Source organism: Columba livia, chromosome 1, assembly GCF_036013475.1.
Source record: "Columba livia isolate bColLiv1 breed racing homer chromosome 1, bColLiv1.pat.W.v2, whole genome shotgun sequence".
Taxonomy (NCBI): Eukaryota; Metazoa; Chordata; class Aves; order Columbiformes; family Columbidae; genus Columba; species Columba livia.
In genome coordinates this window covers 64076277-64361877 of record NC_088602.1, presented here as the reverse complement: position 1 = coordinate 64361877, position 285601 = coordinate 64076277, and the positions used below count along the sequence as shown (strand labels likewise).

The window sequence follows — 285601 nt, the reverse complement described above, 5'->3', positions numbered from 1 at the left end:
CCTTGTAAGAAGGGATTTAGCATCCTGTGTATCAGAATTGCACAACACTGTGCTGTTATGAGAATGGCTATTCAGGCATGGAGCAATTTAAGTAAGAAACGTGCTTGTTCAGAAAGCATCAGACATGTCTGAAGCAAACTGTATATCTGTCTGGGTTTGCTCCCACCACATAAAAACAAGCTGAGTATGAGGTAAAGACTTGAGGCAAATTGTGCTTGTCTGTTCTTTAGGTACTACGTAACTTCAGGTCATCAAAATCTATAGGTCACTCTACACACAGAAAGTGTGAAGTGGATGAGAGGGCAAGAAAATAACAAAAAATTAGGTTATTTTCTTGACCCCATCCCTTCTCCAGTCTGTTCTTTTGTCTTACACCTAGATTAATCCAGAGACTTCTTGTACTATTCCCATTCTGGTCTCTGGTTGTCCAGTAACATTACCAATAAGTGGATACATTTCCCTCAATTATATATAATAAACCCTGATGATACAGATTTAACGTGTGCTTGCACACACACATACACTGGAGAGGGTTTGTTTTACTGGCAGGAAGGCATTCTCAGCAAAATTTCTTACATAAGCAAAATTTGGAAAGTATTTTGCATTTAGTATCCCCCGTCTGCTTGTATCATTTCTAATGTTTTGGCTTTAGTGAACAGGGCTGTAACAATAATCCCTGGGCTCTGCACTGTCTTTTTCTCAATTCCTACGTTACAGAAAGCTTTTTCGGTCAAAATTAGATGAAAAGTTCTGTCAATTTACATGGTTTTCCCAGTACAATTTAGTTTTCCGCTGTTTTCAAAGATCCCATTTTATTCTAATTAAGAGGATTTCTTTGCTTTCTCTACAATATTGGGTATTTATGTTCAAATGTTCTACCATAGCAATAAATAAAATAAACATTACTGCTATAGCATGTTCCAGATGAACTTCAACCATTTGTTCAGCAGTTGTCTTGCCTATATTCTCTAATAATGTGCATCTTATTGCTACTCTTTAATCATCATAAAAGCTTAATGAGTGGGGTAAGCCAGTAAAATTAAAGACATCTCTGATGAAAATAAATGTATTAGAATTCCAAGCTTTAATAACTTAAATCTGCCCAAGAGTAAAGAGGTGAATTCTAAGCTTGCATTTTAAGTGAAGCCTTAACAGAAATGGAAACAATTTTTAGTGAGCCTGGTAAAAACAGCATCCCAACCATATTTTATTAAATAGTTAACCAGAATATTTGAGATTACAGTTCTTCTTTAATTTTCTCCATTTAATTGACAGAAAAGAGTTCCTAGGCAGGTTAGGAGCCATTGAAAAGCACTCTAAGCAAACAAGGAATGACGTTCCTAATACATTGCAGGGAAAAGTGTGTACATTTTCATATATAAAGTACTGCAATCATATAGTTATATTTTCTTTTTGTCTTTTTGGTATGTAAAGCAAGCTCACAATTTCCCTCCGTTTGCTGCAATCACTCCAGGTCAACCATAACACAGTCGAACTGGAAGCCACTTTGCCCCCCCGCATATGGATGCACAGTCCTATAAACACGTAGATGTGACTGTTACCTTTCTTGTCAGGTCTGGTTTTATTTTTTTTCCAATTCCTTAGTAACATTCAGGAGCTTGGTTTTAAAACAAAAAACCTGAGCACTGTCCTGCAGAGACCTAATGCAGCAATTCATTATCAGGATAGCATTTAAAACCATTTTCCTTGTTTCTGTACATACAGAACATGAAAAAAAAGCAACACTACACCAGCGAACACTGTGGCTGACTTCTAACATGAGCTCACTGTGTTGCATATCTTGACCTAAAAGTAAATGTGACTGTTTAGTATTGATGGACAAACTGTTAAAACCATAAGCTATTCTGCTCTTTATGTTCAGATTCAGGAAAATAGTTTCCCACTCTAAAAAACAACCAAAACAAAACCAAACCACACCCACACAAGACAAAACCAATTTCTGCATAACTCAAAGCTTGAAAAGGAGTTGTGGAAAGCACAATAATGATCTACTGAACCTTTGTTACTGATGACAAGGTACATGACTGAAAGATGCACAACTGCGTCTCAAAGTCAGCTAGGCTTTGATAGGATTGGCACTTGACGCAATCCCTGCCCTGATCTGCATAACTAGTTGAGGGGAAAAAGGGAGAGGGAATTTCAGTTACTTCTGAGACTATCATAAAGAGCTCTTCAGCTCCAAATCTCAGTACATTATCTCATATTTGAGATTTGTTGCATCTCTTTTACTCTTAAGATAGTTTATCAAGAAGAGGTGTATTTAAGATCCTGTTTCAGATTTAATAATTTGCAATGGTATCCAAGTGAGCCAAGCATTTCAGAAATGCTCAAAAGTCACTTCCATACATAAAGTTCCTCACCTGACAGGATAATCCTTACATCAAAATTGCTTACCCACACTACGATAGAAGAATCTCTTCTGTCCTATCTTCCCTCTTGTTTTCTCATATAGAATTTGCCCTTATTGGTAGAGAAATGGCAATTCTTGTTTCATTAGTCATGTGAGATGTTCAAACACGGGAAACAAGTAGCGTGAATTAAGTCTATATATAATGTGCATGACATGTGCTAGTGTTAAAAATGAACCCCCAACACAGGATAAACTTAGGTGGACCCCAGAAATTCAGTCAACACTGAAGCACGTACCAAGTAACCGTATACATGGAGCAGGAACACCATATCATTCCCACCTCCTTTGCCATGTATTGGAAAGGATATGGCCTGCAGAACAACTCTCATACTACACAGAGAGCTGAAAACATTTTGTTTAAAAATGTTTTCTAAATGGAGCCAGAGAGTCATCTTTGGTTAAGGCCACTAAAATATGCACTCTCTGATTCCTGCTTCTACAAATTCAAAAGGTTTTTATAGAATTACATTAGTATAGAAAATTCTGCATTTACAGATCATTATACAAACTCCGTCAATATTTAGGCTTGGTTTTCCAAGGAGAAAGATCTTTGCAGGAATCATGACAGTTTAATTGTTTTCCTACCTGACACCCAAACTCCTTAATTTATCCTTTCTGAGTACATGCAGTATTTTTCTAATTAGATTGTCATCCCCCATCCCATATTTTTATTTCTGACATAGTAGGGCATCTGTATCAATTCAGATTTGTTTTCCAGAAGGTTTGTTGAGCCATTCAAGTGGACAATCAAATACCTTTTTTGTTCTGTTTTTCATTATTGATTTTTTAGCCTGTGTTTTAACAACAACTTGTAGCATGACTATAATTAATGTATCGGTGTCAGTGAATATCAAGCATCTCAACTGGCTTACTAAGATGACATGCAGTATCCTTTGTACTGTTACTTTGGATACATTATTTGTCAACTTTAAAAAGATATTTTTTTTTTCCACTTAAAGTACACAAAATACTTGCTCCTTCACAAATGCTTCCCATACAGAAGAAGCTTTCTGGTTTTGCAGTACAAATCCGACACACTCAAACATACTCTCCCTCAGGTTTGTGTACACATATATATCCTGTGAAGTCACATAGACAAACTCCTTGTACATTTGATACATGATTTGGGCACAATATGCCCAATTCAATCAGATCAGTCTGTGTGGGCCATATTTTAATGAAAGGAGAACTGCTTCTAGATACTGTAAGATTTTATGCAACTTTTGTGGTTTGGTTGTGGTTGTTTTTAATTGAAATTGTTCTACAAATGTTATGTCTGCTTGTTAGAAAGTAAAAAGGAGAAAGTAGTTTTGTTCCTTTCCTTATGAGATGGCACTCCTGTTTGGAATATGAATAGCTGTTTAGAGGTATGGCATTTTTAACCTATATAATAGAAATCAACAAATTGTAAAGCTATGCTCTTGCTAACTTCTTTCTTGACCTTCTTCCTGCAGGAAGTCAGCTTTCTCTATTGGACCTGTAATAATTCAGCAAATAGCCCTAGAAAAAAAAGGCACACGCACAGGCACTTTTGGGGATAATTTTTGTCAGAACTCCTTAGAGGACATAACAAACTGCACTTCCAGGATGAGCTTCAAAGCCACATTATCAGCAATTGTCACATTCTGTTCTCCAGCAGAATAGTTTTTCAGAGGGCTGAAATGTGAGATAGAAACAAGTAGAAGATTCAGAGAAAAATGAACTAAACCCAAAAGGGATTTCAAAACCTATGAACCTTAAGGCATTTCTCTACTTTCTCAACTTCATCCCAAACTGTTTATCTCTCACAGAAAAATACAAGTATTTTATAATAAAAACCATGTTGAGAATTTGCTATTGAAAAGAAACTTGGGAGCAAATGTCACAAGCAGCTATTATCAGTATCCCAAAACCCATCCTAAATTCTTTTTGAATGCATGAAGTAGCCCCAAATTAAAACTAGAATAACGATTCTTTAACTGGCTGTATTAGAAGTTGCCAGCAGAAGTTCAGCTCATTGACATGCACATTTTTTCTCTTGTTACTCATCTATTCTGTAACGCATGAATCATCTGTCCATTTGAGGTTTGTTTTAAAACATTTTAAAACCAAACAATTAACTACAGGGGTACATGGATATGCAATAACAGTAAGTGTGATGGCTTTTGTGATACTGATGCAATAAACTACCACATGTATCACAATGTTTTATTAATTTAAAATATTACCGTTAACATAAGGAAGATGAATGCAGTTATTCCTAGAATGAGGATTTCTTTATTCCCTTTGCTTTCTGCATGCAACTTGCGATAATACGGTCCTATGAGATAAGTCTTTATAACAAGACATATAAGAAAAACAGCAGCCAGAGAAAAGAGAATTTGGCCAATCAGTATCAGTATTCTCAGTATTTCCTTGAAAATGCTGCAAGAGAAGAACAAACAAAACATTTCTTTCAAGTGCTCTCATGCCTCCCAGCCAGTTCCCGTTAAGTGAAAAGGTCTAATTCCGTGGATGTTCAAAACTAAGTAGCTACAGTAAGATGTTTAGATACATTAGTAAACAAGCTGAATACTAAATCTGCTAAGTGCCCAGCAATTTTTTTTACAGCCGAGAATTTACTTCCACGTTGATTCAAAAATATTTTTGTTGATTGATCTTCATAGTATTATTGAGTCTGATGGCTTACCATCGCATAGTCTGAGAAAAATGTGTCTTGAGGGAACACAGTAACTGAAAAAAACTTATTTTTTACAGTAAAAAACTTTTCACTACAAGTGTTAAGTACTGCACATGACTAAGGTAGCTAGAGCAGAAAGAACATCCTCATACAACATGACAAGAAGAAATAGTAAAGGGAACTCGCAGAACAGAGTGTGTATTTTTCCACACAATTGATATTAACTGTAGTGCCCTCATATTCATATTTGTAATCTACATACTAATCAGAAGGGGGTGAAAGATACATAAAATATATATATGTATTTTACCTGGAATATGTGCTCGCTCCTGCTTGAATAAGTGTAGGCATGACAGCTATAAATAAACCAAGCTGCACATCCTGCATCACCAACATGCCAAGTAGTACGCTACTGTAGTCAATATCCCCTGTACACCAACAAAGCAGTCGTGGAAACATTCATCAGAATATATGAATGATTGCAATGCTCAGAAATCTAGAAATGTCTTCATCAAATGGAGGCTAGGTATAGTTTTTAATGGGGTGAGGTCATTCAAAGCATTCTGTTTTGTTTTTTCCCCCACCAGTAAATTAAAATACATATAAATAAAATAGAAATAGAAATAAAATGTGCATATGAAGCTTCTGTCACACAACAAAAATACAGACTTTGCTTAGCAGTTAAGCACTAGATATGCATTTACTGGAACGCCTTTACTAAAAGCACACATTCTTTAGAGTAGCAGACACATGTAAGAGCACACATGTGTAAAATATACACTTTTAATTTAGGCATTAGAACATGAATATTCTAGGAGGTGGAGAGAACTTCAATGTAGTATGTAATAAGAGAGGTTTAAATGGAAGAAAGCAGGATGGCAAAACTTTTGAAAGGAAACCTTTAGAAGTCTTTGAGAAGCTAGCAATATGGGACTTGAAGGTACTTATCTGAAGAGCTATTGGCTATGAAAGACTACCTGAACTGGTCTTGGTTTGCTGAGGAAGGATGTGAATTATTTAAGTTACCCTTTCTGCCCTGATGACAGACTGGCAATAATAGTCTAACCTGGCAACCTCTTAAAAAGCAGAAGAATTCCAGACCCTCCGTAAAGTCAGTTCTTAACATGGAAAGTACTTATTAGGCTATACTTTCTCCGAAGAGGACTGGCTATGGAAATAACAGGTACACTTCATAACGAGAATATACACAACACTGGTCAGTGTTAAAGGACAATGGACAATTGCTTGAAAACCAGAGCTAAGAGTGTGTTTTGTTTTAACTAGTTTCTCTCCTAATATTACAAAGTCAACTACTTTCAAATTTTATTGTAGATACTACAGTAGTCCATATTTAAAATCACACTTACCTTCTTTATCTCCTCGAACACTACCTGCAAGAAATCTTGACACCAATGGTGTGCTTGATAAAGACAAACAAGTGGAAATGAAGACACTTTGTGTTGGTCTGATTTGGAGCAAGTGTCCCCATAGTAAACCAAAGGCAATCATCAGAACTGTCATGTAGCAGGGTCCTTGCACAGATATTTTCCATACCTCAGGAAAAAAACAAGTTCTTGTGATAAAGTCTGGTAACACTTTTCTCACTAATAAGTTACAATGATTTTCAGCACAAATAAGCAGTTGAAGATGCATTATTTGGTTCTGCAGTGCTGAGCCACAGAAGTAACAGGGTGTCATCCTATACATCCTAAAACTCTGATGTTATTATGCCCAGTAGATAATATTCTAAGTCAGAAGGCTCAATACCAGGAATTAGGTAAATTTCCCAGAGCTTACAGACAAGTTAAGGGCCAAAGTTCTAGTATGGGTTAAAATACATTAAAAACATCAAATGGAAAATAAGTTATTTGATGTGATTCCAGGGAGTGGGAAAAAAACAACCCACAACAAAACAGGATTGGTACAAGACCATCATTAGTGCGAGCAGCCCGCTCCACACTAGTGCACAAACAATTCTACAGTAAGAATTTACATGCTACCATTTAGGAACCCTTGAATTACTGATTTTTATATATGACTTTAGATAGACTAGAAATAACAGATTAAGCTGAATGCTCAAAAATTTTAACACATTCCAATTAAAGCTCCTACAGTCTCCTGAACTCAAAACTATCAGTTTAGAAACAAATCACACAATGCAACCCTTTACATACATACAGTATTTATGTATTTTGCAGCAGTATTTTCCACTACTAAAATTCCAGCTGGTTTGTGATATAACTTTTTTTTTTTAATTAGGACCAAAAGAAACGTGTACATTTTTTCTGAATTCTAATGGCCATATAATGTAATATTCATATTTGTTTTTTCATAAAAGTACAAAGTTACACCAGTATATTATCACGGAAAACAAAAAATCTGAAAAGTAATTGATACCTTGAATGTTGGCAATTAAATCATGTTATGTACTCGTATTATATAAAAATACCTTTCTCAATCTTTCAGGAGAAAATTCCAGACCAACTAGGAAGAGAGTGAAGAATACACCAAACTCTCCTAACGTTTCCACCTGTACAATAGACTTGAGGGGGGAAAAAGAAAAAAAAAAAAAAAAATTCAACACAGCAGTCTACTTATAATACAAATTACAAGTCCACTTACAAAACAAATTGTTTCTCCTTGTGTCACTTGCTGGTCATATGGCTCCAGAAGTTCCCTCAGCATCTTTAGGGTTCAAATATTTTTCCCCATCACCTGGCTGCTACTAAATAACTTGGTTGGATAGTGTTAGTCACCCAAAATGCACACGTGCATTGATCTAGGTAAGCCTGCTTGGTTGTTGAAAATAAATAGGTTAAGTAAGTTACTTCTGGCTAGTTATTTTGTCTATTGGTATAAACATTCTGCTAGACTGCAGTTGCTGTTCAGCTCTCCATCCTGTAGACTCAATGCATCCATCTCCCAGACCAGTACAACTACCAGCCTTTCCACTTCAGTGAGAAGGGTGCAACACCAAGAAAAGTGGTTTTCTTCCTTGTCCCAACAGAAAACACTAACATTTCTTTCCTATATATTTACAGTCCAGAAGAGGACAGGGTCCATCAGTCACAGAGAAGTGGAGATGGAAACTATCTTCCCTGCTAGATTAGAATCTGCCTGCCTCCTCAATTCCTCCAACATTCAACTTTTTTTATGAAATACAGAAGAGACAGAAGTATTAAGTACACACCAGAGACCCATCAACATAAGTATGACCCAGATGAATAATGTTCAGTCACAACTCCACAAGAAACAGGCAGCTCATTAAGAAATGGTCTAAAGACCTCTCTTAGGTCTGTTCTGACCACATCATCTTCCTCAGTTTAAGTCTCTGAAAATTCATTGTTGAATCTCTTTCAATGCCAAGCTTACAAACTTATTTCTCAGTCTAAGTTGTCAAGCTTCCCAGACCTTCTCAACTCAGAAGTTATGTATGACACAAAGGTTATTAATTCATCTCAACTTTAGAATATGACATTTTGGAAGTGTAGTATTTGTAGCCTTCTCTTCCAATAAGAGATTAACAAAAATCCTACAATTTCTACTCATCCCTACTTACTTGTTAGCCCAACAGTCATTTTCAACAAAACTCCACATAAGAGCAGTGGTTGCAAAGACAGTTAAGTTCCAAGCAGCAATGTGGATATCAATGTAATAGACACATATAACTTAACCAGACATTACCATGCAACCTTAACATGTGCCTGTTTTGCCTGCTGGCTAAACCATCTGTTAACGCACACCAAACCACTCATCAAAACGGTATCTGGTTTGCGATATCTGGCCAACCACAGGCCACAGTTTTGCCCTGAGCTTGTAATCTGCGTACACGTGATGGAGCTAAAAAGGTTCAAGAGACTTCAGGAATGTGGGCAGGAGACTGAAAAAGAACTAGGGTGACTAAGATGGATAAAAGAGCTACAGAGATGAAAAATAACTCTCCAGGAAGCCAAGCTATGCCACTCAGGGGATTACTCTTTTTAAACATTTCCTCCACTGCCAACATAGACTTTTTGTAAGTTTCTGAATATTTGGTGTCACTTAAATAATTTTGCTCTCAAATGTGAGGCTTTATGATTAAAGACAAAAAGAAAAACAAATGAACACACCCCACAACACACAACCTTCATGTTTCGCTTTCAACAATTCCTTATATCGTGATTATAGATGAGAAAAAAAATTGAAAACAAAGTTGATTCAAATACATACAATTTTAAAGGGCTCAGTTTGCAAGATGCAGGTTTGGGGATTATTTTTAAAAATACACATTCTTAAAAAACTACTTCTGAAGTTTTCAACAAATGAAATCAGCCAAGAAACAACTTGCACGCTTACCTTGATACTGTTTAGCCCTGATGGTCCTAAGAGTACTCCACAGATGATATACCCAAACATGGTTGGCAATCCTATTGTTGTGCACAGCCAGCCACATGGCAAGGACAACATCCCTATTGTCACAATATCCTAAATATATAAGATTTACAAATGTATTAATATAAAGGACACACAAATTTGTGATGAAATTGAAGACTACTATCTTTTGAAACATAAAGAGCACTGTAAAATTAAAAGTAGAATACTGCCTGTGAAAAGAAAACACAATTTCGGTAAACTAAACTGAACACTTCTTTGTAGGGGTAAGCACTGCAGTTTTGCAGATGAAGCAGATGAGGTAAATAATTGGTATCTTTGGGGACTTTTGATCCGTTTATTAAATATTTTCAGTACATTATAGGAAGTAGACAGTTTCCTGGGCAATTGTGGGGGAAATGACACTTTGCATTATCACAAAATGTTGAAACAGATCCATTCTGGTTTTGTGTCTTTTGGGGTTCTGTTTGTTTGTTTGTTTTTAAATCTCAATGCAGTTATTCTTCCTGAAGAACAAATACAATTAAAAAACATGTCTATGTATTTTCCAGTGTGGGAATAGCAAGACATGCGGTTCCAGCCACCTGGATGATAAAGGATGACCAATACTAACATGACCATCCAGACAGTTAAAGAAGAAATACTAACATAAATAAAATCACAGCAATTAGTCAAAATATAAAGGGCCTTGTACAGGTTGTACTGAAGTATGTTTATCAAAATTGTAAGGAGTGATACCATTCTCACAAGCCTGGGCTATCTCGGGCCAGAAAACTGCCCCCAGGTACATGTGACTTGTGATCTTATTGGGCCTGGTCCGTGAATGAGTGGGAACATGACTGAAACAGATACAACATGAGTGTGGTGTGTTTGGAATAATAATGAATGAAAAAACATCCTATCTAACTTCTTAGTCCAGGCCCTACCTGTAAACCTATAAATTGTGAATGGTTAACAAAGAGGGCCTCAGCCTGGCTCAGCTCTCTGCTCTGCACTCCCTCCTGAACATGACCTCTGCCCATGTGTGTGTCTTTGCATCCCAGGGTGTATCGCTCCTCATCGACGCATTCCAGCATCCCTTTTTTCATCACAAGACATAAACATGGCAAATTCTCTCTAGTGACAACATGCAAGTGGTTTCTCAGGAACAGCAGTAGCTTGTTTTAACACTGCGCAGTCCAAGAGAAGGAGTGCTGCCTCAAAGGTGGAACAAGTTATATACAATAAAACCAGAGAGGACCCATGCAGCATCACCATCAGTCTTGTGCAGACTATACTAGGAGTAGGGAACACACTGTCCTGATCACCAGTAGATGGGGGAATTGTGAATGCTGGCGTAACTTTAGAGGGACAGATGCTGAAATTACATTCAATCCAATCAAGCAGTACTGGCATACAGACTAGTGGGACTAAATATTATCAAAACGAATCACAAGAATGTCTCTAAAATTATTACCTTTATGAAATGATGATCAGCACGAGGAATGGTTGAATCTCTGGGCTTGGTAAGGATATACTGATTGTTCTGGGAATCAATAAGCATACTAAGACCTAAGTCATCCTCTACTTCTCTTTTTGAAGCATTTCTTTTGGAGTTGGCTTCATCTTCTTCCACCCTTAAAACAGCTTCAAAGTTAACACCTCTCACCTGTTTACAAAAAAAAAAAAGGGGGGGGGGGGGGGGGCAAATAACACAAAAACAAAAAAAGGGGTCAATGAAGCATACAATAAAAAGGGCAAGACTATTACTTGTGCTTAAAGTTGCTGCAGAATTTGTTGACACTGACAAATACACTGCAATTTCTTCTTAGAGAAGTCTTTCAGTCTGTCTATCAAACTTGATGTCCATAACTGAAAAGGCTGTAATTTGCTTTATATTTTAAAAATGAGGCATTTTTCAGACCTCTTCAGCCAAGTTGTCCAACCAAAAAATAGAGACAGGGTTTCAAAGATGTAGAATTCCAATTCAGTATTTTCAATTCCATCTAAATTTTTTTTTTTTTTTTTTTTTTTTTTTGGTAATAAGCTTTATCACATTTAAAGCACAAAAGGTCAGGCTGAACTATAACATTTTATTCCATTAAACAAAAACAATTAGAGATTGCAAAGTGGTATTTGGTTCACAAAAATCTGAAATAATGACTGCATTCCAAGTTAAGAAAATGTCCCTGTCCTGTAAATTCAAAGGAGAGAGAGTAAGTACTGTTTCTACCTAGCTCTGTCATCAGTGCTTGTAATTACAATGTGGAAGACACTAGGATGATTTCATTAATCACTGTATTGTAAATAATACAGATTTTACCAATATTCAGAAACAGTTAAGGTTGTTAATTCTTTTAGACTCCAGTAAAGAGAGCAGGCTATTGCTATTCCAATGACTGACAACAAAATATTCAACTTTTCTGAATTGCTGTATTTTGCCCCAAAACCTCCCAATTTAATGAAGAAATGCGTTCACACAAACCATCTATAACAGACTCCTATTTTTCTTTGCTGATTTCGCAGCGCATTTCCCTAAATTTTTCAGATAAATATTGCATTTTCAATATTTAACCTGCAATTTTTATCCTTTTCTTCCACTCCTTACATTTGTGTATGTGTATAATTAAATAAAACCTCTTATTGTAGGAATGATGCCTTCCCCTGTTTTTGTACATTATGTACATTATGATAGGCCTCTAAAGAACTGGAAGTGACTAAGAATCAGAGGGTGAAAAAAAGGGAACTTGAAGCAAATTATGAAGTTTTCAGATTTATTTAAAAGCATAAAATAGCTACTTCAAATGCATTTTTAGCTGTTGCAGTGAGAGGCTGATTACCATTTTATTTTTATGTATTATCAAAGTTGTCTTTTCACCCTTTCTTGCTCGAAACTTTTTTTTTTTTAAATAGGTGTTTTGCCTTTACTTCCCCTAGCTCTCCACTTACCAGGCTACTTTGCATTCCAGAATGAAGTGTCCATTCCTAAGTCTAAGAGACCAAAACACATTTTCATGTTTTCAAAGAAATCAGGAGCTGCTGCATGCCACATACATGCAAACTATTCTCACAGTATTGGAGCAAAGAAGAAAGGCTTCCCTACAGTCAGCAAATATGAAAAACTGCTTCTAATCAGAATACACAGTAAGTGCCCAGTCCTACTGGTTTTCTGTCATCTTTGCTCCTGACCTCTCCCACAACCTCACTGCTACTCCAGGGATACCAAAACAGAGCTTACAGCTTACTGTTAAATGTTGGTTCTGCATTTAAAACATACTTTACACATTGGAATTATTCCACTGTTCCATGCAGTGTCCCTATCTTGCAGATGACTATTATTCTAACTAAAAAAAAAAAAAAAAAATTGCTAATAATAAGCAAACATCAGTATCTTCTTGGGAATTTAATGTTATGACATCAGCAATAGTGTTCACTAAGTAAAATTATCTTATGAAATATCAGCAATGAAGCATATACTTTGAATTTCTGGAACTTCAAGTTCATATAGAGTTTGTTATATATTCCTTTGCACTTGGTAGCTTGTGTGGCTGGAATCTAACCAAACTTCAAAACTAAAAAATGTATCAGAGGTCATATAAAAGCAATGCAATAGGATAAGTACCTTTCTCATCTAGTGGAGTTTACAGTCTAGGTCAGAAATAATACTAGGAAAAAAGGGAAGATGTCTATAAGATTAAGACAATTATGAAAAACAATCGGGTTTTTCATGTGTAAATATATATATAAATCATACATTGTGTGGACATTATGGTGCATTTTTACTTTTACAAAAGAAGATGGAACTGACAAGAGACAGACTATGATAGAAGAGCAAGAGTAGATGGCACAAGCTGAGATGAACTTTTAAATATTAATAACTTGGAGGACATAACAAGAGAAAATAGTTTTTTTCAGGATTTTATTTCTTGAAACAGAAATTCCTGAAAGCAGGTTGTACATAATAGAATGATGTGTAAATACTCTTGTCTTCCATCTAGTGGGTTAGCTTAGATTCTTTTATTTATTTATTTATTTTTACCCACTACACTTCTCAATTCAATTATGTTCTAATAGAAGCATTTGTATCTTTATCAGATTACTGATGATTCTATTAGAGCTTCTTTGTTCTAGCATCCCAGTATTTCACCTTAGGAGAAAACATGCTAGATGTTTCTTGCCAAGACAAAGAAGCAAACAGTCCTCCAGACTGCATTTCATTATTCCTTTTCTTTCATGAAGAGAGAAACAAGCAGAAAACCAAAGAGAGACACTGAGGAAGAAGGATGTGTGGGCATTTTGTCAAGGAACGGGAGTTGCAGAAGAAACCTAACGCCTGGTCTCTTTCAAACGTGCCGTTATACCCCAGCAAGACAGAAGAGGGCACTCCAGCTAGCTCACCCCTTCCAGCTGTTGGTTCTGCTAGGAAGGATTCCCACTAGGTACAACTGCTGCGACCTAGTAGATTACAAAATAAAAAGCTACTTTCAGTTTCTCTCAGTTGAGCATAATTACCAAAAAATGGCCTGGTTCTCTACTATAGAACAACTGCTTTTTCTTATCAGCAAAATTCAAGAACTATGCTTGCATCAGAAATCAACTTGCAAATCAACAAAAAACCTTTCAAGGGTAAAAGTCAAATAAAATTGCACCCTGTGTTTATGTAAACAGGACCAATTTAGAGAGTCAGTCTCCCAGGACAGCACAATGGAACGCTAGAATAAACTGATGGACTCCCAGCTCCAAATACACAGGGACTTACCTGAGGGACACTACCCATCATGCACCATGGAAGGGAAGCAATGAACAATGCAAATAGGCCAACGTATGAAAAGCAGAGAAAGTCAAAAGTGGAGGAAAGCAACACCACAGACACATTTCAAGCCCTTACCTTGAACAACTATATTTTCCCAGACTGTGAAAACTAACTGTGGGAATTCTTGTTCTCCCGTAACTTTCTCAACAAAATGAAGGGAAAAAAAAAAAAAAAAAGGCAGAAACTACGCTGCACATAGCAACTCAATAGCCTGCAAAGTCTAAATAATAAATATCACAGTCATCCCTCCCTGCCGCCAACAACTGAGATGTCATAATTCTCATGGGCTGTGTCAGTGAGATGAACCACACTTGTCACTGTCAAAGTGGTACCTGCAGGAAGGACCTTCAAATCAAAACTACAGAAATCACTAGTAAAAAGGAGTAATTATTCCTGTTTGCTCACTCCTAACAAGCAATCATTCAGTCACTACTTTCTTGTTTTTAAAGGAAAGTAAAACAAAATGTAGAGCCAAAAGTATTCGGTTTTGTTCGGTTTGTTGTTGCTTTTTTTTTTTAAATAGTCACTAAAATCCTATACAACTATTTAACACAGGAGAAATGCCTATGGTTCAAGTATCAACTACAAAAATAAATGCACACCAATGAAAAGATTGAGTCTAAAGCATCACTTACAGATTTGTTGTCATCAAAGGCATGCTCTTCTATTTCTTCTTCCAATCTATCAGCTGCCTTCCTGACATCTTCTAGAATTTCATCAAGGATTGACAGGCTTTTGTTTTGATGCTGCATATTCTTAAGGGCTTCAACCTGATGTTTTTCTGCTGCCAAGAGTTCAACATATTCCATTTCTTCCTGTTGAATTTTACAAGACATCAATTTTAAAAGTGCTGGCCTGGCTTAGAGCAGGAAAACATTTGACATAAATGTACACTTCTTTTGACACAAAATATCCTAAGTGGAATTGCAAAAGCAATGTAGACTTTATAATGGTATTTGAAGATTGCTTTCTCTTGTACCAATTTTTATTGGCAGAAGCAAGCAAGAAAAGCAACAAACAAAATATGCACCAATTGCCTTTTCAAATGCATTAAACAGTAGAGCTGCCCCAAGGTTACAATCCAGAAAATACAAAAAAGGAATGACTTTGAGGAACTCTAAGAAACATTTCAGAGCCAAGTTTAGAACTCAGTGCTTTAGAAGGGAAACATAATAAACTTGAAAGCATAGCTTTACTAGCTACAATAAACAAACTGGAAGGAAAACACAATGAATCTTACTTTTATAAGCTATTTTATAAACATGGGAAGAGGTCTGTTTATGGTTTTCAAAAATTACAATAACTGTGGAAACAGCTACAAAAAAATAAAAACAGTTGAGAGAAAGTACAGATGAGCAGTCAAGTACTCTAGCTGAGGTTCCTGCTCATGTTTCCCAAGAAGTATTTTCCCTATTAGAAGTACAATACTTGACTTTGTCCATCTTTACAGTTTGAATCTCTTATAAACTTCCACTAATGACTTCTTAAAACCATTTCTAGGCTTCGGAATTAAGAAACAATGCTGATGTGGTTTGATATGTTGTAAAAATATTTTAGAAGCTTCCCTGATAAAGTTATGATGTTTCAGGTTCAAAAAGAGAAAGAAAAGAAGTTTTATTTACTGATCCAGTCTGGACATAATATTACCCCTTCTACATGGTAACCAAGATAATAACCAAACATAATACTTTGTGTATTGATAGAGTATAATTTGAGGACTTTATGAAAAAAAAAAAAAGATATGATACTTCACTTTACATAACTACATTATTTTAAAATGCACTGGTTGAGAGAGAGAGAACAACTATGAATGAAGAAACACAGACAATGCCAGGTTTCTTCCTTTCAATTAGATTCAGGATGCTGAGAATATTCAGATGAGAAACTCTACATCTGTTCTTTAAGAGAGGCAATGTTATTACCAAAGGAAAAAAAAGACCAGGCAAAAAATACAAGCAGTCTCTAGGTCAAACTGAATTCCCTGAAAACACAAGTTTGTCTCCATGTTAGATGTCCTGCCATACCCAGCTAGAAATCAGAATGTAGGTCTCTCTAGGCATCTAAAACGGCCCTAAACTCCTATGCTTAAATAACTGGAGTGTCCCCTCCTCCACACATCTGTGGATGGATGTTTTTCCTTTGAAACCTGCAAGAAGATGCATATAATTGAATCAATTCCTTGATGCCAAGACAAAAGTATGTTCAGTACAGCCCTGTAACTGTGGCTTAACCCTTTTAAAATCCTGACAATCAGATGAATACTTCTGGTCGTGATGAAACAAAAGAATTGCTGGCTCTTGTCTGATGTTGTTTAGAGTAACAGTAGTTACACCAGCATGATGAAAATTACCCAGTTCCCAAAATAACTGGAGTTCGGAAAAATGTAACTATTAATGTGCTTGGCCCAATGTCAACTGCTTTAGTTCTTATGCAACACATAAGCAAAAGACATAGTCACTCTCATACAGCCTCAAGCAAAAACATTTCCTATTTGTTGTTCTCCGCTAGTAGACATTGCTTGAAAGATGTAAAAAAAAAAAAAAAAAAAAAACACAAAACAGCCCCCATATGAGCTGCAGATTCTTTATAGCAACATCTTAGAACATGAGATGGAATTGAAAAGGGTTAGATTCTTTCCTCTCAAAAACAGAACAGGTTTTGCATGGAGGGAGCTAATCAGTCCTTTCTGCCAGCTGAGACAAACTGGCTGACCAGTTTGAGGTAAACTGCAGTAAAATAAATAAGGCTCTAATTTTCAATAAGTTCTATCTCTGAATAGTAAGGCAGAAGAGCTTTGAAAAAAATCTCAGCTTAACTGTAAGTTTCTTTAATTAATGAAGACAAAGGCTTTTGTAGTCTATTAAAATAGCATCTCTGTTCTCACTCGCAGACAAGTGTCACAGCAGTAGGATGGGACAATCACAGAGAATGGTGTCCATGAAAAGGACAAGCCATCTCGAACAGCCTGCTACATGTTAAGCAGAAGTGCATCATAGTACAAATGCTGTTCCACAGCTCACACTGGGATTAGAGACATCTGATCACAAGGTACATATGAATCAATCTTTAAAGCAAGGTAATACAGTCGAGGATTGTGCACTAAACAGGAGACTGGAATACCTAGAAAAACATGAGCAAAATGAAGTAAGATTAAGTAAGACTTTGGGGCAATGCTGGTTAACACCACAGTGTTGCTGTTGCTCTCTACTTTTTAATCATGGATAAAAAAGCACATTCAGTGAAGGATGCATCTTTGCACTATTTGCGAGGTATTCTTACCATTTTTGGCTGAGTAGTAAGCACCCAAAAAATTAGCTGATAAGAAGTACATAGGGTGTTGTTGCATTTTCCTGAACCTATACACATGTTCATGGAACAAGGGAAGGCAGAAGCTATCTTCAGTGCTTCTTCCTTCCTCCACCCCACCATGAATGGTTCCGCTACACCTTTTCCCAGCAGCAGAACCAGCAAGAAATGCATCAGACACATACATATCCCAATATTAAAGACTTCCAAATACTTCAGTGCAACAGAAATAAAAGGAAGGGAAGAGTCCAGCACCCTCTACAGTAATTTGCATCTTCCATTCAATCACTGTTGAAAAATTGAAAGGATGTCTTATGAGTAACATCAAAAAAGTACTTGTTACAGTAAAATGAAACTGCAACAAAACTGGCCTAATGTTTGTCTGCTGAAGTAAGAACAAGTAAAAAAAAGAAGTATCATCTCATGTAATTTTCATCTTTTTGGCATGCATTTCCCCACTATGCGTTGTCTCAATTTATATAACCATTGTAAGGTTAGAACAACAAATATTCTGTTTAAATAATTATGTGCATGACAGAAGAAGGAAGGGTGCAAAAGATTGCTTGTTCAAGTAAATACCTTGATATGATAACACAAAAAAAACCCACCTCTGCAGAACTTAAGTTTCGATGGAACACACATCTAAAATACATCACTATACACACAGGCCTCCTTTTATGAGAAAAACAAAGCAGCACACTTCTCAGCTTCAAGGATTAGATTGCTTCAGTATTTTAAAGTAACATTGCCAAGAATTAGGTAAACTAAAAAGAAGATTCTGGACAGCTTCACTGCTGCTATTTTAAGAGATCTGAGAAGAAAATAGTAATTTTCATGACTATTGCTACCATTTCTATGCAGCAGAGGCTAGAACTACCATTAAGCACCAATGTCAAAGTCACATTGAGCACTTCATTGGAAAACACCTAGATCCAAGCTACTCCCTATCCAAATTTTTTGTAATCCAGTCTTTGTTTTCATCAGAGACCACTCCAGCCTCCCAAGTCTGCATCCTAACTTCTATTGCCACAATTCACCACACATCTTTCCTACAGATAACCTCTTGCCATTTTCACCTGTTGAGATCTGCACACCTCTCACACAAATGCCCTTTAGAGATTCTCCCAGCTCAGATGCTGTATACCAATTACATTTTTTCCTTTCTCTTACTGCCTTATGCAAAGGCAGCCTCCTCTTTTATAAGACTGAAAATAAATAAAAATTCCTAGTATATTCCTTCAGTAATTGAGGGGTAGAGCAAAAAATAGAGGAATTTAAATACCAAATCAATTACATGACATTTTCTCTCAATGGGAGACTTTCAGCACACAGTCTGAGCACTACCAAGTCCAGTAGACACTGGCAAATTGTGCATACCCTAACAGCCCTGCAGTGGCATGGGAACTCAAACTTTCCACGAAGCACTCGTGCTCAACCATTACTCATCTATGCTTTTCTTGGTAAAGTTATCTCAGCCAGCTCTTTTTTGGAAGCATTATTTTACAAATCACCACTCCTTAGGCTAGAAGTGCTGTACTGAGATTAAAAATCTAGTAATCTCATATTTTGCATGTCCATTTTACCCACATCTATACAAATACAGAAATTAAACGCAATAAGTCATTCTGTTTAAATTGTATAGTTTGGTTGAGCAATGCTCATTTAAAATGGAAAAAAACAACAGTTAGTATTTTGCCAATTTATGGCATTATTTCCACTCTGATAATCCCACTGGCTTGTCTAGTGTAACTGTGCTTTGTGTGCTGACTCACTTCTTGTATTCCTTCCCCTTTAAATTATTTGCCATAGGTCTTATGATTATGCTTTGCAATAAGAATTATTAACTACTAGTAAGTTTAAAGCTCTACAGCAGAATTACTTATAATTTTACTAATGAGAACAAATACTTCATTCAAATCCATTTTAAACAGTAAACATTGCAAGTTTTATGGAGATCCACTTTTTTATTAAAACAGACTGAAATCATGCCATAATAAATTTAAAACCAAGTAGAATATTAATACTTTGGAACTAACCTTAATTGCAGCTTCTCTCAAGGCTTCCAGTCTCTGTCTACTGCTTTCTTTCATATTTACAACATCTTTGTAATCACCCTGTAGAGCTCTCTGGAGGCCGTGGATGGCTTGAAAGACTGAATTTTCACTTTCATTTAGCTCCTTTTGGAAAATTTCAAAGGTATGCACCTGGAAAAGTTTCTCTTCATCTGACAGTCCTGCATCCTTCTCAACTGCTCTTATAGCACTTTTTAGTTTGTTGAGAACAACATTCTTTTGGCGAAGAAGACCAGACAGTTTTCTGCAGCTCTCCAACACCCACTGCTTTCTCTGAGTGATAACAGCTCCTTTCCCACGGTGCAGCTTTATTGCATGCTTTACTACATCTTCATGTTCTGCAGGATTTGCTAAGTGGCCACAAGGCAGTGAAACCAACGTCCATAGGGAAATAAATCCAGTCGCCTTCATTCTTCACTTTTTATTGCTGTTGGGAGAAACTGATAATCCACAACTACTTAAAGCTTTCTGCTACATGGTTTCTGCATCTCCAGTACATATACCATGCTGCAAAAGAGTACCAATCAGTTATCAAACATGATAATGTTGGGCCATTAGATCAAACAAATGTAGAAAACAAACCTAAGACTGCATCCTACACTATGATCTTAAACAGAATGTATATAGTCTCCCTCAGTAAACAGCTGCCAAACCAAGGAACAGCCCAAGGTTATTGTCAGATTTTTTTTTTCCCCTTGATTATTTTCTAAAGATCGTATTGTTTTAAAAACACTGAATGGAAAGTTTAGTCATATCACATGGTAGTCATCTGCACCTCTTAGATGAGAGAAAAGCCATCCATGGGCTGTACTTCAACCTAGCACCAGAACTCCTCCTTCTTATCTATGAGTAAGTCTTTTGTATTTTTCCAAACCTATCCTAAAAAAAAAAATGCATCATAGTAATTTGTTACTTATATAGCCCCAGAAGCATTAACACACTCAACTATACAAAACATAAGAAAAAAAGTGTAACTGAAACAGATTACATTATAAATCGTTCCTGTGAAATAAAAATTTCTACAGTAAAGAAATAACAGCAAAACTTCCTAGATTTCTGAGCACTACTAGTTTGGATCAAAGACATTCACCTTACAGGCTACATGGCCTTGAGGCGTTTTACTTCAAAGCTAGTTATTGACCCTCACGATTTTAAAAGTGTCATAAGAACACTAAAAGTAAAATAAATTCTTTCATAACTTCATTTCCCAGAAGCTATATGAAGACCTATATTTAAACTGCTATATTTGCTTTTAACAACCACCAGGATATAACCTCAAAAATAAGAACCAATTTCCCTCCCCCAGATCCTACAGGAAAATACTGACATTACTGTAAAATAACCAAGTTATATTTTCTTTAAAACAAATACACACAAAACCATGCACACCACAAATCTAAATGTATGTACAAAACATACATTCATCACCGAAGCATGACATTCTAAAAATGCACAACACATACCATGTGTTAGTAGATCAATAGAGCAGGTATTTGCCTAAAACTTTAACTGCAATCTTGATCTCTGGGCCAAGAGTCTTAATCAAGAACCACCATATGGACATATCCATCTGGAAGCAGTCTGCCTAAGAAGGAATCTTCTTTCCCTATAATGCAGTAGCAGCTGTAATCCCAAGTATCCAAGCTAGCTATCATCAACATATTGAAAGGGAAGATGGCAAGCACAGCCACATGCTACCTGGGTTTTCAAAATTCCCTCCCATCTCCGTTTCAGAGAGAACTGAGAAAACCTGTCTGTGGGTTGGTTTATTTCTTTTCAATGCATGAAATACAAGCCTAAGTATTTAGGTATCAATAGGTGACTATGGGCTAGGGTTTAACAACATAAAAAGCTAAAACATTCAAAATGAAACACTGAAAGTGTAACTGAAGAAGCAGAAGTATGTCTACATCACTCTAATGTCAATAATGCAGTTGAAATATTTTACAACTTTGAAAGGATTACTGTTTTTAAGAAAAACAGGAAAAAGTAACAATCCTCACCACCTGACAAAATTCTGCAGTGATATTTAAAGAAATATTTCTTCATGTATACAGAGTAATACTCTTCCTGTTTAACATGTTTGGGGGAGAGATTTTGCTGAATGTATTACAACCTATTCCTGCAAGAAAGAAGGGGAAGAAAACGCCTCGGGAATATTCAAGCTTCCATTTGCAGAGAGGTGAGTAAAACACTCTACTGCACATCTTACACAGCATTATCAAACCACATTAACTAAATTCTGAGCAGAGATTTATACTAGTAAGCTAGTATTGTTGCACTGTGTGAGCCTACCACCGTGGTTCAGGCACAGTACACTTTTGTTTCAGTAACAGTGGTTTTTTGCTTGGCCAACAAACACTATTTGGAAAAGCGTCACCTGGGGTAGCGCTCAAAAGCTCTTAAGGGAATAATGACCTCACATATAAAAATAAATGTCTTTCAGAGTGCAAGTAAAAAAAAAAAACAAAAACCAACAAAACAAAAACCAAAACACGCTCCTCTCCACGCACCAGTAATTATCAAATCAGAGGGAACTCCTGTGCTTTGGAGTCCTTTTTAAGCACCGTTTATTTTCTGATGGATTGCAGCTCATCTTCCCGATTTTTCCCTTCCTGAACATGATACGGCAGTACCGGATTTCATCCGGCTAGTATTAGACCCTGCCGTCAATACGAGCCCTGATCCTCTCTTCCAAAACGCTTTGTGGGTCCTCCCACACCTGCCGGTTCGCCACCACCCCCCGATTTTCTCAACCCGAGCTCCGTCCCGGGCCCCGCAGGGCAGCCGAGGCAGGGGCGCCTCTGCCCCGCCACGCACCCACCTGAGAGTGATGGCAGGCGGAGAGCGGCTCCCTGCGCCGCCGCCTCTCCTCACGGGCCGGCTTCCGGGCGGCGCCTGCCGGTACCTCTCCCTGGGGAAGGCCGGGAGTGGGAAAGAAGAGGGAGAACGGAGGAAGATTAGGAGCGACCAGCCCCTTCCCGCCCCCTCATGGCGGCGGAGGGATAGAGGCGGCCGCCCCGCAGCGGTAACTCAACTTTGCGGCCCCGCGGCCGTAGGTCCAAACCCGTCGCCACCGCACGGTCCCCACTCCCCCGCCAGCAACTGCCCCGCGCCCGCCTCAGAGCGGCGCCCGGCCCGGCCGCCCAGGGGAAGGAGACGGAGACGGCGGCCGGCTCCGGGCGCCGCTTCCTCCCTCCGCCCCGCTCACCTGACGAAGGGAGAGAGGCCGGCAGCAGCCAGGGAAGCGCGGCAAGGCCGGGACGGCGACGCGTCGAGCGCCGAGATAAAGGGGCGGCGGCCGCTGACGGGAGGCGCCACGGAGCCCCGTCCTTGGTAACGGCCTCTCCCGCCTCGCTCACCCTGCGCCGGTCACCGCGCGCCCGTGCGGCACCTTTAAGCGCAGGGTCGGACGGGAGCTGTAGTCCGAGCGCCTCCTCGCGGCGTGGGATGGGAAACGTTACAGTGGACTCTTCCCTCCGCCCATTTCCCGCCCACACCTTCTCCGGCCCTCTCCGGCGCGGCGCACGCCGGGAGGCGTAGTCCCCGCTGTGGCGCTCCCGGGCCCTCTGGACACCGCCTCTCCCCGCGGGCGGCGGTGCCGGGAGGGCGGCGGTGCAGGGAGGGCCGCGGGCTCCGCCGGCGCGAACTTCAACCCCGCGCTCCGCCTTTGCGCCTTGTCCCTGGAGCGCGGCCGGCGATAGGCGGCCAAGGCGGGCCGGTGCGCGCCTGCGCGGGAGGCGGCGCCGGGCAGTGAAGTTGGTCAAAGCGCCGGTGATAACATGGTAGGTTGTTGGAGCGGGGGCGGGGAGGCAGAGAAACTGGGGAGCGGGGGGAACCCCAAACAACACTCAACAACCCTCAACTAACTGGGCTAGTGAGCCGAGCACTCCCCACACATACCCCCCCGTGTTTTCCCGCCGCTCGGCTCCCGCTCCCCTGCCCGGGGGGACGGCGCCAGGCGGGGGGGCTGGGGGTGAGGAGGGACGAGCGGCCGGGCGCGCACGGAGCGGGGAACGCACACCGTGCGGAGTTGCCCTCCCGCCGGGGCCGGGAGCGGGGAAGGTCACCGGGGGCGGGAGCTGGGGGTGGGGGGGGAGGAGGACGGGGGCCGGGCGGGGCGGGCGGCGCCGCGGGTATTTCGAGCGCCGGCAGCCGGCGCGGCGCGTACCTTTCCCTTTTTTGGGCTTTGGGCCGGCGGGGCAGGTTGTCGGGAGGCCCGCGTCCTTCGCTCCCGCCGCCCCGCCTTCCGCCACGGGAGGGTCCATCCCGCCAGCTTCCCCCCCATCTCCGCCCCGGGACGCGGCAGGTGCAGCGGCGGCAGCGGGAAAGGTGCGGTGCAAATTCCCTTCCCGGGGAGGGTGCGCAGAGGAGCGACGAGGCGGCGGGGCCGGCGGCGGGACGGGCGGCGCTGGCAGCGGCCGCGCTGTCCCGAGAAGGGGCTCACACGGGGCCGCCGCAGCCCGCGCGTTTTGCAGCTTCGGCGCTTACTTAGGGTTTGCGATGGGATGTCGTTAAGATTTTAGAGAGGACTCCTAAAACGTGACTCAGTCGTGTCTTGATGCGAAGTACAGCTCCTTGTCTGGGTTCCTTTAGCGAGAAGTCTCGCTAGAAACACGGCTGCCAGACCTTCCCCCCTGCTCGGTGACGAGTGTATCGGTACCACTGTCTGCTGTGCAAGACATTGAAACTACACTCCATGGCGGAGTAGTAGATTGCATAGTCGAATGCGTTTCTTATCTCTGATTTCTTCAACTAACTCGGTGTTTCATATTGAACCTAGAAAAAAAATATCCTGAAATGCCTGGCATAAGTAGACATATAAGAAGACACGGTTTTTACTTTGGAGGTGTTGTCAGAGGCCTCTGTTGTGAAGCAGTTGTCACTAAGTTTGTTGCTGAAAATAAGTTTATGTAGCTGAAGGAGATTTTAGTACAGAGACACTCTCATAGACCTTAATGAAAATTGTGGGGGGAGGTACACAGAGCTCGCAGTCAAAGGATTATTGTGTATTTTCTTGTCAAAATAAGTTAGAGTTATTTTTGCAGCTCTTTTCCAACTTTACATGTTTCTTCTTGCATAAAAATAAACTTGGCATGTTTCTTCTTATATAAAATTGAAAAATCTTGTAGGAAAGACCAAGGTCCTTATCTTGTTTACATGACATATTTCTTGTCTCAGGACCATCTGCAGTCAAGATGTCACCATCCATATGCGTGCAAGAGATAACAAGTAAACTGAAAGATGGTCCTATGTTTACTGCTCACTGAATCACGATTCAGTTTTTCCCCCTGATATTTTAAGAGACCAGTAAATTTGCTGTTATACCTGATGATTTAAGCAGTAGTGAGGAACTTAAGACAAATTTCTCAGTTTAATTGTTGGCGCAGAGCATGTGTTAGAGTGTGATTTAACAAAATTGGAAAGTTGTCAGAATATAATAAAAAACAGAGTTTGATTTAAGCTGTCTCCTTCCAGTTTCACATAAAGAATAATGTTGACCTATGTTAATAGCAAATTTGATCCCTATCAAATCCCTGTTCCAGCATCCTGGGGTTTCCACAAGTTTAGGGATGTTGTGTAGATATGGTTGCTGCAATTAACTGCCATTAAGAGGGACATCTTATTGGTTCTTCTATGCCACTGTAATAGGCAGTTTTGCTGCTTAACATGTTAATAGTATAAACATCTTTTTCAGAGTTAAAGTTTTAAATCACATTTACAGCAACTTTATAGTCTCATTGTAACATTCAGCAAATCTCTGACGTCTGCTTTATCTGTTTTCTTTTTGTCTTATGTCTTCTGCTGGCGATGGTTTCTAACAAAAATGTGAGAAAAGTTTCTGCCTTTTCCAGCAGATTTCACTTTAAATGATTAAACTATGTTCTTTGTTGCTTGGAAAATATTACAAAAACTGCTAAACAGTTATTCTGTGTGTATGAAGGACTTATACAGAATCTGAGAATAAGTTGTGCCTTTGTAATTCTTGTTTGTGTAACCACTAGGCATATTTTTCAGAAGATAACCATATTGTTACATGATAAAACTTGTGTTTACTGCTGTTACAGAACAGAAAAACTTAAGCATATGTGAGCAATAAAGCAGAAATACAAATTTATTACTGCTAGAATATGTGCTGCTAAAAACGTATATATAGATGCTGTCATTTCAATTTTCAGAAGAAAATGCTGTCTTTTTAACTGCAGAAGAACAAGGCTTTGTCTTCCTGTAACTCTGAAGTGAAGGTTGTCATCAACAAGAAAACTAAAACCTTTTAAAGATAGGTGTTAGTAGTAGAATGCTGAAACAAACTTCTGGATTAGCTTCATTGCCTTTCCTGCTTCTTTTGCATCCCAAAGCATAAACTTAAATCGTCTCAGAAGGACAAGGTCCGCCAGTTTATGGCATTTACCCAGGCTGGTGAAAGGACTGCTATATACTGCTTGATGCAGAATGAGTGGAAACTAGAAGTGGCAACAGACAACTACTTCCAGAATCCAGACTTGTACTACAAAGAATCCATGAAAAATTCAGTAGACAGGAAGAAATTAGAACAACTGTATAATCGATACAAAGGTAAGGCTTGGGTTTTTGTTGTGTGTGTTTTGTTTTTGTTTTCCTAATTATTTTGTTTGGGTGGTATTTCTGCTTTTCCCTCTGCTGTTCCTAAGGACTTCCAAGGCAAGATCGCCAGCTTTCGATTCTCACTCTTTACAATAGTGAGATAAGAATGAAAAAGGTCTTAGGTGGTCTTAATGTTCAGAACACAATTTCTGTATGTATTTCTGTAGAGTTTAAAGGAAATTTGCAGTAGGAAATTAAACCTATCACAGGGAAATAGTATCAGCTACATATGATGGAAAGGAGAACAAAGCTTATTACACATTTTATTTGATTTATTGGCAGTGGCTGCTATTAAATATATGTAGAAGGCACTTTGTTTGGCAAAATAATACATATGATTCTTATGCTAATATTTGGAGGAGTTAATTTTGTGCAAACATAGTTGTGTTTCTATACGTTACAATAAAAATGTTTCAGATAACGTTACAGCTGGGAGTCAGACAAAACAGTCAAATAAGAAAACTTAAAAAACTAGTCCATCCTTATTTTATTCTTTGTGATGGTGTATTCCAGCAAAAGTGGTGTGCTTGTTCAGAGAGGCTTGGAGGGAAAACTGCAGGGGAGTGGATTGAAGGCGGAGTTCTTTCTTTTCCATTGTTTTTTATTTTACACCACTGTTCAAAAAAGAACGAAAAATAAAAGGAAAATATAGTCATGTAAATATAGGAATGTACACAATTCAGGTAACTGCTTTCTGAAATGTGGCTGTCTGACATGAATGTGTACATTGTTCTTTACTTGTCAGAGCAGAGTGGGCTGCAACCATTACCAGCCCCAGCTGAGATCCATACGTCTTGTGTTTTAAAAAATGAACTCTTAACAATTATTCAACTATGATTTTATGTACTTTTTTAATTGCAGTATATGGCGTGCTTTGTACACACTTTATGCTCTTCTTAGGATACTGTTTCCACCTTTTTTTTTAATCTTTAGATTATGTGTTCTAACTATAAACATTTTTCAGCAGCACTAGCATTTCCTACGTGGAAAAAAAAATCTTAACCAGAGAATCACTTTTTTGATATTTTTTTTTTACTATATGTATAAGATATATACGTATCTATATGTTTTCTTGCTCCTCATATGTCAGCCTTAGAGATTGCTGAGTCAAAAAATATATACAAAATCATAAATGCTACTAAGAATATCTAAAATGAAAAAAATAGCAAAGGTTATTTATCGCTCCTCGTTTTCTAGCAGAGGCAAACTGCACCACTTGGCTTTTGTGAAAGACAGTCCAGTCAGCTGTATGTCCATGTTTCGGTTAGCAGCACACATTCACACTTCTAGCGCTTTAACACTTGAATAAAGTTGTAAACTTGAACAAAACCTTTGCAAGATTGGAGAGAAAACAATAGAAGTCTTGGTTAAGCACCTTTCCTTTTTGCATCTGTAGCTTAGACCTGAATCGTTTGCCTCTCAACAAGGAATTCCTTTGTCCTACAGGGCCTATAGAATGTTACATACATATTTGAAATCCGAGATGAGCGCTCTTTCATTTTATGTGCTTTGTGTAACTTTTCTTATTTGTTTATCAAGCAACTCTATCAAAACAACGGTTTCATTTTTGTTCCAAGTTACCTGGATGATGTGAAAGGTGATGATAAGGATGAAACAGTCTTTTTTGAAATCTGTCAGAATTTTTCGACACTCTTTGCCTTTAGTTCTTCGATTACTCCCCAAATATACAAGAAATGCATTTTACATGTCTTAGAATTAGATCTGGCATATAGTATAATAGACATGTTTACTTGTTATTCCTGTGCAAAGCTCACTGAATTATACCATGAGTGTAATTCCTTAATGGATATAAAACTTTGCTAAATTAACTTCCTCTCTGCATTTCTTTCACTACATTGTCTGGAAAAGAGACCTTGGCTTAACCACCCCTCCTTCTCATTTAGAAAAAAGAAAAAAAAGTTTTCTTTAGACTTGATTTTTTTTTTTTAAATGAACTCATCGGATAAGGACTTAAAAAATAGCATGATTGAAAATCGTACCAGCTTAAGGAGTTAATCTTAAATTTACTTCAAGGATACTTTTCTCCATAGCCCAAACTTACAATACTGACATATTTTTCTATCAAAAGCTGAGAAAGACAGTTTTGTAGTGTGTAAATTGTCAAGCTTTGAAAACTAAAGGTATTATTTTGTTGTTTTGTGGTTTGTTTTGGTTTTTTGCCCTCCAATTTTTAAGTTTGCATGCAGGTGGTTTAGTTTGTGGGGTTTTTTTCTTTTTTTTTCTTTTTTTTCCTTTTTTTTTTTTTTTTTTGAGAGAGAGCGAGAGAGAATTTTGTTACAGTTACAAAATTGTTACACCGACGTGTAGGTAGTTACCAAGTGAAGTTCTGACATCCAAAAAGGTAGTAAACTTAGTATTGCTGAAACATAGTGTTTCCTAGGTTGTGTTGTTCAGGTTAAGACCTGTTCTGCTAAGGCGTTTTTTGAGCAATGTTTTGGTGGTTTCCCTGACTTACAACTAAAAACCAAAGATGTCGGAATTAGTTGTGGTCTTTAAACAATTATGGTAAATTATTGTATATCCCTATCAGGAAAAAGTCTGTGGGCTCACTTGGTAGGTGTTGTTTTATTTGGGTTATTTTGTTTTGGTTTCCTTTTAAGTCTTAATACATGTTAACCAACAAATATATTGTACATTTTGATGTGTTTATCAGCATTACTGGTTTTAAATATAGTTAGGCATCTCCACAGTTAATTCAGATCTTTCATAGAGTATTGGAGAGCAGACAAAACTGTTTCATTGATGTTAGCTGATGAATTTAGGAAAAAGTTGTAAACCAGTTTCTAGGTAAGTTTTCAGAAAACTTAATCTATTTACAGATACTTTTCAAGGTACTTCTAAAATTAACTAGATTTCAAGTGAAGACATTTGTGAAGCTTATGAAAGCTGTGCACATGATTATTTGTAAATATTTTTTGTAAGTAATTACAATTCTCCTCTCTGTATTTTGAACTGCAGACCCACAAGATGAAAATAAAATTGGCATTGATGGGATTCAACAGTTCTGTGATGATTTAAGCCTGGACCCAGCCAGTATCAGTGTTCTGGTTGTAGCGTGGAAGTTCAGGGCAGCCACTCAATGTGAATTCAGTAAAAAGGAATTTGTTGATGGTATGACGGAGTTGGGGTAAGTATCCATTTCTGTGTAGTTTGAAATATAAGGCTTGAACTTAGTTTACATTTAAAACATTTTAAATTGAATTAAGTGTGAAGCTTCAAAAATGCCTGTAATGTCCCGTCTTCCTTAAGCTGGTGCTTTACTACAAAGTCTTTAACAATGACCACAGTAAGGGTGAAGCAAAATAATTCCTATCTGTACAGCAAGGAAAACAGACTGATCTATTAATGTAATTCATACAAACAGATACATGGCTGTGTAAATGTTTTGAGTTGGACTATGTTAAAAGCTCAAAGTCACCAGAGATGTATGAAGGAAAAAAAATGTTCAGTCACTGTTGAAGCAGAAAAGAACCTTCAATTCTTTACCTTATCACCACCAAATGCAACATTTTTCTTTTTTCCAGTTTTACAAACCATAATTTTCTCTTACTGCCTTGTATACTGGATACTACATTTGTACAGAATATCTATAGGAAATTGAAATAAAAATGGTGGTGTTGGTAGTAGAAAAGGTTGTTTAGTTTCTCTGTGATGTAACCATTATATATATATATATATATATATATTATTTTTCCTGGATTATGGAGCTGTTCTGGGTAGTGGACTTTGAAGTTAAACTCCATTGCCTCTGTTTAGCAATAAATTCAAGCATTTATCACCATATCTTTCCCTTGGAAGAGATGCAGTAATATAAACAGGTGTCAAAATGATTTTTATTTTTTTGAACAGATTGCATTAGATAGGTGGAGAATTACAGTTTATTACTTGTGCGTATTTTTTGTAGCTAAATAATTTCATTTGACTTTCGAATGGCACCTTATCAATACCTTTCTACAGTAGACCAACTTCTTGCAAATGGAATAGTTCTTTCTTGAGCAAGGACTCCTAGCAGTCAGTTGTTACTGACCTCATCGGTTATTGACTTCTTTCTAAGCTTTCGTTTTACGTAAGGGTATTGACATGAAATAACAATTGGTATCATCTGAAGTGCACTGCTTCATTTTGTCCCTTTGGGTAGAGATTGTAAGAATAATTATGATTTTCTAGCCATGGACAGCAATGAAGTGCTCATGCTGTTATATTAAAAGCTGCCAACATTATTTGATATAACTGATTTAAAAGGTTTTGTTAAACCAACTGTGGCTTCTGGCTTAGATTTTGTTTTGCAACTATTGTCACATGGTTCCTGTGTCCTCAGGGCTGTCTCTGATACAGTTCCACAGAGATCTGTGATTTTTACCGTTTTCTGTTCAACACACACTATTGTGTTCTTGGGAGCATCATCTGATCATCCCTGCTTGCCACTGCTATAGCGCTTCTGGAGAATTTGGAGTGATTTTGTTACATACTGGAGGTGCAGTGTCTGTGGTTTTTAGCATTGCCCCTGTTGTTAACTGGATCAAGTTTCCATGAAACTGAAGTTCTTGGAGAAAGACTATTGGCAGAATTCTTTATCTTTTTGCCACCAGGTAGAGGCCAGAAAGGTACTTATTTTTGTCTGTACCATGTCATACGGCTAAAACGGAATCTGCATTTTATGCATTTTGCTGTGGTTATCCATCCTTTAATACAATTATTCTTGAATCTTTGGAATAAATGCAAACATTTAGCTACTGAGAACTTTCAAATGCAAGATGTTTGTTATGATAGCTGCTTCTTTGAAACCTATTTCCTTCACTTTGAGTTTCTGGGTACAATTCAAAATACTGGCAATATCCTATAAACCTTGAATATTCGCTTGATTCCATGGCATGAGGGAGACCCTTTTTGTTGAAAAATTGCACCTTGTCAGCTCAAGTTCTTTCACTGAACAATGCTCCAGTCTTGTGTTATTAAGGGATATGTTTTTGCTAGAATCTTGGTAACTTGATTGTATCTTAGTTTGCCTGTGCCAGGCTCTTAAACAGTTTATCACCCATTGAGTTATTGTCAGAGGTTCCTTTTTTTTCCCTAAGTTTTATCCACAAGTGTTCTGTGGTGGGGAGAGGATGACTGCAAATAATAGTTCATTTTGTTCAAAATTCCTCCAATGTTAAGTTTAAATTTAAGTGTAGTGTGCAGCTCTTCTTATATGTAGAGCAGGGAATAAGTAATGACTATCTAGATGGAAGCAAAAACCCACACCCTTGTGTTACCACAGCTATAAAAGCAGAAAGGATAGCAGATTGCAGTGGGGTTTATATGTTCTTTAAGAACAGAATAACATCTGTTGTTTGAGTTCATAAACTCATCAAGAGACTGAGAAAAGAAGTTAGACCACTGAATCCTGTTTGAGTCGTGTACTTAATGGATGGCTGTGTATAATGTTCCACTTACAGTTGTTTAGTAAAGACATATAGGTGTTTATTTTTAAGAATGCTATCCAGAAAGAGACTCTGTTTTGAACTTCTATTTTACTCTAAAACTACACAAATAATGTAACATCTTTTGAACAGGTGTGACACCACAGAAAAACTAAAAGCGCTGTTGCCAAGACTGGAACAAGAGCTAAAGGATCCAGCCAAGTTCAAAGATTTTTATCAGTTTACTTTTAACTTTGCTAAAAACCCTGGACAAAAAGGTCTAGGTAAGTAGAAAAAAATTGAGAAAATATCTACAGACAGTGAATTCCAAATACTTTCGATACTCATTGATAATTGCATAGCAAATTCATTATTGATTTATTTCACTGACTTTGCCTCTTTCCTATCTTCTTTCAATTCATCTCTTCTTTAATGTCTGCTTGGTACAGCTAAATTAATGGAGTTTTCTGCTAGTATTGATATTCTCTATCCTCTTGTCAAAGGAAGTTCCTGCAGTTCTTAGAGACCTGTCAGATTAAACAAAAAAAAAAGGCTGAGCTAGTGAGCTCCTTGTGATTTCCATTTTGTTCAGAAAAACTGAAACAAGATGCCCATTTTGGCTTAAAAAGAGGGAGAAGACTGTGGGCAAAAGTTATTATTCCTTGAAGAATTCATAGTTCTAGCTTACAGTTTTATGTAAAGTTTAGAAAAAAAGTATTATGGACTTGGGTCAAAGCTAGTGAATAGAAATAGGTATACAGTTTATAAAGTGTTAAATTATTATTCTTTACAAATTTAGAGATTTGTCCCGATCCATGCCTTGTATTGCTGGAGTAAAACAAATATGTTATTTAAATTACAATGTTTTATTCTCTTCACAAACTAAAGATATTTTTTATTTGAATAGATGAAAAAAAAATGTAAGATGAAATCAAACATCCTTTTAAATTTACATTCACTTTCAAAACACACTGTGTAGGAAGGAATTGAACTGGGAATTGAACAGCACCATGCCATCTTCACTGTTCTCTTTGTGCTGTTGGTAAGAGGAAGCAGGGGGTTTTTAGCATAGCCACTTTAACTCTGGAGCTACGTTACTTGGGAAGCACATTAGTAAGTACTTTTTCTCAAAAATTACTGGAAGAGTAGTGAGATGGAGGAGCAGAATATTGATTTAGACCTTTTCAACCAGAGGCATCTATTCCACGTTCTTTCTTGGGAATTACTTTGAGTAATATCTCTTGTCTTTCCCAGTGTCGGTCTTTCTCAAAAAAACTGTGGGCAACTTTAGCCAGCTTCCATTTTTCTTTATTTTTTGCAACGATTTCATTTTTCATTACATATGTCCCTTTTTCATGGTTCACATGGCACCTTTCCAGGCATGAAAATGTAATAGTCTTATAGTGGTTCTCTGAGGCTGGTTGGAATTCAAGTCCCTTAGTAGTTGTTCTTTTCCGTGCCTCTCTTCATTAAAAAGCCTAATACGTTCAGATTGCAGAAAAGGTAAGTCAGTTACAGCTGAGGTTGGAATTTATGGGATACCTAAAGAAATATTACAAATCACTTCCTGCTTAAATTGGAACAGTTCCAACATGAAACTCATGTACTTGGGAAATATGTCTCAAAAGATTTTCACCTAAGCCTGTACAAGGAAAGGAGGAGGGAAGGCAGCCCAGCCCAGATTATGGAACTGAATGTACTCTTTACTTGACCTGAGGAGGAAAAAGGAAACTTAACTTGTTTTCCATTACTTCTGTTTATTTGGTACGGAGGCCTTTTCATTTGTAAGTCTGTCTTCTCTGTCCTGTAGGAATAGTACTTTCTGGTAATAAGACACCCAAGTGTCTTCTTGCACTAAGAGCTGAAGTATCAGTGGGAGAAAGTAAGAAGTACAAAAATTAAAGTTAAGCTTAAAATAAACTGTAGAAAGAGTTGGTTAGAACTGTTGCTGATTTTGGTTTTCAGGAATTTTAATAAATCTGGTAATACTGTGCCTTAGTTTCAAATAGTGCTTAGTTCTTACATGGCAGTATTTCGATGACATTTTTCATCAGACTTTTTCTGCTTTTGCAAAGATAATTCTAGATACTAAATAAATATAAGCAGATGCCACTCCTCTTATTTCAGTGGGGATAGGCCATATTTCTGTCTGGTGTGAACTTGGATCACTGTAGGTTGAGTAGAAAGAGAGTGCTGAGCAAGCATATTGACTAATGACATTTTTGAGTGTTTTAGGTCAGTGATAGCTTATCCAAATAAAAATTAATACTACATAGCTTTGGAGCTGGAATCTTTTCTGGGAATGCTCTTCTATTCAGTAGAGCAGAGAGGTGGAGGAAAAAAAGTTTACAGGTTAACATTTACAATGCACTGATTTCTGCTGTGATTATTCTAAGTAACCTTTGTTCTCTTTCAGCAAAAAGGTGTTCAGCAGGGAAAAAAAAATATGTTACAGGAGTGTCTGCATGAGCCGAAAATTCTAGTTGCTTCAGCTACATTTAATGTAGGCTTAGGTGCTTTTTTATTTTGCATCTTCTTCTCTGTATACACTATGTGTTGTCTACTAGAATGACAAATTGTCCGTCTTTTCTCCCCCTCTCTCCACAACTAATGTAAAGCTCTTTCCTATTTGTGTCCCAATGTCAAGTGTGCCCTATTGTCAAGGAGGTGTGGGAATTTATCTCATCTATGTACAAAGTCTCTTTCTTTCTTCCTAAGTTTGGAGCCTCGGCTCAGGATACTTTTATGAATTCAGTCCAGGTAGTTAAACAGTCTGTAGTTAGATTTGTTACCAAATGAGCTGCAATAAATCTCTGCCTAGATCATCTTAAGGTATTGACCTCTCCTTCTTCCCCACATAAACGTTAGATAAAATCATGGAATAGTTTGGGTTGGAAGGGAACTTCAAAGGTCATCTAGTCCAATCCCCTGCAATGAGCAGGGACATCTGCAACTAGATCAGGTTGCTCAGAGCCCCATCCAGCCTGGCCTGGAATGTCTCCAGGGATGGGGCATCTACCACCTCTCTGGGCAACCTGGGCGTGTTTTACCACCTTCACTGTAAAAAATTCCCTCCTCACACATAAACTGAATCTCCCCTCCTTTAGTTTAAAAACACTACCCCTTGTCCTATCGCAACAGGCCCTGTCCTCATCTTTCTTACAGGCCCCTTTTAAGTACTGAAAGGCCACAATAAGGTCTCCCAGGAGCCTTCTCCAGGTTGAACAACCCCAACTCTCTCAGCCTGTCCTCACAGCAGAGCTGTTCCAGCCCTCTGGTCATTTTTGTGGCCTCCTCTGGCCCCTCTCCAACAGGTCCATGTCTTTCCTGTACTGGGGGCTCCAGAGCTGGACACAGGACTCCAGGTGGGGTCTCACCAGAGCAGAGCAGAGGGGCAGAGTCACCTCCCTTGACCTGCTGGCCACTCTTCTTTTTGATACAGCCTTCTGGGCTGCTAGTGCACGTTGCCGGCTAATGTCCAATCTTTCATCCACGAGTACCCCCGAGTCCTTTTCTTCAGGGCTGCTCTCAATCCCTTCATCCCTCAGCATGGATTGATACCAGAGATTGTCCCAACCCAGGTGCAGGACCTTGCACTTGGCTTTGTTGAACCTCATGAGGTTCACATGGGCCCACTTCTTGAGCTTGTCCAGGCCCCCCTGGATGGCGTCCCGTCCCTCAGGAGTGTCAGCTGCACCACTCAGCTTGGTGTCATCCACAAACCTGAAGGTGCACTGGATCCCACTGTGTATGTCATTGATGAAGATAGTATAGTACTGGTCCCAACACAGACCCCTGAGGTACACTACTTGTCACCGATGTCCACCCAGACATTGAACCATTGACCACTAACTTCTGGTAGTGACATGCAGTGCTACCTAAGTATAGGATGCTGGTAAACTATTGCTCTAACTGCTTGCTGTAAAATGTTTCTGGTGACGTGCTCCTGTGATAGTGCTTGCCTACTCATTCCCATCCATTCACATTTGAATTATGACTTGAAGGCTAAGAGGCAAGTTTATGTCAAGTAGGGATAAAAGTGAATGGTTTTAATTAATGAAGTAGAAATAATCGAAGGAATTCTTCCCTAACTTACAGAATACTTTAGTGTGATTTTTTTTTTTTTTTTTTTTTCTGAGATGTGGAGTATCCAATACTTCTTATTACACTTGGAGCTAAAATCACCAGCTCTGGTAGTTGTGGCACTCACTGTTTAGGGGAGTGATCTGTAGGCTAAAAGAATATTGCTTAATTCTCAGGTCTCACTTTGAATATGCCTATTGGAAAACTAAACAAACTTGACATAGTGCGAGTGACAAATGGGAAATTTTTATTCTTAGCAGGTTGTTAATAAAAACTTTTTCTAAAAGAAGACTTATAATTAAAATGGTCCTTCTGTTGGATCCTTCAGGCTAAGTGCTAACACATTTTTTTTTTAACAGAAATAACTCTTAAGAATAGAGCTCACCAGAAAATTGTATGTGATAGGCAAAGAAGACTGATTTATACAGTTATTTTTCATGTTTATTACCTTAACATATTTAAACTGGAAGGAATTAAAGAAATACCTCTAAAATGTCCAAACAGCAATGCTTTGGTTATGAGTCATGTTCATTGCTTTGTCAGTATTTTAATATATTACAGATTAGTGTGCTGGGTTTTTTTAAATCTGTTTCTGCTGTTTTGAGGAGTGATAAGCAGCAGTTATTACTTTATTTTTTGTGCCATCTCCCCTGAAGAATATCAGGAAATACAGTGATTCATGGGTTCATTTTTAATATACCAGGTGGTCTTTAAATTTAAAAGACAGAGAAACACTTAGATAATGTATTCCCTTGTGGCAGACAGGATCAGTGTCTACCAAAACCATTCCTCGCAGATGTTTTTCTAACCAAATGTTCAGTGGTATGCTAGCAACATGTACTCACTTGCCTTTTCAGCTTCAGTAGTTATAAGCAAGATTTGAGATGTGATTGGCAGTGGTCCTCTGGCTGAAAAAGTTTGGGAGCCACTGCCTTCACATAATATAATCATAAATTTCCGATCACAGGTCTCTCACATCTATGCCATCTATTTCAGTGCTCGCTCAAACCTGTTGTAAGATATTTTTTTCTTTTTCTAGCATATAACTTAAATCTCTATTCCTAGCTTCTTCAGTTCAATATGTACCCCTCCATTTCCTTAGAATTAGTAACAACTTTTTACATATTGGGCAGCTATGTATGTGTCTTCCCTTGGTCTTTAGACTGAGCAAAACCAACTATCCTTATAAATTTTATCTTCCAGATCTCTGGTATTGGAGTTGTATCTTCCTACTCTCTTGTCCTTTGCAATCTAATTGATCTTTCTACTGTCTCGTAGTACCCAAACAGGCTAGATATCTTCCATGTGCCTTAGATATTTTGCTCCTTGTTTTCCATCCCATTATTAAGTTTCTGTAATTTATAGCACTGATACTGTCTGCAGTTTGTGATCTGTGGTTTTATTTGGTTTCTGCAGAACTGGAATGCACCCAGTTAATTATGATCTTGTATTTCTGCAGTCATTTATTCCCACTGGCTGTATGACTTTGCACTTCCCTTTAATTAAATATTTCTTATTTACTTCCAAGTGGATTTCCAATTTGTCCGAATAATTTTTAGTCCTGCTCGCTACCATGCTACACATTTTTCAGTATTTGTATAAGTTACAGATTTTGTAAAAGTTTTCTTTAACATCTGAGTTACTTAAGCATTGGACAGTATTAAATACAGGACTGACCCCCATGGACAAGTTATTTCCAGTTTGGTAAGGAATCACTGAGGTTCTTCTAGAAACGTCTTCGACCTCGCTGAAGTCTCAAAGATGCAAGGTGGCAGTTTGAGGTTGTTTCAGCATCGTGACATGAATTTTACCATGTCTTGCTTTACTTTGGGCACTAGTGCTTTCAGACTGAATTTGTAAAAGTTGTTTCTGAGATTAACTGTCGGTTTTCGTTGAACCTTTTCGCCTGGAGTGTGTCTTAGAAAAAAAAATCTCAGTGTATCCAAACATTTCTGTTTTGGGAAACACCGACAGGACACATAGTATCTTTTATTACACCAGTTGCCATTTGTAAGGGAGTGGGAAGGTATAGAAGGTCTTCTCAGAAGGGTTTTGGTAATACCCAACACAGTTGTCTTCATGATGCAGTGGATTTTGCCCCAAGAAAGCAGTCTGGGGGAAGGTTTGTGAGTGTGCAGTTTTGTGTTTTATTTACTTTTAGAATAGCCTGTCTTCCATTGCTTTTTATTTTCTTCTTATTCTACAGTTGTCCTCAAAACCAATGCAAGAAGTTATGCCTTTATGTAATTAGGTGAGAAGAAGCCTCTCCAATAAATTAAGTTACATCTATTCTGTCATTCCCCAAAATAGGCACATGGTTCAGTACACCGATACTCATTCCTAGAAATAGAACTGCCTTTTATAGGAGTCTCTTTTCCAGAGTTTGTGTGGTCATACTAGGCAATCTTTATTTCTCTTTATATCTGCAGGACTTCTGTCTCTATAGTCTCATCCAACCCAAATGTTTCCATTTACTATTTTAGCTTAATATTGTAAAATATAATAGTATGTTTCAGTCTGGACACAGGCAGTTTAAAGATGGAGAAGTAGTACCAGTCCCTCTAGGTGGTAGCTCGTGTAAGTGGTGAGATGCAGGAGGCAAAAGCATATTGCATAAGATCTACCAGGATTTTCTTTGAACAGGAAATTATGTTCTGTTTAATGTTACTTGGGACCTAACTGTCAAGTGTCTTTCAAATACATCTGAATAGATTTGATTATTATCTAAGGAAATGGTGGATGCTTGTAACTGTTAAGACTAATGTTCTCTAAGCGGTGGACAGAATACAGGAAAAAAAGATAGCAAGATTTCAACACAGCAGTGCCATCTCAATGGCTGCGTATTGGACCTGGCAGGCATAATATTTAGATATATTTAATTTTATCTAAGTGTTTTGTATATATTTTGAGAGAATGTAAAAGGTGCAATTTATTAAGGTCTGGTTTGTCAGGAGACTGTTACAAAGAATTATTATGGATAATTCTGATTCTGTGTGTTTAATCTGCTCTCTCTCATGTTCTCGCTACTGTATTTGGTACAGTAAATCTTTTAAGTTTTGCATGGTGCAGATTTGGAGAGATTTATCTCACCTACTCCCAATTTTGTAATTTTTTCTACTGTAGTCTTGAGTAAAATTTTGCATCCTAGCTCTTGATCAATAAGTGCACTAAAGAATAGGATTATAGATCTTTTGTCATGTTGTATACAGAGCAGTTCAGATTTCTAAGGACACTGTTCAAGCTCAAAACAAGGCCTTAGCCCCATCTTTTTTTATTTTTTGACCCTGAACCTGATGCTTACTGTGAGTCTCTTAATGGGTCTCCCTTTGAGCCCCAAAAAGACATGTTCAGGAGATTCCTCATGCTCAGAAGTTTCCTACAGTTTGTTTCAGCACCGTGGAGGAACTTAATGCATTTTTTTCATGGTCTTCGACTTTCAACATGGAAACAAAAAGCAGATTTGGTCCTTCATCATTCCTTTGTGGTCCCTTCGCCTGCTTGCTGGCTCAAAAGGTTCTGCTTCCTTCTCTCTGCCAGTTTCCTGGGATCAAGCAAGAGATGATACATGAGGAGGGCATTCAGACTTGAATCAAATATTACCTCAAGACCAGAAGAATGACTATCTTTACATCCGGTATGTGGACTTCAAGGAGGTTGCATCTTCTATGAGCAGATGAGTATAATGTGCCCTTTTTAATTGAAGCAAACGTCACCTTTGGCTGTCATCATAGCAGTATCTCAAGATTCTTTGAAGAGACACTTAGACATTAGGGAAGGATATTTCCCCCTCCTTTCCCCAACTAGTTATCAAGATTTCCTCCGCTTTAAATGAAGAATTAGGTTGATCCATTTGTAGGGTGTTTGTAGGAGTGAGTGAATGGAAGAAGTTGAGGGAGTTGAACAAATGGATTTCATGTTTACTTTGGAAGAGGTCTGTGAATGCTGTGGTTTAGGTGTTTCAGTGGCCTTGGTCTGTGTGTATGGTCCTTGCTTTATTTCTGTTCACGTTTTTCTTTCTGAAAACGCCAACAATTTTAGAGAAGCTTAGTGTTGAACAGGATGCTGTGATCAAAAAAGGCCAATAGTAGCAGCAGAAGCACGGCCTAACTGCCGGTTATAGTAAAGCCTCGTTGATTCTTTTACTCTTCCTTGGCTCTTCTTTGGGAAATGTATATCCTGTCAACTTTATTACCTGTTGTAGTTTGTCCGAGTTGTACATGGAGAGCTTTGCAAAGACAAAAGGATTTTGAAACGGACTACAGTCAGGTTCATTAGGCTCCACTCAAACCAGCGTTTAGATAGTGATCTTATTCTAAGCCTCGCTCACATTCAGAAGCAGTTCATCTGCTTTTGTGCTGCTAATGCTCAAGATAATGAACATGAAAGGTTCTGCATGGAATCAGCCTGCTTTGGCATGGCCGATGCTGATATAGGTCAGAGCCTGCCCGACTCCTGTGGAGCTCTTCCAAAATCCACACGCTGTGCTTCTCCTTCTCCTCCCTGTCCACCACGGGGACTGAGCTCCGACACTGTGTGTTGTACATCCCCTGACGTGGAGCGCCAGGAAGCTCTTTGCTTACAGCTTTGCAGAGATTAATGGATCCAACTCAGCTGGATCCTGAGTTTAGCCACTTACAGTATTTGTTTCGTACCCCTTTATCTGTTTTTCCCCTTCTCTCTTTCTTAGGAGCTCCTAATTGCATATAAGGGCTATTTTGCTCTGAAATTTAGCCAATTTGGTGAAGTGTTTTTAGGTCAAATACTGTTGGTATTTTCGTTATTTCGCTGTGTGAGTTTTGTTTGTAGAAGAAAACATTCTGATTAGGAAATAAACTAATTCTTGTGTCCATGTTCTTAGTAATTTGGAGGCCAAAGAAGACTCTTAAAATCATTCAGAGATGAGGAAACAAGGAATCAAGTAACTCACTGAATCTTGCAAGTATTCATTTGATATTTGTTGGTCAGGTAGTGTGATAGTCAAATTTTTGAGATAGATTGACACCAGTTTCCACTGTTCCCACATCTGCATCAGTTTTGGCATGGTATCCAGAATTTTATTGAAATGAAATAGTTTTGTCCAATGTAGTTTTTGTTTTAGCTTTATGAAAGTATGACATTTGTCTGTGATCACAGTGAGAAAACAAGAGGAGAGAGATCAAAGAATTCAACCAAATTACTTTAGAGCAAATTATATGACTCTAAAGAAAACATCTGAAGTTCAGTCTCTTACAGAGGCTACATATATTTTTACAAGGCGATTGAATTATAAATGCTGTGTCTTGCACCTGTCCAGATTAATTTTTTATGCGGTGTTTGGAACAGGATAGTTGTTTGGCTACTCTTTTGTTTTCAAAGCTATAGAGTAAGTTGTGGTTAAAGCACTGGGGAGAGAAAGCCTCAAACAAAGGGGCTCTTGGCTCTTCTTGGCTCTGAAATTCCATTTCCAACCCCCCCCCTTTTTTTTTTTTCTTTAATTCTTATTAGCTAATAAAAGTAATTTTTCTTCCTACAAGCTTTGGTACTTTCTTCACTAATTTGTTTGCTTGTGTGTGTAGATGGACTGAGTAAGGCTGATGCATTCCGTTATTTAAAAAAAAGTGCTGCCCATGTAGTTTGAGAGGGTACTCTAAATAAAACTCATTGGTGAGCACTGATGCTTGTAACAAGCTGCCCAGAGTCTCTCACAGGGATGACATATAAAGTAGCAGAGCTTGACAATATTGAGAAGAATATTAAACATCAGTAAAGGAAGAAAAAGGCAATACCGGGACAATCAGTTAATCTCAAAAGATGAAATTAAAATAAATTATTGGCTTCCAAGCCCTAAAACATGAAAGACTCTACCATCATAATTTCCAGAACCTAGTTAATGTGCTAACTAGGGATTATGAGGGCAACAGCAGCTAATATTAAAGTATTCTTATAAATAACATAAAGATCTTAAAACGTCATTAGGAGGCCAATGTAACGCCTTTAGCTTTTTTTTTTTCCCCTTTAAGTTATATCAGTAATTTAGGTGAATTAGTTTTCATTTTCTGACAGCTTCCAATGTGACTTCAGGAACAGCCCTGTTTGTAGGACACTCTGAGAGCTGGAAAACTATTTGGCAGAGGATGACGAGGGAGTGCTGCAGTCCCAGATTGCTGTTTCGACACAGCAGGTCTAAATGAACTTCATTTCATGCTCCTCATAAATCCTGCTCTCCAGCCAATTCTTTGCTATCTGTTGATTTATCTTTCTGTTTTCTCACTTCCTTGATTACTTGTGTGCAATGACTTCATTGTCCTTGTCCAAAATCATAGCAAAAGGATGAGGACCTTAATTTGATTTATATTTTTTTTTTATTCATGCAAGAATCTAATAGTGATTTTGTTGGTGGTTGTTGTTAACCAGATAAGCATTTGATCAAATCTTGAAAGTAGACACAGGCTGTCTAGCTGATAATGTGTTTCTTCTGCATTAATTGTGCTGATTTGTTATTACTTCAAGCTTTCTGTTCAATCAAGATAGAAGAGGCTGAGGTTTTTTTGAAAAAAACAACTTTATATTGAGGCTTTAATGTCTCAGAATAGATCATACTGCATACAAAATGCTTTACTTCTGATTGAATTATTTAAGCAACCAGCTTTGCACAGAAGAGGAATGAACTTTTAAAACATACTAAAACATGTTTACTATAATAAAAGTTATTTTATAGCAAAATAATGTTTAAAATAATTAAAATATTTTACTAACCTTTTTCTCCTTTTTGATCTTGTTTTACTTAGGTATTGTATATGTTTTTTAAAAAAATTTAGTAATTTTAGTTTTAATAATTTTGTAATGGTAATTGATATCACTTTTAGGTGACTGAGTTCTTAGGGTTTTACTACAGAAAGCTTTGTAGATGCTGTATGTAGCCGCAACTAGACCAGATATCCTGAAAGTTGAATATCTAGATATTGAAGCTTTGTTTCAGTATATGCAAAAACTTTGGACTATAAAGCCATTATACACAAGAGGCTGCATGATGTACAAAGCTTGCTAGATATTGATACTGAAAATATTTTGGGGTAAAGGGAAATCTCCAAGTGTTGTATAATGTACAGTATATGGTGTGATATTTTTACTATGTTCTTTAAACATTAACCATTTAGTAATTTTATATTTTGCATATGAACATGGATGTTTGCAATGAAGTGTCTTCTAAACTGGTCCTTGCTTAGGCATTATTTTCCAGAGATTCATGCATCTGTCTTTTCCTTTCCATTTATAAAACTTGCATTATTAGTGTGAAATGTGGGAAGTCTATTTTTTAGTACAAAACCGGTGTGTTTTTATAATTGCAGTTTGGTTTTATTTTATGTGTAATGATGCCTTCGTATCTGTGCAGCATTGAGATAGGTATTCCTAAGACTGCCTAAGAAATCCAGACCTTGCAAAAACATCTTCCCGTGGGAATGCAGAATCCCCATGGTATAAGGCCTCTTTTTATGTGTATCTTTTAGTGCTGCACTAGTTGTAGCAGGTACACAAAGCTCCACAGCATCACTGTTTATTGATGTTGCTATCAGCATCCTAATGTGGAACTGGAACTCTGTGTAACTAGATCTTTAAAGCAGAAGAATCTTCTTTTCTGTTCTTCAGTGCAAAGTTCTTCAACCTAGGTGGGGAATCATCTTCAAATGAAAGTGTAGCCATCCCTTGAGAATGTAGCACACGTAAAGGCCTAGTTTTCTCAAATACTTTAAGACTGTATAAACTGGCACCACTACCAAAAGCGACAGTCCCATCTTGTCCTTTTGCTGAAATGTCTCTTGTGGTAGTTCGTGGGTTTGTGTGATCACAGTGAACCACATGAGGAAGATTTGTTTTTTGTATTTTTTTTTTCCTTTGAGCTAATTTTAACCAAGGGCAGGACTTCACTCCATGTGCTTGTTGGGGAAAGCATGGACCAGTTTCAGCCACTACAGAGCAGCATTCTCAGCAGGATGTGCTTTTGTTGTACATTATAGCAAATAGTTCCTGTGTCTTTGTGCAGGAGAATAAATTTCCCTACTCATGTAATGTATCCATTAAGTATCAACTTAATTAAGATAATATTTCACATGCAGTTTGTTAAAAACAAGCTTGCAATAAATAAGTTCACCTTAACATAATACTGAATTGGACACATACCCAAATAAACCAGGGAACTGTGGCCTCTTCTTTCCCTTTTAACTTTTTTGTGGCACCTTTATCCATCTTTGTTTCCTTGCCTGCACCTTCTTCCTTTTTTCCAAGGAACACTTCCTCAGTAATACAAAAACTCTTCTGCTATTGAAGTGTTTTTATTCTTCAAAGTGCATTTTACTTAATATTGTCACGGGATACATTTGCAAGAGTGACTTGGAAATGTTGAATCTTCATAGTGAAGCCTTAGTGAATGGGTATCAAAGCCAACAGTGAAGTTTAGAAACCCAACCCTTAAGATTATTCAAGTTTCTCCCTTCCCATTTCTTTTGCTTTTCATCTGGGTTAACAGGTATAATTAACCTGCGTATCTAAACAGCAAGTAAATGCTATTAACTATTCTCTTCTGCTTATTTTCAGTGGAAGTGAGTATGGTGGCAAAGATAGGAAGGGCTGAAAGTTTATTAGAGCATAAAGCAAGTTCTGTATTGAAAAGCACTCTAAGCATAGTAGAACAAACACCAGCAGCCCTGTCTCTGTCTAGCTAGGTATAGGCATATTGCATTTCTATACATCTTAATGCACTTTGAGCCCCAGCCCTCTATGATACGGACTCTAGGGAACTGGCTCTGTTAAAATCTGGAACATCTCTTTCAGATTTGAAACACGATTTCAGTTGACAGAATGTCATTTGGCTTGTAGCGTGTTTATGTACAATTTAAAATACCGTGCTGTTTTCTTGTAGGTAAAGGTCAAGCTTCCATCTTACCTGCTGTGATAATGCGTCCTATTAAGTTGCATATTTTGTTTATAATCACTGTACACTGAAAGCACAAACTGAGATAGTTTTGTGGTTTAAGAAAGGCTGTGCTTTATTTTGTGGCTGCCCAGCAGTATGCTTGCATTTACTGCTGGTACCTGTGGCACTAAGCACAGAAGCCATTAGGTGTTGTGAGTTTCTGAGACTGAAAACAGGCCTTCAAGAAAACATCCTTTTCTACCCCGATGCTGCATCTGGTATTGCTCCTGCTGTTCCTCCGGGATGTGTGGCAATGCTGCATCCTCCTCTTGGCACACACCAGCTGAATTCTGCTCTCAGATCAATGGTCACGGTGCAGAATATGGGCTGCTCTCTGTGACTTGTATTTTCAGTATTGGGTGTAGGTGTTTGTCTGTTCAATGACTCCAGAAGAAAAGGATTATTGCTGTAAGGGGTGCTGTAGAATTATCATCGTGGCCCGGACTTTTTTTTTTATTGTCTCATGTCCTCAAATTCCCTTCAAGTGTATCTAAAATGCAATCAATTAACAGGAATTGACACCTGCAGACTTAAGTGTTTGGATTTATATCAGTATTTGTTGTGTTTGTGTGTATATATATCTAATTTTTTTAATTTGCAGACAGTTATAACTATCTTGTCCTGTTGCTGTATACTGGAAGTAGCTTTAATCCAGCACTGTTGGATGGTGACAAAAATATCTTAGTCTTTATGACTGATGTTCAATATGTAATTCATGCCATTGCTGCTTGTGTTCTGCCTTTTGGGTTCAGCAAGAGTAGAAAACAGTTCCTTATATCTTTTGTAGTGATTTTTAAAAAATGCTTTTGATTTGTATCATAATATACTGGAGGTAGCATTAATTGTTTAACCATGAGAGTTTTATTGTATATAATATGCTGTAATATTTATAAGTTGCTTTGTCTCTTGCAGATCTAGAAATGGCAATCGCATATTGGAATTTAGTCTTGTCAGGAAGGTTTAAATTTCTAGATCTTTGGAACAAATTTTTGTTGGTAAGTACATACTGTATCCTTCCTGAACTATCTTAGGCCACAGTAGCCTGGCATGTAGGCTGTGTGCTTACAATAAAGAAAAAAAACAGGATGTCTGAATTGTTCCTTTGAACTTTTTTCTTTCTGAAAACTAATATAAACAGTCTTAAATCAAGCTAAAATAAACCTTCGCTATGTAATTTTCTAATTGAGAAGAATGCAGAAAGATGTAGCAAAGCAATAGAACTTTCTGCTTGCCTGGTTCTATATCCTCCTACTTATGAAACAAAGCTTCTGCATGAAATTAAGCTATGATTGTAGATTGAACCTATGTTGTCTTTATTCTCAAGACAGCTGTAATCATTGTCAACCATGTGTTTTACCATGGTCTGCGTGTTGCAGTCTTTCTTAAATATCAATTCTGTTATGACTGACTTAACTTGAGAGACTTCTTTTTAAGCAAAAGTTCATCTGCCTAATTATTTTGACTCGTTTATTAGATAGTAGTTGTGAACTGATCTTGACAGTTTTCTATTAGCAGTGCAATTCTGTGGGCAGTGGAGTAAATATGCATAAATTAAACTTCAGAAATCACAAAATATTCTTATTAAAGGTCGATTGATTTATCCATGTTTCTACGTTTACATTTCATGTACTTGCAAAAAACCACCTCATATAATGTTACCCACCGTAGAACTTAACTTGTGGGGTTTGTTTTGTTTTTTTTCCAATTTATCTTTTTATCTGTAGTTCAGGAGAATTAAGAAGTCTTTCTGCGTTTTGCCTCATAATCACCAGTGGTTAATAAAGTATGTACTTTATGCGATATTTTCTGAAGATTTTCTAATTTTTTGGACTATATATTTTATTCACTCAGTGGACCCGTTTCATCAAGGGAACGTGTGAAAACATTTGACATTTTAACTGATTTAATATGCTTAACGTATCCATATTCAAAATCATAGATAGAACTGAAGTCCTAATGTTTTTGCCCTGTTAGCTGCGTGAACAAGTTTGTTACAACAGACAGTCCTGCTCATCTCTACTTCAAGCAATAGTCTAGACGATCTGGTATAAAGCATCTTACTTTGCTACAAATATTCAACCTGAATGATTACTTTAGAAGAAATATTTAGGGTTTTTTTTTTTTTTAAATCAACCTAAGAAAACAAGCAAGTTAGGACTCTTTAGGATTTTTGTTTGTTTCTTTGCATGTTTTGTTTGTTCTAAGGAACCTTTTCCAAGTTTGATTGAGATTCCAAGCTTTTCCAGTCTTGATTGAGAGGACATATTTGCTGTTGTGTTGGACATCAACATCATTTTGATCAAGTTCCAGATAGTTTAAATGCAGTTTTTTCTTCTCTATACTTCAGAGTGCTACTCCTTAAAAAAAACCTCCCACCAAACAAAAAGGGCTACCCCACAACACAAAACCAAAAACCAGAACTAGGTGTTGAAATGTGATTCTCTATTAATCACCCCTGCTATCTTCAGGTAATGCAGCAGTATCAAGAGATGAAGGGAGGGTCTGACCTGACCCTACAGCTCACAACTGCTTAGTAGTTGTGTTTCATCCCCCACTCTCTTCTTGGGAGCGCTGACTTTAAAAGCTGAGAGAACACTGACTGGGACTGCAGTTTTTTGGAGAGCTGCTCAAACTGGCCAGGATGGCAACTAGTATTTGTGAATAGGGTGGTGTGGAAAGAGCATGCATGAAATCAGACAAGTAGCTGGTAGTGGAGAGTAGGACAGATGGGGAAAAAGGGGGCTGGCCAGAAGTGGGGCAAATGCAGTTAGTGCATTGTGGTGAAGGACAGAATGGCTGACAAGAGGCTGAGAGAGAATCATAGAATCATTTTGGTTGGAAGACACCCTCAAGATCATTGAGTCCAACCATAATGTAACTCTGGCACTAAACCATGTCCCTGAGAACCTCATCTGTGCGTTTTCTAAACCCCTCCAGGGATGGTGACTCCGCTGCTTCCCTGGGCAGCCTGTTCCAATGCCTGACAACCCTTTCTGGGAATATTTTTTCTAATATCCAATCTGAACCTCCCCTGGCACAATTTGAGGCCATTTCCTCTCATCCTGTTGCTTGTTACTTGGGAAAAGAGACTAAGCCCCTTCATGCTACAACCTCCTTTCAGGTGGTTGCAGAGAGCGATAAGGTCTCCCCTCAGCCTCCTTTTCTCCAGGCTGAACAGCCCCAGTTCCCTCAGCTGCTCCTCATCAGACTTGTGCTCCAGACCCCTCACCAGCTTCGTTGTCCTATGATGGTGGATCCAGAAGTCCGTGAGTAAGGCAGAAGAGTGTAGGTGCAACTGTAACCAAAAAGTTGAAAGAGAAACTGGGTAAGCATAAGTAAAAAGGGATAAGGAATAAAGGGCTCAAGTTGACATGGCAGAATGCTCATCCATGGCTGCACAGTTTCTGAGCCTGGAGTGGATGCCATTAAGAAAAATAAAGTGCATTTGGTTTATTACTTTCTGTAGCAAGTTAGGGAACACATACCCTAAAAGCAGAATGGAAGAAATAGAACAACTGTCAAAGATTTCTTACAGATTTTTTGCCTTCTTTAATTGCAATTTATTTTGTAGTTTTCTTTGGAAGCTCAGAGCTTCATTTAAAAAAAAAAGAGAGAGAGAAGAATAAATACTTGTAAAATGTGTATTTCCGTATAAGTCAATATAAAATACTACTGTGCTGTTTGAAAATAGTTTGGATTGAACAGTACCATTTTTCCCCTTTTACAGGAACATCATAAAAGATCAATTCCAAAAGATACTTGGAATCTTTTGTTAGACTTTGGAAATATGATTGCAGATGATATGTCCAACTATGATGAAGAAGGTAAGCAGTACTTGAATATCTTCCAAAATTGGTACAGCATAATTAAAATATTGCTATAAACAAACAAGACATGCTGCTACCTTCTATCTTAATTTGTTTACCCTTAGAGGTTTAGCTGCAAATACACTGCTGTACTTGTTGCCAAAATAGTAATGATAAGAAAGCTAACCAGTCTGCTGTAATGTCTAAATAGAAGATACTGCCACACCATGATAGTGTGTGCTATTTGAACCTGTTATGCTACAAGAGTCTCAGTGAAACTCTTTTTTTTAATTTTGTATTTACAAAATTGCTTCTAACTGCAAGGAAATACAGAATTTTTCTACTTGCAAGAGTGTCTACATGAACTTTTTTTTATTTTTACTGACCTGAAAGCAATTTACACTCTGTTACTAATCCTGCAAATCCTATTTTGGAATGGCTGTGTACAGAAATATTTCCAAAGTTATGAATGGCTCTGATAGGAATGCCATGGTTTTGCTATCAGCTAATGCTTATAAAGTTCACAGTGTGGATTATGCTTTAAATACCTTTTGTTTGCACTAAAAACTTGCTGCAGGAAGAGATTCAAATGATACGTTAATTTCTGAATTGCTTGACTTCTCTTTAGGAGCGTGGCCTGTTCTTATAGATGATTTTGTGGAATATGCACGACCAGTCATCACAGGAGGAAAACGTAAAACTTCCTAACGCCAGACTTGTCAGTATGGACTAAACATGCTCTCTGAACTGCATTAGGTAATGAAGATGTGTTGACTGATACCTGTGCACGTTGTTGCTGGTCTCAGTGGTCGTGATGACGTTCTGCAGACAAAACTGAAATTCTTCCTTTCTGCCTCAAGAAAATGATCGCTGACACATGGACACTGGAAGAACAAACTCAGAAGATAGTCCAGGCTGTTTGTAGGCTACTGGCTTCAATTATTGTACTGGTTGTATCATATAGGATGTAGATTTTGCATGATTTTATACTTTGGAGAAGTTTAACTAGAGGCCATTTGATTACAATTTTGACAGCACAGCATGCAATTCAGTTCATGATCCGAGGTGAACACCAGCAGTTACATAAATAAAACTGTATTATATTGTACTTATATTAAAAAGCAGTATTTGTGGTATATAAATTAAATCCCTAAATAAAACTTATGCAGTATGTTGTATTTTTGTAAAAGTTAGTTGTGTGGATCTGTCCTAGTCTAGAATTGTAAGAGAACAAAAAAACATTTATGCTTCCTTTTACTTGGTGCCAAAATTTTAAATTTATAAAGTCCTAAATGTATAGATTGATTACATCCAGCCCATTGTTTTCTTCCAGTGAGGTCACCTTCCTTGTAATTCTTCTGGAAGTGCTTGGACATGTAGCAGTAGCATAGCTGAAGAAGGGCTGCTGTTCTATGCGATGTTGCAACTGCAGCTCTTTTTATTGACCATTTAAAGAAGCAGACATTAAACAACCAAAGATGCTTTTGCAGTTCATGTTTGATCGCAATTCAGTTAGTCTTCAGTTATGTCTTTTATTTATTTTAAATAATGAACTGGTGGAATGTAACTCGTGGTTTTATTTGTAGCTTGAAACATATTGTAAATTCTAGCCAAATGCGACATAGTTATAAATGCAATTCCTAGCAAGTTTCACAGAAAAGAAATGTGAATAAGCCCAGAGACTTAACCAGTTGGCTTCCACTTGGGAAAAATAGTTAGGGGTAAGAAGACTACATTAATGATGATAAGCATTTGTGCCTCTGGATGTATTGCGCGTTCAGTAACATTTACTTAAGGGAAAAAAAAGAGTAAATTAATACACTGTCATTGATCTTGAGGCTAATGGACTAGCTTTCACCAAATCTGAGTTTTTTCAGTCATTTGTTTCTCTCCTTTCTCCAGATATCAATTGTGAAGTGTACAGAGGTCAGGCTCCTCTTTCTCAACAGTGTCTTCCAATGCATAAGCACAGAAAGGCTTTACCAGGAACTATTCAACATCCTCACACAGGGCTCTCTTAAATGCTACCTCATCAAAATGGGTTTGTCATAGCTACTATGAAAGTTTGTTAAAAATTTGCTGAAGAGCATGTACAACTATGATTAATATAGGTAATCAGACCCGAATAGATGCAAGAATTTTGGATAAAATAGTGCATTAAGCTATATAATTTATATCTGTTTGGATCACATCAGATCATTTAAGTATTGCATGACAGCATAGTATCTTATTTCATAGTCATGAGGGTATAAAGGCTTACCATTTGCTCTTAAACTCTAATATTTAGAGTTTTGTATAAGCAGTCAGCTTTCACGTATGTCAGTGCGGCCTACAAGGACAAGCATACGTGCTGCGTACAGAAGGGTTACCTTCATTCTGGGGATTCCAGTCCTGCATGATGTTTAAAAAGCAGGAGCAGATGAGCAAATTTCCTCTTCATAAGAATATAGGAGCCAAGTTACAAATGCCCCGTGAGTGGTTTATAAATAGTGGTTTTACCCCCAGCAGCATTTGTGGACATTGCCCCTTGCCCAGCAGCCACTAGGTGTCAGTGCCCTGGCCGCCTGCTGCCCCTCTGCAGCCTTCAGGAGTAATATTAAGCCAAATTATTCCTTCTGACTGCATCTTTTTAGAAGGGCATTTGTGTATGTAAGTCTAGGTATTCTACAGAAGACAGCAGAGGTTTAAAAATGGTATCATGCTCTTTTAAATTCATCTGATTTACCTATTCTTCCTTGCCAAAACAAGCTTTTTCTCTATTTGTCCTGTGGGCTTTGGACAATGTGTAACATATCATAACATCAAGTGCATTTATCCAGCCAAAAGTGGTGGAATGTTTGTTATTCACACAATCGCCACTTAAAATATATAGCTATAATATAACTGACCAGAAGTAGCTTAATCTATTGGTGTGTGTTGTAACTCAATAGTTTTCATAGTGCTAGAGCTTGTGAAACATTTGCTCACACTGAGAACTCCCTCAAATCAACCTCATGAACCTTTCACCCTTTGAAATAAATAGAGCATAAAAAATGCGTGTGGGTTGAGGTGTTTTGCCTTGTTAATCTGAGGAAGAAGGAAGGTGCTTAGCACAGTATTCAGTTTCCTTATATGCATGCTTATCCACTTCTTACACTATTTTTAACAAAGGAAGACTGGGCAAAATACTCTCAAGGTAGGAGTTGCTCCTTAGCAGCGACCTTCCTAAGCATAGTACGCTTTTTCTTTTCTCCTTCCTACTCCTCTACCCATTTGAAGCCACCTATACACGTTTTACCTCCCCACAAGTAATAGCATACTAAATTGTTCACACTTGAACAATCATAAAAATAAAAGGAAATGAACTCCTTTCAAGTGATGACTTCCTTATGTGTTTTAATAACTTGCTACTGTCAATAGTTCCACTTTACAGGGTGCTCTGATTTGCTTTTTAGTTGAGCTGGTACAGTGGAAACACGTAGGCTGATCAATTTATAATCAGAAATGGTACAGATGTCTTGAAGTTGTTCCGTGCATACAGTATTGATTCCTAGATATGCTGTATGTATTTTTGAACTTGGTGCCAAGTTGTTTGGTTTTACGTCCTGGAGTGTTTGAAACTGAGCCACAGGATATGTACTTGCCAGTTCTAAATTTAAATGTAATTTATCATGTATGTCATGCCAAGGAGAGCAAACCTGCACGCATCTGCTCATTCAGTGCACCTGGGAGATTTGCTGCTAAGCTGTACACGTGTAAATTTTGTGGCGATGGAAAAAGGAATAAATGGACGGTCAACATAAAGGATTGAAGTCAGTTATGTGAGATGTCTGTATGATTTTTGTCAGCGTTTTGCTTTGGAAGCCTTGCAAAGGCTGGGTGCTTTGGTTGGGGTTTTGTGTTTGTTCGTTGGGTTTTTGTGTGTGTGTTTTTGGTTCTTTTGGGGTTTTTTGTTTGTGTTTTTTTGTTTGATTTGATTTTTTGTTTTTTTCTTGTTGTCCTTGTTAGGGTTTTTTGTTTTGGTCATTTGTTTTGCTAGTGACCAAACTCCCTGCAATTTGTGCCGTTAGTCTTTCCTGGTAATGAGAGGTGTAATTGCAGGGCAAGTCCTGCTCGGTGCGAGGCCCTGAGCTCTGCAGGAGAGGCAGCACGCTCAGAAGTCTGCAGAGACCTTCAGAGGGATGTATTCAACTGTCCTCAATTCTCTTCTGAAAGTTTAAATCACAGAAGTTTTCTTCTCTACTCTCCCAGCTGGCATCACTCTCCAGTGGTTTCACCAGCCACTACTGGCTGCTTTAGTATCACACGAGTCCCTCTTCCTAAAACAGCAGAACTGCTGATGCTGATACTTGGACCATGAGAAGGTCTTTTCCTTCGAAGTGTTGGCACCAGTACCTTCCCTCAGCTGGTGTCAGCCAGCATCCTGCACACCAAAAGGCACAGCACTTCTGAAAGGGAAAAAGTGTAATGTTCTACAATTGTGAGAACTTTTTAAAGAAAATATTCAACAAAACGTGCTTTCTGAGCTTTGCATTATGTACAGTGTGCGGGGTAGAATTAGGGGAGAATGACACACCTCTAAAATTGGCTTTTTTGTTACAAACTGCTGCCAGGTATGCAACTGCAGCTCTACAACCGCAGGCAGAACATTCTGTGTTTCAGACACACGAGTACAAGGTTTTCCTCTCGATGTGAAAGGCCTGGGGAACCTTAAGGGCATTCAAATTTTGGTTAAGTATAATTATTGGGATACTTCCTTGTGTTGATGCATATACTTGACAAATTCCCATGTGTGTTCTCTTGTGCCTCTTTTACAAGCAGTGCAATACTCTCTTTGTGGTTAGGCAAGCCCTGTAGGCTTCATGTCATAACACAGGCTTTCTGTCAAGAGGGTAAGAAGAAAGAAGTCCACACTGTTGTGTTAGAGGAATATTTTTTCTTCAAGGCAGTGGTGTAAAGCGGTTTGAAAAGGATTCGCAGAATCACAGAATCACAGAATCGACTGGGTTGGAAGAGACCTCAGAGATCATCGAGTCCAACCCTTCATTGCTACTATCACAGAATTGAACAAAACCAGTGTATTTTTTCCTGGATCTCAATTAATGTGTTTTATGACAAGTATCACTCCTCAAGGAACGATCCTGTTGCCGAAGTGAAACCCTTCACTTCAGTGTTTGCAAAGATGCAGCTCTGACCGAAGGCTGACACCCATCTGCTATCAACCCTAATTTTCCAGGGTATGGCTCTTCATCCTTTGGATGGGTGAACTTGGAATAAAGAGCATTTCTCTGCCGAGTGTCTTTGAATGGCAGAAGCATCGCTCATTCATGGCTGAAGTAATCAGGGTGTAGTCTTCTTGGTCCCCACTCCGCAAAAAACACGTGGACAGGCTGGAGCGGGTCCAGGGAAGAGCCACAGATGACCAAAGACTGGGAGGCTGTCATATGAGAAAAGGCTGAGAGAACTGGGCTTGTTCAGCCCTGAGAAAAGAAGGTTTAGGGGAGACCTTATCACCATGTCCCAGTATGTAAAGGATGACTACAAAGAAGATGGAGATTCTCCTTTTACAAGGAGTTACATGGAGAAGACGTGGGGTAATGGATATAAGTTCCTCCTGGGGAGATTCCAGTTGGACACGAGAGAATTTTTTCACTAAGAGAACAACCAGCTGTTGGAATAATCTCCCCAGGGAAGTGATGGATTTCCCTACATTGGACACTTTGAAGATGCAGCTGGACAACCTTGTCAAGACTGTACTTTTGCCAAGAAAGGTTGGAGCACAACGATCCTTGTGGTTCTTACAACCTGGAATTCTGTGATTCTTCTGTCAATGTAAAATGCTGAAGGGCTTGTGGTGACAGAGCAATCTCAGCCAATGCTCCATTTGCTGGTTCATTTATACATAAAAGACAAGAATGCCTGTACAGCCCAAGAACTTCTGCACCGTGGAGATCACTGATTCACATTCCCCCAGGTGGAGGCAGCAGGTGGAGCCACATTTACTGAAGGCGTGCTTTCATATTCTCACATAGGGCTTCAAATGTGGTTGAGCTGAAAAAAACACCGTGTTGACAAGACAAATAAGTCTTTTCTCTGTCCTGCCTTCCCCTTCCTTTCTTTCTGCATTCTCCCCATATGAAAGCGGTCATATGTGCATCGATGAGAGGACACCAAAGCTTCATTTTTATCTCATTTAACATTTACCAAACATTCTTTTGCAAGCTCTGCTTTTTTTTTCCTATCATGAATGTGTATGGCAAGTGAATACTTATCCATCTTAATGGAGTTACTGTATTTCCATGTGTGATATGTGTGTGATATTTTACAAATAATTGTCTCTTTTGGGAGCATACAGGTAGATATTAGTGTGCCTAACCTACCTCTGCCCAGAAAGCTCCTAGTAGCCAAAAGTACCACATGAAAAGGAGATAATGTGCAATTAACAGATCAAATAAAAGCTAAATTCTTTGTTGCATGTTCTGTTCTGCAGAGTTGAATAAAAGAACTACTCTGAAATTTTCTCTGGGTTTTCATTATAGCCAAAGATTTATTTCCTAATTTGGGCTATGCTCTGAGCAGCCAAGTGTGCACGCAATAGGGTAAAGTCCACAGGAGGCAAAAGGGCAGTGCAACTGCCAGCCACATTCAGAAGGAGATAAATGGAAAACTAAGAATAGCTTTGTCTGATTTCAGGAAGGAACCTTCCATCCGATGAGGCCCTTACCAGCTCTCCATGGTGCCTCAGCAGGTGGTTTCTCCCATCCTTGCTTTGCAAGTTCAAATTTCCATGTGCTTCCAAATCATAATGCTCTGTGGAAACAGACAAGGTGTGGGTGCTGCAGAAAAGTGCATGGACCTGTAGTGGAGACATCAGCAGCATTGCTTCTGCCTGGTGTGTTTTCTGCAAACTGCACCGGCCTTCGTTTTCCATTTTGAGTGGTCGCTTTGGGACACGCAGAACCTGAGGTGGCTCTGACAGGGCAGGGGTGACTGCAAGATTACTCCTACATTGCTGAAATGCCCCAGCTGTGGGAAGTGATGCCTATTCCCACAGCCACGCAGGGCAGAGGGGCTGGTGTCTTCACTGCTGCTGGTGAGCCATCTCTAGAACTGGCTGGCCATGGCCCCACTGTGGAATACTTGGTCTTGCATTTCCTCTGGTCCCTACATAATTCTAGGATATAATTGCCCTTTTTATTTTGTTTTATTTGGTTTAGAATTGTTCCTTCCTAGCAAAGAAGACACACTCTCAATGTCCTCTTCTTAACACTCAACACTTCTGTTACCCAAGTCCTAATCTTTAAAGCAACAGTGTACTAACTGAGGATACTCTCCCCATTTTGGCACCTTATTTCTTATAATGTATAAAAGAGATGTGTGTTCTCAAACTGCATTAAGCTTTCTTGTGAAGTTCTGCAATATTTCTACACATCTCAGTAACTCAGTCCATGATTAACTGCTTATCTGCTCATTGCTCTGGGTGACATGAGGACACTGCCGGCTTTTTCCATCCAAATAGGAATCAGTATTGCTTTCTGGAAAAAAAAAAAATCAAAGAAAAACAAAGATCTTTCCCCAGGTATCTCTTATCAAAATTACCGTCAAGCTAATCAAAGTTTTCTGTTTACCTACCTAGGTTCATATGCACATTTGTATTTCTATCTGTAAATAGTAGTAATTTAGGACAGCATGACTTGGAAACACAATCTGAGTCAGTCTCAGCAGATTTCTTGAAGGAAGATGTTGAGCCTACACAGAGAAAAGCTTCTGGGCAAAATAACATTTAAAAGCTGTGAGACTACAGAGCCCCTTCTTGCACTGCACGGCAGAAGCACAGAAAAAAAATGCATTATGAGAAAGAAGCACATAATTACGCAAGTATCAAGTTTGAAAGGATGGTATTAATAAAGCTCAGTTCTTACTGAGATTGCTTCGTATGTGAATTTTCTTAGACTCACAGGATGCCATTTAAATGCATCTTTCAAAATAGTTTCCTTCCAGAGTCCAAAGGGAAGCTGCACCTGACCTCAGCCCTAGGAAAATGTCGGTCTTTGCCAGGGAGTAAGAGATGTGTGATTGATTTTGCTCAGTGTTTATTCAGGGCTGCAGTGAATTAACAAAATGTTGTAATACATGAAACAGAGTAAGAAATTTCTTGATGAAATATTGCCATAGGGTATAATTAGAAATGGAAGAGGTTGTCTGCATTTGACTAGATATCTTACTGCCTAACCCATCATTCTAGTGTTTACAGAGTTTGGAAGGTCCTTTTATCACAGACTTTCTTCCTGAGTGGTCTCTGAAAGGGAGGCTGAATCCAGCGTACCAGAAAAAGACAGGAAAATATATTAATTACAGGTGATTAAATAAATAAACACCCCTGTGGAGGCATCTGTTTTTCTGGGTGTAGAGTTACTTACGCTGGGTAGGGCTAAGGATTTCCTGGCTTGGTTTACGCTGGGTTGCAGAAATCAGGCTTTTGCACTTCGCTTTGTGGGTCCGCTTGTGCGGCTTCGTTGAACAAAGCCCCTGCAAAATCCTTGGGTTATGAAATATTTCCTCTCCGACGGGTCCCGGACAAGAGATGGCATCTGCAGAGCCAGAAAAGGAAACCCTTGCCTTATAGAGAGCGCTCTCGGTGTGACACAATGGCTGATATAAAGTGTCGGGTGAGCTGAGCCCAAGGCAAAGGAACAAAGGAAGATCAAGATTTGGTGGCTGTCTTGGACAAAAGGAAAGCAGAAAGCGTCTCAGGGATGGATAAATTTAAGGCTGCTCTTGTGCTGGCTGGGGTAGGGGATGCTCTCGGTTACCGTAATTTCTCCCGAGAAAACAATGCTTTAGGTGCAAAAATCCAGCAGGAGCTGAAGGAAATTGGAGGGCTTGAGAACCTGGTGCTCTCCCCCGACAAGTGGCCAGTAAGTGACAACACGCTCATGCACATGGCTACAGCAGAGGCTGTCATCACAGGTAGGTACCACGGGACTAGCGAACGCAGTCTGGGAAGGAACAAAACTGCTGAGCTGCTGCCTTTCTTAAAATAAGCTTGAGTGCTGGGGAAGTCACGAGAAAGTGTGTCAGAAAAGCTACTTATGTGAATTATAATGTGCACTAGGTCTCCTCCATGAGCATAACCTTGCCAGCATCACACGAACTGAGGAGTTTCGATTTCTTGAGTATGGAGGGGGTCTCTCTATATTTTCCATAGATTTATACAGGTGGTTAAAGCTTGAAGACTAAAATACTGCATGTCCAGCATAACAAAAATAATTGCTAAGTAGATGTATGCTGGAATACATCGGGGAATAACAAATCCACTAGAAATTCTTCTGTAAAAGATAAGAGCTCTTTTACGCACATTTCTAACACATTTGTGTTTAGAAGTTCAGGCTGGAGCAGAGTCACCGTAATACCTCTCTCAGGCTAAAATCACTTATGCTTGCCTCCTCTTCGCTGCCCCTTGGGCAAAGGGTTATACCTACACAGCCAGGAAAGGAACAATTTGCTTTACAAGGAAAACTCTGTGTCTTTAGTCCAAAAAATATTCTAACCTACTATGTAATCAGGTCTATCAGAATAGTGGAAGTTATCAATATATGTACTTTAAAATCACAATAGTTTGAGAAAGAACATTCCTTATTTCTTGAGGTAGGAATAGTCTTTTGTAAGATCTGACAATATTTGTAGTAACACCCTACCCATCGAACTAGAGCTTTTTGAGACTGTCAAGTTTGTCATCAAATGTACACCAGAAGACAGTGACTATTCAGCAATAATTTGCCTCTTTAGAATAAATAGTGGGTTTTTTCCTTAACCTCTGCAAAAATATTCCTGGTTTTTCTTAAAACGCATAACATTGGATAACTAACAGCATCAGAAGCTCACAATGTAGCTAAGTATCCTTCACGTCAATGAAATTTCACTTGTGCTTCTGTTTTACCACTTTATCTGCCTGCCTCCAATCTGCTCTAAATTTAGTATGTAGAGATCAGCTGAAGAGTGTGTTAGACACTTCATGCTTGGCTATTAGCTAACCAATGGTTTAAGGGGTAGCTAATACACTAAAGATAAGGGCAAGATGTCAGCCTATCAAGAAAAGAGATGACTAACATATTTCTGAATATAGGCTATGATTAAATAGGTATCATATGTTACTTGCTTATTGAACTCTCTAAAACTATAACTTCTGGGTAATCAAACCAGATAGACTAACAGAAAAATAATAAATCTTATTTCTTAAATATAGCAGGAGTAGTGTGGCTCTAAAGAAAAAAAAATCTGAGCTCTAATTCCCATCAGCTGTGTTTATCCTACACTCTCATCTCTTTGGCCTGATCAGATAAGTTGCTTTTATAGGATGGTGAGAAAGCAACAAGCTGGTGTGTGGAATTTTAGCAAGAAATCTTCATTTCATAGTAATGCTGGTGAATGGGGAAAGCAAGTCCTTCTGTCTGCTTCCCATAAGGGAGACAGAACTGCTCCTGCCCACAGCAGTTTCTCCTCCTGGCAGAGAGGATGCAAAGAAGCCACTGGGCTTGCTCGTGGCCCAGCCTGCATGTCAAATCACCCAAAGCAGCAGGGTGAAGCTAAAGAACCTGAACGTGGGTCCATGAGGCTGAAGGCAGCTGCCAACAGCCCGGGGGACCTACATTGCTCATGCAACGGAGAGCCCTCGCTACCATAGGGCTGAGATTTTAAAGAATATATTGGGTGTCTGGAACATTATCAGCCCCCATCCAAAAAAAAAAAACCAACAAATTAAAAAGAGGATGAATAAGCAATACAAATATTCCTGTCCTTCACTGCCCCACTCCCAGTGTGTCCCGTTTACCTCGCTGGCAGCCCACACGCTGCAGGCAGCATCCCCATGGTGCGTACCTGCAGGTACCTGTGGGATGCTTGCAGGCTGGATTGGACATGTCCAGGACTTAGGCTTGCCATGAGGTCACATCACTGGCCAGCCTGAGGCTGTGACAGTAGCTAAGCATGAGGTGGAGGCCTGTGTTAAGGATCAAGGCAGTTCTCACCTGGGAAGATGATTTTGGCCAGTGCTTTGCTGGCTGCATGGAGTACATCCCAGCAAGGCCATGGCCAGAAGCAGCAGGGGCTGTGGGCACTGCTGCAGACTGAGCTGACACTCCCAGACTGAAAGGCTGATTTGACAGAGGAGACATGTAAAGTTTGCTTCCAGCAGGAATCTGTCCCATAAGGAAGGAATGAAAACAGCATCACCAAAAGCAGTGGAACTGTCCCTGCAACAAGTAAAGCCTTTCCTCTCTGTCTTTAATAAAAAAACAAACTAACAATGAGGGTTGAGGAATCTGTCCTATTGACGTGATGGCTGAGATGGCAGCCCAGCTCCAGGTGTGTGAACTGTGCTGGGCTCAGGCGGGCCGTAGATGCTGGACCACAGGGCTGTGGGGACGTGGCTTCTACAGAAGATGCCAGGCAGTAAATCCTGTTCCTGGCTCCCATCCAGATAAACTGACACCTGATTCCTAAATCTGGAAAGACTTGGCAGCTTGAAAGTATCTTGTTCCTTTAGGCTTGTATCTGGGATGGTCAGTGTAACTGATAGTGTGAAAGGAGGGGAATCTTGGTTTTAACCTGCACCTTCTTTCTTTGCCTGTCTGTATCACCTTTTGAGTGGCTCTGGCTTACCAGGCTCCAAGCTTCCTCTTAAATTAAAACTCTTCTGTGGATTTCCAGAAATCATCATATTTGACAAAATGAACATATTTTTACAACTTCCCCTGCAGTGTCATTCAGTCTGTGTATCTAACCAAATATTAAACTGAGTCTCTCTAAGTACATAGAAAATATATAAATGTACAAATCCCAATGGCCTCCTCAGTTCCCACTGATTACACAACTGTAATAGAAGCCAGAGGAAGCTTTTCCTCAGCAAGAGCCAAAGGCAAGGCTCTTCAAACACACAACATGCCACAACAGCCAAGAGGAGCAGGTATACTGAAAGATCTATATATGTTTGACAGGGGAAGGTTCCTCCTCAGGCAAGACTGTAGGTCTTGGTAAAAATGATCAATAAATAGATGTTGTCAGTGAACTTATTCCAGAACAAAACTTATCTGATGGAAATTCTACAGAGTCTAGGGCTTTACTATACTCAGTGATCTTTATAATAATTTTTATAAAAGCTCAGTGTTCTAGTTGCGCTACTGACATAAGATATTGGGATCCCTGCATGAAAGACCTACAAATTGTAGACAAAATAAATATAAAATTCAGATTAAAAGGTCACTAATTTTTTTTTTTGGCTTTAATCATCTACATGTCCTTTTAATGATTCAGTGATAATTTGAAAAAAAAAAAAAAAGACAGGCTTTCAGTTTTAATTTTGATTCATGTCTGCAAATGACAGCAAAGACATAGGCTGAGCCAGGCGCAGCTGGCTTCGAGCACACTCCTGGTGCCCCGGCAGCAGCACACTCACCTTCCAGTTCAACACCTCTACAAATACTTCACATCATAGACCCTAAATAACCCCCCGAGCAGTTAGTGTTGTAGAACAGAATGCCTTCATCTTTTTGACTAAAGGAATTAAAAGTGGAAAGGAAAGAGGGAAAATATGAGAAGAGAGCGAAGAGACTGTTCTCCCTGCAGCGTGCTCTCATGGTGCATAAAAACATGTTGACACAGTGGCACCAGAAACACGACTTGGTGTATTGGAAGTGGAAATAGGAACATTTCTTAAATGAATAGTGAGTTCATTTGCTTGTTTCCAGTGCTCTCTTGCTCTTCTGCCTTCACACAACATCATTCTCCTCCCTCCCCTGAGCAGATTACTGGTGTTTAGAAGACCTATACCGGGAGCTGGTAAAACGCTACGTGGATGCTATCGACAAGCTCTCGGGGAGGCGGCCAGACCCTGCTACCATTGAAGGCTGCAGGGAATTAAAACCAGACAACTACCTTCTCGCTTGGCACACACCATTCAATGAAAAGGGTACGGTACCACTTTCTATGTATAGATCCTGGATTGAATAATGCATGCTTTCAGCATTTGTGGCTATATGGAAATTGCTTCCTTTTCCCTGCTGACATCAAAGGCTACTACCCCTGAAACATTTCCCTGTCTGCATGAGGATGGCAAGAGATCTGCCAGGAATTCCTTCTGTAGGGCACTATGTCCTCTCGTAAAAGAACCCTTCCCTCTTTAACATCTATTTAAAGAGACTTTGTCCTTGGCTCTGTGCCTCTGGGTCCAGATCTTTGTCCTTGAATTTAATGGTTATTTTAAGAAATATTTTCTGCTGTTTCTCATTTAGATGTTTGTAGTCTTGGGTCTTTTCAGCAATGGCAGATCTGAAACAAAAAGCTGAGCCTGTGAAATGTTCTGTGCACTGCTGTGTTCACTGGAGGGAAAGCAGAGATTTTTCCCCAGGTGAATGCCCTGCTAACAACTATGAGTGTTTTTCCAATAATCCCTAAAATTCATAGCCCTGTATCCCTCCCCATGACTGTCTCTTTCTCTTTATGATAATTTCATTTCACAGTGAACTGAATTTCTACTTCAAGTTAAATAGCATGTGTGCAGCTATGTGCACACACGTACACTTAAACCCATACCCATACAGTGCACTTAATCTGGAAAGCCTGTAGAGACACCACATCACCAGGGAGGCAGACCTAGGCATCCACAAGAGGACGGCAGCTCACACAGACATTGGGCTGTGTTGGTGTGATGCTCTACCACTGCAGTACATATCGGCACCGCTCAACAGCATTGCATATTGATGCAATGTCGTGGCAAAGAGCTGGTGGCACAAAGCCATGGCTATTTCTGGGTCTCTGCAGGCAGATTTCTCTGACACAAAAAGCATCCTTCACTCGGCCCCTTACTCCTCACAACAGCTGCTGGGAGAGAAAAGGATCCTCTCCCTGTTTATTCTGCTCACCTCGCCAAGCAGATCTGAGAAAGTGCCCATCTGCAAGTTGTCATACGTTTTCTGACTGACGGTGGGTAAAATTTGGTCAAAGTAATTGTAGGAGTTGCTGCTGGCCCTGAGCAGCTCTCAACACCTCTTACAGTGGAGCATGGCTGTTCCCTGCCCCAGTGTTGTTGGAGTTACATCTATCCTTTTGGTCTTCCTCTTCTTCAGCTTTCCATAACAAACTATTTGCTTTTGGGATACTCTGGGCCAGAAGGATCTAAAATGAATTTCTGCCCTGAGACCTGGAAGCTAAAGCCCACCTTCCCTATCTCGTCTGACAAATATGATTCTGAACATCTCAATAAGCCTGTTTTTCACCCTGAGAGCAAAAGAACCAGTGACCCAAGATGGAGATGTTCAGCCATCTGTGGGACAGATCTAGCACTGTTGTGGACACAATTAACTTTTTAACTTAATTTTCACAAATTTCTTCTCAAGGCAAAAATATTCTGCAGTCATTGTACGCTTAGCAGTTGGTTGATATTTTGGATGGGCTGGAAAAAAAATGATGTTTTCCTGAGCTTGTTCTATCTTATCTCTCTTCCAGTAAGAATTCGTGTACTGGCCTTCATGGGCAAGTTAAAGATTAGGTAATTTTGCATTGCTTGTATGATACTCCTCTGCTCAAATTCTTATGGATGCAGTAAGAACACTGAGTTCTTAAGTCAAAGTGCCCTGTGTGTCTCTTTGTTGCTTTGTTTCATACTCATTGCCACACTCATTGCAGAGGTACCCGCATTATGTTAGTCTGGTGAGACTCCTGTGGCTGCCAGAAGACCTGCCCAAGGGTGTCTAACACCTTCCATTTTAAGAGCTCATTTCCAATTTATTACATTGATAAGATCGAGGATGAAGTTTTCACCATTGAGTGTTTGCTTCTGCTTGTCTGCCAGCATTTGTTTAAAGTTTTGATGCAGATGAGTCCATTGTTTCTGAGATGCGGCAAGAGTGTTTTGTTCCCTTGACAAAAACTCAAACTGTTCAGGAGAGTTGCTAGTGTTTGAGAGCCAGAACAAAAATCTGAGTAAGGTGGTACCCCTTGGACCAGAGGTGTGCCTTTGGAGCCACTGAGAAAGTTCAGTCAGATGGCAGCTTGGCTCTATCTACATCTCATGTATTTCAGGCTGAGGATGCAGCATCCAAGCAGATCTTTATTTGCAGCTACTGGAGCAGCTGCTGGGCTTCCTAGTAGCACTGGAGAACAATGTCTTTCTGCTGGTGGCATCGGTAGTGAAGGGTGAGGAAAAAGTATGAGTTAAATGCAGAAAGCTGGGCAACAGAAATGAAGAGAAAGATAAGCTGCAGAAGGATGGGAGATAGAGGCCAGGCTCTAAGTTCTCATGTGGAACAGTTCGTAGTCACAAAAGACACATCCTCTTCAGGGCTTAGCAGCTTTTAAGCTGATCTTCATTATTCTACAGATATAGAATGACAAAAAGCACACCAAGGTATTACATACTAAAAGAGAATAATGCAGTGCATGGATAAAAAAATATGTAATAAGAAAGTATCAACACAGCTTTTGTGAAGAGAAGTCACCTCAGCAATCTATTAGAAAGCTCACTAAGTAGCCAAGACTTGGGACGAAAAAGGACACACTGTGAAGATGGTCTGTTAGGATTTCCAAAAGACACACAAGGTCTCTCACCAAAGGCACTAAGTGATGAGGCACTCAGTTGCTACAGGATGATGGAAAAGTTTTCCTGAGAATAGATAACAGGTTAAAAGACAGAAAATGAAGAGCAGGAGATTGCAGTCTGTCTTCTCCATAGAGAAGTAGGTACCTGACCTCTGTTGGTCAACATGTCAACAAACTATCCGGAAATGCAAGTGCATAGTGGGTCAGCAAAGATCGTATGGTGCAGAGTTATGGAAGGTGCTCACAATGATGAATAAGTGTGTGACACTGTAGCAGAACCAAAAGCAATGCAGATAAATGAAAAGTCATATGCAGGGGAGGAAAAAACCTAACTTCGTATACATAGTTGCCATTGCTGATTCTGTTACCATTCAGGCAAGTGATTAAGGAGCTATACTATTTCTACAAGGGCATCACATCAGTGCTCAGTAAAAGCCAGAAAGTATACAAACTATTGGAAATTACTAGAAAAGGAACAGAGAACAGAACACAAAAGCTGTTTGCGTCACTATAAATCCATAGTTGCTGTTTCTTGATTACTGTATATAACCTCGTCCCTTCCTCCCTCAAAAAGGGTGTAAGAGAACTAGGAAGGATATGAGGAAGGATGGTTGAATTAGTAAAAAAACTGCTTCCATAGGCTGTGCTGTCTGAGATAGTACAACAGAGAACTGTAAAGTCATAGATAACTTGGAGAACATGAACAGGGACAGAGAAAACTCACTGTCTCCTCCAGCATAGGAACTAGGGACTCCAAATGAAACCATCAGGTCACAGGTACAAAGCGAGCAAAAGGAAGGACTTCTTCACACAACACCTAATTAAGCTGCACAACTATTATATTTTCCAATATCAGTTCACAGAGGCTATGGTTCATGTGAATTCAAATAATAGCTGGGCAAATTCACTGAAGGGAAATCCTTCAAGGATTATTAAGCAGAAAGATGAATAGTCAGCTGCCTCCTGGATCAGGGAGATGAATTGTCAGCAGCTTAGTTAGTACAAAGGGGTAGCATCATTGTCCCTTTCTTTTACTCTTTCTTAAGTATCCTCTCCATTGGCCACTGTCAGACGTGGTAAGTCTGACACCTTCAGTCTGATCATGGAGGACAGTCCTTATGTTCTTACACGTCTCACCCTTGCTTGGACTGGTCTTGCTGTCCCTTCATTGACTCAAATGGTAGATACTAAGACACGGGAGCTAACAGCTTCGAACTACCTGAAGCCCTGTCTAAGCTTAATGTTACTGCGTGTGATGGACTTTTTGTTACTGAGTTTGCTTGTCTAATTCTGCAGAAGATTTTAATATAACTTCCTAGACTGGAGGAACACAATTTGCAAAGGCAAGCACTTTCAGACCAGCAATTGGATCACTGTATTGCATCCTCCGCTGTGGATATATTAAGATATAATTAACGGCTCTGTGTAGCGCAACACCCTTCTCTCTTGGGTAACCAGCATGGATTGTGTCCTTTGGAAGAACCAGGACTGCAGAGTGAAGAAGACTCTCATCTGCTGCTCTATGGCAGCAGATGGTTTAATGACAAGTCTGGTCTTGCATGCAGGAGAAGATACGTTCTCCCAGTTAAGCTGACTGGTGCTCTGGAAGACTGACTCTTTCTTGTGGTTTCTATGTGATTTGTGGGATAGGGAGACAGTTTTATCTGCCCCTGACTCCTTAATAACTAGACACTACGTCTGCAGCATAAATGAGATACAGGAGCATATGCAACATTTGCAGGACAAATGTCTTGCCTTTTTATCAGGAGCAGCAGGCAAAGGTGTCCTGGAGAGGGTCTCTTTCACTGGTATCAAGAAGGCTAGCAAGGAGGAAGCAAGCTCTGAGCTTGCAAGGAATAAAATGGTATTTTGCAAAGCCTTTCATGTCACATTTATCAGATGTTTGGCCCTTTTTAGATTGCCCTTGCTGGTTAAAACCACTGAAAGAGTTATTACATGCAAAATTTGCACATTGGACTTTGAGGAGGAAGGGAAGAAATATCTTCAGCTAATCTAATTAGACTACTTAACCAGGGTGCTCACTCAGGATAGCTGCTCCCCAGGAGGATGAAGAGTTCCTCTCTCAGGTGAAAAATCCAGATTGGCCTGTATTACACCTGGATATGCCAATGGGTGGCTGGGGAAGTACTTTTGAAGCAAATCTTCTTGTCACTCCACACACACACACTTTGTTCACACACATGATCTCAGTACACCTGAGCTGGAGCCACCTGGGATGACACTAAATGGCAACCAGTGCTCCAGGAGAGCCCCTGGTGCCTCCAGCCACAGGGGCACAGTTCAGGGGAGCTGCAGAGAGCTCCTCTGAAGGCAAGTAACTAAAAGACCTTGGCATCTGCTGCTCCAATTTACTCTGGCTCATGAATTGTTCCTACTACGCCATCGTACAGGCTAATGGAGATATAGCCTTTCTCCATCCTCTATCTGAGAAAGACAAGGGGACTGTGCTCCTAATGCAGGTTCCACAGATGCTAAAATTAGTGGCATAAATATGTCCCTTATCTTCCAGGGACAAAGTAGGGAAATGCTGATTGCTCTCAGCTAAACCCAAGGTCACTGGGAAGTGTGATTGAGCAAAGACAGTGTTGAAAAATGCCAAGTACTTTGAAAAATCAAACCCTACCCATGTAAGGATGGGTGCCTGCAACGAGTTAATACCTTTTCGGGCATTGGCTCACCAGCTGCAAGGAGGAGATAATCACCTCACTGGTGCCTTGTGAAGATAAGCTCATTAAAACTTCTGTGTGATCCTGATATTACTGTGATAAGTACTGCAGAAGAACTCATTAGTAAATTTAACTCTCTATTCAACAACGTATTTAAAAGTTGAACACCTGGAATCATGCACACAATGGTGAGAATTAAAAGAAATACTGAATTAGCTATTCAAGAAATAAACTCCATGCTGCACTAGGCAGAAATTTCCAAGACCAAGCTCAGTAAGTGCAGGCTGTATCATAATGACTGTGCACACAAGAACTGATTTCATGTTGCACAGAAAACCTCAGTTCTTACATTGCTTAACTTTGGCGGATTTGGCTCTGTATTCTTTAGTTTCTTTTTGCACACATTATTTTTGTATGTAGCAGAAACAGTTTTGCAATTGACCTGCAGGGATCTCTAGAATGAAAAATGCATTAAAATCATAAGATCAACTGTGATATTAATACAAGGTGTTTTAATTGTGTACTTTCATCATAAAGGCTACTAAAATAAGGGCATAGTAGAAGTATATCTGTTTCTCAAACTTCTGTTTCTAGTGCTGGCACCTGGAGCGGGGAAAACAACAGTGTTAGCCAAGAATGAGTAAAGATGGCATGAGAGCTTGAATCAAACAAGTGCTGTGAACAAGAGAGCACACTGCTTTCCGAACCCACTATGCTCTTCGTAGCACTTGAGAATATTGGGACATCCCTGCAAAACCAGAATGACTGTATAGAACCAAAATTCCTTGCAAGAAACTTTCAAAACTTGTAACTCACTTTGCGTGCTCATTTCCCATTCTCTGAGGAGCTCCTACACATGAGTTGAATTAATAAAATGTGCTTGTTTCGCATTTTATCAACATATTTGTGTATCGTTCGTCTCCTTTTAAATGCTTGGCATTATCTTTTTACTTCAGGTTCTGGATTTGGAGCAGCCACGAAAGCCATGTGTTTAGGGATGCGATACTGGAAGCCAGAAAGGCTGGAGTCGCTGATTGAAGTGAGCATTGAGTGCGGACGAATGACTCACAACCATCCCACAGGTAACGTTCACTGATATCACTGATATATCCACTGATGTATCGGCACCCTGAAGTGCCGAAGGCTGCTTTTCACTTCTCTGGGGACTAACATGGCTCCTGGGGATTCACTTGGTTAAATTGCTTCTGCTTTGCAGATTTCAAGGCCCTGGTTTGAATTTTGCTTGGATAGTGTATACACATATAAATTACTTACATGAGGTTGCAAACAGCAACTGCAGGCGTACGAGTTTTCCCTCCTAAAATCCCAATAACTAAACACAACCTGCCTTGTCCAAAGCGTGTTCATGTCATTTGTCCTGATCAAATTTTAGGATCCACATCTAGATGACTCACTGTTATCACGCAAATTTATGGTTCAGGGGATAATAACATTTTTCTCTCGACAGTTTCTGTCATACCCAATCACTGTAGGTAAAGGTAACAAGCCAAAAAATCTAACTCCACATATTTTAGGACACAATCTGAAACATTCTCTAAACAAAACATAAATAAGTAGATTTAATGTTTTGAATATTCAGGTCTGTCATTCTGATAGTTTTCTGCTATGTAAGTATGTGTTCATTCTGTCTGCTTTAAACAGCAATAAATAAAACAATAATGAATGGTGACGTGTTCAACATGCACAGTGCTCTGAAGCAGACAGAAAAGCGATTAGGATTGCATAAAATTAGAGGAAAAGAATTCAAAGCAAAACAGAAAATACCATTAAGCAAATACATAAAGTCCCTGGTGCACTGGCAGCGATAAGACTGCTTGCAGTTCTGGGTCTCCCACCTCAGAAAGGACTTACAAGAGCTGGAAAATGGCAGCAAGGAGCATCCAAAACATGAAATGCCTTCCATACAAGGAGACATCACATCCAGAAGGAGTTTTCAGCTGGGAAAAGAGAGAAGTGGCATCGCAGGGAGGTGGGGAGAAGAGGGGTGGAAAGGCCACCATAGACGTCACTACCAGCCTGAAAAGTGCCAGGGAAACGTCACTTGTGATTCTCGTAAATCAAAGACGGGGAAAACACAACTGACATGTCAGTCAGGACTGAAACAAACAGACAAAGGAAATACTTTCCCTTGTTGTGCATAGTTAAGCCACAGACTTCGCTGCTACAGGCAGCTGCAAAGTCTGCAGATATGCCTGGGTTCAAAAGGGATCAGGCAAGCGGACAAGAAGGCCTGTCACTGTTAAAAGCAATCAAGCTGAGTGATTAAAATTGCCCCTAAGCTAGTCCAGAAGCTCTGGGGAGCGGAGAAGCCAAACCAATTAGGCTCACTCTGTACTGGCATTATTTGCAGAGCCAGAAACCCCAGCTGTGGCTTGCTTTCTGCCCCGGTGAGGGGCAGGGGGCTACGTGAGGGCTACTGGGAGCGGGGGGAGGATGGCAATAGCAACAGGGGGAGGGAGCTACCTGGAGAGCAGGCAGGAAGAGACTGCCAGCCCCCCTAACAACTTTTGGGCACATTTCAGCTTCTAACACCCTCTTCAACACCTGCTTCCCCTTGCTGGCTCTTGGTTTCACCCTGCTAAACATTCATGCTGAATGTGACACTCAAGGATCTTTATGGCAGCCAGGTTACATGCTGTCTGAGTGAGACCATTTGAGCTGAGCCTACCTGGCGTTATATTCTTTCTAAAAGCATCTATTGTATCTTGGGTTAGAGGTGCCTTTGGTCTGACTCAGTATTGTAGGTCTTATGGCAGAGAGAATGAGTAATTGTCTCATTTGGACTTGTAACCTGCTAAAGTAAATTGGTTTAATCTTCAGCAACATGCACAAAGTTCATGCATACCTCTATGCATGAGTAAACGCTTTTGAACCCATGCACCAAGAAAAGCACACGCATCAATACTTTGTTCACCTGGAGCCTATTTAAATGACTGAGTTGTTTTCTTAACCTTCTTTTGCATGTTGCACTGGGTTGGTCTTGTTGCCTTTGACAGAATGCCAAGAGCACAAGTCAATATGAGAAAGGAGTCCTTCAGTTCCTGATGTCATGGAAGCGTCAAGTACCTGTTAACAGAAAGTTCATCTTAAGGATATTCATATCCAAAGTGGAAGACCTAAATAGCCAGGCAGACAGCACATCTTACTTGGACAGTTGCTTCTTTCCTGCAAGGGGACATGGGTTTGTTTCCTTAGAGGGGAAAAAAAATTGTCCAAGAGAGGCATGGACTTGTCCCCTTAGAGTAAAATGATCCATTAATATTGTTAGATGTAACAAGCACAGCCCTTGGGCTGGATGACTCTGTAAGCAAGGTGATACAGCTTGTAATTGAATCACTTTGTATGAGTAAATTATTTCATGTGACTTCAGTTGGGAGACCTTCAGTATCACATTAGTGGATTTTGCTTATTTTTGACCCCTACCTCAATTTCTGTCATGTTACATCACTGAGAACAGAAACTTCCTTCTATGTAAAAATAAATCATAAACCAACGGGCACTGTGCATTAGCCAAAAACCTCAACGTGCCATGAGTCAGCCCGCATACAGGCAGAGATAGGTTATGTGCATTCATTAATCTACCTGACAACCATGAGGCATTCCACTAATGATTTTACGAGGGACATGACAAGGATAGTACAAGCACAGCCCGCACATTGGTAATCGTTGCTATCTGTGAATTCCAGGCTTTCTGGGGTCCCTGTGCACAGCTCTCTTTGTGGCGTACGCAATACAAGGGAAACCCCTTGCGCAATGGGGAAGAGAGATGATGAAGGTTGTGCCGATGGCTGAAGAATACTGCAAGAAGACCATTCGCCACATGGCAGGTAACGTGTCTGAATCAAGAGTTATTTTCTTAAAAATCTCTTCAGCTAGGAAGACACTGAAGAAATGTCACTCCCCAGTCTCTCTATTTTGCTGCTTCCCTCCCCTCTCCCATCTCCACAGGTTGTCGTCCTTCTTTCTTTGCTCAGACTGTCAGCTCTTCGCAGCTGGTGTCCTGTTCTTCTACCATCTGTTAGTTGCCTGGTATATTGGTGGCAAAAATACAAAGATATAGCAATGATAATACTCTACCGCACAGTTTTATTTTTAGGAAGGCTTCAAAGATTGCTGGGTGGGGGGCAGAGGAAGGAAATGGGTTATTAGGCAAACTGACTGCTGAGATTTCATCTCTCTTCCATCAATTAGCACAGTCCAGTATTTTCCATAAGAAAACTCACTGACATCACTCATTTTGCCAGGAAAAGTTCACCTGCAGATGCCTCCTGGCCAAGAGTTAGCTTTTGACCACAAATTCAGATTTGACTTGTTGCTTTTCTGAACAAATATTTAAGATACAGTCTGTTGCCTCCTTGTTTCAAGACAACTGAGCGTAACACAACTACTGAACTTGACATTGCTACTTTACTAATGCATGTGATCTTCAGAGCAAAGGTATCTTGCCAGGGAGTGATGCATTTGTAATGATGAGGTCTGCCATGGACAGATGAGTATCCTTACATTAAAACATCAAGGAAAGATGCTTTTCTGTTAATCTCAAGAGACAGCTGTTGAGAAAGATTGAATTAAATGAAAATCTTTATTCAAGAGTACACAGAAATGGAGATTTACCCAGGAAGTAAACCTACCACTTTAAAACCTGAAAGGAGCACTGGGGAGCCTTTCTGAAAGACCCCACATCTTCATCTCCGTCTCATTGCACGCCAGGATTTTTTTAGCCGAGACCTATGAGGAGCAGGTGCAGGATTAGCATGAGCGAGCTCCTCTTGGAGTGGCTTTGCAGCAGGTCCCTGTCACTCCACCCCAGCAAGACCCCTCGACGTGGAGGTATGCGGCGTGTTGGACTCCTGAGGCACGCTCTCCAGCTACTGCCCGTATTGTTGATTTTCATCCTATTTTGGTAGTGGGAAAAGTCTCTTGCATTAAAGTTAAGCTCCTTGGCTGGTGAGATGCACTGCAAAGAAATCCTGCCAAACAGAGTCCTCCAGTTTTAGAAAACTCTTTTTTAGCTGCATTATCCCCCGTGGATAATGAACACAGTGTTCAGTCACAGAGGGCTTGACACAGCACCCCTCTCTGATATTCTGGAAATTACTTGCCAGTTAGTCTTGTGGACCTGAATGTGACCATCATCTCAGGCTGAGCTTAAGGGACGGGGCAAAGCCTCGCTAGGGCTGGTGGCGTGGGATTTCTGAACACGCTACGGGTTGTCCATGCAACCAAAATCTCCTGCAACTGTAACTTGATCCCTTTGTTTTTGAGCCTGTGCATTGGAATAGTCACGCTTCCTTTCTTGTTGAGGTGCTACATAGAAAACATTCATTTTTGAGGCATTCTTGTTCTATAGTCGGGGGGATATAGGAAAAAAAAAACAAAGAAAGAAACCTGTTAGGTCACCTGCAGTTTCAAAAGTAGTCTTGGAAACAGCTGAAGAAGTGGGTGTTGGTAATTTACTTAAACTAACAATAATTTCTTTGTGTGACTTTATTTCCTCAAGATGTTCTCCTTGGCCTGATGGCTGTTAGTGCACTTTCACTCTGTTTTTCTAAACACCACCCCCTTTTCAGGGTTCTAACCGATGCCTTCCTTGTAATCAGTCAAAACTGGGGTGTGGACTCAGGAATAGGGCAGCTGCATATTCCCAGGTGTAGAGGGCCACATGATGGAAAGCTCATCCCTGTCTGGGGGTGGGGAACCAGCAACCCTGTGGAAGTATCAGATCCTAGAGGGCAGCTTGGAATTTTTTTTGCATGGATTTGAACTGCTTTAATGATCTTAATTGCCAAAGGCGGTCACCTGTATGGCACTTTGGGCAAAGAAGCAAAGTCAGATCACGTTCTTCAGAGAAACAGTTTGGTTGTGTTCTTGCTCCTCAGCCACTTGCAGCACACAACTGAGTGACCAAGGAGGATGGAAACAGGGAAAAAAGTGGCAATGCTTAGTTTTATTTAAAAACTATATGCTGGTAGTCTCATATTGAATTGCTAGTTCACCATGGCATACTGTCCCATCTCACCAATTTCTGACTCCTTACCCCATCAGCTTCCCAGGGATTTTGCTCAGGCCTCAGTTCTGCAGATGGATGCACATGTGTGTTTAACAGGCCAATAATGACTTATGTGCCTTTTTAAGCCTTTATAAAATGGTTGAACCAGAGCATTGGCTTAGAAATAAACTGAATTTAAAAAGACTATGGACATGTGCAAAGTTAAACATGATTAGGGATGCTCTTCCTAAAGTGACAGAAGAAGGAGAAAGACTCATGGCTATTGAAAAGGTTTATTTGCACAGGCACAGATAACAGATGTGTGTGTTATTCATCCCTTTTACTACACTTCGTATATATTATGAGCAAATGGAAATCTTGGTCTTTTGTATCTGCCTTTTCCTGAAAAACCACCCAGAAATGCTGTGAGAACAGAAACACTGTAGAAATTATGTGAATAAAAACTGGTAACTGAGGTAGGAGGCAATTTGTATCCAGGACATGCAAACATTTTTAGATATTCTTGAATCAGAATGAAGGAATATAAAAATTGGTATATAATTGATCTTTTTTTTCTTTTTGTTGACTCATATATCTTATCTTTTCCTTGGAGTGTTCCTCAGTAAGTTCTCTAAAAAACTCATTTTGATGTATTTTAATGTAATTTTAATACATCATAAAATAGCACAAGATTCTGAAAATATTTTCTTCTTTTTCACATCTTCTTTTTCCATTTAGACATCCCATTTCATGTTAAAATGCATAGTTAGTACATATGCCTGTTTAATGTATGTTACTGTAAAATACTTGATTTTTCAGGCCAGTCAATGCTGTAGTTTTCTTTTGAATTTCTTAAGTAGAACTGAAAATGTTGCAGAGATTAAATGCTACATCATTCATTTCTTTTCCATTCAGAATATCAGGAGCACTGGTTTTACTTCGAAGCCAAGTGGCAGTTTTATTTGGAAGAGAGAGAAATCAACGAGGAAAATCAGAATAAACCTGTCTTTCCAGACAACTACGATGCAGAGGAGAGAGAAAAGGTAACTGCAGCTTCAGAAAATGCTCAGAAAGGCTCTGATCCGAGAGGTATATTTTCAGAGTGACACACCAGTATTTTTTAACTGTTTCCAGTTCCAGAGCAGTCAAAAAGTCTTTTGTTTTCTTAAAAAAAAAAAAAAATGTCAAGAAAGAAAAAACAACTGCCATCCTTGGCTTGGTATATGTTAGAGTAAAAATGCATTTGCCACCAGCCCTGGGGTTGCTGCAATGGGAGGAAATGGTGCAGAGAGGTGGATCTCATGTTCAGATGTGTTGATGCCCAGAGCAGGTACAAAGTATAAGCCACGGCTATTTGCGGGTGGAAAAGGAAAATGTCTCTCCAGGGGCTCTCATTGAAGCCTAATGAAGCTGTGGCCCGACTCCCATAGAAATCCCCCTGTGTACTAGGGGGTGGACTTGGTTATGGTCCTTTGAATGGATGACAGCCATCCTAAGCAATTCTCTGCCAATGCAGGCTGTGGTCAGGCTAGTTTTAAGTGTCTCAAGAGATGTTGTTTCACCACGTCCCACGGGATACTATTTTATAGCATACATGATCTTTCCTTTGCCTCATGACTTCTGGTTGTATCTTCTTAACTCCAGAGAAATAACGTGTCTTCTTCCCTGGTGTTTATGGCTTTCTGAGATGTGCTGGCACCTCTCAACGCTCTCCACTTAGCAGCTAAGCAATAAGTATGTGGTTCTTGTCACCTTTTGCCATAAATCAGTCCCTTTTTTCCAGACTATTAAAGCACACTTCTATTCTGAGAAGTCACTTGGTATATTTTTAGGTGCTCATCTATGCAGTGAAAGGTGCCAATGGAAGATAGATTGACTGTGGATAATATGAAATGGCTCACTCTCAGCATAAAGATCTCCTTCCAGTTTTATTTTATTAATTCAGTGCCATGAATCTGTTGCTGGTTTTTTGTTATTTCCAGTTCTACTGGAGTCTTAGCAGAGGTTTATGAGAGATCAAAGTCAACAGTATTTCCCCATGATCATTTCAAGAGATAACTGCATGAATTCCTAATGCTAAAAGAAAATTTACCTTCATTGCCCAGACCAACTAGTTTGACCTATTGTGCTATTTATTTTGATGCACAAGAAAGGAAAATGTTGTTTGACGCTCAAGCTCCACCACCAGCCAGAGACCACAGCCTGAACAGAAGATGAGAGACTTAATTTGCTTATAAGCCAAGCATGGTTATAACCATGGAAAGAATAAATGAGGAGAAGGTAGCCATCCTGGCTACCTTTATCCCAGGGCTGTTTTCCTTTGCACTCTCTCCAAACTAACTGGCCACTTGTGTCTGGAGGGACAGCCATTTGACTTTCTACAGGCAATGAATAAAGCAAAAATGTCTGGCACCACTCTTGCCAACAGGTCACTGGATGCATGTTCCTACTTACCAGGTGCACCTTTCTGCAGGCATGTACCAGCTGCAGGAGACATGAAAGTGAAGCCCTCAAATGTGGCTTGGATTGATCTGAGTATGTTGCAAAGGCAATTTCCTTGTCTAAAAGAAATTACTTCTCAAAATGCTAAGAAGCAAATACTGCTTTCTATATAAACAGGTATAGAGCTTAAACTTAAATGTGAGTTAAAAGACAGAAGAAGGGCCAATGTAGGATAAATCATCATATGCATGTGGAATATTTTAGATAGACAGTGAATAGGCAGATATTGGTCCACATTCAGGATCAGCCTTGCTTCTGCAAACAAATCACTCCCCCTGCTCGCTTTCCCGTGCTGGACACGGTGTGTGTCAAAATGAGAGAGGAACCAAACCAAAGTCATCCAGGCCAATTTGACTCTAAGGATCTCATCCCTTTAAGATGGAGTTGCTTAAACCAGCACTGTGAAAGGACCCAGAAAGGGGAAAAAAATGGACAGAAAGGGAGTGCTAACCAGCAGCAGGTCAGTTCCTGGAGGGTGAGGAAGTCAAAGGCAGCTGTAACTACTGACTGCAGTGGTTTACAGCAAGGAGAAGACGTGTGAATTACCTCCAGGGCTTGGCAGCAGCTCAGTGCCTTCAGCAGAAGGGAGTGCATGTTGTCACTCCTGTCCATGCTCCCTGTCCTCACCACCCTTGCACCCCAGGGCAGCTGGGCTGGTGCCACATCACGGGGCTGCACCAAGGCAGAGGAGTCGAAAGGAGGCTGTGCTTTTGAAAACTTCGAGAGGTGCTGCCTTGGTGCAGTTAAGTCCTCCCAGGCTCGGTCCCAAGGACAGCAATCCCTAGTGTAAAGTGGTTTCATCAAGGCGAGATGACATCAGATGTGTGCAGAGCACCAGCGATCTTAAGGGCTAAACGAAGCGACACTTGAGCCGTCTGCCTGCGTACCCAGAATAGCACCTCCGCGCTTAGTCCTCTTGCCTTTCGTAGTACTACACATGTGTCAGTACTGCTCCACAGCATCCAAAATGCAGCAATAAGGCTGGAAAGCTTGCATGTGTCCAAGGAGAGCAGAAAGACACAAATACACTCTCTAGATTGGAAAAAAATAATAAATAAATAAAGCAGCAGAGTGAAGCTATAGTCCAATTCTGCCTTGTTTGATGTATATGCAGATAAACTAAAACCAAGTAAGGCAATGGCTGACGTGAAAGTGAATAGGCAGAAATGCAAACCCTTTATATATGTTGCAGAAGCCAAGAGCCAGCCACGCAGCAGCAATTCAATGTAACTTAAACTGCAGGAAATAAAGCTGCCTGTTTTCTTTAAAATAAGGTATTTTTTTACTACAAATTTATCAGTGTTCAGTTCGTTTGGGGATTTTGGGTGGCAAAACGTGAGTTCTGGAGGTACCTCCTCTAGAAAAAAAATCCAGTTTTCCTTTGCAAATGTAGCCATGGGCTTTGGAGTTTTTTCTTCTTTCTTCTCCTGGGGAAGAAATGTTTCTTACATTTGCAAATTATTTTCCTTCTTGTTCAATAAATGCTTGTGGAAGAGGAGAGAAAGAGTTTGGCAAGCAAAAGTCAGAGAGGGGGGCTTGAATTAACATTGTCTGAAATTGAGCCCCTACAGAAATTACTGAATCAGAACTTCTTCACCCCACATGTAACACTTGGCTAATTGAAACATTTGCAAATGTATGACAAAGAGGGTTGAGAATATTTCCCAGAGGCAGGAAGAGGACTGAAAAAGTAAGTCCTTACCAAGATAGATATTTTAAATAGTAAAGAATTTATGGAGTGTCAACTTGGAATCTATCTTGATCTACTTTTTTGGCATTCTTGGCTTGCTTAAATTAAGCCATGTTCTTGGCCTGCCAAGTATGTGGTGCGTTAAGCTGAGGTGAGGGCTTATCCCTGCACCTCAAGCATCACCTAGGGTGGGGTAGCTCATCCTGTGCCGCAGGCAGCAGTGCAGGCAATGATGCAGGCAATGGTGCGGGCAATGATGCAAGCAGTGCTGCAGCCCTTTACGTGCGAGGTGAACCATTCCCAGCTAGCAGGGGGTAAGCCACCCTGGCGCAGCCATGGTCCCCATGTCCCCAATTCCAGTGCCCTACCCTGATGTCACCATCTCTCCTGCAGACATACAGGAGGTGGAGCTCGGAAGGCCGGGGGGGAAGACGAGGTCATGACGCCCCCATGATCGCCTATGACGCCTTGCTGGGCTGCGGCGGGGACTGGACAGAGCTTTGCAACCGCTCCATGTTCCATGGAGGTGAGGGATCCCTGTGCCTCCCACCCCCAAGAGAGCCCTCCCACCTGGTAGCTCCCTTGGATGGCCAATCTGCCATGCTGCCCCTTATGTCTGCACCCCTGGTTTTACCCCTGAACTCCCTTCTTGTGACAGCAGCCAGCACACAAGCCGTTCATGCTGCTTTTCACAGTATCACATTATCACAGTATGTTTGGGATTGGAAGGGACCTCAAAAGATCATCTAGTCCAATCCCCCTGCTGGAGCAGGAACGCCTAGTTGAGGTCACACAGGAACATGTCCAGGCGGGTTTTGAATGTCTCCAGAGAAGGAGACTCCACAACCTCCCTGAGCAGCCTGTTCCAGTGTCTGTCACCCTCACTGAGAAGAAGTTTTTTCTCAAATTTAAGTGGATTTTCAAATGTTGCTCTGTGTAAGTCTCACAGCTTTGAGAGGTGCATGAAAAGAAAATTCAGTATGACTTAGTAAAGGGCTGGGATCTTCCTCAGTCAAAATGCCAGTGCCTTTGGCAGTGCAACCTTCCAGCTGCACATAGTGAAATCGAGCCTGGTGACAAGCCTTTGCTGCAGACTTTGGTAGTCACAAACCCACGATCACTGCACAGAGCACCGATGCTACTCACTGTGGCTAGGTGGTTTAAAGCATGTGCCACACCATGCTGTGCTGTGAGGAAGGTACACACTCCAATCCAGGACATTTGCCATTTGCAGTCCCTGCTACAACCACCTTTCCATCCTTTTTTTCCTAGCAATGGCTAGCTGCTTGCAACAGCTGTTGTGTTGGAGTGGATTTTCCCCAAACCAAATAAGTTTCTAGCCCAGGAGCGCATGCTGCAGAGGTGTCACTTCATCCTTGCCTTGGCATCACCCTCCTCCCTAGTCATCCTCACCTGGCACCTCCAGAGGCAGGGCATGGGGTGGTGCAAGACTTGGGACTGACCAAACATTCCCCCACCACACTCCATCGGCAGTGTAATATTTCCTCCTCTGTGCAGAGCAGGCTTTGGTTTGTGTATGTGCAAGTGACTCTAAGAGACCATTGCAATTGTGCTTAAACTTGCAGGAGAAAGCGCGGCTACTGGGTCTATTGCTGGCTGCCTGTACGGCTTGGTTTACGGCCTAAGCAAGGTCCCCAAAGGCCTGTACCAGGACCTGGAACAACGGGAGAGGCTCGAGTACCTGGGCGAGAATCTATACCGACTATCCATGGAGGAAAAGTAAAGAGGCTTCTGCCATTTTCTCTTTCTATAAAGACTATATCAAACCCTGTAGATAACTGACTGACGTCCATAGCAAAGGAATTAGCTGAATTATTCAAGAGTGATTAGATGTTTACGGTCTTTGTGGGTTTTTTTACAGATGTAGAGATTTCTGAGTATAGAGTGCTACTTAAACCAGTCAGATAATTTCAAGTGGAAAAAAAAAATAAAACCTCTTTTGATTGATTTCAGTCTAACTTGCTATAATACCACTTTCTAAACAGCTATGACCAATAATTACAAATATGAAGTTAATTTTCAGAACTAATGCTTTCCTGCAAAACTAATGGTAGTACCCACTTATTGGGATATTCTCTGTATATTTGACAATCCTTTCACCACTGCTGTTCCTCCTTGTTCTCAAATCTAATGTGTCTGTGACACTTGTAAACCTAATGTCTCACAGATTAGCTTTTAATGAACCACTGATCCCTGCATCAGCACTGTGGTGCAAGGTATTGTTACATTAGAAGCTTCCAAAAAAGGAAAAGCCAACACTAAAAATACCCCCAAGGAACAGCAAAGCATCAGTGCATCTAAAATTTCTTTTATCATTCTTCATAACAAAAGTTGCTGGGTTTTGTTTGTGGTTTTGTTGTTTTTTGTTAATAGAACTGGCTGAAATATTTGTAAATGAATTAATCTTACACTATTTTCTAACCATCATTATTTATTTTTAGATTGGGCAGATTATATGTTGCTGTATCAGTATCAGAATTTTTGGCTGAGGTATTCAAGCAGTTGTAATAGGTCAACAGTCAGGCTGTGATACATTTCACAAGTCTGAGCACCACAAAAACCCCAGGAAGAAAACGGTAACAACTGCTTTACCTTTTTCTTTGTCCATCTTTCCTTTTACCTTGTTTTCCTTTACATTTTTTCCCTTTTTAACCTTTTTCTCCTTGTCTTGCCTTTCTTTGCCTTGCCCCACCTATTCAACTTCTTCAACTTCTTTTTTTCCCCTTTTTCTTAATTTTCTTTTTTTTTTCTTTTTTCTTTTTATTTTCTTTTTTAAATTTTTTTTTGTTTTATTTTTCAAGAAAACCAACAAACTGTGATTCAGTTAAAAGCTGCATACAGCAGACAAAGTAAACAGCATACCTTGGTGAAGGAGATTCTGATGCACCTGCAGCAGCACAGGCACAAATCTGGAATCCTCAATGAAATGACACAGAAGAAGTGAGCGCAAAATTTGTCCCCGGTGTTTAACCTTGTATTTCACCTCAGAACTTCAGAAACTGAGATCTATGTAGCACTTTCTATTTTCCACTGTGAGTGATTTCCTACGTGGTGTTGGTTTCTCCTATCTTTCTCCAGCTGCTGAACTGCATTTTAAAAAGATATTACAGCTAAAAATACATAAGTACTTTCCTACCCCTTTTTCCATGTAAGCAATTGCTGGAATCGTCAGTGGGACACTATGTGGCAGAAAGAGGAGCAGGTGATCCCCGTCGTTATGAATAGTAGCCTGCATGACAGAATCCATATGAAAAGATTTTCCAAACTATGAGCTACTTCAAACACTGTTTGAGCATGTTGTCTCTGCAGCTTCGCAAGGTGCTTTCTCATTTGCTTTGGAGATACATTAAACTAAAAGGAGCATTTGTGTCAGTAGCTTTTGATTTAAGAGAACACCTAGACTTTCTAAAAACATTCCTTCTAGTTTAGGATGCCTCTAGCATACCTGTAATAAATTCAGCAATAGAGAAGAGAGAAGAACATATCCTGCATAAGGTAGGATTTTCTCCAGTACTTTGGCTTTTCCTCTTCCCTTAGGAAAAAAAAAACCTGCATACACAAAAAATGAAGAGTGTTCATAACTGTTCCCACTTCACCTTCTGTCAAGGTGGGGGAGTGTCAAGGGAGGTGATTCTGCCCCTCTGCTCTGCTCTGGTGAGGCCCCACTTGGAGTCCTGTGTCCAGCTCTGGAGCCCTCAGTGCAGGAAAGACATGGACCTGTTGGAGAGGGGCCAGAGGAGGCCACAAAAATGACCAGAGGGCTGGAACAGCTCTGCTGTGAGGACAGGCTGAGAGAGTTGGGGTTGTTCAGAAGAGAAGGCACTGGAGAGACATTATTGCAGCAGTTCAGTACTTCAAAGAGGCCAATAAGAAAGATGGGGACAGACTTTTTAGCAGGGCCTGTTATGACAGGACAAGGGGTAATGGTTTTAAACTAAGGGAGGGTAGATTCAGGTTAGACATGAGGAAGAAATTTTTTACAGTGAGGGTGGTGAAACACTGTCCCATATTTCCCAGAGAGGTGGTAGATGCCCCATCCCTGGAGACATTCCAGGCCAGGCTGGATGGGGCTCTGAGCAACCTGATCTAGTTGCAGATGTCCCTGCTCATTGCAGCAGGGTTGGACTAGGTGACCTTTGAATGTTCCTTCCAACCCAAACTTTTCGGTGATTCTGTGATTCAGAGAGAAATAAGATAATCTAACTTAAAAGGCAGTTCCCAAAGACTGGACTTGTAAAGCACCATTTCTGCAGTTTTTTAGGCGAATGGTGTGTTGGTCATCATTTCAGTGACAACAGTAAAAAGGCCTGTGCATTGGTCTGAGCAGGCAGAGATACTTCCAGTTGCCTTCCTTAGCTACAGGCACCTCTTCGAAATGAACACCGTGCAGAGCCGGGCAGCGACATGGATGCCTGAGGACGAGGAGGCCTACAGGAAGTAGCATCTTGTGTCTTCCAGCTCATGGCCATATCCCCAGAGCCAACTGACAGGGAGTCAGAACAACACATCAGCCTCTGGCAGCTTCTGCAAGTTAGACAGTGTTTTTCACTTCTTTTCCAGTCTTTTGATGAAGTCTCTGTTGTGCTGCCTCCTCCTGCCCCTGGACTGTCCTGAGCACTGCCCACACAACAGCTAGTCCTTCAGGTTGCCAAGCTATGCAAAACGATGGTTGGATATTTAACATGTAATTCAGGGTCAAGAGACAGGAACTTCTCTTCTCCACACCAGGGACGGTAAACCAGAAATTCCTTCAGTCATATGATTTTAGCAAATGCCATGTGATGCCACCACCTCCTGCTACTCAGCAGCCTCCAGAGCCCTAACAAAATGGAAAGGCATGTTGGTGCAGGAGGGTGCAGGCAGGGCTGGGGGAGAACATGGTCTCTTCTCCCTCTGCCACAGCACATCAGTTCTCCTCCACTCCGTGACACACTGATATCTGCTGCTGAGGTTTCCCTGGGACAGGCTAGCCAGCAGGATAGGGTTGCACCATCACCCGTTAGCATATCAGGCTGTTGCCACTCGGATTCTGCCATGATAAGTGTCACCAAAGAACCTATAAATAAAAAACGAAACTGCCTGTCTTATGCATCTTAATTATTCATGGGCCAAGAAGAGAGGAAATGTCTGAAGGTGGCCTTGCCTCCTCTGGAGGTCCAAGCAGTCTGTCCTACAGACACTGAAAACCATGCATTAGCACTCCCAGAAAACAGAAGCACACCAAGGTAGCAGCACACACATTAAAAATGGTGAAAACCAGCGTCTCCAGGGGAGGAGAAGGTGAGGAGGCTGAAGTCCATACTGGGCCATTTCACAGCACCAGGGATGAGCCCAGACATCTGCCTTGTCATCTGGCGTAACTCACACCACTGAGAAGTGACTTCTGGTGTGGAGTTTCCCTGTACCTGGGGGTACCTTCCCAGTTCCTCTCAGCCACAGATGGGACTAGAGTTGACTATCTACAGTTGATATAGAGGTGACTACATTTCATTGAGAGGTCACGAAAAAAAACTCAACCAAAACAGAACAAATACTCAACCCATGCAACATGTCTTTGCACTTAAGGCAACGCAGTATTCCCACAAATGCTACCTTTCAGACAGCAGCCTGAAAGAACACTCTGGCATACATTTTGCCAACAGCATAAAAGGAAAACTCTAAACAGAGCTCACTAGCAATATATTTTAATGAAGCTGTTCAAATTGTATAGCTCATAAGTGATTAATTACTGTGAATATTCCTTGCAGAGAGGGTCTGATCTCCTTCCCTTCACAATCAATAGTAGTTTGGCTATGTTGACTTCACTGAAAGCAGGACTGGTCCATATTTTACTATGGCCATTTATTGTATCCAAAGTAGTCTGGAAGGGAGAGGTAAGCAAAGTATCTGGTCCCACTGCTGTTTTGAGAGATCGGAGATGACCCTAAATCACACTGGTTGATGGCCCCACGTGTGTTTCTGAATATACCAGCCACTTCTTAGGGAGGAGAGGAGTGGTCTTCTGCCATGGCAAGGCTTCAATCAAAATAACAGTAGACCAGCTGCAGGAGGGAGAATGAAGCAGGATATTTTTAGCCTCAATTACACCCCGAGTTCTGTTCTTTTTTTTATTCTGAAAATTTCCAGTCATTAAAAACTAGGATCTTGGTGTAAGACAGGAGTCTTGCTTCCTTGGCTGTGATCAAATCAAGTAAGGGAAAGGGTAGATGTTACCACATTGTGCACATGGGAGCCTGCACCTGTGCTATGCTGAAATGTGGTTGTTCCAAATCAAAACCTACAAAGTATTGTTTGTCACATTAGACATGTGCCAGTTGTCATGCTTTTTTCTTTTATTGGCCTTTATAAATATCTACAAAGTCATTATAAATAGACCTTCTTCCATTCAAGATGGCAACTTCATCCCACTTGCGAGGGATGTAATTTTCAATATGTGTACTTGAAATGCAGCCAAGTGGAATCCAAATGTCATGACCCGACTGGACAAGGACTGGCCCCCCCACTTTGCAAAGAGCCTCCACAATATTGGAGTGGGGGGCTGGGTCCAATTTCTTTCAGAGTCCATGGGGTACCAGCCTCTGGGGCATAGCTGGGCCTTTCGAGGCTTATACTCCCTGAAAGGTGAGCCTCTTTCCAGCCTTTCTCCATCTTCTATATGTGGGCTTAATTTAAAGAATTTCTTTTGCCACTTCTGCTCATAAAAATTAATCCCTTCCCAGTATGCAGGCTGCATTCTGTGCATGAAGCTATTTCACTGCACAGTGAAGTAGCTTTCCAGCTTTTTGTGGTGTCAGAAAGCTGACACCTCTTAGTTTTTTTCCCTCCTAGCCCCATCTATTGTTATTGACTTCACACTCCAGCTTTTGTGCTGAGTTCAGTATTTTATTTAGTAACTGATCCACACCAATTAAAGCATTGTCTAAATCCTCAGCTGTCCAAGGGTCTGATTCTTCAAACTCAAGCCTAGATCCAACATACCAGCCTTTTTGCTCCAGATTATAAAGTGGGTTGTATTCAAGGGGCATTGCCAGGGTTGTTATGGTGTTGCTATGCTTCACAGAGGAGATATAAGACCATAGTCCTGATGCAGGATTTGATTTGCTGTCAAAAAGCAAGTTGTGCAAATCCTGTGGGTTTGGGTTTGTTTTGTTTTGTTTTAATTCTGGAGAGGTACCTGCTGACTTCTAACCTGTACCAACAGCAAAGACTCTCAGTGGCATATTTGTGCTCCTCAGCCTTGATATTTTGTTTTAATGGTTTGAGTCTGGTTTTGTAATACAGAGACAGAACCATGTTTACCCGCTAACTGCATTTTCATCATATTTTTCTTTGCCTACACTTTACCTAGCAGGAGAGGAAAACACCTTCGATGTTGCCCTCATATTAGAACACAGTAATACCAAATGAGTAAGGAGTGGCATAGAGGAGACGTGACCAGCCCAACTAGCATTGCTTGCTCCCCTAAGTGCTTCCACTGGCCACAAACCACAGAAGAGCGAGCTGAGAGTGCCATGTGGGATGATGTGAGGCCCTGCACGCTCCTACTGCACCATGTCTCATGAAGCTTGTAAAGCACTTTGCACGCTTTTTAACAAGCCACTAACTGCAAATCTCTTAAGAAGTTCTAAATGAATGGATTTTTTTTTCCATTTTATGTGCAGCAGCATGCCATTAAGGCAAAATAAGGAAGTAGCAGCAATGTTGATGACTTGAAAAGAACATTCGTGTTTTCTCTTGCGCAGCACCAAAAGCACACGCTTTTCTGGAGATGATAAGATGCTGGTAGACCCTTTGGTGCTGAAGAAGAAGCTCAATAGGATGGCAACGGAGCAAGGGGCCTTTGCTGTTCTCAGCAGCCTGCTGCAGTACGTCACTGAGCTCGCAGCTGGCGATCCGCAGCTCAGGAGCAAGAGGACAAAATGGGCAGAAGGTAAAGAAAATAAGGTGAGTTCTAATCAGCCTTGTCCAGATCCAAACAGGGGCCAGCATCCAACCAGATTTCAGCTCTTGCGGTCCAGATTTCTAAACAGCAATCGGGAGCCATACACCAAAAAAAGAAGAGAAGTCGGCAAACTGGTCATTAAAGAGAAGCTGTGGCTGAGCAGGGCTGGTAACAAGCTGGACAGAAGCAGGGACAGGAAAGGGGATGGAAAAGCAGCAGAGGAGGATGCAGACATAGCGCTCGGTGAAAGGGCCAAGTGGAGCAACACGAGTGGGAAAAACACAGTGAAGAACATTCTGAAGAAATTTTTAGCTGCTGAAGAAAAGGAAGCCAAGGAGAAGCCTCCCAGCTGGACAAAGAAAGGGCCAAACAGTGGTTTGCCAAAAATAGTCAACAGGAGTTCGGTCATGTCCAAACTGAAGGAGCAGTTTGAACAAAGTGCTCTCTGCTCAGCCGCAGAGGTGAAAGCATCGCTCTTGCGCAAAGGTGAGAAAAAGACTAAAAACTTCCCAAGCAGAAAAACTATTCGCAAGCCAGAGGTCAGAGTGTTACGCACAGCAGCAATGACAGCCACAGGTATAAACACTCCAGAGTCCCAATATTTAGTGTGTTCCACAGTCCCTGTACCCAGACTCAGTGTTGCTACCAAAATTAACCATCCTTGGAGCTGGGCGAAAAATGATGCTGCGAAGCAGCCTTTTGGTCACGACACACCACTGAAGGAAAAGTGGGGGGCTGACAGAGAACACGGGGAAAATGAAACATCAGGAAATGCAGCACAGGACAGAGAGGACAAAGAAGAGTTACTGGTGGCACCCGAGGCCACGTCCGATGCAAAGGATCATGCTGAGGCTAAAACAGATTCCACAAAACAAGAACCCAACTTCAAGACTAGTCTAGATAGCTCTTCTACTACCTGTAAAAACAAAGCTCTTGCAGACTGTGTTCCTGCCTTGTCTGAACCTAGTCTAGACTGCAACAGGAATAACATGCCGACTGGGCCTGATATCTCTTCACTATTGGGGATTCCCAATGCTGTGCAACATGTTAAGGAAGACAGTCCACCTTCTAACTCATCTTACTCTAACACAGCTGGAGGATCCTGTGAAAAAGGTCCTCAGGACACTAGAACAAGTGAGATTCCTAAAATAACTATGTATGTATACAGTTCAGAGGAAGCTGACACAGAGCTCATGCAGCCAGAAAAGGATCATTTATTTGCAGGTCAAAAGTGTTTCCCAGAGCCGAAAGCACTAGAAGACATTCTGCCATATCACTCTTCAGGAGTTCAAGTATCTTGTGAAATTGAGTCTCCCATGGAGGATAGACAGACAACTCTCCTAACACCAGCTTCTGGCACAAGGCCACCCATAGTCCAAAAAGAGGCACCGGGTTTAAGAGGCAGATGTTCTGAGGAAGACAAAGAAGGAGCGAAATATCACAGTGAAGACACAATATCCTCTATGTCTAGCAAAACTGATAGTGATGTCGTAGATAAAAAGGAAGAGGATAATAAAGTTCCCACCAGCCAAATGCAAAATGAATCAAAAACCAAGCAGCCACAGCCACCTCAAATGCCCAGCCCACAAAATAACTTCGGTGATTCCAGTGCTGACTTTTCAAATCCAGATGTAAATCCTACTAAACCCACACTGTCCTCAAATGAGAGACAGGAGCAGAAACCTGGTGCTGCAGAAGAAGAGTACATCTCTTCTCATTTGGAAAAGACACAAAGCCCTTTGCCAGGTGACCTTGTGAAGCACAGCTTCTACATCGCAGAAGAAGATTTTGGGAAGGTCAAATTATCTTCATCAAACGAAATGATGAATCATGAAAATAATCAAGCCCTGGGCAGGAGTACCTTGACTGACTTGGAGACACATCACAATCAATCCAAATCTTTCACTGAGCGTGAAGAGGCCACTGCAGATGAGATACCATGGCCTGATTCTGAGGCATGGCAGCTGCCCTCATCAACCTCTATACCAACACCAATGAGTGGGATTGCAGGACAGAGAATTCATCACACTCTTCGAAATCCCCCAGCTCTTCCATCTCCCGATCTGGTGAGACAAGCAGCTGGTGGTCTGGGAGATAAGCATGACAGCCATGGCTGGGAGAAGCAACCACCACCCCCTTCAGATGAGCTGACAAACCATGGGAATGATACGATGGTAGAGAAGAAAATTGCATATGATTTTAAGAACCAAATGGTGTCCCCAAATCATGATACAGAAAATGAAAACTCTACAGCTGAAGAGACAAATACACATCGGAGATTTGAGAACTGTCTTTCACTTTCAACCAAGAAGCAAGGAAAACTTGAAAATAAAACCATGCTAGCAAGAAAGCCCCTCTTACCCTTGGAGAAGAAACAATCAGCAGCTTCAGATTATACCATGAAGCAAGGAAGTGATATGCTGGCAGAGAACCCATTTCCTTCATCAATTGAACCGGTCTCAGACCAAAACAAGCATGCAAAAGGTACAAATAAGGTCTCCAAACCTACAAAGGATACACTCCTGTCATCAGATGATGACATGAAGCATGAGAGTAATAGGAGGGAGACAGAGGAGAGAGAAGAGAGTAATGTCTTGCATAAATCTGAGAAGGAACAAGTATCCATACCAAGTGATACAGTGGATCATGATAATAACTCTTCAAACAAGAAGAATGCTCATAAGCCTCAAACATCCCAGTTACCTTCCTTGGAGCATGATAACAACGTTCAAGGAGTGGAAAATACAGGGCAGAATCTGAAGCATCTAACACCTTCAAGAGATTTTGTGAAACATGAACATGATATGACAGTAGATGAAAACATCTGCTGCAATAATGGGAAACATCTCCTGTCCTCATCAGATGAACCAATGAAATGTGCAAATGACAGTGCAGGGGAAAAAAACATCAAGTCAGACTTCAAGAATTATTCAAAGCCACCAAGTAATACATCAAAGCAGGACAATAAGACCAACAAAGAGGAGAATATCCCTCACAATTTCAAAAATGAACCAGTGAAGCACAAAAAGAATTGTGAAGAAGAGTGGAATAATTTGTGTGATCCCAAAAGTCAAACACCATTACCAAATCCATTGACGAAGCAAGACAAGAAATCAAATTCTCTAGAGACACAGAAACACAAGTCACCAGATGACTTTGTAGAGCCTGAAACTAAGTCAGCCGACAAAAAGACTAAACATACCTCTGAGAAGCTGCAGGTGCCTTCTTCAAACAAAGTGCTGAAGCCTCAAGGAAGAAGACCTTCAGGAGAGAGGAAGCAAAAGACACCAGCAGCTGAGGACAACAGGTCACCTGAAACAAAGGCTGTAGAGTATGATAATGAGCACCATTGTTCTGGGAAGTACCAGCTACCTCCTTCAAAAAAATCAGCAAAACATGAGGAAAACACTCCAGGAGGAGAAAAGCAGCAAGTAAGATGTGAAGATATTATGATGCCAGATATGAATGCTGCAAAAGAGAAGAACAGATTACCAGGTTTCAGGAAGTATCGATCAGTATCATCAGAAACATTGGTTAAGCCTCAAGGAAAAGATACTCCAGAACAAAAGCAACAAAAATCAGCTTCTGCAGGTTTTAAGAAGACTGGTATTAGTGCTGTAAAAGAAAAAGGTGGACATCCAGACTCTGAGAAGTCACCCTCTTCAAAGGAAGTGGTGGTGAAGTCCCAAGAAAAAAATGCTTCAGGGGATAGAAAGCAAAAGATACCAGGAGCAGAGGACATCAGGTCACCTGAAGCAAAGGCTGTAACAGAGGTCAATAAACACCAGCATCCTGGGAAATATCATTTACCTCCTTCAAGTAAATCAGCAAAGTCTGACAAAAATACTCCAGGAGGAGAAAAACAACAAACTGTATCTGAAAGTTTTACAAAGCCTGATGCAAGTGCTATAAAAGATAAAAGCAAAGATCCAGGTTCTGGGATGTGTCAGTCCCCACCTTCCAACTTGCTGGGAAAGCCTCAAGAAAAGAACACCACAGACAAAAAAAGGCAATCATCACCACCGCCACCTGATGAAAAAACGACATATGAAACTGGTAGTCCAAAGAAGAAGAGTGGACCTGAGAGAAGAAAGAAAAACCAGCCATGCTCTTCAGCTCAATCAGAGAAACATGGCAATGGTGGCTCAGGAAAGGAAGGCCCCATGGGTGACTTCAAGAGCTATCAAGCTCCATTACCAAGTGGTGGCATAAATTGTAAAAGCAATACTGTCCTCAAAGACAACAATTTGTCTAATATAGAGAACTCCCCAAAATCATCCTCATTTCACACTGCATCAAAAGATGAGGAAAATCCTGATGGAAACAGGAAAAAACAGCCTGGATTTAAGAAGTACCAGGTGCTCTCATCAAAGAGCTTGGTGAGGCATGGGAAAGACGTTGCTGGAAGGGACGGGAGCTGGCAGGCAGCTGACAAAACAAGTGACACAAAAGCAGAACTGGAGGACTGCTCTAAAGCAGCAGCATTCTCAAAATACACAGTAGAAAGCTACAGTGAAAGCCCCCTAGATTCATCCTTCAAGCCATTGATCATTAGAGTAACTGACACATTTAAACATCACAGCTAAAATTTATGGCTACAGCTTAGCCAAGAACTTACAACTGATCATGTTACCGATTCTCTTGATCTTTCTTCTTTCCTTTACTCTCCAGGGCATTATATTATCATTTTTTAATCACAAGGACATTGGTGTGCATTTATCTGAGCTGGGCTTTTTTCTTTTCTTAAACATTAGCCTGAAGAAATGAATTAAATTAATCACTGCAAGTGAATTAGCTAATCACTGAATTAATCATCGGTTCATAAATTAAATATGAGAAAGTCTTTGAGATCAGTGTGAATTCAGCCCTGCTTCAGACTCTCCTTCCTAATAATGGGTTTTGTTTGTAACAAAGACAACTGTTCAGGGTGAACTCTATTTGTATTTACTTATTCTAATGAAACTCCACTAGTACTTCTTCCAGGAATGGTGGTAAGCAGTGTCAGCTTTAATTATGTCAAAAAACACTTGTTCTAAGCTCTGCCTTTTCACAGACTAACAGGAACTGTTGATCTATTGCTGTACTGAGTGATGCTGTTAGCAGAAGTAGTGATGGAAAGAGGGGAATGCTTCATTTATCTGCAGAAAAATCCTCAAAGGACGTTGATTTACTGTGAATGCGAATGTTCAGCTTCATTAATATTAATACTGGAAAAATAGTGATTTAACCTCCTTTGAAGCTATTTGCACTTTGGCCATACACTGTATGCATTATTATTGTAAAGACACACCATTTCAAGGGATTCTTAATTACTGCAGATGAACACGCAACAAGTGTTAGAGCTCAGAAAAGCTTGACGCTGAAGGGCCCTGAGGACCTCTCCTGAGGACAATGTAAGCTGGAGAGACTCAACACCTTGCCAGGGCTATTCAGCTCTTCATGGGACATCTGTCCCACTTCAAATCCTGGAGTGCATGGACGTGAGGCAGGCACCACAGCTCACGTTAAAAGTCTTACTAAGTGTTTATTTTACAATGCAATGTGAATCAGAGCACTAAGAAGCACCCAGTGTCTCTGAATCCTGCTAATGGGATATGATTTTTTTTTTGTGTTTACAGTAATAGGAACTTCTGTGCAAAGTCTGCATATGACAAACATTGTCTTGGAGAAGTGAGGGCAGTGTTGCTGCCTTGGGTGTCATAGCAAAGCTGTGACAGATGGAGAAATCTTACAGCACCATTCTCCCATACACCGGTTTAGCTTAGCATTGTAACCACACGTTCAGGCTAACACTGACTCTGGAGGAACCCTAAAGGCACATCCTAAGGACACTTCAGAAAATTGCAAAGCTATCCAGAAAGAAAAAGGGTTTACTCAAGCGAGTTCTGCTCCCCGGTGGTGGTGACTTCCCTTTGCTTTTTAAGACGCTCTCCATGACCGCTCTCTGTGCAGTCAGGGGCTGCCTGTTCCTCCAGCCCAGGTTGGCAGAGCGCCCCAAACCTCTGCCAGAGAGGGAACGAGGACAAGAGCAGGCTGGCAGTGAGCTGAGATCAAACCCCTTTGCCAGTACAATGTGCATGAGTCACATATACAACAACTGGGCTGGCCTGGCCGGGGACGCTTGCTGCGAGGAAGAAGGGACGTGAACATCGTGTCCCCTGGCTGCTGAAGAGGTTTACACCTTGATTTTTTTCCTTCACCATATACCAAGAATTGGGTTTTCTGGCATCCAGAGTCTCACAAAATGAAAATCACATATATATATATATATCACATAGGTCTTCAAAACAGAGGCTAAATGGAAATTATTAGTGGTACAAGACTGCCCTTCTGCACAGAGGTGTGTTTCACCCACTGAACTTTTATGAGCTGGCAGCCATAAAGGCCACTTTGTACTAAACCTAAACCATAATTTACGTTTTATTGTCCATGATTTCATTTCCCATTTGAGAGAAGTTTTTACAACATAAAGCATTTGCACCAGACTTGAATAGTAAATTCTCTATTAGCTGGCTTCTCTCGCTAGCACAGGAGAACTTTGCTTTTTCTTTTCCTAATACTTAAGAAGAAATTAAAAGGGTTGTTTTGTTGGGGGGGTAGGTGTTTGGTTTTGGTTGGTTGTTTTTTGTTTGTTTTTGTTTGGTTGGTTTTATTCTTTTTGTTTGATTGGGTTTGGGTTTTTTGTGGGTTTTGTTTTGGTTTTTTTTTGGTAGGAGAGGGAGGGTTTTTTTTTTCCTTTATTCGCACCTGGAAAGATCACTACCCTGTCACGAGTTAAAGGACTTCTCCTGTCTGCCAGATATTGAGCAGATAGCATCCAGGAGAGAGGTAGTCAGTGCATACGAGGAGGCCCTCAGCTCTTCTAATTTAGACCTGCAATGTTTATTTTTCTCAACAGAAATACAGCACTAGGAGATTAAGCACCCTATGTTCAGGACAAATCAGGCAGAGTCACCTTGTGGGGGTTAACTTTTAGTTTGCTTCATGCCTTAACCTCTTGCTGGTAGGACAATAAATCATCCATCCAAGTCAATTGACTGTTCCTCCCCGAAGTGCACTTAAAACATGACAAGAGATTTGCATTAAATGCATCCTTATGGGTAATGCCTCACTTAAGCAAATCACCAAGTTTTGATTCAGGAGTTGACACAATTTATCCTGTAGGAAAGAAGAGAGCGAGGCCATACTAATTCCAGTGATGACAGCTAGTAAAGCAGCAGAGGAATGGTGTGTCTTGCACTCAACAGCCCAAAACAAGCCACTCCAGACCATGCTGGCAGGAAATCTACCACTGGTGATAGGCAAAGAAATATCAGAAATGGGTATTTCAGAAAGAACAGGAGTTCAAGGAGGGATACATTGATCGACGTCTGCTGTGCTAGAAGGTGTGCAAATGGCAAGTCTCAAACTCTGGTGCCACCCTTGCCCAAAGGAGATACACAACAGAAACGAAGTTTCATTCCCAGTGCCCAGGAATCCTTCCTGGCCTCCTTTTCCCCTGGGAGGAGAGGCCCTGTGCTTCTGCTCTCCTTTCAGCACATCTCCCACCTTGCCACAGGAGAGTCAGTGAAGGAAGCCCTCCTGGGCTGCTATTTCACTTTATCTGACCAGGTAACTGATACTTTTGATGTTTCTGACAGCATACCTCTTGACTTCTGTAGTTTTGCACGATGGGTGTAATTCTGTGTAGTTCTGGTCCTTCATCATACTACAACCCTGTGCTTTGCTAAAATGCATCTCTCAAGGAAAGCGTCTCTCAAGGTCACTGAAGGCATTAGGTCCTTGTCCCTCACTAAATGTAGCATGATTTTTTTTTTTCCACTTTTAGTAATGCTTCCTTAAAGCCCTGGCTTAGCTATAGGTACAGACAGACAATCAAAACCAGGCCAGGCACAGGGAAAATAAAGAAAAAACAAAGCCCAGATAGGAAAGATTTTTAAAAGTTACCCCTCTGTGGTGACATAGTTTGAAATTTCAGATTCTCACGGAATTAGCCTCTCATAGAGAGAGATTTTTTTTAAGGGGACTGGGTAAAATGAATGTCAATGTCATTTCCCCAGGCATAGTTCATTGCTTTGGATTCTCCAAAGTGTATCTTTCCAGGAGTTTTTGAGAGCCTGAATAAAGGAGGTGTTTAAGGGCAGCCCTGACTCCAAGCTGGACCTGGGCACCTGAAGGATCTCAGCTGAAGAATGAGGTCTGAGGGGGGTTTGGTGGTAAGTGGTGGTGCAGAGGTTGGGGCAAGCAGAGAAGCCAGGCAGACTCCCAGTAGCAGCCATCAGCAAAGTCTTTCAGATTTTTTATGTCCTCTTTAATTAGTCCGTTCTGAAATCTTCCCCAGTTCTTCACATCAGCAGGACACCTCTCAGACAGTTTTAGTAATACGGGGTTCACAAAAGCCAAGCGTGGACCCAAAAAACAACTGCAAATGGATGTGGTAGTACAGTCCCCTTCCCACAGTTGAAACACGGCTGTCATCTCCAGCAGCCCCATTCATCCTCTTGCACTTCTGACCGAAGGGCAAACCTCTGCCTCAGGTCCCCAAACTTGGCACTAGGTCAACTGCACTGTGGACATGCCTCATTCTTCCTCCATCTCCTACAGCAATGCAGCCCTCAACTGAGATGCCTGAAGCTGAGTGCCACAAATCCAGGCCTCAGAGTCCCAGCTTTGTAAAGAAACCATCTCTTTCTCCAAAAGCTTCATGAAGGGAACGTGATGCCTGTATTTTGGGGGCTTCAGGTGCTTGCCTCAGAGGGACCAGGGGAAGGGCTGAGGGCTCCCTCTCCCACCCCAGCTCAGAAAGGGGTGCTGAGCCATGCTGGATGAGCTTTCTCTCCAACGAATTCCTGCTTGCTGACTTCTTATTTTTATTTCCACGAGGCACAACTGGTCCACATCAAAATTAGGAAATGCATCACTACTGTTTTCTAGACCTCCAAAATGGGAAAAAACAGTTGTCCCATAGTGTTGCCTGATTTCAGCTTGTTCAAATGCAACAAAAAAATTGATGAATGCACACTTCTGTCTCTGAATGGTGAAATAACTTAGTAATTTATCAGCATTTTCTAAACTTGTTTCTTGGACGGCCTTTAACAAATTGCACATGATGAAAAAGACAGAGACCAAGACTTCAAGTGGTATACTTTGTCTCAGGTTTTCTCCATTGTACTTTTCTCAGATGTCATTGGGGCTGGTAATAGAAGAAAGCACTGACGAGAGTAGAAAAGGCCTCATGTTAAAATGCAACTTTCCCCCCTCATGTTCACCTTTTTTTATTTCCACCTGCAGCCAGAAGATCCCAGCACATGGAGCTTATTCAGCACTTAGGTAAAGCATCTCTGCCAGCTCCGGGATGCCTCAGATGGAATCTCTGGGCAGCTGATAGTAAAAACGCTCCACCTAATGGCTGAATTTGTAAAGCAGGTTGCAAGCAAGCAGTGATGAAGGCAGAATAGAAGTGGGAATAGTGGTGGGAATAGTAGGGAAATTCAGGGAGCCTTTTCTTCTTTTATTCTTGTGCTGGTAAGGACTGGACGTCATCCAAAAGGAGCTTGTCTGTGCGACCTGAGTAACCTTATGAGTGAGGATTCTGATGGATTTTGGGGTGGAGGGTTGCTCTGGAACACTGAAGGAAATCTCGGCTACCTGTTACCTGAGAAAAAAGCTCAGGGATATTATCAGCTATCAGCAGAAATAATTCAATCTACTCTACTTCACTCACCTTGCTATTTGGTTTCCAAAATGCATGACGTCCTCCAAGCTTTATTTCTATTTTCATTTCCATGAGCATTTCTTTTTATAGAACGAAACATTTTTCACTCCTTGATGAGAACTTTCAACACAGGAAAAAACAACAAACCAAAACAAACTTGCTGGGTATCCACTTTCCTGCCAATGAAAAGACTTTGTGTACTGAAAAGCTGAAGCAACAGCAGGTCAGTATTTTACCTCTTATGACCTGAAGAACCTAAAACAGTTTTGGGAATTGCTAGACACCTCCCATTAAGACACTTGGTTTGTCCTTAATGTGCCTTCAGTTGCTTGTATTCCACTGAGTTGCAGGTGCAAGAACAACTTCATAAAATGGTGGGATTTTCACTTGGCAAGCAAGCGCTACAGCAGACTTTTAATGATGCGTGTCATGCAACAGCAGAAATGTACTGCCAGAGGGAAAATCACCTGAGATAACAAAGCCATAAAAATCTTTAATGCTCTGAACTGGTTCTCTCCCAAAAGCCATCAAATAGCTGTTAGGGTCTGTATTTTTAAAAATGGCTAGTGACTGAATATCCAATGTGGGACACTTTATCAAAGGGTATGATTTTTAGGGGAAGTGCTCAGGACTTGCTCACTGAAAATCATACGTCTTTCAAAAAATACCTCATGTTAGGCAACCCAAGCCCCTTCTTAAAAAAAAAATACAGGAGGGTTTCACAGGCACTCACCTCTGCATCTACAAGAAAAGGCTATGAACAAAAGAATTGGCATGCCAGGACTGGCCAGCTCATTGCAGCCCTGTGGGTGAATGCAGCCAGTGAGGATTGCTTTTACCAGAAGGAATTGCAACCACTTTCTGCAGACAGCACACTTTTTTGGCTTGCACCATGGCAGATGCCAAGCCAGTCACTCTGGCCCTTGCCAGAGGTGAGAGAGTTTTTATATGGTTGAGATGCAGCCTAAAAAGAAAGCTAGTCCTTCCCATTGTTGTGCTCCTCAAGGCTTCTGGAAGGAATCAAAGAAAGAAAGGTCTTGAACACTACAGAGCCAGTCCATCCTTACCAAGAAAAAAAATGTGTTTAGTTGAGTTACACCATCAGAGGGAAAAGGTTGTGTCACTTGTGACTGGTACCGATATGATAGACTATCCAAAGGCAGCTCTGGATTGCCAGCTCTGTTTACTGAGATCTTTCATTCTTCTGAAGAATGGCAACAATGTGGGCAGTGGTGATCCAAGCATCCCAACAGGTCCCACCAAATGTATCTGCAGGCTCCAGGAGACTTAACACAGAAGAACAGAAATCCCCAAAAGACATGTTCTTTATTAACTCGTTTAAATTACACCCATCATGTAACAAGAAAGCCTGTACCATTATCATAACATACAGATTTCTTAATAAAACTGTTTTCCTTCTTAAACGGGTGACTTATTTGTACAACTGGATCTTACTTGAGTGTTGAAGAGATGAAAATAATAAAAGCATACAAAATAATGATCTTGTAATCATTTTGTCATTATCAAGGAAGGAGTATGAGAAACAAAGACAAACAGCTCCTGTAAGTATCTCATCAGTATGCAAACTGTTTTCTTTATGCCCAAGGGAGCTGACACATGCTGAGTTTCATGGGGCAGCTGGGAATAGGTAGAAAATGCAGAGCGTTAATTATGCAAACGTCTTGGCTTTGAAAAGAGCATGACAAGCGGCATTTTGTTCAGCTCACTCCTTGCTGCCCTGTCCCCTCTGGCTCCTCAGACCCTGGCAAAGAGCAGGCTGTGTGCCAGGGAGGTGACTCCAGCCACTGAAATAGGAGCAGTGACAGGCTATGGAGTAGGTTTGTGAGACCAGCCTCCTCCTCCTACACTGCCCATAGGGTGGGGGCAGCCAACCAAAGCTGCATGACCTGGTGTGACTTCTTCCTATCTTGTTTTTGCTTGTCGATGGGAGTGATTAAATACACACACGAAATGAACCTGGCCCCGCATCAGGGCTGGATCAGGTTTGGCTATCTGTGATCCAAGGCTGGCAGGAGAAGCCAGTAATGTGGTGACTACATTAGTGCATTAAAGCTGCAGAAAGGCCTCAGGAACCTCCTCCTTCATATATAACCTTTAAACAAAACAGCATTTACTGTTGAGATTACTGCATGCTGTCCCCTCCAGAACACAAAACTGGGGCAAAACTGAACCCTTGAGTATGGAAATACAGTTATACACAGAGTGGTCCAGGGTGACCTGCAAGAACTCCAGCCCTACCTGCTGCTCGGCTGGAGCAGTCAGGCAAACCTGGGGCTGGCCTGTAAGGAGCAAACCCCAGGGAGAACCCCCTGCCCTTGCCTGAGATGGGCCTTTCTTCTCCTCCCACAGGCACCAGAGAAGGGAAGAGAGGAATCTTGCTGAGGGCCACCCTGCCCCATCTGAAGATGTTTTCGGGGAGCCAAGCTCAGTTCGGCTCCTCCACATCACAAACTGTCTGTACAATTTTCAGTACTTAATCCGTTCACATGTCCCACCTGCAAAAGAGAGAACATGCTTGGCAGGCATCAGGGTGCTGGGGTACCAGCTGTGACCAGGGTCCAGCCAGGACCTAGCCTGGACCTGCCACCTGGACAAAAGATGCATGGGGAATCCGGGACACAGGCTGTCTACCCACACTTGGCATTGTCCTGTGCATCTGACTCCTCTTCCAAAACCATCACCACTGATTCCCACCTCCCCTTTGGGTTTTTCAGTGTTAACTCTCCAGGGGACATATGTAGGTAAGATGGCCACTGAGCAGAAGTGTAGTGGAAAGTGGGCAGAGCTGTGGTGGGAGACAACCCACATGAGCATGCGGGTTGTCAGAGCAATTCCATATACAGGCAGTGCTTTTTCAGCTGTACATTTAGTCGAGTTGCAACTCCCTTATTGCTGCTCAAACCAATGCTAGCAGTTGTGTGGGGAGTTCTGATGTTCCTCTGCTGTTTCTCTTCACTGGCTCATAAAACTCATGTTTGAAAAAGGCACAAAGGGTGCCTGTAAAGTACATGGAAGTGCAATTCCTGGCGGAAGTGAGTATGATGCTGAATGTCACTGAGAATTAGAAGAAAAAGACTTGTAGAAGTGCCACATGGAAGCAAGTAACTAAGCACAAGTTGTTCCAAAGAAAATATAATGAAAATACAGGTAAGTCTTGATTGCTCCACTCCCCGTCAAGTATTTCTGACATTAAAAGAATCAGCTTCTTTCTATGCCTTGCTTCTCCATCTGTGTAATGGGAACTAATTGTTTTTCCCTTCACCTCGGCATCTGTCTTTTTATATGTGATAAGTTCTTTGAGCCATGGAAGTCTGCAAAAAGTGTATGTATGTGGATGTATCATCTGACTGCACCAAGAGCTCTCCTGAAGTTTCAAGGCAATGCCAAAACTCAGACCGAAGATTACATTTATTATTTTCTATTAACATCAGTCTCTCATTTTCAGAATTCACCTGGAAGCCACAGAACTGTGGCACAGGTGCTGCCTCTGGGTGCTCCCTTTCAAACAAGCTAACACTAAGGCTTAGTTTTCTATTAAAAAAAATTGTTTCACTGACTTTTTAAAATATCTGCTCTCCGATGTACACCACTAGTACCCAATTCTAGGCAAACAGAAATGCAAAATCAGGTCTTAGAAACCCAGGTCTATATGAAAAAAAACAGCTCTTTGCAAATCTTAGGGGTTAAACTACGAGATAATTGTCTACTTTCCAGGGGCTGAAGAACAGTTCAGCTTCACTTCTGAAGGCTGTGAGATCATAACAGCCTCCATGAAGATCAACAAAATTCCTCTTTGAGTGCTCTGTGACTGATGAAGGATTGCAAAAACATATTAAGCCAACTAGCAGTGACAGCACTTCAAAGCTTTGACAGGTTGTCTGAGCAGCCCCTTGCCTGGTGACTGCCCTCCTTGTAACCCTCCCCAGCAGAACACTCCTCCAGGTGGGGCAAGACCACCACCAAATCTCTGAGAAGAGCTAGAAGAGGCCATGGCAGACCAGACTGAGTCTTGTCCACAGTTCCTAGGGTTGGTGAGGCCAAATAGGCAGTGAATTATGGGCAGGAGGCACAGCAGTAACAAGGCTCTGCTGTTTCTCATTAGTGTGCTGCATGATGGTATGTGGCTTACAGGGCTGGCAAAGGCAGAACTGCAGATTCTCTGGTTCTTCTGTGGTGCTTACAAATCCTTCTGTTGCTGGGGGAGCTGTACTGTGTGTGTTTTCCTTTTGGCAGCTTTGAGATAGCTTTTATTCAAAATGGGGTGAAGCTGAGGTTGCCTCAGTTTCCTCCTTTTTGAATGTTTTTTCTAAGGGCTGGATGGAAACCATATTATAAAAATGAAACATTTTCTTTTGGTATTGACTTTTTACTGTTAATTGGATGCAACTGTGATTTGTGATCACTACAACAAGACAGCCGCAGAACTAAGGTAACTTTTCTCCTTAAAAATTATTCCAAGTAGAAAAAATCTATTCTAACAATGTTCCTCTGGCCTGAGAAAGCTCAGACTTCCTGAAACACTGTGTTTTAATATCTTCCCAAAATAAAACATATTATCATAGAAAAAATATGCTTAAGAATCAGTATGTTCCAATCAAAACCATGTTTCAGAGGGAAACGGGTGCTGATTTCTCATGGTGGGGGGAGGGTTTTAGGGCCTGGGGAGCCCTGCAGCTGCTCCCTCTGTGAAGCTGGGACCAGGTGTGAGGAGACCAGTAGCAAGGGCAGGAGGAGACTGTCGCAGAAGAACGCCAAGTGTATTTCTTTTTACATTTTTCAAACAATCCACTGGGTTAAGATTAAGTTCCAGAGGCAGACACTCTAAGCTTCTTTGGGTTGATTCCCAAAGAGCAATTGCGTTTTGGTAATCGGTGCATAAAGGAGGAAATCCTAAAACCACCTGAGCTTGCGGGCTCTTTTGTTCCCCGGTCCTTGTGAGTGATCTTCCTGCCTGCAGATGGCGAGTTTGCCATTTGGAGATGGGGAAAAGCTCTGCCTCCTTAAAGGAATATGAAAAACAAATATTGTGTGAAGATGATAGCTAAGGGTTAACTCTTAGCGTCATAGAATATCCTGAGTTGAAAGGTACTCACAAGGATCATCGAGTCCAACTCCTGTCCCTGCACAGGACAACCCCACAGTTCACACCATGTGTCTGAGGGTGCTGTCCAGTCTCTTCTTGAACACTGTCAGGCTTGGGGCCGTGACACCTCCCTGGGGAGCCTGTTCCAGTGCTCCACCACCCTCTGGGGGAAGAACCTTTTCCTAATGTCCAACCTGAACCTCCCTGGCACATCTTTCTCCCATTCCCTCAGGTTCTGTCACTGGCCACCAGAGAGAAGAGATCAGCACCTGTCCTTCCTCCTCCCCTTATGAGGAAGCTGTAGCCGCCATGAGGTGTTCCCTCAGTCTTCTCTTCTCCAGGCTGAACAAACCGAATGACTTTAGCCACTTCTCACACGGCTTCCTCTCCAAATCCTTCACCAACTTTGTAGCCCTCTTCTGGACACTCTACAGTAGCTTTATATCCTTTTTATCCTGTGTTGCCCAGAACTGCCCATAGTGCTCCACTGAAGCAACACATACTTTTAGGAAAATATGTTTTCCATATCTGTTTTTCAAAATCCGTGTCTGTGTTTTAAACTCATCTGGACTTCTTCACCAATTCACAAAGTAGAAATATGAATACTTCACAGAAGTAAAACTGTTAAGTTGAAAAGAGTACTTTTAAGAGACATTTAAGAGACACAAGAACACATGTTTTTCCCTGACTGCCCACATGGAAACTCCGCTAAGCTCATCCTGTGACACATGCATTTCCTATTGCTGGCTTCCCTCTCTTCCTTTCCACTTTCCTGCCTTTCCTCTTACATTTCAGTCCTGTCCAAGTGCTACAAAATGAGGTTGGAATGTGAACCACGTATTTCCAAGAAACATAGAGTACTTGCTCTCTGGGTCAAATTTTCCATTTATTTTTCTATAAAGATTTCTGAGCCCTCCCGAGAGCCACATGAGTAGGAATGTCTTTCCAACATGCAGCTGCTCATTAGTTCCTGGGAAAACCCCTGAAACAAACAGAATTTTCAGTAAAGTGGTAATATTTCCGTTCTGAAGCTTCACAGCTATTTTGTTAAAGAAAGCACTCACAGCCATTCAAAAGAAAAAAAATAAAATCAATGCACTATTTTGATCAGCTACACAAATATACACACATACTGCATTCCGGCTATAAATCTCGTATTTAGTGACAATTTAGAACCCAAATAACTAAACCATTGGGAAGGGGGTGGATTTTTCCACCCCTCCTGTTCTCCAGTGTAGTACCTACTCCCCCCTGGACAGGCCAGGACTTTCCCTCTGCTAACACCCCAGCTGCAGGAGGAGCCCTGAGGGGAGGAAGGCAGCATCTTCCACATCTTGGAGTCCTGAACAGCACGAGGGACAGGGAGCTGCTGCCAGTATCGCTACACAGCAGGTAGCAGCACCCCCTCTGACATCTCCAGCCTCGTGGGTGGATGCTATCTCAATGATCAGACCATAAACACACAGCAAACAAGCCAGGCCTGTAATAATTGCACCAGGGCTGATCTCTGCCATCACATTGGTCCCTACAAGCTGCAAGACCGGATGATCTGCATGCTGTAATGCAGCAGTGATTCGAGACCTCATGTGAATAACAGCCTGCCCTTGTTCTGCCACCACCACCGCTGTCCCCCACTTGCCCACAGAGTGCGTTTTTGCAAGGACCTGGACACACATGTGAGTGTATTCACCAGTGACATTTCCTCTGCACACCCAACCCCCAGCGCTGCAGTGCTGCTGCCGTGACTGGAGCTGTTTTGGTGCTGCTGCGGGGATGGCCCCTGGGCTGGCAAGCAGCTGTGGAGCGCAAAAGATGGTGGAGGTTTCCTACAGTACCATGAAAGAACAAATGCATGGCGAAGGCTGAGTGGTAATAAAGAGGAAAAATTCTTGATTTATGCTCAGAAGAGCATGTTGCTGGCAAAGAGCGGCACTTAGTACCTCATTCCTCCAGCAGCCCAGAGACTCTACTTAATTTCTAGGTCTTAGTAGCTTAACTTTGACCCCACAGCAGTTTGTGGGGAGCAAAGGCAGCACCTCCCTTGCATGTTTCACCAGCCTGGGGCATTCCCTTTGCACGCACAGCATTTTTGGCTAACTAAACCACCTTGCCATGCTGCAAGACTCTGTATGTCATTACCTCTGCCTTTCCCAATGCAGACAGAGCTTCCAGGCTCAGCTGAGAGTGGAGTTGTTACAGGATTTTAGGAGTACTGGAGCACTGGGGTCTTAAAGCCCTGTTACCGCTTGGCACAGAGTATACATTTATATCTTACAGGTTGGAAATTCAACTGCTGCCTCAGATTACTGCCAACAAAAATAATCCCAAGGTTTGCTGTCACTTAGACAATGTGGTGGTGCAGGCCTGAGAGGAAGACTGCATCCCTGGCAAACCCTCTCCGGCAAGAGCACCAGCTCCCCACACCCCACACAAGTCATTTTGAAGGCCCCCCCCAGCAAGATCTCGACCAAGTCCTGGCACTTTAGAGCAAAGGGGTTTGATGCTGCGTTTGCAGTGGACTCAGTGCACTGAGCACAAACCAACAACGTTTTGCAGGGTCTAGTTCTTTTTTTTCTATTTTCCAGACTTGAAAAGGTCTAGGTGTTTTGCTGAGATAACAACCAAATCCTCTCCTATTTGCTTCAAGGCCCTTTTGACATTCCCTGATAATGTCTGTACAGTGATTTCTTTGGCTGTTTTTCTGCTTTGGGTATACATTAGAGCGGTCTCTCTGACCCCCCCACCACTTGCCATTCAACTTACATTCCCCAGCCACCACAGCTAGTTGGAAGCTTTTTTAATGAGGCTGCTTTGTCATTTATGAATATCATCATACAGAACTGCAGGTAGATCTGTGAGCAAACAGCTTACTAATAATAAATGGTGATAAGAAAGCCATCCGTGACAAAGGCAGAAGGAATATTGCCCTATGACAGCGTCCTTATTCTGGACCAGCTTGGGACACCTCTCTGACAGCCAAATGTGGGTTTATATGGCAAACGTGTTTGTGTGTCCTCTGCTAGGGATTATAGGAGTCTTGCTCTAATGAGGGAGACAAGTTTCTCAGTAGGGATTTTCTTGCTTCCCGAAATGTTAAAAGCATCACAGAACAGCAATGAAAAGAAGGCAAGAGGCAAACGTGGTAACCATCTGTTACACAAAAAACCCACACAGTTTTGTAGCTGTTTACTTCATTAAATAGTGAGAACAAAGTTCTGTCATATTATGGAGGTAGAAGGTAACCAATCAGAATTCATGTAACTAAACCGTTTTTGTTTCACACTTTAGAGCACAAACTTGCCACCCAGGACTGCCACTGAATATTCATAGAATCATTTGGGTTGGAAGAGACCCTTAAGATAACTGAGTCCAACCATAACCTAAATGTAGCACTAAACCACTTCCCTAAAAGCCTCATCTACACATCCTTTAAACACTGCCAGGGATGGTGACTCCACCACTTCCCTGGGCAGCCTGTTCCACTGCTTCACAACCCTTTCCATGAAGAAATGTTTCCTAATGTTGAGTTCCAGTAGGGAATACTCATGGGGAAGCAGTGCTCTTTTATCTTTCTGACACACCTTCTTTCCCTCTTCTATCAGATTTAAACATTTAAATAGTTGTAATTTCTCACCCATTCAGGACAGTTGGATCTCATACTCAGTTGAACTGGCCCTGCCTAATGGACCCTGAGCCACCCTTCCCCTTGTGCTCCACACACACTCACTCTTGGGTGGGCTCCACAGCACTCATTTATCTCAGGCTAATTTTGCTTGTGGATACCTCTCAGGCCATACTTAGTCTTTTGTTTTATTTTTAAAAAATGGCAACCCAAAGGGGAAGAGAGGTAAAGAAGAAGCATAATTCAATTTTATGGAAACCGAAAGAATGAATTACTTAATGCCTACTTGGCATAAACATGCTTTAGCTAAATCCTGAGAGTCGCACACGATGTTGCTGGCTCTAGGAACATGGTTGTCTCTGCTGGCAATCATTAGTGTTGTTGATATGTACAACAGGTCCTCTAAAAATAGCTGTGTTCAAATTAGAGCTGCAAAAACCCTGACGCAATGATTCTCTGTAGTGTCTTGCCTCATCTCTTCTCGCATTCATCAAAGATGGATTTTGCCTCACCTTCTTCAAAACTATTTTTGCCCATCTTTAATAGTACAGACCATCAACTCAACTACTGCATTGAGGTACCTATGTTCAGGTAGGAGAATCCAAATGCCTTTGGTCAGCATAGGTTTTTAGTTTAATTAAAGGTAAATGCTAAAACAGAGCTGGGAAGATATGCATCTCCATGTCCTTATTATCAACATTTTAGCAATCACAGCTTTGGTCTTTGCAATCATCACATGTTAATTTCTCAAATATTATTTGATGTTACTCCACTAGTTTTCAAAAGTGTTTAGCAAAAAACATTAAATGCAGTCCGGACCCAAACATCTGAAGACAGCTCTGTGGGTCAGGGAAGTGCAAGCTGCAAAAGTCAGTTACACACAAGAGGATGTATTTACAAAAGATACTGAAGGGTGATCAAGCAGAAAAATAGACCATTGAAAAGCTAAAACCAGCCATTCATTCTTATGTAAGTGTTACCTAATCATTATTTCTTCCCAGAAAACAGTCCATCAGAGATGTCTCTTGATTCATCACAAGTGTCCCCTTTGTGAGGACCCTCAACAGCAACGGTGAGGTTTTTAAGTGCTGTTTATTATCACCACATAAGCTTGACTGCAAGGATCAGTGTTAGCTTTCTCCCCTGGGAATATGAATGGTATTGCCAGGGACACACTATCATTGCTGTGGGAAATACAACAACTTGCTAATCTGGTATTTGTTTCATCCTAGAAACTACACTGTGAACACTAACCACTTCTTGTAGTAACCACACATCTGTACTCTAAAATGCAGCTACTGTAACTGAAATAGCTACCAGTGTTTTTCTACACAGGCTATAATCTAATAATAGAATCATTTATGTTGGAAAAGACCCTTGAGATCATCAAGTCCAAGCATTAACCTAACACTGGCTAGTCCACCATTAAACAATATCCCTGAGAACCTCATCTATGCGTCTTTCAAACACCTCCAGGGATGGTGACTCAACTGCTTCCCTCAGCAGCCTGTTCCAATGCCTGACAACCCTTTCCACGAAGAAATTTTTCCTAATATCCAATCTAAACCACCCTGGTGCAATTTGAGGCCATTTCCACTCATCCTATCACTTGCTACTTGTGAGAAGAGACCAAGACTCTCCATGCTACAACCTCCTTTCAGGTGGTTGCAGAGAGCGATAAGGTCTCCCCTCAGCCTCCATTTCTCCAGGCCAAACAGCCTCAGATCCCTCAGCCACTCCTGAGTCATGATGTTAAATACTGATGGTGCACTTTGAAAGTCTGAGTCCTCCCTAGAAGAGGACTTCCAAGAGTCCTCTTTGTGGAAACACGTTTTTAGTTTCTTCTTTTCTGAAGCACTGGGTGGGTCCGAGGCAGTTCTCTGGCAGTTGTCCCATCTTCCTGGTATTTAACCGTTTGATTCTCAGCTTACATATAGGTGCTTGACTTGCAACTTTGCTGTGAGCTCTATTTGATCCTGGGATGTGGAGGAGAAACACTCCACAGTGTTCTGCACAATATCCAATGCACCAGCATTTTCTTTACAGGATGGAAGGCTGAACTTGCTTTCACTCTAATTACAGCTCCTTCATGGTTGCTTTACCTGATTACTCAAATGTGAAGTAAAATTGTGGCTGTACCTTCCCTCCTAAGATCTGGCCTGTTTTAACATTTTTTTTTTTTTGGTAACACAAGCAAAGAAATGCCATGTGAAAGAACAGCCACGTGTAATATATTTTGTGACAGCCAGCTGGTTCCTTCAGGCAGGGACTGGATATTTCTGACTAGAAAAAGTGCTAAAGCTTCCCAGTGGCACTCCTTCTATCTCAGCAACCCCACATTGAGCCTTGGGGTGCTCCAAGCCTCGGGTGGGCTTCAAAGCTGGGCACTGGAGCTGGAGAGAGAATTCACCTTTTTTTTTTCCTCAGATGAAGTCCTGAGTGAGAGTTTTTCATACTTGAGGAGAATTATCTCCTCTCATTGAATAATTCACATGCTCTCTGGTCCCACACTGCCACAGGGACTGGCACAGGCTGAGACAAAGAACCGAAAAGGATTAAGAGGGGCCTGATGAACTTTCAGCTCCTTCCCTCTCACCCCAGCGGCTTCTGTGCAATTGAATCTGAACTTCCTTTGCTGAACACTCTTTCATTTACACAAACGAACCTGTTGCACTCATATGAAGAACTATTAAATCCTCAAAAGTCTGTAGTTCTCAGCAAATTTTATACAAGGCATTTACACTGCCATGGAAATGCAAAAAAACTGTGTCTGACAGATATATCCAGAAGAGCATAGCTAAGAGAATTACAGCTGGAATCGGTTATAGACTTGTTCTTTGGAATGCTAAATGGGTTCAGCACATGTAGATACCATGGGCTAAATTGTAACTGAGTGGGATAAAGTATCTGGGCCTCTACAAGGCATATCCGCAGCAGGCAAAACTGTAATGGTCTAAAGTCAATTCTAATAACAGGAATATATTAAAATAAATAAATAATATACATTTTGACAGCGTATCAGCTACTGATAACATTAGTGTTTGCGGAACATTTATCTGTGAATTAACACAAAATGAGAACTGGATTTTTCCTCCAGTATTAGTGATGTGATATAATTTGTAACCTGACAAAGTAAGCCAGAGAGAAGGCACAATTTGATCCTAGATGTTGCAAACAAAGTTTCTTACCTTATAAAGGAATTTAAAAATAACGTGATACTTCAGCCAATACCTTGATTACCTGTAAATATTGACGCATACCTGTACAGGTGGTTGTTGCTGTAACCCTGAGGTTCAAAGAAGCTTCAGGTGCTCTTGCAGTCAAACCCAAGTCTGGGTTTTCACAAACCTTATTTTTCTTTTGGCATGTGAGTTTGAAAATGTGTGAGGAATAAACATGCAAAAAGCTACAGTGAAGAACAACCTCCCTGGGAGCATGTTATCTCTGTGGAGTTCAACACTCCAAAACTGGGAACTTAAAGAAAGGGAGTCTGTTGATCTCAGCTAAACTTAGTGCCCGTGTACCTATGCATTATGAAATAGTATTTAATTACAGAAACCTAAGATCATCTGTGCTCCTGGAAAACTCCTGCCACATAAGGAATGTATGTCTTCTCCTGAACTGGCAGCTATAATTTCTTCTTAAAGCAAACTGTTTCATTACTTTAAGTATTTTTTTCCTTAATGTGTGATTTTTAGAGAAACTCTTAACTACATGGAGACAATTAAGTGAAATAGATAATGTTATTCACAGATAACATTATGTATTTACATGCAATGATTGTATTTAAGTCCCTGTAATGATAACTCTGCCTGTTTCTTATGGAATAAGACACGGCTTGAGATGATTGAAATGAGAGTCCTTGCAAGTAGTCCTAACACAGAGGCAACTGAAGGCCAAGAGAAGGTTTACCTTTACATTTCCCAACTAGGACCGAATGTGAAATCATAGTAGACAGCCAGAGAACATCCAGGTTAAACACCACCCTGAATCAGTAGATCTTGGAGCTGCTGGATTTGCTACGTGATACCTTCACAGATAAGGACAAGAAAGAAAAAGGGAATGAGAGAAGTAAGAAGGAGTTAATAATCTCCAATCTTGTCTGTCATCTCTTCCTGCAAAATTTCAAAGTTCAGTTATAAGCCTTGCACTCTTGCAGCCAGGAAAGTAAACATCATCAGCATGAATTTGAAAGTGCTTTCAGCATAGCCCTCCTGATCACTCAGGTACATAAAGAAAAACAAAACAAACAAAACAAAGCCATTTAGAAAATACTCCATTGTGTCAGTTGAAATAATAAACATGTTTTACAAAGTTGCAGCCTGATCTAAGCTAGATTCATCGAGTAATTACCCACGATGACCCTTTCATTCAGTTTACTCATTTCCATACCATTGGATTACTGGTCTGTGATAGCTACCGATCTTTTCCTAAGGACATCACTGTCTTAGGAACGCTTCCTGTTAATAATGTTCAAGTGTTTTTTCCATATGACTTCTGACATCTAATTTTGCTGTGTTTTTCACACTGAGGGCACTACCCTATCATTTCTCTTTCCCTGCTGTTTCCAGCATTGTCACTTAATAGCCTTGAGCCTTCTTTTCTGATGCAGCTGGGGGATGGCAGCTGAGTGCAAAATCCTTTCTGCACAGATTTCCATGGGTTATGCTGATTCTCCAGGCGGGTGCAGTGGTAAGCAGTGAGCTTTAGAGCTCCTTTTTATAGTTGCTCATATCAGTATGCTTCAACTCCTGAGGCCACAGTCATACTGAGTGTAATCAAAATACTGGCACTTCCCAGACTACACAAGGGTTTGTAATTTGTCCTACCAGCCAGTAACCTTCACAGACGTGAAGCCTTCAGGGAATGGAGGAAATAAATTTTTTTAAACATGTTTCTGTCCTTGCTGTGTAGTCTGTTCTAAAGTTCAGTGACTGCTGTTGGAACCATTCACATAACAGGTTTAATCAGGCCCACAGACTACGATTATGTAAGCATGACACAATTTTCTGGAACAAAAATGTGGAGCAAATTCAGCATTTCATTACCCATCAGGAGTCTCAGTCCATACGTAGGCTGAAGGTTGGATGAACGCAGTAAGTAGCTGGTTGTCACAGGAATCAAAGGCACCTGGATGGGATGGTGTCACTCCCTCACCTCATTAGATGGATGAGTTGTCTAGTCCTAGAGCACATTGTGTCTAGGTTACAATACACAATTGCAGTGATTTTTATATATACATGTGTGTTTCCATCATACTGGATATTTCTATACTGCCAAATCCACTTATATACATAATTTTCTTCCGGAATGGAGTAGCAGATTTTTTTCTGGTCATAGAAAAGCAGCTCAGGCTACAGAGATGCAGAGAAGAGCTCCAACAAAACAGGGTTACACTTGTGTGGAGTGTTTACTAACTACAGACACAAAGATGAGTGGCTATATGACAAACTTCACAAGGTAGGGAAACCACCTATACTGTGGGAATTTCATCACTTACTTGGGATGCTACAACAACCAGTCACCTGCAAGATCTTTTTATCTCTTCTCCAATGCTGCTGCATGCACATCTTTTAAACAGGGACCATTAACCATTTTGTGAGCAGTTAGGGTTTTTTTAAAACTTACTGTCTGGCTCCAGAAAAGCAAAGCCGCTAGCTTTGTTAGGAATGGTGTTTCTCACAGGTATTTCTTAAGAGTAGTAGGCACACTATATCCACACACACCTGTATCCACACACAACTTATCCCCTTCTTGGTTCTATTGCTCTTTACTTCCCCCTAACAATTTCTTTTCTTTGATCTCCCTGAAGTCAGTGAAAAGAACCTCAGACAAGAAAGCTGACACTTCTGTGATACACAAAATAATAAAGATATTTCTCCTGTTCTCAGATGGATAAAGAATCCCTATGGCCCCCACAGGCAGCTGAGGAAATATTGTCTGACACAAATATTATCATAGGCTTGTTGTTTTTTGGTTTTGTGTTTGTTTTTGTTTTCTTTTTTTCTGGCCTAAAAGTACCAACAGGCCTGGGGTGGTGTGTAAGGAGCCAGATCATGTTTCTATGCTGTTGATACACCAAACACACGTGGTATAGCACATACTCAGAACTCTGGGAAGCATAAAGGGATCCCAGACTAATTCCTGATAAGGCTGAAAATTTTGCTGGTATTGTTATTTAACAACTACTCTGCAAACACAAGTAGGGAAGCTTTCCTTAGTAAAATACAGGGTATAAGACACGCAGAGCTTTAAATGCCTCAGCCTGTGAAACACTTGTCTGCTGTCTTCATCTGCCTTTGCAGGGAACACATCTAAATGCCTACCCTTAAAGGGAAGTCACTATTTTAAGGACTTACTCTGGCAACAGCAAGATGGGAATTTCTACTAAACACATTCACCATAATGCAAAAACTTGCATGAGGTTGAGATGAAAAAAAAAAAAAATAAAAGGTTATATAAAGTACATTTCCTTTGTGTCAGGTGGTAGGTAGGAAGGCTGTGAGCTTCACCTGTCTAAACGTCACCTAAATCTGTCTGTTTGCACTCTTCCACTGCCACCAACTCCTTTGGAAGTAAAGGATCAAAAGCAAATAGTATTCTTTTCTGCTGATCACAACACCAAGCACATGCACTTTCCAGATTCGACGGTATATGCATTGGTTTCTTTGAACGCCTTTAAAAGCAGCACAATGTGATCTGCCCAGAAGAGAGCAGCATTGACACCCTGTGAAGGACAGCCAAGGTATTATCTATTGCCAGACGCTAGGCTGGTTCTTATCATCAGCCACAATGTGTGGGTGCAACTATTGTTACAAATCAGCACTGAAATGTAGGAATTATTTCTATTAATCAATTATGTAGCTTCCTTAACAGGAGTTACATCAAGTTTCTTAATAGGAGCCTTTGTGTGAAACAGGCATATATTTGTGTGAACCACAAAGTTATAATGCTTGTATTAGAGCAAGAGAAACTGTAGATGGCATTTAAGGTTTACTGACAGTAAAAATGCGTGGCTGCACACACAAGACTACCCTTGATGCACTGCAGATGTACCCTTAATTAATCACAGAAACAACCTGCTGTTTGCAGGACACTTTTGACAGATCCATTTTAAAAGGAACATGCACCTTGTCAGAAGTATAACCCTGTCACCAAACAAGCCCACAACTTCCAGATTTGTGGGAGAAGGGAGTATTCTGCCTAACCAAGGCTTCCTTCTTCTCTTCCATGGGACAGCACCACCTCCTATTCACATCTCTGCCAAGGATTTTCTGTGTGACTTTGGCCAAGTCACTGGGTTTTCAGAGCTGTTTGCAGAGCTGTTTGCAGAGCGTGCCTCTGCCCACGCTCCGCCAAGGCAACGCTGGCGGGATGTCAAAGCACAGGCTTGGCACGGGCGCCGGCCGGCTCTCCCTGGGCTTGGTTTGTAATCTGGTTCCAGTCCTGCCAGTAGCCGAGCATGTTCGTGACACCGCACAGTAATGCGAGCGGGACCACCCTGCTGCAAGAGAAGCCCTACACCTGCTGAAGCACAGAATTTTCCCACAAAAAAAAAAAAACCAAACCCCCAAAACATTGTTTTGCTGAAGAATCAAGAACTTTTACTACGCAGTGATGGCCCTCAAACCAAGTACAAATCTCTGCGTTTTTTCCCTGCCGTTGGAGCTGAACTACTTCCACATTTGTGTGGGTGATTGCCTCTGATTCCACAGAGAGGAGGTAGCTTTCTCGAGGACTGTGCTGGGAGGGAACAACTGTTGATCTCCCTTGTGAAATCCCATCTGTTGTCTGCAGCAGCTCTAACTTGCTGGCTGAACGAGATAATGTTTCTCCAGCAGTAGCTGTAATTTTCCAAGTGCTTTGCTGGGTGAAAAGTCAGAACTTGATTCAAAAAGGACAAGCAGGGATATAATTTTCATGTCTCTCTTCTGTCACGTGGTGTGTTACAAATTAGGCTGCTGGCAGTCAGGTAGGGCAGAGTCTGTGTGGGTTTCGGCATTCGTTGGACACCTCTGAAGATGAAGAGCCGGTGCTAATGTTAGAGACAGGTTCTGTAAATGGGGAAGCCTTTCTGGGTATAAATTTTGGGTATTATTACTCCACATTTTTGACAACTTGTCATCTAGTATTCAAATTGTACTTAAATGATTGTTAGTTTATGGTGGAAATGGAGTCAGCAGAAGCTAAAGTTAGTAATATTTAAGTGTAACAAAGCATTTACTTTAATGAATTGTCTGGGGAAATTAAATGGAAGGATCTCAGGATGTGGGGGAGAAAAAAGCCCCAAACAACCAAGTGAACTTAAATGCTGATGTAATGCAACCACTTCTCGTTGTTTATGGGGAAATTCCTTTGGTTTGAAGGGCCATACCTGGAGTCACTTTCACTCTATGTTAGTGAGACATTTCCTTCCCTCTAAAAAATTTGTTGTTTTGTTTTGTTTTTTTTCCAAGATGTGACAGAAATGTGAAACACACAAATCCAAAGCAGTATCAGAACAGATCAGCACCCGCTTGCAGCCAGGTGCTCGGGCCCTCCCGAGTCCCGCCCGGCGGAGCGGAGCCGGTGCCGCGCAGGTCAGGCGGAGCCGAGGGGTGGCGGGTCGCCGCCCCAGCGCCTCCCGGCTCCGCGGGGCGCGGAGCTGTCCTGCCCGGCCCCTGGCATGGGAGGCGGGACCCGGCGGCCGCCCCCGCCCCTGGGAGGGCGGCAGGAGAGTTGAACTTGGGAGCCGCTCCGCATGGATCCGCGGCGCTGCTCAGCCTGAGAACGGAGCGCAGCCCGCGGCCGAGGCGCCGCGTTCCCCGCCGCGGGGAGGCCGAGGGCGGCTCGGCCGATGGAGAGACAAGAGGACGGGCGGGACTGGGCGTACAGGTAGGGCTGCTGGCGGCGGCGCTTCGCCGGCGCCGGGCCGGCTCGGAGACGGGTGTCTGGCAGCGGCTCCTGGAGGGTCCCCCTTGCCGGGACTGGCCGCCTGCCCGCTCACACCTGGGCTCTCGCGGGGCGGGGGGAGGGCGTCACGTTTAGAAATGCCGCTTTTGCAACTTCCCTGTGACTCTGCAGCACCCTGAGGAGGGGAGCGAGGCGGGAGCAGGAGCCGTAGCTTGCGGGCAGTTCGTGTTTGTTTGTTTTTGGTGGGTCCCTTAAAATAGCCTTTCCCCTGGCTGGTACCGCGCCGGGAAGCGCGACGGGCTGAGGCGGAGAGGAGCTGTGGTGAAGGGTGAACTTGGAGCCGGTTAATCCAGGGAGAGCGAGTTGTTCCTCCCGGAGCGCTGGGGGCGGTGGGCTCGCGACAGCAGGTAGCGACCGGGGGGCGGCAGGAGTCCGGCGGGAAAGGGCCGAGAGGGCTCCGGGGAGTGGAGCGGCCTCCTCCTTCTGATGGGAGAGCCCCGGGACACACCGGCAAACGATGCGGCAGCGAACGTCAGAGACACCGAGGAGTAATAGTCACCGTCAATGCCCGGAGGCAGGTTGGGGAAGGTAGCTTCCTTAAAAGAGTACTTCCTGGCTCTTTTATTTTCCCTTTTCTGCCTCAGGAATGGAGCTGAGCATGAAATTATAATAATCTGCACTTACTGCCTGGGCAGTCACAGTCATAAATAGGAGACGTGTTTTGGTGGAGGTCCTAGGATTTTTTTGAGCGTTCTCATGTTCTGTGTCTTCAGAGAAAGCTGTGTCTGGGGTTTTGGTGTTTTTTACGCCTGTGTTTTTTATGTCAAATTTGAGTACATGAACACCAAGGTGACTCTACTGACTGCCGATTAGATAATACCAGTTTGAGGTCTGGATATTGAAATGTTCTTCTTGTGATTCATGGTTTACTACCCGTGACAACCCCGTGAGCCGGAGTTTACCCAAGGCTGTTCCGGTGCCGCTCCATGGGCAAATTCCTTCTCCATGAATGAAATGGGCAGTGGTTCTGGGAGTGAAGCCTCAATGTCTGTCTTGCAAACTGTTCTGCATGGACAGACCCCTCTGGCTGTTTAACTTCCACGAAGCCTATGAGTGTTCTGTACTCAGGTGATAATCAGCAGGTATAAAGCATCCTGGGGAGTTGCCATAAATCTCAGTTTAGCAAGGTCACTTTATATATCAAGCTAGAACAGAATTAGACTTGCAGTTCTGAAACTCCATCAGTGCCTTGCTACCTGAGATAATGTGATGCAACACTGAAAAATTGTTAAAAATAATAAAATAAGCATGTTTGATACTACCTATGAAGAAGGTGGATTGACACAAGGATTTGTGGTTTTTTTCCAAGCCAAATTTTCCAACTTTCGTGAAGCTAATTTCAGAAATTACCCCTTTTAAAAATAATCTTTGTAAGTTGTTACACTTGTACTTTTTGTTGTCGTTTTTCTGTGAGAACTGTGTGGAAAGTGAGTTCAGGCCATATTTGAGCTGTTATGCTGTACCTTCGTACTTTTCAACTGTACTGTGGAGAAAAATACCTCCCAGACTTCTTTGTGGTCATGATTTGGGTCAATTTTGCACGCTCTGAAAGCTCCTTACTTCTAAACATACGAAAAACTGACTGAAAAGTGCATCTTTAAATTCATTTACTTAAACAGCTTTGATATGCTAAATGGACTGTAACAGTTTGTATAAAGTAGGTTTTTGTTGGGAGGAGGGAGTTTTGAGATGCTTTTAGAAATAGCAACTGGAAGTTATTTAAAGCATGCTTGCATATTTTTTTTTTCAGCTGTAGGTATGCAGAAACATTCGACCAAGAATTCTTCTTTATTTTGTAGGGTTGATCCATATGGGTTTGAAAGGCCAGATGACTTTGATTATGCATCCTATGAAGCATTCTTTTCCAGATATCTAGTGGTGCTCACTAGAAGAGCAATAAAATGGTCCAAGCTCCTAAAGGGGAATAACAGTGTACAGAAGAGTTTAAAAGGTGAGCTGTATATGTATTTATAGGTGAAAGTGCATTACGTTGTAACCAGTATAAATTGTATTAAATTGTTTTGCTTTTTTGAATATTAAATACTATTTTTGTCTTCAAATGAAAAACAGTAGTATAAACAGTAATAATACATACACAAATATGCTGTTGTTAGGGGGACAGTTGATTTGATTAAAAGCTTTCAAAGGAGTAATTCTTCTTTGGCATATGGTACAATATATTATGGCACCTGCAACCCAGAGACTATGGCCACTAGCATTTCAAGATGCTGTTTGTTATATTGTACTCTGTGCACTCTTTAAAAAGGCATGAGGTTAGGTAGAAGGCACTGTCTTGAACCCCCAGGATCAGAATGTTGGGGCTCTCAGTTGCTGACTCTTTATCAGTTTTTTAGGTTGCTGAGATTTTTCTAGCTCTCCTTACCCTCCTTTTCTAAAATGACATTCACCTCACAGCTAAAAAGGTGTGTGCTAAGCACTGATGCTAAATACATTATGAAGTGAGGAAAGTAAAATTAAAGCAAGAGCCAATGCAATATTGGATAAAATGCTGATGGAGCTGTTAATGGCTGCTTCAAAAGCAAAAAGACCCCTAGTAATGTTTTATACTGCAAGAGAGATGGGGGAAATGAATGGAGAGAGTCAGAAGTTGGCAGGGAATCCTGTGATACTAAAGGGTGGGGGTTTTTCCTCCCTGTCTTTCTCTGCGTTATTTTTTCATACAATCATTTAAATTTTCCTCTTTACTCCTAATGATGATATTCAGCTTGCTTCCTCTTGGGAGTCTTTTGGAGTTGGACACAGTTCTCTGTAATATGTTAAAGAAAAAGTGAGTAAAACTAAGCAAAAGTTCATCATGTGCTGACTGTAACATAGCTGAATATTTTGGGCTGTGCTTCAGTTGCAGACTTCGACTGCTAATTCTGGTGGTTTTGTTGTTTTGCAGTGTTTGTTCATTTGTTTTGGTTTGTTTTTTTTTCCCTTGGCACTAAGAGTGGGATGGTAATTGGTGAGATGTTTTAAAGTGTAGCAGTGTATTTAGTGTACGAATGCCTCAGTTTAAGGCTTAAGAATCCCAGAAAACGCAGGTTTAAGCTTTAGCTGCAAATCATATGCTGCTAACTAGAAAATAGCTACTTCTACTCTCTTCCTTTTCTTCCAAACGTAAAGAAGCTTTTGTTTAGGGTGTCAAGTTTGAATATAACAGTAACCGTGTGGTATTTTGAATTAGGGAGGATTTTGAGGTTCCGCAGATCTTGGTCTTCTAATTGTCGTGGAAAAATAATCTCGGGCTTTAATTCATCTCCTTCTTCTATCAAAATGTGTGAACTATGATACCAGCAACTTTTAGCAATTCCTGTGAGTTTGTTACATATTACATTTCTCTTCACTTGTGTAGCCTGTTACAGTGTTGTAGACATGGAATGCTACTGTGATACAGTCGAATTCTTCTGGTCTTATTTCAGAGCCCAAACTTTGACCAAATCTCTCAATTTCTCTACCAGGCTTCAGTACCTACTGCCCCACGAGCAGTGTAATTGTGATAGCCATTAATGTGGTTTTAATCATCTCTAACAGACTATTGTTTGTGACAAATGGGAAACCATAAATCCACTGAGTGGTCACAGGCAGTGGCTCTTCACCACAGTGAGCTCTTGTGGGCTGATGCATCATCTTTGATGTTACTACATTTTGCTAAAGATACTTGAATTTGTAGACTACGCATTCTTGCATATATATGCAATATGTTATTCTAAGGAGAGTGACTGGGATAAATAATGTTAAGGAAATGTAGTCTGCATGTAAATTCAACATTGTTACAGTATGTCTCCCTCATTATCCTGAACTGATAACCTCAGAAGAGGAGTGCAACAGGTTAACCTGTAAAATTACTGATTTTTAAATACTTATTTTCTTATATCAGTATTGAGATTGAAGTCTGTGGTATATGCACTTAGAATTACATAAGCAGTTGTTTAGGTGTGTGCTTTATCTTGCAAGATGACCCTGCAGTGATTTCCTTGCAGGCAGTCGGAGAACAGAAGGGCTGCCTGGTGATACACTGAATTTCCCTCCTCCAGCACCTGACTTCATTGCTCTGAAGCTTTGCTCAGGAGCTGCTGGTTCTGATTATCTCCCCCTCTGCTGCAAGTTGACCATAAGATAGAAATGAGAAGAATATTTGATTTGTCGCTTCCCTCCCCCAAACGCAATAGCTGTATCTGCAAACCCATAGCCTTATTTTGAGTTCTACTGGGGCCTTTTTAAAATGCGTCCTGCTGTGAGTAGACGTGAGAGGGGTATTGTATGTGTGGTATCTCAGTAGCTCCACACCCATGTGTGTTTACACATGGAGAAGCTCATAATTCCTGTCCGGGTGTACAGGAAGAAGTGATGACTTGTGTTAATCTTCCACTTTGGAAGTGTAGCATGTTCACATGCTGCTGTGTTTGCCTCACATCCAGGGTGGTATGTATGTATGTAATTCTGTTCTACTGTAAAGAAAAATAATTAGACTACATTTGAACAACAGTAATTAAGCAGTGTATCCTGTTGTTCTGGATTATAGCCTTCTGGCAGGGCGGGTCATGGGAATTTTGGCTGACAGTTCCTTTTGCTCCCTCTCCAGTCTCTTTCTTTTGGTATTTTCTGGTATGTTGTTTCCCCCCTTTAACTTTATCTTCATTGTCTCCTCTGCGCATGTGAATTTTCTGTCAGTGTTCAGTCACTTGCCTCTTCTCTTTGTGAGGCTATGGAGATCATCTTAATCATTGCTTTTCTCCATCCAGCTACTATCTTTATGGGACCAAAAGGCAGCTCTTTGCTCTGGCTTGTTTGCAGGTGGGCAACAAGCTGTCTGACATAATTACCTGAAGTAGTTTAATTCTGACCAAAAGGTGCCCCTGTAAAATAATTTCACTTTAAGTGGATTAGTCAAAGCTGACCAGCAGATCTTTGAGGCTGATAAAATACAGTGAAAGATAAAAGCGATGGTACCAAACAGTGGGTGTAACAGGAGCACTCCTGTTCCAGCCCAAGGGTTGGAGGTAGGAAGTAATGTCATAGAAAGTCAGGTTTTGTGTTTGACTGTAACTCGAACATTTAGAACAAAGATCTGCTTTGTTTCTTCTGTGATGTACTCCTAAAATAAAACTCTCAATTCCTTGTTGTATGCTGTTTTCAGCTCTTTTGTAGATTTTTCTCCTCTAGGGTCCAAGTTACTTTACTCAGCTTTCAACAGTAATTGTTAGTAACAGAGAAAAGTAACTTAAAGTGCAGATGCTTTTTAAAATCACACTCTTCTAATATTTTAGATGAGGTAATTTTTGTTTTAAAATGTGGTTTTCCTACATGAACGTAGTCTATGGTATAGAGTGAAACAATTTTAATCTTTATTTACAACTTTATGTGAAGCAAAAACATCTATCATTCTCATATTCTACCATTAACAAGGACAGGAAGGCTTAAAGTGATTTACTTATTTTTAAATCTTGCAGAATATTGGAAAATGTTCTTTTCTGCACGTTCTCTTGAAGTTACTGTGGGTATTTATTAGCATTTCTAGACTAACTCCCTATCATGTAGCTGTTTTGCCTTGTAACAATAAAAACATACTAATAAAGTGTGACTCTAAACCTACAGGAACTGGCACTGGGTGTCAGAGGTAATGGAATTATTAAGACTACTTTTGTTTGCTTAGAAACTGACATTTTGTATTTTATTAATGAACAGAGGCAAAAAAAAAATCACATACAGGTATTTCTTTGTGTTTTAAATCTTAGGCTGTGTTGTGTACACTGTGGTTGTCTTGGGAGTGATTCTGTGTGTGGGTACTCAGGGCTTGGTAGTATTTAGCGGTGCTACTTCTGAGATCAAGGCCTTGGTTTACAGCTGGGGTCAAATGTGTAACTAGAGACACATGCACAATCCAGCTTCATCTGTGAAAGCTTCTTAAATGTTACTGTGGGAGGATATTCTGTGGTGTGGACTGTGCTTGTGGGCTCTTTAGTTCCTGAGGGTAATGTGGAAGAGGGCCTATAGAAAACAAGATAAATACATATTTTAATAAAACAGTACAGTTTTCTGTCTAGAATATTACAGATATAAATAATTTATGTATATAGAAAACATTAAATTGCAAAGGTCCTTATTTGCAAAACTACTTTGCTTCTGTATGTCAGTTTGCAGATCCTGGCAAGCATGATAATGGTGTGAGGAAGATAAAGCACCATGTAAAGGCCTTTTCCATTCCGCAGGGAGTGGGCGAGTGGGGGTTAGGTAGTCACTTGGGGCGATGCAAGCCTCTGGCTGTCCATTACCATGAAAACGATGACACTGAGGAATAATGAGTGTGTGCTGTGCTGCAGGGCTGCTTTCCCCTTGTGCCAATGACAAACGCTTGTCCCTGCTTCTCTTGAATTTAATGTGTATTGTCAGGTGCAGATGTTGGCTATGCTTGCAGAATTGACAGTTTTTCTAAAAAAAAAAAATGTCGCTTTGGAATGATATGTTAGAATATGATAATCCAGTAATTTAGCCAATAAGATTGCTTCTAGAGACATTTGCAGACTCCTCAAAATGTCTCTTCTTGTTGACCTAAATGGCACTGGTTCCTTATACTCATTCCTGCATTTGCTATGTTCTTCTATAGGATTTCTTGACCATTAAAGTTCAGAATCTTGGAGGAAAAAAAAGATGAAGTGGGGATTATCAAACAACCATGGAAACACACAATTTATTTGCAGTCTGTCTAAAAGCTAAATAAACACTGCACCCTGAAGACCGAGTGTTTATTGCAAATGTTAAGGGTAGGAGTGTTTCTTTGAGAGAAAGTACCAGATTTTAGGTGGGTGAAATGCCCATTAGAGATGCACAGATCTCTCTGTTGACACTGGGAAAGCAGTTTTGGCTCCCAGAGGATATGCAGCTACCATTAGGTGGAATGTATTTAGAAGGTGGCTGAGTTGTAAAAACCATATTTTGCTCTGCTTTTTTTAACACCTTGAATTCAGGCAGCATTTATCTTGAGTTACAGATCTTTGTGACTGGATAAAACCAATTAGGTAATGATATGATGCGTGTACATGGGCAGAATAAAAATCTTCACTCTTATTTGAGTCCCATAGAATTTAGGGGAAAGAAGTTGATACTCTGATATAGTCTACTTCATTTAGTAAGAAACATCTGTTTCCTTTGTTTCTTCTCCCTGGAAGAAGCAGAAGGATTTCAAACATTTGGCTGTCTTTTTGGGTCAGGAGGGGTAATGCTGATTTAGGATTATGTACCAATGAGCAGCACTGGGTCCTTATTAATATTTTTCATATCATTCCCAGGAAGAAGCTGCTTTGACTATCATTAGCCTGATGCTTCTTCCTGCAATTTTGTATCCTAGTTATTTACGCTGAATCATCTGCTTAAAAAAAAAAACCCTCAAAGCACACCCTGATGATGAATATGATGCAGGAGATAAGAGCTACTTTAGATTTGAAAACGCTTCCCCAGTTATTCTAGGAAAAATCGTCTGCTGATCGCTCACATGTCCAGTTCTTTCAGAGGCTCATTTAGGCAGTAGCCACATAGTGCATATGTCTTGGTTTCTGCTGTGATTTCAGTGGTTAGGTGCTAAGCTGAAATCCTAGGGTTATATTAACATAGCCATTTATGTTACAGCATAACCAAGAAAGCTGAAAGGGCTGTCATGTCAGAGGCCATTAGTAACGTAGAGAAAGAAAACATCAGTGCTTGTCTGAATGGAAAAGGATAAAGATCAAGGGGAAACAGTGCTGTTTATATCTCTATCCAGAAAGGCAGGAAGAAGAGGAGAGGATCCAAAATCCTGTTGGAGGAACTGAGAAGAGAGGAGAGCATTGGTCTGGAAATCTGTGTGTGGAATCTGAGTGGCAAGAAGTTAGGAGTGAATTTAAAATATACTATGTAGCTGAGAAGGAAGTGCTTATCCCAAGTGATAGCAAAGGAGGGAAAGCATAATAATCTCTAGTCAAGGCTTTTCCTATGACTTCTCAAGTTTTTGTTGCTCATTTCCAAAAGAAAAATACAGCTGGATTTATTTACTTATTTAATTTAAACCTGACAAACTTCTTGTTTTGCAGTGAAGAGGTATATCAGGAAAGGCATCCCCAATGAACACCGTGCATTGGTCTGGATGATTGTGAGTGGGGCCCAAACCAACATGGAACAAAACCCTGGATATTACCACAGGCTGCTTGAAGGAGAGAAGAATGACAAGCTGATTGAAGCAATCAAAACAGGTTATTGCCCTGAAAACAGTGTTTATCTGTCCTATGTCCTTAAATGTTAGAGATCAAGTTATGTAATGGAAAACTTACATTTCTGTAGTAGTGGTTTAAGTGCTGAATTTACATGTAAATTAGATTAGCTATAAGCTCTTTAACAGCACAGATCTTTCCAGGCTCATCATGTGGTCAAAAGCATTAAGGAAGATTAGAAATTATTTGGGAAGGAACAGAGAACAAACTAGAAAACACTATTATGTCGCCTCCTAAGTGATTGAGGAGTTTTAACTTTGTACCGTGAGACCTGCCTTTGGGTCTGTTTCTCCTTATTTCTGTCCCAATAGGTCACTGCGGGAGCAGCAGGGATAGTTGAAGGTATGGTACAGTGTCTGTACAGAGTCAGGAGTGTGCTGGGATTTCAGCTGGAGGAAAAAAACTGCTGAGAAAAAGCTGCTGATAGAGCTATATGAATTATAAATGGTGTAGAGAGGGTGAATGGGGAGCAGAGCAATTGTTATTTGTTTCTTGTAACATAAGAACCAAGGACACTGAATGAAATTTGCCATGCTGCAGGTTTTTTCATATCACTGAACTGTGGCACTTGTTACTGAAAAGTGCTGCTGAGGCCAGAAGTATGAACTGATTTTAAAATGAATTTGATGAAACGAGTGGTGGGGAAATCTACCTGATGTATGAAATCCTAAACACTAAATGTAAATCCCTGAAAGAAGGGAAGTGTAGGAGGAGACATACCCCTCCTTTACTAGTCCACTTTCATATGCTCTGTCTGTGAACACTGGTCAGTGCCCAATACCCATGACGGGGTATTAGGGCAACCAGACACTAGAGTGGCCCAGTGGATGTTTAGAAGAGGCAGTAGGGGAGGACAAGCCATAGAAGTTTGATCTAACGTGTTTGTCCTGAAACTTTTCAACTTGCTGTAGCAAAGCTTTTGTAGAGAAGCTGATATTGTCTGAATTGCCCACATAATGAGTTGATAGGTTGGGCTGTGCTCAATGCTGAGGTTGCTTTGTTAGAATGGCAGGTGCAGTTGTCATCTTTTTCATCTTGAAAAAAGATGGATGGTTAAAGTTGGGGCTTTAAAGATTTTTACTCAAGTTATATAATGACCTGAACGCTTTTTGGTTTATGTTGAGTTTCTCCTCCGCCTCTCCCCACAGCAGCACTGTGGGCTTTTGGGACTACACGCCTTAGTAAGGTATTTTGGAGCATGAACTTTCATGTTAATAGGAATATGAAGGCTTGGCAAAAATGCATCTATGAATATGAAGACTAGCCAGAAATTATGGAGGAAATAAAGTTTTGGAAGAGCTACTGCATCGATTGGGACACTGCAGAAAACTAACAAGGAGCAAGTGAGGGAAGTGATAAAGAAAAGTGGGTTGGGGGGTTTTATTGGAGGAAAAAAACAAAAAACAAATAAAAGACCTCAGACTCCAGAGTGATAGTTTTCCCCTCAGAAAGGAAGAAATGATGTGAACATATGAGGGATGGAAGGAGCAAAGTACTTACGGTGAATAGAAACTTTATGTTTAATAAACTTAATGCTTCTGTTGACTGTGCAAATTTTATAATGGGCTTTAGCCGAGGACTGATTTGGTGTGAATTGTTGTCTGACCTGCAGTTCTTCTGTCTGTGGTGTTTTTTTTTTGTTTTGTTTTGGTTTTTTGTTTGTTTGGTTTGGTTTGTTTTTTTTTTTTTTCCTCCCATCCTTCCCCCAATACTGCTACTAAAGAAAAGTTTCAAATCCTTCATACAATTAGGGAAGACTTCCCCTCTCCTTGTGGGGAAAAACATGGTCTCTGCAATTAGAAAAAAAATTGGAGCAGATTCTTTTGCCTTCAAGCCTAACTCAGGTTGTGAAATTAAAGATGAGTTTGGTTTGTGTAGTGTCTGATCTGCATGTGATGGACTTTTCCTGCTCACCCCTCACCCTTGTTCTGCATAGCTGAGCGGAAGAGCCATAATTGAAATGTCAGCATTCATCTCATCTCTAACATCCAGAATATACTTTATTAAACAACAAATTCTGATTATGCAAATACTATGCTGCTCTTCCTACCAAGAAGAAACAAAACAAGGCTATTTATCCTGTAACTGTCAGGCTGTTGTTCAAGTCCTTTTAAAAATTGCCTTTTTCCTTCTGTTTTCCTTTTCAGTCACAAGATATCAAGCGAAACATTTTCCTACTCTTCAATTTCTGTAAATGATTTGTTCCCTTTTAAAAGGAAGAAATAGAGATTAGTGGGATAACTTTTTAATGCTTGTGACTTCCATGACACTAATCATGATTTTGAGGGGCTTTTTTCCTTTGGTTGCTTACAGCTCAGCTTTGTGTCAAAGCTGTAACAGACTTCTTCCTTTATGCAGCAAAAGGTGATAAGAATTGATAACTCTTAGCACATAAATAACTGTGCAGTAGGGCTGTTACAGTTTAACTGATTTTGTTGTTGTTGTTATTGTTAAATATAACCAAAACAACTGTTTGTATTTTATTAATAAGTCTTGGATTTTGAAAATCTTCAAATAGGATTTTTCTCCCCAACTTGAACTTCTAAAAATCAGATACTCAAGTCTGGACTAATGACCTTGGTTTCCCTCTTTATGGACTGAAGCAGGTGAAAAATTAACTCTGCCTGTTTCTTTCTAACAACTGGGTGACTAGCTCAAACTTGCATGTCTAATTTTTAGGTTTTTGTAAGGAGACATGAGTTGTACTGTGCATGTTTGATCTGGAAGAAATAAATGTTTTGAAATGTCAGTAATTGCATAGTCCTTATCTGGTTTAGGATTGAACTGGAAGCATGTGCGATGTGCTTGGATATGGAAAACCATCCTCGGTGAACTTGCACCAATGAAGAAGCAACTTTTCTTACGACCACATTATGGAGAAACTTAAACTTTAAAAACACAGTGATATTAAGTGGAAGTTACGAACTGCAGGAACAGGAGAATCTGCTTTCCTAGCGGCTCAGCTCATTTCATGCCACTTGGCTAGATAAATTTTGTATATGTTGTTTCTGTCAGTCTAAATGTCTGGTTTGCTTTCATTTAGGCCTTTGCAGTCAGGCATTGAGAGAGTCCAGTTTGCAGGAGACTTTCTTTAGTCCTACTCGAAACTGATTTTTGTACACTAATACGATTAATCTTTCTAGGAATAGATTATCCTTGAATGCAGGCAGCCTTTTAGCCAAAATTGAGGTAAAGCTGTTTCTTGAAAGTCATCCACCAATACTACAGTTTAGTGAAGCACAGTGAAGTTTCACTTGTACTTTGGAAAAGCTGTAAAACTTTGTTTGGAAAGCGAAGGAGGGAATGGCTCTCAATTGTGGTCTTTTTCTCTTTTGTCTAGACATGAACAGAACATTTCCAGATAATGTAAAATTCCGCAAAACTGCCGATCCCTGTTTGCAACATGCACTCTACAACATATTGGTGGCATATGGGCATCATAATAAAGCAGTAGGATATTGTCAGGTATGTAATCTCTATTTTTTTTTAAACAGTGCTGCATTTCACCAATGGTAATTGTTGTTGTCCATTTGAATGTGTGTTTTTAGAAGCAGATTCACAAACTATTTCTGTTTTCAAAATGGCACTTTGCAGGAGGGAAATGAATTGCTTCAGGGAAGTTCAAATGTCCTTGTGAGTTTGTCTATGGTCATTTTTGCAGCTTATTTGATCACATTTGGTTCCATTTGTTAGCTGCAAAGTAAGTGTTTTATCATGGTTGCATCAAGATTAGTATCTCTGGAGATGAAGAGCAAGCAAGCTTGGCTTTCTCTCTTCCTCTCTCCTGCCATCTTTCCCAAAACAGTCTTTGGTATGTACAAGGCATGATGAGGTCTCAGTTTCCTTTGCTTTAACTTTCATGTGTTTCAAAATATAGGAATACTAATGTTCATGTGACATCACATAATTGGGAGGTCGTATCATTTATTTGGTGTCATCTCCCAGTATAGACAGGCAAGTAGGAAGAAAATTTGTTGGAAATTCAACCTGATACTGTTTATATGACAGCTCAAAAAAGCTCCTGTTGTCACTGCCGAGACTGTAGAGTTTCCTGTGGGACTCAAAGAAGACAAAAGTTGACTTGTGACAGTCAAAAAAAAAGCAGCCATCTTTAAGGATCATAAAGAAGCAGAACCTGTCATGAGTAAAATGTGTTTTCGGCTCACTTATTAAGTCCCCTCCTTTCTCCTCCCCTTCCTCCTCCCCAAGGATGTGCGTACTAATCTGTACCTTATGTTGGTTGAGAAAATTGTAAATACAACTGTTTCAAAGTTAAAAGAACATTGAAATCTGGAGAAGAGAAGACTTAGATGGACTTAAAGCTAGACTGAAGTCACTAAAAAAAAAATCTTTGTGTATCCCAACCAGTTTTAGTACAGAAATTATTTTAAGAATGAGAGTAAAAGATTAATTACTTTCGTTATTTTCAGCATTATGTATTTATTAAAACATATTTTTAGTATTTTGAGAAGAACAGAAGGGATGGAATTATGAATACTCTCTTTTGCAAGTGTCAGACTCCTATATAGAGGTCATTACACTCACAGTCACACAACTTCTAAACCAAGCTAGCTTCTACCCAAAATATATGCCAAATTGTTACTAAAAACTTTTGGTACATTAACGATTTAATCAGTGGGGCAATCTTTTCATTTTAACTTGGCATTATGAACACTAGAGATGAAAGAAGAAGACTTTAAAGGCCTTATGAGATTTCTTTGCACCTCTGGTCTCCTCACATGACAAATGTTATCTTTTCTGGCTAAGTAATTAGAATGTAAATCAAAGGTCAACATCTGCTTTCTGAGGCAAGTCATAAATCAAGCAGAGTTTCAGGAAATCACCTGTTCTACTAGAGGAGCAGCAGACTTCATCAAGGTAGATATAGTGATACCCACTGCATGATAGGAGAAACCCTGTAAACACTACAAAATTCATTTTTTCAAAATGTTTTGCAGAGCTTTTGCTGACTGAAGGTTCCTTAGGGGATGTTTTCAGGATGCTGGTGCATTTGTGGTACTTACTGGCATTTAAGTCTCCCACCTGGGAGGATAATGGACTTTACACTTTCATGCTGTGACAGTGGCACAGTGCTGCCCAACCTAGTATAACCAGCAAAATTCAGTGTCCTGTGGACATGTGCTCCAAAGCAGGTTTTTGTGCGCGCCCTGGTGAATGGCAATCCGTCTCTTGTCACCATAGATGCAATTACTAAGCTAATTGTCAGCATAGGAACGAACAGTTGCCTTCCCAGCTAGAAGGCCAAGCACCATGTAGGGCCACGCAAGGTCTGTCCAGGCCATTTGTGTTACTACTGCTGTAGTGACTCAAAGCTTGAAAATGAAACATGGGAGAAGACACAATGTCCTAATGTTTCTGTGTTCTGGGAATGTTGCGAGGCCTTCTGAGGTGGCACAAGTGACTCAAATATGTTGAACAGAAGAAAGGAGATCTCAGTTTGGAGAGGGAGTTGTAGCTTGCGGGGGCTGCTGCAGGGTGCCTAGAGACAGCAGTGCTGCCTGTGGTGACAGCTGTGCTGGAGAAGTCCAGCTTGCGGTGAGAGAGAACACGGAGAAGGTGAAAACATGGGATGACACCAAAGAAAGCAATGTAGCCATCCCTGGACTTAATAGCCTGTAAATATTTAAAGGTAATTTTCTGTTAGCTTAGGAAGACTTTGGGGAGGGCTCACACCTCAGAGGTGGCTTTGGTATATTGTCCTTTGACATGCTAAGTTATTACTTCTGTTAACTTGTTTACAATGGAAAAGACGTACTTAAAAAATGCACAGTAGTTCACTCTCTTAAGCATGTAAATGAGTAATATTGCCACAACTTAGCAGTGTTGTGGTGGATACAAGAAAAGGAGAGTCTGAGGCAGAGGCCATGTGTTTACAGGGAATACCAGTCCATGACCTGTGTGTTTTGTATGTCATTTCTCCAGAGAGTGGCAGTAACGATTACAAAAATGGCACAGTTGGAATTTGGCCAGTCATGACTACTTTTCACAAAATTTCTGGTAGCTCTTCCAATTCCCCTACTCCTCAGTGTTTACCTCCTGGAGCTACAGTGACCAGTCATTGACTAGAATGCAGAGTACTGGAGGTATTATGGAAGTAAATGGTTTATGTACAGTCATTTGAATTAAGTAGCAAGAGCTTGTAAAAGCTGCTGGAGCTGCAGCTTTTTTAGTAAGGAGTGTTTGGGTCAAGCAGTCTCCCTCTGCAGCTGCACTGTCTACCTGCAGGTGTGTTGTGTGTGTACTGCACATCTGGTACAGCTGTGTTTTGGTACTGGACAAAGCAGTCTTCAGTTACGTTGGGACAGGACTTTGGGGTTTATAAAATTAAATTAAAAAACAAAAAAAGAAAATTGAAGGTAAACTATAGACTACTAAGCTTTTTCTTTTAGTTTTCCTCTCCTTGATCATTGTTAATGTAATAATTCCTGTTAGCTGTTGTTGTGCAGGTTTAACAGCTTGCACAATCAGTGGCCTTTGTCACTAGAATTTACTTAATATGCCCATTTTGTAGAACCTTAATAATTTAGCCCTTAATCAAAAGAAAACAAAATCAAAATAATATCTCAAGATAAGTGTATGCATCTTAAAACCCTTCTTTCTGTTTCAGGGCATGAACTTCATAGCTGGATACCTGCTTCTTATTACAAAGAATGAAGAGGAGTCCTTTTGGTTGCTAGATGCTCTTATTGGAAGAATATTGCCCGGTATGCTATGAACATGCATAGTTGTATTCGTATTTTGGAGCTTGGCTTTTATTTGATCTTTGTCGCCTTCTCTGTTTTTAGAGGTTTTAGATGTTAAAATAGACTTGCACAGACTGAAGGTTTTCTGGGGTCCTGGAAACACAGGATGAAGACACAGCACACAGGCAAAACCTGTCTGGTTTATAGTGAGATTGTGGTCTTGATGCAGTGGTTTATGTGTATGTTAATTTGTAGTCTTACTTCTCACTCCCTACTTAGACCTGTTAGATAGATGCCTTCCTATATCTGTATGATGCTGGGGAACAGGACTTGTGAGGGTGTCTGGGATTTGACGCTTCTGGCTGCAGGAATATGGTATGAGATGCAGATGAAGCAGTGATGGCAGAGCGAAGATGGGAGATGTGCAGAGTCTGAGCACTAAGCCTGAGGTAGGACTTCCCAGTGGCTTGGCAGGAGGCAGCGTGAGCCTTCTGCAGAGGCATTTGACAAGGCGGTGGTAGTTTCTGCTGTGTCCCCCACTTCTGAGCAGGGATATCTTGGGTGCTTTATACATAGTGATTTTGCAACAAAGCAAATAAATGTCATAATCCCTGCCTGTATGGGAAGTTTTTGTCAAAACTGTTACAATGGGTGGTGATCTAGCCAGGCTGGTCAGGAGAATCCAGAGGGAAATTCAGCACAGCCTAAGCTGTAGACAATATCTACATCTGGTCAGCTCAGAAACTCTCTAGGTTCCCTTGCCTGGATCTCTGGATTTGCAGGATGTGTTCACACAATGAATTTTGCCCCGTGTATAAGCTAAATTTCACTGCACATGTGGAGTAGTTTAAAATCAGAAGCAGACATCAGTCACAGCTATGTTTTATACTCCTATGAAAGACATTTGGGAATGTTCTTTCTTGGGATTTAATTATAGAGGGAGAATGGTTTCATTGTGAATTAGCATTACCATTGCACAGGACTGACTACAGCTACACCTGTAATGTAAAGCCATATTCAAAATAGAAGACTGATTTTTTTTTTTTTTTTTTTTTTATAAGGAGGCTTTGAAATTCCCTACTGGCCCAGTTTTGCTTTTGAACAGATCTTTAGCTCAAATGGTTGGAGGCTGAATTCAGTATTACAGTGTCAACTAAGTGCTGGTCAAGGACTCCAAGGCTTTTATTCCTGCTTATATCTGTTCTTGTTTAAAATTTAGGGAAAAAAAAAAAGTATGTAATATTTTGTTCCTTATTGAATAAAAAGGAAAGACTCGGAGAAAGAAGAAAAAAGTGGTGAGACTCTTTTAATGTTTTTGAATGACTGTAAGAAATTATCTTTCATGCTGAATACCCTGTGTAGGAACTCAGGTTTTCCTTGTGTACGAGGAGGGTGGTTGGACTTTGTTTGCAGATTGAAAAAGTAGAGACAGGCAGGGAGCACCATGACTTGTTGAATCAGTCTGCAAGTGTTTGAGGTTTTGCAGCCTTGAAGTTTACTTTCAAGCTATAAAAGTAGTTGAAAGAGGTCAACTGTCTGTTGCTTTTGTTCAGCCTTGAGAGCTATAAGCTGTGCAAACAGGTAGGAGACAGGGCTTCTGTCTGCTACAGGACCTGCCACTGATGTCTTTCCATTGACATCACGGCGTGAGGAACAAAGCATCTGTTTTTATTTGGGGCAAGGGAGTAGATTCAGGAGTTTTTAGTCATTGTTTTTGGTAGGGAACTTACTTTAGTTTGTCATAAGCTTTTTAGTTCTTCTTGTATATTCTTCTTCTAAGTTTTGCTGATATCTAAATGACAAAAGTTCCTCATTTTTCCCTCTTAGTTGTTGAATTTATCTTATGCCAGTAGCACTGGTGATGAGAAGAAACTCATAACATGAAAAGCAATTACTGTGTATAAAGGAGGTGTACATTTACTTAAGTTATATTTATGGATATGTTTCTACCAACCTGTAACAAGAGTCTTGCTACAGACTTTGGCCTGGGTTCAGCACATCCAATGCAGGCATCATCAGACATGCTAAAGGTGGAAACACACGTGCTTATGGTTCTTTAATAGTCAGTGGGGAAGGGGATATCTGATCAGAATTGTGATCTGAATGTGCCCCTTTTCCCTCTGCAGTCTGTTTTAAGAGAGCTTGAGGTGTTCTTTCCGATTTGGATGCCTCAACAAGAGCCTAAGTGAGGTAGTGTGAACCTTTTATGTAGTAAAAATATCTGCATTGAGTAATACAAGGCTTTATTGTCAGAGAATTTGTTGCTGATGCTCTTTTAAAAAAAAAAAAAAATTAAATATATTTTTTTCCCTTTTATTCCCACTACCCTCCTCTGTCATGCTCGAATTGCACATTTATAAAATTCAAAGCATGTCAGATAAAATAATTGGCGTAATTTCAGTGAAATATTGTGTGTGTATGTGAGAGAGAGAATCAGAGAGAAGGTAACCATAAAGAAACTTATTCAGGTAAGTAATCTCTACCCTTCTGGTAGTAGTGCAAGGTACAGCACATTTGGCTTTAAAGCCCTACAATTATTTGTTAGGAATGCAGAGAAACATTGTGTATTCTCCAGATCTTCAGAGGGAAAATTAGCAGTTGTGGTGGTGTTTGTTTGTTTGTGGTGTTGTTGTTGTATGCTAACAGCTTGATTAGCCAACATTTTTCCTTTACTTCTGTTGCTGATGCTCTTTTCTTGATCTGCTTGCATTATAATCTTCATGTTTCTCCCTTTCATTGCACCAAATATGCCTCCAGGTCCTGTCCTCATTTTTGAGTGTGTCCTGTTGCTGCCAGTCAAACCAGTGGTGATTTAGGACAATTTAGAAATCCCTTCTCTGCCTTTTGCGATGTTCCTGCGAACGCTTCCTTCCCCCTGCCCACACACATTTAATTACATTAAACAGCCGCTCCAGTACCTTGATGCTGACAGCGAGGTTTTTTGGTCAGCAGATGAGCCAAGCCAGCCACAGATCAATGTCATTGATTGAAAAATGTAGAATGTGACAGATGGGAGCATTAGTGGCAGATTTCCAGTGAAGTGATGGAGAAGGATCCCCAAAGCTACAGGTCACCTCCCCACTCATGCTGGTTTTTAGGTCTGGGTGGAGGTACGAACCATAGAATAGGATGAAGGTGTGACTGCTCCACCCACTGACAGAAGGGGGACAATTTGGGAATAGGACCCCATCAGTAGAGGTTTTCTGGCTGAATTGTTTTGTTACACCCAGAGTTAGCACAGGTGGAAGAGAGAGCCAGCAAAGAATTCCCATTTGGCTTGTTGGTGTGTGGAGTTGTGTGCACACCATTCGTCTGCTGAACGTAGCACTGCTGGATGAGGCCAGAAGATCCTGCTGCTGCTGAAGGCAAGCCCATCGTCTACTGCCTGTTGCATCTGTCAGCTGCTCAACCAGGCATTTGGAGGGATTAGGAGCATATCTCATTGAAACACAGCAAGGGGGAAGAGAATTATTTGTTTAACTGAAGTTTTGGGTGTTCCCATGATCTTTTATTCCCAGGTTCATTCAAAACAGATGGCTGGAGCAGACAGTACTGCCCACACGAAGCCGTATGGATTCAATTTGAGCTCAGAGTGGATGTGTCTGCAATTTGTATTCAGTGTAGCTCTAGGTGTTTCTGTTCTGTTCATCACTCTGGTTCTTGCTGAGAAATTTTTTTGTTCTGTTGAGGAAATATTGGGGAGGTTGCTTTAGAAAGCATTGAGTAGGTGGGAACTTGTAACTGTGGTACTTTGGTACATAACTTAAGAAGCATATTTCATGTTTTACATATTTGTGATTAAATGTTGAGTTTTAAAGAATAAAAACTTGGCAATTTGGACTCACTTTAGCATGACAGTTATGCTTATATATAGCAGGGCATCTTTTTTTCCCCCTCACTTCGCTAGTTCCCAGTCTGAAAGCAGCAGTGTTCATCAAGCTAAACTCTAATTAGTCTCCTGGACTCCTATGCTGGAGCTATTTACTCTTACTGAAAATCAGTTGTAGAGTTCTCCTCCAATGGTTAGGAGAGGTCTTATGATTTTTGCACTGGCCTGTTCATGGCCAGTTTTATATTCTTTCATTCTTGTGCCAGTGCAGACTTTTGGGGGTAAAAAAGTCCCTCTTTCTCTTGTATTTACCTTTCATGTATTTATAGGAAACACTCAATTCATTTTACGATTCTTTTGCATTACCAAGCCGCTTCAATCAAACTCTTCTCTTGCATGAAACTCTTCTCCGTTCCTGTTTTAGCCTAATAATTATTTTGTGTGCTTGTTCCAGTTCGATTTCTTTTTTTTTTTTACTGTGATCACAATGGCACTTCTTTTTCTTTAGCAGAAAATTTGCTCGTGCGGTGGCATTATTTCTCTCTTTTCACAGCTGGAAGTGTTTTATTTGAGAGGGAGAACCTGTAGGATCTCCCTTGCCTGTTTCCCCTTGTGACGCTGTTGTTTCAATTTATGGTCTCAGTAATAATGCCTGTGCTATTGCTCCTCTCTCATTGTCAACAGATGTTTTTTCTAGAGCTTACAGGAATTCATACTCTCTTTGCCGAACTTTATTTGAACACTCTTGTCTTTGTAATTTTAAATATCGTCATGTCTCTCTTCCTCCAGTCTTTTCACTATGTTACTTTCTTATGCCTTTTTTATTGACATGGGACAGTAGCTCTCAGTTTAGGATTATTAGCAAATACCAGTTTTTTCTTTTTATCCAACATTGTTAATAAAAATCTTACATTAGGTATAGCCTACAAGCATTCTTCAAGGATCAGTCTAACAACCTTCCTTCAGCCTGGGACTTTTAAGCCTTTTCTGTTAATTTTTTTTTTCCTACACACATGTGCTGCCTGGTTGTTTATCAATAGTTAAAAATAAAAGCAGAGTTTTGCATGATGAAATAGTCACAAAAGTAGTAGACTGCACTGAACTAACTGGCATTATCGGCAAGGACACAAGGCGTGAGGCAAGATACGACTTCGGTGAGTAGCTCAGCTACTCAGGGTTGAGGGAAGTGTTTGCATGTTGAGATAAAAGATATCCAACACATTTCAGTTTCGAGCTCTCTGTGGTTCTTGATTGTATCAGCCATGGACTGGCAGGTACTGTTGCAAGAGAGATTAGGTACAGTAAGAGACATGAGTATTTGGACTGAATAATAACGTAGCTTTGTCTCAAACTCTTTCCAGTGATTCATGTTGCAACATTCTGTAAAGTCCCAGCACACAGACTTGCAGATTTGAAGGGAAGGACCATTTGAGAAATGCAGAATGCTGTACTATGTTTACGATATTTTTATTTAGACTGTTTGCTTTTATTTGCAGTTAAGCATCTATTTATTTTGTTCTTGTGGCTGAATTTGTTTTAATACCCTGATTAGGTGTTGTCAGGGAACCTCTGAATGCAGAACTGGCTGTGCAGCTGCGTCTTGAGACCTGCTGCTCCAATGTAAAGTGGAACTTTGTTTCACTTAAAGCATTTCATTCAGCTGTGCAGATAAAAGAGACACTGCTAGACCTGAATAGTGGTAATATTGAGCCGAATTTGCAGCCTGTGAAGCAGACTGGCATGATGAAAAGTGTGGGGGTTTTTTGATGTAAAATGCTAGAGCACCACAGGCATGTGCATTTGGTGTGGGAAACAACCTTGTGAGGCGATGCATAACGTGCATGACCTCATGTTTGTAGTAGTTTTTGATAACCAACCTTTTTTTAATCATTATTATTAGCACCATCAACCCAGAAAACTTCAGCAGATTGATCAGTTCTGGGCTGTTTGCTTCTCTTCCCCCTCTGGCCCAGCTCCAGGGCTGTGAGCTGGCAGAGTTCTTGCTCATCCTCAGAGTTCTTCTGCGCTCACATGTGGAACTGCAGCACATCTGGGGTACAGCATCCCCTCTGCCATGAGGAGAGAGGAAAGCTTGGCTGGGAGGCTGAATAATTAGGAGTTTTGAAATATGGGACTCCAATGTGTTTTACTGTTCACCACCCTCGGTGAAGGCATTAGTGTTTGAACATTAGAGGTCAGTTGTATTTACCTAGGAATTAAGCATGCGGTGGCCTATTAAGCTGAAGGTGGAATGTAGGAGTCATCGTGTGCCTATATTTAGAAAACACAATAGGCTTGAAATGCTTATTAGTTACAAATCTGAACGGCTATGGCACGGGTGTCAATCTCATTTTCCTGGGGGGCAGGCCACATCAGCCTCACAGTTGCCTTCAAAGGGTTGAATGTGATTTTAGGACTGTGTAAATGTAACTACTACTACATCAGTGAGAAAGACTTTGACACCCCTGGGCTAGGGGATTTGGGAGACTTGAGCTAGCAGGAAATGAGCAACTGTTGTTTTTTCTTCTTTAAAATGATACATATATTTATACTTTTGGAATAATTTATTTCCTGTATGTATCCCAAATCACAAGCCTCATCAATAAAAGAGCAATCTCATTATTTAGTAGGTGTGCTTTAGGTAGTTGGGTCGAAAATGTAGAGTTTTGTCTAAAACAGAATTTTCCTGTATATGACAAGATAGACATTTTGTCAGCTTTACTTTTGTGAGGAAATGTGCTAAGTTTCAGCTACGCAACAGATAGTATTTAAAAATACTGAAGAATATTCTGTTCCTTGATATGGCTCTATTTACACTGGAAACAGGACCTAAATGGTTTATTCCACCCAAAGAAGAGTCAATTATGCCTCTTTCCTCCTGGCAGGCAAGCCTTGTATTAATATAATTTCATTTCAGTAGGCTTTCTGTGGTACTATGGATGAGACTGCAGCCTTTGGCTGTCTGTGCAGGCAATGCTATTTGCCCGTTTATCTTCCCAATAAATCAAAGTTTCATCCCTTTCAAAAGCCGCCAGCAAAATATGCTTTTCAAATGAAATCTTAGTTCAGTTAGGACTGATTAAAAGTAGAATTCCCTGGCTAAGTACAAAGGAGGAGAATAGGCAGAGTGGTAGAAACACGGAGATGTTGGTTTGGGGGAAGATGTCCACCAATTAGTGGTCAAGCCTTAGCATGCAGCACAAGGTTCACTTAGTTTGTGCTTTGTATTTTTATCAGAACGGCCATGTTGAGCTAATGGCTTCAGTTGTAAAAGCACTAAAGTGCACAGGTGGTATTGAAACTATAGTTTTGACAGAGCTGTCTCCATCTTAAAGGAATTGTGCTGTTTTAACTGTATAATTAAAGCAGGAGAGGCATAAAGCCAAAGTGAGAAGCTTATTTCATTCTTTATAGCTTTTTTTTGACCTTCTAATGGTTCACCAGGGCTCTGCATGTTCGATTGCAATTTTAATAATGCAGCCTTCCTGAATATGTCACCTTGACAGCAAGAAGCATAATATAATAGCTGATAAATGTATAATGCCTTTATAGGTGCTCAATCCTCATATACAGTTTTGTATTTTAACTTGTAAATCCCCATAAGATACATTCTTATGCTTGAAGTAATCCATGTGTTAAACACCAAGACTCATAAAACTGGAAATGTAACTGAATTAGCTGTACCAGAAGCCAGATAAGGAAACGGCAGCAGTTCTTCCCAATCCTGCTGCAGGAGACACGTTTGGCTGGAACTCGTCTCTGTGAAAGGTCTTAAACTTGATCTCAAAGAAAGAGCCTACCACCACTTCTAGCAATGCATTCAAACCATGATTTACTCTTATTAAAAGCGTTTGCTATACTTTTTATCTGGATTTCCCTTGTCCTAACTTATAGCTATTGCTTCTTTTTAAGACTCTCTTACTATATTGGTGTTTTATCTATGAAGTGGTGAAGTTTCCTTTCATTTTCTTTGCATAATTTCTACAAATAGACATGTTCCATACAGAGCTTAATTTCTGTAAGCAGTGTTTATAGGCCTTTCTTTCACGTTCTTTCCAGTTCTTCAGCTTCCTGCCTTCAATGTGAATAGCAGAACTGGATGCAGTTTTCTAACCTCAGGTTTGCTAATTCAGGGATGACATACTCTCTCCTTCAGTAGTGAATATATCCAAGGATTACTTTGGCTTTTCCTGACCTAAGACATGCTTACTCTGGATTTATGATATTTGCAACTTAAGATACTGCAAAATTGTTTATTTTAAATTGCTCGACTGTGTTGTCAAGTTGTACGGTTTTGTTTTGTTTTAATTTGGCATAATATGAAGAAGCATTGACAGCAGGCTTGCTTTGATATTACTTCAAAATATAGTATAATGCATATACAGCAAAGGTGGCCACATAAAGATTGTGTTAGTGGAAGGAGACATGCTCTGAGAGTGAAGGAAATTATATGAAGAAAATCATGTGCAGTGCACAGTGGTAACCTTTTTCTACATAAATGGACAAGTGACTATTTAATTCCAGAGAGATGCTTGGGCAATACAGTCTTGGTTGATTCATGTGTTTTATATTCAGAAAACTTGAACACTTTACTAAACTTTCAATTTATGGCTACTGAAGAAGTCTCATTTATTGCTCTTATAGCTTTAAAACCTCTTGCTTCAAGATTGAAATTAATTCTCATTACCTTCTTCAAACTTGAAGTAAGAGGATTGTGGCTTTCATGACCCCTGCTGGGATGGGGCACCACGAGTGCTGAGAGAGTTGGCAGGCTTATTGCTAAGCCACTCTCCATCATCTTTGAAAGGTCTTGAAGAACAGGAGAGGTGCCTGAGGATTGGAAGAAAGCCAATGTCACTCCAGCCTTCAAAAAGGGCAAAAAAGATGACCCAGGAATACACAGGCCAGTCAGCCTCACCTCCATCCCTGGCAAGGTGAAGGAACAAGTTATTCTGGACGTCACCTCTGAGCATGTGGAGGAAAACAAGGTTATCGGGAGTCGTCAGCATAGGTTCACCAAAGGGAAATCATGTTTGACCAGCCTGACAGCCTTCAATGATGATATGACTGGCTGGGCAGATGAGGGAAGAGCAGTGAATGTTGTCTACCTTGACTTCAGCGCAGCTTTTGGCACCATCTCTTACAACCTCCTCAGAGGCAAGCTCAGGAAGTGGGGGCTGGATGAATGCACAGTGAGATAGATCATGAGCTGTCTGGATGGCAGAGCTCAGAGGGTTGTGATCAACAGTGCAGAGTCTAGTTGGAGACCTGTAGTTAGTGGGGTTCCCCGGGGATCAGTACTGGTTCCAGTGTCCTGTTCAACCTGTTCATCAATGACCTGGATGAAGAGACTGAGTGCACCATCAGCAGGTTTGCTGATGATACCAAACTGGGAGGAAGGGCTGACCCACCAGAAGGCTTTGCTGCCTTTCAGTGAGATCTGGACAGGCTGTAGGATTGGGCAGAGAAGGACGTCATGAAGTTCAACATGGGCAAGTGTAGGGTCCTGAACCTGGGGAGGAATCACCCCAGGGAGCAGTACAGGTTAGGGATGGACCTGCTGGAAAGCAGCTTTGCAGAGAAGGACCTCAGAGTTCTGGTCAACAACAGGTTGACCATCAGTCAACAATGTGTCCTTGCAGCCAAGAAGGCCAACGGTATCTTGGGGTGCGTTAGGAAAAGTGTGACCAGCAGGTCCAGGGAGGTTCTCCTCCCCCTCTACTCTGCCCTGGTGAGGCCACATCTGGAGTACTGTGTCCAGTTCTGGGCTCTCCAGTTCAAGAAGGACAAGGAATTACTGGATGGAGTCCAGTGGTGGGCTATGAAGATGATTAGTGGCCTAGAGCACCTTTCTCTAGGTGAGAAGAGACTGAGAGAGCTGAGTCTGTTCAGCCTGGAGAAGAGAAGGCTCAAAGGGGATCTTGTCAATGCTTATGAATATCTTAAGGGTGGATGTCAAGAGGATGGGACCAGACTCTTTTCAGTGGTGCCCAACAATAGCATGAGGGGCAGTGGGCACAAGCTGAAGCACAGGAGGTTCCGTCTAAACATGAGGGGAAGCTTTTTTGAGGGTGCCAGAGCACTGGAACAGGCTGCCCAGAGAGACTGCGGAGTCTCCTTCTCTGGAGACATTCAAAACCCGCCTGGACACATTCCTGTGTGATCTGCTCTGGGCGAACCTGCCTGAGCACGTGGGTTGGACTGGATGATCTCCAGAGATCCCTTCTAACCACAACCATTCTGTGATTCCATGATTCCCCTTCTCTTCAAGCTGAAGGGCTGGATTGGTTTCCTGCTCCAAATATCAGGCTAGAACTGTATGTGTCTGTCCAGCTTTCTTTTGGATGCCTTAAGTCTGTTCCAGTCTTTTAAGTAGTGTTTTCAATATTTCCCATGGTGTGACTGTAGGGCTCTTGTGAACAGCTGAAGAAAAACGTAACACCGAGGTTTTTCTTAAGTGTGAGAGAATATAAATGCTGTGTTTTGTGCTGTGGTGTTAAGAATAATCCTGTCAGTGCGGTGAACTGATTAAATATCTATTCTTCCTAATCCCACAGAGGAATTAAAAAAGCCACAGATAAAGGAATCCTTGTTCAGCTGAAGTCATCAGTCATTGAGACACACTGTACAATTGTAAAGTAATTTAAAAAAAATGTTTGTTTCCTTTACAAGCATGATAAGCAGTTATGATAACTTCAACGCCTGTTCCTGAATTTCCCCTCCATTTGAGGAAATCTGTGTTAAAAGTCTGTTAAAGTATTTTGTAAATTGAAAGCCTTGGCTCCTGGGACCATGGTCAACCCAGTGAGCTGCAGCCTTGTCCAAAGTGAGCAGCTCTTCAGGCTGGAACATCATGGAGTGCAGGGGCTGGAGTGAGGCCAGGGCACTTGGAAACAGCCATGTGGGCAGTAACCCATGTGTGCTGGGATCTGTCAGCTCACTGGTACTATGAGAAAAACACTGGCCACAAAAGGAGCAACTCCAAGGGTAGTGGATTTGAAGAGGGGGCAGAAGGAAGGAAGAATTGGGCGACAGCATTTTGGGCAGAGTTACATCTAATCTGTATGAGGGTGCCTTGGTATCTATAACTTTAATCTCAACTAGTTTTTAATGATGCAAATGTCTCTACTAAGCAGCACATAGCAGAGTTAGTATTAAAGCCAAACCAAAACAACTAGCCAGTTTTATTCTCAATAACTAGAATGTCTGAAAGTTGCATTTGCACTTCCCAGCATGCTGCTGACTTCAGTTTCTTTCTCTGAGAGGTTACACATGGAGTCTTTCTAATTCATCTCTGCCTTCTGTGATGGCTGGAAGGATATCATCTTTGCCTTTCTTACCATTGTTTTTATAATTAACAGGCATCCTTTTTCGGTTCCAAATGGTAGCTACTGCATCCCCTCAGAATCCCGCTGTGCTGTGTGAAATGCAAATTGGAAGCCAAAGGGCTCTTTCTGCTCCACCAGATCCATTTTTCAAGTTTGGGATCAGAAGCAAGAGATGAATACAGGCAGATGGGATTATGTAGAAACAATCAAACACTGCTTTTTTTTGTCCTTGCTGAAAAGATGTTAATCATTTCCCAAAATACTATTATTCTAAATTTTGTGTAATCTCAATATCACAACCAATAAGCATCCATAAAATGCCTGCATTCTCTTTTTTTGTGGTGGTTCTGCCACATAAAATGAACTGGGCTTGTTTGGTTTTGTTTTTTTTTTTTTTGTTTTAAGGTAATGTTCAACTGTGAATGCTATGAATACACAGCTGGTTCTGGTGTGAGTTCAGTACCTCAGGACAGAAGTTCTGGTTCAGTTTCATTTGATGAAGGAAAAATAAAAATGGCTTGGGCCTGTTTTGGGTTGATTGGTCAGTTCATTTGTTTATCTTCAGTTCCCTGGAGGATTAGGAACTTATGCTTTAAAAATAACATATGTAAGAGTTCAGCTTGTCATTTAACGACATATCTGCAGGATATCGCTTTGGCCAGAACATCTGCAGGGGGCCACTTTGCCCTGATACTGCAAAAAGAATTGGCACTACTCTTGCTTTTCCTCCTTTTCCTGTTGTGACTTTCTGATTTCCTCCCAAACATTTGTCCAACATTTTATGCCATGATGTAGATTCTTAGAAGACCTATTGCATCTTTTGGGACTATCCAATGGTAGAGATAAAACAGCAGAACATTGTCCTGCCTTCTTGGACAAAGCAGGCTGAGAGTTGCCAGCAGGGAGAATGAGTGAGTTCATAACTTGTGTAGGAATAGCATAAATGGCATATAGATACTCTGGAGGTGAGAAGGGACTGCTAATCATAACCTAGTTTGACCTCTGTGTAACTGAGGTGATAAAACGCATTCCTTGTGTGTTGCATGAAGTTCATAAACTCAGCCATGATAGCGTATCTTTTTGGAGAAGGAAGCTTTGCACTGCCAAGGTTGTTTAAAATAACCCCTGTGTTCAGTAACATGCAAACAGATGAAGTTTTATACAGAAGACTTACTGGAAAGGGCTTTTTTTTTTCCCCACAAAGGCACACGGTGGACTCTGTTTCTGTTTTGACTCGAAATGCAGAATTGAGGGGTTTTCACAAAGTTGGCCAATTCTGTCCATGGCAACCTCTGCTTTTCCCTGCCAGCACTGAGGCCTGTTCCATTTGCCTCTTCCAGATTCCAGTGAAGTCCAGTAGCAATTGGTAACGTGCTTCTACAGCAAGGAGACATTTTAAAATGTTTGGTGTTGGTATAAAAATGAACCATTTTTACTTGTTTGGGGGATGAGAGAGAACGTTAATTTCTCTTCCCACCGTGGCTCTCATGGACATTAAAAGCATGATCTTGTGAATAAAATACATTGCTTATGATGGCTGAAAAGTTAAACCAGGTAATTTTTAATTTTTCAGTTTGGTTAAATACCAAGACAGATCACTTATTTTGTTCCAGCCTGGGCTATTTAGGCTCAGTTAGAAATGCTGGAAGATAAGCAGCAGAGCTGAGGTCTTGCCTTGGTTCTTGCTATAACACTAAGAATTCATATCACGTTAGTTCCAGTGGGAGTATTTATATTTAACCTGACATATGCACAACAGACTTTAAAGATTCTTTTTTAACTTGTGCAGCTCTGACTTGTAGAGGTATTTTAAGGCTATAAAGAGTACTGCTTCTTAAACTTTTATTTATGGAGCCTCTTAATCTATTTGTAACAGAGAGCAAGGTCACACAGTCCCTACAAGCTTTATTCCCACTTCCTGCAAATCTCATTACTGTTCTGGAGCACAAGCAGACAGTTCTATCTTAGTCCCGGACGTCCTGGTAGGATTCAGAGAGATGCTAATTCTTGTCATAGGGAGACAGTTTAAGGAATCTCTCTTTGCCAGACAGGTTTCAAGCTCCATGAGCACAGCGTTAGTAACAAAAAGCCCTTTAAACAAGGAAAAAAGTCCTTTCATGGCATCACCTGTGTTGTACAGGAGCAATAAAGCATCTAGCAGTGGTAAAGTAGATTTTTCCTCTTTGCTGCTCAGCTCCAAGGGGAAGAGAAGCTGCTGATCCCACCAGAGCCAGGGGGCTGAGCTGCTGTCGGGGGTCAGGATTTTGGTGAGAAAGAGGCACTCGGTGGGGCAAATTCCACACAGGGTGCTGCCTGCATTGCCCTTTGCTGCACTCTGGACTCCTAAACTTAGCAAGGCATCCAAAATCCATAGGGCAGGCACCAGGACCGACAGACCAGGCAAAGAAGGTGCATGTGGGTAAGCAACAGCCACAGGAAAGCTGAGAGGAAAGGAAGGAAAGCTTAGGACCAGCTTACAAAAGAGCTTGGAAAAGTGGAGTTTCATATTGGGAAACTTAATTTTCATCTAGACATTTTTATGGAATTTAATAATAATTTAATAATAGAATATAATAATTTATAACACAATATTTTGTGTTGCCTTCCAGAAGAGGATGCGATGAAAAGTAATGTAGTGTGTGATCACCTAATTATTAACATTACCACTTCTGTTTGATAAATTGAGGACTCAAAGGGTCCATTCTGGGTCATCAACTGCTCAGTCTTTTGCTGGATTATTGAGAAGGGAAAAATAATCAATATGCTAATTAAATGTGGATCATGCAAATCTAGAAATTTGTAAGATAAGAAATGGAAGGAACATAAACCTAATGTATTTTGATGGTAGGTGAGTAAAAGTAATTTGCTGCACAGTATGTTGTGAAAAATAGTTTTGTGATGTGGGGGAGGATTAGGCTTGTGTAGACTTGTTCATAAACAAGGATATCTTGGCTTTAGGGAGAGATTCTGGGCAGAGCAGCCCATTATACAAGATTAGGAAAATAGGGCATGCAGTGAAACATTTGCAGCAAGTGGGAGCTGCAGGATTTTTGCTGAGGGGACATTTCCAGAAGCTTTAGGGACTGGGTATCCCTAGCAAATAAGAACAAAAGACCCCTATAGGTTAACCCAGGGGTATTAAACTCATTTTCACCGGTGGGCCGCATCAGCCTCGCAGTTGCCTTCAAAGGGCCGAATGTAATTCTAGGGCTGCATGAATGTAGCTATTCGGCCCTTTGAAGGCAGCCGCGAGGCTGATGCGGCCCCCAGTGAAAATGAGTTTAATACCGCTGGGTTAAATGTTACCGAACACTTGAGCACTGAACCAAGTTACAAAATCATTGTCACTAGTGGGGCCAGACACAGGCCGTAAAAGGTGACTTGAGCTGATGCTGGATCCTCTTCTGACTCAGCGGTGTAGTTCTGGCCATCAGTGTAGAGCCCTCATAGAACAGTTTGGGTTGGAAAGGACCTTCAAAGCTCATCTAGTCCATTTGCAACTGGATCAGGTTGCTCAGAGCCCCATCCAGCCTGGCCTGGAATGTCTCCAGGGATGGAGCATCTACCACCTCTATGGGCAACCTGGGCCAGTGTTTCACCACCCTCATGGTTAAAAAACAATGTTTATACCCTCCTTTAGTTGAGTCAGTGTGTATCCCCTGGGCAGAGCGCAGGGGTGGGCACTGCTGGCTCTGCTCTGGGGATGCTGTGCTCCCCCAGCCTGGCTCCCCTCGGGGTAATGCTGCCCTCAGGTCAGTTCTGTGCTGTTCCCTGGGCTACTGCAGTCCTGTTACCATCCTTGTAAGTGATCCGTGGGCAACTTTTGCACAAATACAGGGTCCTGTACAAGTGTTTCTGGAGGACTAGAAATGCGGCTTTCCTAATTTGAGGAGCTAATTCTATGTACGTGTATTTATGTATAAAAGTATATATATATAGTAAAATTATATATATTAAATTATAATTACACATTAATTATGTGTAATAGTTATAATTAATACCCACGGTAGCCAAAATTAATGCACAGGAATTACATATTAAAATGTCTTGGGTGCAGATTCTTTTAATGTAACTACTTTCTGTTGTGAGCTGGTGGCTCATATCCCGGCAAAAAAAAACCTGCTACTCAGTTATTGGCATAAAATCGTTATCGCTCCTCCTGCTTGTTTTGCAGCGGTGCAGGGCTGAGGCTGCAGTGCTGTGTCCCAGGGCACCCGGGAGCCGCTCCTGCTCCACAAGGAACAGCAGGAGGCTGCCCCAGATAGATGAATAGTCCCTTCTTGCTTTCTGTCCAGCAGCACGATCTAGCAAACCTGAATGAAATTTGAATTTACGCCAAGGCTTCCCAGCTGCTTGCTGCTTCAGTAATTCAAGGGGTGACGTACCCAAGTTGCCTGGCTGTTAACTTTTTACTTGCCAGCTCTCAAAAAGCTGGGTGGGTGTCCGGTTGCGTTCTCGCTGAGATCCTGACATTTAGTTTGCTGTGCAAATTAAAAATAGCAGCTGCTGTTGATTTCAGCATATCGGATGATTGCAGCAGAGCAGAGAGCGTGTAGGCTGCTGCTTTTCCTCCTGAGGACACTTGCCAATGGTAACTTGAGTAAGTTTTGAGTACCCACATGTCTCAGGAGCACAAAATAATAAAAAATTGGTTGGTGGATGTATGAGAGGAGGAGGAAGGGTAGGAAAGGGAAGAAGGCTTGCTCTGTTCTTTGAAATGTGATTTTTTTTACTTACATTAAAGTAACCTTTTCAAAAAGGTTTACTCAGCCAGGTAACGTTCTTTTACCTGCATTCCAGTTCACACATAAGCACAACACTAACACAAAACATGCAGGAAGAGAAGATTTTGTGTTGGCTTTGGTGTGACTCCCTTTGCTTTTAGTACGCTTTTTCATGGGATTACTTGTGCTTTAGCTCTCAGAGCCTTCCTTACAGGCAACTGGAAGGCAAATGGTTAAAGGAATGTATATAATGGCAGTGATTCTTATGTCTGTAGAGGAGTTTTTCCTATCATTCGTCAATGAGAACAGGGAAAAGAGGGGTCACAAACAAAAAGCTACATTCCTAAAGGCTGAATACGATGCTCGTTAGTCCCATAAAAGCTCCTGTAGATGTTCTGCTATTTGGACAGGACAAATGTAGCACACATGGCTCCTGGGTTGGAAAGTCTGTTCAAGAAAACTATTGACACAGGAAAGAGTGGAATGTTAAACTGCTCTTGTGATTTCATTAGAGAAATTAAAGTGGTTATAAATGTACTGCATAATTTAGACATCATCTTAAACTTATTTGTGGCTCGGGGAGGTTTTAGTAAAATTATTTCAGCCAAAGGGACTTGCTCTGATTCTTTCATCTTCCCTTGAACCATTGGCCAGTGCTGCGTGTACTGGGAACCCTGGCAGAAACCAGCTTAGAGAAACCTGAATTACAGTGTTCCAGAATCAGTGAAAGAAAGAAACACAGAGAAAGGTGCTTGTGGTACCAGTTATTTCAGTAAATAATGTTAATAAGGTAGGTGTTGTCAGCAAAGCACAAGTGAACCATCAAGGACTGCTTCCCAGGGCTGGAGCCAGCAAGTCCAGCTTAAATGTTCCTGTCAACATCTAAACCCAAAATATGAAGTTGTTAAACATCTGTGCAATTCTTGTCCTTTGCTGGGCCATCTGAACTCTTATGAACTAAAATAATGTTTTTCTTCCCTTAAGTACACCCACAGCTACTTATTTATAGAAGTGAGATGCTTGTTATTGAGCCTGCACCTTGGTAATGAACATGCTTACCCTGTTGAACAAGCTGTGGAATAACAGACATAGTGTGCTCCATTTTTCTTAATTTTGGATTTAATGGTTTAGTGTAGGGACCAGCAGTGCGGGAGATGTAGGTCTAATTTCAACCCATCTTGGAGATAAATTAAGTAGGAAGATATGTTGCCTCAGGGATCTGTCATTCACTTGCTTTCGGCATTATTCTATGAAAAGTGGGATTTCCTTGGCTCAGAGGAAAAACAATAACAAAAGAGAGAAATGGCTAGGTCACACCTCAGGAGAAGTGCTATCTGGCCTCCAGCGCCCCTGCTCAGCTGTCACTCAGAAATTTGCATTTCCAGTTTGTGACTGGACCCAGTTTAAAGGCTACAGGTTGTTTTGGTGTTTGTTACTTGTCTGGCTATTGTGTGGACTGGGAGGTGTGCAGCCCCCACACATGGGCATGAGATGATGGTTGCATGGAACTGTTTAAATATTAGTAAGACTTTTGTCGTTTAAGCTAGGACTTGAAAACTACCTCAGTTATCCTTCCTTGGGAAGGAAGAAGGAACTGCCAAAACACAACAGAGAGAAAGAAGATACTTTTGTAGGCATGGATGAAGTGTTTGTGCAGAGAGAGCAGCTTGGCTGGAAGAGAAATGCCATATGACCATAGTGCAGACATCTTCCTTGTGTGGTTTCATTTACTCCAGCTTGAGATTCATGGGCTCAACGTGCCTTTATATACTCAGCTGCACGGGGCATTCTCTTCAATTTTGTGGAAAGATCATGTCCACAGAATCCTGAACTTTGGTTTCTTCTCTCCAAGATTATTACAGCCCTGCGATGCTGGGCCTGAAAACTGATCAGGAAGTCCTTGGAGAACTTGTGAAAATGAAAATCCCAGCTGTGGCAGAGCTGATGGAAAGACATGGAGTCATGTGGACCCTGGTGGTGTCACGCTGGTTTATATGCTTGTTCATTGACATTCTTCCAGTGGAGGTAATTGGTAACATAAAACTCTCTTAATATACACTCATAATCATTATTTCATAGTAACAATTACCTACTGCAAACCAAGAAGCTGTAACGTGAATTCTCTCCTTTCCTGCAGACCGTGCTGCGAATATGGGATTGTTTATTCTATGAAGGGTCAAAGATCATCTTCCGTGTGGCCTTAACACTAATTCATCAACACCAAGCTTTTATTTTGGAAGCCACAAATTTCCCTGACATTTGTGAGAAATTTAAGCAGATCACCAAAGGAGCATTTGTAACAGAGTGTCACAGCTTCATGCAGGTAAATTCTCAGCAGCTTTCAGTTGTTACAAATTAAAAACTAAGATTGACTTAGAAATGCTTTGCCCAGTCAAAACGATGGATACAGTTGGGAGAAATGTATCTGTGGGAAACGCCAGAAGGATTAAGCAAGTTCTTACATAAACCTTTTCTAAGATTTTTTAAAAAATTATTATCCAAATCCATATATAATAATCCATTCACATTACCTTTTGTACAGGGAAAAAAATCCTTTTTGCCCTTTTTACCAGTTAAGGCAGGAAGTCTGAGGAGAAAATAACTTGGGTGCATTCTTTCAGTAAATTATGGATTGAGTTCCTGTGCTTTTTTCAGATGAATTGTAATAGAGCATTGTAGAACAAAGTGAATTTTACACTTGCATTGATAAATCTTCATAGGGCCACAATATAAAGCATTCTCTTCAGTACAAAAGGGCAGTGCCAAGTTCTTATTTCCAGACTAAAAAAAAAACATCGAGTGCTCAAATCTTATGACAATCTGCAAGCTAAGAATTATTCGTATTAATAGAGCAGATGCCAAATCTGTATAGAACATTAGCTCCAGAGTTTAACTAAGATGGCAGAAATGTAAGAGTTATTAGCTGCGAAAACATAACAGGAGCACATCTGCCATAAATCACTTGGCCAACTCCACTATCATTGTTTACTAAGTGTGCACAAAACTACATCCCCATAGGTGAGTTTTAGCCACAAGAGTTTCACGCTCATGTCAGAACTCTGTGTGCAGGTCTGGCATAGTAGGATGACATTCACGTTACATTTCATTTTTGCTCATATGCAAGAAAAATAAGCTTAATTTACTAGTGTTGGTGTGCCCTTTAATTAAATGAGCAAAAGGAAACCAGATTGCAGGTACAGCTTTAATTTAAAAGGGAGATGCTTGAGAGTGTTTAGAATCAGTGCGTTGTTAAATGTTAACTGCCATGAGAATGCCAGCTCAGAGGCCGATACAAACACTTGCCCTTGAAGGATTTCTTCCCATCTTCCACCCTTAATTACATTTTACAGCAGCTGTTTTTAGAAAAAATAATCAACTTTTTCTTGCAGTTACCCTGCATAAAACAGTTTATTTTAACTGTTTTGGTTACTGTAGTGAGGGGGCTTTGAAGGCAATTAAATAAACAATTTAGGTTAGGTTCTTATGTAAATTTGAAAAACCTGCTTTTGTGTTTGGCTTTTTATTTTAGCAGAACAGATAATAGTACCAGCAGAGGTGGTGGCAGTTGAGTATATTATGCCTTATCTTAGTTTTTAGTTGAATGCAATGCAGGCTTCTTTATCAGAATGTTGTTCAGAACTGGCTCATTTATGATCTTTTTTCCAGAGTTGTCAGTTACAACTACAGAGAACTGAGGGGCCCACACATCTCAACCGTAGGTGAAAGTGCATAAGCTTGCAGCTTGCTTCATAATTTTGTTCAGTTGTAGATGAAGTAGCGGAAACGAAGGTATTGTTCTTGATCAACAACAACAAAAAAAACAAGCAAAAAAACCAAACAAACACCACAAAACCCACAAACAACAACAAAAAAACCCCCACGCAACACAAACTTACAAAAGTGTGACGGCATTTGAAATGCCTCCAATTCTTACATCCATACGCATTTACAACCCTGGAAAGCCTGGTAGAGAAGAAGAGCAAAGGCAGTATAGCAAGAGATTAAGACTGATTTTTTGCAGTAGGTACATACTGTTGTGTGCGTGTATCTGTTCCAGAGCCTGAATGACTGGCACTAGCATCCCACGAGAAACACACTGGTACTTTGTAGTGTTACTCAGGAGGGCTTAATATGTTCTAAATCTGCCTGCCATCCACCAACACAAGTGCCTTCTAAAATAATTGTAACTGGACACTTAATTCAAACCAGATTTTGTATTGTCACCTTTGCACAACTTCCAGCACTTGTGATGAGCTGCAGGTTACTACATCTTTACAGCAGCACAGATGAACATGCTACCCTGTTACAAGGAGGCCAGTAAAGCATTTCACAGTATGGATCTCACAGCAAGGATTTCAGACTTCATAGAATTACATGAGACCTCCAGCCAACATTTTAACTAAGAGTTTTCCTCCTTTTGCCCCTAGAAAATATTCACAGACCCTGGAAGTTTGTCTATGGCAACAATCAACAAACTCCGAGAGACTTGCAGAGAGAAGTTGCTTTCTCAGGGATAACTCACCGGATTTAACCAGGTGGTCAGAAACTACAGCAATTGACACATTCCTCTATTTGCACTGACTAAAGCACACTTTAACCTTTCCATGAGTTAACTGACACTTGACCAATTTTTCCTGCCTTTCAAGTAAGTGTTGTTAACATGTTGTACTGTATGTCAGACTTGAAAACTGGAACTGGTGGTTCTATTTGTCTGTGATTTTTTTTTTTAAAGGATTAAAGTGTTTTCAGAGTAGAATGTGATCAGTGTCAGGATACTCCTTTTAAAAAAAAAGAAAACAGCCACCATATTTGTCTTTTCAGGGCATTTTGTAATGTTAAAACAGGTGTATAAAATTACATATCCTTCCTACTGTATTAACTGTGACACCACAATCATTTTTACAAAATAAATTAATTTAATTTGTCAGAACCAGTTTCTTGCTGTGAAGAGAGTAAAATATCTGATTTCTTTCCTGACTGCCATTAGTGGGCTAGAATACAAGCATCTTCCTTTTTCCTTGTTGCTATCACATAAGGAACTCAAACATAGCAACATGCAGGGCAAGACAGCAATGAGGAAGGTGATCATGATCTTCACGAGCACTTACTCTGTGCAGTGTGTAACAGCTCTTTGGGTAAAGGCACCAGGGGACATGTGCACATCCACACTCCAGAAAGCAGCAGCAGAAATTCCTCAATAACCACTCAATATTTTATATGCTCATACAGAGTTTTCTAGCTCTAGCACAGCAGGCAACAAAATTTGACTCAAATCTGGAAACAGCATTTTTCACTTTGTTGTAAGGGATGCTGAATGTAGATGCTGTACTTCTACTTTGTGCTGGTACACTGGGGTTGCACCACAGGTGCTATTTCCTCATATACCTACATCTCTCAAAATTTGGGGAGAAACACTTGAAAAGCCAGCCACAGACTTCTTCCATGATAGGGTGAGGCATCAGACAGTTCCAAAGCTGTACCTTATGCCTAACTCTCCTGCCCTTGGGCAGAAACAAGCAGGGCAGCAGCCCTGTCCCTGGCACTTGGCTACTTCCAGCCCTGGGACTTCCTTCCTTGTCCTCCCAGAGCCCTCTTGTGGCCAAATCCATCCCCTCTCCTTCCTGCTGAGGAAGATGCCTGAAAAGACACCAACAATTTGGGCTTTTTATTCTCCCTGTTGAACAACTAGTGTTAAAAGCCTCACCTTTTAACACCACACTGCTTTTCAGACTCTACTCCAAGCTATCCTCATTCCTTGTCATGGAAGGCTTATTTTTTTCCTTCCCCCTGCAGATGGTATTTCTTTCATTATTCCTCAGCAGGGAAGGAAAAAAAAAAAAAGGCACTTTTCAGAGGAAGTAGATGAGTGCTCTTCTAGATAAGTAAGGACAGCTGCTCATCAGTAAGATTCCAAGCTATTCTGTCCTTTATATAACCAGATAGACCCCTTTTTCCTTGAGTACAGAGTTATAAAGACATTAGCAGTACCATACTTCTAGTACATCAACAGGTATTAGGAATTATTATCCACCACTGGCAAAATCCATGGTTACCAGGTAACTTCAAGGTCCAAAGTATACCAGCCTTACTGCCACATGTTGAGGTGTCCTTGCCAGAAGGACAGTGCTCTCTGTGCCATGTTTCCATGTGCCTTGGTTCCTGCCCTGCGTAGCCAGTACTGGTAACACCAAAACGCTACTGCAGGAGGGAGTCAGGGAAGCGTTAAACACACAGGTTCATTTCCAGTACGTGGCAACATACACAGACCTCAGCAGAAATGTGTTTCCTACTCTGTGATAAGAATCCAACTTCGAAATAAAACATAAAATGTCATTTACACAGTCCTTATACTGCATATCTTAGCAGCACTTTCAGAAAGTGACAGTTAGCAGGCCAGACCAATATACTGGCATTTCTCAGCAAGTAGCAATTTAATGGAAGAGTTAACTTCTCCAGATCTCAGGTTACTGATATGCAGAAGCTTTTCCAGTTTCCAAGCACAAAGTCCAAAACAGGACACGGTTGTGAAGACACACAGATAAGCCTCATCTTTGCATCACACTTGTTTAACGTAACTCCACACTAAGGATTGTTTAAAGCTTCCCAAGTAAAGGCAAACCAAGACTTTAGCACTTACTGAGTGGTCAAATGTTTTTAAGAGTGATCAGCAAGACTAAGATATACAGAAAAAGAGTGTCTTTATTAGCATTGTTACAGGCAATGCATACATAAGAACTGATCCTTAAAGTGTACAACCCCCCAGCCAAGTTTAAAGCAAGAGAATCAGCAGATTGAGATCTATATTGTACACATGTGCAGTAACAGGATCTCTCTGGATCTTCCAACATAATAGACTGAAATCACTTTACAAAAAAAGTAAATAAAAATAACACCCATTTTAAAAAAGTACCAGCTCCTAACAAGCTGGCATAGCATCAAAAATATCAAACAGGGGAGTTGTCCAATCATAAAGAGTTCTTGTAAGGTTTGAGTATTGCGTCGTTCACACCCTGCATGTGCCAGGCATTGAGTTTAAAGCTTAGTAAAAAATACACACCTAAGAGACAAGGTGGAGTTCGGATTTTAAATTTCCATTTTGTCAGTTGTTACTAGATTTTTTTTTTAAATGGATCATCAGTATAATTAACATCATCGCTGGATGGCAGCAGTACAAAGAATGAACCTTTTCCTTTTGTTAAGAGTTCTCTAAACTGAGTCAGTGTGAATTAGCAACATCCCTCTCTGGAATCTTTAGCTGACATGATCTTATGCCAATTCCAAAAAAGCACCCTTAAAAACGTTTAGCTTGTTTCTAAGTGGGTAAATATTTAAACTAGTTAGCAAAATTAAACACCAGAATTTTCAGAAGTTATTTTTGTGCATAGTTAAATGCTGCAAGATGATTTCACATTTAATAAAGCAGACTTTAAAGAAGCAGCAATTTGCAAGAAAACGTGTTCCCTTACAATATCAATCTTAGCTCAGGGGAAATGTGTGGGGTTTGTTTTCCCAGCCTCTTGCAATTGCTTTTCATCTACGCTGGCTTTTAGTGCAAGTCATTAAATTGTTTGATATCCAGCATGGCTCCTCTTTCTGCCAATCAAGTAAGCGATCAAGACAATTAGAACAAGACCAGCAAGGGCTGCACCAACTATTATAGGGATCAGCATGTTATTTTCATCCAGCTGACATTCTTCCACTGAAGAGAGAGAAAAAAATGCATGTTAGGCACCAATGCAGCAACAGATGGCCATAGCCAGAACTCAAGCTTCTACTCTCAGCACATAGACAAAACCGGCTTAAGTTAACTAGTTAAATTAACTTGATCTAGCTTACTTTGCCAACAACCACAGAAAGCCAGGTCCACTAACTATGATCATTCAGGATGAAATCTTTCTAGGACTAGTTGTACCCACAGCACAGAGATGTATAATAATTGTTTCCTTCTCAAGAACTGTTACTGTTAAGCACAAGCTTAGCCATCATAAATATATCCATGTGACTCCTCCCCCAGCTGTTTTGCTTTAACCACAGTCACAAAGGACAGCATTAATTAAAAAAGGCAGGTACCTCCCAGAAAATTGCACCTTTTGTACAACTGTCTGCACACAGTTAGGAGAGAAAGTTACCACTCTTTCCTAATTCTTCTCTGGATCACAAGGAAGAAAGTCCTACCTATTTCAAAGCTTTTTACACACTTCTCACAGCAGCCCCCAGAACATCTGTAACAGGGCATGCAGAGACTAAGCACGGCACCCACGAGCTGACCTTTGACTACATAATATTATATGTTTGTATCAAAGTGCACTTCACAAATCTTAGGTTCCCTCCCCCGAAATGTAAACCTCTTACCTGCCCCAAATTTGTTTCCATCAATCTTGAAAACCTGGAGCTGAACATTAAATATATTGACAAAGGCGTTGTCCATGACCCGCAGATTCTCCTCTGCGCTGCACTTGTACGAGTTCCCCACTGTCGCTCTCAGCTCACTCATGCTGTTGTTCCACGCTTCAAATCTGAGAGCTGTGTAAGAGAAAGTCTTATTACAGAATCCTGAAGAGCAAGAGCTGTAAGCTCATAGAGCTTAAATTCAATGCGTTCATCCCCAACATTTCTAATGCGTTATTTAACGCAGGAAACTGTTATAATTTACAGTAGCAGTCACTGAAAATAAACTTCTTACAAGTCCCTACCTTTTGCTTCAGAAGGCAGAACTGTGCTTATATTCACACCTTGCAGGAAGAATTTTTCAGCAGTTGTATTCTTTAAAAAACAAACAAACAAACCGTTTAAGCTAATGATGTGCAACATAAGCTGTTAACATTCCAGTTAAATTCTGCATGCATTTTGAGAAACATTTCCAAAGGGTAGTCCACAGTTGGGATTAGCGTCCAAAGGAAGAGCTTAGTTGCACTTCTAGAGAGAAAAGCTACAGAAAGTCTGTACCTTAGGGAAAGTTACTCTGGGGAAGGGAGGCAGAGAAAGGGGGGACTACAGCCCCTCAGACAGCTCACTTGACCTCCAAGCTAAAGGTATAGTCACACCTATACTTTAACAAGGCTAGTACAATGATCTCACCTGTGCTACAGACACAGCTTTAAAGCCGTTTGGTACCCCACAGAGATGTGGAGAATCATGTAACAGAACAGGTCTAGGTGGTCACGTATTAAAAGCAGCATGAAGCTGACAAACACAGGGGATTCATCCCTCAAAGGTACACAGCTCCAGTACAGCACCGGGGCAGGACTGTGGGAAAGAGGATTTCCAGCCATCACAGGAGTCCACAGACGAGCACAAATGGCTCTTGGGCTGTACAAAGAATATTAATGAGGACTTAAATCCAGTTCCAGACTTGTACAATTAGATGAGATGCCTATTTGTCACAGGCTATTCCTCTGCTATAGCAGAACTGTTCCCAGTTTGGGCAAGAAGCTTTAGAGAGTAGGCAATATAATCTTAAAAGAAATTCCCACTCCAAACAAAATAGATGTCTGTCTATACATATAGGTATGTATCCTTTCCTCACAACAGTTACCAAGTATTAAATCCTCTAAATCCTAGTATTAAAAACAAAGAAATTATTTACTCCCTTTCCTGTAGTTGTATCTTTTTTCTCTTGTACTTGCCGCGATTAGTTTTCCCACATTAGTTTTCCCCTGCAGACCCTACACCCTTTGTGCAGAGACTCTTACCAATGCAAAGTGGAAGATAACCTTTGTGTTGTTGTAAGTCAGAAACAAGAAGGCAGACATTTTGTTGCATGTCCCAGAAGAAGTCGTATTACGTGGCAGGAAATTCAGCAAATCCAATCCCATCTATGAGAGAAGTGCATCAGTCATGACATTTGAAGAGACTAAGACGTCACCATACATTCAGCTGCTCCGGCAGGGGGATTGGACTAGATGATCTTCTGAGGTCCCTTCCAATCCCTAACATACTGTGATACTGTGACTTTTAGCTTGCTTGTACTCACATGCACACATACAATGCTGCGTTTGCCCACTCATTTTACAGACCATCAGGCAGATACACATGCAAGTTACGGGCCGGTGTAAGCTGCACCTGAGCTACCAGGTTGGTACAGAGAACAAAGTGCATTTTCACACACCTAACAAAGCTTCCTGAAGCCAATAACCTGCTGCTTGCTCCACACTAAACTACTTCAGTCCAAACAGCATAACGAAAAACATTAGCAACCACCACCCTCAGGGGGCAACAAGCTGTGAAATACTGCTTTGACATAATCACAGGAACTGCCTGTAAGCACAATCATCTTGCATGTCACTAAAATGCATTAGCTTTGCCCATGGTACATGATTTTATACTGTCCTGCATCTGCAGAAGGCTGGGGGTTAAATGCACTTGAACAACCCAATGGAAACCTTCAGCAGCTCTTAGTTGACCCTAATGTGACTTTGGAAAATTTAATTCCTCCCTGGTCATTACACTAGAAACCAGCTGTTCCAGCAGAGCTAGAATGCCACACTAAAAGACACAGCTTAGGGTTATTTCACACAATTAAGGTGGCTAAAACACAGTCCATCATAACCAGCTACTGTACAGCCACATGCCAGCTATCACCGCTCATTATTACACCTGTCAGTCATCATCATCATAAATAAATGCAATAGATTCCTTTGCACCACCACATACAGCATCAAGCAACTAAATCCTATACAGATACCACCCTCCCCACACCAGGTCCTTTTTCACTGAGATGCAACTTAAATTACACAAAAGCAGCCATAATATGTTTGCCTGTACTTGTCCTTGTTACCCCAGATTAAGCCACAGGACAAGAAAAAGTAGCTTGTGATCAAAGGTCCTTATAACAAAGCTTTACTGGACACAAAGGTTTGCCAATCCTTGGTCATTGTTTCCTTTCGAGGGCCTTCAGCAGTCCCTTTGGGATTACTCTTCATAGCTTTGCCTTACCAGTCACTGGTAACAGCTTCATCCATAGGGTTGGCAAGCTGGGCTTTGCATTAGCAATGGAGGGAAAGAATCTGTGCCAGGGCTAGATCTTATATAAACCATGTAGCATTTTTGCTGTTGAATTCTGACACTAAGCTTTAAAGTCAAACCAAAGCCCCTTTGATGATGGCTGGAAGTCAACTAAGTCACAAGTTTTACAGTGGTAATAATTTTCCCTTCTAATAGTAATTCACTGTTTTCATTTAGGTGCCTCAGGCCAAATTCCTGTATTTTAATTAACAGCTTAAAAGTCTTGTTTAGATGGCATCTTTGATAACAGGATTCCCGCTACTCATCTCTTGATAATTTTTACTGCTTCTGTGGAATGGTCAAATATACTTACTGGCTCTGACAGACAAGTTTAGTACTCTTACTGAATGGAAAAATCGTGAACAACCACTATTAGTAGAAGAGAACTGTTTGAATCATCACCAGCTTAGTCAAAGTTAAGCAATTCAAATAGATGACAATCATGGATGAACACTTTAAATAACTGTTCTGTTTTGTTTTTAAGAAAAAAGCCTATAATAATTTACCAAGTTTTCCCCAAAGAAGAAATCTGAAGGCTTTGAAGAAAAATAATATATACCTTTCCATCTTTTTTTTCATATGTGATATTAAGCTGTAACCCCATGGAGGCAAGTATACAGGTTCCATTTGCACCAGACACGTTGTATTTACCAACTTCAGGACTTGGGGGTGTTGCAGTTGGTGCTGGGCTAGTCGTTGGAACTTGGCTAGTAATTGGACCATGGCTAGTAGTCTGTTTAGGAGTGGTAGGCACTACAGCAGTAGTAGAGACCATGTCTTCAGCACATTCAGTTTCTGAAGAGAAAGGGAAACAGTCATTACCAAACAAGATGAAGCTGTGGGATGATCTACCTTTTTAATCCTCAAGGGAAAGTAGCACACAATTTCAAGTAGCTTTTCGTAACAGAAGATAATAAAAGCCGAGAAACACATTACCTGAACTCCTGTTGCAAAGTTTGAGACATTTTCAAAACCTGGCATGTGAAAATGACAGCTCTGCTGTTATTTACAGAAGTCAGGGTAACCACATTTGTTTTCATTCATGTTTGTCATTTCAGCTCACCATCAGGTCAGGATAAATAAGATGCTGCTGTGCTGACAGAGCCAGTGTCCCTGCTCTATGTTCACAGCCAGGCTGAGACGACCACCCCTCGGACACTCTGGGGACTCCTGTTAGAAGCAGAGGAATACTTCTCCTGCCTGCTGTTAAAAGCAGTGTCACAGGAGATGTGTGTTCTCCTTCACCTCCCTCAGTTACACTACTAGGTTGTGAGGACCCTATGTCATTACTTTGACAATACGCACAGCAGCATTAAAATACTACTGACTCTCTCAAGCAGTGCCGTGGCTCTTCTAACAACAAGGGGATTCTAAGACACCGCTTCTGAAGGCAAACGTTTTACTACATATATATTTGCCCTCAGACACATGGTGTGAACTGTGGGGTTGTCATATCCAGGGACAGGAGTTGGACTCAATGACGCCTGTGGGTCCCTTCCAACTCAGGACATTCTATGACTGTTCTATATCCTCTCCCTTTGGGTCTCACATCTGTCCTTCCCTTTAGTCCTGCATGACTGGCCACCCACCACTGGGGGTACAAGGCTGAGTGAAGATGTGTAAGACTGCCTTCTTTTTTCATCCAGTTCAGCAGCAACTTCCAAAGCAAAAGGAGAGAGAGAGAGAGAGAACAGTGACTCTGATTTATTTGCCAGAGTACTCAGAAACACCTGGCAGCAAGATCTTAACTTGATCTGGGAGCCAGGAAGGTTCCTGCATTGAACATTAAGCCAAAACCAAAAGTCACAGCAAAGACATTACTGTAGTAGTGGCTTCCATGCTCCAAGCCAAGGTCATTTCTACATGCTAGGGATAACAGCTTGCAACTTCATAAGGACAATAGCAACTGCAGCAGCAGCAGCCAATTCTGACTCAAAGGGCCTACTTCTACAATTTAATTAATATGTATCTTGAAGATACTAGATATCTAATAAATAGCCTCTGACCTTAAACAGCAACTTTCTGGCTCAAAAAGAGGAACTCTTATCACACCTTCTGAACTCAGACTCCAAAAGAGCACACTTTTCTTTCTCTAGTCCATTTCTGGAAGGTTGAAGAGTGGAGGGAAGTTTGATGAATGGAGGAATGACCACATGTTTTGTGGACTTAATAGACACTGGTCCCCAAACATGGTAATTTCCTAACAAATAAACCAGACAGCCGCTTTACTGGGTGCTTCAATGGAGAATTTCCCTCCATCTGCAAGACCTCAACACATACAGCCCCTTATTCAAGTTGGCTGAGATGAAAGAACCGAATCACTTCAAGTGGAGATTTGTCCTAGGTGGAGTCTTGATACAGTATTTCTACTGAACTGATTCACAGCATAGCTCCTAGTAACTCTTCAAGACAGATTTGAAGATGAGACAAATTCTTACGTCTTTTTCTGACAGTTACAGGAAAGCAGCTGACAAAACTACCAACAGATAAAGTGAAAGCCTCTTGTTCTTCAGACCTGCAGATAATCACTACCGTAACCTCAGTCACCAACTTCTGAGTACACTGACAGGAGTTTCCATCGCCAGTGATGTGCAGATGCACTGAATAACAAACTCTTCTTCCCTTCAGTGAGCCTTGCCCAGATCACCAGCAAAAATACCCTCTAATGAAAGAGTTGCAAGGAAAACAAAAGGGAGAATTCCAGATTTAAAGTTTCTCAATAACTAGATGCCAAAAGGAGAGGAGAAGGCTCACACCTACAAGAACAGAAAGAAGGAACTGATCTGGAAAGAACAATGTGGTTTCAGTGATTTCAGAGTCAAGAACATTAAAAAAAAAAAAAGGATAATATGAGAATTAACCATTTCAATCATTAAAAAGAAAAAAAACCCCAAAATAACAAATATGCCCCCTCATCCCCCCCTTCCCCCAACAAACAAACACAACAACAAACCACACAAGGAAGAGAGAGCTCATCGTGTGGTAGAAATAGAAAGGTGTCTGGATGCAGTCCCAAGACAGTAATAAAAACTTAAGTATGACAATAATTTAAAGGAAAAACCTACATACGGCAGTATGAATAACAGGAATGTGCAAACAAAAACAAACCAAAAAGCTTGAACTCAGACCAGTGTCTGTACCAGGATCATAGGAAATCACATATTTTTTCTGAGCATCAACAGTTTCATCAAGACAGTGATACCACAGGACAGAGAAAAGCAGCTCTGGTGAAGCAGTCATGGAAAATTAAAGCATTTATATTAATCTAAAGTAGAAGAGAAGGCAGTAGAACCAAAAATAAAGTAAATGCTGAAGAACTTGTGTTGCATAAGGAACACCCTCCAGATATAATGCAACATTGATTTTTTTTTTTTTTAACCAAAGGACTATTTAAGAACAGATAATAGTTGATCATAAAAGTATTACACTGCAGGCAGATTTTATTGAAGTTTTGTAGAAGTTAAAAACCAGCTTTTCCCAATATCATGGCTTATGTTTCAAGCCTGCTGACACCTGATCAGTTATCATGCTCATCCAGTATGATAATTGGATCAAGATATCGTATTTAAAAACTTAGATAGTTCTGAAGACTGAAGTAATAGAAATAAGATTTTTTTTTTTAAATTACAAATGTAGGTCCACATCTTTGCTGCAAATTAATTCACTGAATGAAAGAAAACTGATTAAGAGAATGATACATGCTGAAATTTGAGCCAGTCATGTGAGGCAGCCATAAAATAAGTCAATGTCAGCGTTATCATGCATCAGACAAGGTATTTTTCAGAGATATAGGAGAAGACAGAGATACTCCTGTAAAAGGCACTTGTTCAGTGTATCCATCCCATGCGAGCACTGACCACCCTAGTTTATAAGATTAATTTCAACTTAACAGGTGCATAAATGGGATTAAAATCATAAGAAAAGTTCTGCATCTCCCAGAGAAGATGAAGACATTTTACTTGCCCCAAAAGCAAGGCAAAGAATTATCACTCCTTGAGACAGCATGGATGATCAGTTTACATGGCCCTTCAGATTTGAAGAATGTTGCCACAAAAGCAACAGACAGGAACAGACCATGGAGTAGTTTGTTGTCTAATCATTATAGCAGTGAAATTCCAAAATGCTTTTCAATACAAGAAATCAGGACAAAAAGTCATTTTGTGATTGAGCCTGACAAATAACATCACTGTCAGAGCTTAAAGTCTCCTGTTGCAAGATGCACGTATCTGCTCCCTCCAGACCAGTTCTGTACTGTCTGCCATTATAGCACTGATGTCCCCAGAGCACACAGTAACTAGTTCAAACTACTTTTGTAGAGGCATAATACTTGGAAGTTATCAGATACTTCTTAATCTAGGATTCTGGCCATGTGCCCAGTCCACCTACTGCAGCACGTGTTTACATTCCTTCTGTTCATGAGTATTTATGAATGTTCCCTAATACCTGTAAAAAACCCACTGGAAAAGAGTGCGCTATCTTCTAGTCATGGATGCTGACACCCCTACAGAGAAAAGCTGAACCAGGTCTACTCATTTCAAAAGATGCTGCTATCAGAGCTTTAAACCCAGTTTGTACCCACCTAAATATGATTAGTTAGGACTTTGGAAGAAACAACCTATTATTGGAAATACTAGCTCACCAAGTACATTTTCTGCTACGAGATACCTACTGTTCATACTGAAAGTGCCATTCATTAGATAGGCTTCCAAAGTAACATTGCTAAAAGTAACATTCACGTTCTTCATATTGACTTGCTTGGAATTGACGCATCTGTATTCTGTGCCCATATGTGCCTTGATAATACTTTTATGTGATACTCTCTTCATTCCTGCTGTAAAAAGATTACATTGCATTAGTATGTAACAGTGTTTAGAGAAACAAATCAGTATTACATCTGGAAGGGTTACACAATGGGAACAGGAAGTTTTAATTTTACCTGCAGTTGAATTAAGGAATAAAGTTGCATCTGACAGATTGTAGGAGAAAACTAGCTCTTCAACTTGGTACGTGTCTTTAGCTTCTGAGAAATTCAGGCTTAACGAATGTCCTGCTCCAAAACCCAACACCAGAAGTGGATGAGATGTGTTACCTGTACCACATGAGCTCTGTGACTCTACTGTTGCATTTTGTGGAAGACGGAAGTGTGCAAACTGTGGGGTAGAAAACAAAACATATGTAAATGGGATGATGTAGCAGCCCTTCCTTACTGCTTTTTAAATATCCCATGAAACTGTTATAAAACATACAGCTGACATTCATATATGGTATGTCTACTTATATACCTGTATACAGCAACTGGCATGTTACTGGCACATGCATTTCTAAGAACAATATTCTCCAAAATTTGAGGACAAAACAGTACGTACAGCACCTCTTAGACAATCCATGCCATCCCCACTCCCCCCTGCCCCCCAACTAGCACTATGAATTTACAGGTACTTCTACACTATGTGAATCAAATCTGGAAAACTCAGGAAATGTGAAAAACTGGAGAATTTCAGCTTTGCTTCTTGTAGTACAATTGAGAAAGAACAAAAGCAAGTGGTACAGCCTGCATAGTTCAGCTATAATACTTCATTACACATTGAGAAGTAACTTGGTACTTGAAGAACAAAACGGTGTTTACTGGAAGGTTTTGAGCTTACAAGAAAAAACAGCCAGAAGCATGTTGTAAAAGCAGTCACCTCTGAATGCAAACCTGCATACCAGTATCAGCAGGATTTCACTCCACCAGCACCTCTGAAAAAATGGACTAGGCAATATAACTCTCCGCTCGAATCACAGACAGCAAACACACCACTGGCAAAGTAGATCTTTTTTTTAATCTCACATTACAGTGATGGATAGGAAAAAAATCAACTTCAAGAGTGTCTCAAAACATGCAATCGCTATGAGATTAAAAATAATCCACAATTCCTGTTCCGTAGTAAAGACACCAAAAAGGGAAACTGAAAAGCAGAGTATTTGTGAATAAAAATTCTTAACTTTCCATTAACAGGCTTTTGCTCTTAATGTGGGACAACTTGTAAGCCCTGCACTGGTCTGTAGATATACTGAAATCTAGAGATTTGGTAAGCTGTACGCCAACAGCCATTTCAATTCAAGTTTAGTCCATGTAAGCAACTGCGATGACCAAGCTCAACAAAAGACCACTGGCAGCATTTTTGCCTTTAGAGTTTCAAGTTTTAGCTACCAATAGGACTAGTGTGGAATTTCAGTCACAAGAACAATTTCACACATGTACTGCTTGTGGCGGTTTCAGGCAGCCTTAACCCTGTTGTTTAATTAGAAAAAGCATCAGTAATGAAGAAAAATTGATGCAACTTGACTGGGGGGGTGGAAATCTTTGCTGAAGCAGTTCTTCATGCTTAAATATTTGTTCGAATTTTGAACACTGTGCACATGCAGTAATATCAAACACTTTATAAACACAAGTTAAAGACAAGCAGTGAGATAACCCCCTTACCTCTTTTTGCCCACTGCTTTTGTATTCCACTGAGAAGGCTACTGTCAGATTGGCGATTATGCAGACCTTACCACTTGGATCTTTCACCTCAAATGAAGAGCAAGCCTGTAAAAAGCCTGTTAAGAATGACAAGAGGTTAACTTGGTGTCACTTAAGTTTTTATTTTTGATCCCTAAGAGACAAGTAGGTACAACTGTACATTTTGGGAGTACATCCTAAACGGCAGTTGCATTTGGCAACTTGGGTATTAACAGTCTCTGTACCAGCTTCAACATCACTAACACACAGAGGATCAATTTAACAGCCCATTTATAAAAAGACAAGCCACTCAGACCAAAACTGTTGACATGCTGGGTCCTCAGAGGGTAAGAAAAATTTGCAACAAACACCAGTCACTGTTCAAGGCAGCTATGCAGTGTTCACTCTACACAGCAACTATTTCGCAAGCTTCAGCCAGAACTGACTTGGCATACTTGATTCCGCACGCCTGTAGCGCTCAGCCTACCCCCGCAGCCTTCATTCCCGCTGTACCAGGCCACTCAGCTGTACGTGCACTGAATGCAGCATTTAGAAAACTTGGATTGACTGCAGATGTTTTGGAAGGACTGCCAAAAATAGCATGCTGGAGTGTGCCACCCTTGCCAGGAGAACTTCTCTTTACTGTCATCACGCTCTCTGCGCCTGAGAGGAGGATGGAGGCCAAGACCTTGACACAGACCGAGGTTATGTTTTCCTGATCAGTAGACAGAGCTGCTGACAGAAACACGGGTTTTTCCCCCATTCACCGCCCTCCAGCCCCAGTGCTGGGTGCACTAGCACAACTGATCACACTAGTACTGACTGCACAGGATAAGAACACGCGGCAAGAGCAGCACGGGCTTGTCCCTTCCAGCCTCAGCGTGGACTTAGGCCTGTGTCCACTGCCAGCAAAGCTTCGCCCAGGGGACACGTTCAGGCAGGCTGGACAAAGCCAGAAAGCTGGTTATCTCATCTTCTGTTTGCAGTAAGGGCTAACTGGACAGCGCTCCCGCATCTCAAATCACACTAAGGTGCTCCAAGTTCTTTGTTGTAGAGCATTTTATTTTTCTGATTTTTCAGTTTGTCACCACACGCACCTCTGAAGCAAACCTCACCGCAAAAACCCTTTACTGATAGCACTCTATCTGCTTGCATTTGCAACAACTTCAATCTTGCAGAAAACCTGAAAGAAAAAAGCAGCTGCAAGACATAAAGCACTCAATTTATCTCAAGCAAATAAGCTTTCAAGAGTCAAACATGCTAATCCATTCAATTGCTGATATAGCAAAAAGATCCAACTGAGAGATTATCCATTAGTGAGCTGCACCCCCCTACCCCCGCCTCGCCTCAAAGTTCTTAAAAAGCAAATCTCAACTCCAAAACTTTTTGCTACAAAGCGATGGTGCCTACAATAGTATTAAGACAGTTATTAGAAAAAAACGGACTTTTGTCAGCTGGACTTTGGTAGAAGGCCCTTCAGTTGCAGGAACACATCAGAAACTATTTCTCTGGCACTCAGCATCTTCCCTTGTTGCCTTCCCCTTAGGAACAATATACCCTCCCCCAGTATCAAAGGGGAACAAAACTTGAACTGGTATTAATATACTTTACCCAGCTGTTTAAAGAGTCTAGACTTGAAACCACAGATAGACAGAAATTGCTTAAGAATGGATAGCGTAGCAAGCTGATATTTCAAAGCAAATTTGTCCCACCTTTGACTTTATGTCCAGCTCGGTGTTCATTAAGGAACATATATTCACAAATAAAATGTTATTATTGCAGTTCAGAACAGTACTAGAAATAGTCAATGCTCCTCCACATGGAAGTTTCAATTTGCCAAGTTTCTTTCAGTTTGGTTTTACATCTGGAACTTGTTTACATTTTAATCAAGCACTTGTCTTCTCAAGAGCAGAGCTGCTTACACTTTCTTGACCATTTCTAGCACAGCATAGAAAACAGTGTAGAGGAAGGGAAAGAGTCCATGGCTACTTGAAACAACACTATAACAATGGAAGGCATACTAGAATGAAAACCTTCTGTGTACATGTTGACTCCTTTGTTTGATAGCAATAAAAATCATGACAATTTTAGAGCTAAAAATAAACAATACTCAGTGAAAGAATGGAAGAAAAAAAAAAAGTCAGTTTTAAAGAGAAATGCAGGGAAAAGACTGAAAAACAATTAGGAAAAATGTTGCTGACCTAAAGGAAAACATGACAGACCTGCCCATTACAGATGATTCAGAGAACAACAAAAGACAAAGCAGAGGTACCAGAAAGCACCAAACGGAAGACAGATTCTGGGAATGAAGAGCTGACAAATCATCCTTCAGTAAGTGTAAGTAATGGAGAATGAGAGATGTGAACAAACAGTAAAAAACACCAACTGCTAGATTTTTGCAAGGTTAAAGTTCACACCATTATACGAATCCTGACTTTGTTAGTGTGGAACAGACGCTATAAAACTCCATTCCTTCTCAAGAAATGTTCAGCAGCTGCTGGATTTGCAGTGTTAGTGATGAGACGGACGCATCTAGCAGGAGGCACCGAGCTGTCCTACATGAAGTGGCAAGAGAGCTGTTTCACTGCAACCAAGTTGACACGCACAAGGATGGCAATCAGAGAGACCACTGTGCTGCAGCATCATCTGCTCCCATGGTCTTGGAGGAATACAGATGAAACTGAGTAAAACATAAGGCACGCAGGGACAAAGAAAAAACAGGAAAAAACACTGAAGAACAAATCAAGAAACTGAAGGAAAGAAAGTCCTGCATATTCTTCGCTCCAGCCAGTTTAAGGCAGAGGAACAGCTCGCTGGGTTTGGCAGCAAAGCAGCTGTTGAGTTTGTGAAGGCAGTTTCAGTGTCAGCTAGTGATTAATGCATGAATCATCACCAGCCCACAAATAGCATGAGCCTACAGTCAAAATGTCAAGAATACAGAAAAGCAAACTGATGTTGAACCAGTCCCTCTTGGGAATATTCCTAATTAAGTTACATAAAGTATTGCCTAATTTTATCATGGTATATCTACAAGTTGAGAATATTGCTTGTGCTTCTCATAACAATATAATTCTTTGCTATTTAACACAAAAACTGATACAGCCAGCCTCTTGCTTCTTAACTTCAGACTTTACATGTTGTTCTTAATAAACTAGAGCACCCTATCTGACAACTATCTGTGCTAGAGAAAGTGCAGTACTCCAGATTTACACAGCTGAAGAGCTCCTAGACTTGTCAATAGCAAAAAGTGAGTTTTACAAAGTTCATTATTCACTTGTCTGGAAATCCTACATTAAGGATATCTAGTAGAGGAATCAACAAAAATATACCAGCATCAAAGAAAATGCACTTAGTTCAGATGCTTCCTTTGTACTCCAAGAGATTCTGAAAAAGAGCTGCTTACATATTTATTCTAGCTGCATATTTTCAATTGAAAATCATAGGATCATCTCTCCTTTTATATCTAATTTCAGAAATTAGTCTCATGCAAGAAAAGACTGTAGGTAAAAATTGAAGCAACAGCTAGATATGTCACTTGTATTAAATCCAGCATTCTTCCTTATCTAACATACCTACACCTACACCAAAAAAAACCAAGCAGAGCGTATTAGCAGTCTGAGATAAAATAAAAAAGTCAAACAAAACTTAGACTTCCCCAGTGATATAACAATTTATCTTAAAGAATTCTACCTCAAAAAGGTAAGTTTGTTTTAAACTGTTTAAACTGAAAACTACCAAGCTGACAAAACAATCTAGCTCATTTAAACAGTCTAAATTTGAGCCCTTTTGAATATGGCTCTTAGAACGGCAGGATTCTCCATCTCTTGAATACACAAAAATGCTTTCAGGTTTCAACCTTTCTGTAACTGAAATCCTGTTAGCCAAGCACAGCTACTGCTACTACTCTCCCATATAATGGAAAGCTGCTAAGGGAGAAAGGTTAATGGTTGTTGTGCTCTAAAAATAGCAAGCATATATTAATGGCAATTGTTTAAACTGTCTGCTTGCAAAGAGGACTTGAGTTACCATAGTTAATTATTTACTTTGTCTCCAATTTTTATTAGAAACATGAAACACTGACAATAAGGATCTCAAAAATAAAAGCTACTTTTACATAATTTGCACTATATTCATGTTGCCTGCATACGTAAAAACCTCTTTAGTATTTTTCTTCCTCCCTCTTGGCAGAAAGGACAGCAAGCCATCCCAATCCACCTGGGCATATCCTCCATATCACCAGTTGTTCAAGCGATACAGATATTGAGTGGGTGGGACTGCAGTTAACACTGAGTGACTATGGCATTAGGGAGGAAAACCAGGGTTGCAGCATAGCCCAGCAAACCGCCCCAACAGTGGTTCAGAGAATCACCCCATGGCCTGGTCATACACATCTGAGATTCTCCTTGGCTACAGCCTACCCTGTAATTACTATGTGGCAGCACTCCGAAGGCGAGGGACGCTTGCTGACTGATGCGAGCACTATACAGTCACTCTGTACCCGAGCTACAGCGCTGCTGTGTTATCCTGCACCTTTGCCCAGATGTGAATGCTGCTATCTACAGGGCATTAATCCATGGAGATAAGAAATGCTGGTTCTTATCTAAAGGTTTGTTTCCTATCGTACATGTAAACAGAAGTGCCCAGTAATTTAGTCATTCTGATGGTTTGGAAGGATCTTGTCATCTCAGTGCCATTTTGTGACCTTAGTCACCACTTTAGACTTCTAAGCCTATTCCACAGGAGTGAATGCAAAAATCCCTGAGGAGTTACGCTCTCCTCTAATCACTTGTCTTCTAATGTAAGCACCACTCCCAGAGGGACATCTGGCTCAACTCCTCTCTCAAAAGAATAAGTCAAGGTCACTTGCTTAGGATCCAGGATCTATACTACCTTGCGATAGTACAGAAAAAACCAAACCAAAACAAGAATAAACAAAAACCCCCCCAAACAAAAACAACAACAACGAAAAACACGCACACACAAAACAAACAATTTAAAAATTAATGTATTTGTTGAAAGATCACACTATTTACCAACCCTAACGTTTCTGGAGAACATTTGAAAGCAGGAAAATCCCTTGGCAGACTTGATGTATGAACCATGAGACAAAATGGTCTTCATAAAATTATGAGTTACACTTACCTGTCACCAACAGACTCGGAAGACTAAACACTATCTATCTGGAAAGCATACCAAGAAAAGACAAGGCTGGATCTATTTCAACTGCTGTTGGACACACCTGAACACAAACAGTGGCAGAAGCAGGAAACAGAGCTTAATTCAAGGATGGATGAGAGTACTTTGGGGGAGAAGAGAATCAGAAGAACTTGTGCAGGTGCAACACCTGATTATATCCACTTCCTGATTCAACCCTAGAAGGTGTATCCTCAACAACTGTCAGGGACAAATTTCATGCAGTCTCAAATTATGATTTTGGTATTGCTGATTTCCATTAGGGCAGTAAACCTTTTGTTTCTCAATTCAAGTGTGCAGATTAATAACCTCTGTCTTTTATAAACAAATTTATAAAAGTACAAAAGCATTATAAACAAAAGGACATGGACCTGTCGGAGAAAGAGCAGAGGAAGGCCATGAAGATAATCAGAGGGCTGGAGCACCTCTGCTGTGAAGACAGGCTGAGAGAGTCTGGGTTGTTCAGCCTGGCGAAGGCTCCAGGGAGACCCTACAGCAGCCTTCCAGTACCTAGAGACCTACAAGAAAGCTGGAGAGGGACTTTTTACAAGGGCATGTAGTGATAGGACAAGGGGTAATGGCTTCAAACTGAAAGAGGGCAGATTTAGATTAGATGTAAGGAAATTCTTCACTATGAAAGTGATGAGGCTCTGGAACAGGCTGCCCAGAGAAGCTGTGGATGCTCCATCTCTGGAAGTGTTCAAGTCCAGGATGGATGTGGCTTCGAGCAACCTGGTCTAGTGGAAGGTGTCCCTGCCCAGAGCAGGGTGTTGGAAGCAAATCTTTAAGGTCCCTTTCAACCCAAACCATTCTACAGTTGGCTATTTAGCAGCTCTACACTTGTCATCTGGCCAGAGAATTGCATCAAGTTTAGTCACATGAATCTTCTTTATGGTTTCCTATCTAGAGGAAGGAAGTCCTGGGATAGCTCTACAGCAGCTGATTACATGAATCCACAGGGAGGTCTGAACTCCTGTGGCTAGATCCTTTTCAGTGTTCACACAAGTTCATTTTGCACTTGCTCTGGTTAGTGCTGCTGTATCACACCACACAAGTAACACACATCCTTCAAAGTAGCTGGTGGCCTCAAACAATGTTTTGAAGGAGCACTGTATTGACAATTTAAAAAGAAAGCCTCCCCAGAAGAGAGGATATTGGAAAAAAAGAAGTAATAAGCCAACCGCCTAAGTAGCCAGTCTCCTAGTCCTGTCAAGAGTAGATCTCATTTCTGTCAAGGAAAGTAAAGACATACTGGTGTTCTTGTACCACACAGACTGAATTCTGCCTTGTTAAGAAATCAGAAGCCACTGAAGTTTAAAACAAGAAAGCCAAATGTATCAAGTGTAGACTACTGTGCTTAAGCCTGAATTTTGGAGAGGAAACAGCTAGACAAGTGCTCACTGCAAAAAGCTGAACTACATTTGAAATTCTGTACTCTACTGTCAGGGTACTAGCAATACTCTCACACTTTGAATTACAGTAGAAAAAATAGAACTGACAGCCAGTGGTGCTATCAAGTGATAGAGATGGTCAAGAAACTGTTACCCTTAGACTGAAAGGAATACCAGTCCACCTTGAAGTCAAGATGCACAAAAAAGTGGAAGCCTGATTTATCAAAACATAAGATACATTTAAAAACAGTAGACCTATAATTTACTATTAAGATAATGCAAGGAAGTGTTCAAATAGCTGTTGTAACTACTACCACGCACATACCCAAAAGGGTCTCTTGCCAAGCTTAGGAGAATAAATACCAAGAAATCCATTATGGCACCAAGCTTTCTCAACGAATTTCCAAACAATCATGTGTGACTTGAGAGAAAAGACAAATTGTGGCAGTTAAGCTGCAACAAGCAAAGACAAGGTATGCCTTTTTAGTGCTAGAAATAAGTTATCTTTAAGACATAGAAAGGCTTAACAGAGATAACAGTAGTTAACTTCTCAGTTCTGGAGGCAATAAAATATCCATATTTTTGATTAGGGTTCTTCTGTGCCTAGAGGTAATTCTTCAGTTTATCATCTGCTACTGTTTAGAAATCATCCTATTCACTACAGAACAATCTAGAAGCAGGTTACATAAAAAATGAAACTTCTAAGTCAGCCTGAACAGGAACCTCAGGAGCGTATCTCAAAAGTGGCGTGTCAGGGAGCCTGTGGAGTTCTTATTTGGCAAGTAAAAAGTTATTTTACAAGTCAGAAAAGCTCCTGAAGTCAAAGCCAAGTAACCTATCACATGACAACAGGGCTTGGGACTAGCACACAAATTCAGGCCCGCAAAGACTGTGTCAACACACTTGAAGAAGCTACCAAGCAAACACTATGTTAAAGGGCAGCACTTGGTAAAACAATGTTTCGAAAGTCACACAATGTAGAAGTGGTCATGTTTCATTAAAACTACTTCATACACAGTCTCAATTTCCTACAGCTAGCAATGCCAAAACTGAGGAAAACAATACAACACCAAATTACTCACTGGCTGGAATTTATTATCCACGTTTCTCTCAAATATCCCTACACTGGTAGCAATGTCTGAAATTCCCCTTCAGACTAGAGTTGTGCAATAGAAACACGTGGACTAGGCACCATTAACTCTGAAATGGCATCACACTAGTTTTCAAACTCATTTTTCCTTCCCCAAATCTCAGACACTTCATGACTTACTCACTGAATCCATGTCTGACTCTAAACCTAGATTTTCAGAAATATTTTCTCTGATGTGTCTGTGTTTCAGTAATGAAAAAAACTACAGGGACTCTAGGACTCAAAGAACACAAGCAGCTCCGTTGGGCTTGGTGCACAACCCAACTGACCCATCGTGCCCAACAGCAGACAGGCACCATCTTCCCTCATATTTCAAAAAGCAACAGCTAAGTTTGAGGGCAGGTACTTCATTTCCCACAGTGCCCTTTCCCTGTACTTTTCACTTTACTGCCTAAATCTCTTTTTCATTCCTGATGCACGTTTTGATATTTGTGAGGGAATTAATCACAAAATACTCAATGTTGATATATGAAATATTCAGCTTTGTAGTTGCTGCTCCACGTGAATGGAAAAATGAAACAGTGAGGTGTGGTGAGGTATTCTAGAGGGAAAAAAAATCTATTGTCCCAAAGACAAGGCATTGCCAAACAAGCTTTCACATCTGACCCACCCATGCTAATTCTTCAGCCTCCTGTGATCAGTACCTTATCCTCATCAGTGTTCACTCAGATGACTAAAAGGCTTCAAATGAGCTGAAAATGCCTAAAGAATTCAGTCCTTATCTTCTTATTATCTTACATCTCATATTATTCTCTGCTCACCACCACCCAAGCTCCACACTCCGGCAGAAGATGGTGGAGGCTATCTGTACTCAAGAGGTCTCTATTTGCATCATAAAGTTTTCCCCCAAGACTGTAGGATAAAGTTACATAGAAACACCCAGCTACCAGACAGTGGTACAAAGCCCTGTTTGTCAGTAAATAGTTACTCTGTAGTAAAACAAACCAGTCTGTTGCCTCAGCTGCAGCAACCTAACACATTTTACATGCCAGAAAGTGACAAAGCTAAATGCACTGAATTATGTTTGTAACTGCTAATTAAGCAGACGAAGACTACTTCAGTCCCAGAAAATATTCTCTCTGTTACCACTTAAAAACTACAAGGGCTGATCAGAAGACAAACAGAACACAATTCTTCATTTAAGCCATGACTATAAAAGATAATAAAAGAATTCCATTATAACACCAGCTCAATGCCACTTAAGCTGCCAATCCTAAAAAGCAAGTCTGATAGCACTGTACACACTCTCCTCACTAGAGTGGCTTGCAAGAGCTGGATATCTGAACTGCTCGGTGCCCCTTGTGACATCTTTCAGGCTCAGCAAAACTGAAGTATCATCAATAATGACAAAGATGTTTACTACCAGAGAACTATCAGAAGAGTTTCAAAGGCTGCCATAGTGTCCAAACTCATGGCACATAACTGTTCTCAACTGCCGCATTATTGAGGAAATATTCTTGTTAGCTGCTGAAGAAGTTTGCTTTGCTGCCAAAGCCACATTTCAGAAATCTGATAGTGTCTCGTGATGTGGCTTTCAAGGCGAGAAACCTAAAGCAAGGTAGTTATCAGTAAACAAGCCAGACACACTTCCTCATAAACCCATCTTGCTGCACCAAAGAACCCCTCTCATGAAGACACTAAATTCTATCTATTCCAGCGACATTTCAGATTTCACTCAAGATACAATAGGATGAAAGCCATTAAGGCAGCATTACAGGCTCTAAAGAAAGGAGCTACTTCCTAGCAATGACATCAGTAGTTAACGTGTTTCCGTGCCTCTGGAGAGCTAAAGACACATTTTCAGGTTCTTCCCGGTGCGCTGCCCATGGATTCAGAGCAGATGCCGAGACGAGCATTCCCGGGCGCTGCACGGTTCTCCCACCAAGCACAGCAGCAACAGCAGCAGCCACCGCCTTCTCTCCGTCCTTCCCCTTGTACCTCCCGCAGCTGTCACAGGTTCCCAGGCCCCGCACGGACCCGGTGCGGGCAGTGGGGGAATGACCTCTCCAAAGGCGCTACTGCCGAGGAGCTCCGCAGGTGAACCTGCCCCCGGCCGGGCCGCAGCCCAGCTGGTGCCGCGCCACCGCCCCCCGGAGCCCCCAGGCCAGAGTTACCGCCCCGGAATAGCAACAGCAGGTGTGAGTCCGCGGGCGTGTTTCCAGTTACAGCCGGCGCGCCGGTGCCGCTTCCAGCGCCGCCGGCCCCGGGGCCGCCCCAGGCCGCAGCGACCCCCCCGCCGGGCGCTACAGGCCGCGGCCGCCCCGCCCCTCTCCTTACCGAGCAGCGCGGCCGCCGCCAGCAACCCCCGCGCGCCCTGGGCGCGAGCCATGGCGGGGGCAGGGGACAGGGCGAAGCGGCACCGGTAGGAGCACGGAGAAGGGACGAGGGCAGCGGCGGCGGGGGCGGCGGCAGCGCACCGCGCTCGGGAGAGTGGCGACGGCCCCAGTCGGTCATATGACCTCTGACGTCACCCGCCCCGCCTGGGAGCCGTCACGTGACCCAGGCGCTCAGCGCGGCAGGCGCCCAGGCGAGAGAGGTGGGAGGGATCGCTCGAGGGCAGGGGGCGGGGCGGGTCCTGGGGTGGGACTGCGGTGCCGCCCTCTGGCGGGAGCGGGTGAGCGTGCGTGCGCGGGCTACGCGTGCGTTTTCGCGCAGCTGCCGGTGCGAACGTGTTTGTGCGTGAGCGTGGGTGGGTCGTTGTCGCGCGGGTGGGTCGTTGTCGCGCGTCGGGAGGCGCGAGGAGCGGGACCGTCTCTCGGCGCGGGCGTCCGTGTCGCGCCCTGTGTCCCTCACGCGCGCGACTGTGGGGCGGCGGGTGCGTACTCGGCGCGTGTGACCGCGTGCAGGGGTGTGTCCGTTGCGTCACTGTCACGAGCTGCTGGGGGTCAGCCCCAGCTCTTGGCACCGGCCGTAACCCGTGAGCCCAGGGCTTTCGATTGGGTATGATGAGAAGTTGCTTCATGGAAAGGGTTGTCAGGCATTGGAACAGGCTGCCCAGGGAAGTGGTGGAGTCGCCATCCCTGGAGGGGTTTAAAAGACGCATAGATGAGGTTCTTGGGGACGTGGTTTAGTGCTAAAGTTAGGTTATGATTGAACTCGGTGCTCTTAAGGTTCTCTTCCAACCAACTATGATTTTCAGGGCCCTCTTCCGCTGTGGGCTGAAGGCAGCCGTGGCTTGGCCATCAGGCACTGCTGCCCTGGCACAGGCCATCTGCCCAACCTCACCTGCGGCAAGGGTGTTGGGTAACAGCTTAGGAGGTTTAGGGTCTTTCTCTGAACTGCTATAGTCTTATCCCTGTAACTCGTGTCAGGTGAGAGCTGTGAGGAACATCATCCAGAGGTGAGGTTCTTCCCCCAGAGGGTGGTGCAGCACTGGAACAGGCTCCCCTGGGAGGTGTCACAGCCCCAAGCCTGACAGTGTTCAAGAAGAGACTGGACAACACCCTCAGACACATGGTGTGAACTGTGGGGTTGTCCTGTGCAGGAACAGGAGTTGGACTCTCTAGTCCTTGTGGGTCCTTTCCAACACGGTCCTTTCCACATCCTATGATCAGGGCCCAGGGCAGCCTCGCCAGCTCTAGGCATTGAACTGTGGTTCCCAGTGGGGAAAGCAACACGAGGTGATAGAACAGTGTGAGAAATGGCTTTGGTGAGCAATTAACCCACCTAAATTCTGTATTGCCTCCAGAATATGTTCCTTGCCACTGACTTCAAACGCAGACTAAGATGAATGCAATTATCTGGCCTAGAGTTAATCTAGTCTCAGCTGTATCAAAGCACTGGAAGTTAATGGTCTGCTAGCTCCGAAGTAACACATCTTTGTATACTGATATGTACATGTGTATCTGTATCTGTTCCAAGCCAAAACAGGGACTGCTAGAGACTTGTGGTTGCATGGGTAAAACTAATTGTGCTTTCACATAGTTTCTGATGTTGTTTGATGTTTCTATAAACAAGAATTTTAAGAAGTCTTTTTTTTTTGAGAGAGAGAGAACTAGAAAAAAGGTGAAGTTCATCTATTGACATTCTTAGATGTTAGCATAGTAACACAGATAGGGCGCCCAGGCCATTTGATCACTTTGTAATTCAATGCTCTTCTCTAAGCTGTTAAGGATACACTTTCTTCATCTAAAACCTCAGAAGCACTTATTTTGCTACCAAAATCCTATTTCTAGTACTACTGGAAAGTGTGCCAACAGCAGTGTGCTTCTGCTTTCTCAAAATGACTGCCATGCCATCCCTCTCCTCATTAGAGTGCTCCAGATGAATCAGTGCTGAGACAGAATCCTTTAGGCTCCCAGGCTACCTTCAAACATTTTTACTTAGAACTGATTTGAAATGCAGTTTAGCTACTACTAGCTGCTAAAGTCAAATCCGGCTACTCTGAAAGTTGATGACTGTTCCCTGATATTTGTCCCTTTTCACTCATGCTTCCCATTTCCACAAAACATCCTAGCAAAGTTTATTTGCTCTTCAGGTTGGCTTTCATAGTGCTATTACTATAAACAGACATTAATTTCTTAATACTGTGCTTCTATCTGCACATGTTTAGAGACAGAAATGTTTTATTTTTGTTTGCTTTTCCCTGCAGCACTTCCAGCAATCTTCATTCTTGCCATGTGTTGCCAAAAGCAGAAGTTAGTCAGCTTGAAAAAGGACATAAGAAACAGCTCTGGTCAAATGTTTGAATGAGTCATCTGCAGAGGAGTTGGGGTTAATGGAGGTGGGACATCAGCTGTTCTCAGGTTTTGATCACTGTTTTTGGAACCTGCACTGGGAGTGGAGAAAGGTCTGCAAGCTACTTGCAGCCTGACAGCAAACGAAGTAGAGATGGAGGCCCAATGTCAGGTTTAAGCTTGCGTTACAGCAGTCTGTCCCTCTTCTGGAAAATTCATGTCTGCAAATGGAAAACTGATGTATGCTTGGATAACTACCAATTAATATTGATACATAACTTGCATCAAGCAACAATATGGTGGCAAGAAATTGGTAAGTAAAGAACTATCAGTTATCAGCTATCAGTTGAGAACAACGTTGATCTTACGTGCTGTGGATCATCACCTTCCTAAGCCTTTCTGTAGTTGTGTAGAGAGTGCACAAACCCCAATCTCTATGTCATTGTCAGCAGAAATATTACCAGGTGTGTGTGTTAGCCAGTTTTCCTAACGAAACAAATCTTACGCAACCGTGTTGGCCATCAGCCTCACTACTCAAAAACTGCTTGGCCAACGTCAATCAAACTTCATAGCAGGCTAAGACATAAACAAACAAAGTTACAGCTTCTGTAAAAGCTGGTATATAGACAGCCTGGAGGGGCCAAATTTGGCAATCACTGAGGGAAATGTAGTCCATACCCAATCCCTACTAATTTTGTTTGACAGAGCTGCTGTCCAACCAACCTGCACACAGTTCCAGATGAACCATGGGACAGCTCCTGGCCCTGGAGAGCCATGGATGCAGAGTGACTGCTTACAGGAAAGAACATGGGAAATACCCACAAGATCTTGAAGCTGTTGCTACAGTACAAACTTCTGCTAAGTCTAGGCAGAGTACTACCATGGAAGACAGAGTACAGGCTGGGAATTTTTACCAGGAAAGACTTTCCATGAAACATGACTTCATTTTTGCTGTAGACTTTTGCTGATTATTCCCTGACTTCACTGGGTTATTTTCTTTCTGAAGAGACTTGCTAGAATTAGATAACCAAGGTTATAGTACGGAGTCCGTTCATCCCTAACACACCTGCTAAAGATGATAAACATACAAACAGGTCTATCTGCATAACAAATCGATGCACTAAAGTTGCCTGAAAGGTGTGTGACTTTTTTTTTTTTTTCAAAGATTGATAGCACAAAGAAAGGAGGAAAGAAGCTGCAGCAGAGCAAGGGAGTTAAATAATAAACCCAAGTTCAGATAAAGAAATAAAGCAGAAGCTGAAATACAGAACTGAGAAAACAGGACACAGGGAGTGGGCAGGAAGGAGAATCTTGGTGGCTTGTAAGGGGAGCTGCTGGACTTGAGAAGCAGCTGCAGGTCAGCCAGCAGCCTTTATTCTCACACTTGCTTGCCCTCAGAAAATGTTGGGCTAGATGACAGGGTCTCACATTTAGGCAAATTGCTTTATAAATACATATAACATATGCCTGGATGAGGTATCTGAATGTTTTATGTTAAACTGAATTAAATGGGAAGGTTTTGGTAAGATTGGAGAGTCCCTTCTGTATCCCAGATTCCTGCTATTGTGCTATTACTTTCAGCATTCCACAGAGCTGCTATACAATTTGTTCCAAGGATACTGAATTGCCAAAATCCAGGTTTTCAAGACACCTTCTGAACGTGGATGCTCTACAGAGGAAATCTGTTCCTTTGCTACAGCCCAATGTCTTCAACACTGGGTGATCTTCCAGGAAGAGATGTTTTGCAACCTCTGCCCTGTGGGCACAAATACACTCGTGGCAATGTAAACCAAACTGCTGGCATCAGACCAACACCTAGTTGAGCCTGGATGCTCAGTCAAATTCTGTCACCAGTTATCAAAAAAGCAAGCAAATGCAGCTGTTTTGCTGTGAAGTGATTACCGTGCTGACTAACAGAGCAACTGCTTACCTGTTTGGTTCAGCACATACAAATTCAGGAATAGAAATTTGAGAAAAATCAAATTAAAAATTAAGACCAGAGAAAAAGAGTCACTAGCACCTAACCTGTCAATCTCTCCCCTAGCTTTGGATCCTCTGAAGCCACTTTCAGACCCATTTGGAAGAGTACAAATCTTCAGAGATGGATACAGTCTCTGTAGGTTTGGGAGGTCAGGTGAAGAGGACAACTGGATAAAGAAGAACAAAACCAGTGCTCCCACAAGTAGAAAGGCAGAGGTAAGCAGAAAAACCCTCTGCAGTGCTGCTGCTTGAGGTTATTTGATGGCGATGATAGAGTAGGGGACAAAGAGCGTACAACACAGAAAGACCAGCTTCATTATTTCCACTGCTCATGGAACAACTCATTTTTAATTGCCATACCAGAGTAATTTGGCCAAAGAGTTCTAGTCTATGGCAATTAAGAAAACCTACACATCTCAGCACTTTTAATCAATTAACATTGCTTCTTAAGGCAGAACCCCTTCGGTCATCTTCAGGATAACACCACTGCTTTAAATAGATTGTTTAAAACCATTGAACCAGGCAGTCAGGGTTCAGAAAGGGGAGGCAGTAACATTCACCGCTTGATGTCAATTACTGTGCACTGCTGCCAGCTTTCTGTGTGGATAAAGCCTCTGGCCATTACACTTCTGTGAGGCGCATACTCCTTTTTGTTTTAAAAGTCCAGTAAGATGGATGTGATGAGTTTCCATATGCATAGACAGTTAACTACTCAGTGAATGGTATAATTAACAAGAACAAACCACACAAATAAATGGAAGTGCCCCATTGTCACAAAGGCTAAGAAATTAATATTTAATATGCATCAAAGATTTTATTTGCATTAACTGAAGATTCAAATATTAAAATAAGTCTACATTAAATTACAATATTAAATATATTTTAAATACAATAAACTAAATGTGTTTAGTTTGTAAACACAAAGGGAACAAAAATAATTCAGAAGAATGCAATACAATTAATGACACCAGATGACAGAACAAGGACTTTAATCTGTAAATCCACAAGATGTCAGCTCTTAGCAATGTTTACTTTAAGAAGAGGTGGTGGCTTTTTAATTGATGCACAAACCCCATGTTACATAAACTTGGGTATCTCTCAAGAAAATATTGCTCAGTTAAATTCTCATTTATGCCATGATCAAAACTCCTTTGGTAGCTCTTTTTCAGAATGAATCACACAACTATGCAAATCCAGAAAGTAAACAGAGTCTTGTAAGTGTTAGAACAAAGGATGTCTTCCTTATAGTCACAATTATCTAGCAGATCTACAGTGTCTTTCATTCTTTAATTCAAATCAACTTGCATATATACAATATGTAACAAAGTACTCACAAAATCCTCAGTCTTTCAAGACAAAAAACTATGCTTTCACAATATCAAGATCATAAAAGTCATCTTTAAGAAAAGATTTTGTTTTTTAAAGTGGAGCACGCTGTACAGTAGTTTCCCTGTGTTATTTTCAAGGCAAAACTAAATGTTACTGCAATTACATGAACACCAGTTGCCCTAAAATGAGGTAGGGCCTCTTTGACTCAGATCTAGCCTTTGCCACCCATACCAGCAGAAGTAGTAATAAAATAATAATCCATAGCTTAGCTAAATAGCCCAACAACTCACTACACACATGAACACAGTTGTCCTCTTGGCACTTCAAGGATCTCACTTCAAAACCTGATTTATCCAAACCAGAATGAAGCTTAAAATTATTTGAAAGAAAATCAATTGAACACGAGTTTAAGGGTTTTCATGGTGCATAATTTCAAAAATTCAGTGTATTTCAACAACACTGCTTGTACATAAGTGTTCATCAATCAAGGGTGTATTAAAAGTTACCCGAGTCGTCACTGTAGCTAAAGAATGCAGCATATAGGGTCTTTATGGATGCAGTTAAGAACAGAGAAATGAAGAAACGAGACTTGCATCCAACACAGAAGTATTTCTCACACAGGTGATTTTACTTTTCCATCCAACTTCAATGACATTGTTAAACAAAACTGTAAAACTAAATTTTGAAGAACCCAAATGAAAAAAAAAAAGAGTAACTAAAAGAAATAAAAACATGACATTGAAAATTAGTAAGGAGTCTTGACAATGATGATAATTAACGTGTCATTTTGCTTCTCTTCCACAGCAGTGCATGCAGCTGGTTGAATAATATACTACATCAACCTGAAATCTGCGAACAGGAAAGTCTGGAACAGCATAGGTATTTGGTTTCCTGAAGATACTTGTGAATGATTTTGGTTTTTATTTTTTTGGATTTTTTTATTTAAATAAAAGTATTTCTCCTCCATTAAGCAACATAGTGGTACTGATTGGGGTTGTCTTTGTCTCTCTCCATATAGTCTCTGTCAATGAGAGATTCGATCCTCTTTTTCAAGTCTCCAGGCTAGAAGAATAGATGAGATTAGTATAACAGTAATATAAATGCAAATATATTTTATGTAAAAAAAAAAAAAAGAGTGCTAACAGCTACATAAGAAAATGTGCCGAAATAAATATCTAAATAGAATTTCCTACTGATACTCTGGCTTATTTCTCTTCACACACTCATTTTAATACCTTAATATTTGGATTTGATTGAGACATATTTTACATTTCTTACTTTTACAGGCAAGCTCAATGGAAAAATATATTACATATTTTTAGGATGGTTGGAGAAACAAAATCAGTTACCTTTACGGGAAATTTCAGTTGATTATACAATTCAGAAACAAGGAGATTATGACCAAGAGTCTTTCTCATCTTCATTATTCGCACAATAGCAGCATCAATCTGATATTGCCTGTCTTGAAATACTCTTTCAGTTGTGCTGACCTGTTCCTCAACCTAAAGAACAATACAACACCACAAATCACATCACCTTTTATTGGTATTTTTCAATCAATCACATTTCTATAGTTAAATGAAATGAAACTTGTGTATTCTTATTCATCTTTGAGACAGGCACATGCAGTACTGCACGCTAAGAACTAACTGGATGAAGCAAGCCACAGATAAAATTAAGGATAATGTAAAAAGAAAAAAAGTAATCTTATTTTAAATCTATTTGATTAAAGTGGATCTTAAAAACTCACTTCAGATTTTTGAGAGAACACATAATAGTTTGACAGCCCAAATACAGTAGTCTTTTGTGTCAAACTGATCAACTCCAATTTGACTTTTAGGGATTTCAATATGCAAAGGCAAAAGGGAAACACCTCAGTGCTAATGAGAGCACATCACCTTGTGTCAGGAATTTGAATTCAAGTACAACAAAGACATCCACTGCAAAAATAGGGAGAACCTTGACTTTTAATAAGTCTCTTAACCACTAAATTAGGAAGTGAAGTGGTGATATTTGATTAATGAGTTCAGTACAGTACCAGAACTTCAGCCATACCACAAAAACTAAGATGGACTGAAACATCTACAAGATCTTACCAGTTTTAGGCATCTAAATTTGCAAGCACGGTAAGGAACATAAGCTGTTCCATTTTCAGTGAGTTTTAAAATCTTTAATGCCTCTGTGAGTCATCCTGACTACCAAAACCGTTAAATATCTGCTTCCTTTCTCCATATGCAAAAGGTGGAGGTGGTAGGAGATGCAGAGATTGTGTATCTCCCTGTGAGAACCGTGGATAAATAGTTAACATAGAGAGAATCAATGCAAAAAATACATACTGTTTCCTTCATTTGAATTTGGTTGATCTTTATTCTAAACAATTTGTGCTTGAAATCACCATTAAAGATGAATTTATCTCCATCTTCTACATCCTTGCCCTTTGGATTTTTAATCAATACTCGTGCTTTTCCACAAGCTAAAGACTGCAAGGTTCTTCTTAATTCACTGTCCTCTGTGAAGAAGTTCAAAGGATGGGAGAAAGCAGAACAAAACATCAGCATGAAGAGCGTTATGTGATTCATCTAGAAATACAACTGAAAAGTCACTGGCTTTCTTGCAGCTAAGTTCCAATTAGGTAACAACTTACAGCCTTGGAGCTTGGTCTCACGTCTTTCACAGGTAAGTGCTGAGAGCATGCAGAGAATTACACATGTCAGGAACACAGACTCAGGCTCATCTCAGTGAGCTTTCTATCCATAAGTAGTTTCAGAAAAGATTTCACATTAACGTGAGCCTGGTTTTATTACTTTAGTTTTGTTTGGTAGTAACAGGACTTTAGAAGAAAAAAAGTATCAGTTGATGACAAGAAACTCAAGCCACCCATTTTAGGATTTCATCACTATTTTTAACACACGCCAGATAATATATTATAAAATAAAAAACCAGAAGAGAAGTCTAAATTGATAAGAAGATGCTTTGTGACAAGGCAGAGCTGACAGCTATTACAGTCACAAACTTCCCTCACAACAGGAAAGTAGTAGAAACAAGTGGGTGAGGAAAATTTTATCTACTATGATTTAAAGCTAAAAGCATTTGGATGAGTAGATAAAATGAAGTCTAAAACATTCTAATAATGATGTTGTGAAGTCTTGTATCAAGATTTTGCATTACAACAGCCTCTGCAGTCTGTGAAGGAAAGTATTCTACAATATAAAATTATCACCAAATGCGTTGGATCTCCTGAACAGAGTTTTAGGCTAAAAATTGAAAGAAAGGTTTTGCGATCTAGTGCTGAAGTACAGTGTAGCTAAGATTAACACTCTTCCTATTTTTAAAATACTTTAACTTTCACACAGAGTGATCTCTTCCTATTTTTTTAAACTTCCATCTGTTTTATGATTACAAAAAAACCCTTTAAACCACATTGACTAAACAGACATTTATTATGTTTAATACTTTTTGGGCATTTCACCCCCAGTAAATGCAGATTGTTGAGTTTTTTGAGTTTGTTTTGCCCAAACAAAGGATGATGTTCACAACTCTTGGTATACTTTGGAGCTCTGCTTCTGCCCTGCATGCTAAGCCACAGGTCACAGTGTGCCAAAGGGAAGGAATCTGCAATTACCTATCAACCACTGAAATAAATGCAAAACCTACAACTCCTAGAGGCTTTATTGGTAATGAGTAAGGCAGGTAAAACCATGCAGTATATTTGGACGACACATCTCAAAGAAGCACAGTTACTAAAGAGAAGGCAACCGTTCTCTCTCTGAGTGACGGTTTATGCATTTTCTAACTGTACCAGGGACAATCTCATCTCTTTAAAGAAACTGTCGGTAATTTATTGTAACAGTGACTGGAAAACACAAGTTCCAACTATGGCCAGTTAATGCAGATGAAGACAGCAATATCCTAAAGGTGCAGAAATCCACGTGATGTTTTGTTTGATTTGTTGCTGGTTGTGGTGTTGAGTTTTTTTGTGTTTTCTTTTGTTGTTGGTGGTTTTTTGTTTGTTTGTTTTTTCTTTGTTTTGCGGTGGGGTTTTGGTGGTAGTTTTTTCAGCAATGTGGTTATCACCCATGAAGTACTGTACTACTTGCCATGAGTGTGACTTTTTGACACCCTACAGGGCACTGCTCTTCTTAACAAACCAGTTCTAATGTAAACAGGGTACTCCTGCAGCAGTAATGGAAAACAGCTGGGCAAGCTCTCTGTACAGCTCCATTGAAAATACTACCTTGAATCACCCCCAAATTACAGCATGCTACAACACCTAATTTTCAAAATATAATAATTGAAACTGTAATAGAATAAAAATAATCTGTATGCACAGCCTTTATCACTGCTTGAATTTTAAGAACTGCAATGCTACATTTTGTAAATCTAAAAGATTGTTAGTAGTACCATGTGCTACACAGCTCTTACTATGGATTTTGTCACGTATCTATTTTATCTACACTAGGAAGCAGCAGCAGTGTGTTTTCCTCATGTCTTTTGGTGTCTGTATGCTATCGGCTCATAAAGTTTGTCCTAAAGATCATGGCAAATTTCTTAAAGTTAGGCCATAACATACGGAATCATAATTGGCAATCACTCAGTGAATAAATTTAAGAATCAAAAAGTATTCTTCCTACCTACACCAGTGGCCATTTTAATTTCTTCAAAACTGAATTCATCTCCTTCGTTAAACATAAGCAAAACTAATGTCTGAAAGAGCGATACTTGAAATTCTTTCTTTCCCTAAAAAAGAAATATCAAATAATTAGAAGTAATATTCAGATAATTTTCTGTTCTCTCTCCCAAATCTGACAAGTTACAGAAGCTATACACTCTTTTTTCTATATCTAGAAGATGTGCATTTTTGAATGACTAGCACACAAAAGAATCTGCCTGAATGCAGTACTGAGGAAAGAGGGTATTTTAAAAACCTGTTCTTTTGCTCCTCTAACAGTAGCAATACAGCACACGGTAGAAGCTCATTAGAATGGCCTTATATTTACTTCACATAATTTACTTCATTTTAATCACAATATATGAAATTCTGGCTTTGCCACCATCGAGAGCAAAAGTCTTCATATTACACCCAAGTTTCATTTTATAGAGATGAGCAAAGTAATGCAAAAGAAATCTCGGCATTGGATCAAATATGAAAAAAACCAAAAGATAATTTGGTTTACTATGATACAGAGTGACAGCATTATCAGCAGCACAACGTCTGTGCAAACAGGCAATGAAAAAGGACATAAATCAAACCCTTCAGACAGACATAAATGCTTCTGTCAATCGACAACTACAAACCTATCCTACTGTTACATACTGTCTAAACCTCTAAGCTTCATTTTCACAATGAGTTAGTAAAGGAATTCAAGTATTTTTGTCTTTGCCGTGGCTCAATTAAGCTGCAGTATTAGCAAGGCAAGACATTCCATGTGACAAAACCACATTAAGAAACAATGTGGTTATTTAAGACTTAAATAATTCAACAAGCATTTAAATTTTAACCACAGTCATTACATCACTCACGCCCTTCAATCCCTTTTTGTATCAGTGAAGCATCCTACAAGTGTCACTAGTATTTCTATGATCAAAACAATTCCATATTAAAATAAAAATATGCTGCTTTTTTTTAATCACCTTCCTGCTTTATTACAACCTTCTTTATTTGAATGAGCAACAACTCCTATCAAACAAATACAAGCGTTAACAAGAGATATCACATCATTCTCTTCCATTAGCTAGGTAGTATTTCACTTTAACTATAAAAGCCTATGTTCTATATAAAGTAACAGTATGGAATTGCGACTGTTCCTCCAGAAAAGTGTTACTACCTTTATAAAAAATACAATACGTGACTGGACTCCAAATTATTGGCTTAAATTTTATCCCAACAGGCTAAGCATTAAACAAGCAAACTTACTTCCTTAAATTCCGCCTTCAGGACAGCATGCCCTAGAGTGGTCTGCCACTGAAGCTTTCGACCACTGTGTTTTCCCAGGTAAAAGGTTTTAAATACCTCTTGAAGCTTTATCATCTGTAAAGCAAAGAGACAGAAAAATTTGTTTATGTTAGACCAGTGCAGTGGTGCCAGTTGATTCCACACATGTAATTCACAGAACTCAGAATCACAGAATGTCAGGGATTGGAAGGGACCTTGAAAGATCATCTAGTCCAATCCCCCTGCCGGAGCAGGAACACCTAGATGAGGTTACTAATCTTTTTAGTTCTCCTCAACAATGTTTCATAGCAAGTGTTTTCATGTGAAAAACTAAATACAAAGAGCAAAATTCTGCTCTCAAGTGCATGCATGCTATTATGCACAAATCAAAGTCTCAATTCAAAAAATAGCTTTTGATTTCCCTTTTTTGGTTGTTGTTTTTTGTTTGTTTCTTGTAAATAAAAGTAAAATAACCTCCCAGTAAAGGGTTTTAAACCTCAAAAATACATACCAGTTTTGTCCTGAACTTTGAATCTGACCAGGGAACCACAGGACAAAAAGCACACATCTTAGATCTATACACTATTACCATCTACTCCCAAGCTCTTCCTTTAGTTTGTCCTATACATATTCTAGTCTGATTTCAGTACTATATACCCTCATATATTTCAAGTAAGGGGATTTTACCCCTCCATTTTCATGATGTTTTGCTTAGGTTGGATCCTTCTGAAGTAGCCTACTGAGGAAATGATGCCAGAGAAGCAAAAGCAAAAAAACTTCCACAGCTTCTGAACCAAAGGGGAACATTGCTACCACCTCTGGCCTCTGCAGTGCTTCCCACATTTCAGATGTAGCCAAGTATTGCAGGAAATAGGACTGCAAATACATATTTCAACATCAGTCACTACTGGTAGGAACTTTGGAAAAATCTCTCAACTTGGAAGCAATCCATTTTCAGGTAAATGCCATTTAAATGCAGGGGCTAGTTTTGTGAGACACATTGCAAGGAACAGAGGAAGGATCATAGAATAGTTTGGGTTGGAAGGGACCTTCAAAGGTCATCTAGTCCAACCCCCTGCAATGAGCAGGGACATCTGCAACTAGATCAGGTTGCTCAGAGCCCCGTCCAGCCTGGCCTGGAATGTCTCCAGGGATGGGACATCTACCACCTCTCTGGGCAACCTGGACCAGTGTTTCACCACCCTCACTGAAAAAAAAAATGTGCAGTAACACAACTATTGGCTAGATCAAAATGTCTAACTGATGTAGTTAAATTAAATTAATTAAATTAAGGCGAACTGTCCAGTTTTAAGTGATTGACTGCAATGTTAAGTAGGACACTGATTTGATTTTAATACTAATTTGTTATTATTGTTATTATTGTTATTATTATTATTGTTATTATTGTTATTATTATTATTGTTATTATTGTTATTATTATTATTGTTAAAAAAGGTAAAGAACATACTAAGTGAAACAATCATCTGAAAAACAAAAGTGGATTTTATCCACTACATTTTATTTTTTGCAATTTTGGAATCTTTAAACCCCTTAAATATCTAGCAGAAAAACATTACATCAAGGGCATTAATTCACCCTATATGATAGTGATTATGATTCCAATCCATAAGGTGCTTTTTGAAGAATTCAAACACTAACCTCTGAATTTAAGTGGACTTCCATAGGTGTATAAGTTGGCCAATATCCCATAGTTAATATATTTACTGTCAGGTCTATATTTCCTGGATCGCTTTGGTTCTGCATATACTACAACACAAGAGACAAACATCATTTAGGTATCCTGCCTGCATGCTAAATCAGAAAATACATATATTTAAGTTAAAAATTTATAATTAGGATAATAAAGAAAAATTTCTACAGGCCACATCCTTGGTTAGACATGCTCTACCAGGATTTTTGAATGACTATTTAATGCCCCTCTCCCCAATTTCAAATCACAGCGAGAGTTTGGAAGTAGCACAATGTGCCTCGAAGTATCCTAGACCACCGCATTTACAGGATATTAAGGTCAAAGAACTTAAATCACATGCAAATAAAGCAAAAGAAATGCTTTTGATCAGAAGCCAGGGCGAGAACTGTAAGACCAAAAGGATCCCCTGGGACTTCCAGATGTCTGCTAGACAATACATTTTCATAAAACTTAAGCAGAGCATCAGTCAAGCCAGGCTGCAAAGTCTGTGACAGAAAAGTCACTAGAGTACTTTATTACAGGAGCAAGTGTCCTGGGGCAGATCTCTACCCCAGTATCGCCATAAATAATGCCCCAAAACAGGTACCCAGTGAGAAGGGCAACAACAGGGGGAGCATATACAGTATTTCCTCCAAGCATTCCCTTCATCACCGGCAGTGTGGAAGCCTTGGGGCTGAGACATACATGGCTTCTGTGCACTTGGCAACCTCCAGGGAGTGTCTCTGGTGTGGGTCATTCACAGAGCATTCAACAGAGCAGCAACAGTTTACAGAATGAAGGGATATGGACTTTGAAGTATGTTAGACAACTAAATCACTACATGTTATTTAGACTGTAATTTACTTAAAAAGGAAAGAAATCAAACTGTAAAGTAAGTCTCTCTCTGAATAGATATATGGTAAATAAATTATGTTCTATAAATAGAACTATAAATAGACTCTTGTTACTATGACCAGGGCCTGCTCAAAAGCTGTTTAATTTTATTCTAGCTTAATCCAAGGTATAACACCACTAAGTGCTTCCCCATCACTATTGAAAGTTTAGCACAAACACAAGCCAGAAGTACCTGCTTAAACTGAACCATGACATCTTTTGACAGTTCCATGTCCTTGAACATGCCCTCCAGTTTGCTGGTAAAAGCGGCGCCACATTCTGTCACACAAATTAAAGCAAAGATCCCACAATTACAGAACAAGCAATAAAGGTTTAACCCGAGACAGCCGAGTCAGATTTGCCAGGGCTCAGAGCACCCACAACAAGGAACATGTTTTGAGGATTTTGCTCCTCTGTGGGTACATTAAAGAAACCAGTCATGTATCTCAGAGGTCAGCCCAATAGTTCTCACTGAGCACAAAGAAAATTGTGATATGCTCAGCTGTTACTTAAAATCTGGCTTGTCACTTCTTAAAGCATGAGAAAATAAAGATCCCAAATTACACGTCAAAAAGTAATAATTCAACACATCTGAAGACACCTACCATGTTTAAGCTTCGACAACATGGACTTCTCAGCATCTACTGATGCGCTTTTCCCAACCAGGAGTCTTTTGGCCAAGTCTTTCTTATAAAATGCCTCAAACACATCTTTACCTGTATGGAAATTGAGACAAAAATAAAATACAACTGAAATCATACATTCTATTTTGCATCACTGCACTTCAGGTTTGTGACAGAAGCCTTTCTTGAAAAATATGTAGACAGGTTGTTCATTTAATATTTTATTAATGTATCTTGAAAACTTTTTATTTATTTTTTTTTCCTCCCCCAGGATCATGGGCTGCCTTGTATTTCCCGTTGGAACAGCTGCAAATCATATGAAATCGTTCTGGGATCCAGAAGAACATTTTCCCTCTGGTGGTCTGATTTATTAAAATTTAAGAAAAAAAGGAGAAAAAAAGAAAAAGAGTTCCTATATATTAAAGAAAAAATCTTCAAAAGCCTAAGGTAAAAAAAAAAAAAGTCACAAGTCTTCTTACTTGGTTTGCCAATAGCCTTTTGAAATAAATAGGTCAGACAGGCACCCACAGAATTTCACGCCTTAAACCACAACTTCCACAAATCTTTTCTACTGATAGTGCAAAGACACCAGCAAGTTGTTTCACTTTTAAGAGGAAGAAATTCAGTGTAACTCAAGGCACTATTTGTGCTGCTACAGTAGCCCCTCCTAATTCCTTGCAAACACCTTCCAATGCAGCGATTCCTCTGAGACTCTTCCTTCTTGTTAGGGAGTAGGTTACCCCAGCTTATTAAATTACTGAGTATACTGCTTCTTATAGAACTTGGTTAGAAACTGCTTATATAGAATTCACCTCGCATAAGTTAAGTTTGCTTAGCATAACTTCTGCAAGCTTTGAACTTCCTGCTTTGTTAAGTAAAAAAGGCTTCAGTGTCTTCGAGCTTAAAGATAAGGGGAGCCATGTCCCTGGAGATAAGTAAAGGAACAGAACGGTGCCCAACAGAAGAATGTTTTGGCAGTTACCAAGAATTTATATTTTCCAGCTGCAGGTGCAAAATAGCAACTGAAGGTCAGAGCTTTAACTGACAGCCTGCCTAATGAAAGTGTAGAGATTCAATGAAGGGGAGATCCCAGACTCTCATTTTGCAATTGGCCTGGAATGATGTCTGGGGGATGGGGACTTGGGCTATGGGGGTATAATTGCCCAAGTGTTTTTCTGCTGAGGATCCCTCTTCAGGAGGCACTCAGCTTGATTTGCTCTATGTTGTACCTTGCAAATCAATTATTTTAGAAGAATTTCTGGAATCCACACCTGTGTTTCTGCTATGGGAAAGCTACAGTGAATAAACTTCCTTCACACTTCTCCATCCTGCCCTCTGGTAAAGTGTTGTTTTATGAAACAGCATCAAGATGCTATCAAAAAGTCAAATGCCCAGAAACTAACCACTAATTATCATCTGCTCTTGAAAAGGACTTTTATGCACTAGATAGCTCAAAATAAACTTCAACTCTTAGCTCAGTACTACAAAAATATTAAGAGAAAAGAAGTTGGTTGAAGTTTGAGATTTAACAGAGATAAATCTCTTAGGCTGACAAATTGCCAGTGATAATGTTTTCATTCACCATGTCCATCCACTAGCCTTTGCATTTGACAAAAATCATGATGCAAACGATACTGCCTTGTGACTGATTTCTTGCCTGCTTTCCCATTATATTGTACTTGTTTTTGATTTTATAAGAAAAGAACCCACAGCTCTCAGGACAAACAGAAATCAATACAGAATTGGTAGTTTCTGCCTATTCCACCGCAGCCCAACACACACATCCCACTTCCCTCAAAACATGGACTGTGCATCTCTATTGGACACAACCACATTTTTTTTTCTAATATCCAACCTAGCAAAAAAAAAAAAGTCTCCTACCACATTCAAAGGTTTTGCTCAGATAAGGACATACATTAGGGAAGTGCATTTCAAAAGCAGTAAAACACAGCAATAGCATTTTCTCCCATCATTCTGAGTCCTCCTCTGTGTTCATTCTCAGGCATGATGAGAACAGACAACTCATTAGTTGCTGGGTTTTCATGTACTTTGGACCCACCACCATCAGGCAGGCCAGGAAGAGAAAATCTGTACTAACCTTTCTGAGACATTAGAGAGGAGAGGTTTTGGTAACAGATATGGCTAATTTATGTGGAAAAAAGAAGAAAAAAAAAACCAAACAAATTTCCACCAACAGTTCTAATTCTCAAGTCTCTACTCACAGACTGTGAAAAGTCTGGAACTTGCCAATTTCCACAGGACAAGTTCGTCCTCCCTGGTGTATTTATCGTGCTCCTTTAGACGTAAGACAACCTGAACTTAAGACCACGTTTAGCAGAAACTCACGCTAAAAAAACATCTCTTACATTCAGAGGAATACAGTTCTGCTAGTAGCAAGGAAAACATGTTAAATTGCATCAGCTGCCAACAGATATTTCTTACCATGAATAAACCTAAATATGATCATGATTTTGTCAAGGATTCTTTCCAGCTCTTCATCTGTTGCTTCTTTATTACCAGCTCTTAACTTGGAATCCACATATTTCGCTACAAATAAATAAAACAGTTTAATAGCTTAAAAAAATTTTCTGAAATCATCAACTTAAATGCCCCCCACTTGAAATATTACTATATATTAAAATATAGGATAAGTGCTAATTTTTCTATGTTCTGTTTCCCACCCCTGTGTTCAGTGGAATGACAGAGCCCTATTGCACTACTGTCATAAAGGAAAAGTATCACAAGAAGGAACCATCCAAGAAAAAAAAAAGAGAACACAGTAAAACCATTCAAATTAATGCATTCAAATTAATGCATTCAAAGTTCCCACAATTTATGTTATAGCCACAGCAAGCACATTAATTGTTGAAAGACAATGTTTTGGAAGTGTACAATGCACATGGATGTATTTTATGAGAAACAGAAACAGAACAACACAGAGGACTATATTTTGTAGACCTTTACCACATCTGTCATGCTCCTTGGTAGGAACACACCAAAATTTAAACAGAAGCAAGTTAGTAGCTTCAGAATGCCAGAAGGTTAAGCCATGAGTTTAGCTAAGTATTTATTAAGCCACATTAGTATCCCTATACAACCTTCTGCACAAGAAGGAAACCTTTGCAGAAGCTGAAACACCACAATTCAGAAACGAAAGCAGCCCGTGTCATGGCTTTAACCGGTATCACTAGGTTGTGAAATTTCTCTCTACATAAAGCTGGTTTTGGAGGGAAGCTACAAAATAAATAGAATAAAGGCAAAAGAACATACAGAAGAAAAACAGCCAACCAAGGAGCGAGATCCTCTCCCAGTGTAAAACGCCACAGCTCTAGTTTCGCTGCAGGCAAAACAGTCAGAACAGGGATAAACCCCATAGTAGTACTTTTAAGATGGTTTTATTATTTTTCTCCTTAATGAGCACTAGTTTCCTTTTCAAGGTAACAAGATTTTTTTTTTTCCTCTATTAAACTTCTTGTATCTGAAGGCTTTAAAATTGTTCTCCCAACTTCAGCCTTCAAGTCAGACAGATGTGCTGTACTTTGTCCTCTCTGACAATGAACTCCTCTACTACCACAATTAAAACCAACCCCCTTGCTTTTTGCCACAGCTACTCTTCCCCCCTAACCTCTTGCCCCACTCGCAGCATCAGCAGGACGCTGTGGGAGCAGCTGTTAGCGCCAGGCAGCACGCAGGCAGCGGGGCAGGGAGGGCAGAGGCTGGCATGCTCCGGCAGGACACTGCGAACAGCACACCCCAAGCTTTTCGGACCCGACACGCTCCCAGGTTCTTTTTTGCCTCCTATAGCGGAATGCGTACTGCACTAGCACACTCAGCAGCGTTATCTTATCATGCTTTCTATAGATTTTTGAAATATTTTACAGAAAAATATTTGTGTACCTATCAATTCTGCAGGCTTATTTGGTCTCTTGTTGATAAATGTTTCAAAGGACTCCTTCATCAAGTTTATAAATTTTTCATTTTTCTGAAAGCACACTTCTATGATATGGTCCACTTTATCCTTAAAATCTAGTAGCTCTTGCACCATATCCTTGTCCTTTTCAGGATTAACCACTATTGTTGTCCCAAAGTTCTGTAAAACAAACACTTTTGATAATAAAATACTTTTGAGCGCTACCTATCTCCCCCAACAGACACATTCACCCTTATAAAATTTATCATTAGAAAGAATAATCGTTTTTACAGAGCTACTTATGTGAATTCAAGTTTTCAAAAAATGAGATGCACTGAAATTTAAAATAAAAACCCAGACACACATTAATGGATTTCAAACAGTAGTGTTTGATTTAAAGATTATATGCATTTAAGACAAAAGCTAAAGAAAACAAACACCAAACAAACTACAGTAGGCATGACTGTATGATGTGCAAGTTTACAGTTAGATACAGAACTACATGATTCATGCGAAAGAAATTAAATGGAAACTGCCTCGGAAATGTTAAGCATAATGCAAAACCTTGCACTGCTTTCTTTAAATCCACTAGGGAGCTCCATTGATAAGACACGTGGCAAAAATTCAACAGCTGCCCGTCACTGCATAGTTTCTCTCTCAGCAAGGGCTTAAAAGCAAAAATACCCTAGCTGGCCTGCAGTAAAATAAAACTTTTCCATGGACAAGAAGCAGCCACAGACCTCACTTTCTTTGCTTGTTCCTACATTTATTACCTTAAAGTCAAAAATACAATACCAGTTATCTAGTGAAGTAAAATATCCTGCAAGGGAGGATTTTAACCTACTGAACAATTTACAATGGCTTAGGAACACTGATCAGCAGCCCAGACTGAATGACCAGTTTTCCAAGGTGAGAAAGAGGGAACACCTGCACAGTAAAAGCAGAACAGTATTCAACTGGTGTGTTTTCATAAACTGAAGTATGTTAGCCACAACAACAGTCAAAGACAGATGGGGAAATCCCTTCCAAACCTCAGAATATCCACTTCAATATCTAAATACCCACTGTGACCTTTCAGGAGATCTTTGCCAAGTAACATTTCAGAGTGAAGCAAAGACAAACTCGAGGCTGCTCAAGGCCCTTAGATTCAATATGTATATCACAGAATCAGAGAATGGTTTGGGTTGGAAGGGACCTCTTATCTTACACTTTGCACCATTCTCCCTTCATTAACACAGCATTTGGACACCTCACAGTCTCTATCAGTTACATTCATAAACTGCAGGGCATTCCCCCATTCTACAAATGGCAAACGGAGATACAGAAAACTAAGTGGCACCTGTGAAATCATAAAAAGGTGACTACAGTAGAACACAGATCTTCACCCCAGTGATTTGGCATGCTCACTGTGCTTTTTCTTAGACTGGCTCACAAGATAGAAGTTTAGTTCTAGAAGCCTCACTTTAATGCATCCAGTCATACAAATGTTTGAAAGGAGGAGATTTACTGACACTATAGAAAATGGTTTCTAGCTTTTTGAGTCTGTAAATAATTTCTCAAAAACAAAGCCACAAGGTATGATAAGGCAATTTAAAAACTTGCTGCTATGAAAGGAGAGGTTTTGGTCTTCCTTCCCTTATTTTCCTGCCTGACCTAAACTCTTGCTTCCTTCCTTAGGCCAGCACCAGGACTTTTCTCTGAGCCTCTTCAGCTCACTAAATTGACATAAAACTGACCTTGCCCAGATACTGTGTTAAAACAGATCACAGAAGAGTCTATGGAGTGGCAGGCAGCACAAGGATTATGTCAGGAGTATGATCTGGGAGCAACGAAGAAGGAAGATATTCCTTCTCAGCTACAACAAGCTGTTCAATTGGCCCAGCTGCCTATGGATCCGCGGACTGCATTTGGGGACACTGGAAGACACAACGTCCCACACGCATGGGCTGGGTCCTGGTGCACCATGCAGAACTACAGACATGGGTGTGCAGGAAAGGCACCTCTGAAATGAACTGATGTTGTCCTGAAGGCTGATGAACGCATGGGCAATTCACAACTGAATTACCACATTGGGAATTATCATCTCCAGAGAGAAATTCCCTCTGTGGAGCTTTGCTGCTTTCATCTTGCAAGTGCAAGTTCTCTTGGGCAGTGTACTACATGCATATTGTGCCTAGCAAAACAAACCTGAAGCATCTAAATATGACTTTGATGATGGATTACTTTTAAGAGGAGTATTCTGTTCAAAATAGCTTAAACATCCATCAGCATGGCTGTAGTTTGGTTACACCTAGCACTGCTGGCCTGCAGTAGAATAGCTACATTCTGATGTTCCACTGATTTTGCAGATATGTAGACAGCTGAGTATATTTGTAGCAAGACAACACCTCATACAATCCAGCATATTCTAATCACATGTGCATGTGGCTCTATTTAAAGAGAAAACAAATCAGGATAATTTCTTGTATAACATTCAAACCTATGAGGAAGGCAATTTCCAAGTAGAAATTTAAAACCAAAACTTAGGTGTTGCTGTTTCTCAGCATGTGACTGTTATTGGGGGGAAAGCACTAACATCCCTCCTCGTATTTGCTTAAAACTGAATTTTGACGCATACATCTACATATTATTCTAGGTTTTGATAGAAGAAATCTATGATAACAGCATAATATTTGACATTAATAAGAGATCTTTGAAATACCTTGATGTATTCACTCCAATGTTGCAAAAGGATCTGCTGCCCACCTTTTACCCGGCTGAACAGTTGGTATGTCTGGGTCAAATCTGATATTCTATTTTCATCGAGCAGATTATCAAGTCCTAAAAAAAATGAAATCAGAAGAAAGAGCAAATTTGAATACAGTTGCATAAATATAGTAAGAAATAGATGAGAAAAGTCTCTATGAAATACATCAATATACAAGGCTGTCCAGCATGTTTAAAAAGCATGAACTTTTAAAGACTAAGTTTCTGAAAGCAAGTGATATGTTCAGGCTTAACATGTCCCCTTGTTTAAACTGGCTGAAATGATTAATGGTATCATATTTTAAAACAACTTCAACTGAAGTACTTTGTCAACAAGTTGCTGACTGTAAGCCTTTTACAGAAAGTTTATGAACAGTACTTGATTTGAAGAGTACAGTTTTATCAAGAGATCTAATAGAACTTCTAAAGGATGTCAGAAAATGGTAAGCTAAGTAAAGATACTTTGGCAGATTTTTTTCTGTGGAGTGGGGTGAGCCATCTTTTTAGATTAGGAATGTACTATGAATTGTCTATGCTCATACTTATGGAATAACACAAGACTACAAATTTCTTCCAAGCAACCTGTGCCTTTATCAATTCACTCGACATGAAACTAGGCCTTGGGCTAATGAATGGAGAAGCAAAGCTCAAAGCAAAACATGAAGCATAACTACTATATACACATATTTATATTTGAGAATATGATGAATATAGTCTGAGTGTAATCAGACATACATTGTCTGGTGTTGGTGACGGGTGCTTTAGTAATATTGGAGGGTAGTATCAAAGATTTATGGCAGTTTTTAAAATCCAAAAATCTTGACTCTACACAGGTTGACAACTCACATCATTAGTGTAGCTGGCTCTGTACAACTGTCCTAATTCACAAACATACTTCATTAATTCCAATTTTTAAATGATATTAGATTACAAAGAATGTTCAATCGCTACTGAGTTATCCTATTTTCTACTGTATTTTTCATCTTAAAAATACTGCTGCTGTATATTACAACTACTTACACATTCAGAAAGGCAACCAATGTTCAAGAATTATGTCAGGTAAACTTTTGGGTGATACTTTGAGATGTCCTGAACTTTGACACATGCCTAAACTTTTGAGATATCAGAAGAATGGACATTGCTTAAAAGTATGTAACACAACAGGTTACAAAGTCTTGAATACATTGTTCTTTTGGCATTGAACAGGGAATTCAGAAATGCCCATTCCTTCACATCCAACCATCACTGCTTATTTCTTTAAAGACACAAATACACTAATTGCTTTGTTATAACTTGAATTATAACGTTTAACCTTCCTTCTTCCTCTGACAAAGGAAAAAGATATATAGGACAGTCCTCTGATACAAGGCTACTAGAAACTAGAAGGCAACTAGAAAAATCTCTCCATATTTACATGGATTGTATATACACATTATAAATCAAGAAAAAGTTCAGATTAAAACAAGACCACAAACTTTCTGGTTAAACCTACTGATAAACAAATGTGTCACTGGATAAGTTACTTAAAAATAATACTTGAATTAAAGAGCAAGCACAATTGACACATCTCAACAAAAAAAATAATTATTCCTACCTTCCGTTTATTATAAGCTTAAGAATAGCTAAGATGGAGTGAACAGGCTTATTTTTCTAAATGTATTAAAAACAGTGAAATAACCTGATTATCACATAAAAGAAGCCACAACAGTAACTGCAGCTCTCATTTAGAAGTTGATATAATTCTAGGAAATATGTAGTTCCAAAGGTATAATTCCTAAGCCCACCGCTGCAAGCCAAAGGTGATTTTGGGAGTTTAGCAACCTTTACAAATATGGAATTATATCTTAGATATTTGTTTCCACATACAAAATTTACTTGTCACTGTGGGTGCAACAGTCATTTGGTTGGCTTTCTGTGTCTGTGGAAGTTTTTCCAATGGTCTACATACATCGCCAAATAAAAGCTGTGGAGTTTATGGTTATTGTAGAGTAGAAGAATCTGTTGCTTATCAGAGATTACATTAATTAAAAAATACCTTTTTGCAAAATAGCTGATAAGTGTTCTCCTAGTAGCTGCTTCTCCACACAAGCAATCAGTGGTTTCCTAAATAAAGGCAGAAAAGTATATTAGATGTATTAGAGTATAAGGGGGTTTTGCCTCCTGTCACAATATGTTTGTGAATAACTTACACTGTAATACATCGTAATACAAAAAAAACCCAAAAAAAGTCAACAATTTTCTACTTAAACAGTGGCTACAAATTAGGACCAAAATGTTGCATGTGATATAAGAAAGAAAACAATAAACCACGTATGTAACTAAAAATGAAACTCAAGTTTGAATACTAAAAAGCAAGTTCTTACACAGTAGAAGAGGGAAGCTTAGATACCAAAAATCAATACAAAAATCTTTCTGGAAAAAGTCAAATTGATGCTTTCTTGGAAAGAAACAAAACCACAAAGCAAAACATAAACCTCCAAGAGTTTGAACTCAAAACAATACAACACATGCTGGTTATGTTCAAAACTCTCAACTAATTGTGTTATGCACCTATATAGTTGTCAGTTGAGCTAGAACCACAAGATTCAAATTTGCAAAACATTTTAAATTTGTGGTTGAATCTTCTCTACTTTTTACTATTAATGAAAAAATTTAAGACACTCACTTTAGACAGGACTGAAAAATAATGCCAAGTTTTCCTTTTTATCCTTTATAGAAAGGAAAAATAAATGTCTGAAGTGCAAAAGTATAATTAGTTACAACATTTAAAATTCTACTGCTGCTTACAGTATGACAACGAAAGACCAACTATTTCTTTCTAAATTTTATAAAACCGGTTATCAGACCCTTAATTTATATATTCTAGAACAGAAGTGCTTGATTTCTATCGATGGAAGCCTTTTACACAGCAGCATCCACTTTACATTCCTACCTTTGCTAAAACACAACCTTTCCTGAAACACCATACTAAGGATTTGCCTCACCTTCCATACAATACACAGTTTCAGTCCCTTAATCTCAAAAGGATTAAAATACAATTTGAAAAGGTTCAGAGAAGGGAACAGAGATTGTAAGTATGCAGCAGCAGCTACAAGAGAAACAACTACATGAGTTAGGACTTTTCTTTGTGGGCAAGAAATGACTTAGCAGGGGTACAGTGCACTGGCAGGCAGGGAAAAGGTGGAAGGGAATTGACCACTTCCCCTTCCAATACAAGAACGGGGGTCATCATTGATGGTACTGGGAGCCAGACTGACAACAAAAGGAGGCAATTTATCTTGTGGTGGCTAGTGCACCAGTGGAACACTTTTGTCAAAGGCTGGGACAGATGGAAAAACTGAAGTGAATCCCAGTGAGACAGTGCAAATATTTGAAAGAGATCCAAACAGACAAACCACATCACGTTGAGAAAGCACCCTGAATGGAAAACAGGCAGATACTAGGAGAGTAATGAGGCACCACGTATATTTTTTTTTTCTATTTTTTCCCCTCAGTGGTCATAAGTGAACATGAAATACCAGTTAGACACACACTTGCTTGTAACACATACAACCATTTTTATGGTCACTTCCAAGTTCCCTGACATTTCCAACTACCGCTACCTAGAGCTGCTGACTGTCTCCAACAGAAGGAGAAGTCAAGGTTGTATAAAATACCATCCTTTACCCCAGCAGACCTATTCTGCCTACAGTGGAAGTCAGGACAATTCATCTGCTGGAGACTGAGAGGCAGAGCACTATTTCCTAACAAGCAGACAGGCAGAACGAGTATTTATCTTGACTGCTTGGTGATGAATGTACCTGCTTGGCCTGAAGGTACCTGAAGGTACCTTCTGTATGGCCTGAAAGTCATCAACCTCAGTCACCTACGGACTGCCCAGGGGACATTCTTATTCTGGTCAGCTCTCCAGAAGGAGGCACATACTGATGGGCTGAATAAATCCCTTTAGGGGCTGCAACAACACACTCTCCATGTGTTGCACAAATCTGGTTTAAAGTATTCTGAATGGTGCTTCCCATGAGGGTTTTCTCCTGGAAGTATCATTTCCACCTTACGATCAAACCTGGTAACTAAAGTGAACATCCCTTCTGCTCTTTTCATGCACACTTGGAGAGACAATATGACCCAAGGACAACTCAAGGGCACAAGTTTTAAGAACTGCTGTTTCTTAATGCAAAGAAAGAAAACTAGTGCAAAGCCTTCTGAAAGTAGGTTTCTAAGCTTTTAACTAAGGACACAATTCAAAACAAGAACTTGATGTATATCTAGACCAAAAACATAATATTAACCTATTTTTAAACTTAAACAGTAAATAAATATATACATGCTTTAATTTTGTGCACAGAAATAGTTAATGTGACTGATTTTGCCAGAAAAAGCTAGCCACACTGTAATCAACATTTACAGAAAGAAGATTCAAATTCAAATATGTACCATGACACACAATGCATGTGTGTGAGTATATATTATATATAAAACATGTCTACAGAAAATAAGTGAAAAAGATAATTTTTATTCAATTATCCTTTTAACACTCAATGAAATGCCAATACATCATTCGGAAAACTAAACAATAAAATGTTATGTTCTTTATTTAAAAAGCAACAGCTTACTGCAGGACAAATTAGATACAGATTTATAGCATATCAGTGACTCTGCTGCACTACTTGAATGCACATTCTTACCCCAGCAAAACACACACTATTACTCAACACCTGACTGAAAAAAGGACAAGCTGCCTTGCACAATACATTGACAGCAGCTGCACCAAAGCTGATGTACTCTAAGTTTACATCCTGGACTGCTTATGAGCGATGTTCATGTCCTCCATCCTATGACATAATTTAGCTTTTTTTTTTGCCTAATGACTCTTTCCCTCAAGACATTTGTGGTTAATTTTATCAGCACATCAATAGCTAAAATCAGCTGCTACTTTGATAATGCTAATTTGAGTTCTTATATAATATTTTGTTAACTTTGGTATACACTGATAAATCTTCCAGGGCAACTTTCTCCCCTGTTATTCAAGGTATATTTTGATTTTAGGAAAAACAGTTTTGGTAAAGTCTTAAAAAAAGCAAGCTGTATCACAAGCACTGTCAACAAGGTAATATCTGCAAGATAATGCAGAAAAAAAATCTCCATCTTTCTCCAACCACAAATAATCACACTGTCTTATGAGGGATGCTTGACTTATGCTAAGAATGACAAAATTTGTACTCACTGTGTGCTGTGGTCTAAATATGTTATTACTCTGTCTCCTTCTTCTTCCAACCGTTTATTAACATGGTGAAGATATTCTGGGACCTAGCAAGACAAGATAATGTCAAGTTTAACTACAAAACTATGAAAGGCAGATAATCTTGTTCCATGACAATTATTTTAAACTACAAATTTAAAGAGAATACAAATTGGAAAGGACTATTCCACCAGAATGTTGTTATGTACTACATAACTGACATTTTTATTAATCAGTGCTACTTTATATTAGAAATCTTGTAACTGCACTTGACCGAAAGGCAAAGAAAAACAGAAATATGAGAATTTTTCAGAGAAAGGTAATGTTTTTCAAAACCCTTCTGAACTAAGCTAGACTGGAGCAGATTTTCAGTTGGTGTGAACCATACAGCTATTACTTCAGTGGCAGTTCCTCCAGTGGAATATCTGTTCCTACGGAGCATTAACACATTTAGCAAATATTACAACACAGGTATGAAACTCAGGCTTCAAATTATCAAAACAGTTATGCATATGTCCATACCTGTACATGTATGCACACACGCGCATGCACGTACATATGCATGTAAATGCATATAGGTGGATGCATTATGCACACAGGCATACATATGTACATGTGCACACTGTATAAATTAGGGTGTTACTTCTTTTGTGTTTTCCCACAGTTTTCCACTAGGCATAAAAAAGCAGTAAGACTCTTGGTCTCAAAATCTGTATCAGTGTTTCAGCTCAGGTTCCAGTGGAATGTGAGACAACGAGGTGAACTGAGCAGGATTGGACACAAGGATTCACCTCAGTGCAATGTAAACAGGCTTTGTCAAAATGTCTGTAGTGACTCAGTGTTAAAATAGAATTAATAAAGCTAGTCTTCTATATTTTTAGCCACCACAAAACTCAGCTTTTGATATACCTTTTCAGAGATAACCACATTTGCATGCTGCCCACCACAGAGCGTAATTTTATTTCAAGAGGACAGAAAACAAAAATGTCTTAAGTCTATTCAACTAATAAGGAAAAGGAACAAAACAATTAAATAAATGCAACAACAGAGTAAAAAAGTAAACAGTTTACTTAGGTATTAAGCACATAGCAGTATTATACCAGTGGTTATTTCACAGCTCTTGGGCAAAAATAATACTGGTAGCACACCTTTAAGCTTTGTTTAGAAATGACTTTCTGGTAGTGTGGCTTTAGCTACACAAAATGCCACTGGGTTTCCACCCTTAATTATGCATTTCAAACACCATGGCAATCTGGATACTTGACACAGTACTGCGGTCCTCATCAAAATCTGTGAAGGTGTGCTTGCACTAGGCACCAGTGACTTTTGTTGATCATCAATACATCACGGCACTACCAAAAGTTCTCACTAGCAGATAGAACTAGCAGAAAAGCAGTCATCTTCAGCATGTACCTACCTCTCTTTCTTGCATTAATCTTTGGCCCTCTGCAGCATATAAACAATTTGTCTCTTCCAGAAACCTCTGTTCAAACGATTCCTTGTAAACCTGCTCAAGAAATTAATTTAGTTACTCACATTAAGCTGCCAGTAAGGGTAGCACATTTTAGCTGTCAGGCATAGAGGGCAAGTAAAATCTCAAGAATACACACAGTTACGAGAAGCATCAGAGTAATATTAACATTAACACAGAAGTTCTCTGCCCACTGTTTTTAGAAAGACTGAGACCAGAGCTGACTTCTCAGTGCAAAAATAGCGTGTTTCGGTCATCAGTACTCAAATACTCTAAATTGACGGGCTTCTGTTTAAGGTACACAGACCAAACCCAGCACTCAACACAAGCACAGCAATGACATCCAGTCCACCCGAGCTCAAGACTCCCACTGATATTTCTGCAGAAAAAAAACAATAAGATACTTCCAACTAGTGAGATATTGGCACAAAACAGGTAATTCTCATCAGCAAAATAATAAAATGCTCAGTGGCACATCTTCATATCTGCCTGGTTTATCTCAGTGCCCCAAAAGCCGGAAAAATGAACTGTACCACACAAGGTAAACACTCTTTCTCCAGCAGAGGAACAAGGTGATGTGTTAAAAAGGGCACCAACAGCAATCACAGGCATAAAAGACTTCTGCATAACAATTAGCAGTTTAGTATAGAAAGGACAACTATATAAAATAGTTAAAACAATCTGGAGAAGGTACATAGAGAATAACATGTAAACAGCAGGACAGTTAGTGAAAAGAAAAAAGAAAAATACTTTGATTGTCACAGAAGAATAGAAGGAAATAATCCTTCCAAAAAATATAGCAGTGCTGTAAAACTCATTATTGTATTCTGAACCATTTTTTTTCTTATGTACTTCTAAGAGTTTTCTTTTTTCCCCAATGCAAACTTAAATGTGAAACCTCTGGCTCAACAAGCATCCAGAGCATGATAATTCACTAATTCAGCATCACATGTAGAAATCAAGTCATTTCTTCCACCTTTGTGTTACACTAGCTACGAGTTCAACAGGATCAATACTAAATTTCACTTCTTACCTTCCTTGCCTTCAGGGTAACTGGAAAACCATTAACGTAAGAGTACATGGAACTATTTTCTGCATAAAATATGTGTAAAGCTCTACAATAAGAAAGGGCTATAGAATAGGATTTATGCAAGGAGGAATCAACTTTCAGCAGCTGGTTCTCATTTGCATAATTGCCTAAAAATCAGCAATGAGTAGGAGCTTAATTGTTTTCAAATTAGATATGAGATTTGCTTTATTAATTAATCCTTCTCCAGAAGCTAACCTCTGTTGAAAGAGGGAGAAGGAGAGATCCTGGAGTAAAATTACAGGATTGTAAGCACACGTCTATCTCAATGAAGTGACAGATATTGTAAAGAACCAACCAACCAAACAAACCAGATTAGGTTAGTTTCCCTAGTGAAAAAAGAAAACTACACTTTTGAGCCAAAGCAGAATGCACACCTAAATCCAAATCTGTAAGAAGGATTCAATAAAAGGGAATGTTTCTCTTTAGCAGTGTACACTGCTAAAAAAAAATAATGTTAAAAGGTCAACACCTATAAGAATCTGATCCACTTAGAGAAGGCAAATAACTACAGGGGGAAAAAAAGGCAGGAAAAAAATGCACAAATCACATCCATACCTTCAGGTCATGTGATCTGAAAAATCACTAACAGAAATTTGCCTTCTCTCTTGAACAGAGTAATTCATTTTTGCTGGTACACTAGAGACAGTTATGGATGAGAGTCAGGAGGGTTAACATTTAAGGCAGAAAAGCCGGTAAGCTGCCTGACCAAAAATGACTATTTAATAGTCTTTTATGCAGTCTTCTTCTTCAAACCCTTTTTAAAACCTTAAGCCAGTGTTGTAACACTGTACACTGTACCACTTGGGAACAGAGCAACCTCAACAGTTTGACAGAACAAGAGACAGCTCCTAAGTTTTACTGCACACCCCACAAAGCTGCCGTGTTGACCAGAGAACAACATACGCCAGATACATCTTGTATTCTATTTAGTTACTTAGTATCTATGCTAATAGAAAGTTCCAGTAAGTTACAAATTAACCTTATCTATTTGAAAATGTTGTCCTTAACTTTACATCTCATTCTCCCCTTGGCATCTCTGCTAAGAAATGACCAACGCAAAGATGTTTTTGTGATACAGACCTAGGATCTTGACCCCAAAAAGCCTTTTTACAGTGACAGAGGTGGTCTTTTTTAGTTGCTACATATAACCAGCACTAAGATTAGAAAATCAGTGATCAAGACAGATGAAATATCACACATACTAAAAGACTTGGAAACCTATTATTCAAGAGTCTGTAAGCCACTATGTGAGCTAAGAAAAACAGGGAAAGAGGTCTCTTTCACAAAGAATAAAAGACTGTGCATCGAGTAAAGAAAAGGCAACCTTATCAGTCTAATAGCTAGATTCTGAAGCACATTTACTAGAAGAACAAAATTATTTCAGTACAATACACAAATTAGAAGAGTCCAAATCCTGTTTCTAAATGTAGGTGTTATTAGTGAAGTTTGCTGTACTCACCTGCAGATCAGAGAGCATGCTCAACAAGCTCCGCAGCAAACTTCTGTCCACAGCTTCACCATTCCGTTCTCGTTCGATCAGCAGGAGGATTCCATCAATAGTCTTGTTTTGAACTTGCTTGTCACTAATGACGTGATTTCTAAACAACTCTAGCCCCATATCCCTGTGTGAATATTGAAAATTAATAAATCACACCGTTGATTCTTTCCAAAAATCTGTATGCCAGTTTGAGAAAAATAAATACATGTAAAATATATATAGTAAATATACATTATACAGAAAGATAATGTAATAATGGCATGTATATTCTTTTGGTGCCGTCCACTGAGAAAAGTATAACAAGAAATATCATAATACCAGGCCACATGCTACCTGATGCTTTCACTTCAGCTAAGAACTGTGACCAGCCTGACTGTATTTCACATTATAGACTGTAACATTCTCTGCTTATTAAAAAAACTACTATTATAAAAATAATAAAAGAACCTGAACACAAACCTTAACATAAGGTTCCCTGGATCAGTCAATCAATGTATAATTTATAAGTTTTGTTTAAAAGCATGAATTCTCTGTATATTTAGGACCTTACTATCACCTGTACCATTTTCTTGTTTCGTTCTAAGAGGATGAGGAATGGTGCCTCTATGCCATGAAGAAGCCAATTATTAGACATTGTCTTGGCAAGGAAAACAGAGGAATCTGAGGTAAAACTTGTTATCTCCGATGTTCCTGCATGCATCAGCATTGCAATAAGGGAAATTTTCCCAGTATGATGGAGAAAGACACAAAGTATGAACAGATCCCTTCAATGACACTCAGTAAAAGGAAGCCTAGCTCAAGGAGGTAGAGGACAACTACTGCAGAGGTTGGGAAGAAAGACATCCTCAGGGCAAACAAGGGGTGAGAGAAGGATGCCAGGTTTCTCAGTCTGCCCGAGGAACTCCCAAGAGCACAGAAGCCAGCCAGGCAGAGAAGAGGCACACTCTCACTTCAGTATTTTATCTACATTTTCTCTTGCTTTAGATGGAATATTGATACCAGAAATTCTTGGCAAAGTCTACATTTGTTTGCTCAGGAGATGATATAAAACACCCCTCAGGAGGGATGTTGAAAAACAGAATGCCAAAGACGTGACTGTGTGCTGAAAGCACAGCAGCATCTGTGGGAACTGGCTTTCATGTCAATGCTCTGAGCCACAGGTTTCAGCTCTCAAGAGGCCAGTGCTGGAAAGGTGATCTGCACCGTGTCAGTATATCTTATTTAAAAAACAGCCAGGCAAGAAGTTCAGCACTGAATTTTTGTCAAAACTGGGAGCACCTAAAGTAACACTTGGCTCAGGGTCAAGGTGCAGAGGAGCTCAAGGAGGTTCCTCACAGAGCCAACCTCACCTGGCTGGGACAACTACAGCTATATAGACACCTTGACTTTTAATCATATGTTCACAGACCTTTTCCTTCCTTTACCCTCACTTTAACATGAATATTCTTGGGAAAGGAGGAAATGACACATGCATACACTGACACATGTATTCCCATAAATCAACACAAAATTTTAGAGATCTATTACACAGATCAAATGTAAAGTGAAAAATTTATTTTCAACCTTTAGAAATACAATAGCATGTTCAAACTCTAAAGATTTGAGGAATACTTACATGGATACCTACCATATAGAAGGAAGCATTGAATTCTGAAGAACATATGTACGATCCAAAAACAAGAAGATGCTTCTGATCATGATCTGAAAATATATAAAGAAAATGTTTCTATTTGCCATCATGTGGCATTGAAAATTATAAAGTAACTTCTGAAAAAACACATCACATAGACACGCACCTTAATTGCTGATGCATGTATTTTCAACTTTTGTGGTGACTTCTAAAGCCACTGGTATGTAATTTATTGATATTAATGCTATTACTAAGCGGTATTGACAAGTACCTTCAAGACAGTTTTCAAGTTTGTAACCATTAACTAAATAGTTTTATTGGTCTCTTAGGAGTTTTAATGGTACTGAGATACATAAGCCATTCAAGCATTATGACCAAGACATTCAGTAAACAGCCTGAAATATTATGCTGCCATGGTTTTTGCTTTTTAAAAAAAAGAAGTTCTAAGCAGAGACAGTAATAAGCTGTGCAACAGATCTTTTTTGTAATAAAAGTTAGCTGCCAAAATTAATGAAAAAAATAGAGATACATTAATTCTAACAGGGGAAAGAAGGTATAAATATACATAATTTTTATTTAAAAAGTGGGAGAAGGAGGTGGGTTTTTAGCTTATTACTTTTTCACATTCAAAATCCATTTTTAATTTGACTCATTAAAGGCTGCCCAGCTTTTCAGTTTACCATAATTCAGAATGTCAGTAACTAACTCACCCCCAGGCCAGCTACAGAGATTTCTATTCCCAGCTGTCCACCTACTCATCCCCTAAAAGGTTTCATTGCTTCTGAAGCAATTCTCAAACTGACACTGTTTCTAGCAAAGCATGTTCAAGTAAAATAGCAGCGAGGCTGATTCTTTCATCTTAAATAACTGAAGTGCTAACTCAGCACATGGGTGAGAAAGCCACTTGGCTACAGGTTGTCGCTTTGAGGAGAAAAAGAATAAAGAAATGATATGCTCAAAAGTTATTAAAGTGAACAGAGTTCATAGCAAAAGCCTTTTTATAAAAACAGAGGTCCAGTTTAATTACATTTTTGAGGCAATGAACTTCAACTCTGTTTCATCAGACTGTTGAATTTGTTTTGAGTAGTTTCCATAATGCTTTTCATTTTTATTTCAGATAAACATCACATACCTCTGCCCATCCACCATGGGAGAGGGGAGAGGTGTGCATTTGAGGAATAAAAATAGAAATTCAACCACTTTGCACATCTGTAGCCAAAACTAAGTGACAATGCAATGAAAAGTCACTGTAAAATGCTGGTTTAGAATTATAATGATGAATTCTTCAAAGGGACAATTCACACAGTGTCTTTGAGAGAGGACTTTCTGTAACATAGTTCATTGTGGAGGTAGAGGACAAGAAGAAGGGCAGAAAGAGAGTTTCAGTTACTTAATCTGCCTGTTTCTTAGCCCTATAGTCAGGATAATCATCTCTGCTCTCTGCTTTGCGGGGGGGATGAAGGGGGGAGGGGGAATAAAAAAAGGAAAAAAAAGGTCACAAATTAACCTAGTTCTTAGAACTATCTAAAAGCAAAGATTATAATTTTAAGTAATTGGAGAATTCACAAACAGCAAACTATTTCAGCACAGCCCGGTTAGTTTTCTGTTCCACCCATAGAAACAACAATATATTTCTGAGTCATATTCCCGCTTCATATGAAACCTATGGAAGTCAGAGTCAACACAGCAGAACATAAGTTTTCCACAACAAATCTGCCTCCAGCAAGCAAAGGGGAAAGTGAAAAGCAATACTGAAACTTGGAGGAGGAGATGTACCGCAGTCCCAAGTTAAAACCATGACAAACTCCTTTTTGCCAGATTTCACACCTCAAGGATACGTATTCTGAAAAAACAGTCAACTTACCATTTGTCTGCAATGATCTTGCCAGCATTTATTTATCTTCTTTAAAAATAAAAGACTATCCAGAGAATCTGTACAGCGCCTATTAAGGAAAACTCATTTGCCAGTATCTTTTGAGACCAGATTCTGGAGATTATGTTTGCCAGCAAAGCTGCTCCATGGATATTCCGATGTGACTGGGACTGCCCAGGGCTAAATGGTTAATGGCAGAGCTGCTACTCAGCAGAGGGGCTGGCAGCTCTCCAAAAGGCCTCCCTGTTTTCAAGGAAAAACACTCCCTGCTCTTCAGTAATACCATCTAGCGGCTGTACTGTGTAATTTGATACAGATTTAAACAAGAAATCCCACCAGTGTCAAAAACAACTTTGTCACCAGCTGAGGTGAGAGGGATAGAAAGGTTTATTTGGTTTGTTTAATGAGTTCACGCTGTGCACAACAGGAGTGACCCTAATCTCCTAAAAGCAGTTACAGTTCTAAATAATCCTCAACAAATCCAAATACCACTCTTTTAATATACATCTCCAGGTCTCCCTAAGTAAACTATATATTTTTCCTCATTACACAACAGATCCGACTGTTGTTTATGAATAACAGAATTCTAACATATCATATGAGGAAATCCAGACGTGGCTTTACCTTCCTTTCCTGCACAGTATCATCTCCAATTCCTTCTGGCCAAACATGATTTATCTGATCGCATGGCCTTCGGATATAAAGTGGTATACCTGTAAAATATAAAATTCTCAACTCTCCAAACCACTCGTTCTGTCAGAGGTGGGGAGAAAGCCGTTTTAAAACATCTCTTTAGGAAATCATCTGAAGTCTGAAAAGACAGGGATGCAAACATTGGTTGACTATACTGATTTAAACCAAACAATTAGATTTGGTTCTCAGAGATCAGTTATGTTTAAGACATTACTGTGCTAACTGTACTTTTTAGTTAGATGTGATTTTAAACATATCAGAGTAAATGTTATGAAAATTCAGCTGCAATATATAGAAAGTGAATTCACAATGCTCATTTGTGTACTAGTGTTTCTTACATGCTATGTACAAGCCAGACTCCTTAGCTAGTACTCAAAAAAACAAACCAAAACCATGTTGGGACTTAGCTAGACAATGGGAAAAAAAAGATCTTTTTTAATGAGTGTAGGCACTTACTCAGGGAATGCAGCAAACTGAGAAACTGAGAGTCCAAATCCAAAGCACATTTAAGGCATTCACCTGGAAAGAAGGTTCTTTCTGGGCCCCACTCCCTTGCATCTTTCTATTTTAAGCTATCATTTGCTGCTAATGAAATACATACAGAGACCTAGGAAACACTGCTAGCACCCAAAGTACTGTAGTACTGTTCAGTATGGCACTCTGCAGCATCTTTTTGCAAAGGCACTCTCCAGGAACACGGAAAGATCTGGGTGGGCATAGACTCTATTTATCCTACTGCCTGAGAAAGTGCAACCCCACAGCTACTGCACAGAAGGCAATGATCACATAAAGATGAGTCTCAGCATGAAAAGTACAACAGGTTTCAGAAAACGGCTGGCTACACCCAAGTGTCCAGAGATCTACAGGGGCTTCTGTGACCAGCTCAGCCAGAAGAAAAGTCCAGCAATGTAACTTAAGAAAACTACGGGGAAATTTGCCATAAAACTTGAGGTTACTGTGCGTCCCAAGACAGCCAAGTGATCTCCTGAACTTAGAGCTCCCAATGCACAAATGAGATACCTGAAGGGCTCACTAAATGCCTCCATGACATGTCGTGGCTGACCAATAGTTACTACTGGTCAAACGGGTGTACTGTATGTTTGAGAATTCTTTTAAAGAAGATACTGTTGTCGAAAATTACTGTGGTGACTTTTTTAAACCATTGCTCCAGTAAGCATTTCCACTAGTCCCCCACCATAACAATCTATATCTGCTATCAAATCTGAAAGTGCGACTGAAATTTTCTAGATTGGGTGTAAAATTTACATTCCTATTAAAATGATAAGTAAATTGTTATTAGCATGCTACTTATCTGCACACAAAAAATATTGACCCAGATGACTAAAGTTGTTTATGCCTTATTAGAAAATATGTAAGCGGTCAACAAAGAACCTCTTTAACATATTGACAATTACTGGCATAATTTTTTTACACAGTATTGTTTTAAAAAATAACAACTTAAACTAACCATTCTAACCATTTCTGTGCATGAAAAAAGGATATTCTCTGAACTGAAGGATTTGTGCTTTTACATGATCTTCACAGACTTGTCGCAGCTGTTTGTACAGTGTAGCAGAGACTTTGTAAGAACAGAGATTTTCAACAGCCTAAAAAAAAACAAAAAGAGATTACAAATGATATTTAAAAAATTGAAGTTTTTGTGTCTGTGTAACCAAGGCCAACAACAAAGAGGGAAAAAAAATGAGCATTATCTGTCCAAGCTGTACACAAAACCAAAATATCAAAATGAAATTATCAAAATACATAGAAAATTTCAGACTTCTGATTCCTTTCGGATTTTGGTCCCTTCTTATACTGTGAAATTTTATGTACAGACAAGGTCCACCATCACCATCTGGGTCAGATGTGCTGTTAAACATTACAAGAATTTTCCCCCCATGAATACTGCTCAACAGCAAAACCCTACTTGTAGGTCCGTTTTGTGCATCCTCCAGGGCATGCACAGACACACTTTTTTTTGGAGTAACACAATCATACCAAGTATTTTCCTTTCTTAATAACTTTAAGGCAGACATTTCAACCACTCTCTCTAAATGGTAAATTAATACAGCTGTGTTGTGGTTTAACCTCAACCAGCAAATAGGACCACACAGCTGCTCACTCATTGCCCATCCCCACACCCCGAAGTGGGATGTGGGAAAGAATTGTAAAGGAAAATAAGTAATGGGTTGAGATGAGAAAAGTTTAATAGGACAACAAAGCAAGAAAATATAAGAATAATAATAAATAATAGAATATATAAAACAAGTGATGCACAATGCAATTGCTTACCACCTGTGACCCAATAGCCCATTCATTCCCAAGCAGAGGTATCTGTCTCCCCAGTCCACTCCAATTTATATATTGAGCATGATGTGATATGGTAAGTAACACCAGAACACCCCTTTGGCCAGCCTGGGTTGGCCGTCCTGGCTTTGCCCCTTCCCAGCTTCTTGTGCACCTGGCAGAGTGTGGGAAGCTGAAAAAGTCCTTGACTAGCCAGCAACAACCAAATCATCAGTGTGTTATCAACATTCTTCTCATACTAAATCCAAAACACAGCACTATACTATCTACTAGGACGAAAATTAACCCTATCCCAGCCAAAACCAGGACAAGCTGTTTTCCCATCATTTTATTAACTTATTTATTTCTAAATATTTCCACTGATTCACATACTTGTGCTAAGGTACATAAACTGAGGGGGAAAAAAAGAAAAAAAAAAAAAAAAAGAACTCACACTAATTGTTAAATAAAGACTTGTACTGATGTATTGGGACCTCATGGGTTGAGTATTTATCCATAGCTAAGAAGGAGGAAAATAAATAAATAAATAAATAAATATCAAACAATGTACGTTCTTCTCGTCACTATATTAATGTAAATTGAGTTGTTACACAGCTGACCCAGACTACAGTGAGACAGCTCTGGACATCTCTAGCACACTGCTGTTCAGCTATTCAGTAATTATACTGTCTTACAGTCACATTTTTTCCTCACAAGAAGCTCAATGAGAATGCCAAAGAGAAAACGTAGCCTTGCTGGATACCATTGCCTATATTTAGACTCTGTTCCAGGCACACTTTATTTTAACTTGTGTGCTGTATTTCAATAAATTATTTTATTAATAGACCACAGCATCTGAAATGAATCACAATGAAGACAGCCAAATGTTCTGTGAGAACTGTAAAGTATACAGTAAGTATTTTTGGCAATTCAGCGCTTCATACAAAATTATCCAAAGAAGCCGGACACAATTTTCAGAACTAAAAATCCAGCTGTCTCTTCCTTCAACTTCACCTCAACTGCCTTACACTGAGGTGATACTGCAGAGAACACTGCCAAAGATTTAAAGCACTATTTCACCTGGGCAACTAAACTGACCCAAGAACATTTTCCTTTGCTTCAGGGGATTTACAGTCTCACATTTTGTTGACGAATATTCTGATAGTATCAATGAACTTGGACAAGGTTTCAGTACTTTCCCAGTGCTTGGCCTTTACTCAGTTTTTCCCAAATGTTAGCTTTTTTTGGTCTTATCTCTTTGTAATATGAAATGTTATGGTGCCTAATGCAAGCACGTAACTCTTCGTCAAAGCGTTAGTAAATGTTCTTCACTCTGTTTCACCTGAAGGCCACTCAAACACATGGGCGAGTCCATGGACTGAGAGAGAGGCGAGAGGGAAAGCAGGGCTGTTTCTCTGGGCAACCGTGCTGGCTTATGGGATATTTCAAACTGCAGCCACATTTGACTTTTATTCATCTTACATGCAATTAGTCTGTAAAAAGCTACAGTAATTATCACATCTACAAGGATATGAAAAAGACAACACTTTTAGACTCTCCGCCTACACAAATATAGTAAAAGTACTGTTTCAAATCAACCCTTTAACAGTTTGTTTTGAGCAAAGCCTTCTGCTTTAACATTTAGCATGCAAATTATTGCTACTTCTTGTATTATTTCCTCTATGGGTTCTAACATCCTTAAGAGTTTGTCTTACAAAACATAAAGTGAATCTAGAATCTGCTTCCCAGAGATCTTCCCCCTGCAGTAATTTGAACCTATTTGATGCCATTTTATTTAAATGCACATCAGCTATGGCTTCCTTGATTTTGATACAATATTGAAGAAAGCAAATGAAACTACCACACAGTGCCTATGTTGTGGTTTTCAGCTGGTCTTAAAACAAGTAGGTAAAATGACATCTGCAAAAAAATGGTATTCACACAATCATTTTGCAGGTAGTTTGTTATGTTTCCTAAGACATAGCCCTTCATATCCATCCATCGAAATAAAAGCCTGGCCAGGACTCCCATAATTCTTTTTTTCCCTTTACTTCTACACTGTCCTACTCAATGTCCTCCAGAAGGGCAGTGCTGCTCCATTTCAGGTTATTTAGGACCTTGCTGCAAAGGGAATTTTCTTTTTCCATTATTTTTATCATTCACTCCTCACTTGGCAATTTTTTGCACTGCCCCACTTTCTCTATTCCATCAAATATAAGCTACTTCTATCAAAATCTGTGCAATCTACCACCAATTCCAGACATCATTTCTATTTTAGTCACAAAAAATTGGCTGCCACCCTCCCATTGCTCACTGACTACATCTCTGCCAAGCACCTTCATGCCTGATCCCGTGCTGCCTCTAATGCCTGGAAAGGAGTGTCCTTTGGGCTTCCCACAAAGCCTTGCTGCTGTTCCTCAGTTTTTCCTCAGCCACCACGCCAACTTAAATAAATAAATCAGAAAGCTCCAAGGCAGACTGGTACACCAGCCCACTCACCACAATGAACTCCAGTGGACCTCTCACTTCCTCCCACAATGTCACATATAGACGAAGGGGAAAAAAAAAAAAAAGCCCTGATAAAAAGAACTGATGCACAGAGTGACATTTTCCCTTGTGGATGACTTGGTGCTCACCAACAGGCAGTTAAAATGATCTGTAAGTACAGATCAGGTTTCCAACGGATGCTGAACTTCATCTTTTATTCCTTTGGCAGGAAAGTAGGTACCTATGTATGCATTGGCATTCTGACCATCTGCCACCCACTGGGCAGCAATCTTGCTGATTTGCACCACTGCCTTACAGATTATTGGACTGGCCTTGCAGTTTTCACAAATAAGCAGGTAAACAGAAAAAAAACCCAAAAAACCAAGAAGTATGGTTCTCCCTTCAGGGTTTATCTGAAATCTCTCTCCTCTTCCGCAAAACTCAAGTCTGTACCCTGGCAATTTCATACCCATATTACTATAATCTCATTTCTGAACCTCTGAAAACAAGTTCAGTAATGCCTAAAGCATCCGTGTTGGTTTTTGTTTTGTTTTTAGCCAGGCATGAGAAAGCACGGTTTTTCAAATGCTGAGTTTAAAACCATAAAATGTATTACGTAATATGAACTCTGCAAACCTGCAAGTATTAATAAATGAACATATCACCTATTTAAAAGGAATAAATTATATTAAGTCAATATGCATTTACATAATCAGCCATTTTAGACCCATATGTTATATACTCTAACTAATCTCAGAAACAAGTATAGTCAGCTCTCAAGTTCATCCTGTTTTTCTTGAGCATGGACCCGATATGGACTGCTAGCTTTCTCCTCTCTCACAGTCTGCACTTTGTGGAAAACATCAAACCAACCTCAGCTGAACATTTAGAATAATTTAGGTGAGCAGAATAATGTCTTAAGTCCTGATCTAGCAATGAGATCCACATCTGCAGACTCTGCACCCACAGAAAACTCAGCACTTAAGCAATGTAGCACAATTCAGTGCATCAGTAGTTTTTATAACTCGACCACTATAAACAATTACTTCAGTTAAATATCTCAAAGCACACACATTTAAAATAACATAAAATTAAACCATATTAAAATGAAGAAAATAGGAAGCAATAAACAGTTTGAGTTATTTCTCTCTTTTACCCTACCTAGCCCCTGCTCCAGTAGTCCAGATGTTCCAGAAATACTTTTTCACCATTTTAATAAAAAAGCTAAGATCCTGATTGTTATGAAAATGTAACCACAGGTAAACTGAAAGTTTGTTGCCTGCTCAACCAAGATTCTTTTTTAATTTCCCGAATGGTACTGATGCTGAAGTCTAATTGCTATTATCTAATAAAAACAAATATTTCAACATAATTATTCACAAGAGACCGAAGCACATATAAAAGATAAATCATCATAAAATATGTATCTGCATAATTCAGTGAGAGCAACATCCCCTCTTTGTCATCTTGAGTAGTTACTGTATTGGAGAGATTGAGACTTAAATCTCAACCTTGCTCAGGCACAGTTTTTCATGTCTCCCAACATGAACTGCTTTTTTCATGGGCCCTGATCCTGGTAACTCTCCAAGGAACTGCTATATGAAACTTCAGACTAACTAGAAACAAGGTATGGAGCGAACAGTTCAGAAAATACAACCAGCTTTTAATAAATCAAAATGCATTATGGCAAACATGTATATGTGGAAGTCCCAAAGCAGTTAATTTTCCTCTGTTAAAATGGAAAAATCCTACATGCCTTACCTGGTAGAGTTCTTCAAGGTTGTACTTAATAGAAATGCTACTCTGTATCGCTCCCACCGCTTCATGAAGTTTTTGCCAGGTGTCCTGAGTATAATTATCTGGTAATTTGGGTCTTTCTGTGAAGGAAGACATAGATACTTGAAAACGGGAGTCTGTACCAACCCTTCTCACCCTGCTTCATTAAGTTCTGCCAAGCCATGTTGCGCTTAACCTTTAAGTTGTGCACAAGGAGGGGGTTACCGACCCCTCCCAAGGCGACGAAGCCTTTCCGCGGTGCGTCTGCCCCCGCACACGCTGGGGCGCCTGGGGCCGGAGCGCGGACCGTGCCCGGGCCGGGCAGCGCCGCCCCGCCAGCGGCCTCGGGGCCGCTCCAGCCGCCGGACTGGGGCGTTTTTTTACCGTCGTGTTACTTTTAGCAAGGCAGCCCTCGCCTGCCTTTAATTAGTTTTGACACTAAGGTGGCTTTCTGCCCGCTTCCTACGGAGCGCAAGTCGTCGCTGCGCCGCTCCTCCCGCTGCCCCCACGCACGGAGCCCCACGCGTGTCCCCGTAAGCCCTTAAAGCGGGATAGGTGACGGCAGCGGGGAGGGTTATCAGCCCGGCGGCAGCCTCCCCTCGTCCAGATAAGGCGGCGGGGAGGGTGACAGCGGCGGGGCCCCCTGTCGCCGGCCCGGCCCGGCCCCGCCGCTGGCTGCCTACCGCGGGGAAGGGGCGGGGAGCGGCCGGGCCGGCGGTAAACAAAGGTCGGGAGAGGGCCGGGCGGCGGGGCAGGGCGCACCTGCCGGGGCTGAGGGCCCGGTCCGCCCCGCACCCACCTCTGAAGTTCTTGATCACGAGTTTCTTGGAGGAGGCGGTCGCGCCTCCCCCTCCTCCACCTCCTCCTCCGGCGCGGGTGGCGGCGGCCAGCGAGGCGGGCTTGGTAAGCCCGTTGGTGTGTCCCACCAAGGCCGACAAGTGCGGCTTCTTCTGGGGCTCGTCCGCCATCTCCGCCCCGGGCGCCGTGTCCGGCCGGGGCAAGGCGCTGGGCTGGGCTGGGGCCGGCTGGTCCCCGCCTCCGCTCTCCTCCTCCTCCGCCGCCACCCAGCCGCCCTCCCCTACCGCGCCGGCTTCCCGGCCCTGCCAGCGGGCGGCTGCCAAGTGCCGCTGGGCCGGGAGTCGCCGGCAGCCGTTCGCCTCCGCCCTCCCCAGGGCGCCCCGGCGGCCGGCTTGCCGACCGCGCCGCCCAGCCCGGCTGCGGAGCTGGGTCTGTGCCCGGCTCCAGGCCGCCCCAGCGCTCGGGCGTGCGGGCAAGCGCCGGCCCCGCTCACAAGATGGCTTCCCGCGCCCGGAGCAGACCCGGCGGGGCCGAGCGGGCGGCGACAGCGGCTCCCACCATCGCCCCGCACCCCGCCGTTCCCCTACTGCGCCTGGCTCCGTTTGCCGGTGCCCCGCGCCCAGGGGCAGCCGCGCCTCCCACCCTGAGCTGGGTTTTTCCGCACGGGAGAAGCACCAGCGCCGAGGGGCCGCCCGCGTCCTGGTCACCGCAACCCCCAACCCAGCCGGGGCAGGCCCGGGCCTGGCGCTTCCCAGCGTGCCGGGGCACCAAGCGCGCTCCTTCCGCGAACTCACGTTAGCGCCTTTAAGAACGACGGTTTCAATAGTTAAACGCTCGGTTTAAACTTTATGGGCACAAGCCCCCAGAGACTCCCCCGCGCTCCCGGCGTGCGCCGCCGCAGCCGGCAGGGAGGGGAAGCGGGCGGTCAACCCGTGCGCTCCCCAAGTAAGACGCACAAAGCTTCTGTCAGCGGGGGACCGGGAAGCCGCACCGGGTGCCCATCAGCGGGCACACGGCATCGCAGAGCCTGGGGGTCCCCGCACGAAGCGAGGAAACACCAGCGAACAGAAGCGGAGCAGACCAGCCCCACCACACCAACAGCTACACGAGTTAACCCCGCTGCCCGCGAACAGGTAGCACCGCTCCGCGCACGAGGCTTATCACTGACGCACGCCCTCGGACCCCGCCCACTGCGCTTTCCCATTGGTTATCCGGGACAAAGCCACGCCTCCCAGGCGCCGCGGCGGGCGGGGCAGGGTGGTGGGAGCTGCGAGTCTGTCACGTGGCTCGCCAGGTCGCTCCCACCGCCCCTCGGGTGTGGGGAGCGCGCCCGTGCTTTGCCGGGTACCGGAAGTGCGGCAGCCGTTGACGGAAGCGCGGTAGCGAATGGAGGAAGTGCCGCGCCGTGGGTCGAGGGTGGGCTTGCGGTGGGGCAGGGCCGGGCGAGGGTGAGGGGCGGAGGGGCCGCCGGGTGCATGGTGGGGGTGCCGGGGAAGCGGGGCCGCGTCTCGCCACCGCGCTTCTGCCTCTTCTGGTGCCTGCCCTCCCGTTTTCGGCACCCGCGGGCTTCCAGGGCCCTCTCCCTCTTCGGGGCCCCGGTGCCGGGGTTTCTCCTGCACACACAGCTTCCCCTGGTAGGCAGCTTGTGTTCCGACCCTGCCGTGCTTTCCCCGAGGCCCCGTTCCCGTGCCCGTGAGGCGGCAGGAGCTGCCCATCAGCGAGGGGTTTGCTAAAGTCATATCCCCCCAGCCAGGCGGGGGTCTGCGTGAGGTGCTGTCGCTTTGCTCTTCTCTAAACACCCGTTTATTTTGCAGAATGTGACACATCTGCCTTTTATCTGGGACTCCTGCCTCTTACAGTTTAATGGCGCATATCACCATAAATCAGTATTTGCAGCAAGTAAGCAATTTCTTTTTTTAAATTTGTCAGCACTGTTACGTGGATGTATTTTTTCTTTGCTGTAAATACGTTACCTTGCTTAAGAAATAAATCAACCTGGAATGTGTGATATGGCAAAGAAATATATTTCTTAACTCTGTGTTAAGTATACTGGCTGTGTGCCAAGGATGTGTACCTGGAATTTCTGAAAAGCATCATGGTTGCTGATATAAGGGATAGTGAAGTAATTTATCCGTAATAACTAATGTGGTAGGATTGTGTGTGCATGCAGTAACAAATGGAGCTCAGGGGTTCAGGAGGTACAGAAATTTAAGTACAGAAAGGCAGAGAGACAGTGTGTATGTCATGGATGATGGAGAGACCACAGCAGGGTCACAAGGGTACCAGGTAGACTGAACTTCCAGTGTCAAGCTTTTAGTGTGACCACTCTTACTGCTTCTTTCTGAACCATCGTATTTTCATCCTCACTTAAGTCAACTGAGTGAAGGGCACAAAAAGAGAGTAATTGTTTGGTTTTTAGTCTCAAAAATGGAGTGGCTGAGATCTCCCAGGGCAGTGATCTGCTCTGAATAGTCAGCATGTTCTCCAGCTGACAGTCCATTTAATGTTTAATAAGATCTACTTCCAAAACACAAAATTAGCTCTCCTTTACTTGAAAAAAATACCAAACAATCTCTGAAATAGTTTAAGCAGTTGATTTTCTCTTTTTTGCTGCTTCCTTTGCTATTTTAGTCTATGATTTTTTCCATTTGGTATGACCATTCCGTACATCAAAAACATTCTTTTTTCCATATCAGGACACAAAAATATGACAAATAAAGCACAAACAGTGGGAAAGAAACTCTAGAAGTAATATCTAAAACTACTTCCACAACTGAAGAAATTTCCAGCTTGAGGTCACAATAAGCTGCTCAAGCAGACTGTTTTTTACAAGCAGTTATCTTTAGAACGAAGCAGAATTAAACGGTTCTTCCACAGAATATAACATTTATGGTCTTAACAGCTTTCAGAAGTATTCTATACAGAGGCTAGTCCAATATCAGACATTGCCTTTGGAATGATGGCTTCGTGTTTAATCCGTCTTCATTTTTAAGTGTTATTCAAAGATTGTGCCTTCACGTATATGTTTGATGCCCCTAAGTCCAACTGGAATTTTTAAAAGCTTAACCAAATCTGGTGAACAACTGCTGTTTTATGATGCTAGATGCATGTAAGTTGTTTGGGGATTCTCTGGTTTGCTTGTATCCTACAAATAATGAAGACATGATAGTGTTCACCCTTCCTTCTTCCTGATGCCGTTTTGGAAAACAGGTGTGTTGAAAGTAAAATATTGATTCATTTAGTTCTAAACCTTTAAAAATTCACCTTTGGATTGGTATTGATGTGGGTGAACAGTGGTAACAAGAAGGTGGTTTTTGTTGTCGTGTGTAAATATGTTGTATGGCTGTGTCTGGATTTTGTTCTGTAATGTGTCTGGTTTTTTTGGTAGGTACAAGAAGCCATTGACAGCAGAGATGGACAATTTTGTGCAGAATTGGTATCATTTAAACATCCACATGTTGCAAACCCAAGGCTACAGGTTAGAACCTGGTTTTGACCTTTCTTTTGGTTTGCTCTCAGTTTTCCTAGCTCTCCATATGGGTTCTTTTCCATTGGAGATAAACCTCAGAAATCTGTTTCACAGGCCAGAGCAGGATGATCCCCTTGTAGGTTGGTTTCCCCTTTCTTTTCACAAGGATATTGTATGTTTCAGGTTTTTGGGGTTTGTGTTGTTGTTTTTTGTTTGTTTGCTTTGTTTTGTTTTTTTCCTGGATGGCTTTTTGTGTTTCACTTTGAATTGTTTTCTGGGTGGATACAGTTTTGAAGGTCCCTTCTGGCCAGGTCTACATTAGTTGGTAGTGTAGCACAGTGGGAGTGAAAATAAAGACCAAAGCAGTGGGTAGCAAGGATCCAGTGTTTGTGCTATATTCATTTTGGATTATTTTATTTAAGGTTATGGAGACAGAATGCACACTAGCAATTCATTACAGTGGTTGTGATTATTAATATAACTTAAGGTTCTGATAGATAGCAAAGGCATGTATGCATGAAACTGCCATGACAGAATATCTTTGTGATGTTCTCTTTCTGGTACCGTAGATGTTCCTTTAATGTTTCATTGATTTATTCTATCCTTAGCTTCCATCTCCAGAGGAGAAGTGTCAACAAGTTTTGGAACCACCATATGATGAAATGTTTGCAGCCCACTTAAGGTAAAGATGGACCAGAAATGTGAAGTCGGTTGTGAAGCATCTGGCAGGCAGGGGTTAGCCTATCCTTAAATTTACTTTGTTACTTTTAAGGGCTTACATCTGAAAACTTGGTATTTATTACTCTTATCAATAATGCTAGAACTGCAGCAAATAAAGGCCTTCTCTTCTCCATGTAAAGTTTGCTTTATGTAGCTGGCAGTCATCTGCATAGAACCATTGACACAGCTTTTGTTTTGGTACTTGCTGTTTCCTTTGCTTTGAATTTACTAGCTACAGAACAATTTAGAGTGAAATAAATAAGGGAAATAAATATTTTTAGTGGTGAATTTTAGTCATAAAAGTACTCTTAAGAGCTTTAGGACCTAAGTAATTCTCTCAGGCTTTTATTTAAAAAAAAATGCATTAACAGAGTCTTCAGTTCACTTCCAACAGCCTTGAAATTTTTTTTTGCCTGTGCTAATCTTGGTGACAGTTTCAATAAGCGTTAGCGTATTACAGTTGATACTGTGTATATTATAGAAACAAATCCCCCTTCAGGTCTCAGATCAGTTTTCTCGAATTATCCAGCTTAATGCTATGTTAAAATACTTGTGCCGTTTTGTTAGCAACATTTCTAACCGTATTTCTGTGTCTTTCTTAAATAAACTGTAAAGCTCTATGTGTGTTAAGATGCAAAAAGAAATATTTGTATTACATCTGTGATATTTTCTGATGCACTAATGCACCTTTTCTTTGACAGGTGTACTTATGCTGTTGGAAACCACGACTTTATAGAAGCATACAAATGCCAAACAGTTATTGTCCAATATCCTTTTCCATAAATCCTATATGTTGTTTTCAGGTTAACTATATGTCTCCTTGTGGAATAAGTTATCTTTACCTCTTTTAAAATCTACTAGAATGTGATCTGCTTCCAAATACGCCTCAGCTACCTAGGTTCTTAAGAAGGGAAATGCAGATACACTCTTCTTTCAGCTTTCTGTAGGACTAAGGAGGAATCTGTCACTTTGCTCTAAAATAGAAAATTGATTTCTCACAGAGTGCAGGAGACCATCAAATTGTTAACATACATCCCAATTTGTACTTGGCTGAAGGGGAAGATACTGATAAAGAAAGCTGCTCTCTTCTGTCTAAGCGACCAGTGTTTCTCACAGCTGCTGCTGCACCAAGGAGTGTGTGGCTGTGCCTGCGTTCTTCCCTGCTGCCTCTTTGCATCCTGAATCCTTGTCTACCTACTTTGTTGTTGGTTTGTGCCCTTTCATGTAGTAGTACGTGGTACCATACAACTGCTAGTTTTTACATCTGTGCTTCATTTCATAGTATTTTAAATTCTCCTCAATACAATACATCTTTCCTGCGAGCATTTCAGGCACATAAAGAGGAAAACTGGTGAGTACCTCATAGAGAGCTGCTAGAAACTAGACTCTTATCTTTCACTAGCATAATACCATAGTAGTCAAACTAAAATTACGCCTGTTTTTTTATTTATCCTCAGTGATACTTAAATGCAGCCTGATTGGTTTTGCTGCCTGTTTGAGTTTTTAGGTCCAAAAGTGTAAGCTTAATTATGTAGAATGGTCCATAAGTAAATGTGAATAATTTTTTTTAAGGTGAGATAGTATTTTATTAAAGCCACTGTAAAAAAAATGTTTCTGAATTAGTTCTTTCTCCAGTGTAAGATTTCTGAAATGCTGAGATCTTGAAGGCCTTTTAAAAAGTGCATCCTTCTTTATTTAAAGATTAATGTATGCTTTTCTGGCTTTATGACCAACTAGCCAAAAAAAAAAAAAAAAGCTTGTTTCTCATGTCTTACTTGTTGCCTGATTTGCTCATGCTAAGTGTACTGTTTTACTTTTCCAGGGCTTTACCTATTATGTATGCTGTAGCCCTTGATCTTCGAATTTTTGCTAATAATGTAAGTAGATCTGATTAACAGCCTCATTACTTCTCTACGTTAGGATTTTCCATGACAGAAATATTTTAGACTTTGTTGCATAGCCTAATTTTGGTCAGTACTATTTAACTAATTGTTTAGGATTTTGTTGCCACACTAAATCAATCCAACCCGTTGCAAAACTAGGCTGCTCCGTCTGCCTACCTCCCATTTGCATCTGGAACTACAGGAGTTCTAAGGACCTGCATGCAATTTAGAGCATATAAAATGATTAAGTACTGTCTTTATAGAGGAGCGTGGTGGGACAGCTCACTATTTCATTGTGTTATTCTTGGGATTTGATGGAGGCTTTGTAAGGATGGAGACATGCGAGACAACTGAGCTAATCTTAACCACTTGCCACATCTCAAGAGGGAAGTTTCTACTTCCTTTCTGCTCTTCCAGTTGTGTGTACTGCTTGTGATGCTCATCAGAGCCCTTGCAGAGTCCATACAACTGCTGACAAAAAAAAACCCACACAAATTTTCATTATTTTTCTCAGGCTAGTGATTTGAAGTAGCTTGTGCAAGGATCTAATGAGAACTGCTAGGCCAAGGTGAGTGTCAGGATTGTAATCTTGCTCCTAGTCACTTTACCTGAAGAGGTGGAGCTAGAGTTCAAGTTCGGTTAGAGTTTGACAGTATCTAGTGTTTTCAGTGTTTGTCCCCTCAGCAATTCTTGTGCCCACCCACCTACAAAACAACACATTTGGCATGCTTGCACAGAAAATATTTTGTACAAAAATATTTTGTGTGTGTGTGCCTACTCTGTAACAAGTCTTGATTCCCAGTCTGAATGAGGCAAATTTGTATATTTGAGATTCATGAGAAAGGGGAAGGTGGGATCAGTCATATTGGAAGTGTTTGAACTCTGTCTTCTAACATTATGTTCAAAGGATGCGGATACAGAGAAGACTTCTGCAGTGAAGGATGCATTTCCATTTCTTTTCCTTATGTTTCAGCTAGTGAGAATGCAAGCATTATAATAAATCTTATTAGAAAGCACATAGTAAATATCTACTCACTAATTTCCCCCACTCTTCTTAGTTGTTTTAAGTTCTGTATTAGTCAGTGCATGAATCTTCCCCATGTGTTGTTGTCAATTTGTTGTTTTTTCTTGCCACTGTAACATGTTTTCCATTTCTTCTGAAAATCCCAGGTCCTAGCAGTGTGTATTACTACTAGAAAATGTTGAATGTGGTTTAGAAATAAAATCTAGCCTTCATGGCTGTGAAGAGAAGCTCAATTATAAATTCTAAAACTAAAACTCCATAGCTGGGATATCAATTCAGTTTTCTTTTGTTCAAAAGACTTTTTTTTTTGCCAGACTCTTGGTCTTTGGAAACTTGAGTTGCAGTTGCTTTGGTTCAGCTATCAGGTGGTCCTGAATTTAGGTTTCTGAGAGCTGCATTAAAGCTTAGTGGCTCTAAAGGTAGGAGCGATCAGTGTTATTTTCAAAGGACTGTTCTCCTGTGCGTTAGGTTTGGTACACGTTCAGGAGCCTCTGTGAATGTTTTCTTCTGTGAGCTTGATTACCTTCTGGGGGATAGCAGGCGAGAAAATACATTGCTATAAGACTTTTTTAAACGCTGTATTAAGGAAGTAAACCATTCACGACCCAGCAAAGCAGGATGTGGAATTACACATTGTTTCTTGCTGTATAATGATAGGCAGATCAACAGCTGGTGAAGAAAGGGAAAAGCAAAGTTGGTGACATGTTGGAAAAAGCAGCAGAACTGCTGATGAGCTGTTTTCGAGTCTGTGCCAGTGACACGTAAGTGAAAGATCCTCAATAGAACTTACGCTATTAAATTGTTAAGAACTTGATGAACTTTACAGAAGATTTTTCCATTTACTAAGACCATGTCTGGTTAAGAACAAACAATTCTGAGGCTTGTTTCCTCTCATTTGTAGTCTGTTCTCTCCTGACTATTAACTGCAGCTGGAGAGGCCTCCCTTCAGGTTTAACATTCCTGGCAGATGTTGTTGGGAGGATCTGATTATGTCCCTGTTTCTCAGGAAAGATCTTTAACACTTTAGTGCCCTGTGCAGTTTTGAAGTTTGCTTCATTATGGTTAGATGGAAAACAGGTGACTCTTTGCTTTCCAGTCTTAGCAATCTTAACACTTCTGAAGTGGAGAAAATGCTTTTTTCCCCAACCATCTTTCTTTCACCTTGAATATTATAAGCAACTGCTATGCTAGTGTGTGTGTTACCTGTAGACTGGAGTGAGGATCCTGATGCAGATGAATAATATTTTACATGACATCATTTCATTATGTTGAGGAGAAACATAGCAGAGCTGTTTAAAATTTAGAGGTGGGAACACATGTTCTGTTTTGACAGTGCTGGTGTGCTTTAAGACAAGGACTTTGGCCTTTACTTTTATTTTCAGACACCTATTTTTACCTTAAAAGTCCATAAAATATCTATGGAGGGAATTTACCATGAGGACAAAATCATTATTTTCTTACAATATTCAGTACTACTAGTTTTATTTTCTTTTCTTTTTTTTTCTTGTGACAGTCGAGCAGGCATTGAAGATTCCAAAAAGTGGGGCATGTTGTTTCTTGTGAATCAGCTGTTTAAAATTTACTTTAAGGTAGGGTTCAAGTCTGGTAAGCTCTGTTTTGTGTTTCATATTCTAAGTCAAACTCATCCTGTTTGTGTGATGTATTATCTACACTCTCTGAGTAAAATGCCTTATTTTGTCTTTTTAACAGATCAACAAACTCCATCTATGTAAGCCCTTAATTAGAGCAATTGACAGCTCAAATCTGAAGGATGAGTACAGTATGGCACAGCGAGTTACATACAGATATTATGTTGGACGTAAAGCCATGTTTGATAGTGACTTTAAGCAAGGTACTGTATGCCAGTAAGACAGATCTGAAGTCTTGCTGTTTGCTGTGAAATCTGGTTGATGTTGTGTGTCTGTGACTCAAAGTGTGTGTGTAGAAGGTACAGGTGTGTTTGCATTGATCAAAGGAAAAATGTTATGCTGAAAGATCCAGGGCCCACAGGCTGTGTTGCATCAGAGATGAAATTGCATGATGCTTCTAATTGTAGTATATGCCCAGTTTAAAAATATTTCTGCCAGTGAAGTTCTCTGTAGTCTTATGCATTATGTGCATGCATAATAAAATATACGAGTATCCAAAATAATAGGTTTGTAAAAGGTTTCACCAAGGAGGCCTGGGAACTCTCTTGTCTTCTTCAAGTTGCTGTATGCCATGAACAAAATCTTTAGCAAACTGTTCTGTAGAATTAGTTTCTCAGTACATTGTTTTTTGGAAGATGTAGAAACCACTTTTCTGAGATTTCTTATTAACTAATAGAAATGCTTATAGAACTGACCTAAGCCCCTGAGCAAAATCTCTTCTGGAGACGGTTTTGCTACTCTAAACAGTGCTTTCTACCTGTCAGGCTTCTCATTTTTGTCTCTCAGCAAAAACTGATGAGAGATTTTCCTTGTCGTGCTGTGTGATCTCACTGGCACATTTCTGCAGTTCAGCAGATGTGTGCATCGCGTGCGGCTTTCATCCTCTGAAGAACCTAATCTGTGAATTTAGAAAACAGAATTCTGCTTCATCAGCACTTATTGAGATTCTCCCCTTGTGTAGCAGTAACACAAAATGAGCTGAAAATTCCAATATTGATTGTAACTGTTACCTCAGACACTTAGGCCTTTACAAGTTGGGGTTTTTTTTGACTTTCTGAAGGAGGACTTATTTTTCTGGTAATACTTTGTATTTTGTGTGAATCTCCAATAATTCTTACAGCATTATTCTTATTGTATGTTGATTGGTGTGCTTCTTTTTATATATGATTTCAAATATCACGTGTTCAAGCTAGAGATGGACACTGAGCACAGAATTTGGGTTACAGCGTTTTTGTTGTTGACTAGCACTTTATTTGTGTCTGCAGCTGAAGAGTATCTATCATTTGCCTTTGAGCACTGTCACCGCTCAAGCCAGAAGAACAAAAGAATGATTTTGATATACCTGCTTCCAGTAAAAATGTTGTTGGTGAGTTGATGTTACTCTTCAAAATTGCTTTTTGGGGGGGCAGATAACCCAAATGATGCTCATTATGGTTCCTGTTTTTTCTTTACTGGGATTCAGGGGCGATCTATGCTAGACCCCCATAAGAGCCAGCATATGCACATATTTTTTGTGAGAGGATAGAAAATGTTGAATTGTAATTCGTAGCAACACAGGAAAGAAGAAAGGGAAAAACAAAACAAAACAACCACAACACACCCCCCCACTCTACTTTCCCTCCTACCCTCCTCCCATCCCTGTAAAGGTGCAACCTGAGGTTACTCCTGTAATAAAGATAACTTTGAGCTCTTTGGAGAAACACCAATGTGACTTGGTCACATAGCTGAGCACCTGCCTGGTGATGATAAACTCTGCACAGATGGGCCAGGTAATGTGTGGGTTCACTAGTACAAATCTGTCTGCGGCTTTCACCTGGTGAAGGGAAGGAGAATGTGCAAATAGATGGCAGAAGATGACTGAGGGGGGTTTGCCACAGGAGAGAAAGGATTCTTCTCTTCAGGTTTTCTATTTGCACCTTGTGCATTTGCCCATTCGAGGCATGTCAGAGGGCTCATGAAGTAGAGCATTTTGGTTTTGAGCAAATTAATGAAGACTAGTTATTATTTGATCTTTATTCTTTCTATTGAAAGAATTAAGCACATCTCTGCTTTTAGTTCCTGTCCTTTCCTATGTGCTGTGCTGGTATTAGTGTATCCCTGAGTTAGTGGGATTATGTAAACAATTATTTTAGTGTGACTGAGGGCACAAGAACTGAATTTTAGCATTTCCAGTTCCTGCCCCTATTACCAAAGTTACCCATGGGGAATGTTGTCGTCACCTGCTTCTGTGAGTTGCCATCTTCCACCTTTGCCCCAGCCTGTTTGACCATCTTCCCTTTTCCTTTCTGTGCTCCCTTTCCTGTCCCTTGCAGTGTTACTCAGTTACTTTGCAGCTGTATTTCCATAGTGGACATCTCTCATTGGGCAAAGCATAATATGACAAGTGGCTTCTCTTTTTCATTTTTTTGTCTATTGACTTTCTTACTGGTTGTTTTCAGATCAGTCAGTTGATAAAGGAATACTCATAGTCTTCCTAAAAACTTCCTCCCAGTCTTCACTGGGTGAGTGCCTTTAAATTGGTGGGTCCCTTAGTGCCTAGAATTACTGTGGCTTTTCTGGAGCAGTTCTAGTGTAAAAGAGGCACTAAAGAAACTAGATAAAGGTCATTGTTTTTACAGTTGCTTTTTTTAATCAGAGCCCAAACATTAACATGAACTTTAAACTCTAAATAGCTTGGATAGGTTTTTTTTTTATACTTAGCAGTTCTCAGTAGCCATGCAGCTGAGTTCTGTTCTCAGCTAATCCTCCAACCAGGAAAGGAGTTACCAACAGCATAGCATGATGGTAACTAAATTTAAAGTCTGACCCAAGTCAATATGCAATCTGATCTCTGCTGTGCAGGGTGAAAAGAAACCCAAAGTTTCTTTTTGATAGTGTAGACGGTTCATTCTTACCTATCTAGCAATGAGAATTAAATTTAAAGAAACAAAGTTAAACTTCCTTTTTTTTTTTTTTTTTTTTTTTGGTGTGTTTCAAGAGGACATTTTTATTTCAATACAGAAGCATAGTGAGGAAAAAATCTGGTACAGGCTGAGCTAACACTGCACAGTGCTGAAGCACTGCTTGTATTATTAGCAATGCTTGGGATTCTCACGGTTCTTCTGTTTGCAGATTAGGTCATGCAGCCATGACATAAAGTTTGGATCTTCCTTGGCCTCATGTCACAGGATCCTGATTTTACAAGTTTTATAAGGGTTCTCCAATATTAAGAAACATCAAGACTCCCTAAAACATGAAAAAATAGGTAGTTATCATGAGTTGAGCTACAAGGTATTTGGTGAGGCAAGGAGGTTATTTTACAAGTACTTCTATTGACCTCTTGTTCTGTAGGAAAAAAAAAAGTGGTTAAACATTTGTCTTTTTCTCTAACAAATGCGTTTATAGCTTACTAGATTACATCTAAAATGCATTTGACTTCATCCTGGAAAACCTGGAAACCATTTCTTTTTCAGGGCCATATGCCAACAATTCAGCTCTTAAAAAAGTATGACCTTATGCAGTTTGCTGAAGTAACAAAGGCTGTGAGGTATGATGATTACTTTATTGCATTGTGTGTTAGTTCAAAAAGTAGTATGGAAAAGGTATTTATGTGGGATGAGTGAGGAAGGCAGGGGAGGGGGATTGCTACCAAGTCAGACAATTCCTTTTCTCATTTGGGTGAGACCCTCTCTGGTTTTCACTTCTTCACCCTCACAGTGAAGGCAATCTTCTCCTCCTGAATGACGCCCTAACAAAGCACGAGACCTTCTTTATTCGATGTGGAATCTTTCTTATCCTTGAGAAGCTGAAAATCATCACGTACAGAAATCTCTTTAAGAAAGTGTAAGTGTAACAAAAACTACTTTTTTTGCAAAAGCAGATTTAATATGGCTTCACCCAGGACTGAAATGGAAACATATCTGCTCCTTAGTTCTGAGAACACCGAATTCCTGTTAAAGTGAATTTATTGTAGAAAGGCCATTTTTCTAAGAACCAGAATTTTTAAATCATTGTTTCTCAATAACAGATTTTTTTCCTGTTATTTCTTTCAGATATTTACTACTCAAAACCCATCAGCTATCTCTAGATGCCTTTCTGATTGCCCTGAAGTTCATGCAAGTAGATGATGTTGATATTGATGAAGTCCAGTGCATTTTAGCTAACCTTATATATATGGTACGTGCTGACCACTTGTTGGGTCCTTCCAGACTTCAGACAATAAAAAATATTAGGTAGAGGATAAATGATTCTTACAAAAAACATATTGGTAATCCAGGTTTTCTTGTGTGGAAAAAAAATATTGATTCATTTGTGCCCAAAGTGAAATGTTTTCATTTGCCCTGAGGTCTTCCTCTAGTTCCTGCTTCTTTTGCAGGAATTGGTTTAAACTGAAGTTGAATTTTACATTAGAAATCCGGTTTTGACATTTCCATATATGCATAGATACTGATTAGAAAAATACAAAAATTGTAACCATTAGCAAAGGGGATTTGTTCCTCTGCATTTGAACTGAGAGACTTGACATTCTAACATTAGAAAAAAATAAGACCAGATTTCTTTGGTTTCTTTCACATTTTATCTTTTACTCTAAGTTGATCTCAGCTACTCATGAGCAGATTAAGTCTTGAAATCAAGAGATTTCTAATAAGCCAGAGGTTTTGGAGCAGCATTATACTGTCAGCAAGAAAACGAACCACTTTGTGTCTGAAACAGATTCTTTGGTGTGGTCTTGAAGTAACAGAGGGTGGAATTAGATGGCTGGAAGATTTATTTCAGTGTTACACCACCACATGTCTGAAAAGGAAGTACTATGTCATGTAGTTTATTAAGTCTGGAATAGTGATTAATTAAAATCCTAATGTTAATGTGAGCAAGACTAAATTTAGAAACACTTCTGTAGAGATCTGTCTCTTCAAGCAAATGTAAGCAGGTCCACAGGGGACCATGACAAGAGGCTCTCAGTCTGACAGCACCATCAGTATGCAAACAAACATGGGTATGGTTCCAGCTTTCTGCTTACTCTGTGGGTTCACCCCCTTACATAAATTGGATCCTTATAGATACAAAGTACAGTAGCGCAGTGACTGAGTACCGACACAGAGCTTTGCTTGGTGTAGTCTGAAGACAGCTGAGGTTGTAGGCGTTGTGTTACCAGCTTCCAGTACTAACACTGTCTTTTTCTCCTTCTGCCAGGGTCATATTAAAGGCTATATATCTCATCAGCATCAAAAGCTTGTGGTCAGTAAGCAGAACCCATTTCCTCCGCTGTCAACAGTGTGTTGAGTGTTGTGTCTCAGCCAGACAAGTACTTTTCAGATACTCAGCTTGCCCAGTGGAGCTGCTCCTCATCACCCCAAGAACATTGTAAATGACCTGGTTTGTGTCCAGGACTGGAATACCAGAAGCTGTTTGTGGCTCCTTTCCCAGAACAACCACGGCTGCCAGTGTTACAAAGTGCGTTGGAATGAAATGCTGATTTTTCAGTGATGGCTCCTGCAGGCTTTCTAGATTGTTCAAGATATTTCATGAGGAAATAAAGCATTCCAAATTCCTTCCAAAGTACTTAAAAGCTTTTAAAAAGTACTTTTTGTTACTATTTCTGCATTTATCTTTCAGAAAGGAGAAGTATCACCCGTTGTTACTTGTGTTAATCTATTCTTCTGAGTGGAAATGATGTTTTCCTTCATGGTTTCCATCTTGTTGAGTCTCTTCAATAGTCTTGCGGGTATTAAATGCTCTTTTCAAGCCTTCTTTAAAAACTAGAGAAGTGCTTGACACCAAAAGCTTTACTGTGTCAGTAATACTTACGGGTTCAAATAAACGTGGGATCTTTGTCTGTAGGTGCCTACAGATGGGTTTGTTTGTGGATTTTTTTTCATTCTTGTAATATTTTGTTCAATTTTTGTTATGGTGAATAGAAGCTTATGTAAGTAACTTATCCATAATCTGTTTTATTCTACTTCTGGGGAAACACTGCCACTGGATCCGTTATTTTAAGCGTTACTCCCTTGAGGGTTTTGTATTTTGTTTGGGGGTGGTATAACATAACTGTTCATGGTAATGGGATGGTAGTTGGGGGAGGGTTGTTAATTATTTTTGAATAAAATAAAACATTTTTCCCCTCTTTGAGAGCTGGGTTTTATTTTACCCACCAACTGGTGTGGACATAGTTCATAAGGGAAAACACAAGTACTGTGTACAAGGAGAAGCATTTCTCAGTGTGATGAGAGTGTTAAGTCCTATATCAACATAGGTATTTAAAGGCTTGGAGTTCTCCTGGTCATCTTAAGTTTTGCTTGTGTGGGTGCTGAAATAAGAATGTGAATTTGCTGAATCAAACCTCAAGGTAACGAGTTTAAAAGACTAATTTCCTTCTAGCAACATTTGAAGTCTCAGAAAAATATCAACACTTTTTGAGTTTTAGGACAAACAGTTCTAGGAAACTTGAAGTCCAGTCAGTTTTTAGTAAAATAACTAGGTTTACCACATCGTGACTTTCGCAGTACTGTGTGTCAATGGAAGTAAAGACAAAGAGGTTTTTCTGTGTGATATACATATTGTTGCGACTTTCATTGCTGCAAATTGTGATAATCAAATGGATGTACTGGCTGCATACAAATGTTTTCTTGGGGTGATTGGTAGGGGTTTGGTGCTGGAGAGTAGGTTGTGTTTGTGACTTATTTCATTTTTTGTTTAAACCATATCATATACCTTGCAGTGTTAGTGAAGAGAAGCGTTTCCCAGTCTGTGTCTTCTAGTGGCCAAGATCCCAGAATACCTGTCAGAAACCAAGTACCTTTATACACGGTAGCTAAAAAGCTTCCTCCAGCCAGTCGTTTGTCTACAGGCTCCTGGAGGTGTCCACAAAACTGCCTGTTTGTGAGGCTTATGTTGAGTATTTGTTTGCAGTCCTCAGCAGGAAGGTATGAAACATGCAACTCATCACCTTGAAGTTCATCACCTTCCATTCTCCAGCCACTGACCGTACCAGCCAGTTTTGGAATTAAAATGTGTTCTGCAAAGTCTCTTTCGGGTATGCAGACAGGAAGCTGGTGGTTGTTGCACTCAACACGCTCTTGGAGTTGTAGTAAGGCGATGTTGTTCTCACCAGTGTCTTCATCGTAACGGATGTGTATGTGTTTCTCACTAACTTGCATTGTCTTCTCAATTCCACTTGTTCCATTAGGGCCTGTGAAGCAACCACATTTCACTGCTCTTAGGAGTAACTTATCAGAGACCTGAACGCTACATGCGAACTATCAGCTGCCTAATCATGCTGGGAAATACGTGCAGTAGGGAAACTAAAGGCACTCTTTCTTGAAACAGCTGCAGTATAGGTAAACTAGGAATGATGCCTTGACGGCTCTATAATGCTATGTAGAAGCATGCATCATTTCTGAGGGAAGGACAAATACCCCACAAGAAGTGAATTTTGGCATGAAACAAAAGCCACCTTTAAATCCACCTGGTTTAGCTTGTGCTGAGCTGCTGAGCTCTGAATTGCATCTGAGAGGCAGTTGTCTCTCTGCTTGGCTTTTAGGGTGGCCTGGGGCAGCTGTAGTTTCAGCTCAAGATACTTAACTGAGATGCTTAAATGACATGACAGCAGATTTGTTTCCTGTAACTATTTTTACACCACAAAATTTTTAGTAAGCTTTTCTTTTAAAATTAGCTATCAATACTAAAGTATGCTACAACAAGAGAAAATGTGTTTGATCACTTACCAGCACCAATCCTGATTTCAAAATGCCTGTGCAGAAGGGCACACTCTGCTGTAGTTAACACAAAGTTACTTTTTAGCAGTACTCCTCCACAGAAGCCCTTCCCTTCTGAATTTAGCAGCAGGACCTAAAAAAATGCAAAAAGACCATAGATAGCACTGTCCATGTGAGGCTGAGTGATGGATGTCGTGAATTGCTAGAAATACCTGCCAAGGAAATCGCTCATCGTGTTTCTTCCTTGTTTCACGTATCAGATTATCACTGTCTTGCAGTCTGCCACATGCACATTGATCTAGCAAATGAATTGAAAGAATAAAAACCTCATGCTGTATCACTTCAAGACAACTGCTGCCTGCAAATATCTTATTGCTTCCACCTTGACTTCAGGGTTTCGTTTTTGCACCAAAGAAAAGGAGAAGGACAATTTCTCAACTGGGAAGAACTGGAATAATTTTCTTGGCATGTATAGTCTAATAGCTCAGTGACAGCACTGAATATTTTGGGTCATTGCTTAGGCTTGTGGTGATCACATTTCACTGTGTCTGTAACTAATGAAATGAGGCTGCATTTCCAGCCAGCCATTAGCACAGCCTGGTTCCTTGTCTTTGTATCTTGTATCTGACTTGTGCCAAATACCTGATAGCTGCGGCTCAATCTACACAAGGTTAATCCTGGGTTTTCCTTTTAAAAGCTGTCACTCTGGCAATGCGCGTGTCTTTGTGTTCTGCTTCGGACCACAACTGTGCTTTTCAGGTGGATCTCCCAGTACTCTGCACTGATCACACTTTTTCTTCACCTTGTGGCATAATCTTGGATCACACACGCTGTTCAGGTGAGGCTAAACCAGAAGACAGCCTCCAGGAGCACGCAAAATGTACTGTCATAGCTTAATGGGTGCTTAGTCCACAGGACCAAACTCACACTAGTCTGAAATAAAGCGTACGTGAAATGTGCATTTGGTGCAGACGTCAAGTCTTCATCCTCAAAAGTGTGTCTCTATAGCTCAACAACTATTTGGCTGCACTGCTTGCTAGTATAGAATCACTTTGGTTGGAAGAGACCCTCAATATCATCAAGTCCAACCATAACCTAACTCTAGCACTAAACCATGTCTTTACGAGGCTCATCTATGCGTTTTTTGAACACCTCCAGGGATGGTGACTCCACCATTTCCCTGGGCAGCCTGTTCCAATGCCTGACAACACTTTCCATGAAGAAATTTTTCTAAACCTCCCCTGGTGCAACTTGAGGCCATTTCCTGTCATCCTATCACTTGTTACTTGGGAGAAGAGACCAACCCCCTCCATGCTACAACCTCCTTTCAGGTGGTTGCAGAGAGCGATAAGGTCATGACCATGAGCCAGCACTGTGCCCTTGTGGCCAGGAAGGCCAATGGCATCCTGGGGTGTATTAGAAGGAGGGTGGTTAGTAGGTCGAGAGAGGTTCTCCTTCCTGTCTACTCTGCCCTGGTGAGACCACATCTGGAATATTGTGTCCAGTTCTGGGCCCCTCAGTTCAAGAAGGACAGGGAACTGCTGGAGAGAGTCCAGCGTAGGGCAACCACGATGATTAAGGGAGTGGAGCATCTCCCTTATGAGGAAAGGCTGAGGGAGCTGGGTCTCTTTAGCTTGGAGGAGACTGGGGGGTGACCTCATTAATGTTTATAAATATATAAAGGGTGAGTGTCATGAAGATAGAGCCAGGCTCTTCTCAGTGACAACCAGTGATAGGACAAGGGGTAATGGGTGCAAACTGGAACACAGGAGGTTCCACTTAAATATGAGAATAAACTTCTTCATGGTGAGGGTTCCAGAGCACTGGAACAGGCTGCCCAGGGGGGTTGTGGAGTCTCCTACTCTGGAGACATTCCTGTGTAACCTCATCTAGGTGTTTCTGCTCCGTCAGGGGGATTAGACTAGATGATCTTTTGAGGTCTCTTCCAATCCCTAACATTCTGTGATTCTGTGTGATTCTGTGATTCCCCTCAGCCTCCTTTTCTCCAGGCTAAACAGCCCCAGTTCCCTCAGCTGCTCCTCATCAGACTTGTGCTTCAGACCCCTCATCAGCTTCGTTGCCCTTCTCTGAACTCGCTCCAGCACCTCAATGTCTGTCTTGTAGTGAGGGGCCCAAAACTGTATTGAAGGTGCAGCCTAAGCATACTACCATCTTGTTAGTAGATCTTATTTCTAAGGGGATGAGATTAAATGAGACTGAGATTAAAAAAATGAAGAGGGCTATGGCTTTAAAATAATTCACATGGCAGCAAATGTTGCTCTTCATTTATCAGACCATCAGGTGCCTGTTTGGAGACAACTGAACCTCATTCCCAAGCAGACAGGTTTCCAGTGGAGTTCCTCTACTGAGCATAGGAGTGAAAAACCTGGCCCAGTGAGCAACATTTAGGATGATGCAAGTTGTCTCTGCAGAGCCATGTTTAAACGTTCAGATCAAATATCGCTTCTTTTACCACTGTTTTGACATCTTAGATGTCTCTAGTTTCCTGTGTTTTCTGCCCAGTTTGAAAGGTAAGTGATATTCTCAGCAGTTGAGTCCCTGAGCAGGCTGATCTCATCTGGGTATCAGATGGTGGCCTGCCCACACCAGTACTGAGCATGTCCCCCCTCTACTTCCACGCTTACGCCTACCTAACGCGATGCACTGTTTTTTGTCCTTGCCAAGCTCGTAGCCATCAGCACAGGAACAACGGTAGGAGTTACTTCCCGGGTAGCAGAAGTGGTGACATCCTTCCTTTGCATGGTGGCGACATTCATTTTTAGCTGAACAGAACAAGCAGACAAAAAGCATTGGCAACGGTTCAGCTGGAGTTTTCTTGCACAGCTGCAGTCCTCTTTACTAAGCATTGTATGTTTACTCACTTTATGTGGAGGTGGGTGGGGACTCTGGCTTGGTTGTATTTCCCACCACATTGGTTTTCCCCTTGTTAAGCAGAAATTGGAGACAGCTGAATCTCTGCATCTTCCACAGACTTGTTGCAAACTGTGCTCACCCAGCACCTCACTGCACCAGACTGTCTGCACCTCTGAGTTTTGGAGAGCATTGGTAGCCAAGGATCAAACTAGGCCTTCCGTGTGAACCCGTGGAAGGATGCCATGGATTTCCTTTCTGCCCTTTTAAATGAAACACAAGTGTCTGCACTGGGGGAACTGTTGCATGTATTAAGAAGGCAGGTATTGCCTGAGGAAGAAAAAGGCTAACACTTTCTGCTTTTCAGCAAAACCAAATGAATAGCTCTTATTTCTCATGCTTGTGCTAAGAGAATTAAAACTAACAGCTGCCAAAGATAAGAAAAAAAGAATGGAAGTATTAATCACCATCGAAAAAATGCTCCGTCAACTGTCCGTGGCTGAGCAAACACTTAAGCTTCAGCACAACGCAACAGGAAGAACAGTGATTTAATTGCAGATCTAGCTCATAGATGGATAAGTAGCAAAAAACCCACATAGTGTGGCTCTCTAAGGCCCTCGCTGAGCTGATACAGTTCCCAGTGCTGGCCCAAGCTTTGTCACCTTCTGTGCTTCCCAAGAAGCTGGTCTGTCTCTATCCAGTCACACCCCTTATACAGAAAATGACCCAACATTGCAGCAACCAGGGCGTCTCCCAGCCCAAGGGACCTCCAAGCCAGCAGAAATACTGATGTAAGGGCTGGAACATAGAACATGGCTTTTTATGTGCCAGAAAGTGTCCTTTTTTCTTTACATCTTTTACACTTCCACTGAAAATGGTCTGTTTTCTGGAGTCCTGAAGGACTGTCTTGTGGGCACGTGTGGCCTCAGGGGCACCGAAGTGGCTGGGAAGCCACCATGGCACCACAGCCCTGGTTCTTCGGGCCATGTCTTGCCTGGTACCGTGACAGGACACACAGCTGCTGAGTGCTGGTGGCAGCGGGCAGGGCTGCTTTTGGAGCCCACCCATGAGGGGGACTTGCAGCCCTTTTGCTGTGTCCCCAGAGAAGGGAGGCTCGGAGAGAAGAGGCAGTGAGCATAACCTCAGGATGCCATAATATTTCTGTAGACAGGCAGCACACATCATCCCTGCTCTGATTTAACCTAAAAACTGATGGCTGGCTGCAATGGGAGAGTTGAATATCATTTCTTGGAGTCCCCTACGACAGGAGGAGATAGGGTCTCTCAGAAAGGGGACAATGCCTTACCGAAAGCACAGTTTTCTCCCTCGTAGCCCTCAGCACAGGTGCAGGTGTAGCCACGAATGCTGTCCTCGCACACGCCGTTGTGCTGGCAGGGGCTCGATGAGCACCTTCTGCCACCTGCAGAAATGCCACAGGAGGGGGACAAGTCACCACCACTGACCCAAATTACACAGCCCGCTTCCTGGCACACGAGCCACTTGGAGAAATGTTGCAAAAAGGTTTGGAAGGAGATGGGCTACGTGTCACCAAACTGCTCCTTGGGAGTAATTTTAACCTGAGTCTCCAATTGCAGAGGTGCTTCTGCGGCCCCTGGCAGGGATGCTGCGAGGTACCCAGAGGCAGAGTGCGCTTCTGGAGGATGGATCTTCTGTTTCAGGGAAAAGCACTGACTTCCAGTTCACACACTCATTAAAAACATATTATGAGACTGGTGTTTTCGGTCTCCTGTGTTAGGCTGATATGCATATGGATTAAAAAAAAAGATTATGTGCATATATGAATAAATAAACCTGGCATCAAAATTATACAGCAAGCAACATCAAACAAGGAGGAAGGCTGTCTTTCACACTCCTGTGTAATTATTATACAGCAGCTCAGAAGCTAGCAGGCTTGGTCTTTCTGATGAACTGAACGTTGAAACCAGAGGATGCCTCACTACAGGTGAAACACCAGGCAGAGCTGCCAGTTTCCCTTTATCCTGCCCACTGGAAAGACTCCAAAACAGTTTGGAAATGTTCTCCAAACAGCTGCTTATTGTAGACGTGAGTGATCAGGGGCAAGCCAGAAAAGTGTAACCTGGGACATGTTCTCCAAACTTTTCAAAATTTTAAATTTCATCAGAGAGGTTAACTTCAGTCAGCAGGCTGATAACTGATATCAGGGACAGAAAGGTGACAACTCTGCCTGATACAGGGAAAAAACACCCAACCACCATCTGCTCAGGCTATGGGTATGTTTGAGTGCTAGCTGTACTAAAATACTGTCTTAAAGCAGTTACCACCATCAGCCCACCTGCAGTCAGATCCCACCAGCATATCTCAGCATAATTTAGGTCTCCTGGGAGGGTGTTTGGGTGGATTGGAGGGGACTCATCAGCACAGCTGAGCAGGTAGAGCTGAAGAGTGAGGAACTCCAGCAGCAGTGGTGGGTAACTGTAAATAGGGAAAGGCTGCACCTATATTCTTAAGCAAGTTAGGTGGTTTCAAGCCTCTGAAATGCATACTCAAATGTAGGTAAGGAGGTCTCAAAAATGTCTGGGGTCAGGTGAGGTTCTGTAAGACTGGGAAAAAAAAAAGTAAACCTAGTGCCTAGCTTTATTAAAGGAGGAAACAGAAGTTTTAAGGAATTACAGAGGAATGAGCTTGATTTTTGTTACTGGAAAGCTACTAAAATGATTAAACTGTTTGTAAGCACTCAGCAAAATAAGAAGGTGGTCAGTAACTACCAACATGCATTTTTCAAGATCAAAGAATCCAAACCAATTAAATCTATAGGATAAGACCTAGTGGGGAATCAGTGAACATCATAGAACAGAAATATCTCAGATTATGTCATTAGTTGAACTATGAAAACACAGAAAGGAATGCACAAAACTATTTGGAAAATTATGTATAAAGAGAGGTTTAGTGTTGAGAAGCAGTGGAACAGGCTGCCCAGGGAAGTGGTGGAATCACCATCCCTGGAGGTGTTTAAAATACATATAGATGAGGCTCTCAGGGACATGGTTTAGTGCTAGATTTAGGTTATGATTGGACTTGATCTTAAGGGTCTCTTCCAACCAAAATGATTCTATGATTCTAACATTTAAGTTTATACTGCTAATAAAAAAAGAGTTAGGGACAAGTTATGATCCCAGGCCAAGTGCCCTGACTGCGTATGTTCACGCTAGAGCAAGATGATGCTCCATCAGCTTTGACTTGAAGAGTCCAAGGTGGAACAGTACAAACAGAGCCACAGAGTGTGCCAGCATTAGGCCAAGTGGGTGCTCAGCTTTTCTCAGCCTTTTTTTATTCATCGTGCAGATTTATCCACTGTAACTTGGATTATGGAGGGAAAGCAAGATACATACCAGAGATCTGAAAAACGAGACTTTGGAAGACAGGATGAAAAAGTAGGTTTGTCTAAGGAGGAGGAAAAAAGGCATATAGATACATGGCAACACTCTTTAACATGTTAGAACAGGTATCACAAAGAAGGAAATGCACACTGTTCTTCTGTAGGAAGAAGACAGGACATGATGGCTTTGAATTACTGCAAGAAAGCTGCCACTGAGGCCAAAACCAGTAATGCGTCCCTATAGTGGCTAAGCTTGTTTGGATGGACCATTCTCAACTGGTTGCCCTTCTCTCTTTACAGACTATAGAGATGGACCCAGACTATGCCTGGATGACATGCTTGGTACAAAGATCCAATGACTGAAATTAGGATAAATTAATCCCACCCTCACAGCAGTAATGAAACACATACGAAAGGCCAGATACTTAGTATAATTCTTCATAACATTTATGTCATCAAATACAAGCTGCTGGTACCACCTCCTTATTCACTACCCAAAATTAAGATTAGAAATTAATAGAAGCTGAGTAAAAAAAAAAAAGATGAAATCTTAGGACAAGGCATGTAGAAAAGGAAGGAATAGTAACAATAAGCTGGTGCCCAGGCTCCTTCTTGATGGTTTGTCTAGTTACATCAGTCCTTCAGCTTTTACAAACTCATTTCTTGCCTTGACAGCTGCCAAGGGATGATGCAGGGCCAACAGCTTGTAACACCTATTTAACTCACTCAGGTTTAAGTGCTAGGTTTGTATTTGAGAGAATTTGCTGGTTAAGCTGTGCTGCTCTATTGTATCAGCAAAGCAGACTTTCTCAGGTTCCAGGTAGTTTCAGAATAGCCTTAAGGTCAGGAAAAGAAATAGCCTGTTTGTTATAATAACATCTACTCACCTTCAACTTTTATTTGCTTTGCCATCTTAATTGCTTTTCCCTATTCGTTACTTTTTTAAAGCTTTCACATCAACACTTTTCCTCTTGCTGTACTAGAGATATGAGATAGTGACTGGGTGTTTCTTGTAGCATAAACTGCTAAAAACTCTCATAAAAACAGCATCAGACTGAACCATAATCTTCACAGTGTGACATTGCTATGAAGGCGAGAAATCAAGAGGCCAACTTACCATAGTAGGCATCCCAAAACATTTTCTGGAAAAAAAAAGAGGGGGGAATTAGATTTTAATTCTCAAATAAAATAATATTTCGTAAATATTTTGGTAAAACAAAAACATTGTAAGACAGAATATATACTACAGTTTAATTTTAAGAAGTGCACAACTGCAAATCCTGCCCTGACAGCAAAATCTGAATGACTTGAGATGGGGAGGGGTTTGCTTATTTTTTTGTTTCTTAAGAAGCTATAAAGGAAAAGAAACACTTTACATGCAGGAGGGAAACATCTGAATCCTTTAGCAATACGGCTTCCTGGAAAAACTGTCTGGCCATTGTCTCTCTGGTGTGCAGTGGCCTGGGAAGTGACCCTATCCCATCTCACTTGTCCCCCAGCAGGTGCTGCCGGAGACAGAGGGGGCAGCAAAGGTTGGAGCTGCAGATCACTAACACCTGTCACCACCTTCATGTGCCCCGCTTTTCCCTGGGTGCACCCAACTAACTCTGCTACTGCTTTCCCCAAGGGGACACCTCTCCTGACTGCTTGTACCGCCCCTCCATCAACTTTCCCCAAAGCACTGAGACCGCCTGTGGGCAGTTCGATGGCTGTTCCCTCTGCTTTCCCTGCAAACACAATCTCCAGCCAGATTCCCAGTAAAGAATATAGCATCCAGCTGTACTTGTCAGGAGGGCCTCTTGAGCAAGGGGACTTGCAGCACCTGACCAAGTGAACCTTTTTCTATAGGTGGCACTACATGCTGGTACATTGCTTCCCTCCACCCCAACAGCCCCTTTCCCCTCCTGGTCCCCAAGGGGTGCTGAAGCTGTATTTCCCTGTGTGTGATATGGGTGGGACAACAGCCATATACTTTTGCAACATGAGTCACAGAACACATCGTTTTCAGGAGAGGCCTTTAAAAGTGTCAGAGCTAATAACCTCTGCATTTCCATTTTTACCACTGAAGATACCTGCTTTCTACCTGCTGAGATGCAAAGCACAAAGATTTCATATGGAGAGAAATTCAAACAAATTAAGCAGGCTGCAGGGCTCAATTTGATAGTAAAGAACCAAAGCACACAGGTAAACAAAATACTTACGAGCATTTCATCATTTTCAAATACTTCTCTTGCTTCTTCATGTGTACATCTCTCTTCAAGACATTCCCTTTCCAAGCTGCCTGGAAGAACCTCCTCAAAAAGTAGGGAACTGGCACGCCTCTGTCTCTTGATAACTTCATTTGCATCATCAGCTGATATAAACACTGAAATGTTGCATGACAGAATGCTAACATCAGTACTTAGATTCATTTCCTTATATATTTTCAACATTTTAAAAAGATCTTACTAAGCAGCCACTTTTAATCATGAAGAGAGATCTTTTAGCTGATTCTGGGTTTCAGCCACATTAAACTTACAGGCTGAAAGAGCCCTTCTTCTTAGCCCAAACTCAGCTGAGGAGTCTTGGGGAGTTTCGGGAGAGCCTGACTTGCTCCAAGCAGAAGGAATTTGAAGTCCTTCCTGGCATGTTTTTTTTCCTGCACCAGACACACAAAACAGTGTTGCTGTGGCATGTCGAGGGAAAGGGGAAAATTATTATGATAAAGGCAGACGCTATTTTGTAAGACTGCATGGGCTTTCAGATTCATCAGTAGACATGAAAATTATTTGTATTAATTTATGATGATGGATCCAAACTGATGCCCTTCAGTCTGACTTCACAGGGATTTTTTTTGCTGAGAAGGAAAACCATGGCATGATTGAGTTCCCCATCAAATCTCTCTTACGGAGGATAAATATAAGCTACCCCTCAGCCATGCTCAAAGTTATGGGGGCTATATCATATACCAGCCTTTATGGGCAAGACATCATAATTTTTTAATTTGAGTAAATAGGAGGAGAGATTGAAGAAATTAGAGTTATCTGATCTTAAAATTCCTCTTTGCAATGATGCTCATAACAAAAAGTGCTGCCAGCTGGATGGCTGGTACTGTGCTGGGGCCTGTTGCCTTTGACATTAAGCAGTCCATAGCTGCATGTGTCAGTGTGCATTTGTCAGTTCTCCTGTGCTTGCAAAGTAAACCCATTGGGGTAAGGACTGAGTTTGTTTTTGTTTGGGTTTTTTTTGCATTTTAGACAGTGTTTGTGGGCCAAGCAGGGCTGGGCACAAAGGTTGAAATAATCAATAATATTAGATTTGGAAAAAGTGGCAGCAATAACAAAATTATTCTGAAACTGCATACAAATGCTTGGTTATGCTTCGGAAGGATATCCGATAAGCAACAGGTCTGTATGCGATATTAAAAAAGAAAAAGCTTAATGATTGTATTTTGCATTTTGAAGTGTTATCTGACACCCCAGTGCAGGTTTCTGCTGTGCAGTGTTTCCAATGCATCCAGCACACCTGACAGTCCACCTGGGCTGCTTCCAGGGGTGTTCTGACCTTCTTAAGCAGTCACTGTATTTTTTTCCTTGCCCAGCTCCTCCTTATTTTTGACAAACCATGGAGGACTGATATAGAAACATAAATTTATTCAAGCAATAGAAAGTATTCATCTCAGCCTCTTTCATAAGGCATTTTTATTTCAGCAGCAACTAGAAATATAAACCAAAATTCTCTTTAATATTTGGGGCACTCTTTAAAAATTATAAAAAAAGACAAGATGTCACCCCGGTGTAAATAATGGTACTTCAAAATCACATTGCCTCAGTAACCTACTGCAGTTTTTACTTAGGTAGGAGAAACGTAAGGAAAATACAGAACAGACAGTTGTCGGTGGCATCACCCTGTGCTACAAAATAAACATGACACAAGGTACAAAATTACTGGTGTGTTTAGAGAAGCAGTAGCACAAATCAGAATTAAAGCCACAACAAAACAAAAGCCATACCTGTCTGCTCTGTCTGAAGGAAAAGGGCAGAGACAAGAAACAATATCGTCCAAGAGCTCCTTGCCATCATCACCCCCTCAGCCCAATGGCTGCTGCCTGCATTCCTGCGGTTCTTGGCGGAAATGACTACGCGAGAGATGTTGGAGTTTAAAGTCCAGCTGCTCATGAGAAAACAAATCGTTTAAGGGCAAATCCTGGCCTCAATGTCAACACACAAAAAAACCTGAAAAAAAAACCACCCAACTGCTTGGTGGCGCAACAGTGTCCCTTCTCTTAGTGCTTTGGCTGAAGGTGGAGCAGGTTTGCCAGCTCCAATTAGAGATGCCCCAAGATTTCGGTGTTCCTCCCACCCCCCAGCCTTCACTCACTGTAACACAAAATAGGGAAAGATGAACAGTATGAACACTTCCTTGTACCATATCAAAGCACCAGCTGGATGATGACTACAGGGATCAATTTTATGGCACGGCTCTCTCATACACTGTCCTCACACAACATTTGCCAAGGTTTAGCTGTGCTGGTCAAATCCCATTGGCTTTTGGAGCAACCAAGCATAGAACTTCCCCTGTAGGAATGCATCTGAATGGATATGATATTCTTCCTTTTGACTGTTAGGTTTCTACTGCCCGGCCATGAAGGAGAGCATGGGAAACTCCTCCTGGCTTCAGAATCCTGGACACAGACATGCAGACATACAGATAGACAGAGTGTGTGAAAGGAGGTGTAAGTACAGAGGAGACAGGAGCACATCCCCAGGCTGCTGTCATGCACCCAGCAGCTGGAGTGACCCTCCTGCCTGGATCAGGACAAGAGGCAGGATAAACTCACTGGCGTTCAATGGCAGTGGTGCTGCAGGGGGTGGTTTCGCACAGAGCACCGGCAGGCTCCTGGGAAGAGCAGGACACCGTTTCTACAGTCAAAGCAATAACTAGCAAGAGGAAAAGTATTGGTGTTTGTTTGGTTTTGGTTCATTTTTTAAATCTGAGCTAGAAACACAGAGACCATTCTGTGCTTTCATGTCACAAATTCCCAGCTGTTACTTGAGCATGCGGTTGTTTTAACAAAATGTAATTGATCCAAACACTCATGGGTAAATCCCACTGTACATCAACTGCAGTTTTTAAAACCAGCTTCAGTGAGTACCAAGGCAGGTAAGCAGCGCTGAAGCAGAGGATATGTCTCATGAGGCCAATATCTGCCAACCCAGGGCTGATGTCACAGCTCACATCACAGACCCCAATGCCTTCAGCAAATAATTAACCTCCACATGAAAACTGCATTGTGGGAGGGTTTTCCAACACAATCTCTGCAGGGATGTTGTTCCAGAAGCTCACTTGGAATTAAAACCCTTCTAATATCAACCCTGATTTTATTACCAGCCAGTTCACAGCCTTACATATTTATTTTTCCCTTCTTGTTATTTCTGCAGAACTAATTTACCCTCCTATCCTTGTTGGTTAGCCGTGTGTCAACCCTTCTTTAGTAAATGTGCTCTCTGTGTTCTCCTCAGGCCCCTGAGGCCACCAAACCCCATTGTACCTGTCCCAGCCCAGGGTTTTTTGACCAGAGAGAGGGGGGATCTGTTGCCAATGTTCCCATCTGGTGGGTGCTGGGGAGCTCAGCCAGTACCTCGTGTGCTGAGGAGCTGCTGTGGAGGCTCACCTCACCTTCCTCGCCTTGCACGGTGGCGGCTGCGTTGCTTTTCGATAGTCCTCTGGCCCACCACCCCTACAGGAGCACCTGCCAGTGAGGCTGCTGCTGTAGCACCCCCTGGGCCCCCCCGTCTACCTGCCTTTACTTTCCTGTCATGAAGAATATCACCCAACGCATTCGCAGTAGAGCAAATCTGACTCCCTTTGGCATTAAAAATATGTCACCACTTGATGTCAGCACAGGACTTTGCAGAACCCAGCACAAAAATGCAGATTTGAAGGGTTTGGTTTTGTTTTGTTGCAGATTTGAAGGGTTTGGTTTTGTTTTGTTTTAAACAAGCTATTTACATATTGCTGACCTATGCCAATTAAGGAACTCTTGTAGGTATAAGGTAATTATTCAAATTAGGTTAATAATAACAACACAGAGCTTCAGAAGTTATATTCTCACCAGACCTTAATTTACACTGTCATTTTTATTTCCTGTGTTTGTTTCAAACAAAATATTACTTGACTGAGCAGCTGTGTCCTTGGGGATGGGCCACAGTGTACCCAGTATGTTATGGCACTGACTTGGCTTTTTCTGTATTGGTATTATTGCAGCAGGCTTTACATTTTAATGTTCATATTACTGTGGAAAATTGTGTAAGGAAAGGGTTTTTAAAGGGCAGTTCTTTCCTCACATCTTTCTTGATGAAAAGGCACCTGGCTTTCTTTTTCCATTCCTTTAATTACCACAGTGAGCACATGGAGAAGTGTTTCATTAAGGAGTGCCATGTCCTTATTTCCTGTGGCCCGAATTAGGGATTGCCTCCTGCTGGAAAGGTTACCCTGTCCAGGGTGAAACCTACATGTGGTGTCACATACGAAATCTGCAGTTCTGCAGGGAGGGGTAACTGGATTTTTTAGTCCTGCATTAGCAACTCTTTCTCATGGAAGTCCTCCCCCCCTGCAACACAGTGAATCCTGCAAAATGGGTTTTCAGACCAGCTGCCTGGGCGGTGATGAGGACATGCCAATGCCACCCTCCTTGTGCCCCTGGCTGGCTGTCAGCCCTGCTGCAGCCTGGGGCAGCTGGGGGAAGCTGTCCTGAGTAACTCTGTCACCGTCACATGCTTTTGGGAAACGCACACCTCAGCTAGTGAAAAGGGACAACAATTATTTCCCAGAAAACGTGACCCCTGCACTAATGAAAGCTGATGGCTGGGCTTGCAACCAGGTTCCTCCCTGCGGTTATCCTTCCTCCCACTGAGGCACAGTGGTTAGTTGTGTGTCCTGGACACTGAAGATGGCTCAAGGTGGACTGTGGTGTGCCCGCCCATGGCAGGAGGTGCAGGCTTACAGGAGCAGCTCCAGCCTCCCCTCTCTTCCCCCTCATCTCTCTGCAGCCTCTTCTCTTGGTATCAGCCCTCAGCGGGGAGCTGGGGGGGCACTGGGACAAGGGAGAGCCCACAAATGCTTGCTGCCACAGGACAGGGAGGAGGAGGAGGGATGGTGGCTTGGCCCATGCGGAGCAGACCCCTCCAGTGTTACCTTGTGGATGCCCCCCAGCCTGGTCCTGTGTGTCTGTTGCCAGACCATAGTTCTGGGAACACAGGGGTGGAAGAAAATGGATGTGTTTTCTCTGATGTGCTTAGAGATGTGTAAGTCGGTGGTTAGCGATCTGACAAAGCTCAGCTTACTGGAAGTGAGGCAATAGCAGGGGCCCCTCCAAACCCCTCTGCTCTGAGCCATCTGTGCTGCAGATGGACCTGATGAGCTTCTTGCTCTGTCAGCAAGTTTGCTGATGACACCAAGCTGGGAGGAGTGGCTGACATGCCAGAAGGCTGTGCTGCCATCAAGCAGGACCTGGACAGGCTGGAGAGTTGGGCAGGGAAAGATTTAATGAAATATAACAAGGGCAAGTGTAGAGTCTTGCATCTGGGCAGGAACAACCCCAGGTTCCAGTGTAAGTTGGAGAATGACCTATTAGAGAGCAGTGTAGGGGAAAGGGACTTGGGGGTCCTGGTGGACAGCAGGATGACCATGAGCCAGCACTGTGCCCTTGTGGCCAGGAAGGCCAATGGCATCCTGGGGTGTATTAGAAGGGGGGTGGTTAGTAGGTTGAGAGAGGTTCTCCTTTCCCTCTACTCTGCCCTGGTGAGACCACACCTGGAATATTGTGTCCAGTTCTGGGCCCCTCAGTTCAAGAAGGACAGAGAACTGCTGGAGAGAGTCCAGCGTAGGGCAACCACGATGATTAAGGGAGTGGAGCATCTCCCTTATGAGAAAAGGCTGAGGGAGCTGGGTCTCTTTAGCTTGGAGAAGAGGAGACTGAGGGGTGACCTCATTAATGTTTATAAATATATAAAGGGTGAGTGTCATGAAGATGGAGCCAGGCTCTTCTTGATGACAACCGATGATAGGACAAGGGGCAATGGGTGCAAACTGGAACACAGGAGGTTCCACTTAAATATGAGAATAAACTTCTTCATGGTGAGGGTGCCAGAGCACTGGAACAGGCTGCCCAGGGGGGTTGTGGAGTCTCCTTCTCTGGAGACATTCAAAACACGCTTGGACACATTCCTGTGTAACCTCATCTAGGTGTTCCTGTTCCGTCAGGGGGGTTGGACTAGATGATCTTTCGAGGTCCCTTCCAATCCATAACATTCTGTGATTCTGTGGTTCCTCTTCTGCCCCATTTTTCCTCTGGAACATTCCTCAAAATTCCACTGGCTTCTTCTGTGCTCCCTCCTTGCTCCAGGTGACCCAAAGCCCGGGCTGGCAGGGTGGGGAGGTAGGAGCAGACATGAACGACTGACATACCTGCAGCCCTGCTGCAGCCCACTCTGGGTGATGCCTGTCCACTCCCAGGTGACACAGGGCAGCAAAGAGCTGCTGAATGCTACAGCCCTGTCACTTCTTTTGCTAACTCCACATGGCTATGGCAAGCCATCTCCTTGTCCTTCATGTGGTTGTTTTCCATGCCGGTTGCTCATCTCCCACCTCTTGCCCAACTAACCGCAGACAAAAAAACTGCCTTGTGCCTCAGGTATTGGTGGCTCCCCGAAGCACCATCCCTTCTCCTGAGGCAGAGGAGAGGACTGTGACCAGCTGCCCCTGCCCAACTGGTCTCTCCTTCCCCATAGGGAAGAGCCCTGGAGAAGCTGCAGTTAAATCACAGCCATCGCTGCCAGCTCCAAAGAGATGGAGAGGGCAGAGGCCAGGTTTTGCTGCTGCTTAATTCAGTAGTTCTGCTGTCAGGGGGCTGATATCTTGTGGAGCTTTAGGCCATTCTTTGCATAGAGAATATGGAAATAGAAGCAGCAGACTCAGGAATAAGGGAGAGCTTTTTCAAATTAATGAAGAAATGCTCCCTTGCAGACAACTATTTAGGAATAACAAAATGGCAGTGTGTCCCTCAACCCTGAGTAAACACCAGCTGATCCACAACAGGTGACAGTGGTCATGTGTAGACTTGGTCAAGCGCTAGCAGTGAGTGACACAAGCTAATTCCATTTACATGCTGATGTACACCCTGCTCGTATGAAGCACAGTTATCGGCATCCATGCTTATAAGCAGCACAGGTCTTTCTGTGTACAGAAGCTACAAAAATGTCAGCTGAACTTTGCCCAGCCAGCAATGAGGAAGCACATACTCCACAAAGGGTTAATCCTCAGTGTGGCTGAAATGAGTTACAATTCAGTTGAATACTTGGACTGTTATCAGTCAGTTTTGTTCACCACCTGCAGAAAAAAAAAAAAAAAGCTTTTCTTGCCAAATCCAAAGTGCATCATCATTTCTAAAAGCTGGAGGAACTTGCAGCCATTTCCGAGTGTCAGCAATACCTTTCTGGTGTGGTTACAGATTGCAGGAAATCCTGGGGGAGCGGGTGGGGTGGGGGAGGATGTAACCCCAGGAAGCTCTGATTCTCTCTTGTGGGTGCTTCACCCACAACAAGGACTAGTCACAAGGTTGTGCAAGTCTCCCGACAGCCTGGCAACAGAGCCAAAAAACATCTTGGAACTACTCATACATCTGCTCCATCCCTGGAAACATTCAAAGCCAGGCAGGACAGGACTCTGAGCTACCTGATCTAGTTGAAGATGTCCCTGCTCATTGCAGGGGTTGGTTCCTTCCAACCCAAACCCCTCTATGATTCTGTGATCTCTGTGGATGCAAGCTCTGACCTTTTCTATTTCTGTGCACGCATTGCTAAAAATAGCAATTGTTGTTAATATTTCATTTATTAAAATACATTCTTTCTTCCACCTCCATGCTTCTTTACCTTCTTTTCCCACTTCTATCTTAATATCCTTTTCCCTACCAAAATTGCAACCAATAAAAGTGGTTATAGAACAGCCAGAGGATGACAGAGCACATGAACATACAAAAATTTAGGAATTTATAGCTATTTAGTCCTATAGATATTTAGCACACCTCATGTTGTTCTTCATCACAAGAAACTATTCCAACCTGCTGGAACATGGGGTTTGCAGTCAAAAATGGCCTTTAGAGCTACAGATAGGTACCAATAGTGGATGAAAATGCTTTGCAGGCAAACAGGTTGCTTTCAGGGAAACAATTCATGAAAATGAGAGAAAACTCACTTAAATGCAGCCTTTTGCAGTCAAAATAGGTATGCACACGTTCTCATCAGGAGTGTCTCTGCGAGCTTTTTCAAGACGTGAACAAAAACTTTGCAAATGCAAAAGGACCAGAATGGTTGAAAAATAATTTTCCAGTTCTATAACTTGCCCATTTTGAGCAAGTGGGTTCAGTATTTTCCAAGTTTTAGAAGTTAAACATCTTCTGTTACTGGCATAATTATTTTCATTTACCTGCTGTTATTAAATCTTTTGTAATTGGGAAACAGAACAAAGTGTTCCATGTTAAGAGTTATAAACTCATGACAAGAGTTCAGCATTAAATTACACAGGGTTTTATAACAAATATAATCAGACAGACAGAAAAAAAGACTAAGATTATTAAGTGTTAATATTAACTTAGAATGCAGGCAAAACTGATGGATTTAAATTAAATGTCAGTAGTTATTAATGTCTTTAGGTTACTATACGTTAACTGCAGAAAAACTGCTTTTAGAAGAAAATTGAAAGGCAGGTTGTATTCCTTTTAAATGGAACAGGTGATATTTAAGGGGAAACAACTGAGATGCAACTGCAATTACATTATGTCATCACCACTGAAACGATGACCCCTTGTGAACTGTATATTTTAAAGGGAGAAGTTTCTTGGGTTCTTACTCTTTTGGATCTGTAGACGGCCAGCACAAGCTGGAGGTCTTGAAAACAGACACCAATTCTCACCAATAATAAATCTAACCCATTCCTTTCTAACAAAACCTTCTAAAGCATGAGAGACCTGCTTCAATCTGTGAGAGAAATCAGAGCCCCTTTGTAACCACCAGTTTCTCATATGGCTTCGTACCTCCTGGGACATGGGTTTTGTGATCCACTCTGAGAACACACCCACTTGTACAGAACACTTCTGTATGCTATTTTTGTCACTGCGCATCACTCACAGTTGCACAATTGGATGTTACTTAAATTATGACCCTTAGCTAAGATCTTATTAACTTTGTTGGCAACAACTCAAACACACCATGTGAAAGGTGTGAACACTTAACATTGTTCCCTACACTACAACAGCACTGCAACACACCAGCACTTCCCAAACATGGTGAAGATGTGATGTGTGTCCCATAGAATGAACTTTAAGTGTGGCTTCATAGCTACGGGACAGCAGGTTTTGTTGTCATTGCCTGGGGTACGGCCAGCAGCACAGGAACATACGACTCCTTCATCTTCAGCTTTGCAGAAACACAGAATCATAGAATAAGTTTGTGTTGGAAGGGACCTTCAAAGGTCATCTAGTCCAACCCCCTGCAATGAGCATGGACATCTGCAACTAGATCAGGTTGCTCAGAGCCCCAACCAGCCTGAGCTGTTCACAATTTCCATTGTTGACCTTGCATGCATTTGGTATGAATGCAAAGGAGACAAATGCATTGGCAGGTTACAAATTCATGGTGATTTTATAAAAGCACAAGAAGCTTGTAAAACCTCATTTGCCAACATTAGTCAAACACCCCAACATTCTGGGAAATTCTGTGCAATTCCTGCCAAAGGCCTTGGTGATAACAACAGGCGTGACAACTGTCATTATTTTTAAAATGGTAGTCCATCAACATTAGGTAGACTATTTTTTTACATCTTATGCTGTGTTTCTCAGCTATAACTGGCAGTTCTTTGAGACCAAGGTAAGGGATAATCCATACTCACTGAAACGGCCATTTTACTGAGGCAAAGATGAACATGGGTGTCGATAAGAGGCTAAAATTAGCAACAACTAATGAATCGGTAATAGAAAAAGGATTGGATCCTTGGTAGACCCTTGCAGCATTCCTTTTGCACCTATATGTGGCTCACACTACTCACTTTAGCTCAGTCCCTGGCATTGCAAGATCACAGGAAGAATGGGAGAGCTCCCCCTGGCACTAACACTGTGAGAGCAAGGAGAGGTAAACCGGTCCTAACAGCTGTTGTCTAACCTGTTTCTACAGATTCACAGTGAGATTCCACAGCTCACCCACACAGCCTAATCTGCTGCTTAACTAGCCTTATAACATCTAAAAAGTGTTTCCTAATATCTAACCTGAGTATTCCTCAGTGTGGTGTGATCCTACTATTTCTCATCCTAGAGATGTTCATCCCAGTGAAAACAGAGGCTTCTTGCTTTCATTACATATTTTACAAATTTCCTTGATTGTGTACTGTGGGACAAAGTGTGAAATTTTGGTTTTGTGTTTACTGGATTTCCTCCTATTTACATTGGACCTCTGTTCCAGTTTCACAAGATTGTCTTGAACTCTCATCTTGGCTTATGGTAGTCCTTCCAGTCAGGAATGAGCTGCAGTGACTAAAAGCTCACTTCCACTTTGCACATCACCATGGAAAATACCAACTACGAGATGTCCTTAGGCTCACCTGTGTGGACACAAGTAATCTGGTACCCTAAGGAATAAAGGTTTTCTTCTCCATTAGGAACAAACGTTTTTCTTGGTCTCTCTTCCAATGCCTATATACTTAGATCAGCTCTTTATTGTCACATCATTTTTATCTTATTTTATTTGCTTCTCGGCTTCTCTGAGTTTATGCCAGGATGTCTGCAATTCTTTTATACAGACTCAGATTTTTCTATGATTCCTTCTGGAGGTCAGGTCATGAAGGAGCTCATGCTTTTAGTTAATCCTCCTGTTCTTTCTTGACCTTGGGACAGTTTGGACATGTGCCTTAAGCACTTTGGGGTTTTGCATTTTTTAAAAAAGTAACCAAATCTTTCTCTCATTTAAAAACACATTACTTTTATTCTCTTCTTCTTCTTTCATGAGGTCCGTCATTTTACAGTTACTTTTATTAATCTTCCGTCTTTGTATTGTCAGCCACTTCTAGTCTCCTGGTGAAAATCAAATGTAGATTAGTGCACTCCAAATTGCTTTCTACATGATTGTAAGAAAAATTTTCCTTGAAGCATTCTGAAGACTCTCAGGGCATCCCTCGTCTCACTGTGTACCTTTCTCACCTTGTCTCTGGTATGTCAAAAACTCCTTCTTACTCCCAGCTCTTGTAATGGGGGTGACTCAGATGTTTGTTCAGTTGTGTCCAACCCATCCCCTGTAATCACTGACTGACTTTTACATCAAAATTAAAAAACAAGGCATGCATCATGTCTACAGTGTGATTCACACACTCTGTGGAGAAGCATCTCAGGCTCCAACCTCAAAGATTGTTGGGTGACCTCCTCAAGCAGAGATGTGATGTTTGACCTTGAATGTTTCCAGGGATGGGGCATCTAACACCTCTCTGGGCAACCTGCTCCAGTGTTTTACTGTAAAAAATTTCTTCCTCATGTCTAGCCTGAATCTCTTCTCCTTTAGTTTAAAACCATTACTCCTTGCTCTATAATAAAAGGCCCTGGTGAGAAGTCGGTCCCCATCTTCCTGTAGGCCCCTTTTAAGTACTGAAAGGCCGCAATAAGGTCTACCTGGAGCTTTCTCTTCTCCAGGAATAGCAAAGATTGTGCTTCTTGCCTCCCAGCTCTAGTAGTGCCTTAGGAAGAAAGCAAATCATGGAGCTAATCAGAACAAGAAAAATACAAGAGGGAAAATTCAGACTTTTTGTTTTTTGTTTTTTCTGGGTTAGCCCAATAAAGTATTGCACAAGGTTTTGGTCTCTTTTATTGCCAAACCACTGTCATTTGAAGTGCTTTAGGTAGCGTGAACTGGCTGTCGTGTTCGTAAGTGAATCCTCTGAACCCAGTGGAGCTGGTGAGTAGATATCCTCTACAGATTGCATATGCTCTCTGGGTTGCACAGAATCCATTCTCTGTCACAAGCACCAGGCCAGACCATACTTCCACATATCCATCAATTTCCAACATATTCTGAATGTATTTTTAATTTTTTTTAGGTCACTCTACTCCATGGACACAGTGCTTGGCAGGACTTTGTGGTCTAAGGCCCTGCGTATAGAAGACAATCTTGGCAGGTGAGGCACCTGTGCAAAGGAGCAGTAAAGAGGAAGGAAATCCCTGCTTGCCATTACTGTGCTAGTGCAGTCACATATGCAACACTGCAACAGTCACCCTTTGCTTGTGTTGCAGAGAAAATCGGGACTGGCAAGACCTCCAGGATCACCCAGTGCAGACAAGTGAGATCACAAGGGATCAAGTTTACATCTCTTGTTCTTGGCATATTGGCCATGGCTCCAGGAAAAGAGCCTTGTGGGTGACTTCTTACAGTTGGACAAAGCACCTGCCAAAGTGTTTTCCTACCTTACTGTATGTTACCACAAGGAAGGCCAACTTGTCCGCATTCCCCAGGGCAGTCTCCCTCATGCTGCACAGCTGACCGCTGGTTACCTTTCCTGCTCTGAAAGGCGGCCAACACAGGAGATTCCACTGCCCTCCAGACAAAATGGATAGGAGGGCTTTTCTAGTCAACAGTGTTAGAAAGTTTTCCCTGGGGCCTGCCTGGAACTTTCTTGCTGCAACTGATACGTGCTATGTCTTCTGATCTTCACCATGGCCATGAAGATCTCATTAGTCCCTACATCTCTGCAGCAGCCTTTTGCACACACTAGGCCGGTTGCTGCGTTTCTCCTCAGGTTTCTCTATTCCAGTCTAAAGAACCCTCATTTTTTCAAAGCCCAGTGCCTCATGCACAAGAGTCTCTTGCCCAGACACATCACCTTGGACTAGGCCTGAGCAATGTCCTGCCTTTTTATTCTTCATGTGAGTCCTTTCCAAAGCTTCAAAGCGATTGCGCTCTTTACTTACCATTCTTCCTTTCTTCCCTTTCTTCTCAGGACTGGCTTTTCCTTGAAAGCTGAGGGAGTCTGAGCACTCAAGGGGAGTTCAGAGCATCTCCTTCCAGCATCCCTGGTAAATGTCGGCTCTTGCCTAAACCAGCAGTGTTTGCTTGCCATGAGGGGTTCTGGTATTTTTAAATCCACCAGTTAACTCAGCAGCTGTGTGCTGGACCTCCTGCACGGAGTTTACAATCTATTCAAATTTGACCATATGAAATTACCCCCAAACAATTACATTAAAAAAGTGTACTTTAATTCTTTCTTTTCCTGCAGGCCCTAGAGCTGGTTATGGGTTTTGGCAGGAGGCCAAGATGCAAGCACATCTTTTGTTCATGTCCTGTCAGCATGGCTGAGACACCTTTTACAGAGTGAGGAATAAAGCCCTTCTGCCTTGGGCACTACAGGTACCACAGCACAGGAACCAGTTTCACTTGTAAAAGACAAACAAACTCTGAATGTAAAGCCCAAGGATGGACTCTACCATATTCTGCAGAATAATGACACTTTTAAGCACAGTCACATTGCACACACACAAAGATGGTCTTTTGTCACCCTCTTGCCTTAAACCATCCTTGTGCCTGCTCTGAAGGTGCTACTTGGCTTCATAAGGACATATATACATGCCACCTAGTAAAACCCAGCTACTGGCACCACGGCCAGAGGAAGGTCCTCAGCCACCCCAACAGCTTGTGTAGTCAGTCCAGTAGGAATTTCACTTCAGTCCTCAAGCGTTACTGAAATAGAATGTCCTTAGCATGAGTGCGTAAATAGCATTTGGGTAGCACCTGGGCTTCGGGCTGTGCCTTTGAAGAGGGATGTCTCACCCTGATGGAGCACAGGGCAGGCCAGCAATGAACATGGGACAAGAGGTTAGAATGTACAAACAGGAATCCAGTGGACAGAAGTCAGGGAACAAACATCACTGAACAAACAGTGAAGTAAGCCTGCTGAGTGTCCATAGAGCTGGAGACCATCGCGCTGGGGTAACTGACCTGCAGTCCTTCCTGCCCATGTTTACTGCTGACTGCAGCAATACCTCGCTGCTGTGCAGAATTATATTCCTGATTTTTCAACCTGGTTTGCACAGATCAGATTGTAGTACCCAAACAGATTATGTGTGGGAATTCATTGGTTGACTTTGCCTCTTTCTAAGAAAATCAGTATCTTGGCATCTAACTTGCCATTTGAGAACCTCTAGTCCAGGGAAAGCCTTTTAATTCCCCCCTCCCTTCTCCACCTCCTCATCAGCCTTGACATAAGGCAGGTGAAATGCGTCACATGTATTTGCTCAGGGTAATTCACTCTTTTTTATTCTGAAATGAGATTTTGTCCCCAGGTATCTGTAAGCTGACTGGAGGGAATAAAAATACTTTAAAAAAGAGCAAAAAAGAATAAAAGTTTTATTTCAATGGCCTGTGTACATCAATATTGCACCTTACAGAAACACTCAGAACAACTCCACATGCAAGGAGCTTTCCGATCCTCACCCATACACCATCCAGAACATGATACAGAAAAAAGTGAACGTGCACATATTTTCTTTCTGATGAGAAGAAGTGTTCAAATTAAACTAAAGTGAAGTACAATCCATGTAATGCAAACCCCCATTTTAACTGGCTGCTATGACCTAAGCGGGCAATTCTGTGGAACGTGTGATTATTTAGCATCACATGTTGAATACTTACTTGTGTCTCAGCTTTTACCAAGTGAGCTTCCCTGTTCCCTTAATCTTCTAAATACTTCTGCAGGTAGAAGCTAAATAGCTCAAGTAATAACAAACTCCCTCCTCAGACAGCTGCTTGCAATGTGAGGCTTAACTGCAGTCCTGTCCTTCCCACTTTCATCATGATTAGTGAAGGCTCATGTTATGTCCAGGAGCCTCTGGTGGAAGCACTTGGGCAAACAGACAGGAACCAAAATGGCAAAATAAAAATAACCAAACAAGCAAACCAAAGAGCCCACTGAACATCCATTTGGTCTGGGGAAAGTCCCTCATTGTCTAAATCCAAAACACCACCAGCAGTCCACACGTACACACTTAATGCCGGGACTAAAACAAAAAGAAGCAGCACCATAACTTTAAGGAATCAGCTCTCAATACAATTTTAGCAGATGTGGACAGAAAAAGAAAAAAAAAAAAGAATAAAGTTGCCATTACAGAAGCTGCATGTTGTATCAAAGGACCAAGAGCCACAGCACTACAAGCTTTGTCTCATGCCCATTCTTACCCAGCGTAAGAACCTGGACAGTTTGGTGTAGACACCATATTTGCCTTTCTTTGCACATCCTTCTCCCCAGCTCACAATTCCAGTAACAAAATAGGTATCCTTATATCTGGTTACATGGGGACCTCCACCAAATCCTTGACAAGCATCTTTTTGCTCTGTTTCATAACCAGCACAGAACATATTTTCTGTTATCTCATAATTAGTGGATTGCTTGCAAGTGTTCCTATCCACATAGGGCATTTCAAGCACTTTCAGTCTTTTGGATATTTCTCCACCTTCAAATACACGCCCAAAGCCACTGACCCTCCCAGATCTTTGGTTCATCAGAACTTCATTAGCAAAGTCTGCTTCAGGGAGGCATGCTGCGATAACATACTCGGAAAATGTTATAGGTTCCTTTAGCTTTATTAAGGCTATGTCACTATCGTAGGTCTTGTCATTGTATCTAAGGTGAACAAATATTTTATCCACGGTATGCATTGTTTCAGACTGTTCTTTTGTTTCTCTGTCCACTTCGCCTGTGCAAGAGTAGTAAAAGGGTCATTAGTATGGAGAGACCAAAAGAAATGAAGAAAAACCTTGATGAAGAAGAAGAGTAGTATACCCATCTAACACCTTGCCTGAGCCTTTATACTGTACAGGTAAACTGAAAGAATGTTTTGCGATACTTAGCAGCAGCACCTGGAGCAGTTTCATTTCTGAGCTTTTGCCTTATGGAGATTTTGGTACCAGTTTGCATAAACGCATAAACCAATTAAGCTAATCTAAAGCAGCTTTGGGTGGATGCTCTTACAGGAGCTTGGGCGTGGTTTATATCATGGAAGAGAAACTGGTCTAAGTCAAGACTAAAACAGGGCAAATATACAATTTTGTTGATCCGATGCCTCAGAAGTAAAGTAGCCTTGCTTCTCCTTCCTCTCGTCCATGAATCATAGCATTCCTGAATATTCTGCAGAAACAAATCTGTATGCTTCCCATGTGGCAGAAAGTGACACAGCCTTATCACCTTCGACATCAGCTGCCCTTCTCATTACAAAGCACTTTTCCCAGAACAACAAGATGTTGCAAAAAGCAAAACAAAAAAATAACAAACCATAACAAATAAAATAATAGAAGTACACCTCACACAAGATTTAGAGAACAGAGGATTAGTCTGCAACACATGCTCAGACATCACAGGAGTACAATAACCACTTACCAACAACCACTTTGATTTCTTTAGATTGGTTCACACATTGAGCTGCAGTAAGTACAAAATATTCATCCAAAATAGTTCCACCACAAAACTCTTCCCCTTCCTCATTTAACAGAACAGCCTACGAAAGAAAAAAGTAACTGCAGAATTAAGAAGAGGAGTTTGATTTCAAAGAGCCATAAAATGATTTTCCTCCACACTACATACATGCTTATTACTACAACATGTACAACTCTGCAGGTATCGCCAGTATCACATATGCTCACATCTATGCTACAGACTGGGACGTGCTGCTATGGAGTCTCAATTGTCTTTATGTGACATAGATGTTAGGATTCCATATCAGCTCATTCACGGTGCTTAGTGAAATATTTCAGGACCACCCCAAAAAATTTCTGTCCAAGTTCTGTTCCTGTGTAACGCCCTGCTTTAGTGTCCTGAATACAGGAACTTGTTTTGGCTGGTCCAAACTCGAGAGGAAAACTTAGATATGAAAGCGTATTTGTGAAGCAAATGCATGCTTTACCTGACATGCTACCTAGAGGGACTGCTGGCAAGCAGAACTGGACCGTAACCTACAAAACCGGCACTGGTAGGCCAGCAGGACACAAAAGCCCTTCACTTCAAACTTTAAGGCTGCAGTTTGCAGAACAGCGCATCTCAGTGCTCAGGTTCACACAATTCAGCTACCTCCTGCTACACATGTTGTAATAAGTGGGTAACATTCAGAAGGCAACCAGGTTAAGTGAACAAGTGCACACTTTCCCACAGAAACATGTTCCACTTACACGCAGAGCACAAACACCAGATTTACCTGCCACGGACATTCGCCAAGACGACACTCATCACCACCTACTATCCTGGTATCGACATAGGGAGTCTTGCCGCTTGTTTCATTGCCAGGACGGAGAGTTGGGCTTTCTGTGGTAGTCACAAAGTCCTCCTCCAGACTGGCTCCATTTGTTTGAGAGACATCTTGATCACTAGTTATGCTGCTATTGTCAGTGGGCAAAATAACTGACCTTTTTTTCCTTTCCACAAAAACTTTTCCACAAGGATACTTGACTGTAAAGGAAAAAATGTTAAAATTAGAGAAAGACAGACACAGCAGCACAAGTGGAAAATCCTTAACAACACCATCTCACAGTAAATCAGTTAATGCATTTGTCTTCTTTTCAAAACTCCAGCAGAACCTTGGCAGATGCAACAATGGAGGAAGATCAGATGTTTTGAAAACTGAAAGTCATTTTGTAGTCCTAAAATTTGTCCATAGGTTCAGTCTCTGTGTTCTGTTTTCTGTGTCACTGTTTTCAAACTACTTATAATTCATTTTCAATTGTTTACCATGCTATACTCATGTACCTGTTCTTACTAAAACCATCTTAATTAGGAAACTGAGTGAAGTATTTTATTTTAGGAATAATATGGTTCATGACAGCAATTTATTATTATTTATAAAGGACATAAAACCCAATATCATGAGTATATGGCTGACTTATCCCTCCTCCTAGGTTTGTTGAGATGCAACAGAAATATATAAACGTAGATAGCATTAATCGGAATTACTTAATGTCATCAATTACTATTTGATTAGGTAAACCAAAATCTGAAGCAGAAAAGTTCTGGTGATCTGCTATTTTTTATGAAGTGTAAGTGCTCAAGTAAATGAGATACAATTGCAAACTCTTTTCTCCTGTCAACAGCAGCCTACTCAGGTAATTGTGTGAGAGACACCTGGCAAAGGGTTCCAAATCAGCCAGATTCAGATAGTCCATCACATGCCTCACACATGGAAGGCTTTGGAAATACCAATCATTTGGTCTCAGTGTTATGTCATGTAGAACACTGATGGCTGAAATACTTTAACTGTGAAACAATTCGCACCACCATTGCTATTTGTTTATTATGTGGATCCATACCTGTTGAAACACAGTGTTTGCCATCCTCTGCTAGAACATACCCTTTTGCACAGGAACACAATACATCCTGCTGTGCACTTTTTTTGCAGAACTGCTCACAGTCACCGTTGTTTATTTTGCAGTACTCTGGTATCACTATGAAAGAGGATAGTTTGGAGAAAAACTGTAAACAAACACTGACTTCAGAGAAGATTTTGAACTTCACCCAATTTAGCCGCACCTTTAAAATAGGATCTGTATCTCCACCTGTAAAACACCTGAAGCACATCGTTAGTGGCTAACCTTAGCTTATGCCTTACAGCTCAATCACATTCACTGCCTGAAACACACTTGCTAAGTCCATGTGGGCCCAGTGGCCGTATCAGGGTGAGCTTAAAAAAGCAGAGACAAATGACAGTGGAAGAATGAATAAAACACTAACACAGGAGTCCAGATATTCATAAATTCTCACACAATTTCTCCATCCTGCCTTAAAAAACTCAGCTCCTCATCACTCCCCTCAGTTCTGTGAGTTGCCACATTCTGGATGGAACAAACACTATAAATGAAATCAATCCAAACCGGCAATGCTTCTCATACATATCATCAGTTTTGCAATCTGGTTTTGGTGGCTACTGTATGACAGCATGTACACAAGCCTTTTTTTGTAGGAAGATAAAGCAATACCTCATGGTCAGAATACACATCATTTACAATGAAGGTTGTAAACGTAGACAGAACATTTCTATGTTGCGACTACCATCTAAAGGTATTAACCTTTTGCCCTCTTGCATTTCTCTATAATTTCTGCATAATAATGACAATTCAGCTTTTATTTTTCAAATTGTTATGTCATCCCTTGTGCGTGTCTTTTGCCTGTGATGATGTTCATTTAAAGAAACAAACACCAGCGTATGAATTAGCAGATAGACAAAACAAACAGAAAGACCTGCTAAATTAATGTGTGCAAACCAAATTCCTGTTTTGTGTACTTACAGTATCAAAATTGTTCCACTGAAGTATGAGCTTGAACTTCAAAAAATTAGCTCATATCTCATGTTCCCTACATCTGCGCTGCAGTCTCCCACATTCAAGAAGTATTTCTGCAGCCTTTCTTTGTTTCTGTGACCTGGACACAACTGGCTGGTCTGATTCCAAGGCCCCAGCTGCACATATCTCACAAACTCAGTTACAGGACAGTGAGGCTCCAACATCAGAGACAGGTGAGAAACTTCCTCAAGTGGAGGTGTGATGTTTGTGGTGAGATTTAGACAACCACAGTGGGTGATAGTGGGGTTCTGGTTCCTCTCTGCGTTGTTAAACCTTGTGAGGTTCATTTTGGTTACCCAATAGCTCATGAATGGACAATAAGGATTATTGAATTATCACATCTCTTGAGGACATGAAGAATGCCACACCATTTGTGCTGTCAGTTTGAAAGACCGCTGTACTGACATATTAACCCCCTATTTTACACTGACACAATTCAGTTCAAAATGGCCCTGGATATTACTGCAACGCAGCAGACAAATGGGAGCAAGGCAGGTGAGAAAGCAAAGCTACTGAGTTTCCACTCATGTCAGCCTGGTCCACAAGGCACAAATAATGTCAAATAATTATCAGTGTGGCTTAGGCAAAGCAGCACAAAAGCAAGATAAAGCAAAGGCTGTACCTGTCGGCACCATCTGGAGGAAAACGAGGACAATGGGAAGAAGCCACATTGTCCTGTGATGACCTGCCATTGCCATTCTCCAAGCTCCCTGTGCGTCTCCCACCGGTTTCTCTGCAGGGTTCTGGGGCAGCTGCTAAATGAGAAACAGTGCAGTGCAAAGGTCATTAACTCATGAGAAAACAAAACAGAGATCTAAGAGCAAAGCCTGGGCTCAATGTCAGCACCGGATAATGTTAAACAGCAGAATGATGTGTGGTTGCATGGTTAAACTTGGTTGTACTACCAAAATTCCACATCCCAGACTGTCACTTGCTGTTTTCCTCTGCAGGACCATGGTCTGCTACTATCTTTTCCCTGTCCAAGTTGGAAGGGACCTTTAAATATCATCTAGTCCACCCCCCCTGCAATGAGCAGGGACATCTGCAATTAGATTAGGTTGCTCAGAGCCATGTCCAGCCTGGCCTGGAATGTCTCCAGGGATGAGGCTTCTACCACCTCTCTGGGCAACCTGGGCCAGTGTTTTACCACCTTCATTGTAAAAAATATCTTCCTCATTTCTAGCCAGAATCTTCCCCCTTTTAGTTTCAAACCATTAGTCCTTGTTCAACCACAACAGACCCTGCTAAAAAGTCTGACCCCATCTTCATTATAGTCCACTTTGAGTACTGAAAGGCCACAATAAGGTCTCCCCGGAGTCTTGTCTTCTTCAGGCTGAACAAAGACCTGCCTCCCAGCTCTGGTAATGCCTTGGGAAGAAAGTAAATCAAAGTAAATCATAGAGTTATTCAGATTAGGAAAAAAAAAAAAAAAAAAGGAAAGTTGAGACTTTTTCTTTCTGGGTTAGCCCAATAAAGTATTGCACAAGGTTTGGGTCTCTTTCATTGCCAAACCACTGTCATTTAAAGTGCTTTAGGCAGGGTGAACTGGTTGTCATGCTTGTAGGTGAATCCTCTGAACCCAGTAGTGATGGTGAGGAGGCATCCTCTACAGATGCAGCAGGCTGGATGTGGTCTCTGAGATGCATAGAGTCTATTCTGTCACAAGCACCAGGCCAGACCATAATCCCACAAATTCATCAATTTCTGGATGTTTTTGGGTTTTTTTGTCTCACACTGCTCCATGGGAACACCACTTGGCAGGACTTTGTGTTTGGGAGGCCCTACGTATAAAAAACAATCTTGTCAGGTGAGGCACCTGTGCAAAGGAGCAGTAAAGAGGAAGGAAATCCATGCTTGTGATTACTGTGCTAGTGCAGTCACATATGCAAGACTGCAACAGTCACCCTTTGCTTGAATTGCTGTCGTGGAAGCACATAATACTGCAACTGGCCAGACCTCCAGAATCACACAGCCCAGTTTATTGAGCACACAAAGGATCAAGTTTATCTCCATCATTCTTGGCATATTGGCCATGGCTCCAGGAAAAGAGCCTTGTGGGTGATTTCTTACAGTTGGACAAAGCACCTGCCAAAGTGTTTTCCTACCTTACTGTATGTTACCACAAGGAAGGCCAACTTGTCCACCTTCGCTAGGGCAGTCTCCCTCATGCTGCACAGCTGACCGCTGGTTACCTTTCCTGCTCTGAAAGGCAGCCAACACAGGAGATTCCACTGCCCTCCAGACAAAATGGATAGGAGGGCTTTTCTAGTCAACAGTGTTAGAACGTTTTCCCTGGGACCTCCCTGGAACTTTCTTGCTGCAACTGATACGTGCTATGTCTTCTGATCTTCACCACGGCCATGAAGATCTCATTAGTCCCTACATCTCTGCAGCAGCCTTTTGCACACACTAGGCCGGTTGCTGCGTTTCTCCTCAGGTTTCTCTATTCCAGTCTAAAGAACCCTCATTTTTTCAAAGCCCAGTGCCTCATGCACAAGAGTCTCTTGCCCAGACACATCACCTTGGACTAGGCCTGAGCAATGTCCTGCCTTTTTATTCTTCATATGAGTCCTTTCCAAAGCTTCAAAGTGATTATGCTCTTTACTTCCTTTCTTCCCTTTCTTCTCAGGACTGGCTTTTCCTTGAAAGCTGAGGGAGTCTGAGCACTCAAGGGGAGTTCAGAGCATCTCCTTCCAGCATCCCTGGTAAATGTCAGCTCTTGCCTAAACTAGCAGTCTTGCCTTAAACCATCCCTGTGCCTGCTCTGAGGATGCTACTTGGTTTCATAAGGACATATATACATGCCACCTAGTAAAACACAGGTACTGGCACCATGGCCAGAGGAAGGTCCTCAGCCACCCCAACAGCTTGTGTAGTCAGTCCAGTCGGAATTTCACTTCAGTCCTCAAGCGCTACTGAAATAGAATGTCCTTAGCATGAGTGCGTAAATAGCATTTGGGTAGCAACTGGGCTACCAGGAATCCAGTGGACAGAAGTCAGGGAACAAACATCACTGAACAAACAGTGAAGTAAGCCTGCTGAGTGTCCATAGAGCTGGAGACCATTGCGCTGGGGTAACTGACCTGCAGTCCTTTCTGGCCGTGTTTACTGCTGACTGCAGCAATACCTCGCTGCTGTACAGAATTATATTCCTGATTTTTCAACCTGGTTTGCACAGATCAGATTGTAGTACCCAAACAGATTATGTGTGGGAATTCATTGGTTGACTTTGCCTCTTTCTAAGAAAATCAGTATCTTGGCATCTAACTTGCCATTTGAGAACCCCTAGTCCAGGGAAAGCCTTTTAATTCCCCCCTCCCTTCTCCACCTCCTCATCAGCCTTGACATAAGGCAGGTGAAATGCATCACATGTATTTGCTCAGGGTAATTCACTCTTTTTTATTCTGAAATGAGATTTTGTCCCCAGGTATCTGTAAGCTGACTGGAGGGAATAAAAATACTTTAAAAAAGAGCAAAAAAGAATAAAAGTTTTATTTCAATGGCCTGTGTACATCAATATTGCAACTTACAGAAACACTCAGAACAACTCCACATGCAAGGAGCTTTCCGATCCTCACCCATACACCATCCAGAACATGATACAGAAAAAAAGTGAACGTGCACATATTTTTTTCTGATGAGAAGAAGTGTTCAAATTAAACTACAGTGAAGTACAATCCATGTAATGCAAACCCCCATTTTAACTGGCTGCTATGACCTAAGCGGACAATTCTGTGGAACGTGTGATTATTTAGCATCACATGTTGAATACTTACTTGTGTCTCAGCTTTTACCAAGTGAGCTTCCCTGTTCCCTTAATCTTCTAAATACTTCTGCAGGTAGAAGCTAAATAGCTCAAGTAATAACAAACTCCCTCCTCAGACAGCTGCTTGCAATGTGAGGATTAACTGCAGTCCTGTCCTTCCCACTTTCATCATGATTAGTGAAGGCTCATGTTATGTCCAGGAGCCTCTGGTGGAAGCACTTGGGCAAACGGACAGGAACCAAAATGGCAAAATAAAAATAACCAAACAAGCAAACAAAAGAGCCCACTGAACATCCATTTGGTCTGGGGAAAGTCCCTCATTGTCTAAATCCAAAACACCACCAGCAGTCCACACGTACACACTTAATGCTGGGACTAAAACAAAAAGAAGCAGCACCATAACTTTAAGGAATCAGCTCTCAATACAATTTTAGCAGATGTGGACAGAAAAAGAAAAAAAAAAAAAAGAATAAAGTTGCCATTACAGAAGCTGCATCTTGTATCAAAGGACCAAGAGCCACAGCACTACAAGCTTTGTCTCATGCCCATTCTTACCCAGCGTAAGAACCTGGACAGTTTGGTGTAGACACCATATTTGCCTTTCTTTGCACATCCTTCTCCCCAGCTCACAATTCCAGTAACAAAATAAGTATCCTTATATCTGGTTACATGGGGACCTCCACTGTCTCCTTGACAAGCATCTTTTTGTTCTGTTTCATAACCAGCACAGAACATGTTTTCTGTTATTGCAAAGTTAGTGGATTGCTTGCAAGTGTTCCTATCAACATAGGGGACTTCAAGAACTTTCAGTCTTTTGGATAGTCGTCCACCTTCAAATTCACGCCCAAAGCCACTGACCATCCCAGATCTTTGGTTCATCAGAACTTCATTAGCAAAATCTGCTTCAGGGAGGCATGCTGCGATAATGTACTCGGAAAATGTTATAGGTTCCTTTAGCTTTATTAAGGCTATGTCATTATCGTACGTCTCCGCAATGTATTTAGTGTGAACAAGTATTTTATCCACGGTATGCATTGTTTCAGACTGTTCTGTCTTTTCTCTGTCCACTTCACCTGTACAAGAGTAGTAAAAGGGTTATTAATATGGAGAGAGCACAAGAAATGAAGAAAAACCTTGATGAAGAAGAAGAATAGTACACCCGTTCAAAACTCTTTGCCTAAGCCTTTATACTGTACAGGTAAACTGTAAGAATGTTTTGTGTTACTTATCAGCAGCACCTGGAGCAGTTTCATTTCTGAGCTTTTGCCTTATGGAGATTTTGGTACCAGTTTGCATAAACGCATAAACCAATTCAGCTAATCTAATGAAGCTTTGGGTGGATGCTCTTACAGGAGCTTGGGTGTGGTTTATATCATGGAAGAGAAACTGGTCTAAGTCAAGACTAAAACAGGGCAAATATACAATTTTGTTGATCCGATGCCTCAGAAGTAAAGCATTCATAATTCCTCTTCCTCTAGGCCATGTGTCACAGTTTTCCTTAATGTCCCTGTAGAAACAAATCTGCATGCTTCCAAGGAACCAGCAGTGTTTGCTGAAGAAGCACTGCTTGGATGAACACAATGCTAGCCAACACTTCGAGAACCTTTGTTCTTAATCATTTCCAATTAGCTGGCAAAGAAGAAAGGGATGCACCATTACCACCTTCCACATCAGCTGTTCCTCTTATTACAAAGCAGGTTTCCCACAATAACAAGAAATTACAAAAAGCAAACTAACAGCAACAAATTAACATACCATAAGAAATACAGTAATAGGAGTACATCTCGTATGAGATTTAGAGCACAGAGGATTAGTCTGCAACGCATGCTCAGACATCACAGGTGTACAATAACCACTTACCAACAACCACTTTGATTTCTTTAGATTGGTTCATGCAATGAGCTGCAGTAAGTATAAAATTTTCATTCAAAATAGTTCCACCACAAAACTCTTCCCCTTCCTCATTTAGCAGAACAGCCTATGAAAGAAAAAAGGTAACTGCAGAATTAAGGACTTTAACTTCAATGAGCTATAAATAGCAATTCATTTCTCTGCAGAGTACACACATGCTTGTTAGTAGAACATGTACTACTTCACAGGTGTCTCCTAATTATCACATACACACACACACATGCTATAGACCAGCATGTACTGCTATGGAGTCTCAATTGTCTTTACATGACGTAGATGTTTGGCTTCCATGTCACCTCATCACAGTGCTTAGTGATATCTTTTAGGAACAAGACATTGACTGAGCAGGGGGAGTGCAGTCCCCAAATCACCTCATCCCTTGGACATGCCACCCCAAAAAATTCCTGTCCGAGGTCTGTTCCCATTTGACCCCTAGTTAGTGTCCTGAATACAGGAATTCATTTTAGCTGGTCCAAACTCAAGAGGAAAACTTAGAAAGTGTATTTGTGAAGCAAATGCATGCTTTACCTGACGTGCTACCTAAAGGGACTGCTAGCAGGCAGAACTGGAAGATGATGTGAAAAAATGGCACTGGTAGTCCAGCAGGACACAAAATCCCTCTCTGCTGACAGGTTAAGCAGCACCATCTAAAATTGTACAAAGCCTTTCATTTCTAAGTTTAAGGTTGCAATTTGCAAAACAGCACATCTCAGTGCTCAGGTTCACACAATTCAGCTACCTCCAGCTACAAGTGTCATACTATGTGGGTAACATTCAGAAGGCAACCAGGTTAAGTGAACAAGTGCACCCTTTCCCACAGAAACATGTTCCACTTACACGCAGAGCACAAACACCAGATTTACCTGCCACGGACATTCGCCAAGACGACACTCATCACCACCTACTATCCTGGTATCGACATAGGGAGTCTTGCCGCTTGTTTCATTGCCAGGACGGAGAGTTGGGCTTTCTGTGGTAGTCACAAAGTCCTCCTCCAGACCGGCTCCATTTGTGGGAGAGACGTCTTGATCACTAGTTATGCTGCTATTGTCAGTGGGCAAAATAACCGACCTTTTTTTCCTTTTCACAAAAACTTTTCCACAAGGATACTTGACTGTAAAGGAAAAAATGTTAAAATTAGAGAAAGACAGACACAGCAGCACAAGTGGAAAATCCTTAACAACACCATCTCACAATAAATCACTTAATGCATTTGTCTTCTTTTCAAAACTCCAGCAGAACCTTGGCAGATGCAACAATGGAGGAAGATCAGATGTTTTGAAAACTGAAAGTCATTTTGTAGTCCTAAAATTTGTCCATAGGTTCAGTCTCTGTGTTCTGTTTTTTGTGTCACTGTTTTCAAACTACTTATAATTTATTTTCAATTGTTTACCATGCCATACTCATGTACCTGCTCTTGCTGAAACCATCTTAATTAGGAAACTGATTGTTTTATTTTAGAAGTAATATGGTTCATGACAGCAATTTATTGTTAGTTATAAAGGATGTAAAACCCAATATCATGAGTATATGGCTCATTTACTCCTCCCCCAGGTTTGTTGAAATACAACAAAAGTGTACAAATGTAAACAGCATTAATCTTAATTACTTAATGTCATCAGTTACTATTATGCTAGGTTAACTGAAATCTGAAGCAGAAAAGTTCTGGTGATCTGCTATTTTCTATGGAGTGTAAGTGCTCAAGTAAATGAGATACAATTGCAAACGCTTTTCTCCTGTCAACCGCAGCCTATTCAGGTAATTGTGTGAGAGACACCTGGCAAAGGGTTCCAAATCAGCCAGATTCAGATAGTCCATCACATGCCTCACACGTGGAAGGCTTTGGAAACCAAATCATTTGGTCTCAGTGTTAAATCTATGTCATATAGAACACTGATGGTCGAAAAGACCACTGCTCTTCTTTTATGACATGGCTCCATACCTGTTGAAACACAGCGTTTGCCATCCTCTGCTAGAACATACCCTTTTGCACAGGAACACAATACATCCTTCTGTACACTTTTTTTGATACTGCAGAACTGCTCACAGTCACCATTGTTTATTTTGCAGTACTTTGGTATCACTGTGAAAGAGGAAAGTTTGGAGAAAAACTGTAAATAAACACTGACTTCAGAGAAGATTTTGAAGTTCACCAAATTAAACTGCACTTTTTAACCAGGATCTATATCTCCACCTGTAAAACACCTGAAGCACATTGTAGGCACATCGTTAGTGGCTAACCTTAGCTTATGCCTTACAGCTCAATCACATTCACTGCATGAAACACACTTGCCCAGTCCATGTGGGCCCAGTGGCCATATCATGGTGAGCTTAAAAAAGCAGAGACAAATGACAGTGGAAGAATGAATAAAACACTGACAGAGGAGTTCAGATATTAGTAAATCATAAAATCGTATAATCATTTGGGTTGGAAGAGACCCTCAAGATCATTGAATCCAATCATTAACCTAACTCTGGCACTAAACAATGTCCTTAAGAACCACATCTATACGTCTTTTAAACACCTCTAGGGACTCAACCACTTCCCTGGGCAGTCTATTCCAGTGTTTGGCAACCCTTTCTGTGAAGAAATTGTTCCTAATATCCAATCTAAATCCTCACATGATTCCTCCCTCCTGCCTTAAAAAGCTCAACTCCTCATCACTTCCCCTGGTCCTGTGTCTGAACTTCAGTTCCACACCCTCCCCTCTTCTTGGCTACCCATACATGCTCCATAGACACCATGTGGGTAGCAGTTGTATGCCACAGAAGTCAGACTCAGGAAGGATTTATATGCAAAAAAAAGTATTCCTTGCAAAACTGAAAAAATCTCTGCATTGTCTACTGAAATCTACTTTCTTTGTTTCTTCACTGCTGCGAGCTGAGCAGGGAGGCTATACTTCTGAGCTTGCAATAAAGACTCTTTGACATCAGTTATACAAATCCTGTGCTTCTTAGTTTTACCGTCATGTTTGGGGGCTCCAAGTTCATGTAACGAGACACTATCATAATTGAGAAGGCTTTCTTTGGAGCAAGTGCAACTTCGGAGTATTCACTGACACTATCCAGCTCTAGAGCCACTAGGGCTCCATGTTTCTGGCACTATCCTCCAACTCACTGTTGACTGCCATCCTACCCTGCATTTTTCCAAGAGGCAAATAATACTCATTAAGAAAGAGCTAACTCTCTGTATTTCAGTTCCCTGGGAAATTCACTGCCACAGTTCTCTAAAGCAGAAACCTACCAAATTCGCAGTTCCTGCCTTGATAACCATCCAAGCATGAGCAAGTGTAGGAACCAATTCCATCTTTACACTGTCCACCATACTGACAAGGATTTGAGCTGCACTGGTTTCCATCTACAAAACAAACAAATAAACAAAGTATTGTAAGAGCGTAAGTATTTTCAGTGAACTCTCAAGGGGTGACAGTGTTAATAAATAATCTTTCATCTTTTCTTTTAAAACATACGTCCCATGAGTTGCCGCATTCCAGATGGAACAAACACTACAGATTAAATCATTCCAAACCAGCAATGATTCATATACTCAACCTCAGTTTTGCAATCTGTTTTTGGTGGCTGCTTTAGAACAGCTTGTACACAGTCCTTTTTTTTTTGCAGGAAAATAAAGTAATACCTCATGGTCAGAGTACACATCATTTACAATGAAGGTTGTAAATGCAGACAGGACATTTCTATGTTGCAACTACTATCTAAAAATATTAACCTTTTGGCCTCTTGCATTTCTCTATAATTTCTGCATAATAATGACAACTCAACTTTTATGTCTTGAAAGGTCATCTCATCCTGGTGCATGTCTTTCGCCTGCTGTGCTGTTCATTTAAATAAACTGACACCAGCTTATTCATCAGAAGATGAACAAATTAAAACAAAAAATGCTTTACAAAGCCCTGTTAAATTGTGTGCAGGCCAAATTCCTGTTTTGTGCTGCTTACAGTACCAGAATTGTCCCATTTTATCCATTGAGGTATGTGCTTGAGCTTAAAACCATCAGCTCTTACGCCACACTCCCCACATTTATGCTGGGAGCTCCCATATTTGAAACTTATTTTTTCAGCCTTCCTTTCTGCCACCTGGACACACCTGGCTGACCTGACTCCAGGTCCCCAGCCACATGTATCTCACAAACTCACATATAGGACAGTGAGGCTGCACTGTGTTTGGAAGCATGTTCCATGTTTGTACCCCACAAAGGTATCTCACTCCTGCACTGGTGCTTGCTGTGATGATCTCTCCCATCCTGTCACCTGCTGTAATAGATTTGTTCACCTACCACATGACCGTGCTGGGTTCTTCTGTACTGTTCGATAAGAAAAGGAGGATACCCGGAGAAGTGACACTTGCTTAATAATTAATTGGTTTAGATAACATGTTCTTCAAATTTCTGTGTTTTACCACCTGTTCTGCTCCTGTTTGGAGCAGATGGAAGAACAGCAATGCCCACAGAGGAGACAAGATGCAAGAAGCTGCTCATCCTAAGGATCCAGCTTCCCACTTGCATGGTGGCTCTGGCCTGTGACCTCATCTGCTGCAGCTTTATCTGCCACAGGGTGCATCTGCTGGGCTTGGTGTACTGTGCTTGCACCTCAACATCCCTTACATACCTGCTCATGGCCAAAAACAACAGTGCTCCAAATGCTGTGGCTGCATGGTCCACCACAGTGGCATTGAAGACTGACATGAGACAACCATTTACCAAAAGTAAGGCAGACCCAAAGCCTGCAGCACAGCTCCTGGTTTCTGCCTTCTCTGCAGTCTGTTCTGCAGTGGTCTTAGCTTAGCAACATCCTAATGTTAGAAAGCATACTTGCTTAGGTTTTCCCTACACTGTAGTTGCTGCCGTGGTAATGAGTTTAATATTAATATTGCAGAAAAGCATTGTAGAATCTCCTACTTAGGAAGTGAGGACAAATTGTTCTAGTGACTTGGCTGAGGGTAGCTGTGGTTTTCAATACTTCTGAACACCAATAAAGCATTCATGGATTGTGGTTTAAAATGTATGAAACTGGCATTTCTGCTAAGACCACTGGCGCTGATGTTCTGCTGCTGGTATTCTCATGAGGAAAAGGTTTGAAATTTTCCACTCCTGTTCACTGCAACATTGACGCAGCCTTTGCTTGAAATTTCAGCCTGTAGGTTGCAGAGTTCACCCCCTGCTTAGACTGTGAATTTGCATCTTCATGCAACTGTCTTCAATTTTCTGCAGGCTCCAAAAGACAAAGCTGAGCTGTCTGTGGTCAACGTTTTTAAGGTACTCCTCCTAACACGCAAGCTGGACACATATTTTCAGGAGAACATGTCAGCAAACACTAATACATTAAAAATCTGTCCTTGCATAGTGGTTGCAAACACTAGAATCCTAATAAATACAACTCAGACCTCAGGAGAAATTGAAAAGACTGATGGGTAGTATCTGCTAATCTACCTGCATATCTTTGTTGAATGTCAAAACAGTTCTGTAGCAAACACACCACATAAAATGCTCTGTAATACAAGAATCAATAACACTCTGGCATGGAAGGTGGCAGGAAACTGGCAAGCGACTGTGTGACACAGTTTAATACTTTGTGTTGGCTACAGGGCCACCCTCATCTATGACTCTTTGCATCTTGAGTTCCAGCTGCCCCTCTGGAAGACAACTGACTGGCAGAGTCACACACCCAATTTCTGCTCCTCACTGTCCTTTGCGTGCAAAGGGATGATATTCTTTTTTTTTGAGAGGACAAAGCTGCCTCCAGCAACTGGAGGCAGCTGAACCTTGCCTTTGAATGAAGCAACTGGGTTCACGCAAGAGCAAGGCAGTAAATGAGATTCCTTCTTCAGTGGCAACACAAAGTGAGGGTGTCCCATGGTGAAAAGAGAAGCAGCAAGGGTGCAGGAAGTGGTTACTTAAGAGGTGTGTCCTTTTAAACCTTGCAATAAGGCATCTTAATTCTCTAAGCAATCACAGAGTGTTTCTTACCTACATACACGTTCCAGAACTCCTCCTACAGATACGCGTGGGAAAAGGGAAATAAAAGAAGACAAAAAGAGTTAGATGAGAATTACTGAATTCTCCAGAAAAGTATTTGAATATTTGAGCTTTCATACAGAGGATACTTGTGGATAACAATTGCTAAAACAAATATTTAAGTTACAGGCACATACAATGCCTTGCAGCCTGCTATTACTATTTAATAAATTAAAACCATATGACCCACCTATAGTGCCCAGCTCTACAGAAACAAGTCTCATGCATTTTTCAGAAATATCTAAAACACCTTAAAGATTTCCTAATGTGACTCACTCCGCATAAGACACTTGATTTCTTGCATAACTGTGTCTTTCCAGCAGTTTTGACTGAATTAACTGACATTCCCGCAATGCCAAATTCTCAGTCTCCCTCCCCCTCTCCATACCCCCATGAATCAGGACCTCAGGAATTCTGAGATTTAAAAATAGTTTGTCTGATTTGTGTTCTCCTTTCCCTCTGCATGGAGGATTCAGGGCATGCTGTCTGTCCAAGACAGTCCTTGTCAGTGGCATTTGGTCACCAGGCAGAACAAGCTGTGCTGTTTCTGCTATAGATCAGCAACCCTTACACTTTGAAGTACCCTGGTGATGCACCCATGGCTCTCCACCCAGGTCGTCTCAGGGCCACTCCAAGAACATTCTGGCCATCAGGTAACACTACAGTGAAATGAACCTGACCTCAACTGCAGTTTCAGGGCTGTTCTGAACAACCACATAGCTACAGCCAATGTTCCCAGCTCCCCTCCACTACCAGGTCGCTTCTGGTTTTCAAATACTACCTGTTCTGCTGACCCCAAACCCCATAGTTGCCCCATGTCTTTAAGTCTCCTTTGAGCTTGCAAGCAGATTGCATTTCTGTCTAAAGTTAAGCAGCCATCAGGGTAGGGCAGGTGACACAAGAGTCACACATACAAACTTCATTCTGTGTGGGCAAATTACCACTAAGGCATATAAGAAATGTCCACAGGATACATTCTGTTGATTCAAATGCTGGAAAGAGACCCACAAAATTATAAGCACTGCAAAGTTGCTTGAGATAAGTTTGGCAATATTCTCCCATGTACTTCCATGTCAGCATTTGCCTTCTCAACCTTCCTGTGGACTCTCCACCTAAGAACTCTTCAACGTGGTCATAAGACTCAGCTATGCCACCCAGACAGGGTGAACAGATTTCTAAGATGGCTAGTATTAATTTATTTAAAGCTCAAATAACACACAATGGCAATTAAACCAATCAGAACAGGTAAAAGAATGAAGGCTTTAACATGGACTGTCATTGCAAGAGTTGAATTAAGACTGTTATTGTTTGTTTATGCCTTGGCAATTCCAACCACAGTCAAGACCACTGTTTATTCTTTGTGTTAAATGATTGGGAGTAACTTGTGAGTTTTGATGCCTCAGCGCAAAAGACCTCAATACTATTTTGTAAGCATGAAATATTAATATATAGACCTATGTTTCACATTAGTTCATCCTTACAGTTTTCTCCTGGTCTTCAAAGGCTTCTCTTGCTTCTTCTTTTGAGCAGCGTTCCTCATTGCATTCTCTTTCAATATTGCCTTGCTTCAATTCCTCCCAAAAAGAGTTTGCACGTTTTGTTCTTTCCAAGAACTTGTCAGCATTTTCTTTCTTGATGAATACTAGACAATAGATAAAATTATACAGGTGTCAGGTAACATTTGGTCATAGTAAAGAGTCATTAGAAATAAATGAAGTAGAAACAAAACCAAAATAGATCCTCTCACCATTCTACCTGTAAGCAACATTACCTGTGAGCTCAGTCCTCACACACCGACAGATCTCAGGATCTCTCAGAGCAGTCTCTCTCTGAGAATGAGCAGCTCCAGGACAAACTGTAGCCCCCCTCCAACTTCTCTCCTATTGTTTTTAGTCTTAAAAATAAGAAGATGCTGTTTGCTGCTGAGAGCTTATGTTTCTGTTGCTCCTGCTCAAGACTCCAGCCTTGAACAGGATGACTTTCCCTGAAGGCCATGGAGACTGCATTCCTTGATTTGGTTTTAAAACCTGACAACCAGGCAACATCACCATCTGCTCCAGGGACTTGTGGTGTAAAAAGTAAATGACACACAAACTCAAGATGCAGTAAAGTGTCTACTAACACATGAGAAAAGCTGTCTCACAGTCCAGCCCGTGTATGAGTTCTGTCCTTCACCACCCCAAATCCCACTGCACTGCCCTGGGGTCTTCCTTCCCTCTTAACAACACTTCCCAATTGCTTGCAAAAATGTTCCTCCCTTACTGATATGTGTGCAGGCAGAGCCAAGGAAGCTGTGTTCTAAGCTTTAACGAAGAGCAGAAGTAAATGAACAGCAGGAAAGTACAGCTTGAGGTCAATTCGCTGGGTTGGTTTATTTTTTTAAAAGCTTGGTGTCATGGAAATGTGAGACCTGCTGCTTTCAAGTTCAAGATGCAGGTAGTTGTTGATTTAAACTGAAGGCTCAGTGACATTAAATTCAGCCCAGCCACTTGGCTGCATGAACAATACTGTTTACTCTCCAGTGACTTGTGCACACATTACCAGATAGGAAAAACAGAAATAACACTGGAGTAAATAAATTGTCCATTACCCTGTAAAAAGCATATATTCTAGGAAGGTTTGCAGAGTTTGGAATTTTTAAATTTAAAGAGAATAAATGCTTTCCAATAACAGACTGGAGTGTGGAAGACAGTGCTGCAGAGCCGCAGATGGGACTTGAAGGCCAGTGGTTCATGCTCAGTGGTCAGTTTGCATGTACCTTCTGGAGCATTCTTCATGCAGCTCAATTCAGCAATAAATAAAGTTGCTGATAGTAATCATATAGACTAATATCCCCTAAGCGAACACAGAGGGGACTTATTCTGCTTTAACTAAAACTGATGCATCAGCCAGTGCTGTTTTTATTAACTGATCCCATAGAGCCCATGGGTACTTTGGTGTCCCACTTGTTCTGAAAAGGCTCCTTGCAAGGAAGGCTTACAGAAAGTGTTTGTAACTTGTAGCTCAGCAACTTTTAGTTCATTCACCCACTATCTTGTTTGCCCTTAAATCCCCCTCTGCAGTGACAGGAAAGTGACAGGATGCAGCCGGTGGAGTTATCGACTCTGTATGCCTTTGCCTCCACATCACCCATGTAAGAGGATGTTTTTGTAAACTTGAACCAGCCAATTAGTCTTCTGAGGCGGGACATTCTCTTTCCCAAGCTTTCTGTCATACTTCCTTCTTCGGAGCCATCAAGGAACAATAGGCATGGGTCAACTGAAGTAGGACGTTCCGAAAACGTGCGGAAGACTTCATTTTAAAGCCTAAGAGGGCTGACTCACTGAAGAGCTCACAACATTTGAAAAGCCACTTGGGTGGTGCTGCTCTGGACTTCGGTGTTGACCCTAGCTGCACAAACAGAGAGTGGGGGATGTGCTTCCCCTCTTCCCCCCCAGCGCCTCCATGGCCAAGTGCACCCAGCCCAGCCTTGGCCAACCTTCGCCTCACAGACTTGAGCACCTCAGACTGCCAGGGCAGCTGTCCTCGGTATTCCCATTTTATAGGGGGGAAATGGGAAGGGGCAGCAGCCTTGGAAAGGCATCAAGGCACCACAGCGGGACATAGCTCCAGCACCCCGAGGTGCCCCCTGGGAGCTCCCTGCCCTCGAGGCGTAGCTCACCCAGTTTTTGGTGGGGTGTGGGGAGCGGCACAGGTGCAGACAAGCCCTCTGCCAGTTTGGAAACCGAGCCCCCAGGAGAAGACAAGCCTTGGGGTGTTTGCTCCCGTTCCCCACCGCGGCTCCCCACGCAGGCAGGGACCGGCAGGGCCCGCTCCCTCGGGGGGGACCGAAGGGCTTTCCCCCTAACGCACCAAAGGTCCGACGCCCCGGCCTGTAGCGACGACTCGCCACCGCCTCCCGCGTTCCCCCGGCAGCCACTAAAAGCTGTGAGGAGTGGGGCACACCCCACCCCACTGAAAAAAGAAAAGAAAAAAAAAAAAAGAAAAGGTGCCGCCTTACCGTCTCCTTCAGCCCGGAGCTCGCCCCCGAGAGCCGCGCAGAGCAGCAGGAGCAGCAGCCGGCGGGCCATGGTGCCGCGGAGCCCCCGCTGCTGCTGCTGCTGCTGCCGGCCTTGCGGGACCGCGCCGCCGCCCGGCGGGACGGGACGGGACGGGACGGGACGAGACGGGACCGGAGCCGAAGCCTTCACCCGGCTCGGGCAGGGAGAGACTGAAGCGGCGTTGCTTCACCCTGCCCAGAAATAGCGGAAGCGCCGGGGAAGGGGGAAACCCGCCGCGGGATCTCTCAGCCTGGGAGGGCTGATGATGAGGCTCTTCTTAATTTTTGCTTTGTTTTGTTTTGTTCTGGTTTGGTTTGGTTTGGTTTGGTTTGGTTTGGTTTGGTTTGGTTTGGTTTGGTTTGGTTTGGTTTGGTTTGGTTTGGTTTGGTTTGGTTTGGTTTTTCTTTGCTTTCTTTTCTTTTCTTTTTGAACCTAAGGAAGCTGGCATTTGTAATTTTATGTTATTTGCAGGGGAAAATAAGTGAACCATCACTCCAATGAGCTAGAGCTGAAGTCGGCATTGCCCCATCCAGCGCCAGCAGGTGCGGGGCTCAGTGGCAGGCTGAACGGGGGCAAAGCCGGGCTCCCACCCCAAACCATCTGCTGGCCTTGGCAGCTCCCACCTGCATTTCCCGCATCCCAACGCTATAACCTGCTGGTCCCACACTTTCAACATGCAGGGCCTGGTGACCTTGGCCTGGCACTCACTTAGCCTCCATCTCCTCTTTTTGGGGGAGTTTCCCTTGGCTGTGCCCGGTGAGGTCTCTGTGGGCTGAGGAGGCCACATCTTTGGTGCTTCAAGAGCCTGCCATTGGGTCTCCTTCACCTTCTTGACTTGCTTAAAAAGACTGTTCTATCAAAAATATACCTGAACTCCAGCTTTGTTTTGAAAAAAGACACTCTGTGCAGCCATTAGTACTGGTTGTATTCTTTCAGCATTTTAGCCTTTTTCTGCAGGACGATGATTTGTTCATAAATGTCAATATTTACACTGGAACATTACAGAGTAGAGATCATCCTATGGAGCATGGAAAACACAAAACTATTCTAGCTCAATGGGTCTGAAGGGGTGATTTTGCAATGCTGAGTGCTTCATGCCAATGAAAATGAGGTTTTATTTGCTGGTCACTGTTCCTAGTCACCTTCCTGGGAATATGTTCTGCTGGCATATGTGTTTTCCTTTAAGGAGTAATAAGAACCTCTGGGGTATGTTTTCATACTGTAAGACCTCTTACTTCCCTGGTCTCTGGAATGTGCTGCTTTTCCCAATTGAGTTCACTACTTAAATAAATAGTGTTCTATTCTTTACATCAGAAAGCAAGTTATAGGATGTCCAGTATTACATGGTAAATGTACCATATAATGTCAGTGTTTTCCTGTGATAGTAGAGTATGGTCAATTTTAAGTGTCCTATTTGCTGATAAGCTTTTGTGATTGAGTTGATATCCAGTATTATTTGAATGAATCCAAAGTGTAAGTTTTGCGTAGGATACTTAAACTATTTTCTAATCTCCTGGTCAGTTTTATCCATGACCTCCCTCACCTTTTCACTGGTTTGATGCTTAGGCTAGAAGGTGCCTTTTTTAGTTGCATAGTTGATGGTGTTTTCAGAGCTTTTCATGCTCTACCATTCATGCATTAAGGCTTTAGGGAACGGTCTTTGGCAAGAGTTTTGCAGATGGTCAGGCAATTATCTGTTCTGGTTTTAGATCTCAGGACAGAAAGTACAATTTAGATTATACTGGACAACAGATTAAACAAACATTCCATTTCATTTTCTCTATTCAGTATCAGTGAGCATAATACCAAGATTAAATCAGTGGTATTCTTCACCGCTCATAAGTATAGGGTTAAATATTACACATAGTAGCCTTACTGCAATAATGCTTGTTGCAAGAAGACTAAAATCAAGTTTTCGTAGCAGATCTGTAAATGTGAAATCAACCTTTTCCCAGCCTTCTTTTTCTGGAGACTCTCTACAGTTCCTCCCTCTCAAACATACCTATTGCCACTGCAACTGTAGGAGAAAGCTACTTTAATATAAGCTCAAAGAAACACTTTTTCTATTTCTTATGCCATTGCATCATTATATTACAAGACCCATCAACATAGGAAGTTGTGAAAGTCAGAGGCATAAATGTGTTCAAAAGAGATTGCACACACTTGAGGACAACAGGTTCATTTAAGGACCATTCAGTGCAACTTCTGGCTCAGGAAGTCTGTACATCACTGATTACCAGAAGCTAAGAGGGCAGCCACAGGATCATGGTATGCTTGACATGTTGCTGACAGGCTTTCTCTCAGTATCTAGATCTGTCCCCTAGCAGAAATGGGTGCAGAATGAGAGAGACTCTGAGTCCTATTTGTTGTGACCATTCTGCACCTGCTTGACAAAATATGCAAGTTTACAAATAATACTGGTAGGGAAGTTATTTTATATATTCAAGTTGGCATTAAGCTTGTTTGAAATCATTAATAGTGGTGTGGGTATCACAGGTATCACATATCTAAGATAATGACAGAATGTTTCAATAGAGAAATGGCACAGTGGGACCGAGGGGCAATAACATGGTCTGGAAATGATCTGGTTCAACATTATTAATCCATATGCTTCTTCAACCAGTCGATGTATTTGGATACCCTTGTGTAAACCCCATAGCTGCCTTGAACAGCACAGCCCTTTCCCCAGCTGACAATCCCGGTCAGAAACCAAGTGTTCTTGTACTTCGTAGCATGAGGTCCACCACTATCTCCCTTGCAGGAGTCCTTAACACCGGTCAGGTCTCCTGCACAGAACATATTCTCTGTAATATTTAAATCAGTTTCCTTTTCACATTCTTGTGTCTTTACCCGTGGTAAATCAACTCTCATCAGAACAGAAGAGGTGGCACCTCCATCTAGTAGGCGTCCCCATCCGCTCACTGTGGAGAACTTGATGGAGGACAGTTCGTACACTGCAAACCGTTTTTCAGGCAAACATATCGGCACCACATAATCAGTGAGGTTCACAGGTGTTTCCAGATGCAGAAGGGCAATATCATTATTGACTTGTCCATTCGTGTATCTTTCATGAACTATTGACCTGAAGACTCCGCTTTCTTGCTCAGTTTTCTCATCGTAATTTATTGCATGTTCACCTGAAAAAGTTATTAATTGCAAATCAGATTGGGCAGCTCCTTGGTTCCTCAGAGGCTTGCAGAGATAAGGAGTTTCTAGTCTGACACTTAAGGACAATTCCCTCATTCTGTCAAAGCCTGCACTTTTTGTCTTTTACTCTGGTTTGTCAGAATGAGAAGGTGCTGCTGTGACGGCATCTCGATGACATGAGAGGAAGATACATACCCAGTCTCACCCGAAGCTCTTCATCATGAGTATTATCCAAACAATGAGCTGCAGTGACCACCCACTCTGGGGCAAGAAGGGTGCCGCCACACTTTTCTTTCTGATTCTGTATTATAAGGGCCTGACAAAATAAAACAAATTTATGTCTTACATTAAATGTGTACTTGATCTGAATCTCAGTAGTCAGGTGCTATATTACTTCTTTCTGGTACTTGATGCAACTGTGTTTGAGAATATGGTGCTGACTGAAGGATTTAGGAGGGGAGAGTCTTTTCATTGACTTTTTCTCCATGTTGTAGTATGGAGCCAGCCCATTGTGGCCGAGAGCATATCCCTGCAGGCTGCAGCTAAAATTCTTGCTGACAGTAAGGTGAAGGGCTAAGGGGTTAGGAGATAGAAGAGCTTGTGTTACCACTCCACTCCTATGAAAGCAGTCACTCCAGAACAAGGCTAAGATGTGTGATTGAAACAGGTGGATCTGCTGGCTATGGATGAAGAGGGAATTTGATTATCCAGACCTGGAACTTTTTATTTATTTTTTTAACATAATAGGTTTAAACCAATGTATTTAAGAAAGTGGTTTCATAAGAAAAAAAAGGCAATGAAAGATTTCTGAAGACTTACTTGCCATGGACATTCACCTGGAGGACAGATTAAACCACCTACTATTCTCCCTCGTTCAGTTGCATTTTTTTTTGCCAGTACTGGTATTTTTCCACATGGGTATTTCACTGGAAAACAAACAAACAAACAAACAAACCAATCCAAAGGGCAGCAAGTGTGATTTTACTGCACTGAATTCACAGCAAAATGTGTAAGGTCTTCAGTGAAGTATGTTAGCTGAAAACCTGGTTTTTAGTCTGTGAGCTCGGGTTCTCAAAAGTAACTCAAAGCAGCTCAGCAGGTAAGTAGTCTTTTTGTTTGGCAACAGCCAGAAATGTTTTTACAAATAGGCTGCAGGGCCATACATTGTCACTGACATATAATCACCTACCACAGGAGTTTGCAAAAAGTGTACTTGCTTAAGAGAGATGTCAACACAATGAGGTAGGCTGCAGGCTGGAAAGCAGAAGTGACTCTGTCAGACTTTGTAGTCTCCATGTTTTCAGTAACCCTGCCGACTTTAACTCAGCTGTACCAATTGCACAGCATCCACAGCATGGTGAGACACAGGTGTAAACATGGGATGTGCAGCGTGCTATCCCTTGTTTGGGTGGACCTGAAGATCTCCTAGGAGCAGACATTGTATCTTCTGGTATGCCTCCCAGCAGACTGTGCTTAGTTTTCTTGGGTCCAGAGCATCCTTGCTTCTTTCAGAATGCACAACTCAGTCTAAGGTCTGCTTTCAGCATGCACAAGCATGTGAAGATTGGCAATAACAGAATCAGATCTCCAGGACTGAACCTGTGACTGACATGCAGTGCAGAGGAAGCCTTTGGTGTTTTCAGTACATCCTTCAGCCAACAGTTTTAGTTTCAAGACGGTTGTCTACCTTTGAGGTTTTTTGTGTGCCATGTAGCTGTGTTGTAACTAAACAAACCATCCCTTCCATTCAGCAGTCACTCTGTGATAATCATAAAATCAGATAATCATAGAATAGTTTGGGTTGGAAGGAACATTCAAAGCTCATCTAGTCAAACCCCCTGCAATGAGCAGGGACATCTGCAACTAGATCAGGTTGCTCAGAGCCCCGTCCAGCCTGGTCTGGAATGTCTCCAGGGATGGGGCATCTACCACCTCTCTGGGCAACCTGGGCCAGTGTTTCACCACCCTCAGTGTAAAAAATTTCTTCCTCATGTCTACCCTGAATCTCCCCTCTTTTAGCTTAAAACCATTGCCCCTTGTCCCATTGTAAATGCTATGGGGAGTGCTCACTTTCTATCACTTTGGGGGCCACGGCCCTCCAGTCTGTGCTGAGCTGAATTCAACATCTCCACAGATCTGTAATAGCCTGAACGTGCCAATCACTTCAGCTGATACAAAAGGCAGTGTCAAGCTTTTACAGGTACAGGCAAGGTATGGAGCAACAGGACTAGCTCTTTGGTGGCAGCTGGTGAAAGATCAGCATAGATGTAAGACAAACCCATCCCCTCTAATGCTGTATGCAGGGCAATGCAAATTTGGGAGTTTGAAAGGGCCATCATGAGAGATGGACAGAAGGATGGTGAAGGGACTGGCAGTGTGGTAGTGACACAGTTTTGTCTCCTTGCAACACATGGTCAGCGCTACAGCTATTTTGGTCCCCAAGAAGCAAGCAACAACAAATACATCTTCCTTGTAGGGGAAGACATGCTGAAAAGCCTCTGGGGACTATTGAATTCTTTGTTCTCAGCTTTTAACAAAAGCAGCTTCTCCATCATGTGATACTGCAGAATCTGTTAATAAGGGATAAGCACATTAGTAGACATTTTTTTCCTAGTGAAATTGCTGTCGTTGAGAGCTAGGTTGTCATTATCAGTTCTCTGCATGAGTGCTCCATTGAGGTGCATGTAGGGGGGCATCAGCCCCCAGAATTACTTTGCATGTTTCCTGCAGCTCTGTCCATTATGTTTCTATCCCCAGGGGTCTCCTTTTCACCTCTAATGAAGTAATTCAAGTAGGCATCTGCAAGAGTCAGGTGCCAGCTTATGTATTGGGAAAATAATTAACTTGCGCTACCTTAGTCCCAATTGAAATTTACCTTGTCAGATGAGTGAGAGAAATATCTGGCCTAGTGTCTAGAGAAATGTCTAGAGGAATACCAAAAGTGTATTAGTCCTATCAAATAGAAAGAAAACAAAACAAAACAAAACTGGTGTTCTTTGGTTTTAATCGGCTTCTTTCCCTCTTGACACCTGTGCTGAAATAAATATGGTAATAAAATCCATAGTCACAATTCCAGATTGGAGATCCATCAGTGAAAGTATGCTGCCCACAAAATAAGCTAAAACAAAAAAGGACTTGTGAGGCCCAGAGCCCCTCCACTCACCAGAAACCCCTCAGCCTGACCCCAAATCCCTGATTACCTGCTGCTCTGTTTCATTTAGACCACTTGGCCATGAGCTCGTCTCCACTTCTCAGTTCTCTTCCACTAGACCAGAGGCGAGAGTGCTCCCCAAGGAGGAGACAGGGCTTCAGCTCCCTCCTCGCTCCTAGCAGGTGGGATGTTCAAACTTGAATTTCCTGTGTCCCAGAGGAGCAGACCTCTGGTGGTGGAAAGGAGAGGTCCCAAAGACTCCCTGCTCAGCGTGCACACTTTGCCAGCTGCTTTTCTGGGGTATCTAACTTCAACCAGAAGCCCAAATGGACCACACTGGACTCTGCCCTTAAAGAAGAGGTATGGAGCTGGTGGCTCTGGGTTATACCTCTCACCTCATGATGTGCAGGTGTTGAAAAATTATTCTAGAGCTGGCTTAGGCTCAGTATCTTAGTATCTTACCTTGGGGGATGCAGGACACGCCATCACTCGCTAAAGTGTAGTCGTCTGCACAGAAGCACACGCGTTTTTCGGACTGTTCATCAGTGCAGTACTGTTCACAGCCACCGTTGTCGTAAATGCACTGCAGTTTGTCTGCCACGGCTAAAGCCAGACAAAGAACATTTAGGTTTCCAAATACGGATTTTGGCGCTTAACATGAGTCAAACGCAACTTCAAGTGTTGACAGGGAAGCAAGACACCGAAGCAGATTCCTGGGATTTATGCAGACTGCATCAAAAGCGCCTTCCATTTGGCAAAAGCTAGGTAGGCCTGGTTCTCCAGGGATTAGGGAAGAAAAGGCTGTGTTTAAGAAACATACACCTAAAATTGAATTAGTGTCCATTTATTCATTAGCTGAGCTGTCTGAAGGATGAAGTTGTTGTAATTGTGTGCTAACCATTGTAATATATGACTGAAAAATTATAACTATTATTTTGTATTTTGCCATTTGGCAGAAGGATGTTCTGGGATGATAATTGAGACTGTCTGGTTAGACTTGACAAGTGCCTGGTCCTTGTTTTAGCTCAGCATGTTCTGGGGATGTAAGAGTAGTCGCCAATATGCAGTGCCCACTGAAATCAGTGGAAAGATGTATATTGACTTCATTAACTGCTGGATCTGTCCCCTCAGGCTTTGTATGACTCATGTGTGGTGTGGTTCTCCTTCACGTACTGCACCATGCTTCTGTGTCAAAGTAACTTCGGCACTTAGGTAGGAAAAAAATAAATCCTCCTTTTCTCTCAGATGGTGCATGAAAAGGAATTTTTTTCACAAAGTCATCATAGGGTAATAATTATCTCGGTGCCTAGCAGTGCCTGACTGCCAGCCCGTTGGATCCATCACGTGTCACCGCAGGCAGTGTGACCAGTAGCCGTCACTGCTAGAATGATGCAGAATGATAGTGACTGCTACTGTTTATCTCAAAGCCTTGCATTTGAATTAATAATGGCATTTTAATTTTGTTAAGCTATGCCAGAGCTGACCTTTTTCACAGCTTTTGCCCTCATATTCGACAGGACAGCGGCAAACGTAATCCTGAAACTGGTCGTCACAGCTCCCACCGTTCTGACAGGGGTTGGAGTCACACTGGTTAGGGTCTGTAAAAACATTCAGTGTCAGTCTGGCTCACACGGAGAGCTGCAGCAGTGGCAGTATTTTTGCAGCCTCTGGAACATCCCGAATGATCATACCGGAATAGATGTGCCAGAACTCTTTCTGGAAGAAAAATATGTGAGATTTAATTAAAGAAAAATTAACTTCGGTTAAGTCCTATAGCCCTTGTAGCACAGGAAGGGTTACAGACAGCCACAGTGATGCCTCTTTTGTCTTTATAATTTATGCAAGTTGACATCCATTCAATATTCTACATTATTTTCTACATTCTACTTTATTTTAATATACAAATAGAGAAGGGCATTGTGTAACACACACACAGAGGTTATCCATCAAAAACTTCTGCATAGTTGAGGTAAGATTGAGTGAAACAGATGTTGAACAATACAATAATTTAAGGTATTATCGGGTCAGGAATTACAGGGAGATGACTTAGAGAGCATCCACTTTCCTACCATCCCCCAGACCAGTGTTGCCTGGGGTGGCCCATGCAGTCTGCCCTCTGGCAATCACTCTGCTGCTGCATGTCTGACATAAATAGAAGAGAAAAATGGAAGAACAGGACATGAAGTGCTTTTTTTGCTTTCCCGGTTTAAAGTGTCAAAGAACTTAAAATGGGTATATAAGGGGGATGGGCACAGACTTTTTAGCAGGGACTGTTGCAATAGGACAAGGGGGATTGGTTTTAATGTAATAGAGGGGAGATTCAGGATAGACATGAGGAAGAAATTTTTTACAGTGCGGGTGGTGAAACACTGGCCCAGGTTGCCCAGAGAGGTGGTAGATGCCCCATCCCTGGAGACATTCCAGGCCAGGCTGGACGGGGCTCTGAGCAACCTGATCTAGTTGCAGATGTCCCTGCTCATTGCAGGGGATTGGACTAGATGACCTTTGAAGGTCCCTTCCAACCCAAACTATTCTATGATTCTATGAAAGCACACCCTAGATCAGGGGTGTCAAACTCATTTTCACCAGTGGTCACATCAGCCTCGCGGTTGCCTTCAAAAGGCCGAACGTAATTTTAGGACTGTATAAATGTAGGAGTAGTTACATTTATACAGTCCTAAAATTACGTTTGGCCCTTTGAAGGAAAGAGCGAGGCTGATGTGGCCCCCAGTGAAAAAGAGATTGACACCCCTGCCCTAGAGTAAGGGGAGCCTGTCTGACTGATCACTCACCCAGCCCCATGTTACTTACTGTCCTTTCATCATCACGGTAAACCTCTCTTGCTTCCTCAAAGGAACACTTTTCTTCCATGCATTCTCGCTCCAGTGACCCCAGTTTTATCTCTTCGAAGAAGCTGTTGGCTCGTCTTGACCTTCGAAAAATGCTGTGTGCCTCTTTCTGCTTTAGAAAGACTGAAAAACAGTGACACGTTCTGTTTGTTGTACAGCTGTCCCCTCCAAACACAAAGGAAGATGAGAGGATTTCCCCTGAAAGTTTTTTCTGCTTCCCAAACTTTCTATGAGATGCTTTAGAAAATAAATGGGCAAATGTGAAGGAATCTCCTTCCTCTGGCTGGTGCCTTAGATGAGGTGGCAGCACACAAGTACAGAGCCCAAATCTGAAGAGCAGATGCCATGTTACACCAGCACTATATGTCAGCAACCCCTAAGATCCCATCACAGATCATTCAGTAGGCCTCAACAGTTGCAGCACAGTTTCTTTTCATTCTAGAAGCCAAAAAGCATGTGTTGCTTTATCTAGTGCTGACATACATGGTGACACCTGATTTTCCTGTACTTGCTGCAATAAGTAACCAGGTGACAGGTGGATTCCAGTCACCTCATCTCCCCAGAGCTCCATTCCTCACTGGTGTTATCTCACACCCCTTCATCCTTTGGCCCAGCAGAAGGCACTTCCCCTGCCACTGATGGACAACAATTATAGAACCACTGCTTTAATATATCTATCTTCAGTTTTCTTCTGTTAAAAAAGGCTACATTAAGGTACATAGGGACGGCTGGACAATGCTGTTTGCATTGTGGATGGCTCCTAGCTGCTGCCAGCACCACAGATCACAGCCATGTGGATCTTCTCCTTTTGTGTCTCTGCCATGCTTTGGAAAGATATTGGTACATGGGTTCAATAGCAAATGTGAGCAGAGCTCACACCATAGAGCTATGTCAACTTCCAACTGACACAAGTGTGCACTGAAAGAGCTGATGCATCCTCATCACACTGATCTGCTCCTCAACTTCAGGATACAAGCACATCACACAACTATGCCCTCCTAGTATAATTCAGTATAGTGAACAAGAGGTCTCATTGCTTTCACTCCATGTACTACACAGAAAAAGTCTTGAAATAGTTATTATTGAATTTTTTTCTCCTCACGTCACTAGGGGATTCTGAAGCTTCATGACAACAACTTACATTTCAGCGCTTTTAACTATTTCACCTAGGATTGTGGGTAGATTTGGGGACTAGGGCTGCTGTATACTGGCTGCCATTCCCACAGGATATTATCCACTATGTTTACTCTTGAGAGAGGAGTTACCTCCTACCTGCTGGAAGGAATGTGGTTGCTGATGGGTAAGATACATGTGTCCTCAACCCTCATATACACAAACATGAATCCTGAGAGGGTTTATTCCAGTCTGGTGAGTTATCTCTAAACATTTGTGGCTAATCAGAACATTTGCAGAATTACGTGCAAAGTAGCGGTAATTTTCACTATATGACGAAGTTACTCAAAGGAATGAAATATTGTGTGGTGCGCATTGAATTTATCTCAGAGTGCTTCATGCTGCCCATCAGAAAAGGACCTGGGCATGTTGGTCAACAGCCAGCTGACCATGAGCCAGCAGTGTGCCCAGGTGGCTAAGAAGGCCAACAGCATCCTGGCTTGTATCAGGAATAGTGTGGCCATCAGTACTAGGGAAGTGACCATCCCCCTGTACTCGGTGCTGGTGAGGCCGCACCTCAAATCCTGTGTCCAGTTTTGGGCCCCTCACTACAAGAAAGACACTGAGGCATCTTTCAGGCATTCAGAGGCATTCAGAGAAGGGCCAGGGAGGTGGTGGAGTCACTGTCCCTGGAGGTATTTGAAAGACATGTAGATGTGACACTTAGAGACATGGTTTAGTGGTGGGTTTGGCAGTGTTAGGTTTACGGTTGGACTTGATGACGACTAGAATAGATTTCAGTTGTAAGTGAGCTACAATGATCGTTTAGTCCAACTGCTTGACCAATTCAGGGCTCACCAAGCTAAAGTATGTTATTAAGGGCATTGTCCAAATGCCTCTTAAACACTGACAGTGATCTTAACATGTTTTTTCCAACCTAAATGATTCTACGATTCTCTAAACATTTGTCCATTTTAGGAATGTTGGCTGGGTCTTTCTGCCATGTTTTTTGAGTCCAGCTGTATGCATTTAATATGGCTTTGTTTAAAGGCTTGTAATTAACCTTATACTGCAGATACATGACACATGCATCATTGCACAGGCTCCATCAGAGGAGTGTGCCTGGGCACGGGGCTGGGGACATCCTCACACTTTTATTGTGGCATTCTCCACTTGTTTACATGGAACACTTCAGACTTTGCTATGTATTTTTTCCAGCTTTGTTCTTTGCAATGCAGGAGACCTAGTCAATGCCTAACTGGGAATCTGAAAGCACTGGGACTGCTTTATTAATTTTGGATCTGATTTTCAGACACTTACTGGAGAGCTACCACTGCACTGCTTTTCACTGCTGCTGAAACAGCATGGATCTTCATCTCCTTAATTTCTCATCAGCTGAATGACAGGTGATTCTCAGCTTTGAAAAATACCCCAATTCAACATGAAATAACAATAACGCCAAATCCATATTTTTGCCCAGTGGGCAGGCAGTTGATGGTGTTCCCACAGTGAGAGAATAGATTGACTTAGCTGCATTAAAGTGCTTTTCCTTAGCTGGCAAAACAAGAGCATGGATGCCATCACTGAAAGCAAACAAGAGCCTTAGAATAACTCACAGGCACAACCAGAGGCAGGACAAACATGCAACAGTGCTCAAAACTTGCAATGAGAATTAAGTCTGAGTAACAGGAGAGAGGTCCATTGCCAGTAAACATAATTACAGCCATATCCTATGACATACCTGCATCCAGAGAAAGAGGAATCAGCAGCGGGAAGCAGAGAAACAAAGCCACGCACTGCTTGGAAACCATGATGAACCCCGTGAGCCAGCGTCCCGGTTGTGTATTGACATTTCAGCAAGGGCTGTTTGGCCAAAGAGCTCCGCTCCAAATGCTCGGAGCCAGAGGAGGGGCCGACGAGTCATGGAAACAAGAAAAGATCTGTGACAGTCCAGCAAGCTGAGCAGAAGGTCACACACAAATCCTGCAACCTGCCCTTTTCACACAGTCAGGAGCTGAGTTCTGAAGTGCACTTTCCTGACCTGTGCAAAGGCCATGCTGGCGACACAGGCTGCTGCCCTGGGCCTTCATTTTATACCTAACACACCTTTTTCTTGAGAAACATGAATGACCCTGTATACGTATGACGTGGCATTAATTTGGTCACGTAGCTCCTCGTGCAGAGAGCAGAGACACGATATTTATCTTGAATTGACAGTCAAGGTAGGGCCTTTCAGTGCTTTTGAGTATGATCAAACTGCTGACACCTGTCTTTTCCCATTTCTCTACCGTCAACTGAAACTCTGCACTTCTGGCTGAATTCACGTGGAGACACTAATTAACCAGCAAGAGACACCCTGTGCTGGTTTTCTCCATCTTTACTGCAGGACTCACGTGGTCTGCTCAAGTTGTACCAGCTGGAAGAGGCACTGAGCTGATCCACATTATATGTCATTAGTAATGAGAGGGGTTTGAGGGGCTGATCTGCAGACAACACTTTTTCTGGAACCCAAGCAGTCCTCTGATTTAATGGAA

The 285601-nt window shown here is 41.2% G+C and overlaps 11 protein-coding genes and 2 long non-coding RNA genes across 39 annotated transcripts in view; 6 read left to right on the top strand and 7 right to left on the bottom strand.

The window, feature by feature from the left end:
* TMCO3 (transmembrane and coiled-coil domains 3) overlaps positions 1–23075 on the bottom strand; it is a 35319-nt gene extending 12244 nt beyond the window's left edge. Inside the window, exons 1-11 of one of the 4 annotated variants that reach the window (XM_065059382.1) lie at positions 22843–23075; positions 22456–22545; positions 19596–20138; positions 14889–15068; positions 10918–11109; positions 9426–9554; positions 7540–7632; positions 6458–6644; positions 5401–5518; positions 4639–4834; positions 1–4087 (exon numbers count right to left, since the gene is read on the bottom strand). The exon at positions 1–4087 is cut by the window's left edge and continues 482 nt beyond it. In XM_065059382.1, coding sequence (XP_064915454.1) covers positions 4040–4087; positions 4639–4834; positions 5401–5518; positions 6458–6644; positions 7540–7632; positions 9426–9554; positions 10918–11109; positions 14889–15068; positions 19596–20042 — 1590 coding nt within the window. In that variant the 5' untranslated portion in view covers positions 20043–20138; positions 22456–22545; positions 22843–23075 and the 3' untranslated portion in view covers positions 1–4039. The remainder of the gene's footprint in view (positions 4088–4638; positions 4835–5400; positions 5519–6457; positions 6645–7539; positions 7633–9425; positions 9555–10917; positions 11110–14888; positions 15069–19595; positions 20139–22455; positions 22546–22842) is intronic. The other 3 variants (XR_010471816.1, XM_065059373.1, XM_065059369.1) reach the window with 3 other exon arrangements.
* A 123-nt stretch (positions 23076–23198) lies between these two features.
* On the top strand, positions 23199–52312 carry DCUN1D2 (defective in cullin neddylation 1 domain containing 2). 6 transcript variants are annotated; one of them, XR_010471843.1, is made up of 8 exons: positions 23199–23416; positions 25991–26207; positions 29235–29403; positions 31832–31962; positions 45624–45706; positions 47833–48036; positions 48439–48535; positions 49146–52312. XR_010471843.1 is itself a non-coding variant. In XM_065059508.1 (8 exons), exons 1-7 carry the CDS (start codon positions 23414–23416, stop codon positions 48485–48487), a joined length of 711 nt encoding a protein of 236 aa, XP_064915580.1. In that variant the 5' UTR covers positions 23199–23413; the 3' UTR covers positions 48488–48535; positions 49146–52312. The 6 variants fall into 6 exon arrangements, 4 of the variants coding, with proteins under 4 accessions (XP_064915580.1, XP_064915555.1, XP_064915591.1 ...); XR_010471846.1 differs by lacking the exon at positions 47833–48036 and adding an exon at positions 46686–46756 and having other exon boundaries at positions 49146–49199; XM_065059508.1 differs by lacking the exon at positions 47833–48036 and adding an exon at positions 46436–46494.
* Positions 52313–56952: 4640 nt separating this feature from the next.
* On the top strand, positions 56953–89728 carry ADPRHL1 (ADP-ribosylhydrolase like 1). 5 transcript variants are annotated; one of them, XR_010471775.1, is made up of 9 exons: positions 56953–57466; positions 61299–61463; positions 67734–67859; positions 70485–70625; positions 73703–73830; positions 77373–77505; positions 78566–78719; positions 79442–79576; positions 79802–80367. XR_010471775.1 is itself a non-coding variant. In XM_005505429.4 (8 exons), exons 1-8 carry the CDS (start codon positions 57253–57255, stop codon positions 89526–89528), a joined length of 5847 nt encoding a protein of 1948 aa, XP_005505486.2. In that variant the 5' UTR covers positions 56953–57252; the 3' UTR covers positions 89529–89728. The 5 variants fall into 5 exon arrangements, 4 of the variants coding, with proteins under 4 accessions (XP_005505486.2, XP_064915431.1, XP_064915423.1 ...); XM_005505429.4 differs by lacking the exons at positions 79442–79576; positions 79802–80367 and adding an exon at positions 84743–89728; XM_065059359.1 differs by lacking the exon at positions 79442–79576.
* Positions 89729–112034: 22306 nt separating this feature from the next.
* On the top strand, positions 112035–148096 carry GRTP1 (growth hormone regulated TBC protein 1). Of its 3 annotated transcripts, none has more exons than XM_065059315.1 (8): positions 112035–112257; positions 114135–114286; positions 120405–120563; positions 123922–124046; positions 127210–127306; positions 145019–145191; positions 145304–145489; positions 146833–147247. In XM_065059315.1, exons 1-8 carry the CDS (start codon positions 112220–112222, stop codon positions 146887–146889), a joined length of 987 nt encoding a protein of 328 aa, XP_064915387.1. In that variant the 5' UTR covers positions 112035–112219; the 3' UTR covers positions 146890–147247. The 3 variants fall into 3 exon arrangements, with proteins under 3 accessions (XP_064915387.1, XP_064915381.1, XP_064915390.1); XM_065059309.1 differs by lacking the exon at positions 146833–147247 and adding an exon at positions 147594–148096 and having other exon boundaries at positions 112047–112257; XM_065059318.1 differs by lacking the exons at positions 114135–114286; positions 146833–147247 and adding an exon at positions 147594–148096 and having other exon boundaries at positions 112048–112257.
* Positions 148097–149847: 1751 nt separating this feature from the next.
* On the bottom strand, positions 149848–170857 carry LAMP1 (lysosomal associated membrane protein 1). 3 transcript variants are annotated; one of them, XM_065059236.1, is made up of 9 exons: positions 170666–170857; positions 160637–160752; positions 159107–159320; positions 158840–159001; positions 154730–154965; positions 152859–152981; positions 151860–151929; positions 151519–151689; positions 149848–150865 (listed from the first exon to the last, which is right to left on the bottom strand). In XM_065059236.1, exons 1-9 carry the CDS (start codon positions 170715–170717, stop codon positions 150726–150728), a joined length of 1284 nt encoding a protein of 427 aa, XP_064915308.1. In that variant the 5' UTR covers positions 170718–170857; the 3' UTR covers positions 149848–150725. The 3 variants fall into 3 exon arrangements, with proteins under 3 accessions (XP_064915308.1, XP_064915317.1, XP_064915325.1); XM_065059245.1 differs by having other exon boundaries at positions 158840–158998; XM_065059253.1 differs by lacking the exon at positions 170666–170857 and adding an exon at positions 170165–170564.
* Positions 170858–170932: 75 nt separating this feature from the next.
* Positions 170933–175102, top strand: LOC110360870 (uncharacterized). The gene is made up of 3 exons (XR_010471773.1): positions 170933–171002; positions 172980–173377; positions 173770–175102. It is a non-coding gene; the product is annotated as an uncharacterized LOC110360870 (long non-coding RNA).
* Positions 175103–175838: 736 nt separating this feature from the next.
* Positions 175839–213978, bottom strand: CUL4A (cullin 4A). Of its 5 annotated transcripts, none has more exons than XM_065059198.1 (20): positions 213803–213978; positions 212196–212311; positions 207165–207268; positions 204960–205029; positions 203093–203166; positions 201427–201589; positions 198824–198913; positions 197392–197474; positions 194203–194270; positions 192124–192242; positions 189410–189602; positions 187955–188059; positions 185495–185605; positions 185083–185168; positions 183965–184072; positions 182288–182401; positions 181005–181110; positions 178710–178882; positions 177723–177875; positions 175839–177435 (listed from the first exon to the last, which is right to left on the bottom strand). In XM_065059198.1, the coding sequence occupies exons 4-20, from the start codon at positions 204960–204962 to the stop codon at positions 177340–177342; spliced, it is 1845 nt and encodes a 614-aa protein (XP_064915270.1). In that variant the 5' UTR covers positions 204963–205029; positions 207165–207268; positions 212196–212311; positions 213803–213978; the 3' UTR covers positions 175839–177339. The 5 variants fall into 5 exon arrangements, 3 of the variants coding, with proteins under 3 accessions (XP_064915270.1, XP_064915259.1, XP_064915278.1); XM_065059187.1 differs by lacking the exon at positions 213803–213978 and adding an exon at positions 213010–213762; XM_065059206.1 differs by lacking the exon at positions 213803–213978 and adding an exon at positions 212440–212557.
* On the top strand, positions 178850–192129 carry LOC135579178 (uncharacterized). 2 transcript variants are annotated; one of them, XR_010471771.1, is made up of 4 exons: positions 178850–179049; positions 182262–183263; positions 185784–185959; positions 191100–192129. It is a non-coding gene; the product is annotated as an uncharacterized LOC135579178 (long non-coding RNA). The 2 variants fall into 2 exon arrangements; XR_010471772.1 differs by lacking the exon at positions 191100–192129 and having other exon boundaries at positions 185784–186735.
* On the top strand, positions 213904–227861 carry PCID2 (PCI domain containing 2). Of its 6 annotated transcripts, none has more exons than XM_065059297.1 (15): positions 213904–214141; positions 214823–214907; positions 216397–216486; positions 217086–217159; positions 217899–217964; positions 218507–218548; positions 219020–219074; positions 220762–220865; positions 221618–221693; positions 221815–221956; positions 223019–223119; positions 225206–225279; positions 225450–225575; positions 225785–225908; positions 226926–227861. In XM_065059297.1, exons 2-15 carry the CDS (start codon positions 214872–214874, stop codon positions 227013–227015), a joined length of 1200 nt encoding a protein of 399 aa, XP_064915369.1. In that variant the 5' UTR covers positions 213904–214141; positions 214823–214871; the 3' UTR covers positions 227016–227861. The 6 variants fall into 6 exon arrangements, with proteins under 6 accessions (XP_064915369.1, XP_064915346.1, XP_064915358.1 ...); XM_065059274.1 differs by lacking the exon at positions 213904–214141 and adding an exon at positions 214247–214413; XM_065059286.1 differs by lacking the exon at positions 213904–214141 and adding an exon at positions 214268–214387.
* Positions 227862–228176: 315 nt separating this feature from the next.
* Positions 228177–239956, bottom strand: PROZ (protein Z, vitamin K dependent plasma glycoprotein). Its single transcript, XM_021291581.2, has 8 exons — positions 239668–239956; positions 237878–238041; positions 236794–236818; positions 233625–233738; positions 232099–232230; positions 229660–229745; positions 229457–229580; positions 228177–228921 (listed from the first exon to the last, which is right to left on the bottom strand). The coding sequence occupies exons 1-8, from the start codon at positions 239831–239833 to the stop codon at positions 228410–228412; spliced, it is 1323 nt and encodes a 440-aa protein (XP_021147256.2). The 5' UTR covers positions 239834–239956; the 3' UTR covers positions 228177–228409.
* Positions 239957–252071: 12115 nt separating this feature from the next.
* On the bottom strand, positions 252072–258030 carry LOC110360871 (coagulation factor X-like). The gene is made up of 6 exons (XM_065059175.1): positions 257965–258030; positions 257682–257814; positions 256031–256165; positions 254926–255176; positions 254115–254232; positions 252072–253434 (listed from the first exon to the last, which is right to left on the bottom strand). The coding sequence occupies exons 1-6, from the start codon at positions 258013–258015 to the stop codon at positions 252887–252889; spliced, it is 1236 nt and encodes a 411-aa protein (XP_064915247.1). The 5' UTR covers positions 258016–258030; the 3' UTR covers positions 252072–252886.
* A 2496-nt stretch (positions 258031–260526) lies between these two features.
* F10 (coagulation factor X) lies at positions 260527–272991 on the bottom strand. The gene is made up of 8 exons (XM_021291587.2): positions 272768–272991; positions 270249–270409; positions 268720–268744; positions 265981–266094; positions 264679–264819; positions 263600–263850; positions 262686–262803; positions 260527–261898 (listed from the first exon to the last, which is right to left on the bottom strand). Exons 1-8 carry the CDS (start codon positions 272835–272837, stop codon positions 261351–261353), a joined length of 1428 nt encoding a protein of 475 aa, XP_021147262.2. The 5' UTR covers positions 272838–272991; the 3' UTR covers positions 260527–261350.
* A 720-nt stretch (positions 272992–273711) lies between these two features.
* Positions 273712–285131, bottom strand: F7 (coagulation factor VII). Its single transcript, XM_005505432.3, has 8 exons — positions 284809–285131; positions 281917–282077; positions 280797–280821; positions 280590–280703; positions 279568–279708; positions 276774–276880; positions 276150–276270; positions 273712–275944 (listed from the first exon to the last, which is right to left on the bottom strand). The coding sequence occupies exons 1-8, from the start codon at positions 284876–284878 to the stop codon at positions 275406–275408; spliced, it is 1278 nt and encodes a 425-aa protein (XP_005505489.2). The 5' UTR covers positions 284879–285131; the 3' UTR covers positions 273712–275405.
* Between the last annotated feature and the right edge of the window lie 470 nt (positions 285132–285601).

Excerpts from the sequence above, each read along its gene's own strand:
- PROZ (XM_021291581.2), bottom strand. The coding sequence starts at position 239,833 with ATGAGCAGCTGGACTTTAAACTCCAACATCTCTCGCGTAGTCATTTCC. Across the intron at positions 236,819-237,877 it reads TTGAAAATGATGAAATGCTC|AAAATGTTTTGGGATGCCTA; the intron begins GTAAGTATTTTG and ends TTTTTTTTCCAG. Across the intron at positions 228,922-229,456 it reads TGAAATCAGGATTGGTGCTG|GCCCTAATGGAACAAGTGGA; the intron begins GTAAGTGATCAA and ends GTTGCTTCACAG.
- F10 (XM_021291587.2), bottom strand. The coding sequence starts at position 272,837 with ATGGCCCGCCGGCTGCTGCTCCTGCTGCTCTGCGCGGCTCTCGGGGGC. Across the intron at positions 264,820-265,980 it reads AGGCAGGAACTGCGAATTTG|TGATACCAAAGTACTGCAAA; the intron begins GTAGGTTTCTGC and ends CCTCTTTCACAG. Across the intron at positions 262,804-263,599 it reads TTGGCGAATGTCCGTGGCAG|GCTGTTCTGCTAAATGAGGA; the intron begins GTAAATCTGGTG and ends TTTCTTTCATAG.
- LAMP1 (XM_065059236.1), bottom strand. The coding sequence starts at position 170,717 with ATGGCTCGCGCCCAGGGCGCGCGGGGGTTGCTGGCGGCGGCCGCGCTG. Across the intron at positions 159,321-160,636 it reads AAAGCAGTGGGCAAAAAGAG|TTTGCACACTTCCGTCTTCC; the intron begins GTAAGGGGGTTA and ends TCTACCCCACAG. Across the intron at positions 159,002-159,106 it reads ATTCCTTAATTCAACTGCAG|CAGGAATGAAGAGAGTATCA; the intron begins GTAAAATTAAAA and ends ATCTTTTTACAG.
- DCUN1D2 (XM_065059483.1), top strand. Across the intron at positions 31,963-45,623 it reads CCCTGGACAAAAAGGTCTAG|ATCTAGAAATGGCAATCGCA; the intron begins GTAAGTAGAAAA and ends TGTCTCTTGCAG. Across the intron at positions 48,536-49,145 it reads GTCCAACTATGATGAAGAAG|GAGCGTGGCCTGTTCTTATA; the intron begins GTAAGCAGTACT and ends ACTTCTCTTTAG.
- GRTP1 (XM_065059309.1), top strand. The coding sequence starts at position 112,220 with ATGGAGAGACAAGAGGACGGGCGGGACTGGGCGTACAG. Across the intron at positions 112,258-114,134 it reads GGGCGGGACTGGGCGTACAG|GGTTGATCCATATGGGTTTG; the intron begins GTAGGGCTGCTG and ends TTTATTTTGTAG. Across the intron at positions 114,287-120,404 it reads TGTACAGAAGAGTTTAAAAG|TGAAGAGGTATATCAGGAAA; the intron begins GTGAGCTGTATA and ends CTTGTTTTGCAG.
- F7 (XM_005505432.3), bottom strand. The coding sequence starts at position 284,878 with ATGGTTTCCAAGCAGTGCGTGGCTTTGTTTCTCTGCTTCCCGCTGCTG. Across the intron at positions 276,271-276,773 it reads CAGGTGAATGTCCATGGCAA|GCCCTTATAATACAGAATCA; the intron begins GTAAGTCTTCAG and ends TTATTTTGTCAG. Across the intron at positions 275,945-276,149 it reads AGAGCTTCGGGTGAGACTGG|GTGAACATGCAATAAATTAC; the intron begins GTATGTATCTTC and ends TAACTTTTTCAG.
- CUL4A (XM_065059187.1), bottom strand. The coding sequence starts at position 213,178 with ATGGCGGACGAGCCCCAGAAGAAGCCGCACTTGTCGGCCTTGGTGGGA. Across the intron at positions 205,030-207,164 it reads CAAATCCTTCAGTTCAGAGA|AGATTCTCTGGATAGTCTTT; the intron begins ATATCCTTTTTT and ends TAGGCGCTGTAC. Across the intron at positions 182,402-183,964 it reads AAGTCCACTTAAATTCAGAG|ATGATAAAGCTTCAAGAGGT; the intron begins GTTAGTGTTTGA and ends TTTGCTTTACAG.
- ADPRHL1 (XM_005505429.4), top strand. The coding sequence starts at position 57,253 with ATGGATAAATTTAAGGCTGCTCTTGTGCTGGCTGGGGTAGGGGATGCT. Across the intron at positions 57,467-61,298 it reads AGCAGAGGCTGTCATCACAG|ATTACTGGTGTTTAGAAGAC; the intron begins GTAGGTACCACG and ends TCCCCTGAGCAG. Across the intron at positions 70,626-73,702 it reads GACCATTCGCCACATGGCAG|AATATCAGGAGCACTGGTTT; the intron begins GTAACGTGTCTG and ends TTTTCCATTCAG.
- LOC110360871 (XM_065059175.1), bottom strand. The coding sequence starts at position 258,015 with ATGGTCCTGCAGAGGAAAACAGCAAGTGACAGTCTGGGATGTGGAATT. Across the intron at positions 255,177-256,030 it reads CAAACACTGTGTTTCAACAG|TCAAGTATCCTTGTGGAAAA; the intron begins GTATGGATCCAC and ends TTTCCTTTACAG. Across the intron at positions 254,233-254,925 it reads TTGGCGAATGTCCGTGGCAG|GCTGTTCTGTTAAATGAGGA; the intron begins GTAAATCTGGTG and ends TTTCTTTCGTAG.
- PCID2 (XM_065059297.1), top strand. The coding sequence starts at position 214,872 with ATGGCGCATATCACCATAAATCAGTATTTGCAGCAA. Across the intron at positions 221,957-223,018 it reads TGATAGTGACTTTAAGCAAG|CTGAAGAGTATCTATCATTT; the intron begins GTACTGTATGCC and ends TTGTGTCTGCAG. Across the intron at positions 225,576-225,784 it reads AGAAATCTCTTTAAGAAAGT|ATATTTACTACTCAAAACCC; the intron begins GTAAGTGTAACA and ends TATTTCTTTCAG.